We start from the raw sequence: 243,793 nt of genomic DNA, 5'->3' as shown, positions 1-243,793 counted from the left end.
CCTGCTGGCTGCACTGTTCCTGGTACAAGCCAGGATCTTGATGAAAATGTCTGGAACAACAGGCCTATCGCTTGCAGAAAAGGTGAAGCAGCGTTTTAAAACAGCTGAAATGTGCAGATGGGCTGTTAGGCCTCAGCTTTTGAAATCCATTCCCAGAAATTTTATATTAACTCTTGGAGAAATTATTAAGAGCTGTTGTGGGGTTAGTTTGCTCTGAAAGCGCTAAGTGTCAGGCTTTTAAGGGAGGAGACAAAAATGAGGGATAGCTGTGGATAATCGTGTTTGTGTCCTGCTGTTGGAAGGCTTTCTCACACTGGATTGTTTTTTTTCCCTCAGAGCAGCATGTTAATAACCCTTTAAGTGTTTTCTGGTTATTAAAACAAGCCTTTTAAACAGAAAAGGGAAGATGTTTTGCATCCAATTAAGAGACGCCGTTTTGAGAAGAAGTCCCCAGCGCTGCTGGGGGCGGGCAGCGCTGGCTTTTGACACGGAGATGGGGAGAGCCCCGCGTGCCGCTAACTTCATTTTTGGCCATTTCCACTCGAGGCCAAGCCCCGCCGCTGCCCGAGCGCCTCCTGGAGCCCGGGGGGGCGGCGAGGCCCGGTGCCGGGTGGGCTCCGCCCGGCGGGGGCGGTCCCGGGGCGGAGCGGGGCGGCGGGAGCGGGCCGGCACCGGCAGGGCGCCGCGGGGCCCGGGGCGGCCGCAGCATGGCCGGGATGGAGCCGTGGAAGCAGTGCGGGCAGTGGCTGATCAGCTGCAAGGTGCTGCCGCCCAACCACCGGGTCACCTGGGACACGGCACAGGTCTTCGACCTGGCGCAGACGCTGCGCGACGGCGTGCTGCTCTGCCAGCTGCTCAACAACCTGCGCGGCCACTCCATCAACCTCAAGGAGATCAACCTGCGCCCGCAGATGTCCCAGGTGCGGCCGCGGGGCTTGGGGGGTCCCGGGGCGGTCTTCTCCCCCCGGTGGCAGGAGAGCCGGCAGCCCTCCCTCGCCATGGGGAAGGACGGGGGGTGAGGCTCCCGTGCCCCCCGGTGCCTGAGGCGGGCAGCCCGCAGAGCATCCCCGCCTCCTTTTCCCCCCTCGTGCCTCCGGGCCGACCCCGGGCCGTGCGTGCGGGGGGCGCTGAGGGCTGCGGGGCGGGGAGGCAGCCTGCCTGCCCCCGGGCCGGGCGGGGGCCGGGGCTGCGGCACGGCGGGGGCGGCCTCCGGGGCGCGCCTTGGCCCTGGGGCCTCCCCGGCCTCGGCCTCAGCCTCCGCGGGCGGAGGTCGGAGCGGAGCCGGGGGGCCCTGGCTCTGCCGCCCGCTGGTCGGGGCGCACGGCGGCTCCCCGGGCAGCCACCGCCGCCGGGTGCCTTTGTTAGGCAGGAGCCGGGCTTTGTGGCTGCCTCGAAGCCGGTGTCGGGTGCCGAGGCGAGGGGATGCTGGTAATTCAGGGAGAGGAGGCTTCTGCGGGGCTTCCTGCGGAGGCATCGCGCACACCTATGGCGCTGCTGAGAGCGGGGACGCGGGCAGATGGCAGAGAGGGAACTGAACTTGGAAGTCTTTGGTGTGCTTTGAAACAGCCAACACGCTGTAACAGCTCACGTTGGCGACTCTCCTTCCTGTACGTGTAAAAGCGTTCACGTCTGGGACGCCAGCAAAAAGCATTTTGTACTTCTGGGAGGAACGTCCTTTGTCTGTGTTTACTCCCAGCATCAGTTATCTTCTGGCTTGTTAATTCCCTTTTCTGACATCTGTGCTTTACCACCAGAGTGCCATTTTCTGTCAGTGCAAAAGGGGAAAAAAAGCGTCAGGCGCGTTTCAGCCAGTCGGGGCGAAAGCTGCCAGGCCGCGGTGCGGGGTTTGGGTGGCAGGACGGGCGTCCCAGCCACACGCAGAGCTGCCCTGCCTCCCGGGCACACGGGGCTGCTACTTGAGCAGGGCGATAGACGGGCATGGAATGAATCTGGGGAAGTTCTCACGTGCTGTGCACTGTTCCAACCCCGTGAGGGAATCAGGACTTGCTAAACTGTGCCAGAGCCTTGGTTTGTGCCTTTATTAGGGTTAGATTGCTGCCAAAGTGGCCCTTTTTCACCTGAGCTTGCAGAGCTATAATTTGCATGCGAACTGTTGGACCTGGTTTCCTGCCCTGTTTATAATGGACAAAAGGTGGCCTCACAATATCACCCAGCTTTATTTGGATAGCTAATTGAATCAATTGCGATTAGAGGTTAAGGCTACTTGCCTGGGCCAACATCACTTGATTTTATTTTTGATGAATAAAAGCTGTGGCGGTCTGCTCCTGCTTCGTTTGAATATCAATGTTGTGTCGTCCTTGATCAGAGCAGGATGAGAATTGTTAAGGCTCGTATTTACTTCTCTGAGCTTTTGAACTGTGGCTTGTAGTTGGAGATCTGGATTATTTATGATGCATAGCTTGAGCTCGAGCTCTGTGTGTGCATAGCGTGGACACTGAGACTTGCCCGGCCCCAACAGCTGCCGCCTTGCCTGCTGAGTGCCCGAGGACCCCGCGCTCTGCGGTGCTGCCGCCTGCTTGCGCCAGGGGTGCGTTCCTGCCCGGCGCTGCTTCCACCCTTGCAAACAGGGAACTGTTGCTGGATCAAAACCTGTAGTGGCTAAACCTACCTTCCTGTTACCTTCGTCTCCTGTGAGATCAAGGATTGCTGATCTTTGCGAGGTTCTGGGGGATTTAGTGAAAAGTCCCTTGGAGGAGGTACTTTTTGCTGGAATGATTCTGTGAGAATTCCAGATATTGTCATTAAAAATGCAGTAAGGCGAAATTCGGCAGGCTGCTTGTAGTTTGCTGCTGAGACTGTAAAGACAGCTTAGCAATAACTTACGCTGACTCTCAGAGGCTTTAAGATGATTAATTTTGAGCTGGTTGGGGTGTGCAGCGCTGAGCCTTGGTGACTTTTGTTAGTTTATGGACAGGTGTTATTCTGACGTGTTTGGCGTACCGTAGGATCTCAGGGGCATGTAGGAACACTGGGTAATGCTCTGTTCCTTGTGAGGCAGTGATTTATGGGCACTGGAGGCATGGGGTGCCAGAGCACATGTGGCATTGGGATGCAAATGGTCCCAGCCTCTGGTCGGGTAGCCTGCTTGAATGTGCTGCCGTGTCTGTACCGCTTAGCTGAGCTGTTTGAACCTGCGTGGCCCTTCCGTGCTATCTTCTGAAGTCGAGCTATGGTTCCCCTCCGCCACGATCCGATGCTGTTTGTGCTGCGCAGTCTTAGAACAGTCAGGGGATTCTTGCGGCGGTTTTTGAGCAATAAAACCAGAGAGTGAGAGGGTGGATGAATGCTCCACGAATGGGTCTCATGGGAGGCAGGCTGCCTTAGCTTGTACTGCTGCTGACATTTATCAGGCCTTTCTCTGTGAACCAAGTTTTCATGGCTCGGGGGCTAGTTCTGAAGTCACCAGCACTGAAGAACAGGAAAGCGCGCGGTGCTGCCCCAGGCGGGCTGGGGAGTAGGTGCTAGCTCTGACGGGTGAGCCGAGTCTCTTCCATTTCGTTACACGTTTATTTTGTTTCAGAGTGAATGTGGCAGATCAGATGTCTGCAGTGCTCGTCGGCGCTGCCCTGTAGATCCCGGTCACGCATTAAAAGCTCCATCAGAAGTGCAGAGCGTTGTGCTTGCTGTCATTTCTGCAGAGGCTGCTTCTCGCTGCGGGGGCCTCGTGCGGTGGAACAGGAGCCCTGCTCAGCTGCTGGCGGTGCTCGGGGCAGGGGCACAAACAGGCTCGCGGTGCCCGATGTTGCTGCACAGACACGTGCCTGACCTAAAGGCAGTGGGTATGCTCTGTTTCATGGGCTGGCCAACACAGGAACTGCATGTCTTGGTGCCACCACCAGCCACGCACTTTGTCACAGCTGTCCTCAGGGGCGGTCTGTTCGATGCACCTGAAAGCCGTGGATTCAGCCCCTCTGCCTGCCTGGAGGTAAGGCCTGTGGAACAGAAGTGTCTCCGTGGTTCTAGATGGCAAAACAAGGGATTTAGAAGCTATTTGGATGTTGGCTGTTGCTGTCTGCATTTCTGCGTTTGTGACAATACGTTTGGTTACGGCAAGTTGTCCTTTGAAGAGCAAAGCTGATGGAGTCAGTTATGCAGAAAGCAAGCCTCAGATGGGAGAGCCTGAACCTCTCCTTCATGAAGGAGTAGCTGGGTTGTTGCTGTGCTAATGCCTCTCCCACCGCTGAGTCTCCAGCTGAACGCTGCCTGCCTTCTGCCTGAGAAGCTGGCGTGGCACAGTGCGAGGTCGCGTGTGAAAAATGGCATGTGGGCTGTGTGAGAGAATGGGAGCTGCTGGGGTCAGGGACTTTCTCGTCCAGTTTTTTTCACCATGACTGAGAAGAACAGCAGTGTGTTGCCTCTAGCAAAAGCTCTTGTGTCAGGGCTGCAGAGCACTTCACTGTTTGACCTCTGAAGGGCTCTAGCACCAGAAGTTGTCGTTTCCATCCAGTGCGTGCGCAATCAGCGAAGGAAATTCTGAAGACATTATGTGATCTGTCATCTGGGCTTGAAAACCAATTACAGGGGAGCCTGATTGAGACCTGAGAGCTGGTAGTGGCCTTCCTTTCTGGCATTGTGAAAGCGGTCTTACTGCAGGCATGCTCTTTACCATGTGAAGAGTGACACAGCCAGTAGGAAGGGAGCTGGAAGAGGGGATGTGCTAAGCAGGCTGCCGAGACGTGAGTGGCATGCTGCTCCGTGGCCAGGCTTCCCCTAAAGAGCAGCACGAGTGCTGGGTGACGGTGAGACGAGGATGGAGCGGCGGCGTCTTCTGTGGGAGCTGTTCACTGCAGCCAGTCACTGTGCCCAGATGCCTCTTCGTGGATATCGTAGGCTGGGGAAAAGAACAAAAATAGAAGTGATCCATAACAGAGAGTACTAATCCAAATGTTTCATTGTGATCATACAAGAACTTGAATAATTTATCAACAGAAACTTAAAACCTAAATCAGCGGATTACAATGGATTTGCAGAAGATGTCATCTGTTCAATGCTCATCTTCTATCTTTAATACTTTGTAAACTAATTTTGAAACAGTTTTTGCAAGGCATTTAGTTAGCTTATGAGAGATTGCTCAACAGGAAAACTGCACTTAGTGCAATACTGGCAAGGGAGTTCTCTAAAGGAGATGTTGACATAGGTTAAATATTAAAAGTAACTGTTTCCTATTATTCTAATAAAAATAAACAAAACATCCCTCAGTTGTATTACAAGTTCAAATGTCTTCTAATTTTAGGGAGTTATTTATTTGGTGTGGCCGTGTAGTGCAACAAAGTTCACGATCGTTGTATCTCTGCGATGTTTTTGGGTGGCATCTGAGCACTGAGAAAAAGCCGCTTGCTTTTTATTCCAAATCTTGGCCTAGGAGAGCATGTCAAGTATTGGGTATCAAACGTCACTTACCACGGGCGAAGGAGCAAACTGGCAGCATCTCTTGACTCTGCGCCACCGTTTTGTGAACCCCTGCCTGAAGGGCAGCCTGGGGTGTAAGTGGATTTGCTGACCTCGGCATGTGAGGATGCAACTTATGGCTGGGCTCCCGGGGCGGGCTGGAAGAGCTGAGTGAGAAAATAGAAGAGATCCAGAGTGGTGCCTGTGCCCTTCCCAGGAGTCACAGGGTGTCACTGCTTTCCTGGGGCAGAGAGATCTTATAGAGACAGCTGGCGTGCAAGATAACAAGCCAACACGCAGTGAGAGTCGTGGTAGCAGCTAGGTCATTGAGTTAAGGAAGGCCCACGAAGATGCGTTTTGATTAAGAGAGTTGTTCTGAAACTCCCAGACCTCTTGGGCTTGGACAACAAGCTGTGAACTGGTTCCGTTTTTATAGGTGTAATACAAGTGTGAGTAAAACAAAAGAAGCACCTCGGAGCTATTTAAAACTGTACATTCAGTGTAATTGGCTTCATTTTTTGAACTCGTCAACCTTTTCAATCTATTTGCTTCCTTGTTGGTACATCAGCGCGCTTCATGTCTTCAGCAGCTGACCTTATTTCAATGATTCACCTGAAGGAGAACTGTTATCCCGAGGGGATATGTGTTACACACATGATACACACGTGTATCTTCTGCAGGCTGGGCTTGGTAAATAACGTATTTTGAACAAATACCTCCTCAAAGCAAAACCGTAACACGACCTCTGTTTCATGCTAAGAAAAGCATCTGACAGAAAGCGAGTGACCCAGTTTTGGTAGGTGGTTCCGCTTACCTGAGGATGGAGAAAATAATATTTGAAAGCTGCCATAATATTTCTGGCTCAGGTTGATTATTTTTGGTTGCGGGGGGAAGGGAAGACTGCAGTTGTGCTATATTTGTATTGTGGAGCTTATTTTACGCGCTATATTTATCAAGAGGTATTACATGCAGAATACGCACCTTGCCAAGAGTTGTCTAAAATGTCACCTCCCGCACAAAGCTGTAGTGGGCTGGGAGCTGTGTAATGCATCAATAGGGAAAATATCAGTGCTGGTTTGTCAGATGCTGCAGCGTTGGTTATCAGCAGGTAACTGCACTCGGTGTCTGTGCGTGGCGTGCTGCTCTGGCACGGGGGAGAAGCCAAGTTATTTCCTTGCGCAACAAGGGTGGGGTGCCTGTGGTACTGGGAAGGACTGCACAGGAGGAGAAGAGAATCAGTACAAAGCGCTCAAGGGGAGAGGGAAGGGGTGTATAAGAAGTAGGAGGAAATGATCAGAAGAAACTAGTGTGCACCGGAGAGAATGGTCAGGAAAAGCTGAGAGATGGACCCAAAGGTGTATCATCCTGTGAGACGCTTTGGGATGTTGAGGGGGGAGAGGCTGCAGCTCCTGGCATGGGCTGAGCTGAGCGAGGGCGGTGTTAGCGAGGAGGGCTGGTGGCAGCAGCTACGGGCTGGTAAGGCATCGGCGGGGGGGCTCCCAGGACCACTGCTTGTGTGTGGTGAAGGAGCTGGGCGGGGGAAGAGAGTGTCCTCTGCTGGAGTGGTGCCGGCTGCCTGAGGGCTTCAGGGAGGCTGCTGCAGTCAGCTCCTGTGTGCTGGGAAAGAGGGGGCTCGTGGCCGGACGCAGGCAGGGAGGTCCTGGCTCGTTGCGTGGGGCCCTCTGAGTCCAGAGGAAGATGTATTGGTTTGGTCGGTCACTGGCAGTCCTACCTTGAAGTTTATTTATTGCCCGATACCCTGTGAGGGGTCAGTTTTTGAACTTGCTTCTCCCAATACTAAGGTTGTGGTTCTTCAAACAAAATACAACCAACAACTCCCCCTGCACCAAAAACCTTTGATTTTTTTTTTGAATTTCCCTTCCGATTGCTCCAAAGCAGCATCGTAGCGAGCATATTATTCCATAATATCCCACAATAGTGTTTCCCATTTCCCTATACTGTGTTATTTCAGCACTTCAGAAATTGTTTCACAAGGAAAAGTATGAATTGATGTATACTTTGGCAAAATGTCTATTATTTTTTTCCCTGTGCTTTCCAGTTTACTCAACATCATCTGGAGCTACCTTTCCTTTCCTTTTACTTTGCTTTGACAAGTTTAAGACTGAAGGCACTGTGAAATACCAGCTGTTTGTAAAGGCTTGTGATAATATAAAGCGTAATCTAAACTGTTATCTTTATAGTAATGTTTTGAATTTTTATGTTTCTGAGAAAGATGTTCCCTCAAAGCTCCGTGAATGCTGCTGACTCCGACTCAGTGTGCTGTCAAGGGAGAACATGGACTTCAGGCAAATAGAAGTGAATGACCCTTCCTTTCATCCTGTATTGAATGACAAGAGTGAATGTGTTGGTAACATGAAACACAGAAGGATTATTAACAGGGTATTTGATTCTCGGTGTCTTCAGAACATGAAACCTTAGTCACAAATCGTGTAACACAGCAGTATCATCACAATTTATATGAAAGCCACTCATTTAAAACACTTGCAGACCTGCAAGTATGAACTAATAGAATTGGGAAAATGACATTCAGCTATCTTGTTTTATGATATAGGTATTTTGGACCTGTAAGTTACCTTTACTTTTAATCAGAATGTTGTTTTATATTTGGTTAATCTGCCATTACCTATTTTTCTGCTACTTTGTCTCCTCTAAAGATCACTTGAAAGGTATTTTAGGTGATATAGGGAACATGGTTTGGTTGTCTTGCAGAAACAAACAAAATGTGTATCTGACGTTGGTGCTACAATAACATGTTATCTGAAAAATGATGAAAAACCCAACTCCACAACCAAAACAAACCGCTTTTTTAAAGCGTGTTTTTATCTGGTGAAGCTTAACAGGATGATTTGTATTGCCAAAATCCTTAGATGTGCCATTTAATCATTGAGACGATCAAATTTATTCATTCATTTCAGTTATGTAAGGCTATGTGTTGTGTAATCTATGCTTAGGATACCTTGTACCATTGGTGGCTTTTGCATTCACATCGCTTAGACGTGAGAAGAAGCCTTACAGCCAACTAAGGCAGAATCATTAGAGCTTGGCCCTTGCGAACTGACTGTCAGAGCAGCCTGGCTTCACCGCCAGGTAGGAAACCTGGTGCTAAAACACTGACTGCCGACACTAAATTAATACATGAATAACGCACAGGCTGTGAGGATGCTGTCAGTTCCTTCTGTTTTGCTTAGTCTAGGAGTAAGTTACACTTAAATACTCCAGGGATTGGCTGTGAATTTCCCCAGCCATTACTTCAGGTAGCGGTAGTGCCTTGTGTCAGCTAAGGATGGCCGTGCTGTTTTTCCCTCTGAATTCCTCAGGATGTGTGAGCGCGTCTGATTCTGTGGTGGGGTTGGTGAAAGTAGGTAGAGGCACAGCACTGCTGCACGTGTGCCCGGCAGATCTTAGGCCTCTCTGGGCGGCGGTGCAGTGATGACCTAGTCCTACCCTGTGAGCTGTAACTCAGGGTGAACGCCGATCTTCCCACTCATTTTGTGGGATTTAGCTCAAGCTTTGAATGTCTTTATCAGGGAGAACAAGGGGAAAGTAGAGAACACCAGCGAGGACGTTGCAGCTATCGCCTGCAGCTCCTTCAGCTCTGGAGCCGGCAGACAGACTGGCAAGTGCCCTTGCATGCTGCTGCCTTTGGGCTCCCGGTCAGTTGCTGTCTGCCTGGCTGAAAAAGGATTTCCTGCAGTCTTTGAGAACCTAATTTGTCTTTGAGAACCTAAGGCAGATATTTTGAAAACCTCTTCATGCTTCTTAGAGGCTCAAGTTCTGCATTTCAGAGCACTATTGGTTTTGCTAAATTGTACCAAGTTGAGTGAGGGAACATTTAAGTTTCACTTTCTTTTAGTGGTTTACCCTCTGGACAAAGTGAGGTGGTATTTCAGGTTGTATAGTGTACTTCTGAACTGGCAATTGCTTATTTAATTTATTTTTTTTGAACAATCCTGTTGAGCTTTGATTTCCCACCTGCTTTTCCTCTTGTCTTGCCTGTTGTGGATCACTCTCAGGTTTTGGGAAGCTTGGCGTGAAGTTATAGTGCTTGGCCTTGCCCAGGGAGCTTGCTGGGGGTGTATGTCCTCACAGGGCTGTCTGTTCTAGGACATCTAGAGCATTTCAGAAAGCAGAGGCTATGCGCAGACATCATGTGGGCTCTAACAGGTGCATAAATGTCGTGAGATGTTAGGGAGGCTGGGAGCCCTAAATGGGGCTCACCTGAGCCATTTTTGAGCTCTGTCTGGTCCCTCTTATGTCCTTCTGTGCTTTTTATCCACCAAAAAAGGTAGGAATTGATGTGAATTGCTGCAAGTAGCCATGAGCACGTTATTCAGGGCCTGTGTTCAGTCACTTTGCTGCTGTGCCCGGCATCACTCGTATGGTGGCGTGTCTCCTGTGGGCTGTGCCGAGGCCACAGATTTCACCATGAAATGTTCTGAGCAGGTGGCAGTCTTTGTAAAAGCTGAGGTTTCATTCCACACTTCTTCCCAGCAGTGTCTTTGAGTGGTACTGTTAGAAGGTCCGTGCCTTAGAACATGCTGGCGGCTCCCGTCTCTTTGCAGGCTCTATGAAGCGTTCCGGAAGCGGCTCCAGTAATCCTACTGTAGCGCCTCTAGCTGTATCAGTCCTATAGATCGCCCTTCCTGCGGAAGGCCCTCGTAAATGGATTGGCAGAGATGGAAGCCTTTGAGGACCTGAGCGACCTGCGGCCGTGAGGGGTGAGGGCACGGGTGGAGGCCGGAGCAGGCGAGCCGTGCGGGCAGCTGAGCGGCGGCTCTCCCGTGCAGCAGCCTGGAGAGAGCTTTGGATCCGGACCTGCCGAGCCGTAATTGAGCAGCTTCGCAGACCACTGGGAAATCTGGTTAATTTATATGATCTGTGTTCGCTTCTCGGAGAATTTAGGCTTCTGTAGCTCGTAAGCCCCATAGTGCATTGTGGTGTTTCAAGGGCACAAAGCTTTAGCAATAGTAAATGGAACATGACTTGCTGCCTAGTGTTAAAAATATTAAGGAATAAAAAACATCTCCTGCACTTCTGTGTGGGATTCCCAAATACAATGGCATAGGATTCCTGGATTTTTTTGAAGCAATTTTAAGTTGTTTGCCTTCTCCGAATGGGAGAAATACAAGAAAATAGCTGCTAAAAAAAAACAAAACACACAACTGAAACAAGGAGTGCATTTTTCAGTGTTCTCTCTTAGCACCCCTTGGCAGGCGTGGGCTGGAAGGAGCAGGGCCTTTTTCTATCAGCAGTGTAATGGTGGCCATGAAATCATGTGGCCTGGGGTTAGCGGTGACCAAAGGATGGAACATTCCCCTTGGGGCAGAACTGCTGTTTCAGTAGGGTTTCTCTGCGCACACTCACCAATGGTGGCTGCTGTTCGTTAAGGACTTGGTCTTTCCATCTCAGAACTCGGTTGCCATTTCTGTGCTGTGGGAGTTCAGGCCTGGGGAATTGTTCCCAAAAATCTTTGTTTGGAAATCCAGCTCCTGAGTGATGCATCATTTTAATTCTAGTGAGGAGTCGTGGTTTCGTTTCATGTTGTTTGTGAAACCCATAGTGGGCAAGAAAATTAAGCCTCAGAAGGTTTTGCAGGAATGTCATTCGTGAGAGATGTTCTCTAAGCTATTTGGAAAAGAAATGCAGTATTCAGTTTTTCCTGTTTCACGCTGAGTATCATTAGAGTTTGACCTTAAAATTCAGTGCTTCAGTGAAGGCACGTTGAAGTTTGCACTTGAACGTGCCTTTCATCTTGATCTGAAATAGCAGCAGATCTTGAAGTGTTAGGATTACTGTAGGATATTTCATTTGCCTGTCAGCTCTGCTAGTGATAACCTCTCTTCAGTCTGCCTTACTGTTTGCATTCTTCTCCGTTGACTCAGGTGGCTTGATCTCACTTATTGTAACTGGGTGCCCTGGCATTGCTCTGACAGGTCTGGTTTTTGTAGGGGGGGATTTTTCTTTTCCTCTTGTCTCTACTTCTCCCTCACTTTGAGTCATGTCAGTTCTGCAGCTTGTCCTGCTCCCTCCACCCTTGTGCTGGGCTGGTACTGTCACCTTCTTCATTTGCCTTGCCCCCACCCGCCCCGGTATTTTCTCGTCTCTCCGGTGCATCTGTTTCCTCTTTAGCTTCTTTCCTGATGCTTTTTCTTCCTTTCAGCTGTTTTCCCAGCCCTGTTGTCCTGCTGGCCTCACCTCTCCACAAGTCCTCTAAAATCTGTTTCCTCCGTGGCTGAGTGCGGCCCCTCCGGATGCCGTTCCCGTGTGGGTGCCGGGTGGGAGGGCTCGCCTCGAAGCCGTGCTCTTCTGTGAGCACAGACAGGGTGTTCAACGCCCCAACACCAGGCCACACTTGAACAGAAGAAACATGTTAGGCTGTTTTAAACTGCTTTTCGGTGATTAATTTTCATAAATGGTGATAACTGGTAAAGGGATAGCTATTTTCAACATTGCTGCTTCCTTCCCGTTACAGCCAGAGGCTCCACCATATGTGAGTGCGCCCCCAAAATTGCTTTGGTTTTTCTCCTTGCTCCAGACGATGGGGCAGAGCACTCCAGTGGGGGGTGATGAGGATGGAAGCTGGAGCTCGGAGTCCACAAGGTGAATCGGGCACTGCTGCTGGAAACTGCCCTTTTGGAAGGCAGCACCACGTGGTTCCTGCCGTCCCACCACGCTCGGGAGGTTTGTGCCACTGCGGCAGTGTCTGAGTCTTTTTTTTTTTTTCTGGGGTTGTATCCTGAGGGAGCAGTTGGGGCTGGGAACGAGGGTTATTTTTAACCACTTTTCTTTTTTCAGATTGATTTTCTGTGTTGCTTGCAAGGCAGAAATTACCAGTCCTGCTAGCCGGTATGCTCATCGCGCAGCTCCCTCATGTTGGGCATCCATCTCCAGGGTTTCTTTTTCTTTTCCAGTGAGCTCCATCCACTCATTCTTCAGGTGCTGGTAGAGGTGAGAATTTTAGTTTTGCTTCCCAAATTGGAGCTGAGAGGACTATTTGGAAAAATAAACAATAGAAAAATAGTTTTAAGAGTTTTAATTGGCCTTCCTCTGGCTGAGGACTTTGTGAGCTGTCAAAGGATTTCCAACAGGGTGGTGTCCCTGAGGGATTACCTTGGTGACTAATGGTAACACTAAATCAGTAAACAGAGAAATCAGGTTAGATGGGAAGTTAAAAATAACTTTATTAGAGATCCCTTAGAAGCTCTTAGTATATTCAGATCTCAGTTTTTTTCTTCAGGTTCGAAGTTTTTGTAGTAGGGATTTTTAACTAGGGAAGTTCCTTTAAAAATTGAAGTACTCTTTAATTTAATCCTGTTAGTTTGCAGCCATTATCGTGTCTCTGCAGTCACTTATCGACGTGCTTAGTCTCATAAGTTTCCGCCTGTGCATAAAGGCAGTGATGATGCTAATCGCCTTGTCTTGGGGGGATGCTATCGCACATGTCATCTACACTTCGACCTGTTCCACTGAATTCCTGATGCTGCTTCTGTGGGGTTTTCTGTCGAATACCCTTTTTCCTGTCTACAGACATGTTAGGAGTGGGCTATGAATTCATGAAAGTGTTTCTGTGCTTTGGGAAGTAATGCTGCACCTCGGTCTGTGCCTGAGACTTTTTTGAAATAATAAGGATTTAAAGGTTGCTTATGTTTGCAGGCAAAAGTAAACTAAAGAACTCGAGTGACTGCAGATGCGCTGTAAAGGTGCATCATTGCCAAATACATTGTAGGTTTTTCTGTCCAAAAAATTATTCAGGGTATGTCAACTCCTTTTGTATTCCTGATAATGCTGTTGGTTGCCTTAGGATTGTTTAAAACTATTTTTGGAGGTAGAAGTCTTCCTAGAAGTGTAAGGAAGAAATAAATGAATGGCAGGTGCTTCATTTATTTTTCATCTGGCATTGAAATGGCCATGTTTTTTTTTTTTTTTTTTTTAAAATCATCAAAGTTTTCAAAACAGTTGTGGCTGACAAAAATGAGAAGTCATTTCTATGGTGTTGCATTTGGAGGTCCTTGGATTTCCTATGTGTGTTCTTCAGTGTCCTCTATTGCATTCAGGAAATAATTGCCTTTAGCAGACTGGGCAGTAACTTGACTTGGTGAAACAGAGCTGGAGGTAGGACGATTCATTTTTTTACTGCTTCTCTGCAGGTGTCAAAATGAGAAATCAGCCGCAGTGGCAAGGCATACAGGTATTAAAAAGGGAACATCATTTGAATCAGAAGATGTAAGACTTGCTGTCTACTCTAGAGCTTGGATTGACCTCAAATACTTAGTTTCACAGCTCTGCTCTCAAGTAGCAGCCATGCTAATTGACCTCCCTATAAATGTGCTTTGAATGTTTCTCTAAGATTTTAAGTTTAAAAATTTGAGGTTTAAAACTATTTCCTGCTACTTAGATCTTGTGATTTACAAAAATGAAGTGAAATCATCTTGTTACAGGTACTGTTTTATTGCTTACAGACGGATAAATACTACCCCTAAAATCCAATTGTTGTTTTTACTTGTGTTTTTGGTTACCAAAAAAAAGGTGTGAGAAGTTTCATCTCCTGGCTGTGGTATTGCTGCTGTAAATGGATGGGTGGATGAGAACTGCACAGATAGCTAAGATGTGGACAGTTTGTAAGTCCCGCTGTTATCCTTAGAGTAACTTTCCTGGTGAGTTACAGAGAATGGGCTTAGAGCAAATTTAGTTAGCTCATTGCTGGCAGCATCTAACTTGACTGGGTTTCAGCATATGTTAGGTTAACTTGTTTGCCTTGAGCCGCAAAGGCTTTTAGAGCCAGCAGGAAGGTGCGAGCAGAGCGGCTGCAGGAGAGCTTGCCGAGGAGATGTACCGAGATGCTGCGGCTTGCGACGGAGCCGCTGAGCCTGGTGGTGCATCTCGACCTGAGTTTTGGTAGCCTCGTGAGTCACGTTTGGAGGATCAGTCAGCACGGTCAGTTGTGTGTGGCACAGCCCTTCTCGGCGGGGAACAGTGAGTCACAGCCTTGTGAGTTTCCAGTCCTTGGTGTAGAAAATACCCATGTGGCTGCTCCTATGGTTTCATTTAGAAATGAATGAGTGGTACAAACGTTCAATAACTAAGCTATATTCTCCAGGTCCCTACCCTTTTTTTTTGTGCCTTTTTTAAAAAAAGAGCTGATGTGCTCTTTGTTAAACTGCTGTTCAGAAGTAGCACGTAACTGTTACCAATGGAGAAAGGCTAGTGTCTGAAAAAAACCCACACCGCAATTGGGATTTCAGTAGAAACAATGATACAGCCACAGAACTAGGTGCAAGGGCCTATTCTAATTGTCTTGCCTCTTTACTGCCCTTGTTTCACATAACGTCACATCTGATTAATTCAAATCGTTGTTACTACATCATTTTTTTTCTGTCTAGTTGTTCCCACTGTTTTCTTCAACAAATGGACAGGTTTGTTGCTACAAGGACTCCATGCCGCTGTCCTGCTTATCTGGCTTCGGAGGGGAGAATTGGCCTTGCAGTTTTATCATGCCCACTGGTCTGAAAATAACTTATTCTTTCCCCTGTGCCGAGAACCATCTCCATACAGAGGCAGAGGAAAATCAGTCATTGTTTTAAATTCCCAGTTACAAACTATATATATATTGATTTTGTTATTCTTTCTAATCTCCACCTGCTTTGTTGTCTCACCAAGCTATCTTGCCTCTTAGAAGACAGGAGCTGGTCCAGGATTGTGCTGTATTTTATTTATATTTTCTTGTGTTTTGCTGACTAGTAGAATAGAACAACACTAAACAATCAGCTGCAAACTCAGGCTTTCTGGACACTGTTATAGCTTAGCTCCAATACTTCTTTTTAGTGGTAGATAAAAAGAAAACATCCTAAGGAATCATTTGTGTTTAAGTGGTGTTCTGGTAGGCATTTAGTGAAGCGGTGCTGTTCAGAGGTCTGACAGTATGTTACAGCAGCTGCTTGTATTGGTTTTGAATGCATTCTTTTGTGTAAGAGCTTAAAGAAAAACAAAACTGCCTACAGCTTGCAGGCAGGCAAATGCTTTTACTGACTCTACAATATGTTGCTGTGTTTTCCTTTATGTATGCATCAGTGCCAAAGCTAGTTATAGTTTACTGCTCAGGCAAACATTTTTTTAGCCATGACAAGAGTGACTGTTGGTTTTTATGTGGTTTTGTGCAAATACGCAGTATCTTGCTCTGATTTTAGTGTGCTTTTTAAACTTAATTTTCTTGATGTTATTAAGTTTAGGATGATGGGGATGCTTCTGATTAAAAAAAAAAAAGTTGATTTCAGCATCCTCCAAGCATGTGTTGCTGCTAAAATAGTAAATGGATTTGTTCTATTCATATGATTATGAATTTTAATAGGCTTATGATTTTAATAGGCTTAATTAACTGAGTGCAGTAGGCAGGGTTCAGCCCCCTTGCCAAGTTGAGAAGAGCAGCAGCACGCTGCACAGGGATTTCCTACGGGAGCGCTTCTCAGCTCCCCTCTGAGGGAGAAGGCTTCCAGCACCGATCTGCATACTTTTTGTAAGCTTGAGGGAGAAAAATATAGGCATGAAACTAATGGCCACCATTTATGGCCTCCATTCAGGGATGGAGAACACCTACTGCAGGTGTTTCTGAGGATGCTTCAGGAACGAGGTCACCAGGATACTCGCAGTGTTCAGAAGCCATTCAGCGGGAAGTCAATACCTTAGAGACTGGGATGAGTTCCTTAAGTTGCTTTAAGGTGATCCTTGGCACAGTTCACCATCCAATGACCCTTCAAGTACTGTGGCAGAACGCAAAGCATGCTGTACATTTATAACTGGAGTTATGATTTTGGTAGAATACTCTGTAGGTCTTTTCCTGAGATGAGTGCATAGCAGGAGTGAACATACCTGCTGGCGTGACTTGTGCGTGACCAGGTAGGCTCTCCGGGCACTTAGTTCAGTGGAGCAGGCTCGTGTGCCCCTCCTCTGCCTTGTTCCCCCTCTGCCCCTGGCTCTGAAGTCCCTGGGCTTTGTCAGCACCCCTGCATTTAGTCCCTCCATTGCAGGGACTGCCAGGCGTGGTAACCATAAAGCCTTTTGCTGCTGTGCTGGTTGCCTTTTACACTGCCGAAGGGTTTAATTATTGCAAGGTCTGAGACCACGCGCTGGAGGCTGCATGGAGGCATCCAGCCTGCTTGGTGTCTTGGGCTGGGTGACTTGGGTGACGTCCTCTTGTCACCTCTCCTGGGCTTCATAAAGTCTGGGGACTGGGTCTTCAACAATGATGCTGGGCTCTGTGCTGAACCTGCCTTCAGGTTGGTTGTAGGGAGCTGCCTGAAAATGCCAGCTACACTACAGTGACTTAAGAATAATGTTTTTAGTTGAACTGGAGAAAAAAGGAGTTACTATTATCGACACATTTGGCATGGAGCATAGTCTGGTAAAGCAGGCTGCTCACTGGCACTGATGTCCTCCATTTAAACTCCTGCTGTCGTGTAGCAAAGGGCTTGGGGTGACAGTCCTGGTAGCTCTAGATTGTGCTCTGCTGCAGGGATTTTGCTATATTTGCCCTGTGCACCCTTTTATTGTTTTAGGTGATCTAATACCATTTTGTGCCCTAGAATTTTGTTTTCAAATGTTTTGTTTTTGTAAGTATCCTTCTTTGTGAATCCATGCTTGTGGCTGTTTTACTTTGAGATGCCGGACTGCCATCCTTTGAAAAAGCCGGGGGCTGCTCATCAGTGTATTTATTTCAAAGGCTGCTGCCAGGCGAGGCGTCAGCGTGATTCAGCCCTGACATCGGATGGGCCACATCCGGAAGTGACAGTTAAATTTCCATGACCATTCACTCATTTGCTTCTGCTGAGATTATCACAGCTGCTAGTTCATAGTAGTGAAGTAGGTGTTTACGTGACCGATACATCTCCCACACAAGTTTGGGCTGCTTCACTGATGCATTTTGTTTTGGCAGGCAGCTGGGGTAAGTGAATGCAGCCTTTTAGACAGCAGAGACCTATGCCAATACTTGGCTGAAGCATCTTATGTCAGGTTTACCTCTGGCTGCTTACCAGCATACTTAAGGAAGGAGACCTGCTGCAGGTTTGTAAGGTGCCAGCGTATTTTAAGCTGATTTTGTAATTGAATGTTGCTGATGGTAGAATTTGATCTAAACTTTATCAGTTCTTGCATGATTACTACTTATATAATATATATTTAAATATATAATATTTCACTTGGAATTCCTTAATTAAGAAGTTCACATGTCACTGAAGAAGCGGAGCACAGTTTATCTTACACTGGCTGGATTTGAGAGTGACTCCACGTGAAGAACATGGGTATAAACGCATTAGTTTCTACATTGTGAAAGTTGTATTTTAATTGACTTCTCCTCTTTTTTGGAAGCTGAGAACTATTAATGCGTTTGTGTCCTGTTTATGTGAATATCACAAGAACTGCAGCTGTGGATCAAACCACTGTTTTGTCTAGCTCAGTATCTTGTGATCATCTGGACCTGATTCTTCAGAGGAATAATCTGTTTTGGTAGACATCTGTGGAGGATGTAGCACCCCAGGGTTTTTGCAAAGTGCATTTGTAGCAGCTTGTTTTGTGCCTAAAACATTCATTATGCTATTATGCATCATGGCCCATTATGCCACTGCAGCCTACTGCTTACTCCACAGCGTGCCAGCATTGTGCAGTCGTGGTCTCCTGTTCTACAAAGGGCATAATACAACGGGAACGGTGTGGGGAAGGGCGGCAGGGGGTCCGAAGGCACAAAATGCTTTCTGGTGAGGAACAGCTCAACAGAGAAGGAAGGTTTTTTTCCAGCTTTGAAGAGTATCAATGTAAGAGGAGATCATGATGGACGCCTGAGGGAGTAAAGGGAAAATTGTTTGCCATCCCTTCCAGTATGGAAATGGAGGGGTATACAGGGGGTATCCAGTGGGAGCGGTGGGTAGCATGTTCTAAACAACAATAGGAGATGCTTCGTCAGCAAACTGGGTTAGAAGGAGTGTTCTGCTAGATCTTTTCTTCTTAAACTTTGGGTTGTGTGGTCTATGTAATGGCTTTTAAGTATTTCAGAAAAGCTTTGTCATTAACACTGCAAGTGTTTTTTTAATGCTCATCTGAGGTAATGCAGTACTATAAATGATCAGATCGAGTAAGTCAGAAATTGCCCAAATGACTCCTGTCCTCTGGAAGACTTTCTGCGGTGTTTTAAGATAAAGTATCAGTTTTAGATCGCTGTAATTATTTATGGAATAGATGGTATTACACATTTTTCCTCAGTGTAGGTTGAAATAAATACGTAATTTACTTTAAATATCTGTGTTTCTGTAGTTAGTGCAGAACATGAAGGTCCTGGGGTGACGGGCTGCCTGAGAACGTGTTCTAGGAGGCCGAGCGCGCTGGTTAACCACATGGGCTGTGCGCAGTCGTGTACTTCAATCCTGTTGATGAAGAAAATGAATTGGTGTGCAGTATTTCTGCTTTTAAAACCACTTTACCTGTCTGTTATCTCAAGACATTCAATGTTGTAGAGTCTTACTGCCTGAGGCTTCCTGTTTTCCTGGTGTGATCAATTCAGTCTCGTCAGGGGTACGCTGACCCTGGCAGCAAGTTCTGCATTTGCTTGAGCCTTAGGGATGTGGCATCCCCTAATGAGAGGGGATGGACAATCCTCCACTCACTGGGGAAACAGCAGGGAAGGCCGCTAGTAAACGCAGGCTTGAACTTGGTTCCCGTCTTGGTTCAAGACTGGTTCTTGAGACACTGGTACGGCACAGCGATCTTCAGTGTCCTTGCTGGGGGCAGAACAACAAGTGCAGTGTTTGGTGAATGAAGGCTACCTTATAGCAGTCTTCTCATTTCACGAGTGAGTGGGAAGATATGACGTGTCTGGTACCCAAAGCTCTACTTGATAAGGGTGTGTGAATCTGGGAATAGTAAAGCAAACTGGATTTGCTTTTAATAGATAACACATTGCTACTGGGAAATGCTCAGCTGCAATACACGTGGTAATAAAGATTGCAGAAGGATCAGAAATACCCAGCCTGCTAAGTACTATGGTCAATATGTTACAGCTCCAGAGAATATCACAAAGGTGTAAAAATGCAGTCAGTTTACTCAGTGAACACAGAGTTTTCACCTCCGATCCTGCAAGTTTACAGCTGGCGTTTGTTTTTCAGACGTGCCTATTCCCACTGGTTTGTGGTTTGGGCTTCTGGACGTAGCTGTTCTACTTACGGAGCTGGCAATCCTTGAAGTGCTCCCTGAGTATGTCAGAAAAGCCTGTCCTTGCTACAGAGCGCAGTCCAATACACTGCAAACCTGAAATGACACACTAGCAAAAATAGAACAGTGGATTTTTAAAATAGAGGACAGCCGTGTTCATTTTGGGGCATTTGTAGAGAGCTGTACTACATCTTTAAGGTCTGGCTAGGAATTGATTCTGTTATCACAAGAGCTTGGAAAAGCATACGCGTGGAATTCAAGAAAACACCGTATTTCATGAATCTCATGCGTTAACACAAATGATAATGAGAATGTTGTTCTTATGTACTGAAAATCATAGACTTAGAATATGAACTTATGTGATCCGCCAGTAAGACGTGGAAGAGGGTAGGAGTTCTTTGGATTAGGTTCACCTTTAATAGATACTTGCTAATTTATGGAAGATTGTTCAATTGCATCAAATTTCCATGAACAAGTCAGTACTGACAGTTCTTGAGACCTTTCAAAATAAGTGTTAAATCTGTCACGTATCAAGTTGGGAAACAGTACTTAAAAAAGCACAAGCAAGTACATGCTAATTTCAAAAACTATTAAAAAAAAAAAAATCTATACCTTGAGCCTTCCTAAAGGAATTTTGGTGGCTGAGATCCAGGTCTGGCCTCGTAGGCACAGTGGGGCCACAACTTAATCCCTGGAAGTAGATCTGATTCAGATGATGAGGTGAACGAGGCTGATTCTTAGGAGTGTGGAAAGGCATAGATAGGTAAAGGGATTATTTTTCAGTAATGAAGCTGAAGTTAAGTGTAGATCTTCTTTGTGAATTCTGGGTGGGGACTTGTATATGAAAATCTTTTGCCACACCTTCTCAGGGCTTCTCACACCCCAAATTAATTTCCCTTCCACAAATAGAGGCAAAAAAACTCTTCTCGTGTTGTTATACTAATGTCAGAGACTGGTAAATACAAAACAGTCATGAATAAAAGATACTAAGATGCAACGGAAACAGCATCTGAGTGTGCCAGGCTAACAGTATGAAGGTGTTGGGTGCTCTCTCTACCATCAGTGTGAAGATCTGTACTTCGTGCTGGAGCTGTAAGCTTTTCCATGGTTTGTGTGGATATGTGTGTTTTTTTTTTTTTTTTTTTTTATCATTAAAACATTGGTGGTAATTTGAGATTTTCCAGTTGTTTTGCAGTTTTCATGTTTCAGGTAGGCTGTAGGTTATAACCTACAGCCCCCCCCCCCCAATTTAAATATATAAATATTTAATACATATAAATATATATGCCCCCCCAAGTTTAAATAGATTATGTAGGTATATGTTTTGAGGCTTTTCCAACTACCAGACAATTTGGAACTGCCCATGTTTCTTCAACTAAGCTGAGACGTGAATGATCAGAAACCTTATGTTAGAACCAAAGAAAATGCATCTTAGCAGAAAGTAAGCACCCTTTACAGCTCTGCCTTCAACAGAAGTGTTTTCCACGGCCCAGTTTGAAATGCAGTTCACAGCACAGTGACCGCTATGTCACTGAAAATGGCAGTTTTATAAATAGGTTTGCCTGGCGCATTTTAACACCAGAATGTTAATACGCTGTTCCCTTGCGTTAGGCTTTTATTTATTTTTTTCTCCCATGGTTTAATTATTAGAGAGTCGAATCTCTTATACAGTGGGAACAATTATTTTTTTATCAGTCTATTTTGATTTCTTTTTTAACCTTTGCTTTCAGTGTGGGTCTTCCTTCCTTGTTCCTTTTCCTGTGGTATGCTCTTCATTTCCTTGCTGCTGTTTTTTTTCTCCTATTCCTGCTCTTCTCAGGACAGTTTTGCATGTTTCCTTTGTACTCCTGCCTTTTGGATTTGCTCATGCAACACTGAGATCCTTAGAGAAAGACATCTTAGGGATGCAGCTTCAGGACATAAGACAGATAGGGCTAGTCACTTGGAAAGGTAACGTAGCACAGAAAGCCCCTAGCTAACTGGTGTGCTTTGCATACTTAATACAGTATTCTAATTACTGCTCTTTTTGACAAGATACTGCAGGATAGACTTGTTAAGTCTTGCTAGCAGGGCACAAAGGGCTCCCCCAGAATTGTTCTTTGCAACAGGAGGCTGTCCTGAGCTCCCACCACTGCCTCGCTAATTACACGTAGAACTTGGGGAATTCCTGCATGGAGGGCTCTGTGCTGAAAAAACTGCTCTCTGTTTAGTGACTGCGTGCTTTCCCCAAGCTCTGTTATATTCTTCACCTTGCAGTGGGCAAAAGAAAAGGATTCTTCATCCAACCTGGTGATGCCTGTTCTAGTGTACATGGTGGGACGTGGAAACTGTTGGCTGACTGGGATTCAGTGACTGTTTACAAGAAGCTGCCAGTTTCATGGTTTGTAGGAGAGTTTGATTTAGAAAGCACAGATAATTTAAATGCTTCTTTGCCCTCACTTTTGATCGGTGCTATAGTGCCAGCATAACTGAGGAGAGAGGAGTACAAGTCCTGCATTTTTTTTTCCTGACCTCCCTTCACCCCATATCAGTACTAACAAAAGCTCAGCCTCCTTTGTGCTTCCTCAGCTTTTTCAAGTTTCAATTTCCATTTTCTTTCTTTGAAGCATAGAGAAGAGCAAATGTACATTAAAAAAAAAAGTCCTCCATACTCAAGCCAAGATGCAATAGACACAATTGAATAGTAGTCAGTTAGGAATTTTAAGGAGAGCTTTGCCATGAATATTTAATTACTACATTAACTGGGCAAATAAAGAACATGCTATTAATATTCATACTGTGTTAGCAGTGGTTCAAAGGAATTTAATATGTTTTATAGTTCATACAGCATCCTGTGCGTTGTGTAGGCCTTCAAAGAAAGCCTGCATCCCGTAACGAGTAACTCTACACATCTCCCTAGCTACTCGGCCTGTAGGATTTCACATTAAAGCATCCTCTCCGAATTAAGGAATGCCTGCTGTTCTCTGCAAAGCACAATTCTAAGCAAAATTCTTCACCGTTATGTAGTGGAACCAGTCTTGCATGTTTTGCTACCCAGAAAATGATTCCTGCCTGAAGTGACTATGTGAACGGCTCATGCATAGGCTGTAAGCAGCTGAGATGCTGGTAATGAGCCTGCCTCTTCCAGAACTCGGTGTGCTGACTCCTGCAGCCTTATCAGTGTGTCTGCTTTGTAACAGAAATAAAAACCTTTCTGCATAGTCCCTTCTGGAGGATGAAGGGTAGGAGTATTTAATATTTGGCTTGTTTGCTCCTGTTCACAGCTTTAAAAATACCGATTATCTGAACGATGGAGATGGTTTGCAAATCAAGAGGCCAAAGGCAGAACTTAAAATTGAATTCCTTTGCTGTGAGTTGTGTGTTCTTTCTGTGTTTTTTGTGTTTTTTTTTTTTTTTTTTTTTTTTTTTTAAAAAAAAAGGTCATTTGCAAGTTAATATTTTATCTAGGATTCAGAGTAATACTTGTGGTTTTGTCACACTCAAACCCAAGAAGCTCATGAGATGGCTTTTTACCTTTCATTAGCGTACTGAAAATAGGAGCACTCATCCTCTCCCACCGACATGGTCCTCACATTCCTTAGGGCCCTGTGCATCGCCTACCTCAGTAGGACTCCAGATCTAAAAGATCTTCACGAGAAAAGTTGCACACAGACAATACAAATGTTAAACCTCTGCTCATGACTTTAATATTGCTTTTCCTTCTTGCTGGCTCAGGAAAAGACATTAATAGATGCTGAATTGAGACTTCATCATTGGGTCCGTACTTCATTCACTGAGAATCCTTGCAGCTATTTTTACTGCATATAGTGATAATTACCCCTGTTGGCAGAGCAGAACTAATCTAATCTGCTTTGGCTGCTGAAATCCATGAAGGAGCCAGGAATGATTTCTGTGATGAATTGTTAACCCTGAGCATGCAGTTCTGTCAGTATCGCAACGGGCCACCGCTTTGTCTGAGTACCTAGTCATCGGATGTTAATGAACATAGCGATAATGGTTTTTAAAAAAGACGAGCTATATATATAGCTCTTAATAGAGCTATAATGTGCAGCTGTTTTGGTAACCCTGCTTTTGGATGGGTCTGTCAGATGGCATGTGCTGGGAGAGTGTCCAGCCTGGCTTGCAAAGAGGAGCCTTTGATATCAAAGATCAAATCTACCTGTAAGTACCCAATTTTCTTCCTTTATTGGATATGGCTGAAATAATTTTACTTCTTGTGTATATTCTCTGCAACAGGGTGGAAATAAAAATGAGATCTTTCCAGCATATCTTTTGTCATCAGCATCCCCAAAAGTGGGCAGGAAAGGTGAGGCGCCTGTGTTCTGCGCTAAGTGCTGAGGTCTAGGAAGAGCATGGAAGTGTGCTGGCAGGGGTCTGTTCCTCTTCTGTTCTTCGGCCTTCTCTTTCTTTTTGCTTAATACTGCTTTCTCTAAGGCCACGAATAAGGACTGACAAAAAAAAACTCTCCCATCTTCACAAGCCTGTATGTGCTTTCTTGCGTGCAACATCAGAATTTCACAAAATCAAAAAAAAAAAAAAAAAAAAAAAAAGATGGTTCCTTCTGAGATGCATGAGTTGAGGCCACACTTGCTCACCTGCCTACTTCCCTTTTATACACGTTTTGAATGTCTGGCCTTTCCTCAGCTGTTTTTGTAACTGATGGTTGGTGTTACCTAAGCTGCTGCCCTTCTGGGGTATGCCTCCATGGCTGATTTGGCTGTGTAGGCACAGGCAGATAGCTGCTGCTCTGCAGTTCGTCACGTAGTGCTGTCGCAGGAAGGGCAGGAGGGGAAGCTTTCAGAACTTGCTCTCATTGACAGGCCCTGCTCTTCCCAAAGGAAGTGGTAAGGTGGTTTGAGAGAGCATTTAGCTACCCCCAAATCCTCTGTTCCTGTGCTTTTACTTCTTGTCATAGCTCCTACAGGGCAGCTGCTGAGAGTGACTGGCCGTGGTGCTGGCAGTTACTGGGACCCTCCTGCAGCCTGTGTAGAGCTGTGACTGCGCCATCACAAGGCCTGCAGAGGGTTGTGATGGAGGGATAGCTGTGGTATGTCTGGAAGAGTAATGGTGCCTGTTTAAGAAGCAGTGGAATCTTAGTTTGCCAACGTATTTTTAAAAGGAGAGGAAAAAACCCACCTTCCCCCTGACATGGAGTAACAGTGGGCTGCTTTGTATTCCTGCCCGTTTGTAGCCTAGCGCCTGTTCAGACTGTCTGAGGTGCTCAGCCTTCAGTTTGGTCTGTGCGTAGTGTTTGGTCCTGGCTTGTCCTACATCCTGTGAATGGCTATTGGTGTGGGTACAAACATGAGGAAAGCTTGCTTCCTTGCTTATGACTAAAGCCCTATAATAAAAGGGGAAATAAAGACGAATTGCTGTGTTTTCCACTCTTAGCAATTAAAAAAAGAAAAAAGTTGAAAGTGTGATTAGAATTCTGTCCTCTCTAAATACTTGTTGTTTCTCGGCCTTGGGTTTTCACTTGCCTGACTGGTGTTGCTATGTTGGAATTTCATGTAAATGTCTAACGGCAGAATTTGATCTTCAGAGCTCTTTGTGTTGGTCTCTGAACTCCCTTAGGAATACTTTTAGTACAAAAGGTACATCTGGGTATGAATATGGTCTGTACCAACAGACCTTCATTCCACTGAAGTACTTCATTGCTAAAACATTTTCTGAGAAATACCTCTACCTCTATAGAAATAGAGGGAATATGAAATGGATTTTTTTTTTTTTCTTTTACATTTCATCTTTTACTTCATTAGAGGCCTGGCTAGAGAAATCAGTCTTCCCTCTGGGCAGCTATAGTCCTGCCTGTGCTTTTTGTGTCTAATAAGTAATTTCTATTCAGATCCCTTTACAAAAGTCTTTCTATACATCTCTGTCAGCACCTATAACCATGCGCTGTGTTGGAAAGCCTGAAATAAATGCTTCTTTTTGTATCAAGTAGAAAGCATTACAGTAGAAAACAGCATGCTTTTTCTATGGAACTGAGTATAATTTGGTTTGCCCACTCTTATCCAATTTAAGTTCTTATAAATACAGCACCAATTATATAATCCATATCAGTTTCTTTTGGGTGGTAGAAGTTTTTTGCAAACTTGTTCTTCATTTCTATACATATCTTAATACCTCTTGCAAATTAAATTCAGTGCAGAACAGACCAGAGACCACTAAAACCCTAATCTGTTGCATTAAATAATACAAGGACTTATCAAAAGAGTTGTAACATCTCAGCAGCCCTAACAGTGACATCATCATCCATTTGTAGAAGTGTAAGTACCTGCGTGGTGGCACGTCCAGGGTGCTTTAGAAATACCTTGATAATCTGCACACATTTTGAAAAGAGTTTTTTTTTTTTTTTTTTTTTTTTCCCCCATCATATTAAAAATACCTTATGGCAATATTTCTCCAGATAGGAAATATCTGGATATCTGATAGATAGGTATCTGCCAGATAGGAAATCTGGGAAGCTGTCAGTGTTGAACATCCATTTCTGTGCAGGGAGTGGTGAGGGTGGCTGGAGCTATCCCCCTTTTCCACCTGTTTGCAGGGTTGTGACCATCACTGTGCATGGTGATTTTTGATGGGCTGTCTCTGGGTGTGCCCTCCTCTTGTGCTACACCTGAAGAAGAGACAGACGAGCTTATCTTTCACTAGTGTATGTGTTTTGGGACTTGTGGCTTGAACCATCCTGCTGCAATAATTTTTTTTTAGCAATCCACATATTAAGATTCCTAGGTTGTGGTGTCCTAACATAGCAATGAACCCCTCCCCCCCTTTAAAAAAAAAAAAAAAAAAGTATGTTTTTAAGTTATCTTCTACTGAAGAGGCACCAGTTCTTGAACTGAAAGACAACATTTCCTGTGGAGGAGACTTTCAGAGATGAGACGAAATGAGAGATGTCTAGCTCTCATTGCATCTGTATGAGAACTGCTCGTCATGCCTTTGATCTCCCTGTGGTGTACCAAAGCATAATGTTTTTGTTTGAAAATGAAACACAAAAATGTAATAGGTTTCCAAATATCCTGAGGACTATACTTATAAGCGAGAGACTGCAGACCAATGTTGCCTTTTTCTTAATGCCAGCGAGAAGGGTTGTCTTCTGTAGAACTTCCTCAGTTTTACGCGTGTGCACTTTTTTTAATTTGGAGGTTTCTTTTACTAATTTGCGCTTCTTCATACAATAACCACAGTGATAAAAATCTTTGTTTTCATTGAGAAAATTGTTTCTGTAGATGATTGCAACATAACATTTTGGAAAAAATTCTGGAAGCTTTCTGAATAGCATAATTAAGTGACTTTGGAAAATATAAGTAGCATATAACATTCTTTGTAAATATTTTTTCTCATATGCTTTACTTAAAAATGTGTGCATATAATATGAACATAGTTTTAGTAGTCTGAGGTACACTCAGGTAGCTACTGTGGTTAGCTTAATAGTTCAGAAATAAGCCTTTCATTTTCAGTTTTGCAAGAGCTAATTGATGGTTCATGAATCATTAGATGCTCAGCTGAACCCACTATGGTTTCTTTGGACTAGCAGGGGTTGGTCGGTATTGTCCAGAGGCCTGTTCTGTTAAAGGCACCATTTGGCACGCTGTAATTGATGATGTGGTCCCATCCCAAGTGAAGGTAGATTTGACAGATGCGTAGTCTGTGGTTTCTAGATCCTACAAGAAATGTAATATAACTGCTGTGTTGTTTTAGGATTATTGAATATTAGATTAAAATTATGTCAAGACTGTTTAACATATGATACATGTTAAATGCAGTTTGCCACTTAATGAATTAGTGAGTATTGAATACAAAACAAAATGTGGGGGAGGATTGGGGGGAGGATTGGAATGTTCTTTGGTTTTTCTGTTAGAACATACCTAAGAATTTCATTGCTTACTTGCAATATAGGTGCTTTAACATTCCCTAGCCCACTGTTTTTAAAGGAAAACTTAACATCCTGTAATTTGTTTTCCCATCTATCTTCTGTTATAGGAGACCTCTGTTAGGAAGACTTAGAGAAGTTTTGCGGAGTGGGAAGAGTATTTTGGTTGTGCATACCTGCTGATGCACTGAGCAATTTTTAGCTATATTAAAAAGCCAAATGCAGCTCCTGGAAAAACCTGCGGTGAATCTAGGCCAGATTTCAGGCCCATGCCAGCTTCTGTCTCTCCCTTAACTTTACGTTTTCTTTAGAGGTAAACAGCTTAATGCAGCTGTGAGCTTTTTGTTAGGAAATGGCATCGCTAATGATCCTAAATTCAAAAATTTCTAGGTGTTAAAAAGGCAGCTGAGTTTTTTCAGTGAGGAGAAAAATTAGCAGCTGTGAGAATTTCACTGCAAGTAAATCAGTATTTAGGCTAGCCTTTAGCTTTTAAGAACAATAATAACAGTAAAAAGAAAATGATTGCCGTTCTAAACCCATCCTCTGGCACTTTCTGACCGGGCTAGGGAGGCAGGAGTGTGATGCCTTATATCTGTTAGCAGGCTGTATCTCCTAACTGTGTAATTGTGACTTTAAAACTGTAATTTGTGTGAAACCAGAGAAGCTTGTGATACTGACTGAGCAATGTAGGCACGTTTCCTCAAATTTCAGCAGGTGTAACTCAGGCCAGCGTGTCTGCAGTGTGGTGACTGAGCAGCCGTGGCCACAGCCCGGCACCAGCTGCCCAGAGCAGGCCTGGGCCTGCGGGGAGCCCGGGCCGAGGTCACAGCTCCAGCCCCGGCGGCCCCTTAGGCCTGGTGTGGATGTCATTAGTCTCAGGCTGGGCTCATCCTGGTCACCTTCCTGCTGGCTCCAGATGGTGTGGTGATGGCTTCTGTGGCGCTTTGTGAAGAGTTTGGCTGTCACCTTGTCCTGAGCCGCTGGAGCTGTCCACTCTTCAGGCTTCTCCTGTTGATCGGTGCTTTCACATGTATAATTTCCTAATCGGCCTGATCCACCAGGTGCCCTGCTTTTCCCGTACCTGGTTGGTTCTGTCTGAGATGTGAAGTCAGGCTCCCCGTTGCATTGGTGTTTGGTTGTCTCAGGCTGAAGGCAAAGCAGTGACAGGTTTTGTCTGACTGAGCAGTTTGGGTATTGCTTTGCACTCTGGATGCATATGGTTGTGACATTTGTTCTGTATTAATTTCAAAAATACTGTTTTTATGTAAACAGTGTTAAGTTGGAACTTGCAGCAATGCTGTGATCAGTCGTAATGCAAACAATCCACATTCTTATGAATCCACTATAACGTGAAGAACTCCAGGAACTCCGCTCTAATAGTGAGCTGCTGTATATAGGTACTTAAAAAATGCATATTCAAAGCACCGTGCTCTGTTATTTGAACTACTGTTGCTTATAAATATTGTATTTTGTTTTTTACTCTACTGCATAGAGGATTTTAAGGACTCTGCAATGACATCTTTGTGGAGCAAATGCCCTTGTAAGCAGACAAAGGGGGAAACAGCCATTGATTCAGTAGAGAAATCAAGGTGGTTTGAGGATATTAAATTTCCAATACATAAATTGTAGAGTACTTTCAACTGCAGATTTCATCCCCTCTTGTGGTCCACATGGAGAGCATGTATTCATAATGTCTTCACTGTGCTAAATTTGTACGCGTGATCACTAGACATTCAAACTAGACTTCACCTTAACAACTGAAGATACTTGATGTATACATAGAGTAACTTTTTTGTATGAATGGCTTTATTAAAGTACTCATATTTGAAAACTTGCAGTCTTACTTTTGTTCTATATTTTCTTGTCTGTCGAGAACTGAAAAGTAATTGTATTTGAAGTAACTTGTATCTAGTAGCATATTGCCATTTCTCTTTGTTTACGTAAAAAGAAAATTCTCTGTTCAGAATTTGGTTAACACTTCTGAGTCTGAAGGGAATGTCTGACTGTATTATGAAGTTCATAGCATAGTGGAAGTGCTGACTTAAAAATAAAACAAACAAAACCACAAATAATTGAGTTCACGAGTTTTATAATATATTTGTGACCAAAGCAAGCATACAGGTTTCTGATTGATTCACTTCATACTTAGCATTTTTATTTTCTTTCCCCTAGTTTCTTTGCTTGAAGAACATAAGGACTTTCCTTTCAGCATGTTGTGAAATATTTGGGATGAAGAAAAGTGAACTTTTTGAAGCATTTGATTTGTTTGATGTGAGAGACTTCGGAAAGGTAAGCAAGCATTCTTTTATCATTATATCCCGAGTAACACCCATGTTCTGCTGCTTGAGGGTGGAAGACTTTTTTTTGTAGATGTGGTGCAGAAGTTGTAACTAATGGATGAGTGTTCACTGGGGAAAAAAGAACCACAGTGGGAAAGAATTAAGAAAGCAGAAGAATTAAATTGAAATCGGAGGTCTAATAAAGAGCAGAGGAAAATCCATGGTAGGAAATTTTTGAAGGTGTGAAAAGTAGAGAGAAATTAGACATGATTGAAAGATGCTGAGTTAAAAGTGGATGAAATATGTGAAGATGGCAAAATGTAGGCGAGTACTATGTGGTGAAATCACTTCTGATTTTTTTTTTAAAAAAGTGTGGAATCAAACCCTGGGCCTTTTCATTGTAAGAAGATGTGGTGCACAGCATGTTTCTTCCATCTCAAGCACTTGAAATTCATACATATCTTGCCTTGCAATTTTGTTTGCTACCAATTATTATTTCAAGCTATTGGGTTTTCTAGCCCACTGTAAAGCTCATATACAGCTGTGATAGGTTAATGTGACTATTCTAATTTACACAGCCATAAGTATATTCTTCTCTAAACCTATCACTAGTTATTCTATATATAAAATAATTTTCCAGTATCTTGTTCACAGCCTCCCACATATCTGTTTGATCTGTCATTGCCAGCACATGTTCAGTTCAACTTCAGTTTCTGCTTTTGAGTCATAGAGTATCATTACCCTATTTCCACAGAAAAGGATCTAGAATTTACCTGAGGTAGCAGCAAAAATAGTTATTTATTCAAATGTGCTATATTTCAAGCATTATTTCTTTCTCTTTTTTTTTTTTTTTAAGGTATCATACTTTCACTGTTACATGCTGCCCTTTTTGTAAGTAGATGCAAAGGTAAAACTGATCTAAGAGTGCTGGCATGAATCAGGGCTGCAGTGTGACTGAGTGTTTGACAAGGCTTGGTGAATAGTATTAACCAAAATATCCTTTTCTGAATCTTTTGTCAGGTTTTTGGTCCATTTCCCTTTTTTTTTAAATTTTTTAATTTAATTTTTATTTTTTTTTTTAAATTTTGGTTAAAATAAATTTTAACCAAAAAAATATTTTTTTTTATTTCTTTTTAACATATGAAAATTTGACTTGAACTTTGTGCTCTGCTTTGTCCTCAGAAAAAGATAAAGCTGATAATTTCACTTGTTATTTATGGATGCTGAATGTCTTTTGTCCTCATAAATTATATTTAAAGTAAAGCATTTGTTAAAACAGTATTTTTTACAAATTTAGTACATTTCTTATTTTAGATATTTTTTTCCTTTTGTGCAAGTAGTAGAGGAATTGAAATGGTTGGTTTTGATTGTCTTTGTGCAGTATCAATGCTTTCTTCATTCAGGTATTTAGTAAATCAGATATCTTAATGATTGCATCAAATCTTGCACATGTATGCCTAATGTCTTTTATTATTGTATTTTCTAAATGCATTGAGTGGTTTCATGTTTCCTGCTACATGAATGTACCCAGCCTGTTTTTTAAGCAGTCTGATTTTGAAGAAATATTTTGCCATACAAATTATTGCTGTATAATTGAATACAAGTAAACAAGTTCTGAATTAAGGCTGAATTTAGCCCAGCACAAATGTTTCTGACACTTTACTTGTAGTTGTAACAGAGTTTATTTTAGAACATGTTTTTATGTAAGTAGAATAACTTGTTTAAAAACAACAACAACAAAAAACAAGTCTTCCATCCAAGATATTTACAATTTTATTTCTCATCCCAAAGTAAAATTAGATCCAGAGACTTGAAGTTCTGCTTCTGTTGCCACAATACAGCATAAATGGACTTAGTATTCCTGATACTGTTATTTCAATATTGGGGATAGTGATGGTGCTTGCTTACAAGCAGTGGTTTTTGTAGTCTTGGCATGTTTAGTGGCCATTGTTACCTTTCTTGCAGAGCTGCCAGGTAAAACTGCAGGGACAAATTCGGAAGACGTGGGTCTGTGGGATTCTTTAGTGAGATGAACTGTGTGTGAAGTAACAGCTGCTTGTGCAGAGGTGGGGATGACAAATTGAACAAGCCTGTGCAATTCTTCCGAAAGCTGTGCAGGGCACACCTCGGGGCACATAATGGCTGTGCTGTTCAGCTGTTGGCATTACGTGCTTGTGTGACTGCTTGCCACACAAGCAAAGGTTGCAGTGTGCAACAGGTCTGCTGATCTGTATTCTTTACTAGCCTCTGCAATAGCATTATGCTGAGTGAGTCCTATAATTTAACAGTTACATGTTTGCACAGTTAGCTTGAGAGTATTTGAAGTGGCATGGGATTTCATATCTAATAAAGTACCTCTTTGGAAATTCTGGTTTGCCATTGCTAGTGTTGGGAATAAGGTAACTTATTTTTCCAGTTTTTTTTTTTTTTTTTTGGCTTAACTTTCCCCTTAGTTATTATTTATTCCTGTGAATAACTGCTCAAATGTAGTCCTAAATCTCCAGCTTGCTTGAATTTGAATTGAATGCTGTACATATGCAAAAGGCCAAAAAAGCAGCCTCCCAGATTCTTCCTGCTACTGCATGCAGCTAGCTAACTTTGCTGTTTCTAAAAAAATAATTCTTCAAACTGCTCTCCCGAAATATGCCCCAAATATGAATGATTACAAGCACAAACAAATAACATAGGAAGGTTTAGAAAGCCTCTGAGACGCATGTGTTTCTCAGACTGTTGACCCAAATGGGTGGTGGTTGTGTGATTTCCACAGCCTCTGAAACATCTGAATACCCTGGGAGCCAGACAGTAGCTGTCTTGAGTTGTCACAAGTTGGCAAGTACTTTCCAGCGCTGAGATGTAAATAAACTGTTGCTGAGGTGATGCTAAGCCTTACATAGTCAGTACTTTTAAAAGTTTCAGTTAAATTTAAGTGATTTTTTTTTTTTAAACCCAGACACCTGAGTTTGTGATCTTAAGATAAAATATTCTGCTTTATGACAGATTTAATGACTAAGCACGCTAACGGGGGGAAGATGAGAAATGTGTCAACTGTAAATGAGCAATATGCTTTCAAGGAACTAAGATTGAAATGGAAAAAACATGACAGCCCTAGTGATCAAAATCATCTGGTTTTGAAATATATTTGTCAAGTTTTTTAAAACAGTGGAGCAAAACCCTGTGCCATAGTCGTAGTAGCTGTATGCTGACTATATAGTCATAGGCCTCTTACCAACCTTGGGAAACACTGGTTACAAAATGTTTGATTATAATGGTGAAACTGATGTTTAATAGCTCACGGTTAATGAATTGCTTTCAGATGTTATGTCAAAACATATGAAAATTTGACTTGAACTTTGTGCTCTGCTTTGGAGAGACTTTGATCTCTATGATTAGAGTAAAAGAAGGGTGTATGCAGTTATTTTTATGGAAAGTAGAGCTGAAGCAGCAGCATGTACGGAGGGAGGACAGGTCAAGAAAGAGGGAAGCAGGCAACCCCATGAGTATGAATTCAGTGCGTCAGTGCTGTCTAAGTATTGACATCAGCTGTTAAAGGATGACTTTTTTTTCCGTTTCAAATACAGCACAGAATTTCTGGTTTGTAGACTGACAACTTGAAAAAGAGAGGGCATACATCACACAAATAGGTTCAAAACCCATGCTTTCTGAGCATAACCCCCCCATGTTTTGTCTTCAGTTCTGTGTTGTTCATCCATTCCCACTCAGTCACCTTTCTTTCAGTAAATTTCATTGTTGCTGCGTTAAGTTCCTGACCGAGCATGAAATGCCCTCCCACGCGTGTGGGGTGCCAGACAGTGTTTTCGTTGCAAATTCCATGCTGGAGAGTCATTTTTCACTAGCACAGGGCTGTCAGGTTCTTCCTTTCTACCTGTGTGCCAGAATCAACAAGTAACGTTGATGCTTGTTCTTTCGGCTCCGAGCCCTGCACGCCCCTTGAACGGTGCCTGTGCTGTTTGGTATGCCGCAACAAGTCGTTGCTATCCCTGTTGTCTGAAGGAAATTTCAAACTCGTGTGTTGCAGAAATGGGAATTGGGATTAGATTCAGAGCTTGTTGATGTCAATAGGTGCTTGCTGGCCTCAGGAGCAGTGTTTGAAATCCTGTGGGGAAAAGGCTGTCCGGATATTGTCAGAAAAAGAACTTTGTTTACTCTGCTTTTAAATAATCGAGGCGGTGTGACTGTGCATGGTGTTCTTCATGATACAAATGGACTTATGTGAACATAAGTTGTTTTTCATCTTTGCATCCTGTCAGTAAGGAATAAAACCACCTAATTTTACAATAGGTTAAATAGCAGCAGTAGGGCACTGGAATAGGTGTCTAGAAATAATATACAATAATTATTATTTGAAAAAATCTACGGGATCAGATATCAGCTCCTACTAATCAAACAAGCACCTCATTTTAAAAAAGCACGTTTAAAAAGGATTTAAGATAGTATCTAGTGTAGCCAGCTCTCCAGTAATGCTTGAAAAGCTTGTTTATTTAAAAGAAGAAACGCTGTGAAAACACTGAATGCATATATTAAGGTCATGTAGTCTCTGATCATGTTAGTCACTCTGTTAGCGCAAAGGAAATCCGGGCAATGATGCAGCAGAAAGTCATGCTGAAGCTGAGGATCCTGATGTGTTAGTATTCCCTCAGGTTTAACAGATTCCAGGAAGATCAGGCAGATGTGCATGAGATGAACACACCGAAATCAACACAACAAAGAGCAACAGTTGTTATAACAACTTGTATACCTTTCCAGAAAGAGAGAAGAGGAAAAAAACAAGAAATCTTCAGTAAAACAGAGAGATTTGAGATTGATCTCAGTTGTTTCACATTTTAAGTTGTGAATTTACAGAGTGAGATAAAAGAGTAAAAATTTTGTGGAGTAAAATTTGAACACTTTAACTAATAGTCAAAATAAAGCTGCAGAATATTGTGGACGTGTCAAGGCATAGCACATTTTTGTAAAGATACTGAAGGCTAGAACGGGGAAGGAAAACGGAACTGGTAAAAACACCATGGTCATTAAAACCAGAGGTTTGTATCTTCACTCTGAGCTCCCAGTGGTAGAATTGAAAAAAATAAAATAAAAGATTGTAGTTGTTTGTCTAGGAAGCCAGCTGTACAGTTGCTTTCAGGGGTAGCATTTTAATGTGAGATGGACTGTTTTGGGATGAATGGCACTTGATAAACTCCTTCAAGGGTGTACTTCAGAATAAAGAAACAGGAAAAGATAGACAAGTTTCAGCTTTCTTCTCTATAGAATTGCCATGGACAAAACGAGTAAGAAAATACTACCTGTTTTGTAAAACTGATGAAACGTTCAGCATATTGGAAAGCCTTAGTTGTTAGGTCCTATTCCTGTTTGTATGGATTTACATAAAGGTCAAGCACTCAGTAGCCTCCCTAAAAGCCTCCGTAAAAGCCTCCCTTAAAATAACAAAAAAACCTTTCAGCCCCAAAGAACATAAATCATACTTTTGGGATAAGTGGTGAGTGGAGAGAACCAGTAGGATGAATGATGGTGTAGCTTATCAACGACCTTATTGAAAAGTCCTTGAAAAATTTTAGAAATGCATTGCCGTGGTGTGGCAGTGGAAACAATTACAAACACTAGATAAATTTGGTGTTTTAGTCAGTAATAATTACTACTGCATTGGTCATCCCCAAACTGCTCATACAACTTGCTAGGCATGAGATGTCAATAATTCTAAAACTGTTAGCATGAGCTGATAGCTTCTATGTGAGTATGTACATTTAAGTGTGAATATTTCAGGATTATGCCCTTGAATGTTCTCGTGGCAGAATACAAGTGGACAGCTGTCTTTCCAATTGAGCTTTTGTAAATTTTGTAGTGTTGTCATTACTTTCAATCTGTAATATTTGCTTCCAGTTGATGAAAATGATAATGATAATCTTTGTTTTTGACCACATCACAAAGTGTTAAAAGTACCACAAGTATGTAATCATTAATGAAAAATCCTCATCTAGGGAGTGCTCAAGACTTTTTGCAAATATCGGAAGACATCAAGTCCTTATTTAGTGTAGACTTCATTACATTTTTCAGCAAACATGAGCAGGCTTGGGAAAGTCAAGATTAATGAGCAACTGCTGATGTGAAAAAATGAGTTTGTGAGCACATCTCCCTGTTGCTATGATGATCTTATCCGAACGTTATGTGGATCCAAATGTTTTGTGTGATGTTATTCACATATCCAGCAGATGTTGGACTTGCAGCATTGAATTCTGGTAGCATGCTTTCCTCTGGGGTGGAAGAAGTATTGGAGGAAGAGCACAATTGGAGCTTGAGTAGGTTTGATAGTATTTAAGACATAAGTCTTCTCACACGTTTATTCATATAAATATTTTTAAACCTTACTTTTAAACAGTGAATTCGTTCTCTGTGGTACTTGCAAAACAAACTTATCAGATAAGTAAATCGAAGTTGATGCTGGAAGAGACAACTAAAACCAACACTTAATTTATTAATGTTGGTCACACAAATGCAATTATAAACCAAGTAAAAACAGAAGGCAAAGGAGTGGCTTCCAGATTTAGTTCAGATGGACTTGAAAGAGTCTTTTGTACATGTTGTTTTCTTTGAGAGTGACATTGTTCACCCTCTAAAAAGGATAGGAAACTTTTTTTTTTGTTTGCCTTTCCCCTCTTTTGCAAGGCCTGGAGTTACCAGGTTTCTGACGAGAAAGCACGGCACTTTTCTGCAACTAGAGCAAAGCAAACGGAAGAGGGATGGGAAAAGACAAGTTGAAGTACCATTTGTATAAGCTGTTCCATAGTGTCTCATGTTTGCAGTTTAGTTAATTTCTAGGAGAATCTCTCTCCCATTTTGACCTAGATTCTTCTACTTGCTGTCTAGGTTCTCTGCTTGTGCCTCTTACTGCTCTGGGATTTTGATATTCAAATTATGTGAATATAAAATTGTAATGACCCTAGGAAAAGACAGAATAGCATTATTGCAGTTACCTGGGAATGTTGATCATTCTGTTATCTCCAGTTATGTCACGAAATGGGCTTGACGTCAAATTAAAAACCCTGTTGCGAATGTTTGAATTTCAGATCATGTTAAGATGGAAGATCGATTTGCCACTGAACATGAAAAGGCTTGGACCTTGACTTTGGACTAATGTGATTTTATTTTTGTTATCAGTGGTGCAAATTGAATGTTCAGACTGGACACAGAAGTAAGGCACTGTTTTAAACCTAAAGGATTTGCCATTTTTAATCAATGCTCCCTGCCTCTTCTGAGCTGTGGCATATTTGCTTTCAGTTGATATTCCTCATGTTTGCTTGTAGGTGTTAATTTGGAGTCCAAGTGCTATTACTGTGTAATAAAGGAGATGTTCCATTTGATGTCTAGATTTTTCTCCAGATTTTTCTTTTTTTTTTTTTCTTTGTCTTTAATACCTTGTTCATTCTGTTTATATTTTGGGAGTGATGAAAGGGAGAAAGAACTTGATGTGGCTCCCTTGGTTCTGAGGGATTCTGTCTGTTGCACATCAGCCTTTTATTTCGCTACTCAGGAATTGGGAAAACCCATTGTAGTCATTTATTCTAGTTTAGTAGGTAATTCCCCCCAGCCTCTCTGTAGGGAAGACTTGATCTGGCATAGCTATGAGATTTAAGACTTACAGCAAAGTCACACTAACATTTGTGGTAACAATTAACATATTACCATTAACATTAATTGCTACCAAAACTACCTGGATGTTTTTCTATTTTAATTTCTTTTACCTTGTGGTAGGTAGTCTCTGGCTGGGCTTTGCATTGAGTTCAGGGTTTGTTTTCTGAGTGGGTATGTTTAAGGTGCTCTCTATTTCAGGTCTAAATCTGTGTTCATTTATACACCGATTTTTCCATCACACTAGGTTCTGACATGGTTTACTGCACACCCTTTTTAGATCTTGAGACAAGGCCTGTGCCATTGCACGTCATGTTCAAGCTTTGCTTCACCTCCTCTTTAGAGTTTGCATGAATGTTTCTAGGGGACATCTTTTAGTGGTTTGGACTACACTTTGCTTGTAACAGTCATGTTAAAGTCAAATGTTTCATTTAGCCACATGGACTCAAGTGTAGTCTAATTACAGAGTTGGGTGGGTTGTTTTGAGCACTTGGTTGCTCTTGTATCTGAAGTAGTAAGCCACTGTTACTATTAGATGCTGGTAAAAGATGAAGCGACAGAACAGTTTTGTTTATGGTTTCTAAATAAGGCGGTTTAGGGACAAGCATGTGTGCTTGCCTGCTTATTCAAACCAAGTATCTCCAGGTTTAGGTGACAGCAGACAGCAGGCCCTATGAGGTCCCTTAGTGGTGATGCACTTCAGCAGGCTTAATCCTTATGTACAAAGTTCTCTGTTATTCTTGTTGATGTGTGCTGCTACTTTACATTGGCTTTAATGAATGTATATTCATGATTTATTTGCTTATGCTATGATTATTGTAACGGTGCATTCAGCTCTTTAACAGACAGTTTATCACTTTTCATGTTGTTTGGGCCTTATGCTCCCTCCTGGTGTTATTACACCTGTATCTACCCAATTTTCTTCTAGTGTTTTCTAGCTGTGGATCTATCTAGATCAACCCATTTGATGTATTTCAGATCTGCTTGACTTCTTGAAAAGATTTTAATAAAGGTTGTAGAAGAGAATATGAGGTTCTTCAATTAAAAATATCTCTTTAAATAAGCTTTTCAAGGTTACGTTCAGGATATGGTAAGATACATATTCAAAAGTAATACTAAATTAGGCATCTTCTTAAAGATGGGAAGTGATTTTGTGTAGGACTTGCATAAGAAAGCATTCAGTTTGTTATTGTTGCATCCTTGAAGAGTTCTGATTACAACACTTGGCTTAATTACTATGACACCGGTCAACTGTTCTTCCTAATGTACTGTTCCTTTGTGCCTAGCCATCTGTCTGAGCAAGAGATTGACAAGCAGCACTAGAATTACCTAGAGCACCTTTTGCACTGCTGTTGTCCTTTTTTTTTTTTTTGTTTCTTACAGCTTAACTTGAATGTTAGCTGGCTTGATCTCAATAAAAGTTAAAGCTTGAGGGAAAGCAGCAGAAACAAACAGAAAAGGTTATTCAGAAGTGAACAACTTGAAGTAGTTATCAGTCCCTATACCGTGTGCCAAAATGATGACAACAGTTCAATTAAACTGGTACATTGTCTGTGCGTGGATTTAAAAGAACAAAGGTGATGCCTTTCTTGCTGAATTCCAATGTAAAAAAAACAAGTGTAATGAAGTATATTTTTCTCCTATTATTTCTCCTTGGAATGATTTGAAATAGCTAAACTTTTTCTTTTACTGAAAGATGTCCTGGCCTCTAGATTTGTTTAAAATGTGTGTTTAAAATGTTTTTGAAGAGCATCTGTGCTAAAGTTTCACCAGAGATATTTGGGCCATAGTCTTGGTCACTACCTGAGAGGCAGAAATTACAAGCTAGGGTGAAAGTGAAATGGTGGCCTCAACCATCTACAGTGCAGCGTTGGGGCTTCCTGTGAAGAGTTAGTCAAGCAAGTGCAAGCGTCCTCCAAGCCTAAGTGCGGATGCCATGGTGGGACCAAACCTGAGAGATGGCAGTGTGCTGTGGGGTAGCAGAGAGTGGGTTTCTGCTCCCTCTGTGGGAACCCCCCTTTTCTGTAGATGCCCATCCCCTCCCTTGCACTCTATCTCTTCCTATAGTTTGTAGTCGGTAGTTTTATTATGTAAAGCAGAAGTGTATTCGAGTGTTTAGTCCTAAATGATACCCTGTTTTCAAAGATGATAGCGTTTGTTTCTTTGAGTATTAAAAGTTCAATGCTTGTTTGGCCTGAGGGTGCTCTGCTACTCATTGGTTGTAGTTTCATTCAATGCGTTTTCTGTAGAGTTTCAGGAGAAAGTGAAACCTATAGTGAATGGCTTGCAGCAGGAAATACTGTTTGAGCCTTTCATAAAAAGGAAATAGGTATGAGTTAATGAGAAGTGCTTACAAAATGCATTAGAGGGCTCTTACTTAACGTGTCGGTGATGGGACTAGAGAGGTGTTTGATTAAAAAAAACGTTCACTTTCTTATTCTGACAGTAATTGTTGTGAATTAATGTCTGATGCACAGTGTTTTATGCCTTTGGAAAGCAGCATGAATACTTGAAATAGTTTGGAAACAGAAATATGTCCGAGTGTATCCAAGTGTACTTATAAACTTAAAAATACTTTATTTGCTGTAGTTGACTGGGATCATAAAGACTACCTTGCTCTGAAAAGTAATGCGTCTTCCTGTGCAAAGCATCAGGTGTATTTAGGGAGATGGCTTCTTTTGGCTTAAGCACATTAGAGAAGAAGCAGCCAGCCAGCTGCTGCGGGGCTAGGTGTGCCTGGCACCGTCTGTCCCTCTTTGGTCAGATCGGTGGGAAGGGGCCTCGTGGTTCTTGCAGAAGTTGATAGAGGTTTGAGAGGGAGATTTTTCAAAATGGCTGATTTTGGAGCAGAGAAAATACAAGATGTTGAGTAGCTGCTGGGCCTATGCTGGTCAGCAAGGTGCTGCCACTTGTTCTGTGCAGCCCTGCGAAACCCTAACGTGGCTGGATGGGAGAGGCAGGAGGAAGGTAGCTTGGGAGGTGAGCCGCGTCTGGTGGAGGTGGTGAGTGCCTGGGAGCAGTCACGGCCTCACTGCAGCAGGGCTCCTCTCCAGTGCCCACTCCCTGTCAGCCCCAGGCTGGACAGCAATCCTGATGGTGCCTTGGAAAGCCTCTGCTGTGCCTCTGCCCCTCCGAAGGCCATCCTAGGGGCTGCCAGCACCCGAGGGGTGAGCTGCGGGCTGGTGAAGTGTCTGGCTCGTGGTGCCGTAGGGCTGGTGGATGTGTCGTCGCTGTCACCACCATAGGGTTTGTCTATCTTGGAAATAAAGTAAAATAAAATTCCTGAATTAAACAGAGTTACTTACAGGTCTGGATATATCTTAACTGAAAGCCATTTTGTTCAATGGACGTATAAAGGACACTCGGCTGAATTACACAGCAAAGCTGGTTGAGGGTTAGCGCTCATGAATATATCCCATTCTCCACAGTTCTACTTCATGGGTAATTTAAGATGCTGAAAGGCTCAGAGTGCTTCTGAGTTTGAACTGATTTGTGCCAAAATACATCAGTGATGTGCAAGCAGCATGATGTGTGTTTCCTGCAGTAGCTAATTGATAGTAGCTGAGTAATTCAGGGCACTCTGTAATCCACTTTTTACCAAAATATGTAAATGGCTTTTGAGGGAGGATTTACTGCCTGTGCCCTTGCAGGGAGTAGAGGGAAAATGGGAATGTAGGTCAGCGGTGGCTGGGGGCAGGGAGTTTTCCCGTTTCCCATTCAGGCTTCGTTGGGGTGAGCTGTTGTCCAAAACTCACGGTGCGGTTTCAGGTGTGGAGCAGAGATGCTGCTGCTTTCACAGCGACTCCCCGGCGTTCTGTAGCTTTATCCTCTGTGTTGCTAGGTCAATAGAGAATAGTCTTCCTGTGGCTGGTACGGGGTACTTCCACGCGATACTGCAAGTCGCAGTACCTGCTGTGTGGGGCTGTATTTGCCAGCGCCGGATGTGCTGTCAGGTGTTGAGATACTGTGGGACAAGCACACTGGGATATTTAGCTGACACGTCTAACGCTGTATTTTGAGAAGGACCCATCCCTCCAGAGGAGGGGGAGAGGTGTTAAATGCCTGATCCGTGAGGGACAGAGAGGGTGTCAGTGTGGGCAAGCAGGGATAATGCAGGGAAAGACCTCCCTAGTCTTTCTCTTCCGATGTATCCCTTTCCTTTGTGGACTAAACAAAGGCAACTCTGCCAGCAGAGCCTTGGGGTACATGCTGAGATTAAGCATCCCCTGCAGCTGCTGCACTGGAGGCACCTTGGGGCTGGCTCCAGGGCCGAGGAAGGCAGCCAGCAGGCAACATCACCAGCTCCTTGCAGAATGTGCTCCGGAGGATTAGCTGAGTGCAGCGTGGCATAAGGAAAGGAAATAATGCCATGCTTGTGGCGGTCACACTTGAAACAGCTAGTTCTACGTACTGTCTAAATATTAGTGCTGTCGAAGTCCTGCTTGTATTTTGCGTGTTGTGTAATGATCTCCTGGAATGAACTCCCGCCTTCAAAAGCAGTGAATTAAGGAATTAGACCAACTTCCTTCATATTTACATATTTTATCTGCAGCTTTTCCTTGAAACTTTCCTGTCTTGGGTAGGTAACGATTAAGAAATCCTGTAGCTGTTTGAAATGGCCAATTTTGGACGGAATAGCCTGTGCGTGTTCCTCTTGAGAGTGCTTTCTTTGCCATTTAAGATATTTACTTGGCTCTTGTGGCTTCTCATGATTCTAAATAATCTCCTTGTCACTACCAGTGCAAAATATATGTATGTGTACATACATATATATACACACCATCTTTTGAGACTTAAGCACTTACCCTTTATTAAAATTTATACTAAATACTATTGACTGACAGAATTGTGAGTTTATTTTTGAGGCTGTTTTTTAATGTGCTGTGAGTTTTGTTTTTTTTTTTTTTTTGGGGGGGGGGTTCTCCCTTAAAATTTTTCAGCTAGCAAAAAAAAGGTTAGCTTGAGCACCCAGCTTAGTGGCTGGATGCAGCTGCTCTGCTTGATCTGCGGGGAAACAAATCTTGGAAGCAAGCTTCATTATGAGTCTTGTTAGCTTGGAAAAGTTAATGAAAGGTCTTAAACCACCTCATTAGGAATGTCAGCAGACTATTTTCCAAGTGGTGAGGTCTGTTTTTTGTTTATGCTAACTCAGAGGCTGAATGTAGTCTTGATGAGAGATGATGATTTTGCTCAGTTGCATATTTTGTGGCAGAAAAGGTTAAAGTCATGATTGTGCCTTGAAAACAGGTTTTTACTGTACAAATTAGTATAAACTTGCTTTAAATTGTTAAATATTTTAATATTGCATCAATATTTTCTTAATATTTTTAATAGATGTTAAACTAAAAATAAGTGTCATTTCTAAATCACTTATTTTCTTGGATGTTTTGCCTTTTGAGAGTTGAGTTGCATTATTTCAGTCACAGTAAAATTCAGGTACTTTTTGTCTGGCTTTATTTAAAGATTCAAGATGTTATAGATGGCTGTGATATTTGGGATTTTGATAATTAGACTTGACAAGCCTAATCAATCCTATGGAGAAAAAGGTATGATTGTGTGGGAGAAGGAGGGACAAATAAGTTTAGCTTTCAGGATTTTTTTTGATTTATGCTTTTTTTTTTTTTTTTTAAACTTCTAACCAGAATATTTTTCATATGTTAGGCAAACAAATGACTAGATGATGTTAGAAGGAAGAGTTCAGTTAGATAGAAACGATAAGTTTAAACTTGGCATCATATATGTGTCTGAGAGTGGTAGGAGAATTGCTAGACTAAAAGGTGAAGCTTTCAAGTACTTTGGTTGAGGAAGGTGAAGCTTTGGCAGAGAGTCCGTGGTACCTCACATGGTGGATGCAGAAGTGGGTGCCTGTGGTGCAGCACCTGCAGCTGGGTATTTTAAAGGAAACAGAAGATGATTTTTTTTTTTTTTTAGAATTCAGGAAAGACATAACTAGCAAGCATTAGATAGTATCCAAAATGCAGTGAAAGAGCTCAAATACTAGGAACATAAGCATAACATGCACTTTGATTAGGTAAGTTTTACAAAGTAATTTACATATTCTTTTTTTTGATGGAGATTTGCCACCCACAGGTGGGTGGCATAAATTCAGAATCTGTAGAAACCACAACCAGACTGATTCTAATGCATACAAGGGCATGATGTATTAATTAGATTAACCAGCAGTTCATCAGTGCAAGCATGCTGATGCTGGATGCCAAATTAAGTGGGAGTGCATGAGAACCTTTCTATTCAAATGGCAGAACTTCTGCAGATTTCCTTATGTCTATTTCAGCTGTGGAAGTGTTTTTTCTCTCTAGTCAGCATAGTCCACCTGTGCCTGTAGCAGTCTCCTAAACCTTAGGAAGAAAAGGTGCTGCTTACCAGCTTCATGTTAACAAAGCAGTAATGGTACCAAAATAGCAGTGCCCCCCACCGTGTGACTGGTTCAGAAATAAAGGATAAAATCTTTTGATGCTCTCCTGTTTATAGCTTCACTGTGGATTTGCTGGGATTAGTTGCTTTTGAAGTCCTACAGACATTTTATCCCTCCAAATTAAGAGGAGGAGAGCTGGCCCGTCTCCTTTCTCTATGTGTGGCTCTTAGCACTGTCTAGTGTTCTTGTTGCCCTAGCCTTACCCCTAATGAGCACAGCCTGTGCGACTCTTCCTACTTAATTATACTCTCATCACATTTTTAAACTAATTTTCCCTGTTTAGTTACTGTTGGATCTTGATCATTGCCTTGTCTCCTTTGCCGTCATGCTTAGCCCCTCTCTCATCTCTTTGCTTTGAAGTCTGCTGTAGTCCTTCTCCCTAAAGTGCTTTTTGGGCCTTTCTTGTTTCTGCATTTCAGGTTTGTTTCGGCAGTCTTATTTTGTCTCTTGCTTTTGGCTGGGAGACTGGTCCTGTTATGCCTGTGTTCATTTTAATACATCTCCAAATTTTTCTGCCTACCAGATAAGCACTCACTACTTGTAAGAGAATTACAGCTCTATTGGAAATCTGGCACTTCAGATTTCTCTCTTGTTGTACGTTTGCTAGAACTTGCATATCATGCTGTCTTCTCTCATTTCACTTATGTAAAAAGGAATTTTCAAGTATGGTTTTGCTTGCTTCCTCTCGCATCTGATTCAGAGTGTATTTCATATGTTGACTAGCATAGTAAATGAAGACCTGTGGTCTTTGTTGTCTGATACCAGCAAGCCTCTGAAAAGGAAAGAATTCTTAGCACTGATGTTCTGATAAAGTTTTATTTTCTCTCTCTCAACTGAGGGGGGGGGGGTGACGACACTAGCCCTCTCCAAGCTAAAGAAGTAACTTACAACTTGGAGACCAATAAATTGTTTAATAAATTTCTTTTAAAATTGCAAGCAATAAAATAAGCTTTCATTTGTTTGGAGTGATTCACAAGATGCTTTGACTGAGTAAATTGTGTAACACTGATGTAAATCATGTAAAATCATGTAAAACTGATGTAGAGAATACTGAATCTGGGAGGATGGCAGAGCTTTCTTTTTCTCGTCCTCTCACTGCTACAAACATGGCTGAAGTCTGCTGCTGGGGCTTCAATCCAGAAAGCAAGGCGGGTGTCACAAGGCAGTACCAGGGTAACAGAGCTTCTTAGGAGCCCTGACTAGAAACGCCAGAAGCCGATTAAGATCTTTCCAGAGGAAATGCTGTGTAAAATAGCAAGTCTTGTGCCAGTGCACAGCTGTGGGCTGAAGGGATGGTGCGGGCCGAGGCGGGAGGTGGAAGCCGGGCCTCTGGCATGCCGCTGCCTGAGGGCCTGTTGGCGGGGCAGGCTACATGGTGCTGGCGGCCTGGGCGGTGTGTGAGGCGTGTAAAGGGAAAAAGGCACACGAAGGGGTGGGCCAAAGGAGTCTGCTGTGGGACGGGGTGCTCAGGAGGGTCTCACCGGGGCTGTGGACCACTCACCAGGGACTGCACAGTTGCAAGTCTCTGCTTATTTCAGGGGGTAAAAGGAGTATCTAAGACAATGTTACATGCTTGTTTGTGCAGAAGGTGATTTGGTTGGCTTCCAAGAGGATGCTGATGCATTGCTTTAAATTTTTGTTGGGGCTGCTGTACCTAGTCATGCATACAGATGCTGGGAGACATCTTCAGCTCCTACTGCTGAGGTAGATGTAGCACGGGGAAGTAAGCCAACTGGGAATGCTCTGGATGTTCCTGGCTAAGAAGAAAAAAAAAGTGCATCCCATTTAGGAGAGTGAATAAATGTTAGTAAGCTTTCGTTCTCCTTACATGTACTTTATCCAAGCAGCGTAAGGCATCTTTTGTGACTACCAGAAAAATAATCTAAAACATTTTCATTTTCAAAGTGTTTTCCCTGAAATGGTAAGTAGTGATGAATCCTGGAGCTGGTTTAGAGAAGGCAGGTGTTCCCATAAGCATTTGAAAGTACTGCTTTCACTGCTTTTGGATAACGTAAACTTCTGCGGAAGTCAAGCTGCTGTCTACGCTAAATCATGAGATTCTTTTAGAAACACTTCCATTCCTCTAACATTAGGAAAAAATTACACTGATTAATAGATGGATAGTAGACAAAGTCATTCAATTTACTGTAGTAACACTAGGCCTTGCTCTGCTATTTGCATGAATGTTGAAAACAGTTTGACACAGTGAATTTGCTTGTTCCCACAGGCATAGTATCTGACTTGCTTTTCCTTTGATGCATGTTTACAAGTGCAGACCTCTGGATATAGAGGGGAATTGAGCTATAAATTTGTCTTGTTAGCTAAAATGTTAAAAGCAAGGTCTGCATTTTCCCAATGTTATGACTTGGTACAACAGTATCAGAGCTGCATGGCTGATACAGAAGAATTGGTCTGACAGTGTGCCACAGACCTCATGATGGCTTCAAATTGATCCGTGTTAGTTCACTTGGCAGATGAAATCCTTACGGGAAAAATCTTGCCGTGAAGCTTCTAATAGCCAGCAGAGCCTTGAGCTGGGCAGGCAGCAGATCCCATTGGCAGCCCTTGCCTTGCCTGCTCTGTTGGTGTGTCAGCTGCAGTAGTTGAAGGCTGCCTGAGGAGTCTCGCTGGGACTGTCACAGGCAGTGGGCGAAGTAAGTGTCTCAGCATGCAAACAGCCACTGACAGAACTTGCATTGCAGTAGGCTGGCCTATTATGTCGGCAATACTCAATTTTGACTGAGAACTACCTACAGCAAGAAATTAACAATATTAATATAGCTAACAAAGATTTATGGGATATGTATATATCCTGACAATTTTATCCTTTTTTGTGGAAAACATGCAGCATCTTTTTTGAAACAAGTTACGGTTGAGGGAACTGTGAATTTTTGTTCTCATTTTATATCATTTGCTTTTCAGGTTCGGTTTCAGTTTTCTTATCCTGTTTTCTAGTTTTTGAGGTGACATTTTTATCATCTCAAACCCTGTCGGAGTCTGGCAACATGACTTTTTCTAAAATGAGATTGCTACTTTTCCCTCGCCTCACCCTCCCTCCTTTGACTTACTTGCTGTTGTTAACATCTCTCATCTTTCCAAAAATTTAGCTCCTGCCAAACCCTCTGACTTGACTGCTGTCTGAGGATTACTTTTCGCACATCTGCCTCAGTTGAATATTGCTCTATTTCACAGTTTTTGATGCTGTCTCATCCCTGAAGCTATTATTTTTGGTCTGAGTGTAACAAGGGAATTTGTGTTGTTGGAAATGGCTGTGAGTGGTATAATTAGTGCTTGCCAAGTAAAAAGGGCAAAATATGGAAGGACATAATTTTAAACAGCATATTGTGATCAACATGGGGTAAAACTGTAAGCACTAATGTTTAAGAGCTTCTTTGAAATGTTGGCATTGAGGCTGTTTGTCTCTGGCATTCGTGAGCCTGCATACCTTTTGACTGATTGTTGTTTATTCTCCATTTTTATTTTTTTTAACATGAAATCGAATAAGGGAGAAGCATAAGTCAAGTTAGGTTGCTGCTGGACACAGACTATAGCTTCACTACAAGCTTGGGTTGGGAGCAAACGTTCTGAAGTCTGAATTTTGCTGCTGGTGTGAAGAAAGGTTTAGATACTTGACATTTTTCTTTCCCCCGGGCAGTTGTCCCATAAAAATCTAAGCTTTTTTTCTGTGAACATTGCCTCTCAATGAGACCATTGTATATCTGACAGTGCTACTATTAGAATATTAAATGCTTGTTATCACACAAGGTTTTTATTTCATATTGTATGCTAGACAAATTCAGGGTGCTTAAATAAGGCTATTGATTGCGATACGTTTTCCAGTTTTATCTCCCAGAAATGACTTTGTGCATTTACTACGGAAGATGTAGTACCCTTGCATCCGTAAAGCATGGCCACTTGCATTAGCTTATTCTTGTCTAGGACAGAGAATAGTTCCTAAAATGACTCGTGGTGTGTTACCTGGGTGCACCTACTTGCCTTGCAGTTAATTTTGCATTAATTCCCTCTTAGACTTCTCAGCTGAGGTGGTGGTGTTCAGTCCCACTGCGGTCACTGGATACTGTGCTTGCTCTGGGTGCTCTGCATTGGACTGGAATTCCCAATTCATTTGAAGCATTTCACTGAACTCTTGGGTGCTGCTCGTGTTTGTCATGAATGGGGGTAGGACTGAAGCTGACCTTAGATGTCGCTTTATAACCTGCTGCCAACCTAGGATATGTTCAGCCCCGTTCCCTTTCTCAACAGTTCTTACGTGCAGTTTCACATAAAATATTTGGAAATACCTATAAACACAAGAGTAGAAGTGAGCTATAGTCCTCTGTGCTCTAATAGGCAAGATTAATGTCAGAAGTCACTGCCTCTGCTTTGCTCCTTTCCCTTTGCCATGCTGGCATACCTCTCAGTATGGCTGAGGTGGGAAACAAGCTCAAGAGCTCATCTGCCCTTCAGAATCGTGTTTTAAGATATCAGGCTTGCTCACTCTCTCCATATCCGTTCTCTGATGTGATTTGTGACCCAACGCTGTTAACAGTTGGGTTAGCCTGGCTAGGACAGTAGTCAGCTGAGGCGTGGGGCAGAGGGCAGAAGTTTCCCAGGTCAGCTACTGAAATTCTGTGATACATCTTAATGCTACATACAACTACAGGGTTAGCGATAGACATCTGCGGTTTGCTGTTGTTTATCGCAGTATCAGCATCTAAGATGCATGGTAGGATCCCTATCATGGACTTGAAAAACTTCTAAATTATACAGCCAAGTGAAAACTGAAGAACAATTCCCTATCTGACGGATGTCATATATGAATGGCTTAACTTTTAGATATCTTATAAGCAAATCTGATTCCTCTCTGCAGTGTAGCTCTGGTGCTGCAGGTCCTAGATGAATATGAGACATGGTGGCTGCTGTGTGTCTTCTGATACCGGGGTGGCAGAATAAAGCATTCCTTGAAATAATACGCAAACCACTTTGTTCCTTTCTTCCTGTGCCTAAAACCCCCCAGCTTTGCTGGAATTGTATTACAGTATCCATGAACAACAGTGTATCCCCCCTGCCCTGTGGAAATGACAAGAAGACTTAAAGCAAGCATTGTTTTCCTTAACCAGAGATGGCACCATGTCCTATCAGAGTGCCTAAAGTCATTCTAGTTTATACTGGGGGGAATCAGGCATGTAGAGTTGTTAAGAGGTGTGGTTCTGACTGTATGCTGATGTGGGCACAGTGACGAATGTGGTACTGTGCTTGGTACAGAGATGAGAAATTTCTGATCTTCTGCTGTTGTTCTTGTCTTCAAATATATCTGTATTTTTTGCTTTGTGTTCTTGGTATTCTTGTGTTCAAATGCTTTTGTGTTTTATATTGTTAATATATGGGTGGCTTGGGAAAAATAACTGACCCAAATAGGTGCATGTGGTACATGATTATTATTTTTTACATGTGCTGCCCTTCAATGTATTGTTTGTCTGACAGTTCTAGCTGATCTTCTCACCGTGATGGTAAGCTCTCGGAGATCTCTCTGGCTTAATTCTGCTGTAGGCAGCAGTAGGACAGCGTTGGCACAAATAAGGATACGAAGTCATTCAGACACTGACTAGCACAGAGGTTCTATTGTAGGTTATCATCGTTATGTGCAAATGTATTCTAAATTTTTTTAAGAAATTAAAGAGGAATCCCACTATGCCTTGGTGGAGCAGTTCTGCAGCAGCATTTTGGAAACGCAGTACTCTTACTGCAGTGGAAGAGGGGAATGTATGTATCCGTGAATAACGCTACAACTGACAAGCTGCTGCCTGCTCAAGGGAACAAAACCAGAGAAATGAAGCAGTAGCAAGTAAAATTAGTAACCTAGTTTCTCTCACTCAATTTGTCGTTTTCAGAGTACAGATTAAGGTAAAGGAGAATGAGGTACAAGCATGAGAATGTAAATCTTGGTTTGTATTTTCTTTCACTATATTAAGTGTAGTTTTGCTCGTTATCTAAATGAACAGACAAATAGGGAGAACAGCAAACCACAACTCTTTTCAAGTTTCTATAAAGCGGCTTGATAGTACTGCCATTCCCATTGCAGAATGTCTTTGGGTGTATCTTTTATTGTCCAGTATCCAAGGTGATGATTTAAAATGAGATGGGAAGAAAGTGAGAGTAAAGGTGAGTTGAATCTTTTTGTAGTGTTGAGGGCAGGTGCAATGTTTTTCCTATGGACTGGTTCAGACCCTCATCTCTTCTGGTTGAGAAGAGAGATCTCCAGAGCACAAGACTTGAAGTTAACTGGGGGCTTTTGAAAATTACAGTGCAGGTGCATGATGATAATCGTATCAAAATCAAACTCACTTCCCTTTGCACTGCTCACTGTAGCAGGTTTTTTTTTTTGTTTTTTTTTTTTTTGTTTTTTTTTTAATAGAGGGTGAAGGTGTATAGAATGTGCATTTACCCCAATAAATACTCTTACTGTCACTGACGGTGCACTGGAGTATATTCAAGTGGGACTAGGTACTGTTCAACAATCTCAGCTGAATTTGTAGTCAGTGGTTACAGTGAATTCAGGAAAGGGAGAAGTGTGGCGGTGCACGCTTTACTCAAGACAGGAAGCCAAAGATCTTCCTCTGCTTTTAGCAGAAGAGAGGAAGAGATGCTCCTTTACGCAGTCTCCTCCTAATATCCTTCTTGCTGATACAAATGTTGACAAGGAATAGGTTGAAATGTGAAAAATAATACAGTGGGAGTGTAGAAACCACATGCCAATTAAACTCTAGGATGCATACCTAAAGTAGCATTTGTTTGAGGTGCAATCAATAATGAATACGAAAGCACTTGTTTCTTTTTAGAACATGTTAACGCTAATATCGATCATCCAAGGTCAAGCAGACCCAAAATGTATACAAAGTGTGCAAACACCATAGCCGGTGTTTCCAATTTAGACAATTTGCTTGTTGTTTTTTCAAATTTTAAAAACAAAACAAAAAAGTCATTTGAAATCTTTTCAAGGACAGTAGCAAAAGAAATGTGATTTTTTTCAAGGCACAGCATTGCTTTATATCCATTTATTAAAATATTCTGTGTTTCAAACTCTGAACACCTTTGAAAATCCTACTGTTAGCTGATAAGGGCTAAAAAAGGATGCTTTTATTTAGGAAGAAATTAGGACTATATTAAAAAATGCTGTTTAATATGTAGGAAAAAACTATTTGGTCCTTTATTGTTCAGTGTTACCTTATTTTATAAGTTGTTAAAAAATATGATACTGTCAATAAGAGTGTTTACAGAGCACTGGGAGAGAGCATTGGATCAAAGCTTGAATATAATTTGATAATGCTGTTTGTAAGTATTGGTTTACCCTGATAAAGATGATTGTGAAGGGAACTGGAACGATTCAACAGCAGACAGATTTTACAGAACTGTCCTGGGCATATCGTTTTATATTCCTTTGCCTTTTATGCAAAATCTGAAACATAATAAACGCACCAGAAGGACAAAATCCTACTTTATTCTCTAGCTTTTACACGGTAGTCTGCACTCATGCTATTAGCTGTAGTGTTTAAGTGCTCTGGCTGTTAAAGCAGTGCTTGAAGGAAGGAAGGCTGTCGTTCTTCAGGCAACATCATCTCAGCAAACAAACCAAAAACCCACCAAAAACAAAACAAAAACCCAACCCCTTAAGGCATGGTGAGGGCTCGAAGGTATTCATAGAACCAAAACCACAAGCTGCAGGCAGGAAGCAGCTGCTGGGGCTCCCTTCCCCCCCTGCTGTCTTGGGTTAGTGTCTGGGCCTTCTGGACAAAGCCACCTGAGAGCTGAGGAGGAATATGCTGCTTGTGCAATTTGGATTTTCTCAGTTCCTCATAAGAGCAGAACTGTCTAGGGAAGCTCTCATACTTTCAGACTAGGAACTGTAGCTTCATCATAGACTGACCTTGAAAAGGGGCTTTTAAGCACAACTCTTGTTTAATGGCTATAGATTTGTTCGTAATTGGATACTAGTTATTAAAGACTTGCTCATTATATTCCTAATAACATGACATTGTGTCTTACGAATTCCCGGAGAACACTCAGTTTTGCTTTTCCCTTTTATTTTAAGTAATGTTCAGGAGTCCTGTGTGCTGCATCCGTGTGCCAGTCCCACTGCTCCCATTCAGCAGTTGGAGTGGGCTGAGGTATTGCTCCCTGCAAAAGGGATGAAATGTTAAAAACGTTCAGTGAGCCAAAGACGTGCAAGAAGGGGTTGGTTAGCGTGGGGTTTGACCTGTCCTTTGATATTGCTTGAAACTACATTTATGCTTCTATTTCAACTACCATCCTAGAGAGAAGTGCTATGGATACTTCACATCTGTAATGTAAGTACATGAAATTGGGTGTTGCTTGGTTTAAGTTAGAGCTCTTAGGAGAGAGATCCTGTAGCAAGGAATGTAATCCTGTCTAGCAGTGAAACAAGATATAACTGTTTGGAATACATATGTAAATATGTGTTTAAAAAAAAAACAAAAAAAAAACAGAACCCTTCAGGTTTTTTTTCTACGTATTTTTTTTCTAAAAATAAGCCCAGCTCTGGACTGTTCTTTTAGATGTCAGGTTTTCTGTTCTCTCATGTCTTTCAGTTTTTTTTTTTTTTTTTTTTTTTTCATGATGCACTTCTCTCTTTGGCTCTGCTTGCCTTCCTTATGACAAACTGCCTGCCTTACCTCTTCTTTTTACGAGGCTTTGGAGAAAACGTTGCATCTTCTAGAGTTGTTGATTCCCCAGGGTGTTTAAGTCCCAGTAGTTTGCAACTCTGTACTTAGTTTATCTACAAACAGGAGGAGACAACACCCAGGAGGATTTTTTTTTTCCTAGCTATTTCTTTCATTCAGTCTGGAGAAACACTTTCCTGTTACTTTATCTATGAAGACACTGGAGACACACTGGAGAAAATTGATCCAAGATGAGACTTCCCCAAGGCAATGCATTGCACATAGCATCCCCTGCCTACGAGAGAAGGAGGAGGTCTGCATGCCCTGACATCCCTGCCTAAGCCCACCAAGCTTTCCTCAGGCAGCACAGCAGCACTCTGGAGGTCTCTTCTTGCAGCTGGGGCTGTTTTCAGAGGAAATGTGCGTGACTGCCAAGAACAGCTTTTACAGCAGTCGCTCTACTCTTGCTCCATGTGCAGAAAAGCATTTGGCATCTGGTTTCAAACTGTTTTTTCAGAGTTGCTGGTGGGCTTCTGTCAGTCACAAAAAAACTTGGCTTGTGGTTGTAAATTTCTCTACGGAGACTCGCTGGAATGGTTGGGCTATTTACTACTGCTGTGCTGGTACTAAGCCTGCATGGGAAAGAACGATGGAGGGTTCCTCAGGTATATTTCTAGAGGATGTATTTCAGAGGAAATGGGAGAACAGACAGTGAGAGACACCAGAACGAGGATAGCTGAAGGTCTTATCAGTGGGGAAATAGTGTCCCATGGCTGCTGATCACATTTGTGGAAATGAATGACTTCCATGCGCTCTTCCTTTAGATTGCACTTCTACGCCTAAAGCTTATATTTAATTATTTGAATGAGAGGGAAATCAGTATTTAGCTGTATGTGAAGCTTTGAATCAAAACCAGGCTGTTAGGTCTCTACATGCTGGATGTCTGCAGACCAAGTTGTGCCTAACGAGATGTTGGGGAGGGTGCCAGGGCTGTACATTTTCTTTGCTGTGTTTGTGTCTGTATAACTTCGACGCATCACTGTATGTCATGGCAGTATTTAGTAGAGGCATATTTGCAAAGCTGGAGATTGAAATTGACTATTTATTTTTAAGGTCCTGTTAGAGGTGCGAAGCTAACGGTTTACTTTTAGGGCATTTTTAAATGTTTTCATTCATTCTGCCTTTTTTGAAAAGACTTCATTCTTTGCTAGAGGCTTGTGGTTTAATTAAAACTAAAGTGAACCAATACAGAGTACTAACACTTAAAATACCAAGGCAGACAGAGAGAAAATGTTCAATTTTACTTGGAATAATATGCTTGTTAGATGTGTTAGGTGTGTAATTGCCCTGGAGTTGTCTGGCTGCATTTTTCAAACCTGTCAGCCAGGTTAAATGAAAATGTCAATGTAGCAGTTCCTGGAGGTCTTTTGGTTCAAAAGTTAATGATGGATTACGGTAAAAAAATGAGATATGTGCTCCCCCCTTCAGTGCCAAATGAAGTATTGATCCAGGATTGTCCAGGGCCTGGTAAACTAAGGTTATTTTCCTCAGAGTAGCAAATGATAAAACTTCATTGTTAATATAAGTGTTTGAGAACATATTTATGTATAGCAATTTCATCTTAACCATGAGTGACAGGTATGCAAAGTGAAGATTTCTTGCTCTTTTTCTATCCCTACAATGCGATGCATGAGTGGGAACAGCTTGGTGAAAACCCCCTCAGCCTGTGGGCATGAGTGGCAGTACTGGCTGTGAAGTGTGCTCAATATGATAGGCTTGGAATTGGCCTTGTATGAATATTACCCATGTCCCAAGTAATTCAGAGTTTATACCCCCCCCCACCCATTTATAGTTGATTTAGCTTTTTGTTTTTCATAATTTGCCCTTAACTGTGGTAAATGTGTATGTATATATATGCAGATAATTAATACTTATGTGCACAAGTCTCAAGAATCTGTACTTTGGAATACTCTTTCTTTATGTTCCCAAAAGATTCTAATCCATTTCACGTTCACGGTTATGTATTGCTGACAAATGTTGCTGGGAAACTGGTTGGATGCTCGTGTACACTTTGTCAAATCTTGACAGAAACGGCCTGAAAAACAAACAACAGGTATGCCTGCTTTTCTGAGGAAGTGAGTAGCAGCTCTGTAGTCTCTTTTGAGTTGGTGGTACCTAAGGTACATAAAGCTGTCTTATGCAGCTATGAGATTATCTTCCTGATTAGACTTGAGCCTGAGAGTAGTTTCAACTACTTGTAAAAGGGGCATTATTTCAAGTTCGCTGATAGTGGGCATGTTAGACATGTAGTTACTAATCTGTGAAGTTTTCTTCAAGTGAGGTGGCTTGAGATCAGTATTGCGACCCAGAGGCTGGAATGGGGACACACTGTAGACAGAGACGATCGACACTGTGATTAATTTTCCTGTATAACTGGGGATTTTTTTTCTATCCCCAAAATTTGATGTAATAAAATAAGCCCTGGTTGGTAAGAAACCGACATGCATTTTTCAAAACAGCACGTCAAAATGTAGGTTGGTATTAGAAGTATTTTTCACAGGTAAATGTAACTGCTTTATTTCTTTTTATCTGCTAAATTTACTTTATGGGAGGGAATAAGGCTAAGATGTCAACAAAGTGTGGCACTCATATACTGAACTGGATGCCCAGATTTTGAAGAGAAAACAAAGAAACCAAAAAAAAACACAACTTATAATGTGGTTACATATTCTTGGTGACTTGTGTATTAGAAAAACACATCCTCTTGTAAGTGCATACATGGGAACTGAACTGCTTCAGCCCAGCCCATGTGTGAGTGTTCTTTGTAAGGTTCATTGGCACAAATTCTGAAACGGTTGCCATCACCATTTGTTGATCACTTCATGTTTTCAGTTTAGCTAAACATCAGAAATTGAAATATGGGTCTAGTACTGAAAGCAGCTGTCAGCAGCTAAGAAATGTTGCCTGTTTGGGGAGACAGGAAGCTGCAAAATGATGTATTTTTGTTTATTCTACAAGTGGAAAAGTACTTCTAAAAGGTATTTTGTCTGCTTTTGAGCTGCAGGATTTTTAAGCTGCTTTTTAAGAAACAAGATGGAAAACTGACCCAACCAAAATACTTAGGCCCATTCTAAATTCAGATTCAGAGATGCCATGGCTATGGAAAGAAGTAAAATAGTCCCTCTAGTGTACTGCTGAGGTAGGTATGCGTAGGAATACCTGAGGTGATTTACTGAAGGGTATGGCTGCAGGAAATTACAAATTAACTGTGATAAGAGATATGCAAGCCCTTACATAAACTGGAGAGCCTGACCTACGACAGCAAGTCAAGTGAAACAATATCAAGCCAAAAAAATTAGTTGTTGGAGTCATTAATGAAGTAAGAAGTTAATGGTTCGCACAAGGCCGTGGCTGTTGCTGGCTGTGCGTGAAACAATGCTGCGTCCCTCCCCGGTGAGCAGGCCGAGGTACGCTTCCTCTTGCAGGGCCGTAGTTTTGAATTTCACGCTATGTTTTGCATAAGCTGTCTGTATCATATGAACCCGACTTGGACGTTCACATCATTTTGAAGTGAACGTGGCTTTGATATGACTTCTGAAGAGTTGCTCAGCCTCTGCCTGACAGAATTAGTGGGAGGCAGCCATGTTGAGCCGAGTGCGGGGGGATCTCCTCATGTGCCTCCTGCTAACACCTCCAAATTTATGGTTTGCTGTAGGAGAGTCAGAGTTAGTGAGCCTTCTAGTTTGACTACATGAATGGATGTAGTTGTTGCAGGATGTTTTGGAATATGAAGCTTTTATTTTTAATGTGTCATAGCTTGCAAGAGCATAAATGTGAATCCTTACTCAGCGTCTAATTTTCAGTGCCTATTCCTGGTCACGTTGTGTGGACAGGCCGTGCAGCCCTTTGTACAGTTATTTGTTGTAGAGTAGTCCTAGCCATAGAAACTTTGTTCTGGATTTTGTATGAGCAAGGAGTGCTAATTTTGCACTTGAAGCTAGGATCCAGTTTAGGCTCATTCAGAGGTGCAGAAGCAGCTGAGTGATGTGTTTGAGTCCTTGCTGTGGGAGAGAATTGGGAATACGTCTAGGGTTAAATGGGTAAAATGGGTGAGGCTCTTCTGAGTGCAAAAGAGCAAGGCAAAAATGCTTTTCTTGTGCCTTCTTTAATTGAATGTTATGGACATTGATATGCATGGGTACACTGTAATTTTGGAGTTCAGAATGGCTCTATATTATAGGTTCCATTGTACCAGTTGTATTGGGCATGAAACTAGAGTTGTTCAGAAAACTCCTGTCTTTCTCCGTCAGTTCGTTGAAGACCAGACATTTTACTGGGGATAGTTTGATTATTTTGATGAACTTCTTTCAAAATTCGGATCGTGTTTCTGGCAACTCAACCTGTCCATAACTCAGACCTTCCCTATGGAGTCAGAAATAAGCCAAGTCTGAAGAATTTCTGCAGTGCGTTAGAAACAGAGAACTGAGATTTCATGTGGGAGAAGTAGAAAATCTTTCTCTGCCTCTACAAAATGTTCAAGCAAAAAAATTTACACATGTGATGGTGAATCAATTCTAGTGTGACCAGAAGTGTTAGTTTCATATATTTGTTTGTACAACTGTGTTGTGTATCCTGACATTTTTCTAAGAATTCTTTTAAAACAAAAACCACACACAAACAAAACCCAGCAACAACAAAATCTGTGAGTAGAAACAAATATGTTGAAGTTTTAAGTTGTGCTTTAATAGGGGTGTTCAATGAGCAAGCATCAAATTGTATTTTGTAGAAGTTGAATCTGTTTTCAGGTATTCTAACCTTAAAAACATTGTGTAGTTAATGGTCTTTGGTTCTTACTTGTTTTCAGATAGAAGAATAGCAGTCTCTGCCCAGTGTTTTCTTTCATGATGCTAGTGTGACCACCCTTCATCACCTACTTCTGCAGAACACAGTATTTCTGATGAGATACTGACAGCTGTTCCAATGATGGCCATTTTCTTGTTAATGGGTTATCCATTGTTCAGATTTGATAAAAATCTGCTTTTTGGCTTTCTGTCACATTAGTTTTCATTGAATGCCAGACCCTCTCTATTTGTGGAGCAGTGAAAATTACTTGTTGCCTTCCATTTTTTCTCGTTATGGTTGTTCCTTTTCGGCATGTTCCTTTAAACGTTCTTCTGGCTTCTTCAGCTTTTTTTTTTTTTTTTTTTTTTTTTTTTTTTAAGGGAGATTTTACATTGGTTCCTGAAAGTCTTTTCCTCGTAATTTCTAACACTTGCTTTTGTTTCAGTTCTATTGATAGCTGCAAAATACAATTTGGCAGTAAGTTTGGGAATACCATTTGTTAGTTATCTTAATAAATTAATATTTTTGTCCAGATTTTCATTCTGTGTCCTTGAAACAACCATAACTAGTTATAAAGAGTAAGCCATACTTTGGAGTGATCACACTAGATAAGCCAGAATCCCTTTAAGGAAAAGGGTTTGCGTGGGTGTAGTAGTTTGATGTGTGTGCTGAGAAATAACACGTTGAAACAGGAAAGGGATATTTAGTTCACCAGACTTGCCTCTCGCTTTTTCAATAATCATTAAACCTCTTTTCCTGTTATTTTGCCAGTCAATATTCACCCATCTGTCAGGAGAGATCACCTTGTCAGCTATTGAATTTCCAGTGAACTTCCCGTAGAGCCTTGTCTTGCACAACTCAGCATTCCTTGCCCGGGTCAGTGCTGAGATTGTCAGATTTGTGGAGGCAGGTCATTGCTTTGTATATAAACCAGAACTCACCTGGTTTTAAATAAGCAAGATATTTTAAAAATCTTTTTCCTTTCTGACCTTTTGACTAATGTAAAATAATTTGAAAGTTTTTATTCACTTTATTGTTAATTTTGAAAGCTTTTGTCTAGTTTATATTGCAATATTTATTTTTTTTTAGGGGAATTACCATGCCTGAACCTTTAATTATGTACATGGCAGATTTATTTTTATTCGATATTTTTTGCCTTTTCTATTAAACAAAACCAGCTTTTCCATAGTGTAAACTTTTACAATAGCTTAAATGAACTCCAAACATTTGACTGGGGCAGTATAACATATTTTACTTTTGAAATTGGTTTTTAACAAATTAAACTTCATTCACTTTGGAAGCATTTCTACTTTAATTTAGGCTCTGTAGTTTGCGATTCTTTTGTGTGGTTTTACTTTGTCATTTTCCTGTGTGAACATCTCATTGTCCTTCCACTGAGAGATGTACTTTTAACTCTGTGAGCTTTATGATCAGTCTGGTCTTGTAATTAGAACTTCAAAAATAGATAATTTTAATTGTAAACTTTATTCACAATGTCCATGGAACAATCATTGCTATTCCTGAATTTTAATCCTACTGGTACAAACTTTCTCAGGAAATTTTACTTCAGTTTAAAAATTTTATGTTGTAAAGACCCATCCTGAAACTCCTGGGAAGTTTGGGGATCTTGTTGCAAGTATGGAAATTGCTACTGGGTGTCATTTTTGCTTTTTTTTTTCCTCTCTCTCAAACAAGACTTGCCAATCTGAAAGTGCTCAAAAAAAGAGGAAAGTCAGTTGTGACACAGAGGATGTGCTAGGTAGAGTACTAGTTGGTTCTTGTACTGCAGCTGACGACAAAATCTCTACTTCTTTGTGACCAAATATTCTCCTCTACCCTCCATAATGTTCACCTTCTATTGTGTATAATCTTGGGTCCTTATGTGAACTGTTTTCTTAGAACAGGATCTCCTAGGCTGATGCTATCGCCTAAAATTAAAAAAAGCTTATGAGCTCAAATTCGTAGCGTCTTTTCTTATTTGTCTAATAAAAATTACCTTTACTTTGCAAGCAAGTCCTGAAAAGGGCGCTTTCATTTGTCATTTGGCTCCCTCTTCTGGTCAGCGTTTGGAAAAGTTCTATTGAAAACTTCTCTAGATAAAAAACCTTCAGAGCAGTCTGTAAGAAAATCTGATTACAGTTGCATCCAGGTCCAACTTAAAACCTGGTTTTAAGTCTGCCTTAATTGTTTTTAAATTGTGCTGAAACTTGTAAATAAGAAATGTCCCTGGTCTTCCTTTGTGCTCCCATCACTTCCATCAATATACAAGAACTAAAGACCACATTATGGGAAATTTGTGCAAGTCAGCACGGCCAGAATTTACGTCTACCTTTATCATTTACTGTGATCAAAATAGTTTCTTTTAATGCTTTCATTCTTAGAACTAATCAGTTTTTTTTTTTGTTTGTTTTGTTTTTTCTCCAGGTGATAGAAACACTCTCAAAACTTTCCCGCACGCCTATTGCAATAGCAACAGGAATAAGGTATGTTATTGGCCTAGGGAGTGGTGGGAATAATGCCTCTTGCGCGGTGTTCCTTCAAATAGCTGTTGGAGGCCATAAAGGCAGACTAAGCATTTTAACAAGAGTTTGGATGATCAGGCAAAAGTAGTAGAAATCTGTCTCCCAGTTTATCTGAAACAAACGCAACCAAACAACAACAACAAACCAACAGACAAATGCAATTAAACCTAACCTCATGAATATAAACACGGGCTGTGAGAGAAGGTGAAAGACTGCATGCTTTAATTTGGGAATTCTCCATCTTTTTTGAGTGCTTTGATTCAGCAATCTGATGTGTGAATGGATGGTGTTTCTAAAACAAAACAGCTCCTCTTACTCCCAATTTCCAGCCAGTCCTGTAATCCACTTACTATGTTAAAAATTCAGAATTCATGGTAAAAACTGTCAATAATGTGTTAGTGATGATATATCATCCCACTATGCAGTAGGGTTTTTATCAAATATGAATACATACAACCAAGACTAAATACATATGTTTACTGCTCATCAGAGAAAGAAAAGAATATATACCATGGTAACCTTAACAGTAATCAGTGTGAAAATTCTAGAAACCAGACCAAAACCACTTTGACACTGGGCTACTGCTATCTGTAACTTAGAATATTTTTTTTTTCTATAGACCTTTCCCTACGGAAGAAAGTGTTGATGATGAAGATGTCTACAAAGGTCTTCCTGATTTAATAGAGTATGTCGTAAATAATTTAGCTAAATGAAAGATTTTGTTTTTTCACTTGCACATTGCTGCTTTAATGATGTTGTAGAACAGTTTTGATGAGAATGGGGAATTTATTTGTTTTAAAAACATGTGGTTAGTCATTATGATGACCAGGAGGAATTAATGATGAAAGCTTATCTGAATGATTGTGATAAATTTGTATATATAAAGAAGCATGTTTTATGAAGGGTTCTGGTTACAAAGTGAATTGTGAATTCATAAAAAGCAATGAGATTCTTTGTATAAGTGCATTTGACGTTCTGGGTAAGTGTTTGCAAGATTATTAATTGCTGATTTTTGTATTAGTTTTGAGGCACATGTGAGATAGACGTGAACGTTCTGTATAGCATTAGCTAGCCCCTTTCAAGATCTGTTAGAAATCGTGATGGATAAGCACACTGCCAGTGCATGCTGTCCCAAAACTCAAAGTTCACCAGTGCTCAAATCACTGGTCTCTACCTCTTTCCACACAATATGTTGCTTGCTGTGATGTCATGAAGTAGCTGCTGGTCACACCATGGTTTCTTTTCTTCACTGGGAAAGGGAAAACCCCACCACAGTCTGCATTAATTGACTTACCACCTTCTCTACACAAAGTTCTCCTCTCTTGCAGCTGACTGGCTGTCTCAGCTGCTTTTCAGTTGGTGTAGCTAAAAATGTGGAAGGTAGATGCTACAGATACCTCTGAGTCCCAGGTGGGTTAGCAGTGATGTCCTCAGTTATTAGATGTGGTGTTAGTACTAGCAGCAAATATTTTTAACAGTTCTTAAATAGGTATACAAATTCACTACTGAGGTGGTCTTTCATTTAAAAAACAAACAAAAAAAGTCAACAGGTAATAAATACCAAAGAAATTGAGATTGGTAGATCGTCTTTTTCATCAATAACAAGCATGTCTTGCTGAAATTTGGTACCTATAGGCTATCACAATTGTGGAGGAGGCAATTTAAGAGGTACCCTCTTCACAAAAAGAAGTAAGTGCCAGTGAATGATGCAAGTGGCCTGCATTTTTTTAGCTTCTCTTAATTAGTGAAGTGTATTTGACTGAAATAGTTGTTTCTGAGTCTAAATGGTGTCTGAGGAATCGAGGCCTTCCATCAGAGCTGCAGTGGTTAAATGTTTCTATTCCATTTTGACCTTTTTACCAGCTTTTGTTCTCCAGAGCATATGTGATAAAATGGAGTTATGTCTGTGCTGCATCTAAAACAGCTGCTAAAGCTTAATGTGAAATGCTAGTGCACCTTCATCACTGCTGTAAGCTGAAATGCCAGACTAACCTGGAGCACCTGAGTGTCAAGGGCATGGTATCCCTTGGAAAAGGAAGGGGTGTGTGCAGTATCTCTGTCAGTTGGATCCTATAAATATTTTTTATCATTCTGTTGATTGGAGCTTCCAATGATAATTCTTTATCCTCCAGATGTCCTTAATGGAAAAAAGAAATTCATGATGTATTTGATGAGAAATAAGGAACTTGCTTAGTTTGTGTATGTTACCCTGACCACAGACATGACAACTTGATCTAGAATTTCCAAGTTGTCTTAGTGGAAGCTTCATTGGTACCAATTCCATTTTGTTGACTTGTTTGAAAACATGGGGCTCTGCCAGGAGAGCTTCTGATGTACTTGAGCACTGACAGTCCACCAACAGAAATGGCCATCTGTCCTAATTCTAGTTTTGCATCTGAGTGGTCCAATCCGGAGTTTTTTTTCACTCTGAAGGATTTCAGTGTTCTTTTCAAGCAACAAAAAATCCCCAAATTAGCAGCACATCTGATCAAGTTTCTGCATTACTATGACCAGACTACTTGGAATATTTTTTTTTTGTAGAAATACTGTAAGAAATACGGGGGCAAGACATTTTATGGACTATCACAGAATCACAGAACTGTAGGGGTTGGAACAGAACTAGGTACAGTCTGAAGTAGGCAAAACTACAGGACTGACTGTAATGAAGCTGAATTAGCTGAGGGTAGAGTTGAGAATTGATTCTTATGCTGAGATATTTCTGTAGTCTGTGTAATAGAAGAACACTACTTCTGCTTACCCTCTTTTGTTAAACTGATTTTTCAATTTGAAAGGTTGCTTTTAATTCTGGGCAGCTGAAGGCTGCTATGTGATGATAAAAAGCGCTAGGTTATGGCATGGATGTGCAGACTCTCAGCTGCTTGCTCCACAGTGTTAAGTGCATTTTAGCCCAGGTAACTTTTTTCTTTAGGCAGAAAGGATGCTGTGCCTCTGTCTCAAATTGCGACAGGATGCCAGGCAGTCCAGAGAGGCGGCTCCATGTCTCTGGATGTGGGAAAAGGGTCAAGAGTGTGGTTGGGTAGTACCTCCTGACAAAACTGTCCTGACAAGCTTCTTTTCATGCCTGGTTTAGTTTCTGTGTAGTTATAAATTGATACAGTCTTCAGTGTTGTGTTGATTTCATACAATCATATTTTAAATGCATTGAGAAAAGACAATTAATTGACTTAATTTATTGTAATGGATTCTTTTCATTAGATAATTTTATTAATTAATCTGTTTACTGTAGAAATTTTCCTATAAGAAATGTTCCCTTGCAGAGCTGCCATGGTAATTAGCCTGTGCTGCACAGCTGCTTTTTCTTTTTCAAATTATTTTCCTTTTTCAGTGAAACTGGTGTTGATGAAGATGAGGAGCTGTACGACTGTGTCTATGGAGAAGATGAAGGCGGAGAGGTTTATGAAGACCTAATGAAAGATGAAGCAGCACAACAACCCGTATGTTTTCTAGTTCCTAGCTATTTTGAACAACAGTAGTGTTTTTAAGTTTGACATGTGTGAAATTACCTCTTCATAGCTAGTTTTACTGAAACTTTGCTCATGCTTAGTTGTATGTGGAGCAGTAGGGTGCAGTGCATTATCTCCTACATTGCAGTCTCTTTTTGCAAAGGTCTGAACATGAACTATGGCAATTTTTTGAAAGAAATGTAACTTCCTGGAAGTGACTTATTGTAAGATTGCCAGTTATGAATAGTAAGATTTACCAGATACTTTAAGACCAGTTACATTAACTGCTTTCTTCTAAGTGTCCTACTTTAAAAAAAATAAGGTATGATGCTGTGAAACACGTTGTTTCAGCCATAATTTGGACAACTAATTTTAAAAAATGACAACTGGTAATTGTTTCATACCAACAAAAATCACATTTACTCAACCGTGTGTTTTTGTTGATCATCAGACTGGCCTTACTTGGGAGTGGTAGCTTCTTTGTTTTCCAGACTGTCATAAAAAATAAAAATAAAAATCTAAACTTGAGCAATAAAATGTACTCCCTAATTGAGGGAAGCTGTAATGCTCTTGTCTGCCCTTCCTCAGAGATGTGCATTCTGATCTGGGAAATGGTTTTCTGTGTCCATGGCAATACGTGTTTTTTTACAGTACTTCAGATCTTTTTCTTTCTCCTTCATACTCTGCTTCATGTTTTCTTATGTTGGAAACCTGCCTCTAGTTTTCCAAATTGCCTTTTATTAATACAGTTACGTGAAGAAGTGAAAAATTCTCAATATCTTACTTTTTTTTCCCCTCTTTGTGTATCCTTTCAGTACAAGTATAGAAGATTGCTAATGTGATTTGGATTTTCAGCTTTTACAGTTACTGCTGTCTGTTGTAAAAACAAAACAAACAAGTTTGGGAAGAGCACTGGCTTGTTTTCATCTCTACTGTAATAACAGGATGGTTTTGAGTATAAGATGTTTTCAGGTCTGTTTTTCTGCTAATACAGTATCCTTCGGCTACTGCACGTAAATTGAGGATAAGAGAAACTTGTTAGTTTTTCATGTTTTGCTGAATTCTGTTTAATTGCAAAATTTGAGGCTTTTCAATAAAAGCCAAATAAAAATTGAGCTGAAAAAAATGTTTTGTATCTAATGAAGTCGCATTCACTTGCAAGTATAACGTTTTAGGGAACTGTTTGAATGGTAGGAAATGTTCACTATGATGTTGGTTTTATTTTATACTGAAGCTCAATGGCAGTAAGGTCTGGATTTCGTGTAATGGGTGTGGGTTTTTTCTACAGTTGGTCATGTCTGAGAGTTGGTAGTTTGTACGCTCTGATTCTCTCTTCCCTGTTACAAGTATTACTCTTGCATATCTGTGTTTCTAGCAAATTATTATATAGAAATCAGAACCTTCATGCTCTAATTGGGTTGCTTCTTAGCCTAGATACTTCAGATTGAACAGACTTGTATTTGTTTCTAATAGAAAGTAGATGAAAAATGAAAACGTGGTACAGCTAAATATTTTTGCACAACATATGTGTAATGGAGACATTACAATTGCTTTGCTCTGGCAGCTTTCTTGAGTGTGGTAATTATTTCTGGTCTGTGATAACTTCATCTCAGGTTTATAAATGTACTGCGTGCTAACGTGACTCAGAGCAGTTCATTCATTTGAATCCTATGCAAGAATTTCTTGCATATGAAAAAGATTAGCACAGGACAATCTTCAAGTATATCTGTAGAAGAACCCCAAACTTTTACAAGTCCCTAATAGCAGCCGAAACGCTTTGTATCTCCCTCATCTTTGATTGATCAGTTATCTTCCAAAGCAAGCTGTTCGCTATATTTTCTTTAGCAGTAAATGACCTTCAAAGGCATTTTTTGCCTTTCACTTGTACTGTTTTTAGCACAATTTTCTCCTTTCACCTTTTGGTTTTCTATGTTCCAATTCCAGAAGTTTGTGGTATGAATACAAAATTGGTGTTAATTTCTGCCACAAGTACCTATGGGAATGACCTGTTCAGGTTAGGTCTGAACCAAAGTCAGTCCTTTTAAGTGGAATCCTAGGATTTTGTTTGCATTTCTCATGCGAGTTGAACAACAAATACCCACATTTTGCAAGTGGATGTATGCTCCTACTGGATACAACAAATTCTGTATTGATGCAAATACTGCAAGGGTAAAGGTGAGAAATAACTAGAAGCCTCAATAATGTCAAGTTCCAAAACTTGATTGAGATATTTTAACTGGGACAATACTCTCCTCGACTTACCAAAGAATTTGGGAATGAATGATAGCTTTTGAGATGTGGTTAATCAGAGAATGCTCATGAAGTATGTTTCTGGTAGTAATGATGGACTGCTTTTTTCTGTTGTACAAAATGGTGATTTCTATATCCATCCAATAAGGACAGCATTTGTTTGGTGTGGGAAATCTGATAACTGCAACAGGTAACTTTTAAAGATTAATCTGAGAGAGAACACAGCACCTGGTAGATGAGAGTGAGGAGCATGTTCAGGTTGCAGGAGTTACTTCTAGAGTTACAGAGACAAACCCAGAAGGGTCAAGGAGACAAGTCAAAATAGCAAATAGAATAGCAAGATTTACCAGATGTAACTTCATGTGTCTGTGTGACTTGATAATTGCTATGGAGTTTACATATATTTCCTTCTCTTCATTGGCAGCCAAACAATATCAGGAGAGCTGTGTGGGGCTCATGCACAGTTCAATAGTGTTTAGCTATTTGCCACGATATGCTCAAATTGGCTGATAGGGCAGAAAGGGAGTGGAAGGACTATAGCTCTTGGCCATATTAAGAGGTAATTTTAAAAATTTCATAGTCTAGAAGTTTTGCCATTGCTGGAAGAGAAAGTCATTTGCTCAAATGTTGAAGTCTTTTTGTGGAGTGGAAAGGACTGTAATGTTAAATTCTTTCTTACTTCCTCTGTGCATGAGTAATATCTGGCCTCCAGGTCTGTTCTCTGTAGGGTGTGGATCCCCTCCCTACACAGGGTGAGAAGAGGTAAGAAAGACACCGAAGGATAGCTTGGAAGGATGTTGCAGCTGGTAGTTAGGCTTCAGGAAGGATGTGACATTGCTATTACCTGTTTTGCCATTGCTTTTTTTTTTTTTTTTTTTTTGAGAAAACATTTTGGTTCAATTATTGCTTCTGAGACAGGTCAGGTCTGTACTGTGTCAGGTCTCAAGGCAGACCTGTTTGTCTTCAGGTATTTTTAAGACTTGCGTGACATGAATGTGTCCATACCTGCTTCAAGGTATCTAATTTTTTTACTGGAAATGAGATTTACAAGTTATTGAATCTGTATCACCGTAAATCTGAACTTCAGTAAGAGTGCTTGTAAACTATTTTTATGGTATCCTGTGCTGGTAATTACTTGAATTTCCTATGAGTCTGATTTACACAGAAAAATCCCAGAGTCTCATTCAAGACAGGCACATAGACATGCAAGAGCTGGACTTAGAGGTCACTCTATTTCCTGGTTCAAAGGCACGCTCACATTGTGTCTGAAGAGAAAGCTCCCCTTGAAAACTAAAAGGGAAAAACTGTAAATGAGTGCAGGGATTAGTCTGAACATTTATATAATGTAAAGTTACTTACATGAGTTAGTCCCATTAAGTTTAATAGAACTACTAACTGCTCAGTATGTTAAATAAGATTTCTCAGTCTGGATATAAGTTAAATGCGACCTTGTATTTCAATTTCTGAAGTATATGCAGACAGCTGAGCTCTGTCTAAACATTAACTTTTCATAATATTCCTTTGATGTGGAATTTTAGTAAAACTCTTCCAAGTCATCAGCTAATTGAACATTAAAATATTCTTGGTTATTACTATCATCTTTGGAGGCTGCAGTACTCAGAAAATTTCAGGAAGCAGTTATCCTAATTGCTTAATTTTAAACAAATAAATACATTTGTTATCCATTAGGTGCCTGTTAATGACATGTATTTGACTTCATTGTATTTGCAGAAATACACTGAAAATGATATAAGAAGCTGTTGTCTCGCTGAAATAAAACAAACTGAAGAGAAATACACGGAAACTCTGGAATCAATAGAGAAAGTAAGATACTACAACCTTACGGAATTGTTACGTGTGTTTCTGTAGCATTCTAGAATATGTAACAACATAGTCAATGTACGTATATATGTTTTTCCCCTGCAGTTTTTCATGGTGCCATTGAAAAGGTTTCTGTCAGCATCAGAGTTTGATACTGTTTTCATCAACATTCCTGTGAGTAATTACATATTTAAAGAAGAGTTATAAGATGTTTATCTGATTATATTAGTGTTATATGTTACGGCATAAATTGATTATTTGGAACAGTGCAAAGTACATTTATGTAGCTATTAGGCTACTTCAAAAAGCATATGCAAAATATTTTTTCCCCGTTTCACAGAATAGGCCAAGAGAATAGTAATATAGTAGCAGATAGCGAGCAGTTAAAAGTTGCAGTATTTTTGTCTTGTAGAAGATAATAACTTAACAGAAGATGGGTTGACTTCTAAAACACGCCAGTATTTTTGTGACTGTTTGAAGTTTTGCCTATTAGATTGCCTACCACCGGATGTTGCAGAGTACTTTCAAGAGGATTTCTGTAGGTAATCTGCAAATCCTTGTATCTAGCCTGGATCTGTCATCATTGAAGCTGTTTTAAAGCTAAGATAACTTAGTTCTGGATTCTGAATCTGGAACTGGACAGGATAAGCAAATCCGCTGTGAAGTGTATAGGAGATATCTTGACTGAAATCTGAAAGGTTTCCTGTGATTATTACTTTGTCCCACTTATTTCTGGCCTACTCACAATAGTGTGACAATTTTTACATACCTTTTTTATAGTCCATATAAGTATCCAGCAGACATCTTTCCTTTATCTGACTTGAAAGGAAGACATCAGACATGGTCTGAAGCTTCTCTTAACACCGACAAATGAAAGGACTGTTCTTTTATGAGGCAGACTGTAAAGTAAGGATCCCCAAAGTGAGGCCCGCAGACCACATCAAACCTTTATCGCCTGTAAAAGATCATCATTGTGCTGGCTGTCTCTGGCATATCCTGCAGCCTCTCTGGGATGTGGGAGGAGGTGTTGGGGATTTTTATTCAGTGGAATCTGGACTGCAAAAATGTTTTCAATTGTTGTGCTAACATCAACCTGACAGTAGCTAAATTATGACAGTTGTTAAACTGATGAATTAAAGGATGGTACCTGACATCTTGCTATATTTGTTCCTCTGTTAAATTTTTTGCCACAAACCTGAACTGCTAAAATTTCCTCCTTTTTTAATGCTAGTCCAAAATACTGCCATGACTATCAGTAACCTCTTGTTTTCTTAGAGTATGTCAGTCACCTTTAGAAAACCCTTTGCTTTCAAAACCAAATTGACATTCCATCCTACACTAATGTTTTTTCCTATTTATTGTAAATGAAGCCCCAGTGCAGCCTACCTAACGTCCTGTAAACCTCTTTCCTAAGGCTCAGTGACTTATGGGCACTGAAAGCCACAAAACTAGCCAATGTGACGTGCACCAGGATGTAAAAGGGGCTTATGCATTGCACACAGAAACCGAAAGGTCATCCTACTCGCTGCTCCTTAAAGAAGTGTCAGGGAATCAGATGAGAAGAGTAAAAAGGTCAAAAGCTGTTCATTTGAAATTAGAAAGATGTAAATGGTTGTATTCAGGTTGTTTTATTTTCATTATCACAATTAAGTATTCTGCTCTTACAAGACCGTGGTTATTTCTAACTCCAGTAACATTTCATAGGCATCTAACAACCTTAAAAGAAATGTAGGGCTTGCCTAAGCCAAAACCACGTGCAAGTGCTTTCTGTGCTCAGACCTTGTCTCTGCAGCAGTTCCTCAGCAGGAAGGCTGGAGGGCAGTGAAAGCTTGTTTTAGACTAAAAATAGCTGTTACAGAGCTCTACAGCAAACTGTGATGTGGAGAGCAGAGGTGGTGGTCTCAGAACATGGCAGATCTGCTTCTGGTTAAATGTTGTCTTTACAGCCTTTAAATTAAGGATTGGTACTTTAGGGTGATGCTGCATTCCTTATATAGACTGTGAAAGATGCTTGCTGGATAAAATTATCAGTTGGTGTCAAAAGGTATTATATTTTTTTAAGAATAAAAACAAAACCACAAAAACTCACTGCTCTAAGTGGGTGCCTTTCATTGGGGCTCAGAATTTGAAGATTTGTCCTGTAAAATGTATATATACCTCTGTACTTCGGCGTTCCCTGTGCATATCCGTCTCTCCGTAATAGAAGCATTTATATGTATGTCTTGGCATGAATTTGAATTGAGACATATATGGAGACATACCGAGGGCGAGAGATGGAAGTATTTATAACATACTGAAGTATTGATGCTTTCATTAACTTCTAATGATGTTAACATTGGTTTAATTTAAAAAGTTAAATATTTTCAGTGTAGATGTAGGAACAAAATGTCTTTGAGCTTCTAACATTTATATTTCATGGCCATTGCTTAGCTGAGTCCTGAAAAATGTACTGTTGTACTATATTCATCTGGAAGCATTTCTGTGATAACATTTTTATACGCTGCAACTTCAGGTTATGAGGGATATGGCTGTACAATTGCTGGCAACTGAATTTGATTGGTTTTCAGTTTCTGCTACCTCAACTGTGATGTCATGATTGACCTTATATGTACTCACAGTTGACATGTGAAGTGAAATGTATCATTTACTGCATTAAACCATTTTTACTTTTTTTTAAAATACTCCTTTATTTTTAATTGCATTGGTTTTCATGCCACTTAATTATTCTGATTTCAGAACTTCTTAACCTGTTTCGACTTTATTTCTTGTGACTTCTCTGACAGTATCCACATAGTATTAAGGATGATGTAATCTACAGTAGCATACAGATCTTTATGATAGTGAACTCTTCTACCGTGCTCAGGGAGAAAATCCTTCTGCAGTATTCTTGCCTTTCTCTCAGCCATTAGTTACTTGCTGTATTGGGAAACTCATTATGATTGCAGTTAACTTAGCATTAGAACATCACTAATTGACCAATGTAATGTACAAAACGAATTTTTCACAGCTCAGGGACATGAATCATTACTTTATCTTGTCACTAAAGCATTTACTTGACTTGCTTAATTTTAAAATTATCATTATAAAATGAAGATAAATTAACAGTGCACGTTCCAAGCTAGAATAAATTAGTCTTTAATAGGTAGTTCTTAGAGTTGAGTTTTTCTTGTTTCCCTATATGGAAGATGTGGCAAACCTTGAAATTAGGTTTTAATCTCAAATGATCTGTTCACCAATTTATTCAATTAACGGATCTAACACAAAGCCATTTATTTTTATATTCAAAGCTTTAGTTCTGTTTTTAAAAATATTTTTTCCTCCTCGTTGTTTTTAAGGATTTGGTGAAAATTCACAGGAGTCTCACACAGGACATCAATGATTCCATTATTAACAAAAATGACCAAAACCTGTATCAAATATTTATTAACTACAAGGAAAGGTAAGAATCATGCACTAATTTTACTAACTGTGATAATCTGTGTCTAATCTATTAAAGTGTTTTTAGTATATATTTTTTTGAATATTTCTAAAACAGAATTGAATTCAATATCTAGAATACTTATAAAGCTGGTATTTTGTGTTAGGAGCCCTGCAGTCAAAATGTAACTTGTTGCTGAATGAGCTTTCCTTTTTTTCTTTTTACATGCAGTTTTGACAATTATGTCAAATGACATGCTGACCCTCTCAAGTTGTGCCAGCGGGAAGTTTTAGCTTGGACACGAAGAATTTATTGATGGAGAAGGGTGGTCAGGCATTGGAATGGGCTACCCAGGGAAGTGGGGGAGTTCCCATCCCTGGAGGTATTAGAGACGTGTGGATGGGGCACTAAATGATTTGGTTTAGTGGTGGGACTTGGTAGGTCAGGTTGGTGGTTGGACTTGTTGCACAGCGTTTTTTTCTTTTCCCCATGCAAATAACCCTAGGTATTTTATAGCATGCACCTGTATTGTTTAACAGGTAAAATGTTGTAAAAGGGGCAAAATAAGATGAAAATGTATATTAAGGCCATTCCAAGTTAAAGAAAACAGGAGAGGTGGTAACTTGAAAGAAGAGAAGGCAGGTGTGAAAGGAGAGAAGAGACTAGGGTATTACTGTGATCTGCAGTCGAATGTGTGATGGTAAAGTAGGCATGCTTTACCTCAAAACTGTGAAAAACAGTTAAACTGCTAAGATAGCATGTGAGCGTGCCATGCCCTGTAGGGTAGTTACCATTTTTTACCCACTTTTTTACATTTCGTTTTTTTTTTTTTTTTTTTTTTTTTTGCCAGCACCAAACAGCTGTTGGGCTGGATGATGAAGTGGTATGCCCGTAATACTTAGCTGAGAAGCTGTACTGTGGGCTGTAGTGCTGGTTCACTGTGAAGTAACCCTTGGGTCATGGTTAAAAATGAGTTTCTTCTGGGACCAGAATGCAAAAGACCAGTGGGAGCTAATTGGACTTGCTTGAGGGTGATGGGGAAGAACTGTTGGAGTAATAATGGGCTTGTGGAGAACTGGGCAGCATCATCTGGAAAACGTTAGACAGGAGAGTTGTTTTCTGAGGAAGGAGGGTGTCCTAGGCTGCCCGTAAACAGTCTTGCCTTTGGAGGCCCTGTATCTGAGCTGTTGTGTCAGAGCAGGACAAAGTTATTTCCCAGGCTGTTAGACTTTCAGCTGTTGTAGGAGGGTATTAGGGGACAAGAAGTTGTTCTGGAAAATGCTTATTTTTGAAAAGCAGCTCTGAGATGTGTGCTAAAAGGGGAACAAAGGACACCAAAAAGAAACCTCAAGCTTGTATTTATTTTGTAAATAGGAAAACAGTTGGAGGTAGGCCTGGTGTCTTACCACATAGTTACTAAAAGTAATCAGAAGTGGTGTTAAATCAGTATAATTGTTTTAATTGTGTAACAAGAACAAAATTGGAAAATCATGGAAATCCCCCCAAAATGAATTTAAAGCATACAGGAGCAACCACCTGAAGAAACATGGAAAAAGTGAAAGGAAACAGGAGTCTGCAGGGAGACTAGCAGAAGCACTTCAAGCAGGGGCAAGAAACTTCTGCTATAAAAACAGGCTCTTTTGAGAAGTACAAGTGCTGTTGGCAACTACTGAATATTTCTTGAACTTACACGGACTGTTACTTGGATCAGAAAGCTCACAGGATGGGTAACCTGGTAGAAACTGTTGGAGATGGCTCAGTTTGGGTAACCTACAGGTTCTTTAAAGGGTAGCTTCAATTAATCCTGTTGAGCCTCTAACAGAATTTGTTCACTACGGTCTTGGAAATCTACAATGCTGTACATATAGACTGTTGGTCTTTTAATGAGTCCTGCATTTATCACAACATACATGTGTGAAAGTTAAAGGAAATTGCAATGATTTTACAGTATTTTGAGGTTAGCTTAAAATTTTATTTTTCTGCAAATTTTTCCTTATATTCATGTTGCCCATTGAAATCTAGCTAAATCTGATCTTTGCATTTTTAGGCACTGTTCCCATTGAAAGGATGATTGTTACCATTGTGAAAAATGGTCAAGGCTTGTCCTTAAATAACAAATGTTCCCTTTATTCTTTATCTCCTGCTTTGGTTTAGATTGGTTATTTATGGACAGTACTGCAGTCAAGTGGAGATAGCCATATCATGCTTAGACAACATCTCTAAGACAAAAGAAGATGTTAAACTGAAGTTAGAGGTATCAGTATTTTCTTGTGTGTGTATGTATTACACGTGTTTTGATGAATATGCTCTGCTTTCATCCAAGTCAAAAACCTTGTTAATTAAAACTGGCTAGACTGATACGTGAGTGTGTGTTTTTCTCTTCTCGTTTCCTGGAGCCTCTGATCAAATGAATGCGTTAGCTAAGCAGAGTCTGGCATCCTGAAGAGAAGTGAACGTGTTTTGCCACTGACAGCAGTAGGGTTAGGATGCTTTTAAGGAAATGCTACCCTTCTGTTTGTGATATCTCAGCTGAGAACATAGCATCACAGAAAGGCCCAGGGTGGGAGGGAGCTCCAGGCCAAAAAAGCCCCAGTCCTACAGCCTCACAGGGCTTGCTACCTACCAAGAACATCACGTCCTTTCCAGCGGGGCTACTGGGCAGCCCTCAGGGTTGGTGTGTCCCAGGTGCAGGACTCTACTTTTTTCTTGCTGGCATTATGAGATTCCTGTTGGACATGTCCTGAGGAGCATCACCTGCACCTCCAATCTGGTGTTATCTGTGGACTTGCTGTGGATATCCTCCCTGTGCTCTTTCACGTCATTGCTAAAGATATTAACTGGGAGGGATTCCAGCACAGACCCTTGAGGAGCTGTACTTACAGCTGTCCCCCAGGTTGTGTGGGCTCCTTGAGCCTCATAATCTAGCAAGTTTTTCCATGCATGTAGTAGTTCATTCATCCGAATCATAACATACCAACTTGGATTATTAAGGGTGCTTTGGGAGATGATGCTAAAAGCCTTGGAAAAGTTGAGGTAGACTCGCCCCATCCATTCACAGATGTAGCCATTTCATCACAGAAAGCTATGAGGTAGGTCAAGCGTTGACTTACCTGTAGCAGGTTGATGCTGGATATTCCCAGGTACTTTCTTCTTCATGTGCCTAGAAATGGCTTCCAAGAGCACTTGATCCATAATTTCCTGAGAGGCCTGAAGGGAGGCTGACTGGCCTGTAGCTTCTAAAATTCTCTTTTGCTTTTTTGAAGATGGATGCAATGCTTGCCTTCTTTGCTGCGCTGATGTCTTTTTTTAGTTGAATGGAATGCTTCATTTCTGTCATGATGTTTATTCCATAGTCTTTCTCATGTTTGTGAAATACCTAAGAACAAATGCATAGACACAGTATTTCTTAGTTTAGCTTTTATTGCTGTGTCAACTATTTTCTTCCAGTTGATGTTCTTTATTTCAAGTTTACTACAGTTGGTTGGCCAGTGTATCACTTGGAATTACCATACATGTCATTTGAGTACATGTTATAATACATAAATAAATGTTATTTATCTATATACATTCATTTATACGTATATAGAGTTTATATAACTCTAATCTTTAATCTGTTAATGTGCTTTAAACTAGGAATGTTCCAAGAGGGCTAATAATGGGAAATTTACGTTGCGGGATCTTTTAGTGGTTCCAATGCAAAGAGTGCTGAAATATCACCTACTGCTCCAGGTATGTGTGTGTATACATTTATTTATTTATTTATTTATTTATTTATTTATATATATAAAGTTTTAAGGGGCTGAGAACAAAACAGTGATTTGTTTATCATCAGTGGTTTATAAGAATGAGAGCTAAAAGCCTTTATCAAAGGGAGGTGACTGACATTTCCATAGATATGAGGCTTATTTGCTATGAAATAAAATCCAGTCAAGTGCAGATTTCCTTCTGGAGATTGTTCTTCAGAGCTGAAGCACATCTGGGAAAGAAGAATACACCAGAATTGTTTCCCTAGTATCTGAACCTTTCATTCTTGGTATGTTTAAAATGGCTAGTAGCACCAAACTATGATCATTGTGCTTTTAAATGTGGACCATTATCCCTAAAAAGGAAGCTGAAACCATACTTACAGCATACTTTTAAGATGCTTCTTTGCTGTCATAAATTATAATAAAGCCATATTTATTTTGAAATGCTTCTTGTTATAACCCACAAAGCGTTAGCTTTCACAGTTAGTCCTGTAATAAGGGTGGAGAGTCTTATAAATTTAATTTGATAGCTGTGTCGGGAGACTCATTAGTTCAGCTGCAAAGAAATATATTACTATATTAGACTGTCAACCCTGCTGATGCTTGTAAAATGTCCTTTTAAAAAGATCTACTACTTGCATGTGAAGCATAATTTTGACTCTGTGGAGCAACATACATTTTGTATATTAAAGTTTTGAAATATTTCTAAGTCATCAATGTTTAGATCAACAGCAGTTGGAACAAAATGAATGGTAAAACTGCTTTTTAAAAAATATAGCTCTGTCATAAATTTATCAGCCTGTATATTATGAAAAGATGATATACAATATGTCACTATGTCCTAATGTTTGAGATAACATGAAATAAGTTTGCATTGTACAAGAAATTTTATAGACTTTGAAAGAAAAAAATCCAGTAATTCTGTTGGAAATGTAATGTGAAGTATAAATACTTATTCCTTTTTTTCCTAGGATTTTAGCAAGTTATTTTGTTACCTTAAATTATAAGGAAAAAAACCTGTTTCCCTAAGAGGTTACTTTTTCACTTCAGGAAAAAAAACAAACCACTTTTTTTCCAAATGGAATGTGGCTAAAAAAAATCTTTAAACATCTGCATGTGATGTAAATGTGTCTTTTGAGTCAGCTTTATCTGAGTTACAATGAAACAGTCACTTCTTTTAAGTAGCTGCACAGTTTCTCTGAGATCTTAATGCCAGCATACATCCCCGTCTGCAGACAGGTGTGCACGTTGGAAAAGGACTATATGCTGTATGGCAATCAACAAACGAACTTGCGTGTTTACATGTGCTTTCAGCATGCACATGCTTTAATGATCCAAATGGCAAGTTTTAAGTGACGCACAGACCAAATTAACTTTGAAAGATTGTTCGTTAACACCTCAATCAGTGTTTAGGCTACGCCATTCTTAAATCTTGCTAGTTATCTCTGCAGCAGTCTCCACTCAGTTATAGGTGGTCAGTATGGAGAAGAAAATGTGAATTCTTGGGTTGTGTTTCCTGTTTGTAGGTTTCTTTGGGGGTTTAGGAGGGATTGGGCAAGCAATAATAGCTTCAGTTGTTGTTCAAACTGTCAGACAGCGGGTGAAAAGTTGTAATTACTCTTGTCAACAGGAGCTGGTAAAGCACACTACTGATTCCATGGAGAAGGCAAATCTGAAACTGGCACTTGATGCAATGAAGGTAAGCATTCGTGTCAATGAAGTATTTATATTCATGTTGGCAGTTAAAATGGTAGTTCACAACTACATTTCCTGGAAGAGATGATCTTCACAGCAGGTCAAATAGATGTTTTCTGAAGTCACTGTGAATTTTGTGAGTACATTAGGGCAAGTATATAGTTGAAAGGTTTGCTGAAGTCTTTGAACAAATTCAGTAGCTTTCTGAAGTGGAGTGTTTATGAATGGAGCTTCCTCATTTCAGTTTACTTTTAAAAATCAATCTGCTGTCATATATTGAGATAAAAAGCAGGTGTTTCAATGATGTTGGTCTGACTTGGAAAATGTAGAAATACTTCTACCATGGTAAGCCAATTCTAATCAGGGTCAGTGGTTTCCCAGTGAGGTGTAGATATTCTCTTCCTTTACAAGACTCACAAGACTCTTTTCCTGTTGTCTCAGTGTGCTCTCTGTCTTTACCTTTGAAAACATTAGTATCTTTCTGGAGGTATGGTAGTGGTACCTGCCCCTCTACAAGTGGCACAAACAAATGGTTTCTATAATAGCAGTACTGCCTTAATGTTACGTTGTGTTCCTCTGCACAGTGTCATTTCTGTTTCATTTAACTTTACTACATGAATTGTGAAATTCATGCGATGAAATTGAGTTTTTCTTTCCTCCCTTTGAAGGGGAAGCTAACACAGCAAAGGTTAGGCCTCCTGTTGTAATCGGTATGGTTCATAGAAGATGCCGAAATCAGAATAAGTTAGTTCTGGGTTACACATTTTTGGGTCTCATTCTGTTAATGTCTGAATGCCCAGAATACAGACTAGCTCACAAAAGAGGTTTTTGGCCTCCCCTTTTTGTCATTCAGTTCTGTGGAGTGAATGCAGAGAGAGCCATCATGATAATCTCGCAGGTAGATGCCTGAAATGGGGGTGGTATAACATTGCTTCCATCTAGTGGCGATCCATGCATGCATCTTGATTACTGGTAATTGGTTAGGAAAAAAAACTTTTTGTCCTCTCTTTCTTTCCCCTTTGTGTGTGTCATTGTTCTTGGTGATTGGACTCCAAATAAGAAATCTCATTTCAGAGTTGTTGTGGCAGTTGTGTCCTGGCTGGTAGAACATAACCAGCCAATAATAATAAATAACACTACATATTAGCATCTCTCATTAAGGTCGCAACATTGTTTCCCTTCTCATTGTAAAATTTTATTGTCTCTTATTGTAAAATTGTATTGTCTCTTAGTAAGCTGCCAGAGCAGTAACTGTGCAGTGTAGGTATGTTGCTTCTAAACGCCCTGGTGTGTCTGCTTGAAAGTCATCTTTGGAAAAAATATCCTGCTAACAAGGTGGTACTGCCACCCTGGAAAGAAAATTCTGGGAGGAAATCTGGCTGTTGGTTTCTTTTTAGCAGCAAGAAAAAGGTTACTTAATTTCTGTACCAACTCTTTTAAGACTGATATGATGTATCCTGTCTGGTTTCATTTGGGAAGCTAGCGTAATGATTGCAGCTATTCTTGGATTCTGATTAAAAATGTCTTAGCGAGATGCATCATTTTTCCACCTTCTAAATTTGTGACCATATTGAAGGATACTGTAAAAGCAAGTTGTGAAGATCAGAATACCTTTTCTAACTGCTGCTCTCGGCATCCCTGACCCCACCAATTACCACTGCTGCTTGTTCCTTATCTCTAGCCATAAACAGAGAAACCCCAGTAAATTATCACTATTACTCAAGCATGTTCAGAGCTTTTTAAAGGCTTTAGTGAAATGTGTACAATGTATGTTCTGGTAAGGGGGACCGTAATGATCTCAACCTGTGACTTTAGGTAGTATATCCGATTAAAAGCCTCCTAAAATCTGTGTAATACCTTCTCTCTGCTGTACAACACTACTACTGTACAGTAGCTTCTTCTCTCCCTGCTAATAGGCACACAGACACGTATGTTTATACCTTACATGCTGCTTTTGAGCAGCATTACATATGGTCATGGTCTAAACTTTTGGGTAGACCTGTGAGGTGCCAGGAGTTGGACTTGATGATCCTTATGGGTCCCTTCCAACTCGGGATGTTCTATGATTCTCTGATTCTGTGTTTTCTACTATATGCTGTTTTTTTTACCTTCTGTCTTATTCTCAGGTATTGGATGTTGTTGATTGCTTTTTCAGACCATAAGTGTGCTACCTAAATTACATTTCTATCTTTAGTTTTGAAAATAGGACGTTAACAAAATCCAGAAAGTTGGCTCTTTTCTAGTATTCAGTATGTTTTCCTCTCTCTTGCTACTAGATTTGGGTTTGAACAGATACAATGAAGAAAGTTGTAAATATGATTTAAGATAAGCAGAGGCTTTTTTCCTTCTATATCTAGGCATACAGATTGATAACTCTTGAACATGGAAGATGTATATATTTTTAAATAACTAAATGTTCATATTAATATGCTTTGGCAAATTTATTTTTAATTCTGCCTTTGGCTTAAGTGGACTGTTTTGGATTTTTTCCTCCCTTTTCCTGTTGATGCTCTAGGACTTGGCTCAATATGTAAATGAAGTGAAGAGAGATAATGAAACACTCCGTGAAATTAGACAATTTCAACTATCAATAGAGAATTTGGTATGTGATAGTTTGCATTTATACAATTTTTAATAACTTCTGATCGAATACAATGAAGTACTTAATTTTTTTCCAATTTCATATGAGATTATTGTACTCCTGGTGAAATTCAAATGCAAGTATCGTTTCCTTGGCCTAGAATGATATAAATATTCACAGAAATACCTGCAGGGATTCTGTAAAATTCCAGTAAGTCTGAGCTGGGGGCCTATATGTAGTTGTATGTATTTGTGTAGTTAAGTGTTTGTATTTGTACAGTAAGTCAGGTGTTTCTGTAATGCAGAAAATGTATCTCTTTGAAGACAAATATGGAATGGACTGATGCCTTACAGTAATTAGATGATAATGAGGAAAAGATGCTTTTTTTTTTTTTTTTTTTAATGGACCTGAAAAGTCCTTTTGTGGGGTGAAAGGAGGGAATGGTCTAAGATTTGAATGTGCTATCTTACTGCTGTTGCTCTACTGAATCATACATACTCTTTGTTTCAGAATCACTCCCTCTTACAGTATGGAAGGCCTCAAGGTGATGGGGAAATAAGGATCACTACATTAGACAAACGTGCAAGGCAAGACAGGTGATGGCATGGCTTCTGGTGTTTGTTATAAAATACCTGTAAAGCGACCCTCTCTTTTCAGACCTGAGGTCAGCTTAGTGATTCCTGAGAGCACTCTCATTTCAGCGTGCGATCTTAGAGCTCATCACTGTTTAGCAAGTGAATTTGCAAGGTGATTCATGGGAAGCTAGCAAATATGTTATCACGTTAGATCATCTAAGTCCCTTAAAAGTAGTAAGTCTCTAGCAAGAGTACTTTTAGTGTTTCTTCTTTTGTTAGTCAGTAGTTTAATTGTTCACCTTGAAAATTGTAAGTGCAACAGGAAAAGGTTTATAAGATAAGACTTAGGGTGTCGTCTATCCATGGTCTTTTTAACCCTTTTCATGTTGTATTTTTGTAGGCATATCTTCTTGTTTGATCTAGCCGTAATTGTTTGCAAACGGAGAGGTGATAATTATGAAATGAAGGAAATAATAGATCTTCAGAAATACAAAATTACAAATAATCCCACTACTGATAAAGAAAATAAAAAGGTAAATATTTGATAGTAATTCATGCAAAATGTATATCTTTAGCAGCAGTTCAAACCTTTTAATGAGAGTTAAGAATGTGTATATATACAATTAATTTCTAAACTTTTACGTATTAACCTGAAGGAAAAATGAATATTTAAGGATTTTAACTTTGCTTGTTCTGACGTTACTAAAACATTTGAGTAAGCCAATCTCAAGTGAACAGAACAGTATGGTGTTTCTGAAATCAGGGTTTTTATTACAAAATGTAGAGGTGATTTTTTTCTCCGTAAGTGACCTGTTTATTGCTATTGTTTTCATGCAGTGGTCTTACGGCTTCTACCTCATTCATATCCAAGGTCAAAATGGCTTAGAAGTTTATTGCAAAACTAAAGATTTGAAGAAAAAATGGCTCGAACAATTTCAGATGGCTCTGTAAGTATATATATATATATTTAAGTAAAATCATGTTCCTCTCAAGTCTAAGGATGTCACTTAATTTAAGCTGAGCTACTAATATATTTCACTTTTTTATACAGACTAGTTACCTGTTTTATTTGACTTTCTCAAAATCAATAGTGCTGACTGACATCTTCATCAACAGAGTATTTCCCTGAAACTCCTCTTGGAAAAGAAAGAGGGCACTCTAGGCTATGTATTACTTCACAAATTTGCTACGAAGACTGTTTCAGGAATACTGTCTTAAGCAACCAGCGGAAAACATTAATTATTTTAGCAATAAATATCTAACGTAGTGGTGACTCTCTTCCCCTTATGTTAGTGTTTTGATTAATTGAAATATATTTTTGAGATGTGATGCTGATGATTTAAGGGAGAGAATTCTGCCATTTTTCCTAGTGGCTTTTAACTAATCTATTCTTTAGTATTTGGACTATGTTGCTCAGCTTACACAAAGAAAACCAGCCTTTTGAAACAAGATGTAATATTTTGAACTGAAAGAAGCAGTCTGATTTATACTTCTGGAAAAGTTGTTCACATGTAGCACTGCAGATTACGTTACTGTTATGCAGCATGAGCTTTATTTCCATTTCTGATTCTTGTTGGAAAGACAAACATGATTATTGACACCTCAGGTATTCTGATTAAATTTAAAACATGTAAACAAGGGAAGCAGATGATAAGGTGATGCTTGCCTTACTTCAAAAAAAAAAAAAAAAAAGTGTGAGGGGGAGTGAGATATACCGAGTGAAAACAACAGAATTAACAAAGACTGTTTTGGATGTGATTGCAAAGGTTGTGGAGTGGGGAAGAAAGGCTGCTATGAGCTGATACAATTGAAACTTGCTTACAAGCTAAATGTATTTATTTAAAACCTTAGTTTTAATGTTTACAGTAAAGTTTGCTGTTAATGATAGGACATGTATGAAAGGCATGGGGAACTTAGATTTAGCAGCCTTAGCATTGCAGTTATTGATCGCTCTTCAGGCTTCCTGTGCGCAAAAAGTCCCACCCAATACAGCAATAAAAGTCAGTTACAGAGAGCAGTAAGAGTTATGTTTTTTTCCCCATGAGTATGTCCTCAGATATTCCCAAATATCATTACGGTTATGTGCAGGTTGTGTGCCCATTTTCATGCCATCTGCTCTTTGCTCTCTGGTCTCCAGTGCCCTCAGGTTCTCCCCATCAGTCTGCGTGCAGGGGATGTGCAGCTCCTCCACGACTCCTGGTTTGAGAGTCTGAGTCTCCCTGGCATGTGCCTCATCCACCTTCCTTCAGTGCTGTTTGCAGCCAGTGCTTTGGGACCTGCAGGGCTGACAAGTTGATGTGCTACTCTTTCATCTTGGGCGGGTGGAATTTCTCACTGAAAATGAGCACTGTGGTGCCAGCCTTGTCTTGTGTGGATGTTTGTCCCTCTCGTAAACCCATACCTCTGGGTTAGCGTCTTCCTGCGTGATTCAAGGCTGTAACACAGAGGCAAGGGAACGGGAGCAGTGGGGTTGTTGTGGGTCAGGGCTGAGGCGTAACGTGATATAGGGGCATGATTTGCAGTAGCCAATTCTTTTTCTCCATTTTATTTTATAACCAGTTGGATTAAAAGAATTTGGAGCTTTGGTGTTTCCTGAAGACTTTATACATTCCCCCAGTCTGTTATGGGATTTTTTGACTTGATAGCATATTTCCCTCTGCAGCTCTTCCCAAAAATACCTGGTTGTACATTGCGATAATTATATTCTGATATGTACTGAGGCACAGGAGTTTGTATTTGGGAATAAACAACACCACTATTTTGTTTTGCAGGTTGCTTTGATTCGTTGTTTTCAGGGTTCTCGTGGCATACTGTGTAGGATAACTATTCTAACGTGCATCTATTCTGAAAAGTAGCCATGATTAGAATTATGCTATTATTCATCACACTCAATTAGCATTGGTACTTTTATGGGCAAGATACTTCTCGTTACTTGAAAATTTTACTGAGACTGCAGAAATAGCACAGTTGAGAGGGGATGGATTATTAGATACTTGCCTGATGATTAAAAATGATGTTGTTTACTGAGTTCCAGACAGAAATTTCAATGCAGTTTTGTTGCCTTCTTGATAGCATTCTGTATGAAATCAGGTCTCTGCAAGTGGTAATCCAGGAACGTAACAAGAGAACAAATTGGGATCTCATTTTTAAATTAAGAATGAGCCTTGTTTCCATTAGAACGTTTTTTTGGCAAAACTGTTAAATAGTATGCAACTTTACTTTTTTTAGGTTAGATGTTTGTATCGGTGTACGAGCAACTGTGATTATAGTTATATTGCTGAAAAGGCACTTACTGTACAGATACCTTACTTAAGTTCATGAACCTGTAAATGTATTTCAAGAAAAGCGCTGTTTAAAAATCTTTTCAGTGTAGACAAGCCCTAAATCCAGTGAAATGTGTTGAATTATTCTTTTGCTGCTCTGGAGTAACTGAGATGAGAATTCGTCTCTGGGTACAGAAAGCTTCTGTTATTGATGAAGTATGAAATAGAGGAGAACACCGCTTTGCGGGCTGGGCTTAGTTTCAGCTTGGAGGGCAGGAATACGTTAGGCACATTTGATATGGAAAATCATTTGAAGGAAAGATGAAATCCCAGTGCAATTTGAGTGCTATGTTTCAGACAAGCTAACTAGTAACTTTGTAAGAAAACTATTTTCACAAACCTATGAAAAATACTCTACCTCTTGGCTTGCTTTGTTGTTACTGTAGTATGTGGTGAGGTGTTCCTCATGAGGGAGGTTGGGTACAGTTGGTTACTGCTTGTAAGAAACTGAGTAAGTTTTTATTAATATGGCAGTTCTACTATATACATGTATTTGCTGTTTTCCTGAGACTTTATTGCTTTATTTAGAAAATACCTAATACCACAAACCCATAATTATTATTTTTCCTAAGACTTTCATAAAGATGATTAATGGAGCCACTACTTACACTACATTCTCAGCAGCAGTGGCACTGTAACACAGCAGCACTGGTGCTGTTGACCTAAGGTGAGGCTGGGTCTCCTCCTGCCCCCCCGCTCCTTTTTTTGATGTATATATAATTTGTACAACCCTTAAAATTGCCATTTAGCTGGAAGCACTAGATCATTGTAAAGTGAAGCAGGATATTGAGGCAGCACAGTCAACGTTGTAGTCAACCTCCTGAAGCTAAAGCTTTGGACTCTGAACTGGAGAGGTTTTCAGGAAGTTAGCAGAGACCAGCGGAGGGAGTTTTAGCAGTAGCCTGGGTATTGCGAACGGATTATCTCGCTCTTGGTGTGTCTGTTCCCTCTCATTCGTGTGAGTGGAAGTTTGGCATGCACAGCGAGAGTGTAACTGCTTATTGCCTCAGAGGAGCTGCTTAGCAGCAGTAGTGGTTAATTCAAGCGGTTGCTACTTTGTTCTTGGAACTCTATTAATAATAATAGATGAGCTTATAGCTGTATGGGTAAATAAGCACCTTTTTATAGATAGTACTGCAAAGACTTGTTGCACTAGATGTTGAACCTTTGTTTAATCTAGCATGTCAAATAGCATTGGTTTAAATGCAGAGTCATTCCATATTCAAGATAATAATAATAGAAGCGTACAGCTAAATTACTGCACCAAATTACTGAGCCACACTAGAGATGACATGTATTAAGAGAAAGTTTGTCAGCAGTGTGATAGCGCATGGTTTATTTGCTGTAGCCAAGCCATTGAAACCTCAAAAACAGGTTGCAACTGACACAACTTTGATAGATTTTTCTAGTAACATGTCTCATCTAATCTGTTCTTTTCTCCTGCATTAAAAAAATAAACACACACAAAACCCAGAAGAATCAGAACGAATGTGTCTCATAAATAAAAATTACATAAAATATTTGACATTTCAGTGTTGCTCAGCTGATAGTGAAAGATAGGAGCACTGGTTGGTATTGCTTTTTCCTAGAAAGTTATCCTACAGATGCTTTTTTTTTTTTTTTTTTTTTTTTAAAAAAAGGTATCTTTATTAATGAATTTCATGCTAATTGTTCTTTATTAAAAGAAATATTTGAAAGTTGAAGTTCTATTCCTGTATTGTATGAGCATACATACTTCAGCTGTGCTACTTTATTTGGAACTACTTACCGGGCTAATTACCAGGGTTAATTCCTTATGTGGCAACTGCTTTTCTTGACATTGCTGTGATGAGATTCATTCTTTTTTATTTAATTATAAGGTGAAAGAACAAATACTGAAATAAGAGATGTGAATTATTATGTCTCGTGGGGACACTGAACATTTTCTTCAAATTTCTAAAATTTCTTTGTGCCTAGTTGGTTAACGCTTCTTGATCACCACAGAGCATGGAGCCAGGTGTATGAAGTCATCCTCACAATGGCATTAGAGACCTTTTTCTTGAAAGGCCCTGTATTAAATTTTCACACTGACTTAACATCTGAATCCATTAGTGTAATACAGTATGCCGTATCTTATGCTGGTTTATACTGAATTCAGTTTGTAATCATGACGTCTAGTTTGCTGATTTAATTAAGTCTTTCTCTGGTTTCTCATTGTGCTTTGTAATCTGCTCTAAAAATGGCCATCAGCAAATTTGGCTGGAGTATATTTTACTAGATAGGAACATGCTATGCAGAAATGCACTTTAAAATGAAACCGAAGAAGAATTTAGGTTGGAAGGGGAGTGTGGAAATTGGCTACTTCAGTCTCTAGCCCATAGCAGGGCTTAGGTTGCTTGGGGCCTTCTCTACTTGAGTTTAGTACTGCTGAATTTCAAGATGCACTGAACCAATATTGCAAAGCCTCATGCAACAGTGTTGTAACATGCCTTTTAATTAGGCTTTACTCAACATCTTTCACAAACTAAAAAGTGTGTGAAACATCTTGCAGACAAACAGGCCTTTTAAAAAGTAACTAGTTAAAATTTCACCTTCAGAAGTACTATGATTCTGGTTTCTGCTTTGACATTGTTAGTGAAATCGCAATATTAACATCATCCCCGAAACATCAGTGGGAAACCCAACATCATTATAGTGATTAGTGTACACATTAATGGCGTTCAGTTAATGAATCTGATTTTTTTTTTTAGTTTTACATTCATATAGAAGCTTTTCCACATTTGAAAGCTGTATAGTCCTAAAAAAACAAACAAACAACAACAACAAAGCAAACAGAAAACACAAAACCTCCACAAAAAAGTGGTTTTTAATTTTAACTATTTTAAATTTTTACATCACTTAGAGTTTGTGCAGCTGGTCAGGTACCCTCTAATATATTCTTGAAAAATTGTTTCAATTAGACATGAATTCACACTGTTTAACTCAAGGGAAGCAGAACACATCTGATTGAAAGGAAATAATCCTGAGATTCAGTGGTTCTCAAACCCAATAGGTGTGTGTACAACATTTTAGATTAGGCAAGCTACATAAATTGTAGATAGAGCTCATTGGTTTTCAAGATTTTATAGAAAACTAATATAGAACACAGAGTAGGTGAAAATTGTTCTCTTACCTATTATTTCCAAATTTGCTTTGCTCTCTGTGACTAATGACATTGGTCAGATTCAGCTCAAATAGATCTGTTCCCTCAGATAGAGCATTAATAATGCATATGCATTAAGACTCCTTCTGAGAGAATATTTGAGCTCTGACATACTGAACACTGACATATTAAATTAAAGCTTTCTTATCAGGGTACTTCAAAAACCTTAGATACCAGTTGCATTTTTCAAATAGCCTGGAAAGGTGTTTCACTTATGCCAACCTCACATAGGTGGTTAGCAAAGCAATAAACAAACATTTGCCATTCTTCTCCATCAGTATAAATATTTCAGTACTGCAAAAATGAATACAAAGTTCTTGTCTGCCAGAGAAGAATGGCCGCCTGTTCTTTGCTTAGATTCCAGTTGTTTGTGATCAAATGTTTTTCAGGGTTACAAGCAACCATTCACAATATATTTATAGCTATGTGATTTGTTTAGATTATTCTGGGCCCAGCAAAAACCGTGTGAAGATTCTGCATATGATTAAGAGTGCAGTGTAAGGATAGCACAGAATGTGAAAGCAAAACAATTTATAAAAACAGTGTGTAAACACTTGGAGATAAATACACTTTGATGCTGTATCTTCTGGTTCACAAAAAATAGATTTTCCTGTCCTTATGTTTCCACATATTACCTTATAACATGTGAGTTATACTACTGTGAAAATTAGTAAGCATTTCATAAACTTGAATATCAACATGAGTTAAGACTGCAGTGATACCACATTATAAAACTTAAGTACCACTGTCTAAATACTGCTTTTGTGCAAGGCTTTTTTTTTTTTTTTTTCAGTCTCTAAACATGCAATGCTGATTTTGTCCTGATACTTTAACTACATGAACAAATGTCCTATAGTTCCTCCCTGCAAACCCATGCTATCCTTTTTGCCTTCTTAGCAGATTTAGATGTTTGTCCAGCAATTCACAGATTTATGGTCCTATACAGCCTGTAGTTTTACATTTTCTACACCAAAACAGACACTTACATTCATTAAACGTGAATCTGTGATAGAACATTTGACGTTTATCACAGTGAGCAACTAAGGTTTACAAATCCAAATTTACATAATTCTCTCATAAGACTCAGCCAGTGAGTACTTAAAGTATATGAAGTACTTACGCTTTTGACTACAGATAGTCAAGTGTGACAGAGCTTTGTTCGTATCAGGTGGTGGTGTCCATGCACATTCTATGAGAATAGATGAGCTCAAAGCAGTCCATCTCCCATACTTTTCAGGGAAGAAGCTGATAAGGACAAAGGAGAGCCATTATCTTGCTTGAAACAATGCATTACAGTTCTAAGAAGTTAACATGATGATTTCTTTGATCTCAGAAAAGCCACTCATCATATGATCAAATAAGTAAATTTCCTAGCAAAGTCTTAGAAGTTGTGCGTTCTTGATCAAAAGCACAATTTACTTGTGATATGGTTAATTTAATTATATAACGTGTATTCTCGATGGAGACTCTTTGATGTGACAAACCAGAATGTCTGAGTATTAACATATGGAGGATTGATTGATTGATTAATTCAGTAAATATCTGCTTCAAAGATGGTTCTGAAATATAACAGCCTATCTGGAACAGGGAAAATGAATTAGCTGTAAGTAATCAGTGTTGCTCCTTGAGGAGAGAAGGTGGAAAAGAAGCTGAAAATCATCCTTTGGAAGAAGGCATCGCCCACCTCTAGTGCTCTTTAAGAACGCTATTTCCTCTCTCCATCTTTTTACAGTTAATTATAAAATCCTTGTAAATACCCAAATGATTTATTTGTATTTGTGTCCCTGCCCTTTTGCTTGGCTACTTGATTACACAGGTGCCTTTCTGTTAGATGCTAGCATATTGTATGAAGTGGTCAGCTGAAATGATGATAATAGCTCAGCCACCAAGTTTCACGGGGAAAGAGAGGATATGTAAAGTGGCTCTGCTGTTTGTGGGCAATGTGATTCTTAGGGAAGTCTGCATGGCAGAGCAGGAACTTTTCATGAAATTGTTCATAGGAGGTTTTGCTGAAAGCTCTTTGTCTTCTTTGACCGTAACATACATGGTTTTCTGATTCATAAAAAATAACATGGATAGAAATTAAAACCCTAGGAAAAAGTAGCTAACATCTGCCATACTTATTGGCTTACTAAATTTTCTAAAGTTTTCTAAGATGAATCCAGTTGACATGGCTAACTTCTAAGGTGTATAAAATTTTGAAAGTTGGTCATTTGAGCAACTAAGTAGGAATTTTAACTTAGGCTGAGTCCTTCTGTAAATAACTTCGGATGACAGTTAATAACTTTGGCAGATCTAGGTTTGATACATTTTCTGTGGTGATGTCAAATATTGGTCTCAGTGAAAACAGAACGAAGGTTTCTAGCATCTGTAGCTGTTAATCAGAGCCATTGTCTTGGTAGGCTATATTGCATGGTTACAGCATCAGATTTCTTGTCACATATGCTTGAAAATGTTCTTTAACAGTTTGTGCTCACGGTGTCCATAATACTGAACTGTTCTGTTTGGAGCATTTTAAATTCTTATAAGCATAACAAGGAGTGCAGAATAATAACAGCTCTAAAATGCAAAGGTCTAAATCAGGGTTGAGAGTCTGAGAGTTCAAGGTATTGAGTTTTATCTGAGCTCCCTGTAGTATTTCTTTTAATACTTAAAGCAGTTTTCATTCATTGTAGACTCCTTACCTGATGCTTCATGCACCTGCTTATTTGTAATGCCTCAGGGCTCACGGGTGGGCATACATACATTTAATGAGTTTTCTAAAGCCATGTTTTAATTGAATGGAATGGCTACTCGTTTTCAAATATAATACACTTTTGAAATTACGGGATATTTTGCAGACATTGCATACAGTCAAATCTTGTGTAACTTCTTCTGATACGATTGCATTTCTTGAAGTGACTGATATGGGAAAAGGAGCTTCAAAACCTGACCTCAATAGCATTAATATTTAAAAACAAAATACAACAAAAACCTGGCCCCTCTCCCTCTTATTAAGATGTACCATCTCTTTCCCTTTTGGGGGAAAACTGAAAGTTGTTAGTCTGAGAACCTGTGGCTCTGCTGGACAGCGGGTTCCCAAACCAAGGGCACTCAAGGTGTGTTGGCTGCTTTTCGTGGTCACACAGAAGCATGCATGTGGGATTGCTGCTCTGGCAGGAGAAAGGGGCTTCTATCCAAGTTGTCTGTCCCACTTAGTTATGATCATCTGGAGCAACATATTTGGACTTTAATCATAGAATGGCTTGGGTTGGAAGGGACCTTAAAAATCATCTAGTTCTGCCCCCCCAGCCATGAGCAGGGATGCCACCCACCAGATCAGGTTACCCAGGGCCTCATCCAACCTGGCCTTGAACACCTCCTGGGATGGGGCATCCACAACCTCTCTGGGCAACCTGTTCCGGTGCCTCACCAACCTGAGAGTGAAGAATTTCCTCCTAACATCCTCCTGAGAAAAGTGGCTCCATTCAGTCAGAGTTTACAATGCTTTTGCTTTCTCTCTGTCGTGTAACAGAAGAAATGAGCGTCCAGGTCAGCCCCTGCTCTTGTTGTTACCCTGTCTTGTTTTGCTGCTAATTCACTTTTGAAAGGATCTTACTCCATCCATTTGCAAAGGGTCACTTACTTGTTTGTCTGAGTTTGATGATTTTTTTTTTACTCTTCTATATATGCTGCAATTCTTGCAATGAATCATATATATGCTTTGCATGGTGGAAATGTGGTGTGGAAAAATCTGAGGAATATCAGATTTCTCCATATTTTTTTCTTGTAATGGTTATTTTTTTCTTTTCAATTTAAGAAAAATAAGTTTAGATTAAAATTACTTGGAGTCTGGAAGGGGAAGTTGAGTTGTTAATTAAGTACTCCAGAGAAGCAATTTTTCAACTTTAATTGAAATGTTTGTAATGAGTAAAAGCAACACCTTCCTAGAGGCCTTGACCCAGGGAAGGAGGGGGGAGGATCTGTACAGGTCTTAATTGCTGAAATCTAGCTTGTATTGGAAAGCTGCCAAGGAAGCAATTAGAAGAAACGGCCCTCAAAATGCAGTAGAAGAGACAGACGAACCAGTCACTAGTGGAGAACAGCAGCAGACCTCGCAGGCAGATGGCTTAAACCACCATGTCGAGCTGGTAGTGTTAGAGGTAATAGTGAACAGATGTAAAGAGATTGGTTTCCTTAGTGTTGTTCCTAGGCACCTTCATTTAACTCCTGCAGAATATGCTCCACGATGCTAGACTTGCTGCTTGCTCTGCTGCTGTGTGACTTCTTGTCACGAGTGCTGCATGAAGAGTTTGGTACCCATAACCAAAAGGCCAAGACCCCAGATTCTAGTTGCTTCTGCTCTTCACATTTTATAACATCCATCTCTTCTCTTGTATGCTCTTTTTCAGAAGAAGTCATGTTATTTGCATTTCATTAATTTCTTATTTAGAATTTAAACTTCCTATAAGAATTTAATTAGTGTAATCAACGTAATACTTCAAATTATTCCTTTCCTATATTTCTGTTAATTTGTTGGCAGTCAGCAGGCTTTCAGTAATATGCGCATGAAAAATAAACTTCAGACAATAGTTCTTAAAGTCTCTGTGGCTAAAAATGAAATATCTGAGGGGTCTTCCTCGAAGGATCTCCAACAGAAGTAAAACATCCAAGGGAATATCCAGTCAGCATGTTAGAATCTGTGAAGTAAGGATTTTTCATGGTGTGTCTTCAGAAATACGACCTTTGTGGAAACGAAGACCGGGATGTTCATGTCCCTGTTCTCCATGTGGGGAAAATGGGAGGAGCTACAGTAAGCTATTTTAGCCTTCCTTTATTTTATCTCTTGGGTTATGTTATCCATTGTAATTATATATTTAATAATTGCATACTTAATTTTAGAGAATGATATAAGAGAGCTTTGGGGGCTGAAATTTTAGTACTTTTCTTGGTGTATTTTATTTTATAAGCCTTAACTGGGTGGAGAAAATTAAATTGATGGTAAAATGAAAACATATTTGTGCCTAACCCACTGAAGAAATGAGTTTGTTTGTTTAGCCTGACCTCCTGTTGTGAAAGGTATTTTTGTATAGTTCTTGTTGAAAACAAACCAATGTCAGAAGGCTGATAAAAATTAAACTGTTGCTACAGATTAGCCAAATGCCTGTTGTATGCTATTGGTATTCAGGCACATCCTGATCTTTCTTTTCTCAACAGAAAATGATTCTTATTAAGCAAGGAAATAGCAGTAACACATCCCGTCTAACTTGCTCGGTATTGATGTTGTACTCTTTCCACTGTGCTGTGCACCTTGGAAACACATTAGACCCAAGGCAGTCAAAATTCAGTTTTGTAAAACGAGTTCACGTTGTGAGATACTTCAAGATTGCCAAGGTTCATTGCTTTACTTGGACTTCAGTGCGTTGTTCGTGACATGTTTGTCTTGAAGGTTTGGAGTTACTTCAGGTTTTAGAACTGATATCCCAACTGCTATAGGGAAGTAATAAAAATACAGTTTCAACTGTTGCATTGTATTTGTGTGCGTAATATTATGGTAATTTGAGATAGGATAGCACAGAATTTATTCCTTATCCTTTAGGCATGGGTGTAGGCAAATAGATACCTGTACGTGTGGCAAGATCATCTCGGACTGTCAGTGACATTATTCTGTGGTCAGTTGTGCCCTTAACCGAGGTGAAGGTGATTCCTAGAATGAATTCCCTCTGCAAAAGCTTGAGGGGACTGTTAATAACGTGACACTTGCTGACACTGTTTATAAAGGTGTTGTGTTATGTGGGTGGCTGAAGAAAGGGTGGTCTGTGCATCCATTTACTTTTCTGAGAAGTAAGAGTCAACTGCATCCCTGCAAATCCGGGCTGTTGTTAAAAGGGGAATATTTCATAGGCACGTTGTCAGCGAAAATGGAGTGCTTAGAAGTCTGATGATATGGGGTGTGATTGTGTAAGACTCCTGGTAACTCTTTTCTGCCCTGCACTCTCCAAACTTCGCAGGTGAGATCTGCCCAGAGCTGCAGGGCTGACTGAAGCAGATGGTCATTCCTTTCCTTCAGTGGTGGCTCTGATGGCTTAGGCAGGGATAAGAATCGAGTGCCCAAATGACGAAGGGGACTAGCAAGACAAGCATCTGCAGGTCTCTGGGTTGGTGGTGTAGCAGTGAATTAGTCCCAGTGGGACTAATATTCTTCAAGTAACTTGAAAAGAGCAAGCCTTACTAAAAAGGCTCAGGGGCAGCCCAAGGACGTTGCTCTAGTGACTGGAGTAAATCTGGATATGGGGAGTCAGTGCTGTACAGGAGAGGGCACTCATGGTTGTCCCTTACAAAAATTCTGCTGCTGAATTAAGGAGAGAATTGGAAAAAAATTCTTAATTACAGATTCACTCTGTTTCTGTATTCTGACATTTTGTCCCTGCTAGAGCGTAGGAGTTATAACAGCCTGGGGAAAAAGTAGAAGAGAAAAAGGGAAGCTACTTTTGACTCCTCGTAATGTTTGTAAGAAAAAGAGACAATTTTACAATGAAATAAGGGACACATTCTCTGTTGCTATTTACCTCAGATTAAGTATTGCTGGTGTAGGGGTGACTTCCTGCTCCAGATGCTTATCAAGATTTTTCAAAAGCAGCGATGGATATAGTAAGCTCATTGGGATGAGCATGGGGCACCCTGTGATAGAGGTTGAGAAGGCTGGACTGGTGACTCCATCCCGCTCTGCCTAATGGGGAAGGAACCAAGTTTAAGTCCTAAATCAGATTTTTCTAATACTGGCCACGGAAATTGTTTCAAGTGTATGACTGAATTTTTGTAACAGTTGTGCGTGAGTTCCTATTTATTTTCCTGGCAAGAAATACTCCTCCTCAAGACAATATTCTTAGTTCTGAGTTTAAAATTAATACTGGCTTAATATTAATTTTCTTCTGTATCTTGGAACATGCCCGCATGTTGGGAAGTAAGTTTTTTTTTTGGTACCATGTCATAACAGCTCTCATCTGTAGAGTGTCAGTGTAGGGCTTGAATGCTGTAATGGGCTTGAATGCTAAGTCCTCCTTTATGGTTGGAGGAGACCGTGAGAAGTTGTGTGCTGTGCCGTGGCTGATGTTTTTCCTTTGAAGTTGCCAGATTTATTTAGTATTTTTTAAAGCTGAAAAAATAGTATATGCTGTTTAGAGTGAAAGGTTTTATGGAAAAAAAGTCCCGTGGTTCTTGTGGTATGGGCCATGGACAAAAGATGAGTTGTTTTTCATCTCTAGTTTGAAACTTTTGTGGGGCGTCATGGAAGAGGTATTAGGTGCCAGACATTTTATATGTTGATATGTTTGTATGCTATATGTACACAAATGTTCAAAAGTAATATATTGAAAAGGAAAATACCAAACCCCCAGATCTCTTAAGCTTCAAACTTTACGTTAAGAGCAAACTTGATGCTGAGAGACATGTAACGATATATACTGCTACGGTGCGTCGTCGCAGGCTACATCAGACTTGGCTGGTGTGGCATAGTGTGATTACAGAACTGGATTTGCCATAATGCAGCGTGACTGAAAGGTGCTAAATATGAAAGTCTTCCTGTCCACAGGTAGCAGTGAAATATATGTATTTAGATAAACCTTCCCTTATCCTACCTCCGCATTTACAGTTGTTACAGTTCTATCTTTTTTAATGTCGTTATTAATTTCACTGTATTTTCATTCTCTTTACGTTACTCTGCATTCAGAGTAGACATTTTTGATTTTGCACTGTTCTTTTCTACTGTCTTTGTCAGAATATTGACAACTGGAAACTGCTTTCATACAAATGTGACAACTTTTTTTGAGGGGTAAGGAAATGCGTTCTTGTCTAACATGAAAAAATGATGCATCTAAGTAATTAATATTTTTTAATAGACTTAGCTCTTTATAAAGAGAATCCTAAGAAATGATGCATTTAAAACCAAAGTTTTTGAAATGCGACATTCTCAAATTCAAGAACATATTGCGCTGATATGTGCTCATTCCCGTTTTACCTCAAATTGTAGACTGCTAGGAGGAATGATCACTAAGAAAACAAGAATGATGCTTTTCTCAGTGAATATAATGGCATGGTTTGTTTTGAGACTACCATTTGGAAGTATATTCAAATCGAATCCTCTGCCCAATCGTGCTTTTTGTGCAGACTTGTGATTCCTGCTCTTTCTTGCGCGGGATCCTGTGCAATATTCTGAGGCTTTAGTCCCTTCAAGATTCATTTAATGTGTGACTGACGTACTTCAGTGGCATCTCCTTTGCTTGCTTGTTTGTTTTTGCTTTTCTTTCTGGCTTTGGGATGAGGAGGGGAATGATATGTTTTGAGTGGTGGAAGGGACAGCAAAATTTAAAAGGCTCTTTGGGTTATGAAGACTCGTTGCATACCCCTAAAAGAGCTGCTCAGATGTAGGTCTTTTAAAAGCAGCAGTTCTAAAGGATCTTTGTGCAAGTTTGGCTTTAGCCAGCAAGTAAATATGTGGAGTTCAATGGCAGTGCATTGACAGGAGTATGAAAGGCTTGTAGGTGGTGAAGAAAATGGGTGCTTAGAAGGAGAATTTATTGAAGCAATCTTCAGAGTAGAATCACTCAACTAAAACCTGGTGGGATTTATAGAACCTTTGAGAAATGATGCATTTATATAATCCTCAAGAACTGAGGAGTATTTGGATCTGAGCTATGCCTTCCTGCAGGCCGTGATGGACAAGGTAAATTTAAGTTTGCATTGCATTCCAAAGTTTGTGTTGTATTACACGTTTCCAGTTCATATTTTTCTACAGGACACATTTACAAATTTTGGCATACAGTAGAAAGCTGAAGTACTAAGTCTGTTCATCGGGATAAACCTTGTCTTGTTTAGGACCTGGTAAGCTGATAGTTTAGTCCATAGGTGAAGTAAAAACAACTTACTATATTATCGGAAGGTGGAAGGCCTTGTGGCAGCTCCTCTGTGAAGGGACAGCTTCATTCTTCGCCATTTTAGGACTATGCTTCATTTTTCTTAATAAATTTTTCTAATAGCGGTTGTAAAACAAAACTGAATGGCTTTACAAAATATGAAGAAACTCAAATGTTCCTTTTAATGAAGTATGAACCCAGTGTATTGCTACTGTTCTGTTAATTATTAGGAGGTCTATTTTCAGTAGTTTACATGTATTTTGATCTTTGTGGAAGAGTCCTAGGGAAGAGTGGAAGAGAACTTTTACGTACGACAAACTTAGTCACATAGTTGCGTTAAGCAATTGCATGCAATTCTTTGGTTCGTACTTGAAAAATGGTCACGATGTTCGGATTAATTTTATATGCTTTGAAACGTGATGAGTCTCTGCACATGAGGTGGGTGTTTGTGACGTGGTTTTGCAAGCTATGCTGGTCTGAATTAAATGGTTTAAAGACAAAACTGGTTTTAAAACAGCTTTTGTTGCAATTGTAAGTATTGTGACTCATTCTAGAATTTTCAGCATTGTCTGCAGTGAACTGTGTAGCCTCAGAGGTTTTGTCAAACCCGTTGCAAACGTGTTGTGCAATACAGGCCTTGCTCTGCAGAGTCAAGAACCCTAAAATAGTGCATTGATTTTCTGGTTTTAAAAGTTCTTCTGTTTTGAAGATTAATTTAGCCTGGTACCTGTACCTTCCTGCTCTGAATAGGTAGTGTCTGTGCCTTTTTGAGTAGGTCTTGTAGTATTGACATCTTGTGTAGCACAGCAAGAACAGACACTAGTGAGCGAGTTAAAACAGTGCTGTGTGAAAGGCTATTCTCGAGCATAAAAGCAAAATCCCATTTGCTTTCTGAGTATGGTTTCATTTTCAGCACGTTCATTTTCAGCAGGCAGATTAGAAGACTGACCTTTCTGACACTGGGTACTTAAACAGGTTCTCAGAATGTTTTTTTCATAAGCCTTTTCATTCAGTCCTGGAGAGATTGATGCTTGCATGCTTACTTATATTTGTTTCGTTGCAATTTGTGGCTGTTCTGTGTTATAGTCCAAAAGTTATTTATAATACATAAAAATGAAACTTGCCTAATAAGTACCTCCAACTTTAATGCCTGAATTTTTACTTTTGTGTGTCAGGAAAGCTTCTTATCTTTCCTTTTGAGTATTGTAAATTATTCCATTCTTATCCTGTTTTTCCCCTCTTTTAATTCCTATGCATCCTGTGTTCCTTTGTTTTTGCAAGAAATACCAGAATTCTATGGAGTCCTAAACATTGCAAGATAAATAATCTTTAAAAAGCCATTAATGCGTCCTACATATATTCTTTTTGTCTAGGATAGTCTAGATTCATGTCGTCGAGTATTAAATGATGCACCTAGGACTTCAGTGGTTCTGTTTTTGTTGGTGTAACGTAGTTGCATTTTTGTAATTTGAGGATGTCATTGAATTAAAGGAAAAGAGACGACAAATCATTTAAAAGTTCTTGTCCCCTCTTTCGTCATGGAAATGTGGAAAATGACAGAAAAAAAATGGATTACTTGATAAAATTTAATTAAGCCTGCAAACAGTTACCAGTGCAACAAAATGAGTGGGTCATATTTAACTTAAACTCCCACTTTCAAATGGGATCAATAGGGAGGATAAACAAGAGACATCGATGGATTAGTGCTTAGGCAAATTAGATGTATGGAAATAAGCCTGCAACTACTGTGTTGCAGTATTTTAGCAGTATAAATAGTGATCTTCTACTTCATTTGTTAAATCAACGCTGTGTAGCAACAGCTGTAGGCATTGAAGAAGCTCGTTCAAGAAACACTAACAGAACCCCAAATATTTTCTAACTGCTTTTGAATTCGCTCTTATTATCCAGTGTATTGTTGCGTACTTGTGACCTAGTTGTCCCAAATTTGCTGCTTACGTTTTTCTAATGGTGTGGTTCTGAAACTGTGAGCTGCTCTTCTTTGTAGATACACATAACAAAATATTTGAGAATGAGGAAGTGAGTGTTCTTTGGGTCTGTAAAATGAACCTGCTCAATGAGGATTAAAAAGCAGACTTGTATTTTCATAGAATCACAGAATATCCTGAGTTAGAAGGGACCCACAAGGATCCAACTCTTGCTCCATAAAGGACCACCCAAAATGTTTTGATGTATAGTGACGGTTTTCTAGTTACTGTGATAGTTAAAACAGTTTGGATGTATTTTAAAGATCATGTATGCAAAATATGATTCAGACTTCATTTAAAGGTATGTGATGAAGTCTGTGTTTTGAGTTCACCTCAGTGATAATCATTGAAGTGTAAATAGAATTAGTTGTTCATGGATTCAGATTTCCTGCTGTGAATAGTGTATTATGTTCTAAATCTCCTTGGTTTAAAACAGATTTTAAAATAATTTTTATTTTAGGTCAAATATACGACCAGACTATGCGGACACAAGCTTTCATGAGTTCAAAATGCATACTTTCAGTCGTGTGACATCTTGCAAGGTCTGTCAAATGCTTCTGAGGTAAGAATTTTAAGCCCCCCAGTGATATTTGAGTGAAAGTGTGATGAAACACATGGCTAGCTGGTTACCTCTACGAGATGGACAAGCCATAAAGCCAGTCAAACACAGCATGAGTGAGATTTTATAATTAAGTACCAAATATTAGCAGCAGTGCTGTTGAAGGATCAAAACCTGAAGGTACAACCCCATTTCCCAGTTGTCAGAAGGCTGCTTTGTCATAGTTCTCTTTTCAGTAAGCATTCCCTTATTAAATAAAGTAATGCTCATAAGAGCAAACGTTGGCCGTTTTATACAAGTGTTGACCAGCATGACTGGTCCACAGGTCCCATAGCTGTAGACCATCAGTCCCAAGAACAGATGGAATATTTTTTCAGAAAGGCAGATGATGAAGATGCTTATAAATGTTTGATATGGGGAGATTGCTTTGTGAAACAGAAAATAATTGTCTCACAAAAGCTCTGTGAACTAGAAATATGTAGGCAAATTAAAGACAGATGTTACAAAGCTAGATAAATGCTTGTAGACCACAAATTCTTCCATGAGCGAGGATTTGTAAGACTAACCTGAGCTGAAAAAAAACTTTTCTTCTTTCTTTCCTCTGAAGTACGTGCATGTACATGCACATCTGTGGTTTCACATGGATTACAGGTATCTTTAAGGTACCTGTATTTCTGTAAGCACAGAACGCCTAATGGTCCAGATGTATATATTGAACCTAAGTTTCATAGTGTAAAAGCTGAAGTTGCAAAAGCTCTGTAAACTTGACTGGTTCAGGTGCTCATGTTGCATATTGTTGATGCTAAAAAATAAAATGTAGTCATAGCCTTTTAAAAAGGGTGTTTAAAGCATAGGTTGTGTTTTCGTTAAGCACAGATGTGGAGGAATACAATAACCTCATGTATGTTCCTGCTTGCCTTTTGTTCCTTCAGCATCCTTTTTTCTGAACAGTTTTATTGACTTAGATTCTGAGATTATTTTTTTTAGATGATGCTTTGTTCAATGCAGTAAGGTCTCAGTGATAATAAAGAATGTTGCAGACATCCTGAACGTAGAGATGGCATGCCTAATTTTTGAATTTGAAGCAGTATAGTTGAGTCATTGTCTCTGTTACTGCACTGGCTGCTGTTGCTGAGAAACGGTTGTCTTGCTTTCAGGACGCAGGCTGCATGATCCTGCACGGTTCTGCACAGGCATGCCAATTTGCTCCGAGGTAGCTTAGGTACCCCTAGGTGCTATTTAGTGATACGTAGGCATGTTCCTGGGTACCTAAGCAGTATTGAAAGCATACTGGGTTTACAGTCCTAAAATGGCTAAATAATTCTTGAAAGGAGATTGTCATTTTAACCTTCAAAATGCTAAACAGAATGGCATGTAAATACTTGAAACAAAGTTTGAACCTTTGTGCATGATCTTTCTGAAGTGGGGATAAAATGTCAGCCTTAAAAGCATCTCCAGGGATGGATAATTTTGTCCTATGCTCTTATGTAGAATCTTGTATTCCTGTTTAGCAATAAGAAAAAACAAAAGCAGAACAAAGTGAATTTAAATATTTTTATATTTGTTTGTCTCTAAGCATCTGTATTCTGATACTTAAAAAATTAATGTGCTTCTGAGTTTAATAAAATAAAGGCAATTAATTGAAGTCTAGTACCTCTTGTTGTAAATAGCAGTTGCTGTATGTTGCATTCAGGTTAAACCTGTCCAGTCCTGTGTTCCATATATGAAACCTGATTTTCCTTTGAAGCTGAAGATGTCATGTTAGACTAGGAGGTGTAATCACTCCAAACTGCTCAGGATAATCTTGGAGACAGCCAAGTCTAGTGTGAAAATTAAGCAGAGACATCAATAGATAGAACTCATGTAATTGCTCAGAAGTACATGTAAAAGATTGTTAGCCCCTTTGTGGACTGTACCTGAGAGAGAAGCAGTGCACAGATCTGAAAACAAATGTGTTCTCAGACTCAAACTCGGATTTTAGTTCATTAAGGGGAACTGGAGAACACTTAAGAGTAAGGAAAGTTACTCCTTAGCAGGTCTGAATGTTAACTGAAGTGTACCCAAATAGCTTATTTATTTATTTATTTATTTATTTAATGGACATTTTCAAAGTTGAGAATAATTGCATTGGAGACTTTAAAATCCTTAGTACTTAAACATATATTCATACTTAAGGCTTTCCCAAAATGGATCTATTCTTCATGTTGTCTGAGCGAATTCCCATTGAAATGAAACAGAGTGTAGCTGTATGGTAGGATAGATAGGTAATGGTACAATTTCAAGCGTGCTGTGCCAGAGTTGCTTTGGGCTAAATAGGAATGAAGATTGTTATTCTATCAGTAGTTCAGAGGAACTATCTGGTTGTTATTTTGAAATGGCTGGCAGTGACGAAAAGCTGATGAGCTGCTTGTCAGTTGTCGCTGTTTCTCGGGTCTTTAAGGACTATCATTATGCAACAAGGCAAATGGCTTCTAATACCTTCTGCCATGTCTCTTATTTCTTTATGCATGGAATTTATCACTTCTAATGTATCACTACCCAATTTTATTTTACAGGGGAACATTTTATCAAGGCTATTTATGCTCTAAGTGTGGAGCTGGAGCACACAAAGAATGCTTAGGAAGATTAGACAATTGTGGCAGAGCTAATTCAGGTGGTAAGTCATTTTTATTGTTAGAATACCATTTTTAATTAGGACATAAAACTTGCTAGATATAATTAAGGTTTAATTTACCCCTAATTTGTGTTTATTGTAACATACATGCTTGTGAAACTACCATTTATAAGTACAATTAGAATTGCATTTAGAATTCATGGGGATTTTTATTCGTACTAAACTGAGTTGTTAAAAAGCGCAAGAGTGAACTGTTATAGGTCAAACCCAATTTCTTTGGTGTCCTATATATACAACAAGAAATAGTTCTGGTTTTAATCATAGATGGCTCACAAGTAACACTTAGTGTACGGCATATCATCTAGCATCCCTTGTTCTCCCTTGATGTCTGTATGACTTTTCATATTTTACTCTCAGCTCCTGAAACTGTGTTGCCTCAGCATCCTCTTTAATCTCATTGCTTTCCATCATTTCTGGCCACTCACAATATTCAGAAAAAAGGTGATTGGCTTATTACTGCCAGCATCTAAGGACACCTTTTTTTTTTTTTTTCTTTTTTTTTTTTTTCCCCTCCCTCTTTTAATAAGCTGCCATTCTCCTTCTGCCTTTCCATTCTCCCTCTTTGCGACTTCAAGGATTCTCTCTCGATTTCAGCTACTGTTCAGTCTCCCTCTTAGGGTGCTTTCTCCAAATTTGACCTTTTTCTTCTCTGCTCAGTAGTGTTTCTGTAATTCTCTCTGACACCTCCCACTTATAATGCCAAATGTTAGTGCTCATCATTTGCACATTTTCCCTTCCCTGTACCTGTTCAGTCAGTGGCAGTGAGCCTGTGCACTCCAGGCACTTTGTCACATAACAGTAGCATTTTTGACTCCTACCTCTGTCCAGGTTCTCATATTCCTTCTAGAGCTGATTTGTTGGTGGAGCAGGAAAAACATGCTTCCTCCAAATATGAACTTGCCCAACCATTAATACATTTGGATTTCTTTTGCTTGTGTTTGAAAGAGAAAAAACATTGGAACACGTTGTGATTTCTGCAAATTGTAGCTGTATCTTTTGGGGAATCTTTTTCAGAAATTGTCCTACTTGCTTTACTAAAACCTGTATGTTCCTTTTTTTCAGGAACATTTTATAACTGTGTGAAATTTCTTGCATATCTCACATGGGCCTCTTTTTTTTTCAATATGCCATCTATAATCTTTGTAAAATGCTTTGAGATAATCCCTCCCACTGTTTGAATTGCATCATGACCTCATCTTCTCCCCTTCACTAAGCTTCTGCTTCAAGTTTTTGGTTCTAGCTTTTTGTTCCTTTCAAAGCTGTATGAGCTTGCTTCTGTCTTTGCCCCTGTTTGTGTTACTTCCTGACTTTTGCTTGGTTTTTGACTGTGTTATTTGCCTGCTTCCTCCTTGCACAAAATCATTAGGATGTCCGATGCTGACTTCTGCTGCAGCCAATGAACTTTGATCTTAGTTGTTTTCCTGTACTGGAACTCTTCTATGCTATTATCCTAGTCTGTGTTTTTTAAGAGTACCTCTTGTACATCCAAAAACCATACAAGCAACCACAGCATTGTTCATTTAAATTTTCTTTTTCTATTTTTCTTCTTTTCTGGAGGATAGGTTTTTCACAGAACCTCCTAAGAATATATTGCAGAAAAAAAAATAAACTTACATAAAATAAATATTTTAAAGCAACCACATTTGAATTAATAGAGTGCAAAAGCAAAGGCATACTGTCCTTCACAAGAAAGATACCTTCTCCAGTATATACCACCCCTAATACTTTTTTCTTTATTTCCTGCCTTCTGTTCCAATCACTTTTGTATCTTTTATTTTAATTGGATATCTGGTACCCTGGAAGGCAGCAATTTACCTTTCAATTTTTCTCTAAAGATCTGTGGACACATATGGTGCAACGTGAATCGGTAAGAATGACCGTAACTCCCAAGATAACACAGAGTCTGATATCTTGCAGTTTTCCTCCTGTATATATTTCAGTAATACTGTGCATTTGCTTGGGGCAAAACAAAAACAAACAACAAAAAACCCACTCCCCTTCCCACCCAAGCAAAACAAATGAAATATTTAGGCTACCTCATGACTATAAGAAATTTCACAACTTCAAATGAGCAGAATTTTTCTTTAGATTTTATTTAAAATACATATAAATTTGGTAAAATAATACTGTATGAATCTTAAGTGAAGTTGGAAGCAGATGGGTTGTTAAGATTCTGTTTCTTTATTGCATGTTCAACTTACATCTAGGTGTACGCTACTTTGCCCTCTCTGAAAACTTTCTTCTCTTTCCAGCCTATTTTTCCTCTATGTAAAGGCTCCCAGATTTCCTAGTACTAGTTCTCTAGTACAAGACTGAGCAAAATTGCAAGTCCTCTTTGGAGTTAGTGCCCAGGAATGATGCTACTTTTTAATCCTGTTTTATTTTCTTTTACCTTTTTGGCGTTCTAAGGGCTTTTACATCTTGATGATGTTTTTGGGTAGCTTCCCTCTTTTTGTTGATAGACATATGTTTGTGGTTCACAGTTTTTGAAACGTTTTGTTCTGTAAAGCTTTTCCTCCTGCCTCACATAGGTTACGTACCTTATCCTTCTTATGTTTGGCCTTGTTAACTTTTTAATTTAACTTGTGGCTATTTTTGTGAAAAGTGTAAATGGAAGTTTTTACTGACTGCTTCTAGATGAGTTAGCTTCTCATAACCTCTGTATGAGTATCCTCTCTGAACTGAATAGTCTTAATTTTTTACCATCTCTTCATAAGTGGAACTTTTTCCATGACTCAAACCATTTTCATCCTTATTCATCTTATTACTAGACCTTTATTTGAAAAGAGATTATTAGAATTAAAAAAAAATAATGCACAAAACAGAAAATATCATTGGGCTTCATAAAGGCATTTGCAGAGCGCTTTCTTCTGTACTGTTTTTCATTTTTTGGTACAGTTTAATATTGTTCTTTTTAGACCACTGAGCAGATGTTTCTGCTAAGCTTTCTGAAATTATGCTTAGAACACCCCTGAGTGGATTAAAACTTTTTATATTTTATTCCAAGTCAGTTTTTGAAAATTCAAAAGGCAGACATACAAAAATAGATGAAGCCTTTATAATGACAAATTTAATAAGTGTCAGATTAGGACAGTAAGTTTATGAGAGAAACACTGACAAAATCTGAAGATAAATTGCTGAATTGTTATGCTATACCATATACAAAAACATATGCCAGTTCTTCAGATGTTTTGCTTCAAAGAAGGCCAGTTCATCATACTAAGAAGTTGCAGTGATAAAAGATACAGACGTAATCAGTTGAATTAATAAACGGAACAAAAAGTCTGCATTTAGTCCTTGTTTTTTTCTTGTTATTGTTCCTGTCCATGTTGCTCTAAATGTTCAGTGGTGATTGAAGTTGTCTGTGCTGACTTCTGTCTTCTGTTTCACTTCCTTTCCTCTGAAATGCTGCCCTGTACATGCTCAAATATTTTCATATATTTGTGTTATCACTTCATCTTTCTGTGACTTGAAATTCTCCATTATCCCTGTTTGTTGCTGATGTTCGAGCAAACTCCTCCAGGCTGCACAGACTTCGATAGGAAACTCTATGGAGCCATCATCCTTAAACATAAGGATTATGAAATGGATACATGTATTTCTTTTACAAGGCCATTTATATAGGCACATGTGCTGTGTTTTATCTCCAGTGGCTGACAGAGATCTCCTGGTTACTCAATGGCACTGCTATGCCTTATTTCAAGGCAGAGTACAGTTCTTACATGATGATGCTCCCCCACCAGTTGGAAGGCGTTATGTTTGGTAATCGTTAAGAGTGGGACCACTGTTAAGTGAGCATCACTAAAGGCACACATTTATCATTTCATAGGCACACTATAAAAGTCACACTTTATATCACGTGTCCCAGAAAATACTGCAGAACTTCTGTCCATTTCCTAGTCTAAAACAGCAGAATTAACAGCCCACTTCCATTGCCAGACTGGAATTTTACCAACTTGATCCAATTATATTGCATTAAGTATTCTCAAGCAAATGTTTGCTAGTTACACAGGCTATTGAATATTTCAATTAGATGAACCTCCAGTAATGGATCTAGAATCTGAAAATATTTGAATATTTTAAATACAGTGCCAAACCATGGCATTCTCTTTCTATCTCTGTTCCCAGGGAATGCTAGAAGCATCTGTCATCAGGGCATAAATTGATCATAAAAACATTAACTGGGCATTTTTATATTAACTTCTAGTTATTGCATGCATGATTTTTTTTCTCCCTCAGACTATTCCATTTGAAAAACCCCTGTTTTTCCTTAGGTGGAGAAGTATTTCTTCAAATGTATAAAGAAAGTTTAAGAAAATATTACCATACGAATGGGTTAATTTCAGGGTTGCTTTCATATGCTAATGTGCATGCCCAATAATGTCCATGCCAAATAATGTCCATGCTGCTTATGTAATAAATGCTTGCTACAGCAGGTTAGAGAGTATTTATAAAAAAAAGATGCATTTTTTGACATCTAAAAGGAAAACAGCAGCTTTCCCTGTTTACCTTGTTGCTGGCTTGATCAACAGTTGCAAAATTGCTGGCTATTCTCCAAACCTACCATGTCAACAGCATCGATGAGTAAATGCCCAAGTCCCAGAATGTTCATTGGAGTTATGCCACTTCTTGTTTAACTGCAACAAAGGTTGAGCTGTATTATTTAACTAACTGTCTGACTGAACAAAAGTCACTTATGGGGCTTGGTATGTTGTGCAGAGACCAACACCATGGTACTTCTGTGTTAGTATTTGCTTTTCTCATTATTCAATGTCTGGCTAAGTGACTGGAAAGCAGCAGGTAGTCCCACAGCTCTTCTAAGGTGGTTTACTTTATAGTTCCTACTTCTAAAATATCTTGAATTTTCTTTTAAAATAGGAAGTTATTTGCTACATTTTATATTTAATGTAAATAATTTGTTTATTCTCCATTGAGTTACCATGCAAATCCAGCAGCTCTGTTGCATCCCTGAGGAGAGTGGCCTAAACCCATCTTCTGATCTGAGTTTTCTTACTTATCGAGGCCAGCTGTTCCTGTTGTTTTTGTAGTAAAATGCAATTACCAAAATTTGACCCAGTAGTATCATGGCTTCACTGAATAAACAAAACCTAAAAACTGTGCTGAACCGTGGAGGCAAAAGTACCTTGCAGTTGTAACTAAGAACTCACTTGCTCCTTAACTTCATAGGTACGTTGGTGATGAGCAGAAACTTGAATTAAAATTGTCACGTATAAAATACCTACTGGTGGATATCCTCAAACATTCATTTTCCACCCTCAGTATTGAAGTAGATAAAAATTTATTTTTTTTTCTCTTTGCTAATGGAACATTTTGGAAAAAAAAAAAAAAAAGATTTTGAACTCCTGATGAAGCAACTGACATAATTCAGTACAAAATACTCTGAACTATAGGAATATTGAAATTGTAACGATTAAGGCATAAGCCTTAATTTTGAAGAGGCATTTATGGGAAATAGATATTAAATTTTTTTTTTTTTTTTTTTTTTTTTTTTGTTAAACTATGTTCACTATGTTAATAGTGAAATTACAAATCACATTTCAGTCTGACAGTGTTGGCTACATTTTGGGCTTTTTAAGGGTTAATGTGGAGTGGAGACAGCTTAAAGAAATAGTGTTCTTCATTGGAGTTGCTATTTTTTTTTTCTGAGTTTGAATTTGTTCATTAGGCTTTAATGACAAATGCCTTCCTGGCCTTGGTTAATGGAGCAGTTTACTTTTTTAACCTATGTATCAAAACAAAAACCCCAGACACTTCTCATGAAACTCATTTTATGCAAATTATTGGGTTTATTTATAACCTTCCTATGTAGTGATTTCTTGAATATTGATACTGGAAGTTAATGAGTTTCTTAATTATTTATTGTGAAGAGTGTTGGGATGCTGAAATCGTCAAATGGAGCTCATTCATGTAGTTGTTTGGGATATTTGCTAGAGGGGGAGAAAATGCACAACTCAACAGCAACTGTTAAAAGTCAGATTAATTCATTCCTGTTGGAGGATGGGAAGACATGTCCATTTCTGTTTTGTGATAAGAGATCCTCAGATCTAATTAAGGTTGTTCTTAACAAAACGGACCCCTCGAGTCTGGGTTTGAAGTTCTGCTTTTGCCCCTCTGAAAGTACTTACCCAAATGACTTTCCTTTGAAGTCATAAATAAGGTTGAGGCGAAACATTAAAAAGGTGATTTTATTTAGATTTTGGCAAAATTTCTGAAAGGCATATGAAACCGTGAAAGTAAACACCAAAATTGAATTGATTTTAGCAGCACTTAAGCAACTAATTCCCTTGGGCTCCTTTGAAAACCTCCATAGTCTACCTGCATTTCCTCCTTTGGGGCTGGCTTATATTTCTTCTGTTTGCTTGCTGTTCAAATGCAAATTAACACTTTTGGAAAGGGTATAATGATGATAATATTTTCTGAGAATGATGGGAAGATGCATCTTTGGCATACGGTATGAGAAGAAACAGTGACTAAAATGATACGTGAGAAGAAAGTTCTGTTGGTGGTAAATAGGCTGGGCCTCGCGTGCCTGGCCCCAAGTCCTCAGCCAGCATGCTGGGTCTTGGCATGCCTGCTTATCTTTGCATAAAATGCTAGAAAGCCAAAAGCTTTTTTTCCCACACTTTACTGGTTCGTGTAATTTTTTTTTTTTTTTTTTTTTTTTTTTGTGGAACAAAATTGACTTGCAGGTAAAGCTTTGTATTTGATTTATTGCAAGTGTTGGCTCACTGTGTACAAGAAGTTACAGTAAAAGTGTTCAAATGTGACAAATTACTACCTGGGCATGGGTGGTATGTACTCTGCCTCAGCAGCATGTGTAGTCCTAGAGAACACGCAGAGGTAAATACAGTTGTCCTTTGATAAGGCACTGAACCAAAACCATCTGGTGTACACCAAAATATCGGTGATCAGATTAGACAAAGAAAAAATACATATAAAAAATGCAACTTTTAGTGTCTCTGTAGTTATGTGTGGTGTTGTGTGTGTGCAAGTATTACTGTCTTGATGCCATCTGATCACCCGCAAGACTATATTTTTTAATATCGTTTTCATGTAGTATAAGAAATGCATAGCAAAAAAGCACATAAAAACCCACAGGCTTTAAATTCCATTGTATACTAGCTAAACCGAAGTACAAGAAATGTAGAAAATGTTTCAGCTGAAGATACACATCTTATCTTGATACAACTCGGCATACTTTGAAAAGACAGGTGGGAAGAGGTGCAAACACTCTTCGCAATGCAGAGCGATACCTTTTAATTCCCAACGAGCTGATACTTAGGAAGCGCGCTCGGGAGGTTGCAGAAGTTACTGAGGTGTGTTGGGTCGGGCTGTCCTGCACCGCGGGCAGCTGGCGGGTGCCAGCCCCGTGCAGCGCTGGCTGGAAGAGCCAATGGGCGAGGCGTGCACGGCGCTGCCCGGGCGTGCTGCAGGTATCAGGTAGCGCGGGGCGCAGCGGTGCTGCTCCTCATGCAGCGCAGCGCGGGCTGAGGAGGCTACCTCTATAAGCAGCGTAAATTTACAGTTGACAATAATGCCAATTTTTACTTACCTTTCAGAACACGGGAACCTGAAACATGAGGTAAGGATTTCTTTTCGTGTGATTTTTTTTTTGCTTTGTTGATGACATTGTTTACTTTGTGCATGTGCTGTTGGAACACGTATGCTTTCTTCTGCATTTACTAACAAGCGTGTGTCAAGTTTCAGTTGATAAGGCTTAGTGCTGAGAACTGGAAGGGGTGGAGTTGTATGTATTTTTTAAATTACAGGAAAAAAAAGAACTACTTCACAACTGCTATCTAGTTTTTCAGTGTTGCTAGACCAAATTTGGCAGTGGAATTTACTTTTTTTTTTTTTTTTTTTTTATTAGCCAGTTTGCGGCAGTGAAGTGCTAGCGTCCAAGTCTGCTTCTCCACAGACCTCTGGGCAGTGAAGAACTGACAGGGCAATTTTTGCCTCTTTATTTAAAACGTGTGTTTGTCAGATTTATTCAGTGGCTGTGGAATTTGTCATCTTGAGAAAATGTTAGAACGGACACAGTGGTATATGTAGTGTACCTCAACTTAAACTCAGGAACACTGCTAGTTTTACTGGGTTAAGTTCTTGCCAGTTACTGGTGCCTCTCTGAAGCACAGAAGGGCGTAGCGGTTACTTTTTGTCAGCCAATTCTGACAAAAGAAAGGCGGCACTGTAAGTCTTAGGGTATAATAGTTCCTAGCATCTATTTTACAACAGAAGTTTATGGTAATTTAACTGCTTGAGTGACACACTGGTTATGAACAATGTATGAGGATCTGTGTTCTTTTTCCCCATTAACACTGGTGTTTTGGTGCTATCTCTAAGATCAGTAACGGAATTGAAAGGACGCGATGGCTGACGTGACTGGCGCAGGAGGGTTCATGGTTGGTCACACACAAGGCTGACTCCCCTCATGCCCGCCTATGTTAGAGCTGCTGCAGTGTTGCCAGGGAGGGGAGCCGCGGCACCTGGCGCGTTCAGTGGCTGGGGGCCTGGGCTGCAGTAGGCCAGGGGGCTGCAGTGAGCACCAGCCTTTACAGCTGGGCTTGCTTGGGGTTCCTGGGGTCCCTCAGGGTGAGGATAGGGTGACCAGGAGGAGCCTGGAGTGAGGAGAGGGGTGCTGTGGCTGTGTTCCCACAAGAGCCAGTGCTTGCAGCCCTGCAGCCTGCCTGCATGCCTCGAAATGGCTGCCGCCTGCCTGCCTTCCTCACGGTTCTCTCAGCCGGTGTCTCGCCAGCTGTACTTCCAGCCACCTGCTGCCTTGTCTTCAATGTCTCTGCCTAGAAATGTCTGCTAAGTAAGGACACTTTTAAATACGAAAATTATGGCATGGTCTGTTAGCTGAAGTCTCTTGGTACTGCAGCTGACAGACAGCACTGGGAAGCCATGAACAGATTGCTTACTGCACCTTGTGGGCCATGTTGCCAAGTATGTAAAGCTAAATAAGGTGAACACAGGTGGCCAGATTGAAGAAAATATGTATACTAATTGTAGCTAAGCCCTCAAGACCCTAAGCTTCTCACCCCCAGCGTGATTCTGGAATCTTCTCTTTTGTGAAAAGAAGAGACAGCTCCCTTTTGAGAGCTATTGATTTGGTATTGGCTATTGATTTGAGCCAAAATGTTTGAATTACTTTCATTCTTAAATAATTGCCTGTTTAATTTTTCAAAAAGAGGTAATTTAAGTATAAGTTAGAATTCATGATTCTGGGAAAGATGGATTTTTTTCATACCAGTAATTAAGTCTCTGTGTACTGCAATATATTTAAAGGTATAGAGCATCATTTTCTATCTGGTGCTTTGGTGCATTTGACTTGTGTTGTCACATAATCACTATTTTTTTTTTTTCAGTTCAGTTAAATGTCTGCATCTTCCTTTGCATTTGCTTTTTCTCTTTACCTCTCACGTGCAAATCTGCATTAATCCTGAGAAGTAATACTGCCTCAATTTCTAAAAAATGGAGTCAGATATAACTGAGCCATTTATTTATTTATTTTTAACTTTACCTTCACTTGCTGTAGCAGCAACTCACAATTTTCTTCTTTCCACTGCAGCTGAAAAAAAAATTTGCATCCTTTCTTTGATTAGAATGTGAGGTATAGACCAAATAAGTCCAAAGACTCGGGAGTCTGAAAGCTGTTTTTAAACCAAGCTTTTCCTTTTTACTAGCTTGCTATAGGGCTTAGTAATTTGGTTGTGCCTCAGGTTACTGCTTTCTGGCTCACCTTGGTTGTGCGTCCTGCATCAGCTTATATCAACTGCAAGTAAATCGGAGCAACCTAATTGTTCCCTTTGTTATGCAACGTGCTTTCCCCTGCTTGGTTTGATTAAAAAAAATAAATAAAAATGCATGAACCTTCATGCAAGCAAGCAGTTAAAACAAGTTTGCAAAAGCAGATAGTAGTTCATAGATGTGCCTTATTTCACAGTGATGTTTTCAGGGACCCATACTATATGTCCTGGAGAATAAAGTATATAGAAAAACAAAACAGCAATAACAACATCAAAAAATCAACCTCATCATTAAAAAAAAAATATCTCAGACTTGTTAGTGTTTCTGATTTTATGCAGCTCTACTTATCCAAATTTAAAAGAAAGAGGGAGGGGAGTTACTAAACACATTTAAGTACTTGCCCAGAAAATTAAGAATTTTCTAGGAAATTCCACATACCTTAAGTACAGAGTAGGAACAGTGAAACTTTCTACCTTATTAAAGCAAGAGAAGAGAAGCAGCCTCACTACTACTGTGTTTATGGACGTTATCTGGGTCAGATGTTACCAAACTGTGTATTTTTCTATTATCATATTAGTAAATGAATTTTTAAAAAGTACTTAGTATCCAAATAAATTGATATATGAATAAACCCTCTGTGGACTAAATCTTTTGAGCATCGTGTCAGGAAAAAATAGGGTGTATGAATAAACTTTCTGCATTACTAAGAATACTTTTAAAAGTATGATATTTCTACCAGATAAAGTTAATTGTGATGGTGGTGGTGGGGGGAAATAACTTAAGATAACCATCTTTGCCTAGAAGATTGTGGGAATGAAAGGAGTGTAATATGCCTTCCTGAAAACAAGTTTATTCATATCCTTAATTTGTGTTTTTGCTATTCAGAAACGAACGAATGGAATTAGAAGAAACTCCAGACACGTGGACCCAGGTTTGTGTCATGACTTTTTAATAGTTAAACATTGAATAGAAAGAGCAAGAAAACTGTAACTCACTTCATCAAGTTCCATTATGATTGCTATTCTAGTGTATGCAATGTTGAGAACTTTATTTATTGCTAAAGTGAAGGTATAAAGCAATTTCTGTGTTAGCGATTTCAATGATATGGCCTATTTTTTTCTTGTTTTCTTGAAGCAGTGCTTCACTTCTGTCTGAACAATGAAATGCCTCTGGGCTTTTGGTTAACTTGACACACCTACTGTACTCTGCAATTAAAAGTAGTGATGAAAAGAAGACAGTTGCTTACAGAGCTTAGGTTCTGATCTGCAGAGTTGTGGGTATTCTCAACTCTTTACTGCATTGGTGCTTAGTGCTTAGCTCTATTGGATATGAGTTGCTCTTCTAAAAGACATAAACCAATTGTAGTTTAATATATAATTTAAGTGGTTTTAGTTTTTGTTAGTATAGAACAGATATTTTTGTGGAATCATGGCAGCAGCAACCCTTACGAAAATTAAATGCTTGCTTATAGATTGTGTACTCAAGCGGGTGAAAGTTTCCTCTGGAGACCCATTATGTGCCTGAATAAAATACGCAATGTTTTTTGGTGTAACTGTGTGATATTTTCAGTATCATTTTTTACAGTAATTACATTTTTGTCCTCTATAGGTTTCTTGTATAGTGTAATTACTGGAGATTTGTTATGCAGATACTATTTGGAAAGAACCGAAGCTGTAGATTATTAAAGATTTGTGGGTCTGGACACCTGAGAATAGTTGAGTCAAATATTAAACAGAATGGCAACTTGATAACACATTATAGCCTGGCAGAGCTAAGCAGTTTTGAAAAAGTAAGAATACTAGTTGTGCCACGAGCATTGCAGCTGCCTTGGCTTGGGAAGTCTAAATGTTGTAACTAGCTGGATCAGACCACACCTTTCTTGCACGTGTACCTTTGAGGTGTTTTGGACTGTGTATTGTCACTTGGTTCCCTCTTTTTTTAAAATAAAAAAAGCTTCATGATGCCCCTAAGTTGTTCTTTGTGTTGCTAGTTGAAATTCTTAAAGAAGAAGAAAAAGTGAGCACCCAATAACTCTAAAAGTTAGTGTTTTCTCTGCTGGTTATACTAAGAATATCGAGAAAATAATTTGGAAGAGGATGAAAATACTTGTTCCAAATGGGACTGAGTTCTTTAATTCAGTCATATATAGTGCTGTCAACTACAGTGTATGCTTGCAGAATACTCCTTACAGGTCTAGATCTTTAAACATGTCTAATATTAGACTTTGAAAAGGTTAGGTAATTTTGTCTTTGAGAAGTTTTCAAATATACTGGTGGTTTTACTTGTTGTTGAAGTCTGGTAGAAATATTTACATGATCTTTATATACAAAGATACTTTTTAATTAGGTTTTATTGAAGACTAAGTACCATTCAAATCACTGGGGTCATTGAATTAAACAGATTCTTAAGAGCTTTATGAAACTAATGTCTAAATTATGTGTTTGCTCCTCTCTGTCCCTTTACCTGCACAGAATAGTATTGTGAGCTCTTGAGGGTAGTCTTAATGAGTAAAGTTCTTGGTCCCGAGTTTATTTCTGAAAGCCAATAGAAATGCAAAACATATGCATTATGTTTACTTCATTTACAGATAGTATTGCAGAAGACTATTACAGAATTACTTCTGACATTATTCATTTTTAATGAAAAAAATTACATACACTCTATATGTATACTTTGGCAGTTTTCAAATTAAGTCAACTTTTTAATTTGTATTTTGTCAGCATGTGTGTTCTGAGTCCTGCTATAACTTGGTGGAGATAACAGACATGGATGTCTTTGGTAATCCCTTGGCAACTCCTTTGAATATTCTAAATAATACTACTCATCAGATATCATGTTGTCTTGAGAGACTGAAGGTGCCATGCAGAGAGCAGCACTTCTAAAAGATCAGTTATTTTGGGCATACATTGCTGCACAGACACCCTAAGATGTTTTCAAGACAACTGTCACATAAATCTCTGGAAACCATAGCACCATGGTGATCTTTTTGCTGAGAGCAGTAGTCAGTTATAGATACTTAATGTACTGTCTTATTGTTGTTGTTACCATTTCATTATATATTTGAAGAGAAAAGTTTGTTGCCTGGACTGGTGTCTGTGTAAGAGGTCTAACGTGCTGCTGCTAACCATATTTCATGTCATGGTACTGAAGCATCAGTACTAATTTAAGAAAGCAGGCATTTGCTGTGAATCAATTGCAGCCACCTGCAGTGCCTTAATGCGATGGAGTTTATCAGCAGTAAATAAAATTACTGTGGGCAGCACGGATTTTTACACGATCTTTTCAGCATCGTGTTCCTGCCTGGTGTCTTTGACTAGTTTAGTAATGATTAATGAATACAAGGAGGCTTGGTGTAGTCAAGTTCATGTGTTATGGCTGTCTATTTAGCTTTGTTACAGACAAATTCAACTTCTACTGACACCATTTAGTCCTGAATGGAGGGGAAAAAACTATGAGAAGTAATGTGAGTAAAGAAGTCTAAAAGAAGAAGTTGTTAATACGAGGATAGTGGGTTAAAATATCTTCTGCTGATGAAGTTTCAACTAACTAGCTGAAGTAGCCTAAAAGCAGTAAATTGTTCATGGCCCTATGATTTTTTGATGTTTGGTTGTAAGTGGCAGTTTCCTCTTTGAGATTTGCTTTTTCTTCTTTGTGTTGAATAATAAGGAAACATAGAAGGAAAAGTGATTAATGATGGGAAAGCAGAGAATTTCCTGGGAAATGAAAGAGCTGTGAGAAAAGAAAGAAGCGCAGAAACAGTGCCAATATTTTCTTTTGCTTTCCAATTTGTTCTCGGTCTGTTCTGTATGGCATGTGTTGTGACTTCACCATGTGGTCCAGTTGTACATGGCCTTCTGAACTGGTCCATCTACATTTTAGGGGAGCCAGGTTTTGGAGAAACTTCCTTTGGATTAATTGGGAGATAATAAAAGACAGTGAGTGAATGAACCTGTAAATGCATCTGCATCTCTAAAACTGGGAAGAACTTAGTCCTGCATTTGCATTTTACTCTGGAACTACACAATTCTGCATAAGTAGGTTTGAGAAGTGATTAGATTGATGTCAGATGTTGCCTGGAATAGGCATGTGGAATGACAATTATACATAAGGTTTCCCTAATGTAAGGGATCTCATGAAAGCTTTTATACATGTTTAATTTTAAGCATGTGATTTGCACTGCTGACCTGAATGACAAATGGACCATTCATATGTATATTCGTAAGCATAAATCTAAGGGTCTGTGTGTTTTTCTTGAGAAGGATGATGCAACCTGACATGTTTTTAATAGCAATCATTTTGTATGCATTTTAATAAGAGCAATTTTTTTTCTCAGCTATTGAAATAATATACTGTATGTTTGCTGTCTTTTTATTTTTAAGGGTGTAAAGAGTCTAAATATAATAGGTTCACAGTTTGGGGATTTTAGAACTAGTTTTACCCTAAACACTTGTGCTAATATAAACATTGGAACTTTAATCTCTAAAAGTGTGAAAGCATATTTCAAATCAGAAGGATAAACGTGGTAAAAATAGAACACTATAGAAGCCTTGTACTCAAGATTCAGTGCAGATTAAACTCAAAATCTGATCTGTGAAAGACTGTCATTGAGCATGTTCTGACTTCTTAAATAGCTAATTTCTTTGTGAGCGTGGATTAAAACTTAGAAAACCTTGGTTCTGAACTAAGGGACAGAAGCAGCAGGCTTCTTGACTTGAAATAAACTGAAATACTGACTGGATCTTGTGGGGTGGAGACTGTTAACAAGTAATATATGCAAGGGCATGTATATTGCTGTTGGGTGAAGCTGTTCAGTCTGAGAGTTCAAAGTTCAAGCAGTGATTTAAAAAAGAGGTATTTATATTTCTGGTTGGTGTCTGGTCTGTACTTGCTTTGTGAAGCAATTCTTTATTATTGATTTTACACAGATCATAATGAAAAGAATCTGAAGGGAATAGCTGGGCTTATGGCCTAGAGCATATATATTAAAAAAAAATGGAGCAAGAAGTACAGCACTGGAGATTTTAATTAGATGTGGTGGGAAGTGAGCTACTGTGTTCTTCGTACCTGGTTGCAGCTGGGTTGTGAAACCTTCTAACTAGGTTGTATCATTGTTATGTGTTTGATTACCAAACAGTGAAACAATATCCAGACATTTGTGTGTTGTGATAGTGATTGTATCTAGTCTTCACTGTAAAAAGCTAGTAGTAAAATACAGGTGGGTTAAATTTACTTTCCAGCTAAGAATGGACCGTGAGATACTGCAACAAATTCTGATGCTGCCTGCTCTGTGACAGTCAAGTTTAACTCTGATTCTGGTTTCAGTGCCAGTCCAAGCGTATGTCCAGCCTAAAGCAAAATCTGGTCCAAATCAAATGCCAGAACATCCCAACCTGCGGTTAATTCTTCGCCAAGCATGTAGCTGTTGCATACAAACCTACCCTTTTTAACTGAAAATTTGAAGCAGATCTCTGCTTTTCTGATGAGCTATCCAGACAAGGCTTTGATAGTGCTGACTGATTGTTGCCTTTCCTTGTTCACCCCAAACATACAGAGCATCTCCACTTTCATAAATAAGAAAAATAGCCTTCTGCAACATTAAGCTCAGTGCTGGAAAACGGGTGTTCGGGAATTAATTTCTTCTCAGCCCTGAGGGTAGTTCCCTGTGATCCTGGCCAGATCTCTCATGGCCTGTTGCTGACTGACCATTAATATCATTTTTGAGGGGAGCAGTTTATGCTGTTTTTAAGCCACAGAAAAAGGTCTCCTCAAACCACAAGCCAGCATTAAACAAGCCCCCAGTATTGAGCTTTCTCATGAGCAAGTGAGGAGCTGACTGAAGTCACTACAAGTATCTCTGTATTACCCCGTCTCCATCAAGATGGATTACACCGAGGCCATGCTGTTTCTTTACTACAGGAGTTCCTATGTATAGAGTCAAGAAATATATTGGCAGGTATGAGGCATTTGATAATGCAGGTTAACAATTACCTTCCCATCAGTAGAATGTGGGCGTGGATACCAGTCCCCTTGCTAACAGTTCGTGCCTCTCCTTTCAGACTGAGCAGAGCAAACTGTTAGAGGCGATATGTTTCTGCATCTTCCTTCCGGACCTTACGCAGAGTCCTGCAGGCTTATTTCTTTCTATGTTACGTATCTTTGAAAAGGTTGTGGGACAGTCTTCCTGACAGCTGAAGTGCTACAGTGTACGTAAGACATTCTTTTCAGCTTTAGATATTGTTTACGTTGAACATAAATGTGAGTTTTGATGGCTAGTTAAAGTAAACGTGGATATGAAGGAGCAGCTGACTGTAAATGAACTCGGGGGAAGCCTGAAGGAACACTGAAGGGAAAGATGTTTCACAAAACTTGCTTTGGTGATGGAGTTGGTGGTTTGACAACTCTGAGGTCTTTTGTACTGCTTACTGGTAAGAGAAACTGTAAGGTTCACAATAACGAAGCATTTATTGCATCCTGTAACTGAGGAGGAGACTTGGACACTGGTGCGTGCAGACTGGCCATAAGGACCTGTTTGTTAGATCCTTTTGCTTTAGCTTTTGAATTTCCATATTATAGGTCAAAACGTAGCCTATATGGCTTATAAAAATAAAGGAAAAGCAAGCAACACGCCAATAACTAGTTTAGACTTGAAGGAACTCAAACTTTTATTTCTCTGGGAGCTAGCGTCCAGTAACAACTATGTCCAAGTATGTAGAGTTCTGCATGTTTTCCCTAGAGATAATTCTGCAGTGTTTGCGGAGTGTCATATTTCCTAAGTTGCTGAAGACTTCTCTGCAATGTTCTACTGTAAAGTAAGCTATAAAACCTAAAATGAACTTTGATTATATATACGTAACACATGCTTAACAATTATGGGTGTTTTACTGGGTTATGGCTGCTGCTTCTTGCCATACGCAGCATCTAAACGTTTTGTTCAAGGTGCGTTCAAGTATACAGTGTGTGTCTGTAGGAGTCTGTGTGAGCCAGCTGAACCGCAGGTAAGAACGGGTTTAGCAGGGCAGCTAGGAGTTCTCTTGCTGCAGAAGAAAGACTCCGTGCTCCAGGAAGGCAGGCAGGCAATGCTTCTTGCCAACGAAAGCGTAATTCTGAATGTTCTGGAGTGGCTCAAGGAATTGGATTGCAGCTGTAATTTGAGCAATTCTTAGTATTGACGGCTGTGTTTTGGCATGTTCTGCATCATGTGGCTGGGCCAGCATGGGGGGGTTCAAGACCAGACGGAGCTCATTTCCTTGAGCTCACCAGATTCTTAGGAGCAGTTGAGAGGACAGCCCCCTGCAGGTGGATCTCAGCAGCAGTGAATTCAGAGATTCCCTGAACTCTGACTTAATTTGTGAGATGGAATTAAGTTTTTATCCCACATCTTAAAGAATGTATCCTACATTCGGGTGCTGTGCCTTTGTGCTGCAGCACTAATGCCATTTGCTGAGCTATTGTTGTTTCCCAAGATAATGCATTCATTTTTGTTGTGATACAAGAAAGAACATGTCTAATGTTTTGCACCAAGAAATTCTCCACTAATGCATTTCTGGGAGGTGAAGTAGAGTTTTGTGTTCCAATGAAGCATTTCAAATGCAGTTTAATGAATTTTATTTGGGTTGTTATATTTTAAATTGAAATGATTTTTACATTCCTGTTGGGGCAAGGTATTTTGAAAGGTGCCTGTCCCTTTGGCATCTCAGCAGTGTGCTAACATTCAGAGAAGAACATAGCCTTTAGCCTTTTCTTTTAATTAAACATCAGAAGACCCAGATGCCAAAGGGCAAAATATATTTATTTTTTGAACTCTTTCATCCTTGCCCAGTTGGATTGCAAGATTAGTTTGTAGTTGAGTAATTTAGACTCTTTTGTCTCATTGGATGTGTTTTGGGGACAGTCTCTAGATCTTGAGCAACTAACACTTTATTTTTCTCTTGAGTAATATGGTGTTTCATACATGCTGAGCATGTATAAATGTAACTTTTAAAGTGAGGTTAACAATTCTATAGCATCGCTTTTTCTACATAAACTATCAGCTTGGAGTGTGCTGGGAAAAATGTCGCAGTATGGAGGGAGTTGGCAGGCACAGAAAGAGAAGACTGGGATGAAAGTGGACAAAATGGGCATTGTATGATCAATAAAACCAAAATGACCTTGTTTTGCATTTTAATAAACAATATAGAACAAATTTTAAAAAGTAAAAATAAGAGGGGAAAAAGGCGTGTGCAGACCTGAAGTTGCCGTTAGTTACCATGGCAAGTAGAAAGGAATTGCATAGTATTTTGCTAATGTTTATTGGGACTTGGAAATCTCTTATTCATCCTCAAGAGGAATAGTGCATTTACCCATGTATTTCCATATCTGATTTTAATCTTCAGGGTACTGTTGTTCTCAGAAGGCAAAACAAAGTAAGGCAATGATTGATTAAAAATAGTCAAAAGTTACTGAATTTTAACATACTCTAAAGCATATGGTTTCTTTTTTTGTGGCTCACTCATTTAACTAAATCAGTATTTGATCACTACTTCAAAGTAATTCTCACACAAAGAATTTGGGAAACGGTGTAAAACTAAAAGCATCCATCCCATGGGAGAAAAAAGACTGCTGAAAATTCGCAGACGAGAGGCTCACAGAACTGCCTCAGCCTTCTGCCCAAGGAAGATCTTGCAGCTTGGTAGAAGGGGCCAGAGGCAAGACCCTGAGAAACTGATGTAGCTCTTCAGAAGAGTTTTTAATCTGCTCACCTCTTTGAGCTTCCAAGAGAAGAGAACAATGAGGCCGAGTTGGGCTGCAGGCCAAGCTTGCCCAGGTTCGCTTCTTGAATGGTAACCAATTAAATGGATGCTTAGGGATAGAATATGGAGTGAGATGTTGTGGTACTTCCCCCCCTCCCCCCGGTAGCTTTTGGTTTTGTTTCTTAGCTCCTAAGAAAAATATGTGGAAACTTTTTTTCACTTTTTGAGCCAATCTAAAGTCTTGATATTCGCAGCATCCTTTGACTATTACTTTAGTAATTAGTCGTGTGAATAAAGTACTTGTTGTTTTAAAGCTGCTGACTGTTACTACTATTACTTTCTCTTTTTTTTAAAAAAAGAACAACAAGAAACGGAATAGTAAATGGATATTTTCTCTTTTCACGCTGTGCCACTCTTGAGTTATCTCTGTCATATCCCTTCTAGTCATCTCTTCCAGCCCTTATCAGCTTAATTCTTCTGATACAGAAACTTTTTGGTACCTCTGACCATACTTTTTGCTTGTCTGCATGCTCATAGATCCAATCATGATCTTTCTCACCAAAACTTGTGTGTGGTATTGAAAATACAGATACATTATTGGAGATACAGCCCAATAATGAGCTTTTCTAGTTCTGTGGCTTACTCCTAGAACTTACTCCTAGAAATTTATTTGAATTGGTACACGGCTATATTAGATTATGATTCTAAAGAATTTATTTTAAAGAATCAATTACTCCAAGATCTGTTTTCTAAATGATGGTAGCTGCTTGAGTCCATCGTGTGTGAATATCCCGACCTTTGTACTGATTACTTTGTGTTTGTTAAGTTACATCATACATGAAGTTATGATGAAAAGAACTCCAAAGGTTTTTGCAGTCTAAGCTAATCTATGATCTATCATCCTACTGTACAGACACCTCAGTTCATGAAATCTCCATTTCTTTGTAAGTAGCGTTCTTCTCAAAGAAACAATTTTGCATCTTCTGCAAACCTTATTAACACACTATGTACTCATTTTCAATCCTGCTTATCAATTTTTGAATAATAAAAACCAAGTACTTATAAGGGGGAGACCTTCTTGGAAATGTGTTTAGGGAAAAAATGCTAGTACAATCTTCTGCTTCCTATGCTTTTGCTGCTTCTTTTTCTGTGGGAACTGTCTGATCATGAAAACTGGAAAAGAGCCTGATAGTGAGACCTGTTAAAAGTGCTTGGCTGATCTGTGAGTTTATCTATCATCTTGATCCTCATGTTCGTCGTCTACTTCTAAACTATGTGCCCCATTTTTCTTCTTTTTTTATTTGTTGCATTAGTTATCTATATTTATCTATATATTTGCAAAGTGTGGTTTAATAGCCTTTACCAAGCTGCCTGACACAAACATGAGATATTCATATGAGGGCATCTACTGATACCAACTGAATTGCTTTAAAGCACCGCTTTCACACTCAGTGTCATTTATTTCTCTGGTACTGAGGCTGTTTTAAGAAATAGGTTACAGATCATGATTAACAACTCAGCAATTTCGTATTTTAATTCATTTAGCACCGAAGAGTCATTCCAAGTAGTGACAGTACAAAATTGATCTGATTGATTTTTTTTTCAGTGGAATCAATTAGTTCAACCCTAGTTCAACCCTCTTGTTTTAATTCTTTGATGTTGTTCATCCAGGAAAAAAAAGGTAAGGTAACTTTATAAGGAATTCAAAGAAAGTACTTGAGTTCAGCTTTCTTTACTGCTCTTGCTGACCTGCAAATAAACAGAAGACTTGTTCAGTCTTGCACTATTCATAGCTTGCATTTCTTAATCTGTAGTGCGTAACAGGGAATTAAATAGTAACTTTATTATCTGGTACCTTGAAAACTGCCCTGGTTCATAACCTAAGAGGTTATTCTTTAACCAACTCATTTGGAGTGGCAGATGTGGGGAGAGGAGAGAACATGAAGCTCTGCCTTTTAGTTCACATAGTAAGGCAGCGTTTTTACTCATGGAATTTTTTCCCCTTAATTGGATTTGACAGCAGCAAATCGTATGAATTATGAAACAGTAACAAAAGATGCAGATGTGGATCCCAGCTTTTCTTTCAGAGTAATGGGTCATCTGTGGCAAGTTGTCTTGCAAGTACCATTGATAATTTCAGTAGAGTGAAATTTGCATAATGCCACTAAATCTTCTACAATTAATTTTTTTTTCTCCTGTAAGATCCTACAGTTTGCCTTATATTTTTCCTTCACCTCTTTTTCTTGATCACGGAGAGAAGAGGATAAATGGGGAGAGGCTCAGAAGGATGAGTAAAAGAATTACGGAGATTTAAATCTGGCTGCTCTTAGGTGTTTTAAGCTGCTTTTGTTAGTTCTCTGTTTGTGATGCATTGAAATCCTGTAGGTGTACGTAGCTCTGCACGTGGCTCAGGCGTCTGAGAAATGTTGAGTGATCAACTAAGCTTGAAGTGCTGATGCTGGCATTTAATTGCATAAATGGTATTCATTGTCAGCAGTATTTTTGGGAGGAAGAACCAACTCCATGGACTCTGCTGATGTCAGTTTGATCTCTGGCGGTTCTTTGATGTAGCTGCAGGCTGCTGCCACAAGGTGTGGTCTTCCCTCCCCACCTGGGTATTCCCTCACTGTATTTTTTAAACCATAACTGTTATATGGTTATAGGACTAAGTTGCTTCAGAAAGTTGATGAAAAACTGGTCATGAGAGGGGGTGGTGGTGCTGAGGGCATGATAAGTGACTTCTTTGTGATTGGGTTGCTGAACCAGTGCAGTCCTGTGGCTGCGCGTTTAGTGGGGGTGCAACAGAAACAGTTCATGCTGGGTTCTGTGGAACATCCTTTGTTGCTCCTTTCTGCCATGATTTGTGTCCTAACAAATTTCCCGGTGTTTGCTGGAGTACATAATACATATTCACACTGCAAATAGAACACGGGAAGGTGTAGATGAGGGGTTTGCGTGTGTTTACTTTATTTTCTTAAGTAGGAATTGGGAAGGAAAGGGGCCAAAAAGTCTTAAGATGCAGCCTGATTATTATGGCAAGACTGACATCTAGACAGAGGACTAGATGTGATTCCTCTCTCTGCCTATGATAGTTTAGCAATAACAATTAATTTCAACAAAAAAGTGACCGTTGATCGCTTTATTGCACGCTTTCATTTATACCTTTATGGGGAACACCCTTTTACTGCTTGTTTATTTATGATGCGATTCATTTTCAAGTTAAGTACATAAATGATAACAAAATCAAGCTATTTAATTTTTAAAACAATGTTTGGATTTGTACTAAAATTGCAAATAATTTCCTTTGTTAAAAAGGGAGGGGGTTTGCAGAAATTAGTGCATCAGAGTTGCGTGTAGATTGTGATAGGCCGAAGAGAGAGGGTACTTTATAAGTGAAGAGAGTGAGATAAGATAACATGTAGGACATGCGTGTACAGATTTTGCTGTATTCGTTGGATACTTGGAACATGATCTGAGTTTCTGTGTACAGGTATGTTGACTGAACGAGGCTAGGGATACTACAAACGCATAGAAAGCCTGGACATTTCACAAAATCCCTTTGGATTTCTTCCAAGGTACTTGCATAGGCTGCTGGTGCTTCAATGTGCAAAGTATGCAGGATAAAAACAAAATCACAAGTATGTATCAGGGATAAACAGTTTGATCTACATTGTGGTAACAGTGAAATCACAACTCACTTTTTTTTTTTTTTTAACTGTTATAACATGAATTTTTTAACGGAAGCAAGTTTTTGCTATTGTCAAACTGTAGTCCATACAAAGCAGAAATCCATAGGTGTACTTTCTGAAACCAGATTTCAGACAAAGCAACAGTGTCCTGCCATTGCTTAATGCAGCACCATAATTCTTGACAGTGCTTGTCTGTGTAGATGTTTCCATGCAAAGAATCTTTGAGTTTTTTTTTTTTTATGTAGGGTAAAGAGCTGCCCGTTAAGAAATAAAAGGTACCTGCCACAAGAAGGGTAGAAGCTAACAAGAATAAATCTTCCTTGAGGAGGAAGACCACAAGAGTGTTTAACTTGGAATGCTGAAGGATTATGCAGCATTATGAAGAGGGTGCGTGCAAGCGAGCTTAATCCGTCATTTGCTGGAACCTGCCTGCTTTGTCAGGCAGCTGCCACTTCCTGCTCCTCTTATGTAACCATTTGAAGCAACTCTTTTGCCAGAGAGTTTGTTTCTTGTAATTAGCAGAAACTGAGAGGAAGATCTTTTATCTTAGAGTCAGATGCTATTAGTGGATACAGAGCACAAAAGAAATATGAAAGATAATTTTTATTTTTGCAGTGTCTGAATAAAGTCTCAGCACATTTCCAGTAATGCATATTTTTAAGTTCTATTTGAGACCTGTGAAAGATGCTAGCTGGCTCAAGTCTGCCTTTTTATAGATGATAACATGTACAGTTACCATCTTGCTGTCCACAAGTTACTTAAGTGTACAGATAGCATAGTCAGCAGGATGACTAATTCCATTTGTGCTGATTAGGCTTGTTGAGAGGTAGGGTTGCCTCCCGTCATGCTGTGCTTTCAGGTACACTGCCAGAGAGATTGGACTATCATACTGTTACTGCAGTGTATATATTTTTTGGAAATGACTTTTTTTGTTGTTACTAAACTGACCAACTTTTGTTCAAAATCAGTCAGTGAACGTGCTACAGCTTACTCAACAGAAAATGCTGAGGTCCTGTTCAAGGTTCATGACATTTCACAGTATTACATTTAGCTTACAAAGTTGGCTTTTCTTCTCCAGCCTTTTTCTTCTGACTCCTTGCCACAGAATTATCCCTGGGTCTGCAGAAGATAGTATAAAAATACAGCTTGAAATAATTCCTTCTCTGAAGTCATGGAGTTTTGTTTTTTTCTTCCAAGATTTGTCCATTTTCTTCAGAGCCTTTTGCTGCACGCAGCCTCCTTCTGTCCGGGCACACCTTCATAGCTCGTCTATAGTATCTGCCCAGTGGAAGTTGTTAGCCCCTCGGGACATATACTTGTTTGAACAAATACACCTTTTAGAATGCCCTGCCTGTCTATGGGACCACATTAAAAGACATGGTAATTTACAGCGGTTAATCCTCATACCTTGTACCTTTATATAAAGGAGCACCTTACTTACCACAGTTTTAAATTCATATGATAAAACTCTGGTTTGCTCAGTTTTTAAGAAAATAATGAGGATTCTTAATTTTGAGGCAGTATTATTTTTAAAATTTATATTCCTGATTTGCTCAGTAGATTACACTAAAATAAAATGTCATTAATTTGTCAATAGAAACGAAAACAGTGTATTTTTGAAACCTGATTATTCTTTGTTTATTCACATAACAGTATTTTAGCACTTGGGCGTGTGTAAGGGTTGTGTGAGATTGTGCTGAGATTCTTTTCAATCTAGACAATTCCCAAATCCTTTACTCTACCAAAGATACCCACTTACACCACTGAAAGTAAGGGCTAGTTGCCTGTATCAGTTTTTGAAAAAAACACGTGAGATTATACAAAACATTTGTTTGAAAGAAGACATTCCATGAAACAGAAAAAAGCGTTTCAGTGAAAGAAAAGTATTTTTTGGGTCCAATTTATCACAAAATAAATGTGAATGTGACCCTTGTGAAGTTAGTGACCTTCCTAGCTCTCTGCAACTTTCTTTCAGTGCAGTCTTTTCAAAGCTATCTTTTCGGAAAGGATGAACTGCAGACATCAACGTTTTAAATACTAAATAAAAACTTCTGGATATAAATAATAAGCTGTGAGGTTGCAATTGAGCATGAAGCTTGTTATTTTAAACATACTTTTGCATTTGCAATCCACAGATACCCATGTAGGGCACAACCAGGTCTTCCAGAGCAGTGCGCTGAAGTTTTCAGTGAAAGCTTGAAGTACAACTGGAGTTTAGTGGAGAGGTCTCGTGTACTTGAGATCTTTGAAAATGGGGTTCTTTATGGCTACGGTTACATATGGATGTACAAGACCAAAGTGTGCGTGTCTGTTAAGAAATAAAGCTAAGCAAAGCAGTGAGTTCTTGACTTGGCAGCTGCTACTGAGGGAGGAGTATCGGCCGCAGTGAGTGGCAATGCACCCGTGCTGCTAATATTACTAATGCTGCTCTTATGGGCACTGAGCATTAAAAAGAGCTATTCTCAAATATCTTTTCTGGGAAAAAAACACACACCAAAACCACTAGCTAACCACTAACCAGTGCTGTTGTTCAGAGCAAGGGAAGGTGTCTCTGTGCATTGTTCTTAAACCAAACTACTTCAATCTTAAATACCTCTACACAGATTTTTTTTTACAAGCTGCACAATTTCAGAAATTCAACCATGTAAATTGAGTAACATAGCCAGACTCGTTTATTTTCCATGTAGTGAACTCTTGCTATGATTTGCAGTGTAACTCCAAGTTTTGTGTGGGATTTCTCTGGAACTGGAGCTATAGCTACTTACCAAGAGAATTTTTGCTGATGATCAGGTCTACAAAACCCAAAGAAGCACAAGGACTTCCTAAGTTGTAGTGTTTTTCTGTTTCTGATAACAAGTTGTTGATCAGACCGTTAGCAGACAGATTTTTTCCTCCCACACAGCATCGTTTTAGTTGATGGTTGACCATTTTTGCAGAGGTCTTTGCCAAGAATACAGCTGACATACACGGCATTAAAGAGAAACGGTAGAAAAAGTCTTTGATTAATTACAGGAAATGGAGATTTGATGAGCAGTGAAGGACTGGAAGGAACTCTGAGTGCTGTTTCAAGATTTTAAGGAGATGCAAACATAGGAACAGTTGAGGGAGAACAGTCATGGAGAACAGGTTGGAGAGCTTTGATCTCTTTGGTAGTTCTGTTTGTCCTGTAGTATGGCAGTCCTGAAATCTCCTGTCCTGAAGTGAAAGAGAAATATGAATGTGGTTTGGAGTGTGTTGCAAATTCGTCATCTGAATCATGAGGCAGTGAAGATTTCCTCCGTCTGTGCTAGGGAGTTCTCTGTTTGTGGAAGGGAGTTCTGGCTGGGCTGCATAAGCAGAAATTTCAACAGTTGAGCAAGGCTCATGGCAACTATTTTTTAAGAATCAGCCTTCTGAAGTCTTCATAGTTAAATTTGAGTGAAACAACAAAACCATTGTTTGTGGTTGGTCATGTGAAAAACATGGAGTCTTTACTGAAGATTACTCAAAGACAAACTTGTAAGCAGAAGACAAACAGAAGTGAAACATTCAAAACTGCTTCTTGGGTACCCCCAACGTTTCAGTCATCTTGCCTGGATGTAAGATTTATGTGCAATATCTAAAATTAGAACTTTTAATTATGATGACATTCAAAAATAATGACTTAAGATGGGGAGAATAATAAGTTCAATTAAAATATCTTCTGAGGTATGTCTATGTACTTATTCACTGAATTAATTTTGTCCAACAGTAATTATTTAAATTATTGCCTTTCTGAAAAGAGCACTTTAAAGACTGCGCTGGCATGTTCCATGTTCCACGAGTTCTGTGATTTGTCAGAAGTTACTCAGCCTAAAAGTAAAAAACAAAACCAAATAAAACTCCAACCCCGACTATTGTCCTTCATGTCTTTAGTAGACAGTTCCACAAGCTGAGTGGTGGTGTTGCTGTACTGGGGACCTCTCACCAGCTATGAAGTCTTGCTAGAAAGCTTTGCCCTTCGGCAGTAACTGTATAATGCTGTTGACTTGCCCAGTTGCAGAAGTAGATGCCCCTGATTAGGAACTAAGAAGCAGTTCTCCTGATAAAATGCAAGAGGAAAATGCTTTGAATTCTGCAAGGAAATCATTAGGAACAGGAATTTAAAACTACGATTGACACAAAGCTAGAAGGGCTGATTTGAAGAACATACAGAGTGCTGTAGGACTTCGTTTTTATGTACTCCATGCTCAGAGTAGAACATCTCTTTAATTAGCTTTTAATGATATTAGTGTTGAACCCAGATATTGCCAAGAAAGGTAGTAAAGCTTAGTTTTTTTTGTGTATAAAATCAACAAATTGTCATGGATGCTCAGTTTGTAAATGTAACTCTGTCCACCTGCTCTTCACACTCCTCTCCCTAAGAACCCATCTATTTCCTCTTTAAGTGATTTTCTAAGCTCCTTATTTCTTTATTATCTGCAGTAATGCTTGATCTGAAATCTTCACAGCCTAACTTGACTGACTGTAGTGTAAGTGCTAATTTTGGATTCCTTTGCTTTTACTTAAATGTGAGGTTTACTTTGCCTGTCAGTCTCTAGTTTGTGCTGTTAATCCATTTGCTACACTGTGGGTCACTGTTCAGATATTTAATCTGAGGGCACAACGAGGTGCTGCCGTGCATTGCTTCGCCCTTATTTCCTTGTTGAAGGGTGAAGGTGGCTGGAGATGTGTGCTCTGAGAATTGAGACAGTATTTCTGCTCATCTTTGCTATTGGAGGCTTATCAATCACAGGATGTCAGCCTGTTCCTTGTCCTTGCTGCACTGCCTGTTTTTCTGCAGCTATAAAAATAAGTAACAAAGGTTTGGAACAAGTTCAGAGTTTCCGAATAGACACCTAGCATGCTCTTTTGGGGAAAGAAAGAACAGAATTAGTGAGACTTCATGTCATTTCCTGTAAGAAAGGCAGCCCTCTTTGTGCTGAGGGTCTGGAAACATCAATATGTGGCCCTGGCAGATGGTCTGAAATTCTTTCAAATGCAAAGCTTCTTGAAGTCAGGAGGCTTTCTTCAATTATGTTAGAGGCTTTTGGATCTGCTTATAAATATTTGGTAACTGGGATGTATTTTTCCTAGAGAAAAAGTAAGTCTTTCTTCCTTCAAGACTGATGTTAACTAGGAGTGCATGTTGAGTGCAGATAAAGCTGTTTTATGCCTTTATGCTTATAGTACATAGTGTATCCACCACTTCACCCTTGTATCCTGGTCTCCCATACTCTGTCATTCTGTATATTAAAATGATTCCTGCCCAAAGCAGAAACCACGTTCTGCATTGTTTGGAAATAACAGATGCTGGAATCAATTCTGACAGATACAGGTTATTGTAGGGCATACATTATGAATGTTGTTGGCAAAAAAAAAAAAAAAAAAAAAGTCAGCATTTAGAAATCTGCATGAAACTCTGAGGGTTGTTCAGCCCCTTTTGTAAATGGGGAGCTGCTGTAAGGAATCTAAGTAGTTTATATGAAATGATGAGAAGATATATCATGGGTATTCTAACTTCTGTACTGCTTCAGTTCCAAAATGTAACCTTCCTTGACTCTGGATGCCATCCAGAGGGACCTGGACAGACTTGAGAGGTGGGCCTGTGCGAACCTCATGAACTTCAACAAGGCCAAGTGCAAGTCCTCCACTTGGGCTGGGGCAATCCCAAGCACAAATCCAGGCTGGGAGGAGAACGGACTGAGAGCAGCTCTGAGGGGAAGGTCTTGGAGGTGCCGCTTGATGAGAAGCACAACATTTTTCTGCGTTTCAGGTGAAGCAAGATTTAGGAATTTATTTATGGAATAACCGGTACCGTTTTTTGCTTCCTTGATTTGAAGGTCAGAAACCGCAAAGCTGATTTAGCATCGTAAAATTAGGCAGGAAGCTTCCTGACAAAAGCTTTCAGTTACGTGGAAGTGTGACCTCATGGAAATCAGTGAGATTTTTGTTGGAATGTTACCTGCTTTGAGACATAACCATGAAAAGAAATACATATATCTTTTTGCCAGATATTTTTCCAGAAGTTTTCTGGAGTTGTCAGATACACTCGATACTGCAGCTGTGTACATCATAACGGCAGTCTCTAAAGTTAGTACATTTTACATTCGAGTCTTTGTTTATCTGTGATAGAAATAGTTTAGAATATAAATCAAGCAGCTCTGTAACGTACCACTTTTTCCTGTCTTGTTTTCCAGCAAGTACTCAGGTTTCTTAACAAGTGTATTTGCGATGAATCCGTGTGCAAATTAAGAAAGCAACCTCCAGAATATTTTTCTTGTCTATCTTGATCTTGTCTGAGCGTCAGTCAAACACTTGATATACAGGCTCAGAGGAATTGATCTGTTACGAGAGGAGGCGAGAAACTTGGCTCATTTAGACTAGCAGAATGGAAGTTAGAAGGGGATGATTGCTGTCTGTAACAAATGCAGGCAGGGAAAAGAACTACTCAGCCCGTAACCACTAGGTGAAATGGATCTAAGTTAGCCATGAACTGATTTATGTTGCACAGTAGAAAATGCTGAAATGGAAGTTGTGAAATGAACAGTAGCAACAAACAAATTAGTTTTAGGATAAGCTTGCTAAACAGATAAAATTGAATGAGCTGGTTCCTCTGATGAGAATGGATGGGATTAGATCCATCACACCTCTCTGTACTGTAATTAACGTTGCTGTAGGATTTTACGGAATTAAGCTTATTGAATTACATGCAAGTATTCTAGGCGTAGTATATTTTAACATGATTAATTCTTCATTATATCTTAAATAATTCTGCTAGTTCACATACCGCATTTTTCCAAATTCTATTGGCCTGGTTTTCAGAGATGCCAAAAATTATAATTACCAGTGAAATACCGGTAAATAAAAATTACAAGTAATTTCACACATTTATGATTAACTTAATAATTTCAGGAATGTATTGTCTTAAAGGAAAATAAACCACTGCAAACAATAGGATTTGCACTGAAAAATGTACGAGAATTTCTTCATTCTCACCTGAGATTAATACAAAGGTGGCGTTTTAAGTATGTTGTTTCTGCATGTTAGTAATGTGATAAACTACATCACCTGATACAAATAATGTTTTTATAGGTTTGGTTAGACTTCCATGTATGTCTCTAAGATGAGGGCATGCTCACAGTTAATCATGTGTGCAGAGCTATCATTTATATTGTGATGAGGGAGTCCTCTTGCATTAGGATGAAGTTGTCAGCTTGGAGTAGCTGCTTGTATGCAGCATTGCTTTCATTTGCCACACAATAGGTGCAGTGTTTCTTGATGCTCAATCAGAATTTCAAAGCATGACAGCGTTAAGCTGAGAAATAAAGCAAGCTCTGGTATTTACCTAAGTAGAATAATGGCCTCGTAATAATTAGGTGCCCATTTTAGGTATACCAGTAACCTGAAGAAATAGTAAAAGTGATGATGTAATTTGGATTGAGTAATGTAGGAACTGGTATTATTTTGCTTAATGTTTCATCAGCACTTGGGAGTATTATTTATTCTTAACTACAGAGTAGCAATTATTGAACGTGAGTTCTTTCATGTTTCATACAATTTAGAGGAGATCATGTAAGAGATGACAAATAATTGTGCTTCTTGCCACCTAAATTGCAATAATGATCTTGCAGCACAATTAGGTCTTTTCCAGACGTACCAATCCTTTCTGTTAGAAGTTAGTCACTAACCTGGTCTCCCATGACAGGATGACCTGCTTAGTAGATGAGGGAAAGGGAGGCTGTTTAAATGCCTTTTAGCAGAGCATTTCACACTTTTCCGCAGTATTTTTTCTGGTGAAACTGTCTGCTTGTGGCTTGCACAGGTGAACATCTTGCTGGGTGAAGAACTGGCTGGATGCCTGGGTTCAGAGAGTCCCAGTGAATGGAGCTCAGTCCACTTGGCGGCTGGTCACCAGCGGTGTTCCTCTGGGCTCGGTGTCAGGGCCTGTTTTAATGTTTGATCTAAATGTGGGGACTGAGTAGGCCCTCGGTGTGTTTGCGGACAGTACCAAGTTGGGTGGGATTGTCGATCTGCCTGAGGCTTTGTGGAGGGATCGATGGGCCGAGTCCAATCACACCGCACTCACGAAGGCTAAGCGCCGGTTCTGCTTTTGGGTCATAACCCCATGCAGTGGCATAGGCTTGGGGAAGAGTGGCTGGAAAGTTGCCCAGTGGAAAAGGACCCGGGGGAGCTTGTTGACAGCCGACTGAACGTGAGCCAGCAGTGTACCCAGGTGGCCAAAACAGCTATGGCATCCTGGCCTGCATCAGAAATAGTGTGCCCAACAGGACTTAGGGAGGTGGCTCTTGCAGCACTGGTGAGACCACGCCTGGGATGTTGTGTTCTGTTTCGGGTCCTTCACTGCAGGAAGGATAGCGAGTTGCTCGAGTGTTGAAGAGCTGTGAAGCTGGTGAAGGGACTAGAAAACAAGACACATGAGCAGCAGCTAAGGGAATTGGGTTTGTTTAGTCTGTAGGAAAGGAGGCTGAGGGGAGACCTCATTGCTCTCTACAACTACCAGAAAGGAGGCTGCAGTGAGGAGGGTGGTGTCGGTTTCTTTTCTCAGGTAACAAGTGACAGGATGCGAGGAAATGGTCTCAAGTTGCAACAGGAGAGGTTTAGATTGGACATGAGGAAGAATCTCTTCTTGGAGACGGGTGGTCATGTGCTGGAATGGGCTGCCCAGAGAAGTGAGGGAATCATCGTCCGTGGAGATATTTTAGAGATGTGTGGGTGTGGCACTAAGAGATACGGTTTAGTGATGGGACTTGGTAGGTCAGGTTGGTGGTTGGACTTGATCTCGAAAGTCAAACCCGGGTGACCCTGATTCTATTACTTTCCAGTAAGATGCTGTTTAAATATGACTGCCCAGTGACCTTGACTTTGTGTGCCTTCACTCTTATTTGTACTATTAGTATACATTCTTCCAAAATTTTACTTAACCAAAAAAGTTTGAGGTTAAGATTATAAATGAATATGCCCACTTAATTATAGTAAGCTTGAAAATTCCATGTGGAGCTAAAACCAGGGAAATTATTACACAAAGTATAATTTGAAAGTAGAGGGAGAGTGATCAACAGTAGACGTGTTCTATTGAAATGATGCTTTCCTTGGCAGTATAAAGGCTGAAAAAATGCTATCATAACATCTCTTAAGTCTTCGCTATGTTTCTTACGGAGCTGGCACTTTACTTGATTTCAAGTATTCTTATAATACTCCAGGACACTGTTCTAGTGCAATAGACTAGTTGTCCATAATGCTTTAAGTATTTTTTTTAAATTGCAATTATAGTTATAAGAACATGGAGTTAGAGTACCCACAATTTTCTCTCCCTGCTGAAATCTCCCTCCCCCTTATTTCATATCTACTGGGGAGGGCTCTTGAACTGTAGTCAGAAACATTGACTTAGTTCTTTGTAGAGGTAGCGAGAATAATCTTTGTGTGAAATATTTTGTTTCTCTAGGGGTGGATTGCTCCCTTTAAATAAAGAAATAAACGTGGTTCAGCTGTCTAAATGCAGCCGGTATTCATTTAGAAGTAGTAGTGTGCAACCAGAGTTCTTGTCTTGAAAATGAAACATTAAATTGATGCAAGCTTCACTACATGTAACCCAAAATATTGTCAAAAAATGAAGGAATGTCAGCCTTATTCTCTTGAACATGTTCACAAGAGCAGTAGGCTCTTCAGTAATATTGATCTCAAAGCTATGAGGTTCTCCATATTGGTGTTTTTAATACCTGTTCATCACAATTTTTTGCTTAGAATTACAAAGATAACATTGAGATTTGAACCTGACAGATCTAGGGATCTCTGCACTTATAGAAGGAAGAGGAGGGAAAGGAATGAAGGAGGAGGCTCTTCTAGGAAGAGTCTTCATGGAAATGAAACAAACTTTGCCTGAAGAAGAAGGAAGGACAAATTATTTTTTTCTTGCCCTTTTTATTTAAAAATAGTTACAAAAAAAAGATAGGCTGTATGTGATAATATACTTTTATGAGGTAATAACCAGGTGAAAGAAATAGTCTGCCTTTGTGCCATAGTCAGATACCTATTAAACAGTGTCTTTTGGAGGCTTTTATGGTCTTTATACTTCATAAATTGTGCTAATTGCTAACTATAATATATTTGATTTTTTGATCTGTTTTTTGTTTGTTTGTTTTTGGTTCAGGTTTACCAAAAATGCAAGTAATTCGAAACTACAATGGAATACCACAACCAGCGCCACAAGATGGTCCACCGTTGCATATCCAGATTGGGGACACTATTGAACTCATTACAGGCGATGCGCATAGCTTATTTTGGCAGGTACTGTATGGTTTCCCAAATAGCCGTTAATCCCGGGTAACAAATGTGTTGATATTTTGCTTTTGTAACTTCCTATTTTTTTTTTTTGAACAAGGAAAATCTGATTTGTTTTAACCAAAATAAATATCTAAGACAACTGTTCTTACTTTTGAAGTACCAACAGTACCTATATTGTGTAAGGCTTGAATGTTGCAGCCTTAGAGTAAAAGTCGTAGTGAGTAAATCTGCAAGAACAGGACACAGGTAGCAATCCTTCCATTGAAATTATAGGAGTTAAGGAGAGTGTTTGACAGGTAAATGGCAAAGTCCTATGTATTTTCACTCATTGCTTCTCTGGCATGGCAGAACTGGAGTCTGTATTGGCAATACTCAGTTACAGGTAATAGATTTATAGGGGAGAGAAATTGCTCTGCAAAACAGAACCACACCGAAGCATCTTGATTAACTCTCAAGTCTTTTGAGGGTAGTTTTTATGTACAGAGGACAAGTATAATCTATTGATGGCAACATTAATTACCTTGATAGAAGTTCTGTATCACATAATGGGCAGGAAGAAACCAAATGTGGTTTAATAAGAGCAAGTGTAGAGTCCTGCACCTGGGAAGGAACAACCGGACCTATCAGTACAGGCTGGGGGACGACCTGCTGGGGAGGAGCTCAGAGGAGAAGGACCTGGGGGTCCTGGTGGATGGCAGGTTGACCATGAGCCAGCAGAGTGCCCTGGTGGCCAAGAGGGCCAATGGGATCCTGGCGTGCATTAAAAGGAGCGTGGCCAAGGGAGGTGATCCTCCCCCTCTACTCTGCCCTGCTCAGGCCTCACCTGGAGTGCTGTGTCCAGTTCTGGGCTCCCCGCTACAAAAAAGACAGGGATCTCCTGGAAAGAGTGCAGCGCAGGGCCACAAAGATGATACGGGGCCTGGAGCATCTTCCCTATGAGGACAGGCTGAGAGACCTGGGTCTGTTCAGCCTGGAGAAGAGGAGACTGAGGGGGGATTTTATCAATGTCTATAAATATCTGAGGGGTGGGAGACAGAGGGATTTGGCCAACCTCTTTTCAGTGGTTTGTGGGGACAGGACAAGGGGCAATGGCCACAAGATGGAGCACAGGAAGTTCTGCACCAACATATGAAAACTTCTTCAGTGAGGGTGACGGAGCACTGGGACAGGCTGCCCAGGGGGGTTGTGGAGTCTCCTTCTGATATTCAAGGCCCGTCTGGACACCTACCTGGGCAGCCTGCTCTGAGGAACCTGCTTTGGCAGGGGGGTTGGACCCAATGATCTTTCGAGGTCCCTTCCAACCCCTACAATTCTGTGATACTGTAATACTTATCACTGCTGTTACTGAAATTTCTTTTTAGTTGAGCACTATAAAGAAGAATTAAAAATGCTGGAAAGTTTATTTACTTTAAAGATAGATGTATGAGAACGTCTCATTTTATTTTTTTTCATACTAGAATCCTGCATACTACTGATATTATTGGATTATAGATTATTGGATTGAAAATAGAGCAAAATTGAAGAACATTCAGGGTATTAATAGAACAATAACAGCGAAGCATCAGCTGTCTTGATTTTATTTTTTCTTTATGGCTATATTAAATTAATAAATATAGTCATAACAGCTTGGTCTGTAACATGAATTAAGACACAATTATTTTTTGCTGGCTTCAGTGAGGATGATCTTCTCTAAACTATTCAGGACAGAATCAGTGAACTCTGTTCCTATACTTCTGGGTGATCCTGAACAACTTTTAATCTTGGGAGGTCATAACCAATAGAACTGCTTTATTAAATGATATGTAAATAATTGTAAAACAAACAAACAAACCTATATAGCAGACTGTTGATGACTGCAGATGACACCAAGTTAGGTACGTGTGTCGATCTGCTCGAGGGTAGGAAGGCTCTGCAGGAGGATCTGGATAGGCTGCACCGATGGGCTGGGGTCAACTGCATGAAGTTTAACAAGGCCAAGTGCCGGGTCCTGCACCTGGGGCGTAATAATCCCAAGCAGAGCTACAGGCTGGGAGATGAGTGGTTGGAGAGCTGCCAGGCGGAGAAGGACCTGGGAGTGATAGTGGACAGTCGGCTGAATATGAGCCAGCAGTGTGCTCAGGTGGCCAAGAAGGCCAACGGCATCCTGGCTTGTATCAGAAATAGTGTGACCAGCAGGGCTAGGGAGGTGATCGTCCCCCTGTACTCGGCTCTGGTGAGGCCGTACCTCGAGTACTGTGTTCAGTTTTGGGCCCCTCGCTACAAGAAGGACATCGAGGTGCTTGAGCGGGTCCAAAGAAGGGCGACGAAGCTGGTGAGGGGCCTGGAGAACAAGTCCTACGAGGAGCGGCTGAAGGAGCTGGGCTTATTCAGCCTGGAGAAGAGGAGGCTCAGGGGCGACCTTATCGCTCTCTACAGATACCTTAAAGGAGGCTGTAGAGAGGTGGGGGTTGGCCTGTTCTCCCACGTGCCTGGTGACAGGACGAGGGGGAATGGGCTAAAGTTGCGCCAGGGGAGTTTTAGGTCAGATGTTAGGAAGAGCTTCTTTACTGAAAGGGTTGTGAGGCATTGGAACAGGCTGCCCAGGGAGGTGGTGGAGTCACCATCCCTGGAAGTCTTCAAAAGACGTTTAGATGTAGAGCTTAGGGATATGGTTTAGTGGGGACTGTTAGTGTTAGGTTAGAGGTTGGACTCGATGATCTTGAGGTCTCTTCCAACCTAGAAATTCTGTGATTCTGTGATATTTCACGTTGTGAAAAATAAATTTTGTCAAATGTTGGTAGACAGATTTTTGCCTATATAGATTTATATTTAGGGCTTTGTTCTTAAATTCTGATTCAGAGAAGTATTTAAGCATGCTCTTGGTTTGGGATCAAGTGGCCAAGTAGTTAGTATAATTATCAGACTAATACACTTCGTACAAGCTAGAATTCTTGTGACCTTGTGAGACTAATTCTATTGTAATGTCCATATCCATCCATCCATCAACTCAATCTACTGGAATTATCATCAATGTTATTTGTACCCATCATGTTAACTAATTTAGCTAGAATCAAATTGTGCAGCTAGCAGAAACTGGAAAGTGTGAGAGGCTCTTTTCCTCAGAAGCCTTTGTAACAGGTTTGAATCTTAGTGAAAATTTTCATGTTCAGTAGAATCACACAGGAAATCTTTTCCTTAACAAGTGGTCTTGTCACAGACTGCTTGGTAAAGGTTTTCATAAGCCTTGCGACAACATCTGTATTTTAAAATACATATTAAGGAAACTTCAAAACACATTTTTATGAAAATCTAAATTTTATTCAAGAGGCATTTTAGAATAACTTGTAGCTGACCTGAAAAACAGTAATATAAGAATGGATTTTTAAGTGCACCGTTGCTCATTTTAGAAATTCAAATTCTTGTAATGGAGAAGTATTTGTGGTTTAATTTTTTCATTCTTTACTGTATATCAAACACCCCAAGTTATTAAGCAATACTTACCTTAAACTGCAGCTGGAAAGCAATACTATCAAATGTGTTTTGACAGATATCAAAATTCTGTGAAGTTAATGTTTGCATGAATGATTGTATAGCAATTACTGTGGTAATTCTGCAGTCAGTCAAAGCTGTACACAGGCATGAATCTACCTGTTACACAGCCTGGAGAACAGAAGCGGGATTTTTTTTCTGTGATGGCCTTCCCAGAGACCATCTGACCAATCACAGAGACGATCAGATGGTTGGGATATATATTTCTGTATTCTGTGCATTTGCTTTCTGCCTCCCCACTAGTATCATTCAAAACCTATGCTTTTTTTGAAGAGAAGGTGCAAGGGGATATTGATACTGTCCCAGGTGATTTTACTGTTCGCAGTAACCACTTGTGTAGAAAAAGGATGGTGCTGTGCTGATCATCTCGTATCCCATTTTGCATGACTGCTTTTCTTTCCTGTCAAGGTGCAGAACTGGAAGAGCCATGCTCTTTGCCTAGGTATTGCTTGTTGATCCTCACTTACAGAATGAAATAAAAAAAAAAAAAAGGGGAGGGGGGGGGTTGGGGAGATTGAGGGTGGGTGGGTGGAGAGAAATTTTGACATTTTAAATGGAAATTTCAGACCCTTAACCAGAGCACTACTGGTTGTTTCAGCTGTAATAGTGTACCTTTTGAAGTAGTCTTGTTTTTATTGTGGATGTGAGCATTTCTTTCCTCTCCAGAGTTTGCTCTGAGTAAACTGGTACCTGCTTAACCTGAGGGCAGGCTTTCAGGGGTGCCACGATGCCTGCCATAAGATATAATGTAATTCTAGCTTTGCAGGTTTCCACTGCAATTACCCACCGTCCTCAGGCAATCGTCTTTGTCAAGTATGCCAAAAGAGTACAGGTAATTCCTGGGCTGATTCTTTCCATTCTCAAAACCAGCTTTTCTTTAATGCAAATTAAACCCATATTAAGTAATTGCTAATGCAGTTGTCCTTCCTAATGCTTCAGTAGTTAGAAGTCCTGCTGTAAACATCCAAAAGACATTAAATATATTGTAAATATACTTATGTTATAAAACTGGAAATTGTGTTTGAGAGAGAGTTAATTTTGTATTTTGCAGTGTAATGACAACCCACTGGGACAATGGAAAATGATGTTGTTACACGCTACTGTGTGAAAAAAAGTCAGAATGTGGAGAGGAACTAGCATGAGTCTTGATCTTTTCCATACGAATATGGAGCATAATTCTCATTTGGGAAGAATTTTGCAGCAAGCTAGGAGTTACTGTGTGATTGCTGGGGCCCAACAACAACAACAACACACACACAAGGGAAGTAAGGACAGGAAGCTGAAAGGGAATATAGACTTTAGTTTCCTCAGTCTGAGGTGGGAGCTAAGTAGGAGGGAAAGAGGAAGAGCTTGAAGCACTTCTTTGCTCAGATGAAACGATGATAGAACATAAGGGCCTTAATTTATACATCAGAAAACTTCCCTGTTAAACTGTTCCTAAGTCTTCCCTGAGCACCCGAGTAGATGTGCTGTGTGTCTGGTTTTTCCTTTATTTGCAATTTTTGTCTGTTCAGGGAATTTCTCATAAATGAGCAGAACTTGGATGGATGTTCTTAAGCATCCTCTAGAATTCTGCTGCTTTGCCTTGAATTTAAATGAAAGGAATTCAATAGAGGGCTAGCCTGAATTAGGTCTGAAAACTGCTTTTATCCTGGTTTGGTGTTTTCCATGTAATGCTGATGCTGGTTCAAAATGTTTATAAAGGGAGAGATTTTTAATTACTTCCATTTAAAATACCAATAATTTTTGAGTTCCTTATATAGATTCTGTATATTTCTAGACTATATTGGAAAATATAGTGAGTGATTTTACTGTGCAGCTTCCTAGGCTGTAGCAATTCATTAATAGGAAATGATGTTAATAATTTCGTTGCGGTATCATAGCTGTATATTGGGTTACGATTTTCAGTGTATGTTACAATGCCCCTTCTTTGTTAGGCAATTTAAAACCCTTATCTTGAAGGGTCTCTTAGAAAAGTCACTTCCTCATATTAATGGTAGTCTGTATTTCTTACTGAACGTGTTCTTCTGTCTGTTGCATGTATATCATGTAATCTGTCTGGCATAGCATTTCCCTCTGTGGCTGTGGGATAAGCTCATGCATGAGTACTGCAGCAGCAAGGACTTCCAGGAGAGAGGCTCGTTTCTCTCCTGTCTTGCAACCTTTAGGATATAAGCAGGTGTACTGTACTGAATTTTCCTAATTTTAGCCTTTCATTGTAAAGTAGAGTTGACAGTAAATACGTTCTGATACTGTGCTGAATACAGGCAGCATTCATTCACTGTGGTTCTTACACCATGCTTACCTGTAGCCATGATGTTTACGATACCTACAAAGAAACTGGTATTGAACTTAAAGTTACCTAATGTCTTCTGAAATACTGGGGAGGCAGCACTGTAAAAGTGCTCTCTGACAGTGAAAAATGGGCTTTTTTCATTTAGTTTGTGATTTTTCCATCCAACTCATGTCTTTCTTCACCAGATACTTTGCAGTAAACAAAAAAAAAATGGGTGAAGGACACAATAATAATTTTTTAGGTGTCCTGGAATGCCAGCTCTGTGCAAGCCCACTGAAGTTGCTGCGCGTTGCATAGCTAAATAGCAGGGAGGAGTCTGGAAATAGCAGAAGTGTCATTTGACTTGGGAATGCCCCTTCCATTACATTAACACAGGTACAAGCGTAGCGAGGCAGCCTCTAGTCTTGCTGAGAAATGGACTGAAGGGCTTCATTGGCCCTTATAAATATAAATACGTACGAATACACGTACCCACATGTATATTAAAACATAAATACAATGTAATAGTATATATATGTTAAAAACAGTTCTGTTGCTTTTGCTGTTACGATGACCCTAAGTCTTTACAGGGAGTGTTCAAAGGAAATGAAGTGCTTACTCACCAAACAGTAAGCAATTAGAAAGCAGGAAATGTAAAATAGAAACGATTAGTAGAAGTGAAGCATGGTGGCATGATAATTTTGCTGTTAATCACGACCAGTTGATGGATAGACCTTAAATTTTAAAACCATCATCTGACAAGTCAGTTTCTTGTATGAACAACACCAAGCCTTGATGAGTTTAGCTAGGATTTCTGAAGGTAAATAAATTAACCTACTATCCGAAGAGCATTATCAAATGACTTATATCAGTTCATTATCTACAGAACATTTTCTAGTGAGCACTTTCCTTGAGCAACGTGTGATAAATCAAAACCTGTTCTATTTTAGGGGTTGGTTTTGTTTAACTAGCAAAGACATCTGAAGTTATCCAATGTAAATCTCTTCCTCAGAAGGCAAAGCCTTTCTTGGGTTTTCTCTCAGTGTTTATTACGTTCATGGTATTGTTCAAAACATAAAGGCAAAGTTCGGTACCAGTCATAGTACTTGGGGAATTGGTGTCCCAGTGATGGTAGTGATGTTTTGTATGATGAGAGTCTGCACGTGACGACTACTGCTTTCACTTCGGGTTTGGTATACGTCCATGGAATGCATGTTACACTTGTAGCCTCTCCTTGCCCAACAAAATGACACACATTTTGGCACAAAATGTCCCACAGCATCTTCTGACAAGTGGGAGTATTTCTTAATGCTATACCTTTCGTGTTAGTTTGTCCACTGATAATAGTTTCTTGCCAGTTTTCATTTCAATGAGTGTTAGGTGTGTCAAATGAATCTTCACATGATGCATTTTCTGCTGCAAGTGTGGTTGGCTTGCTACCTGCAGGATGCTTAATGAAAGTGTGCATACGTGTTAAAATGCTATCCAGCCCGGATTACAGTTCAGTTCCTTTATTCTGAGTGTGTCTACATTGTAACATCTGCATTGTGATGATAATGATTTAATGTGTGGAGCACAGCTAATCTCATGATTTTTGCAGCTCTGCTGGATTTTTAAGCTGTGATTCATGGCACTGTGTGCACATAACAGCATCTAAACCAGGTAGTATAATGCTGGCTCTGCATCTTACTGTCTCGTGGTTGGGTCTTTCTAAATATGCTGCAGTTCATTTAGTGGCTGCAATGTGGCTTTTCTGTTCCCCCCCACCTTCTACTTGAGGGCATGAAACAGCTATGTTCTTGCTATAGCGTGGTGCAGATTGAAGCATTTAAGTGCCTGGAAGCTAAAACGAGCTTTCATTCTAGACTTGTGGGTGGACAAAAAAAAACATTCTGGAGGAAGAAGATAATCCTGCAAGTATCCAGACTGTATTTCTGATGTGAAGGATGTGGCACTTTGATAATGTCCATGGTGTTTCAAAGACTATTGAACCTTTGAAAAGATGTTCCTTCTTGCGCTGTCAGAAGGTACCAGAGATCTCTGCCCCTGAGCTCATCAGATTTTGATCTCTGGCTGTTTTCTAGATGTGGACATACATTGCATGAAGTCATCTGCTTCATGTGGACATACATTGCATGAAGTCATCTACTTCAGCTTCTTTTACCTTATATAAACGTTCCACATACATAACAATGGCATGGGCACATACAAACTTATTGTTTAATTGTGCTGCTTAGAATGCCCTTTCTCATTAATATATTTTTTCTAGTGGCTGGCTGTATTGACTGTGATATCACGGTTTGGATGATATTAGTATGGTAAATAGGGATCATTAAGATGGGAGACTGTTGGAGGTATGTAAGTCAAACTTGTAATTCAGAGGTATTCACACTGGGGGGTAAATACAGTATAAGGATGCAAATTCAGGCAGACAGAAGGAAAGTGTTTCTGAAGCATTTTTCCTCTTAAGCTTTGTGTTGCAGGTATGTGGTCAAAATAATACACGTTGCTTTCAAGATTACATTGCTAACAAAATGCTGGCTCTTGCTCTTATTGCCAAGTGCTGATAGTATGTTATGTCAGCATATTAAACTTAATGGAGCTTAAGCATTTATGTGCTCTCTAAAATCTGTTAAATGACAACATTTACTTGCCAAAATGCACCTTTTGATGCCTTCATTTTAGATACCTATTTGGAAATTTTAGCCATGTGTTCTATGCTGCTCTGAGTGATCTGGCTGGCATGGTCGCAGCTCAATGTTTACAAGTACTCTTTTTTTTTTTTTTTTTTTCCTCCTGTTCTGACTGGCTGAGAAAGAGCTCTTCAGGAAGGCTTGGTGATGAATTTAGAGCTGCTTAGGCATGGCTCTGTAATGATCAGGTCACTTTTGGCACTGAGAAGCCCAGAGGAAACTGGTGGTCCTGCAGCTTTGATGGAACCCAACTGGTACCCCAAGGGCTCAGTTTAGGCCTTGGTGCATACACTGCTGCAACTCGTCTGCCAGCTGCGTGCCCACATCGACAATGTTGTTGCGACTATGGCACAGACAGTAAACCTTGACTTCTGTTGGTGTGCTTGTGTCCACAGAACTTTCCAGTGATTTGCATAATTTAGGGAAAATCTTAACTGTAGAATTTGGTATCTGAATTGGTTGAATAATTATTAGCTATGTGTTCCCATTGGAGTGGGCGTGATTTCTTGGGTGCTGCAACCGTTACTGCATGGTGGTGCTGTCTGGGGTTCTGTAATGCTGTAGTGTGGCAGCTCTTGCTAGAGTGATGCCAGCTCATGTGGAAGTGACTTGAAAGGAGGTAATTGGAATCACCTTTAATGAAGACTTCAGACACTGCAGGTATTAACAGGACTGGGAATTACAACTCAGGCTCAGAGTACACCTTGTGCTTTATCTCCCAGAACTCTCATCTATGTCATCTATAATTACTACTTGTATATTTTTTAAAAATACCATTGAGTAGCATTGCTCTTTATTAGAGTAGCATTTTTATTCTAAGGGCTCTCTTTGGTAAACTCTTATGGTCCTAAACTGCTGTGCATGTATTATTTATTATTAATCACCATAATGTCTCAAAAATGGGATTTTTTTTTTTTCTAGGGCAGAAATCTAACAACAGGAGAGCTTGGCTTCTTCCCAAGTGATGCAGTAAAGCCTAGCCCATGTGTAAGTACAGTTTTTCATTTCAGTTTGTCAATTTATAGGAAATTTTTCTGGTTCATACCAGCACTTTATTAATTTTACCTTACCAAAATCCTATTATTTCTAGTTCCTTTGTGTTTTTGTGGTGTTCAGTATTGCTTAACATATAGTATTGTAATACTTTAATTTACTGGATTTAAGTTGCACATGTTAAGAAAACATGTTTCAGAGGTAGGTTTAACTTTTGGGAATATACATAAATTGAATTGTCTAAAGAGTTCCTGGAATATAGAACAAACGCATTTGATGTGCAAGTGTACTTCCTTCCCCCACAGCAAGGTGAGAATGCTGTGGTTCTAATCTATTGCCCAGTCACTTTGGGTTAGAGAGAGAGATTACACTGTGAGTAGTGAGTTTAAAAATGCGTGAAACTAAAATAAAGCTTTGAATTCAGAGTACTTGATAAATCTCATCTCTGTACATTCTTACCTGCCTTTATTTAACTCAATGATTTTATTAAGAAAAATGCAAGATAAAAAATCTAACACTGTGTGCTCATGATTTTTGTGTATGGGTGTGATGACTGCATTAAAAGGCTGCGTGCTTGGTCCTTCATTGTCCTCTGTGATGATGTGCACCAGATCACTGTCCCTTTGTTGAGATGGTTCATGTAAACACATAAGTGACGAATTATATTCCCCACCTTTCTTTGACAGCTTTAACTTTTTAACTTGATTCACAACAGTTTGACTTATTAATGAAATTACTTTAATTACAGCAATCAAGATGCCACTTAATCATTTATAAGTAGATGGAACCAGCTGTTAGTGGCTACATTTTGATATGCCTTTAAGGCTTACGTTATCCCATAGTTTCTCAAACAAATACATGTGATCCTGAAGAATAAACACATTGTTCTATCTCGAGACATCTTTACCGTATGTATTGAGAGTTTTGTTTGAAGGATGCACAGAATTTCTGTAAGCACAAGGTATACTAAATTGAGTGAGAGAACAGGTCTGTAATGATGATGAAAATGTTATATGAGCTTAGCTTCCTTCTCCAGATACCTTGGTTATTATAGAAGTTGTGGATTTCTTGTGCTCTGGTGTCACCAGCAGTGCTGCTGGACACAGGCAATACATGCTGTGGATTGGCTTTAGGTTCCTGAAGCCACACAGCCAGCCACACTGTAGTATTGCTGACAGCAGCTGCAGCAATGTTTCAGGAACCACCACTATACTTTAAAGCAGAGGAAGTGGGATATCCAGACTTCTGAAAGATGCTGTTGGGGGTGTTGTGAAGGTTGTATTCCAGTGATAAAACTTGCTGCGAAGTTTAGAAATAAACTATTGAAAGGAGTATTGCAAATAATATGATTTCACAGAGTAAATAAATATTATTCATGAAACGTTACCAACCGATGTCGTGATCAGACCAAAAAGAAAAATTGATGCTTCACCACTGTTAACCTGGAAGGATGAAATATAAACATGTTATTATGACAAATGATGCAGTTAAAGGAACTGTAACATCGATCAGGTTTTTTAACATGCTATAACTTTTACTATTATTAAGTCTAACGGTCTTTACAACCAGCTGATATAAAAATGCCCAGAAACAGCATAAAATACATATCTCAAAAGACTTCAGGAATGAATATTGAATGAAAAACTGCTGAGCTCCAGAATATCTATATTCCAGACTTTTCACGGATGTACCTATAAACAATTTCTTCCTGTTTGCCATAAGTAGTATATGTCATTCGATATTTTCTACACCAAAAGAGTAATGTCTGGTCCTTCCTAGCTTTCCTACAGTTTTCTCATTTCTATCGAGGCATTGTGTATATATAGCACAATGTGAGCCAAGAGCTTCAGGAATAGCATTTGATTTTACTCTATTTCCTGACAGTGAACAATGGTTGTTGTATATCTTGGTCTATTGAAAATAAATGAAAAGGACTAATCATCTATGGTTTAACTGCTCTGAAGCATGGCCTTAAAACCATCTTCAAATTAGTACGTTCTTTCCAACATAGCAGGGATACTTGACGCGTGAAGGATGTTTGTTTTTAAACTATTTTTTTCTGCTGCTGTAGATAATACATGTAAATTCATCTTATGGGGATAATGCAAATCATTCATGGTACAGTTTTTCTGTAGATGAAATTTATTATTTGAGATATCTTGCAACATGTAAAGAGTCTGTAAATGCTCCCTTGGCTTTGAAATACCCCATTTGATTGCTTCACTAAAACATTTCTCATGGAAATTCTTTCTCAGGTTGTTCATAAGCTGCTTTTTTTTTTTTTTTAACTGAAGTCTCACCATTAGAGGCAGAAATGCTTCAGTAACCCCATCAGTAGTTGTGGTGATACCTAGTGCCATTGCTGCTGGCAGTGGTAGTACCTAGCTGTGTTAGGCCCTTAGACGTCCAGGGGTTTGCATACCACCAGCACTGCAGTACTGCTGTTTGAGGGCCCTTTGCCTACGCTGTTAGGGAGTAATGTATTTCTGTCTGTTTTTCCTCTTTTCTCCCAAGAACTAGACTAATGTAGTAACTGTTTTAACACCTGGATAGACGTACTGCTGTGCAAACTTGAGCATGTGGCCATGTTTTTTTTTCATCACAAAGAACTTCAATCTGTTCCGTATTAGTACCTGTCTTGTTATTTAAAGAAAATGTGCATTTGGGACTGTCCTGTGTAATTGACAATTTTATCATAAACATCTTGGATGGAGAGGCATTTGAGTAAGTTGAGTAATATCTTAGCTTACATTTGAGGAATATCTTAGCTTACTGCCTTTGGACTATTGCTGCTGTAACTGCAGAATAGGGTGCTTAAACATGCAGTGGTGTGTAGGTTTTGTTTTTTTTTCACTTCAAGGTCAGGTCTAGCGACCTCATAGAAAACATTTGGTTGATACCTGAGGTCATCTGTATATAGCTACATTTAGCATAGCTATATGCATATACATATATATATATAGCTATATTTTGCATACAAGCTAGTGGGAGTTATAATTAATTTAAATTTCAAGTATTTTATATTAGTGGGCCTGTATAATACTGTCTTCCTGAGTTAATCTGTGTTTGGAAGTCTCTGATGAATACAGTCTGTATCTATCATTAAAAATTGTAAGAAGAATGCTACTGTAATTTTTGCCTTATTAGGTTCCAGAAAATAATAGAACATTCTTTGGTTTTACTGGGGAAAAAAAAAGCAGAACTGCTTATTTCAGAACATATGACAGTAGGTTATAAGTTGGCAAAATGTGTGCTAAGCTTCCACTAAAACCAATTTTTCAGCATCTTGCAAGTTTCTCACAAATTATTTTAGAGGAGAAGGATAACGCTGACCTATCAGACAGCAGTGGGGAGCTGGTAAAGATAAAATGCTGAGTTTTGTGAGGCCTGCTATGTTGTGCTTTTTTGCATGTATTAAAATTTTCTAGACATTCTTATATGTATAAGAGATATATACAGATACATACAAGATATATACATATATATACATATAACATCCATTTTACAAACTGATTGTAGTTTGCTTCATTTAAAAAATTTAATTCCATAGTGCAAGAGTAAAACAAAGTACAAAGGAACGAATGAAGTCACAGAATACAATCCATGTATTAGCGTTACCTCTCTGAGATTATGTACTATGTTTCCTAGCAGACAGTCTTTCTAGGGCTCACATAGTCTTGGAAACACGGAGTGAAATCTGTATATGTTAATGTATGTTTGTTGCAAATTTTAAAGTATCTTTCAACAATGTACCATGAAGCTATTGTAAGTACTAATTTTAATGTAGGCTTTGTCAAAAGAAAAAGTATGACAGTTCTGTTAATAAATGAACATAAAAATAGTAAAAAAATAAAAATAAAAAATTCTGTCATAGCAGCAAAAGGTTAAAATATTCTGTGGTATTCCAGAAGAGTACAGAATATTTGCTTTTTATTTTAAGTTTCTTGAAATGAAAATAGAATTCCAGACTAATTAGATTGTTCCTTTTTTCTTGTTTTATGTGAATAAAGTGTTAGATCAATACTGCTTAATTTATGTGCTGAATAGAAAAAAAATCATCTTGATCTCCATTCTCTTGTATTTCCTCTGTTTTAGGTTCCTAAACCAGTAGACTATTCGTCACAACTGTGGTGAGTCGTTGTCTAATCTTATAAGAAGCATCTCTTTGAAAGAAGTGGTCATTGAAAGATAACTGCCTATTACAATTTAAATTACGAAAACAGCACCATGCATTGTCTAAAAGTGTTTCTGGTGTAATTATGTACTTAATGATTTTGACATTTTGTTTACAAGTTCGTAGCATTAATCCCAGAGGTCTGAAATGGAGTTGTAAGAGATCGGTATAATATGAAGCATGCAAGTACATCTTACATGCTAAGTAACTAAAGAGAAGGACTAATGTTAAATACATTTGGTCTTGTGAATAATTCTGCTTTTCCTCAAAAACAAACACACACGTCTAGCAGTGTACAGAGGACAGCAGAGGACAGTGTATCAGAACTACAATTACTGCTGGTCTGGGGTATATGTAGTGTTGTGAACAAACTCTTTCCTGGAATTCAGCCCACCTCCGGAAAAGACACATGCTGATTCTGAGAGAACAGATTAATCATCACTTGTATTCTTTCACCGGTTTTATACTTGGTCATTTAGAGATGAATTCTGATTTCCTCTAGCTTGCCTAAAGTAAAATCAGAATCAGATGAGAACATTGATTTTTCACAACGAGCCAAATTGAATGTTTAACATCTAAAATTTTGTATTTGTAATTCAATTCTAACACTTGCCGTATTTCTAATTGGACATCACTGTGATCAGTCTTGATTTTCTAAGATTTTGTAAAACTTAAGTGAAAAATTACTTCAGGCTGAAATGCTGTAAAAAGTCCTGTATTGTGTGATAAACTTCAAAATGCATTCTTCCTAGTGTGTTTGATAAAATAACTTCTTTTTAAGATCTTTTTTAACTGATAGCGATACATTAGCAGGAAATTTTTCAGAGTAGTGGCCTCTGACCTTGACTGCTTTTAGATTATTTTCTAAAATGGTAAAATCAGCATCGTTTTCCTGTAAGGTAGGTCACTTTCTCCCTCTACAGCTTAGCCTGTAGTTTTGCAGTGTCTACAGACAGACTCTTACGAAGTCCCTCCCAAACTGGCAAAGCGCAGAGCAAGGACACAAATCTACTTATGCAGTCAGACTGCAGAATCAGTGACTTGTGTGTCTTACCTTCTGTGGTGATTTTACCCTGCTGGGCAGCTGAACTCCACCACACTGCTCTATTGCTCCCCCTCCTCAAAGAAAAAGACCTTTTCTAACTAAGGATTTCCCCACACCCATTGCAGAGCTTCTTCGCACTTCATTCAAAGTCCTGGAATTAGCATTCAATTCCAGTCATGTGTTTGTAGATCACCATCTCATGCAGAATATCGGGACTCTGCACTGCATGTTTGATAGCTACCTTTGTGCCTTTGGGAGGACTCAAAGACAATTTTACTTTTCTGTGTTGCAGGTTTGCAGGAGCAATGGAAAGATTACAAGCAGAGAGTGAGCTTATTAACAGAGTAAACAGCACTTACCTGGTGCGGCACAGAACCAAAGAGTCAGGAGAATATGCGATTAGTATTAAGTAAGTGGGATAAGATCTACAGTAATTTTTTCTGTTTTCATTTATGTTTAAGTAACTCAATATTTGAAATCGGTAAGGAAATATAAAAGTTTTTCAATTTATATAACCATACACCATCTTGAGGAGTGAATTTAGGAAAACAGAATTTGCTGACAAATGCATGGACTTACAGTAAGAAGTAGTAGTTTTATAATGTTAGTGTAGCAAACAGGTATACAAAAATGATGGTATAATATTTTGGGTAAAACTAAGTTAGTGTTTGAAGTGTGATATGATACGTGTTATATGTTTCATTGTCTTCAGTAGGAATTTGTTAAAACTCTGCATTTCAGAAAAACATGTTCATAACATTCCATGGACAGAAATTATCACGAAGGTCTGGTTTGCTTTCATATTGATTATCAGCATGAATTTAAAAGCAAGCAAACTGTGAGAATTCCGGATTAGAACAATTAGTTGCAACTTCTTTTCTGAATACAGATTACCTCTTCAGCTGTACTTTAATAAATATATTTGGTTAATTAGATGTCAGCTTTGTTTTGGCATGGATATACATTTTGTCCTAAGAATTTATTTGTATAGTGTTACTGGGGCAGGCCCTCAGGTAACTATTGATTGCCTCTGATTAAAAACACATTTATATTCATAAGTTATTCATTGCCCACAGGTACAATAACGAAGTGAAACACATCAAGATTTTAACAAGAGATGGCTTTTTCCACATTGCAGAAAATAGAAAATTTAAAAATTTAATGGTAAGCATTGATTAGGTTTTTAACAAGGTGTGATTTCTATGTAACCTGCTGTTGAAGTGTCTGCTGCTTTGGTTTGTAGAATTGCAGAAGGTTGTGAGAGTGAGACTTGAATCATGTCCTGCAAATAGGATTTTTTAAAAAAATGTTTATGGTTTAAACTTTAAGTGATGGTGGCATGTGCTTAGTGATATGTATTTAAGGCTGGATTGTGTACCTTGCAGTGGTGTATGGATGAGAGGAGGAATGTGAATCCCATACATCAGCCTACTATAGCATTATGATAAATATTGAAAGCAGAATATGATGTTTTTGGATATGTTTATATAGCAATGATCCTCAGAAGCAGTTAGGTGAAGGTTCCATGCCCCCACCACCCTACGTGTCCTGAGGAGCAGAACAATGCCTATTGATGTGTGAGTTCAGAGGGAGAAGGACATAAGTTGGAGCTGTGTCAGAGAGCCCAGAAAAAACTCATGAGAGCTAATCTTCCTGGTCATGGTACGCCAGAGAGAGGGTAAAAAAGTGTTTCTGGAGAATGGGGCTGTCTAAACTGCTGATAGCTTAGAAATCCATTTTGGAATAGTCATCTGGGATTGGTATCAACTAGTCTAAATTACAGCAATGTGTGGCTGCTTATTCACTATAAGAGCTTATTGACTATATTATGTTTAGTCCAATCAGTTAGTTTGCACTTACACTGCAGCCTTCCTGCATGTATATCCAAATCCTCTAAAGCAGTAAACTAAAATGAATGACAATGCAACCTAAGAGTAGGAATGCAAGGTTTAAAACTAGGAGGTCTTAGAAATTATTTTGTTTGAATCACTGACTCTGTGTAAAACAAGAATAGTCTATAAGTGGTTTAAAAAAAAAAGAGTACAAATCTATGCTTTTTGTGACCCTGATTCAAATAAGTGCCCATTAGAATGGGAAGAACATAAAATTCCTGATGAAAAATGCACCAACCTGTTTCCACAATCTGATAGCATTTGGCACTTAAAATCCAGGAAGCGTTCAGTGTTAGGGCTGTGGATGCTAGGGCCTTACCGTTGGTGTAACAACAAAGAAATGGTGGCATTTCTCAAATGCATGAAGGAGGTAGCTACTTTGTCTACAAACACTATAAATAATTGCCTGGAAACTGATGAAAGCATACGACCACACTAAGATCTTGACAAAGTACGTGAGCTGGAGTTGTCCTCCTGGATAACTACATCTGATGATGCAGTTTTACGCAGTGATGGAGAGTTCAAAATAGAACTGAAGGATCAGAAATAAGTACAGGACACAGCCCCCTGGTAAAAAGGCAACAAAAAGAACGTGCATTCCATCAGAGAACTGAGAGGACAAAGTAAACTTCCAGTGTTTACACTAGAGGCCTTCAGGCCTCGTTGCTACCTGTTCAGCCGTGCTAACATTCAATTAGGAAACAGTAATTTCATAACTCACTTTTAGGGTATTACAAAGGCTGCCCTTGAGAGTTCAATTGACAAGTGATAGTGTAAGTACTGTTTGCGTATGCTGTGGAACATCTACTTTGTCCTGGATAGATGCAAGAGGAAAAAGTAATCGTGTCTGGAAATAGGGAGGAACAAAAGTAGTTTGCGTAGAATTGGGAGAAGAAGAGACACAAGCTAGCAGCCCTGGAAACCCGAAGTAACGATTTGCAGTGACAGAATTCTGTATTGCTTTGGAAAAAATGGAGCAGAACAGCTCTTGCTTGTAGTTTTCATTGTAATTTGAAAAACTTTCACAAGAGTAATTAAAGTATGCTGAGTGTGTAAAGCATGCCTAAGGACGTACAGTGAAAAGTCAGCTCTGAAGCTGCTGTGGATTATAGAGATGTGACAGACTTCTTAGAAGCTTGTCCACACAGGTAGAGGCTGTGGCTACTTACCTGTTTGTAACTTTGCTACTTTAATTTGTGTAATGACTGTTTAAGACACCAGTTGTTTTTAGACTGTTTCTTGTGTTAAAAGTGAAGGTTTTAAAAGCAACTCAATCATCAAGACCTGAATTTATTCTCATTCTTTATTCTCTGAATTTATTTTACGTACTTTGCCAATTAATAGAATCTGTCTAGTTGATATTCTTGCTATCTTTCCCTGTCCACATAATGCTCAAACTTGTGGTGCAAAAAAGGTAATAAAATAAGTTTCATACTAACTGTTTTTCCATTTATCTGGAAATCTATCTTTAAATGCTGCTTCTTACAAATCACCCTCTTTGTTGCCTTGGTAATTTGAATGCCTCTTGTACCTGGTGTTATGTGAAAGAAAATTTGGTTGCTGACATTGTGGCTTGCCTGCTATGCTAATGTCAAGGTAACAATGCGCAAACAGTTCTTATGCTCCTGGCCTTCCTGCTTACTTGTAGTGTCTGGCGGTCTGTGATTACGAACTGTTTAAAGCAGGTGTAGATTTTACTTAGCTTTAGACTGTTTTAGAAACATTTCCAGAGACATACTACAGCTCACAGCATGGGAAGCGAAGTGTTCCAGAGTTGAGTTCTGAAGATAAGCTTCAGTCTGTTATCACAAGCATATGATTTAGGCAGTAGGTCTTGAACTAAATCATTTGGGAGTAATTTTGTTAGCTGGAATTAATATATCACTGAACTGATGTAGATTAATAGTTTATTTTTTTTTGAACTACAAGGAATTGATTGAATACAGTACAATTTCCTTATTTTGACCTAAGTTTGGCTTGGCCAACTCTTGATTTTAGAAATCTAAATGTAAGTATTTAGGATGGAATGTTTGAGGGAGGTAGCGGTAGGAGTGAAGTGTTTCTGTAAATATGTTGATTTGTGATTGCATTTCTGAAGAGTGAAATCTCACAGTTGAAGTAACATTTATCAAATGAAATATGTTTGCTTATAATTGTCTAGTTACTTCTAATCTTATTGCAGGCGCCTTGTACAAACTGTATGATATTGTCATTATTAGAACTGATTCAAATCTAAGAGCCAGTGACAGGGGTTGAAGGTTGCAAAGAAAGAACATGAATTGTCAGTATTTTGATGCGTGCTGCCTTCTTTAGAATAGAAACTTAAGTAATTTATCACCTTGGTTACATAAACTATGTGATCCAATTCGATGTGTATATAAAGAAATGTGGAAGTTTTTGGATTGGGCCCAAGGAAAATGTGAAATGCTGGATTTTTTTAATGCAGTGTGCACTATGATGGAAAACAATCATGGCAGAACCTTGAAACGTTCATATGGTCCATGTATCTGCACATCAAGTCGTTGCCTTATATGCAAGCCTCACATGCTTATTTGGGGTCTGTGTGCTTATAAATTCATTTGTGGGTGAATTTCACATACTGCAAAAGAAATTTGTGGAAACAGACAGTTGCCATTATATACTTAATGAAAATTGCCTTCAGCCTGACTGGAGAGTAGCAAAAACATGCTCAGCATGGCTCAAAGGAGCAGTAAGTGCTGACTGACTATAAAGTTCTATTAAAAAAAAAGGCATAAATGTATCATATGTATCATTTCAGTAAAAAATAAGCTTTCACTGTATAAATGTGTTCTGTACTCCAGGGTAAGGATTAAATGACACGTTGTTGAATGAGTTGAAGTATAAAATAAACCAATATTTAGGATACTTGATTTTTTAATATATGTGCTATGTGGGATGTTGTATATACAAGTAACCTTATTTTATAAAACTGACATTGACTGCACACCAGAATCTTGACAAGGATGTGAATTCAGTTTCCAATGACGTTGTTTTTCCTTTCTGGAAGGAACTTGTAGAGTACTATAAGCACCACTCTCTCAAAGAAGGCTTTCGAAGTCTGGATACTACTCTTCAGTTTCCATATAAAGAATCTGAAAACTCATCGGGTCAAAGGAGTAGCAGAACAGGTGGCAACTGTAAGTATTTTAAATTTATGTACTATTTTCTATCATAAATATTACAAGGGAACGGTACCCTAAATATCTTCATTTTCCATTTTTGACATATAACCAATTAATATGGTAATGCCTTTAGTTAGGATTTTTTTAAGCTAAGCAGATTCAGATCTGTCAAGAGGTTTATAAACATGTCTAGCAAGTTTGTCTTGCTGCCAAACATAAAATCTCCTTGATATTCAAAAATTTATTAGGAATTCTGGTTAGAGAATAAATCACATCCTGCCTATCTTTTTCAGATATTTGCTGAAGTGTTAATAAGTATCTGTGACAATTTCTAGTCCTTACAAAAGGATTTAAATCAGTCTTGTAGTGCAGCTTTGTGAACTAGGATCTCAATAACACCACAGATTTTGTAGATAAACCCAACCCTATTAGATTTACCATGGCATAATTGTTTTTATGCTTTCTCTTTAACCTTAGATGTTTATTACAGGCCTGTGGGCTTCTAAAAGTAAATGTCCTACTGTACAATGTAAATAGCAATTAAAAAGTTTTGAAATTTAGAAGTAAACTTAAGAGATTTACAATGCACATGGTATCCTTTTTTCTAACACATTACATCTTAAGTGGAAGCTGGCTTGATACTTGGAACACGTGCAAGTTCAGTGTTAATGATAAAAATTGCCACAGGGGCCACCTCTGGAAAATATATACCATTTCTGTCAAAGAGCAAATATTAGATTTGCAGTTCTGCAGACAGTGGCTGTATCTTTGTACTGTACCAGATAATAACAGGGAAATAAGAATTCATGGTGATTTTACCAATATGAAGACTCCAGTGAAAGACCACAGAGTCCAGTCTAATCTTTGTGATGATGAAGCTGGTGGAATTATTTTCATCTGCTGTGTTTGTAAGCTTTTGTTTGCTTGCATGCTTCTCTCTGTTCCATAACATTTCTGTAGCTTCAGAGATTTTCTTCCTCCCCTAATTAAAGTGAAGATAATTTAGGATAGGTGATTGTAAGAAACCATTGTGTCTCTGTGCATTTCATTTACTCTGTATCCTAATTCCTCTTTGTTCCTTTTGTTTCTGTTTTCTTTCACTGCTTCCCAGCAGTTCTGTCTGTTTTCTCCCTGCTATGCTGTGTCTCAGTGTATATCAGTTCTTGGATGATTTCTGTTCCATTTTTTTCTCCCTTTACCTTGTGATCTCTATTTGCTTTTCTTTTCCTCTTGCCATCTCCTGTGCTTTCTTCATCTGTTGCCGGCTCATAGCATTGAAGCTTTAATTATTGAGACAATAGGCCTTGCCTGTTTTTGTTTGCATTTGTTTGGTTGTTACTGAATGTGAGCAAAACCAATTTTTCCTCCCTTTCTTAGACCAGTTAGCGTATATCTGTATTGTCCACCAACTCCTACTCTGTAGGAGAGTTAGCTCAATTGTTTCGTGCTTCACAGGATTCAATGGAAATGAGCGTGGGATGCTCTCATTTTAGTCAAAGGAATGAAAAAGTGCATCTCTGCTACAGTAAACTTCAGCCATTTAATATTACAAAGCATACTGATGAGGAAAGGCAGGTTTTCTCTTAAGCCAAACTGATCAAAAAACTCTCAGTTCTCAGACCTGTGTAAAACCTAATAGATGTCCACAGTTCCGCCAGCCCACCTAGATTTACTATGGATGACACTTCAGTTAATGGATTTGAAAGATTTCTTTTAGAAGTGTCAGTGTGTCCCTGTAAATTTTTTTTTAAAGTAAAATTTCCCTGATTAGCAGCCCATCTGTGAGTCATGTTGCTCGGTTTTACAACCATCCTGTGAGTTTCTACGAAGCTGATATTAAAATAACCATGTATTGAGGCTGTGTGAACACTGCAGGACTGAAGTTGAAAAGGTGTTGATAAACTTTGGGATGCAGTTTTGTTTAAGGAAGGAAACAAGTCATAGGGCAGCAGCTGGACATCAGGGTTCACTTTGTTTTGGCCCTGAGCGTCAACCTCCACACAGCGGTTTTCTTTGACCTCTTCCCATCTAATCGGAATGCAAAAAAACCCCTAGCTATTGAAAGTGAGAGAGGGGCACTTTCACATTTTTCAGATGTGTAATTACTCAATATCATACTTAGCACATTTTAAGAAGCATGAGGTTGAAGCTAGTGAATGCCATGGATTTTCTTGGCTTGAAGCTGAATTCAAGAGGGTTTTGGACTACACTATTCACATGACAGTGTATTTGGATGTTTTCATGAGGACATGTTTTGAAAAGGCATCAGCTTATTCAAAGCAGGTGGTCTTCAGCATGTATAATTGACAGAATAAGTGGGAAAGTATTTCTGAAAAATATCAGATAAAGTACTGTAGGCTTTGGAGGAGTTGTATCATTTTCTGTGGACCAAAGTCTTTGAGCTGTCCTGAAGTTGAATGGCCATAACAAATTAACTTTGCTTTCCAGAACAATGTGAGAAAGGATTGAATTAATTTTTGGTAATTGTCAAGTTTTCACTTGCTCATTGAAGGAAAGAATCAAGTGGCATTTCAGTTTATTTGTAAGTTCCGATACGAACCCTAACAAATAACTTTGTAACATCTTATATTTTCAAGTAATTTGCTTTCCCATTTAGAATCTTTTTTTAAGAACAAAATCTTCATTTTGTGAAAACAGCTAATTTTGCTTCCCATTTTAATTAGAAGTTCTTCTGGTCTTAGATAAGTCATCCACTCTTTTCTGATACTTAATACACACTTTTAATGTGGTTGTAAAAGCTGTTAGATGTTTCCTTTCCTCAGTACAGAAATTCAGATTAATTAAGATGACTTCTAATTTTTCAGTTCCAGGCTTTTCTAGGTGTAGTATGGGCATTTTTTTTTTTGCTACACAGAAATGTTTGAGGAGTGATCGACCTTTTAATGAAATGAAGGCAAACATGGGAAAGAACAGTTGACATTCCTTCTGCAAAAATAGTTCTTGGCATTTTATTCTAATCTGCTGATGCAGAGCACAACTGAGAAATCTGCATCTTTGTGAAATTTAGTTTTAAATGTAGCTAAATTATGATGCCAAATATTGAATGACTGTTTTCCTCACCTGTAGACTAGGAAGGAGGTACATTAATTACACCATTCTACGTGCATTAACTGTGTAAATGCGACATCTGTTGAAAAAGTAAAGTAAAACAAGTGTCACCTTAGACCATACGCAAAGGCCAACACCAAAACTTTTACCAGTGACATTTAGGAAAAGCCTGGTTATCTGCAGAAGTCCTATAGGGGTTCCTTGTCCACACAGGTTTAGTGGACTAGAATTTTGCAGAAGATCAAACTGCCTGTTATATCAGAGAGAGAAGTTCTGAAAAATCAAGATGTGTATGGACAGGACAGGAAAGGACCAGCTACCTCCCCTGTGTAGTATCTAACATGTAGTAACGTGATAGATCTGCTCAATGTCATCACGCTACTGTAGCAATAAAGGCAGTTATCCCGAATGTGGATGCACTACTCGAGCAAAGGTGTCTTTTTGGTTTGCATAAGGCATTTCCACACAAAGTTGTCACCCGGGGTTACTGGGGCCAGTATAAAGATGTCCCTCAGATAACCTCATGCATTCTCAGATAATCCATTTAGTATTAGAGGCACAGGAAGGTTCATTACTGTGAATGATCAGAAGGCAGTTTTTTGGTGTGCAAGAGGCCCTGGCGTAAGTTTCTTTTGTATTTCTTATTTTCAGGTACTAACCCATAGATTATGTACTTGAAAATATATTTTAAATATTGGGTGTTAATTAAAGGCTAGACTATTTATCCAATTGAGGACAGACTTTCCAAGTGCACAGCTGGGAGCACATATCCCAAGTTATTTAAGTTTTGCATGTTATATGAAGATATGGATCTTCATTGCCTCTTCAAAAGAGTGACAAAATGAGAGAACAGGGCAACAGAATGTAGTTCCACTTGTAGCCATTTAACTCCATTTCAACTAGTTTTGCGTTTGTTGACAGCGGTGCAAATACATCTCTAACGGTCACCTGTGGAAGCTCTTACAGTGAGTAGGGGTGGTTTGCTGGTTCTGCCTGGTTCAAACTCAGGCCTTTTTTGTTTGCTTGAGGGTTTTCCCTCCAGTATGGGAGAACTGCAAAGATGAGAAACACTGTTTGGTCCTTAGACAGTACAGTTGAGGAATTGCTATTGATCTTAATGGTTACCAGGGCAAAAGGCATATGTTCCCCCCCCCCCCCCGTGCGTATTATTAAACCCCATTTCAACTGGTCCTGAGACTATATTCCTACTTAAGGGTGGGTGACTATAGTCTTTTTGGGCTCGAGAGGAATTCTTTCATATGCGTGAGTGTCTGCTTCTGTACTCATACGAAGTGGGGCACACAAAATTAAGAAAAAAGTTATATCTGCTAGAGTCTGTGGTTTTAATTTGCTTCTCTGAAACCCTGAATGAGTGTCTTCTTTCTACCTTACTCTTTGAAAAATGCAATTGTTAAAAATTAAATCATAGATCCAAATTTTCTAGTTATTATAGTCAATTTCCTTCCAGACATCCTTAGTAGGGAACCTTAGTTTCCTTATTATCAATGAATTATATAGTTAAAAAGCTATTATTTAAATCTTGTGCCAATATTTCAATGTTCTTTTGCTTGTCTCTTTTTCTCTTTCTTTCTCTAAGCCCCCTCTTTGTTCTGTGGGTTTTCTTTTGTAACTCCTCCAGACTACAGCTTTGTTCCCCCTTCCTCCACTCCTTTCTGGTCAGGTACTGCTTTACTGCTTTTATATTCTAAATTTGTTTCTGTTTATTTCTGTGTGTCATGTGAGGGAAGGGACGAATTTAATATTTCAGTTCTTCTGAGTCCAAAACCAGAGTTACTGCATGTTATTCCTGAAGTGTAACGAAAATCTTAAACTTTTGAAAAAGTGTATGTTACAGTAAAGGAGTTGGAACAGCTGTTGCAAAGCTCACTAGTTGCACCAGATTCAATCAGTGATCAATTAATTGACCTTTAATTTGCTGTGTAACTGTGGCATTTATAAATTTTATATTTTAATGTGTTGGTTCTGTTGCACAAATCTAAAAATTTCAGTGCTTGTAGGTAAATAATATTTTCGTCCCATCCCTGCAGCAAATCGTACTGCAGAAACGTCTTAGAGCATAGTAGTCTTTTTATTTTTGTAGAAAGTGTTTTCTTTAAATTCTGTGTTAACACGGTCTATTAATTTTATCCATATGTTTCCAAATATTGTTTTCTTGATTCTCATTTAACCTTCTTTGGCTTTAATAAATGCAAACATTTTAAAATGAGACTGCATAAAAATGCTTGAATTAGTAGTGGTAGCAGCACTAGTCTCAATGTACTAGTGCAATTACAACTTGTTCTGGTCTCTAAGACAGTCTTCGAAGATGTGACCTGAACTGCTGGACAATTAGAATGGGATTTTGCTAGTGGGAAGGTGGGTGCCTTTGAGGAACGTACAGCAGGAGGTGCTTTTGTTGATAACACTGTCATTCTGTGTGCTGGCTCCCATGTACACGGGATAGAGGCATTTCTGGGCTCTGCAAATCAGGGCTGAGGCCAGCTCTTGCACTGGGGAAAGGGAGGTAGCTAGCATGCATGAATCCAGGTGCAGTCGTAATCAAAGTCTGGCTGGAAGATGTGAAGCGGTGTATTTTATTTCTGTCCCACAAAGGTGGTCTAAATTGCTTAGGGCTCTGAGGAGGATTCTGAAGGCGCTCTGTAGTTTCTAGAGGGAAACCCATGTAGGTGGCAGCTCAGGAGTAGAATGGTTAGTGTGTTTAGTTGTGCTGAGAGTGCCTCCAGCGAGCCCTCCCTTGATTCATGCTAGGATCTTCATACACGATGTCCTTTGCTGCTATTGAATGTTTTGGCGCTCAGTTGGTGCGCTGTTCTTTGAGTTCATTTCCTGTCTATAAGGATATAAGTCCTTATATTGTAGGGTTTTTTTGAGGACAGATACTTACTCCCTTGCAGTAGTCACAGCATTGACTGAGAATACAGCTGTAAGGCACTCTCCCAGTTAACATTTATTTATGTAAAGGGACACATCTGTAGAAAAGATGAAGAGAAAGCTGTTTTGGCAGAGCTGTTTATCCTATGGTCATAATATTCAGCTAGAATGTCTGAAGCTCTTGAGTCCTATTTCAGGCACAAAACACAAAGGAGTTAAGTTTTGGTACTTTATTGCAAGTGAGTACTGTGAGCATGTGGCAATCACCTTCAGGGCGGGGATAAAAGATGACCTGTCTCTCCTTCAGTTGCATGATACTTAATCATAAAGGCACTCTCACTGTGTCTGTGTTCCATGGGGTAGGGGGGAAGTCATGAATTGGTCTACAGTGACAGACCAGCAATCGGGAAATCAAGGCTCAGGATACTTTGAGCCTATCACACAGTCCTGTATATTCCCACATATGATTTCAACAAATAATATTTCTTTTTTTTCCCCTATGAAAAACTACGTGTTTGGAAAATTCATCAATAACTAAAAATAAGTAAGGATTCCATGTCTTGTCTATCACAATGTGCTGCATGAAGTATTTCTTTACACAAGTGCAAAATAATAAGGGAAAACACGAAGGAGGAATGCTTAATTTAAGCTTCTATACCTGTTTGAATGGTATGTCATGTTTTGACAGGCTACGATACTTTGTATGATCTTAGTAATGCTCTTAAAATATGCAAAAATGCTTACATTAAATAAATACTTTTTTCATAATCAAAGTTTTTTTTTTCAAACATGTATCTTCAGAACTGTCTTACTTCTGCTGACGTGCGGAAGTTGGTAACGCACACGAAGAGTTTAGCTGGCTGTTGAGCACTACTGGAGGTGCTGCCCATGCCTACATAATAGAACTGAGGTCTGGTCAAACTGTTAAAGAAAATGTTCATGGCTTCAAGGCACATGGAAGCTAATACAGAAGAGCAGCCCTTGGGGGATATGGCTATGACCCTTGTGGAATTTAAGCGCAGGCAGAAATGTGAGCTAATCCAGTGGAGCCTCTTCTGTTTGCGTCCTAGTGGCTTCAACGTTGGACCAAGCTAGTATTAAAATTTGTTGGCAGTCCATCTATCTCACTGTCAGTGCGAAACTCCAGTGTGAGACAAAGCCGACTGCATTTCCCTGTCTTCTCTTTCCCTTTGAAGGAAAGGCTGGATTAAGCAAAACTGTATTTTTCCCATTTACAGAGGTACCTTTTATTCACTTCCCTTGGATTTCTCCAGTCTGTTTTCTATTCATTCTCCCGGTATCTCCCTCCTAATATACAATATCTTTTTTTTTTTTTTTTAATTCCTTCCTTGATAGCTTTTGTTTTTTCTTGGTATTTCTTTTTTCTTCTTCACGTTCTCCTTTTGGGCACTTTGTTTCCATCAGTCTCTGCTGCTAATCCCTTCTCTCCTTCCTTATTCTCCCTGTAGCCACCATCCTTCTTTACTTCACTCAGTGTTTCTGCTCTTTCCAATCTGTAGGGCTGTCCTTTCTGCATGCTGTCTTTCAAGATTTGCCCAGGGACAGCTTGGATTGGGATTTCAGGACTGATATCTCTGTTCAGGTTTTTTGTGACGGTCACCAGAGAGATAGGGTTAATAGTTTTCCAAAAGTACCACTGGGAATTTTCCTGTGTTCCCTAATTGACTGGCTTCCTTTCATATATTTCCTGTAACAAACATCTGTTATTTGAAAATCTAGATGTTGGATTCAAAAGTAATCTAAATTCTGTTACTTCCTGTCTCAAGGCTTTAGAGATCTATGCTTTTGAATTTTCTTGCTTTTGTCATCTTTTCCTGGCTGGCGTCACAACTTGAAAAAGAGTTAATCCTCCTCCTTTTCTCCAGATCTGCCCTACTTTATTTTTCTACCCTAATTCTCCTTGGTATTTTCCCTCTTCATTATTTGTCCATGCATTTCTTCCATCTGTCACTTTTTCCTTCTGTGTTTTCCCAAATCTGTTCATCTTTGCCTCGTGTTACCTTCTTTCTTGCCCATTTTCCTCCTTTCTAGAATATGTAGTGATGTGCTGTTCCCCAGAACAGCTTCTGCAGGGAGAGTTGCTTCTGCCAACTGACAGTGATATCGCTGCGCTTGTAAATGGTTACTGACACTACAACCAGTAGCTCCGTTCTTATTTTCCTCTTCAAAACAATTTCTGCCTGTGCTGTGCCCTTTCCCTGCAAAATTGATTACTGAAATCCTGATAAGATATGGGACATAATCCTGATGTCAGGATCTAAACAAGTAATGTCTACAGCTGACTTGTGTAGAGGGGAAAAGTATGTTTGAACTTTTGTACACCTAATACATAGCCTAGATTCTTACAACAGCTTCATACTGTAAGCACGAGCACTGCGACAGCTAGATTCTTACTGGTATTTCCTGAAGACAATTGGGAAATTCTAACAAATTGGAAAGGGTTTTGAGGGGGGGAAAATATAATTTTGTGTATAGTGTAATGAAGTCATCGCTCGTGACTGTACAAAAAATTCTTTTGAGATCTTTTCAGATGGAAGCTGGCTTGAGCATATAAATTTCTGCCTACAAAGACGTGCAGTGGAAAGCTGCAAAATAAAAGGCATTAATATTGTGTGTGTGTGTGTGTTTTCATACATCAGTGCTTTGGCCAAATATTCAAATTTTCAAGTGTGAGAGTAGTAGATGTTTTTTCTAGGCTGATCATTATCTCTTAGCTGCCTTAGAGGGGTCATTATGCAAGCTAGGACATTGTACAAGAGGGTAGAGATTTTTTGGGGGGGGGGGGGGGGTCTTCAGATGAGATTTTCCTACATTTGTTACTTTAAAATATTCTATAACTCTTTGTTGCTTAAAATATCTGTGCTTGACATTGGCAAAATCCTTACGCACTGATGTAGGTTAAATACTGTAGGTAATAACTTCACTGAAACCTAGGAAAATTTTTATAAGCATTGTTTTGTTGCTGAGAGATTTGTAGAGCAGATTCACTGGTGATTTGCAGAATAGTCCTGAAAAGAGTGAGATTGTATTAGCTGGTGTTCATGCAGGTTGTAACAAATGATCTATACAAATTTGCTGTGGACACTTTAATTTTTTCTCATGCTGATGTTAACTTCCAATTTGATGTGCATTAATATTTAACTGGGGAATTGTTTCTGAAGGAACAGCACCTTATTCTATTTTGCTTCACTAGAGGAGTAAATGTAAATCAACAATTACTGCTAATAATTCGTTTGGAAAAAACTAGTGACCAGTAAAATATGTTGATGCACCTAACTGGCAGCAAGTATTATTATGAAACACAAAAATACAATAATTTCAAATGTATTTAGCAATTTGGGGGATGAAAGTTATTTTTTACTGTTTAATAAATTGGATTTTTTTCCAATAATAAAATATAACAAATCATTAATCCCTTCAACTTTTACCATTCACCTCCAATTAAACCTTCTTGATATCTTCAGTGCAGAGGCATTCATATTTCTGTAAAGTTAATGTCAGTGTATGTTGTCATGAAATCAAGGTCTGATATTTTACAGTAATGCTATTTACCTTATTTAGCTGTCAATTAACAAACTCTAATAATACCAACTTCTGTTTTGTTTCAGTGTTAAGCCCAAAGGTGATAGGCATTGCCATAGCCAGGTATGACTTCTGTGCAAGAGACATGAGAGAGCTGTCCTTACTGAAAGGGGACGTTGTAAAGATTTATACGAAGATGAGTGCTAATGGCTGGTGGAGAGGTGAAGTAAATGGAAGGGTATGTTGTTTTTGTCTTATTTGCATTGCCTTCAGTGTGGGTGGTTTTGTAAAAAGGTTTGTTCCTATATTGTAAACCTTCTTTGTGTATTAAATACATGAGGTGCAACATGTTCTCATCTGCTTCATCGTAGCCAGGCAGCGCTCTTGCCAGGTTGCTTTCCCAGCATATAAATTAATTGGTTATTTAATGTAACCTGCTAGGCTGAGTATTTGGACAAGATTATATGCTTGGAAAATAACCAGGATTAATAGTAGAGCTACAGCTGAATTTGCTTGAAATGTCACATGTGGATTTGGGGGAGGGGAGGTCAGAGCCTCAGGATCTCTTTGAGTTCCTGGTGCTGGGAGTCTGGTTTGTGGTGTAGTGCAGGAGGATTGCCACCTCTCTGCTAGGCTATAATGCTGTGGAATCAGCTATGGGTTTTTAAGAGGCTTCTGGTTTTGATCTCTTGGAGAAAAAAAAAAAAGGTTCTGATTAAGTGGTGTATACATTTAGTAGTGTTTTTAAAAGCCACTTCATACTGCACTCTGAGACTTGCATGGCTTTGAATGCATGGAAATAAGGTTTCAGTTCTGACCTATAAAGACTATATTGTTTCAATCTTACTGGATTGTTCCTTAATGCACGTTAGTCAGGATAATTAGGGGCTGCTGTTTACTTGTCTGAAGAGCTGAGATGCAACGTCAAGGAATGCCTTTTTTCTCCTGTTTTATAAGTGGGCTGGAGGAAAGCAAACTGTATTGACACTGGAAACAAAAGTTGCAAGTCCAGTAGAAGAAGATGAGGGAGCATACATCCAGATGTAGTGCTTTATGCAATTTAGAGATTTTTTTTAAATGTATGTGGAACTGGCTATGATCTTAAATTGAAAGCAGTCAGGCAAGAAGAAATAAGGAGAAGGAAGTGATCTCCCTATATCCTTAATGTGTCAAAGAAAATGGAGCACCTCATTCCAATGTAGCTACCTGCTTCTTAAAGGACACCCTGTTGTACACTAGAATTCCTTCTGATGGCTTTTACAGCCTGGGCTTGAGATCATAAGATTACTGCTGTAGATACTTTGGTAATGTAGTCTCAAAAAATGCTTATGCAATCACTTGTTCCAGTCATGTTCTAGGTTTGGTTTTGAGGTCTTTCATCAGTGTTAAATTAATTCAAGAATAAAGTCTGAATGAAAAACTGAAGCGAATAGATAAGACAATAATATGACATTGCTTCTCTGTATGTCAAATATAATCCTTATTTGACACATCATTAATTTCAGAATAGAGATAACTTTGTAAGTTACGAAGTGTAAAACACTGATCTCTGCCTTCCGGTTCTGTTTAATCTAAAAGTCCCATTGTCAGCAATGGGACCGAACTCCATGTAATGCGATGGAATCTGTCACTATTTCCTTTGTAAGGTCATTCTCTGGACCTGGCCAAAGCCTGTGAAATACTTAACTGCCTATCTGTATGTTCTAAAGGTAGCAGCATCCTATCTGTAGTAAAAGCTACTTCTGCTCTTGACTTTTCTAGCTGTTTTTTTCCTAAATGCATAGACCTCCAATTTGGGCAAAGGTGTTGTTTCTTTTCTTTCTTTCTTTCTTTCTTTTTTTTTTTCCTCAAGTGGGGAGGGATTTAGTCTTGAAATCATCATATCTGTAAGTTACTCTTAAAATTATTTTAGAGTAATCAGTCTAACTGTGGCAGGTCAGCCATGTTTAACTTCGTAATGTTATTCTTCTATTTACTGAACAGATCCATTCTTTTACCTAGTTTGTCCATTAAAAATGTGTTTTGTTGTGCTTTCTTCTTTTTAGGTGGGCTGGTTTCCATCTACTTATGTTGAAGAGGACGAATGAATTAAATTTTCCTCTGCTGACCAGCAATTTCAGGGATTGTAAAATTTAATAACTTTAAAGTGTTATTGGTCTTGTTAAGTATTTAAGCAGCAGCGTTTTTGTCTGTCTGAACCTTCCAGTCTTAATGTTGGGATTTATAACGAAATTTCTGCTGACAGAATATTACCTTGCCCAGAGCTGTGCAAGAAACAACCTGCCATTTTGCCATCACTGGAGATCAGTACAAAGTCCAAACTTCGCCTTCCCAGAAGATCTCTGGAAAACAAATTTCTTTATTCTTATTTCTCCCTGTAGTACACCATGAATACTAGCTATGGCTGAATAATAGGTCTTTAGACCTTTAGAATAGTAGACTTTAATAAGTCTATTTTCTTCTTGCTAACACCTGTGATGGTACAAGGAGATGAAGGCTTACTATTCCTTATCACCGCATGCAGAAAACAGAGTTCAGTCATTCCAGTAGGCATAGACTTGTCTTGAAACATCAAACCACCTTACTTAGCACCTTCTATATAGTTTTACACTCAAAAGAACCCCAGAACCCAAAACAAAAAAAACACTGGAAGGAAACAAATGTAGTGAATATGAGTAGCATTCATGCATATATAATTAACTAACTGAATTCTTTGAGGTCCTGCCTAAATATTCTAACAATTTGTTTAAAGAGAGCATTTTAAAAAGGTGTATTGATAAGGTGTTGCCTGAAAAATCAACGAAGCTGGAATTCTGGAATCTTCCTCTGTTATTCCAGCTGTTTTGTGAGTTTTTTCATTTAAGCAGCTGACCGTAAAAGTGCAACCGACAAGATTCATTTTAGAATTCTGAGCATTAGCATTAAATATTGTAGTGCTGTTCTTTAGGAGGGAATACTGATGCAAGATGATTTTACTTTTCAAGAACAAAATTGTTTATCTTAACCTCATGGTTGATTCAATTAAACTTTTTGATGCTTCCAACTATAAACTTTTTTTCATGGTTAGACAGGAGCTTCTGTTCCTAGTTAGGAGATTGACACCTTTTGTGCTCTTCCATGGTAATGCATAGGGGAATCGCAGAGTTTAGTGTGCATGTTCCTCTCTTGTCCCCTAGGATGTTAATGGCAAGGCAGCGAGTGGTCTTGTTGTGGTATTGTGAATATCCCCAAGGAACAATGTATATAGATCAGTTAGCTTGAAACATTAGACCTCAAAGTGGTGTCTACCCCTTGAGTGAGGCAGTAATTTGAAGTATTTGTAGTGTCAGAAGTGCTGTAAATTAAAAAAAGTGTGGGTGATGCCTTCAGATGTGCAGTTCCTAATGTTTACATAATTTCTAACCCAGTTTGAAAACTTCTGAGAAAGTAAAACTCTTAAATGAGTTCTTCTTCTAAGATTACATTGTCTAATCAAGCAAGTTAATTCATTCTATTCCACATTCTTTGTTTTTCCCTGTCCCCTTCTCACACAGGCATTGTGCAATTAGTGTGTACTGCACAATTGAACACTGCAGGTTTTCCCACTCTACAAGCAGCATCATGTCCACTGTCCAACCACAGAACAGAATCTGTGGTAGCATGCGTTTTGGATATCTTTGGCTGCCCCCAGTGTTCTCTGCTTCTTTCTGGCCTCCTTCTGGCCATCATGAAGAACCAAGCACAGCACAAAGGATGACAGAAATCCCCTCCTCTCTGCAACCATCTTACCCATTTGCTACACCTAGCATACACTGCTGTGACCAGGTGTAAGTGAGGATCTGCAAATTAGAAATCTTCCACTAGTGAGATTCAGCCTTGCCGATGAAACTCTGCTCTTAACTTTTCAAGAATTTACCTCAAAATTATGTAAACTGTGATTATGTTAATTATATTACTTGATGGAACAATTCAGAGCATTTGTAAATATGTACATTGTGCACAAAACATTCTGTAAATTATCTGTACAGCAGTGTAGTCTAGGGTATACTCTTTGATCATGTTTTGCCATGCAGTTCTATTGTCCATTGTGAGCCTGATCCTATATTCCTTAAGTAGACAAAACTGCTCTTTCACAGTTTTGTCTGCTCAGAGGGTAGAGGAATAGGCTCTAGATCTGTGAAGTGTTCAGTGCTTTGCTGTTGTATAGTCCTGAGAAGAGGCAGTTTAATTCAGTGAGTTAAAAATCACATCAGTCATTTTTGACAGCTTGGTTTGAGAATTATTTTGAGTAGTCTCTTCATCCTAAAGTTGCTGTAAAGCTTTTAAGCAATTCGTGAATCCAGTAATCGGCCTAGGAGAAGAATGAAAGCCATAGCTAAACTTACTTTTGTGGCATAAATCGACACGTTGTCTGTGTTTAATGCCCTGTATTAATTGAGTTTATGCTGCAACTTAAACTATGTTTTGAGTACCAAAGACTTCCTAAATACTCTGGAGTGTCTCTTTCATGTGCTGCTTTTGCTTGTATGGAGGTTCTGTTGTCATGCAGTGATGGAGTTACAGTACTTTGTAATATTTTGTAAATATGTTAAATATAATAAACTGGTTAATTTTTTTGTTTAATGTTATCTGTCAAAATATGTGGTTGGCTAGTATGAAGGTTGTACGTGGTTCGTCTGACTGCCTTCTCATTGTGAGTGAAGGCTGATAATGTTTTGGTTTCTCAGATCTGTATAATCCCTGTCTAGCTATAAGACTGAGGTTTTTGGGAGCTTTTTGTACTTGGAATATTGTCTTTTGCCACATCCAGGCAAGTGGTGGTGGTGTTTGTGTGTTAGCTCTAGAGAACACCGTGCAATGAGTCATACACTATTGATTCTTATCTGTTGAAGATAACTTGTAGTCTTTGGGGGAAAAAGTGGTTGTAAAAGGTTTACTTTTATTTGTCGTATTTCATAGGAGTGTCCTTCCTCATCCACCTTCTGGTTCGTCTCTTTGTCATATGTAAATTTACATACAAATTCAGGTTGAATTGTGATGAAATCTCAAAATACAGTATGTCTGAATTCATGGGCTACTTGATAGTATTTTCATGGTGTAACCCATTCATACATTTTTTACAATGTAGAATTCATTATTCGTATGTTTATAAAAATATTTCTGGACAGGTGAATTAATTCAGCAAGGTCAGTGATGATACAATTACAATGTTGTTTCATTGTGTCACTTCTATTTTTCAGTAGCAAAGTTTTTCTTGTGGAACTACCCTTCTAACAGATAATTATTAAACTTAATGAGGCATTTACACGTCTGTACAGATGTAAGGCATAATTTTCCTGTCAGCCGTGAACATACCACATAACGAAGAGACACACCTAATGTGAGATGCAAAAATGTTTCTCAATTAAATTCAGTTGTTAACAGTATCACAGTCAGTCACAGATGTTCTCCTTCCCTTTTTATGTGAGAAGAGATATGCGTCCTCTGATGGGTGAGAAATTGAGAAAGTGGTGAGCACTGTAATTAGGGCATAAGAACCACCTGTGACTGGGTTTCTGAATACTTTTTTCAGTCTTAAGTCTTGGAGACTTATTTGAAAATCTCAGCTTGAAAAGCAACAACAACAAAATAACACACACAAAAAAGACTTGAGCAATGAAAATTATGCCTACCAGAATACCTTTCTCCTCTGCCTCATGGGCAAACTCTAGGTGCTATGTGAAAGAGAAGATAAGGTTGATTCTAAAGGTTTTAATAGCTCATAGAAGTCAGAAAGATACGCTGTCTATAAAGAGGTGGGCTTGTTTATACAAAATATCCAGCTGTGCACCTAGGTTTTGTTCTGTTGACTTTGATGTTCAGTACAAAAATGTTTGTTTCTAATTCACAATTAATATTTCCAACACTTTAGGAAAAGAAGCTGCAACTACAATTACAATTTATACACTAGTGCTGTCATGCAGATTCACCAAGTGTATTGACACTCTACTAGAATCAGAGAATATCCTGAGTTGGAAGGGACCCGCAAGGATCATGGAGTCCAACTCCTGGCTCTGCTTCCAACTGAGCTGCTGAGAGCTTCACGTTACCACTTCCTTTGGAATTCAAATTCTTCTGTTCATAGGGCACTGCTTCTTCTATTTGAGCAAAAGAGTAAACGCTGAAAGCTGATGTGTAATACAGGATTTGAACAGTCTTACCTTCATCTGTAACATGGTGGTGATCATCGTGAAACAGGTAAAATCTTGTTAGCCAGGTTTAGGAGCTGCTATGAAAAAAGTCAGCTCTGTCGAAGCCAGACCCAGTGTAGCAGGTATACAAGTAAAATAATAGGTAAGACAGGAGGTGCTGTGTATACGTAGAATCCCCGGTACTTCAGCAAGCCACAATAGCATCTTTTTATCAGGTTCACTGAGGGCCATCGCTGATGCACAATGTTGCATCTTTGAATCTATACATTTCAGAGAAAGAAGTTAATATTTCCTAGCCTTTCTTCCAAAAAGTAATCGAATTTTAGCTTTTACTTATGTGGGGGAAGGGTAATTTTGAGTAATTTTGACTTCATAAAGCTGTGGGGATGAGTTGTTAATGGTACGTACTTTTTCACAAAGTGCTGAAGTGTATGATGCATATATAATTAGATAATAGAAGGTATAGAAAGGATTAAGCATCAGAAATTGGCTGCAGAAGGGTGATTCATTGCATTAGCTTAGCAACTTCCTTTTCAAGAACAAAGAGTCATTTGTTTTCATAGCAAATGAGATTTGAGTTTCTAACTCAGTTTTATAATTCCTGATCTGCAGTAGTTTATTCTGTCCATTCATTATAAAGATCTCTACTGCTTTACATGACAGTGAAGTTAGATTTTAATTAGTCACCTGTAACGTTTGAGCTATTGGTGACTACTTCTGTGTTACATTTTTTTTATCTGGTAGTGTGCTTTTCAGAAAATATGCAAGTTCATTTGAAAATGTTGCAATCTGACCTGAAGTAAGCATATAGTTACAACAAATGGCAGGTTTGGAGGTGGCTGTTGGCCAAGGGGCGTGAGGCTGTTTTGTTTCTTTCAGTACTTTTAAAAAATACTAATAAGGTAAAATGTGGGGCTTTAGGAAGAACAGAAATAGAGAAGATCAGAGAACAAGAAGTAAAAAGTTGATACCATACCATATGCTCTTGAAACAGCCTGCTACTAAATTCTTATAAACGATTGCTCAAAATATTAAATATTTTATGTTCACATTGGATTGAAAAGAAATTCATCAGTGCTTTTGTATTGAAAAACTTTGCTAATGCAGTAGAGGGATCGAGCGCACTTGGACTTGGTCCCAGTCATACCAGAGAACTCTATAAATTTGTCTTCAATTAGTTTTATTTTTTCCCAAAGCAATTAAAAGGCTTCCTCAAGGAGATGCAATATTGTTCCTAGGATTCAAATTCTTACTCATGCATAAGGCTAATGGAAATATGTATAATTGAAGGAACATTTTCCTTAGTCATTTTACAATCTGTATCCTGGTAGCTTGTCAGCTGTTCGTAAAGTGTAACGTGGCAGGAAGCCTCCACCCCACTAAGTTGCTAGATGATGTAAAAACAGCTTTCTTACCTGTTCTCCTAGAAATTTGTCTTTCTGAATCTTGAATTTATTTTTCCCCTTCCTGTCAAGTGTTATTTAAAGCTGGTGACATAGAAAGCCATTCAGCTGAATACAGTTTGAACACGGAGTTGGGAGCTTTCTCTCTTTCCTGTTCCTTCGGTTCCCTACTGCTTAAGATGGACTTCAAATGGCTGTAAGGAAGGTATAGAACACCTTCTGTTTTAGTGCAGGAGAAGGGAATGCCAGACCCAGAGGAATCTGTAGGTCTGTTTTATTCTCTTGATTTGGTGTTTCTGAATATAGCTTCATTAAACTTGAGTTGTGAGGGATGAGAGATTGGCCCCCTTGGAACTGTGTGTACTGTAATGTTCTGGGTGTGGCTCTTCGGTGTCATGAAATTTGAGTGGTTTGTCTGAAAGAACACTTGAATGTACTTCTGCACTCTGAAAGGGAGGTACCAGTTCATGTGCCCAGTCCCGTACGTATGTTGTTTGTCATTGGGAATATTAATGTGGAGAGAAGAAAAATATAGGTAGATCAGAAAAACAATCACACCTGATTTTTTTTTTTTTTGTGTAACATTTTTATTGTTGAGAGTGTGTGGGATATTCATTACCTAATACATCAACTGTTAATATTCCCAAGGATAATTGCAACTGGAGGATGTAGTACAAAGCATATCCAGTTGGATCAGGTAGACAGAGGAACCATGTAAGATTAAAATTCGTATTGCCCTCTGAATCGGTATATCATTGTGACCTTTTCCAGATAGTGAGCGTGGAAAATCAGGCTCCAGAAATATAAGCAAAACCTAGATAGTTTTTCAGTCTTTGCAACTTTCATTCACACTTAAGGGAAAGGTTCACTTTTTTTTTTTTTTTCAAACATTGTCCTGAATGTGGGAATGCAAGCTGAGTCTTCCTGTCACCGGGAAGAAACAGAATTTGATTTACAACTTCTCAGATTATACAGGACTTAAAAAGACCAGCTGCACAAAAGCCTTTTTATATTGTGTCTTTGGGGGGATGCCAGTAAGCATACGTACAAGTACACAAAGGATTTATATGGAAAATATTTCCAATCACATTATCTCTTTTGCCTCTTACCCCCAAAGAGTTGTACAGCTTTAGGAAAAACAAACGGCTTCCAGTGGTAACGGTTCCCTGCTTGCACATTCTTGAGTCTCTGAGGGTCGCAGTCTATTTTTACTGTGTTAGGATTTATCTTGTGCTCAGGGATGTCTATTTGAAAGGTGACCTTCCCCCAGCAAACAAATTCTTCACAAACAAATGCTACCTTGTCTAGAGCATAAAAATATTTGCAGGTGATGTCATGCAAGCATAGGTTACAAATGGGCTGGAGGATAGGGATGTAACACACACAGTGATAAATGGGTAATATATAAAAAAGACGCAATTAAGTTAACATCTACGAAGTTACATTTACAGGTGGACTGAATTGTGTACACCAGTTCAGGCTGGGGAACTTCTGGTTAAGCTGCAGTACTGCATTAAAGGATTGAGGGAGAAAAAGAAAAGTGAATGATGGACAGAACAAAAGTTACAGGATTGTACTGTGAAGGTAAATGCTGTCTTGGTGTATAATAATGGGAATATCCTCTATAAAATGTTCATTTCTGGAAAGGTTTCTGCTGGAGTACTCGGTCCAGTTTTGGGCACTGAACTTTAAGTAAGGTAAGACTCATAGAAAACGTTCCTGAAGAGACTAACAAGGAAGGGTGAAGAAATGAGCTGTTTGATGGAGTTACAGAAGAGCAGGCTAAGGGTGGTGGCGGTAATAGCGTTCAAATAAGTGGAAGGCTTTGCTTACCTTAATGAGACTAAGCACAGTCAGTGCAAATAGTACTAGGAAACAAAAAAAACAAAAAACAACAAAACCTTGAACTGCAGCAAGGTTGCAGCAACTCAGGGAAGTTTTTGAAATACCAAGCTGCCTGGATTTGAAAATTTCCAGGGAAATTGTGGAACCTTCATCATTAGAAGTTTTTGAAGTATGGTTAACCAAGCAATATATCAGGGATAATTTATAGATATCTAGACATAAACATGGCAGTGGTGTTGGAACTAGATAATCTTTAAGGTCCCTTCCAACCCAAACTGTTCTGTGGTTCTATATGTAGTTAAAGATGCTAAAGATAGTGACCACGTTTCCTTGGAGCTCCTGCTGTACTACCTTTCTGTAATTGCCTTTCAGCTGTACAATGCTTCAATCAACTTGGTGTTTGCCAAAAAAACCTGCAGAGATGTTACGCCAGCGTAGAGAGGAAAAGATCTATGACAGGTAATAAGCTGAACATCCAATTTAGAGCTAGCAGGTTGCTCAATATGCAGAGTTTGAATCTTCGCAAATTAAAACAATTTCTTCAAGAGATGCAACTGGATCATATTTAGCTCGTGGCAGTGTAAAACTGATGTAAAAAAAAGTCTTAAGAGTTGGTTAACAGTAGGAAGACAGAGCTTAAACAACATTATTTCTGTTTATACATTTATTTTTGAATGTACTGTTCCTGCAGCATTTGCAGTGTTGTCAAATCAAAACTTTTTTCTTAGATATGCATTAATTTCAGGGATAGTTAATGAAGGCTTCTCAGGTACCATGTCTTTCTACTCAATTCCAAACAAAAAATAAAAGGTTTGAGAAGAAGGTAATTTTGCTTCCAACATCTTTACCTCAAATCAACAGAAAATGTGTTTTTATAAAAACACAAAGGTGGATTTGTTCTTGTGCTGAATTTGTATAAGTACTGTAATACTACAACTTGTCCATAAGAGAGCAGTAACCCAACCATCGGCACGATTGGAATCTTCTAAAATGTCAAAGGATTGAATGCCAGTGCTAAAATTAATTCTACCTGGTGCCTGAACACATCATCTTTTTTGGCTTTATAGATTAATAACAACTAAGTTTAGCTTTTGGCATAGCATCTTTTCTCTGCATTTTAACTGTGCATGCACAGGTACAATGGTTTATCTCCTAAACACAGTTGAACTGAGTCTCAATTTTTGGATTGTCATAAATATTTGGTAGTTATCAATGAAATACATCAACAAGCACAGAGAAGAACTATGGTCCCAAAAGAATGCATCTATTCAGTAAGATTAAAACAAGGCGTTTTCTCTTTCTGTTTCTTCATCAGGAGTGCCCTGTGAAGAGCAAGAAGCTTTATTTGAATGTCACTGCGTGTACAGTTCTAATTACTATTAGAATTCAGAAAAAAAAAAGTAGTAAATTATTGTTAACTAATAATGAATAGACCACGTCATGTATGGCTGGATGAAATGACAATGATTAACCTGTGACGTAAGTGGAGGTGCATGTAGAGTAACTGGCATGTGATGTGTGTTCGTATTTCCCAGTGTCACTGGAGTTTGACCTGTGTCTGTTCTCCAAATCCACGAGGTGTGCTCTCGACTTGTGCTTAGAGCATACACAATGGCTGTTGGGTAGTGAACCATGTAGTGGCTGAAACCTCTTGTCATTGTGGCTGCTTATTTTGGAGAAGGTGCTGATGGGTCCTTGTGTAGCTTTATCCTGCCGTCAGAGACGCTGGCAAAATGTCAGGATTTGGTCTACTGGTGTTTTAACTAGAGTTTTTAGAATTTATTAAAGAATTATCTAGACACTGATTACAGCTGTATCTGTTTGATAAGACTGCCTTCAGATGCAAATATGCATGCAGAATGTTCTTTTCTTTTTGTTCCTTATACTTAGCCACAATTTGGAACCTTGCTTCTTTTAGGAGAAGAAATGGAGTAAAAAATAGTGCAGCCATTAAACTTACAAAGGGTATCCAGAGCTTTCTGTTTTCCAGTCCAAGCATCAGTTTTATCTCCAGAAACTGAGGTTTTTGGTGAATACTTGGTTCAAAAACTCACCCTTTTAAATCTAATTTGTGGCTTTCTTCTCTGCCTGCATTGCTTCCCTGTTTTTTACACTTTTTTTGTTTCCTTTCTATTGCTCCCTCTCCTCTATGCACATGAGCACAAGACTCCAATCAACTCCTCATGCCTGTTTCAGGAGGCACTAACTGCAGAGGGGTCTTTTGCCAGCCTGTATTAAGTTTTCACAAGGGGTACCTTGCCTTTGGGTAGTGGTTTCTTATTATACTTACTTAGTGGTGCAAGAAACATTTAACTGCCTTTTTTTTCGTATAGCTAGTGTGAAAAGTGCTTGGTAGAGCATTAACCTTGTTGGAGCACACATATTAAAGCAGCTAGATACACTTTCCAGCATAGTAACACAGCATTGTGTGTGCGCGTGTATATATAAAAACTAAAAGAATCCCTATGGAATACAGGTAGTATCGAATTCAGTGGCAAAACACACACTTGTTCAGGTACGGTCAAAATTCCATCTTTTTTCTTATTTTAAAATAGAGCATTTCCTATAGATATAGATTTTAATTTATTATTTATTTTTTATGTTTGAAATCATGTTCTATTCTGAATATTTTGATGAGAACAGAACCCTAAAGAGGATCACCATATCACCTACTCAACAGAAGCATTTTCTTACAAAAGAGCTCACGTCTTTTTTTATTATTTTTTTATTTTTATTTTTGTGAGGTTTGGAGGGAGTTCTCTATAAGAGCGAACTGAATGCTCATTTTAGCAGAGTTCTGTTGAGTAATGGAACGTTCCAGAGATTTTGTTATTTCAATATATTTTGTACAGTTCTTCTGCTTAGGTAATCTGTTGTGCCTCTGATTACAATAGCTTGTTATGAAGAACAGGGAAACTCCGATCTGAGATGCCCTTTAAATTTTATCAGGTTGCTTTCAAGATAAGAATTTGCTAATACACTTATACGCTAATATACTGTAGCACATAAAGCTAGAATCCTGTAATATTTGCCTTAACCTTCTGTGATGGAAAACATGTCTTAAGCACAGACCATGGTGATGCAGAATACAGTCAACTTGCTCTGAATCAGCTCAAGCTTGACCAGAACTGAAAAGTTCTGTTTTACCATGGACCTTTCATTGTCAAAAGGACACAGAAGTACAAACTGAAGCCAAATACATCAGTTGAGATGCAAGCTGTTGAGAATTACTCAGTTGCTTGAATTTTAGCAGTGACGGTGCCCGCAGACATGTCTTAGTGTAAGTCATAGTTATCTGGTAATCACACAGAAATAGCTGTCCAGAAAGTTACATTACATCTTAAGCAAACTGTTCTTCACATGTATGAAAGTTGAGGTTCACGATAAACCAAAATTTGCACAAAAGCCTCAAATGACTTCTGTGGGAGTTAAGCATTCCCGTGCTTGGGCCTAAAAGCTACAGTAATCCTAGAGCATCAGAAATGAAGTAGAACAAAAAACAACATCTATTGCTTTTACCCAGTTCTTTGTTCCATTAAGAGAAATGTTTGAGAACATCACTTCTGAAATTTGAATGGCTGCTGTTTTGAGAAAACTGTTTATGACGAAGAATCTGCTTAAAACAGTTTGAGAGGTATTGTTTGCTTCCTCCCTCCTTAGTTTGACTTCCTGGGATTTGTGATTCCACCAGTAAATGCAGAGAAAGCCCAGGCATTTTTACATTCTCTGGGTTCAGCAACAAATTGGCCACAGGGCAGCAAATATGTTAGCTGAAAATGGACTGCTCTGTCTGTGATGGTTTCGCTCGGGTGGGTGACCGAGCTCCACCACAACCGCTCTCTCACTCCCCCTCCTCAAAGAGGAACAGGGAGAAAATACGATGAAAGAGGCTCAAGGGTTGAGATAAGGACGAGGAGATTGCGCAGTAATTATTGTGATGGGCAAAACAGACTCAGCATAGGGAGATAGTAAGATTTATTGCCTATTACGAACGAGCTAGAGAAGTGAGAAACAAAGGAAAGAAACCAAAAGCACCTTCCCCCCCCATCCCCCCTCTTCCACCTCCTCCCCCCGAGCGGCGCAGGGGAACGGGGGAATGGGGGCTATGGTCAGTCTATAGAAATTCTTCTCTGCCGCTCCTTCTTGGTCACTCTCGTCCCCTGTGCTGTGGGGTCCCACCCACGGGATGCAGTCCTTGCTGAACTGATCCAGCGTGGGCTTCCCACAGGCAGCAGCTCTTCAAGAACTGCTCCAGATATGGGTCCGTACCACGGGGTCCATCCCTCGGGAGCAAACTGCTCCAACCTGGGTCCCCCACGGGCAGCAGCTCCTGCCAGGTCACCTGCTCCTGCGTGGTCTCCTCTCCACGGGCTGCAGGTCCGGCCCGGAATCTGCTCCAGCAGGGGTCTTCCACAGGCCGCAGTCTCCGTCGGTGCAGGGCCACCTGCTCCACCGTGGTCTCCTCCACGGGCTGCAGCGTGGAACCCTGCTCCACCGTGGTACTCCATGGGCTGCAGGGGGACATCCTGCTTCACCATGGTCCTCACCACAGGCCGCAGGGGACTTCTGCTCCGGCGCCTGGAGCACCTCTCCCCCTCCTTCTTCACTGACCTTGGCGCCTGCAAGGCTGTTCCTCACTCCTCTCACTCTCCCAGCTGCTGTGTGGCACAGCGTTTTTTTTTTCCCTGTCTTAAATATGCTCTCACAGAGGCGCAAACAACATCACTTATTGGCTCAGTTCTGGTCAGCAGTGGGGCCCTTACCAAACATGGGGCAGCTTCTAGATCCTTCTCACAGAAGCCACCCCTATGGCCCCCTGCTACCAAAACCTTGTCACATAAACCCACTACACTGTCTCACTGTTCTTAACACTGAGAAACTAATGTCATGCTTACTAAACATGTTAGTATTATGATATTTTTTAAATCCTCCTTCTATCTGCTTTTGAAATAATAAAAGATAGTCAAAAACTGTCTTACAGGACAAAACTGACAAGGCCAAGAGTTTCAAATGAAGTTTACACTTCAGTCTAGACATCGTAAGATGAAAAACATTCAGTGGCTGGTAGTAAAGAGCTGTAAGTCTGTCGTACTGTTCGTGGAAAAGTTAGGCAGTAACCAGGTGAACAGAAGTATGAAACTTGACAATTGAAATGTACAGGTGGCCAGTCCATTTGCTGACTTGGATGGAAGCAGGAATTCATTATGATACCACAGTTACTGTAGTCTGAGACTTGATGATGTTCATTTTAAAGATGATAAATGTTGTGGGGTACTTATAATTTATGGGTATTACAGAAATGGTGAACAGGGACTCTGTCTCAATCCCCGGGATAAAAAAAATTGTAAATTATTCAGAGCTGTTCAACTTTCGGCTAGCGTGAGTGGGAATGTTGAAGGGCAGATTATTTTTGCTGTAGTGGCAAAACCCTTTTGACCAGGGAATGCTGCTCGTTGCAGTGCTTTGGACCAGTGAGTGCTCACTGGTTAGCAGTTAGTCATTACTAGCTAGATAAGCTTTCATATTTTTTAAATTCTGTATGTGTGTGTGTATATACATATATCAAGTAGGTATAAAGAAAGGGAAATATAGTGGGAAGCTGCCTGAATAGTAAAAATAGTAAATACTCATGTTCTTCACATTTTCTCCTTCCATTATCTTCCTCTTTGGAGCTGTTGAAAAGCATGAGATTTGTGTTGTTTATATCATCAGACTTGGAAAGTTTCTTATCTGACAAAGAAGGTGGGTTAGTGGCTCCTTACGTGATGTGAACTGTTGATTTGTTAAGCTTGCTGGCTTTGAGGCATGCTGGTTTGTTGCACTGGAGCTGGGTGACTACAGCCACTGCTCACAGCAACTCTGAATTGCTGTAAACAGCCAGTATTTTGTGCCCGACTTTACATACAAATCAATAATCTTTTTGCAGCTGAAGAGATAGTGTAATTTCTAAATATAACTAAGCAAGCAGTAGCATGAAGATATTATTGCCTAAAAGCAGGTGCTAGAACTAAACAAAGGGTTTTATTGATTTTCCCAGGGTTAATTAAAATTTCAAAGAATCCCCACCCAGCCTCTTTCTGTGGCCTTGTGAATTATCCATACTGTGTAGGCATGATTTCCCTATTAGTTTTTGATACTTTAAGAGCAAGTAACATCAGACTTATGGAGATATATTCTGCAATATTTATACTGGGAAAACAATATACTTGTGAGAAGGAGATTACTATCCCAAGGGATCTTTCCTTTTTTTCCTTTTCCTTCCTTTTCTCAAGCAAAGAATGTTTGTGAAGGCTAGGTGAGGGTTGTGTGTGTGAGAAAAATGTTATATGTGAAGAACCATGACAAAGCAGTGGACCTGAATGACAGAATATTTTGGAGGCTTGGTAGAAAGCAAAGTGATATTTTAAATTCACTTGAAGGAAAAAACAAAACTGAACAAAACACTTAAGAGTCCACCTCCTGCAAAACAAGTTCCAGTTGATCAATAAGTGCTTAAGTTAGTGAGTTGTGAGCAGCTGCTGTAGTATTGCCTAGTGCAAGGGTCTTCTGCCTTGGTGACCCACATGGCTGGCAATGATTAGCGGCCAGTATAAAAAGAACAACTCCAAAGTCTGGACTGCCTGGCAGCACAGATATGTAGGCAAAACCCACTCCTGATTTGCCTCTGTTATTCCTCAGAGGGAGACAAGGACTACAACCAGTGCATTTGAAGGTGGGAAAGAAAACACTGCTATGTTATAAAGGTATGCTGGAAGATGTTTTAAGTCTGTTAGCTTGTTAGTGCAGTCCTATAGAGACGGGATTCAGGGGAAGCTTTTAATCAATATTCTAATCGTTGTGGTGGGAGAAGCTGCTAGCCAGAGAAGCAGAGATCCCTGCAAGGACTGAGGAGAGAAGAGATTAGTTCAGGGGCACCCTACAGGGTACAGCCTAAACTTGCACTGGAAGGAAAGAAGACATTTTAAAAGAATGACATGTTCTTTGCCATATAATTCTAGCACACGACGTCCCCTTAGGAAATGCAAGTCAAGTGTACCAATAAATGAAAGAGGAAAATGCCATGGAAGGCAGTAAATCAAAAAGTAATTGATTGGAATATTTAGTGAGCTTAATTTATAATGCTGAAAGTGTGGCAATAGCATACTGCAGAAGTCTGAGGTCTGGAAGGAGAGATTTGCGGTACTTACTGTTCAGCCCTCGTCATTACTTCCCAGAAAGGGTGTGCTGGAGCAGCAGAGCAGCTGATGCTGGAGGATGTGGCCTTAACCCTCATTTAGGTACACTGTATAGCTTCAGTGTTTTCAATAGCTTGAGAGTTGAAAATTAGTATAAAACTGAAGAATTCGGTCATTAAACCTTAGGTTAGGTAGAAACTGGAATCACAGAATCATCTAGGTTGGAAGAGACCTCCAAGATCACCGAGTCCAACCTCTGACCTAACACTAACAAGTCCTCCACTAAACCATATCCCTGAGCTCTACATCTAAACGTCTTTTAAAGACCTCCAGGGATGGTGACTCAACCACTTCCCTGGGCAGCCCATCCCAATGCCTAACAACCCTTTCATTAAAGAAGTTTTTCCTAGTATCCAACCCAACTCCCTAGAAGCACTCCTGTTCTCTGGTTGGTGCTGAAGCTCCTTGGGCACTGAGGGCACCCTAATCTCGAAGTGCTATAACTACCATTTTCATTTACTTTTTTGGCTTGTACTGCATTGAATGCTTATTAGAGCTAAATTAAGGTCAATCTGCAATTGCCTGAATTAAGCTGCTGCTAATTCCAGCCAAGTTATACAGTTCTGTCTGCTCCCTTACATTTTTCACTAATAATTTCATGTTTGATTTTGGTTATATTTTAACGTTTTTCAATTGAAATGACGATTATTCTTTGTCAGAACCCTCGTCAAAAAGACATATGATGCATTAGCTTAAGGGCAATTGCTAATAACTGTGTAGGTGACATTTGGTTATACAGGATGGGCAAGTCTACATACATCTTTGTCAAGTGATCAGGGGTTGCCTACCCTGCAGTTTACACTATTTGGGAGTGCTGCTGAACTAATCATGCAAAACCAAGCCAAAACAATTTTTTGTTTGGCTTTGATACCATTTTGCTGTAATTAACATCTGCTGTCTCCGGGGTTCATTGAAGAAATCTTTGTGTATATAGCTGTAACTGAAATGAGCTTGCTGAAAGGGATGAGGGAAGTATTTGGTTGCCATATAGTCTGTCTAAGCATTTGTGATGACAAAGCTTTCTGATTCTGGAGAGGAAGGGTCCAAATGGTATTTTTGTGTACGCTTTCAGCTTGTGCAAGATATCCTTTACTAGACCGTGCTATCTTGCTGTATTACATTTGCTTTCATTTGTCACCTCTCAAGGATGTATTGGAAAATGATAAAACATCCTGTGCCTTGTTTCAATGTCAGTGGACCTTGGGGACAGATTTTAGGGTGTTCAGATGCATTTGAAAATCCCTTGTCATATCTTCATTTTTAGGGATTTAAAAATCAGGTTCCGTTAATACAGCCAAAACAGTCCTGGGTGCTTTCTCGGTTATAATAAAAACAGTGGGAGTTTGCATCAGCTGTGTGTGTGGGAGGGGAACATGGCTAGGAACATGGCTACTATGCTGGGATGATAAAATGATGCAAATATATTCTATTTCCCTATGAATAGAAACAGTCTTACAGCAGAGTGCCCCCCAGTCCCCCGGGCAGGTATGCAATGTCCTCAAGTCTTGATACACTGGTAAGTCTCAGTTTTCTCACAGTTTGACTCAAGACATTTTCAGGATAAAATTGTGGCTACGTTGCAGTCAGCGGCACAGCTCCAGCAAAGTTCAGGAAGCAAAGTTTCACATACTAGATCCAGATGTCTGTTAATTTTACTTTCAATGATCAGAATCATATTAGACATGTAATTTGCCTTTAATTCTGTGCTGCTTTTGCCTTCACCTCATTCAACAAAAAGGAAAACAGTGTATTCTCTTACTTGACTTGGTGGCCTCTTTTTATTTTCTCCCTGGGGTTACACAAGTCTTCTTTGCTAGAGTAGCAGCCACCGCAAGAGTGTGTTCAAATTTAGTGATATCTCAAGTCTGAAACAACAATGAACACTGATCATTTACATCTAATTTTCTGTGCAAGGTATTGGTACAACTTCATATCTTTAGGAGACCCAAATGATGCCCACTGCCCTCTTTGTTCTGAAGAGATCCTCTGCTTATTAGCCTGGCCCTTTCAGAGTACAACTGGCTTTTTTATCCTTGCGTCCTTTTGTGTGTCCTACTACCAGTGACACTTGCCTGTGCCATGCTGTTCTTTGCCAATCTTTTGGCAGTGTTCTCCCAATCTTGCTGTATTGGCATAATGCAGTACCACATGTTGTCTCTTTACAGGGACTTCACTGGTGGGTGCTGTCCATTCTTTCTTCCCAACTCACATCTTACTGACTAGTTCCCGCAGTCCCTTGCCTTCTGAAAACTGCATGAGTTTATGCTTTTAGGTAGCTAAGGTCATCTGGCTAACCTGGCATTTAAACATTTAAAATGCCCCTTTTGGAGAGTAGCGGCTCTCAGCTGATAACCAGACACCTTCCATCATCTTCAGTGTTATCTCCCAAGTGATCATGCACATGGACAAGACTGCTTGTCAGATGCATGCACTGAGAACCTACTGGCAAAAAATCCTCACGGACATCACTGTTGGTATACAGGATGATTTCTTCCCACTTGTTATTGCAGTGCTTTCGCCAGCATGCTTCTGCCTCAGATCACCTTCAGTTCACATCAAGAAAGCATAAATCCTTCATGAAAGAATCCCATGTGTATGTCTTCTGCAACAAGATGCAGCAGTTATGAAGACAAACTGACTGCAAAATTTGCACAGATACTGAGTTCCTAGAAATGAAAAGGTGCATAACCTTAGTTCCTTCTGCATCAGCAGATAAACCTCCCACTCGCATCCAGAGTGATTTGAACCAAACCCAAAGCTCCACGGCTATAGAAGCATTTCTGTCAGGATCAAGTAAGAAACTTAAAAAAATAAATATTTAAGAACTTAGAATTTCTCATAATGTGGCCAATTTCTTGGTGATGAGTTCCCTCCCAGCCAGTACTTGCCCTAGTGGAGTTTGCCAGAAACTGGGAATGTTTTCATCTGGTCGCACTTTTACCATTTTTTAAGATTTGTTCAGTCACCAGTATGCTCGTGTTCAGCAACTTTGTAGTTGCTGTTTCTTTCAATCCATGGACATTATAACTTAAAATTAACAAACAAGCAAAAGTTCTTATGCTTTGTGATTCTTTTTAAAATAGTTTGTCATTGGAACCTACTTTACAAAGAATGAAAACCTAGAGCTGGTCAGCAGAACAGCTGCAGTGCTTTGTGGCGCCAGCAAGAAAGCTGAGGGGACGGGAGTGAAATGGAAATCACAGGCTGGAAGAGTTGAAAGTGCAGGTGCATATCAGCAGCAGAAGTTTTTCCAACAACCTTTCCTGGCACTCCCTGAAGACAATGAGCACAATGATGCCTTAATTTCACTGGAAACGGAAGCAGGCCCCCAGAGAAGTGGTGGGATCCGTAATGTAACCCCCTGCTAATAGCTCTGTGAAATAGCTTTGGTGTTGACTATAGAAGCACCAGCTGCGCACACTCTTGGCTAGAGAGAGAGTTGGGGAGATGTGAATATATGTGGGAACATCTGGTGTGGAAACTAATCAAACTGCACAAATTATTTTCTCTGCACTAGTGCTCGATTGTTCTTTTCTGTGCCAAAAAGGAGAACAGGAGGTGAGTGTCAAGCCTCTTCAGACAGTGCAGCAAATGCTCCTAAAAGAAATCTTCTTTTTCTTCCCCTGAGAGTTCAGGTATTTTTCTTTTAACAGGAATCAATAAGACACCTTTTTAGGAAAAGCAAAAGCAGCTACCCTTCGTAGGTTGGTTGATTTTTCCCCCCCGGCCGGGCCCCTTCCCCTTGTCACTCACACACCCTTGCTAATCCCAAGTGTGTAGGCAAAACCACTTTCCTTTTTAGTCATTCATCTTCCTGTCTGGGAAGACTTTCCTCCTGTAGTCTGCTGCATGGAAGTTCTGGTCTTGCAGCAGGGATGGTTGTGTCCCAGTGGCAAAAATCAAACTAATAGTTAACATGAAAGTATCAGAAAAACAGCTACAGATATTCTTGCAATTCTTATGTCAGATTAGATAGATATCTAGTTTTGAGCAAAATATTATTTACTGTAGTCTGGTCTCTTAACCAAAGCTCTGCATTTTTTGTAACAGTAGTTGGCCTTTACCGTGCTATACCAGCTTGTCTCAGCAGCATACAACACGGAGCTCCCCCCGTATCTCATTAAGTGAAGTAATCGTCTTGCATTGCTCAAGAGCTGTTCTGTATTTGCCTGAATTGTAACACAGACAGCACACCGGTGTGCATGAGGTTGATACGTAGGTGCCTGGTTAAATGGGGTGTTATGTTCCTTGTAGGCACAAGATGGCAGGCTAATCTGAATATGGAGGAATGCAGCGGGGTGACAAGAACTCTTTGTCTGTGTGTGTATATATATTTATACTTATGCATATATGTTTATGTAAAAATAAAAGTGATAAAGAGTGTAATGATTAAACCATGGATTTCCAAAGACGTCTAAAGAAGCCCAACAATCACTTCCTTCTAAAGCCCAAAGATTTTTGCACTCAGTTTCTTAAAATGATTTGAAACTCTCAGCCCATGCTGTTTTGTCGTAAGATACAATTAGGTAGAAAGTCTTTGTACAGTCAAGTTCTGTGCACTGTAAATTCGAGGTTTCTGAGTTTGGCCTCTTGTCTAACGAGTCATTGGCCCCATTGACTTCAGCGGGAATGGAGTTATGCGAATAATGACTATGAAAATGCAACCAACACATGGCTTTAAGAAGGTTTTATAAACACTACTTCCTTAGTTGCTCATCGTTGTTAGAAACTGAGAAAGTTATGGCGTGCATTAGAAACAAGATGTGTTTTTCAAGATTGGGCTGTGGGGAGCTTTTCTTTCTTATACCTGCTCCACACATCTTCCAATTTAGTGGAGAAACGTTAGGCAGGTGAGACTCAATAATCAGCAACCTGACCTCCTGGAAGTAGTGGTGTGCAGCAAAAAAAAGAAGGGACTAAACTAAAATGTTTCTACATTAGTCAGTGTTCTGATGTTTTTGAAAAATACACCAAACCTTGACCTGCCAATAACCATGATTTCTGCTGTCCACGTTTCTGAGCCTTTCACCTGCCCTCTGTCTGTATGATCACTCTCTGTGCTGTGTTCTAAGCCTCATGACCGGTGGCGATACCTCCTGTGGTCCCTGGCTGAGAAGTGATGTGATGGGTGCTTTGCTCTGTACAAGCTCAGCCCCAGAGGAGTGCATCCTTGGTTGTACAGACCAGCACTCCCTTCTTCCTCTGTTTTAATAAATGTGAACAACTACAGTCAAAGCACAGGCTCGCAGTGAGAGACATCAGGTAATAGAGCTGCCACAGACAGTGAGTATATGCACAGGTTTAGGGCCCGCACAGAGTTTCATGTTCTGCTTCATGTCATTGTGCCTTCTGTAAACTGTGGCTATCATCTTGAGTATAGTAGAGTATATGATTTCTTTCATATTTAATATTACCAGGTTGTGTTGCTTTTTAATTGCAAAGGACCAGTTCAATGAAATAGATTCTGTTATTGAGGGATTCCAGAAGGTCTCTAAATCTTCTGTGCTAATAAGCTAAAAATGGGCTGAAAAACGTCCTTTAGTTGAGAAAAAGTACAGAGAAAAAGGATGATGTAACTTAGAAAGCAAATGGCAAATGAGCAGGTGGGTAGATGCTCAAACACAGTTATTATTTGTGTATGTTCACATAATATGGAGATACTTTCCTACATAACAAAATTGAAATATTTGATAAACCCTATAAAATCTTCAGGTAGCAAATAAAACTAAAATAGGAATATGTATGTATATCTATATAATATAAGTAGTATTGCCTATATAATTTCAGTGCATCTAAGCTTATATAAAAAATACTCATAGAGTTTAGTCCATCTTTGTTGTCTTTGTCCTGCTGTCAATAGTCGCAGAATCACAGAATTGTCTAGCTTGGAAGAGATGTAGTCACCTCGTCCAACCTCTAGGCAATGCATTCTGTCTCTTCCAGATGCTTCTTTGCTCCTGCTTCTTTGTTTTGAACCTTTTTGCAGAAACCATTCGTTGTCTGAGCCGGGTGTTAGAAGATTCAAGAATGGCAGTTAATAGTTGAGGATAAGTGCCATGTCTTCAGCTGTGTCACATAGTTTGTAGACGTGGATGAGCTAAAGAAACTTGCACTTTGAGACAAAGATCATAAAGAACCAAGAGTGGGAAACCTAAAGGTAGGCACACTAAAATCTTTACATATGGATAAAAGTACAGATTCTGGATGGACCAGGATCTTCACGGATGTGGGAGATTGCCAGTGTCAATCTGGGGTGGACCTGTGATTCAAATTGATGACCAATCACAATTTCCATGGCATTCATGAGAAAGATGTGGAACTTTCTTTTTTTTCTTTTTTTTTTTTTTTTTTTGTAAATGGATATGCATTTCTGTCACCAGAGATCCAATGTGTGGTACCAGTTGTTGAAGTGAGAGGGAATTTACTTGAGGGGATTTGCTTCTCAGGCACTTTAGAAATTTTGAATTATGCTCTCTCTTCCTCCTTGATTCAGCCTCAGTCATGAAGGAGCCTGGGGGGCACTGTGACCTCAAACACGTTATTTGGTGTTAACTCACTTTGTTTGCTGGGCACTGGTTTCCTAATAATGCAGTAGTTAGTTCCTGCATTGGCAAAGATACAGAGAATGTGAATGAAAGCAGCTCTTGATTTGAGTCATTTTAAATTGGGCCCATTTAGTTCATTTAGTCATAGTCATGACAAATTGGGCCAGAAGGGAGAAAGTTTAATCTATCAACCTAACAACCTGAAATGTCATTATTTCTCTCCTGTTCTCCTGAACTCTTGCTGATTTTGTATTGCTGCATGTGTCGGTGTCTGTTCCTTGCTCTCAGTGGATACCAAAGACATGCTAGGAAGCCTTTTACCAAGTTTTAGATGTTTCTGTAAGAAAAATGAAGCAGGTTTAACAGCATGTGCAGGTATTTGTAGAAAAGCAAATGTGTTTCCCTCTTGGCTGTTTAGTTGTCTGTAACAATAATGTCATAAATAAATAATGTTTCCGTGAGGGAAAAGAAGAGATGTTTATCAGATAGAATACATGCCAGTTAGGATAACTCTGAACAAAATGTTAACACGGATTAAACAGGAAAACATGCTGCTGGCAAACAAATTGTTGGTGAAAACAGCTTCAGCTAGGGAGTTCCTTTCTCAGTTGGATAGAAATAGTGCCTGCCACGCAGACCAGCTTTTAAAATTAAGATGTTTGTCATGAGTTGCTGGGTCTGTAGAAACATCCAAATGAGTGCTGCACTAGAATAATGCACAACAAATAGTGCAAGGAATTGTATGAATGTTGCAGATGATGCTCCGATCACAGAGATAATGCCAGAGGGATTACCTTTTCCTCTACTGAAATTGTTTTTCAAGATGATTTAAAACCTGACTCTGTTTAGCTGAAATCCAGTTAAGGCTTTCCTTAGTATTTAGTGGATCTGGACTAGGTCATTAATGAATGCAGATGGTCAGTCTATGGAGAATGAATCTGAATTGTCCACAGAACAGGTGCATCGTGTCCACTGAAGTTCTGCACATTCTAATGCTAGTTCCTCAGCCTGTTTCCTTGTTGAGGCCTGGTTAAGGATGCAAGGTTAGATTGTCTTCATTCTAGTTCCATTAGGCTTCCTTTGCAAAGATTGACAGGCAGTGAGAGAGCACTGATAGTGATAGCTTTTGCTGTACATCTCCATTAGTCAATGTACTAATTGCCTCACAAGAGTTACCACTTAGGACCTTAAGTCAGCAGAAATAATGACAAAGCCATGTCTCTTGCTGTTTTTTTTTTTTTTTTTTTTTTTTTTTTAACTTTACAGTTGTGGAAGGCTGAACGACTACTTCCTCAGAACGACCTGCATCGTCTTAGCCATGACAAGCCATTTTAAAAGATGGAATAGGCATAGATGTTAGGAAGAAAAAAAGAGATTCAATGTTATTGAAATAGATGCTTCAAGTTCAGCAAATGCTTAGTTTTTTTCTTAATTTCTTTTTAATGTTTGCTCTCCTGAATTGAATTCTAAATTAGTCTTTGACATCTGTTACAGGCATTTTACATTTGTAGTTTTCCTCTTTACTCTTAAAGGCACGTTTATGCTTGGGAGTTGGCACATTTTTACTGTCAATAAATGGCCTTAATAAATAATGTGAAGATGGAAAGCATGTAAGAATTCCTACTACAGAATCACAATGATTAATCTATGATTATCTGGTTATTGTTTATTTATGTACTTTGTCAACCCACTGCACTTGGTAAAAAACACAGGAAAAATCTGGTGTTTAATAGAAAGTGTGCATATTGGTTAAGCTGGTGTTTATATTTGAAGAATGGGAAGAGGAAAAAAAGACTATGTTTGAAAGCAGCAGAAGAAAATGCAGAGACATTAGAGATAGATGAGTTATGAAGAAGGTAAGTATATTCAATCAGTTGCTCTCTATTGGCTTGAGGGTAATCTCTGTCATATTACAATGTACTGATTTATGGACTAATTAGTTGTACAAAACAAAAATATTTATAGAAAATATTTCTCTCAAGCAGCCACCAAACCAGCCAAACAAAAGGAAAATGGATTTTGTGTATTAAAAAATTAAATTCAATATATATTTATGAGCCCATTCAAAATGTAGAGTCGTTTTGCTACCAGATTTCCAGTAAGCAGAAATACCCATGCATCATAACCTAATTGTGTCAGTATCTAGGCATTTATGGAGGAAATTAAATGCCTAAGTTATAGGCATTTCCAGCTATTAAAAATATTGTATAATAATTTATAAAGTCATAATAGAATTATTATATGTGCCTTAATAAATCCAATAAAGTAAAATTCAGACAAGGAGGGGGGAAAACCAGATAGCCAATGTCTTCCTTTTGGAAGAGGATTTTAGTGTTTTACTGTTTTTTTTTTTGTTGTTTATGCATGTCTTCTAATTTCTCAAACTGTTATGATGCCCCCAATTATTTTGACTCATATATAACATCCCTTCAAAAAAACTGTGGCTGTTCCCTCTAGCCTTAGACTGGAGTGCAAAAGAGAAAAACCTAGCACAGCGCAATTGAATGTGTAAGGTATGTAGCACAATATTCAAACTCCAAGCATGGAAGGCAAAGACAATGCTTTGGGAGGCGTAATGTAAAATAGACTTAGATAAGATAATTTGAAGTAAGTGGGTGGCAAATACATGCAGATGGAAGACTATTTAACTTCAGGCTTGTATAATTTGGATGGAGTAGGAAATTGTAGGTCTTAGTACTTAATGTGGTGGACGAGGTGTCAGAATTAATCTCTCTCGCTGTAATTGACTTTGTAAGTCTCTCAACATCTTCAAGCTTCAGTCTGCATGAATAAAATGGAAAGACTATGCCTCCCTGCCTTGCAGTAGTGTCATGAGGCTAACCTCAGTGAAGTCTGGGAGATACTCAGATGCTAGTTATTGTCAGTAAACGAGAAACCTGCCAAAAAATTGTTCACCAGTAAATCTACATAGTTTAGTCATCATTCCTTACGTCCTACTCAATGAGAGGATTGTAAAAGTAGTTGTGACTCGGTACCAGATCTAGGGAGGCAAAAGAGCACTGCCAAGACTAATTCATAAGTACCAATCCACCTACTTTTTGCCTGTGGGAGATCTCTAGAGTGAAGTAATAAATATATTTTATGAGGGCATAGAAAAAAACCTCAGAAATTAAGGAGGAAAGCAAGCTGTAGGATGGCAAAAGAAAGCAGTATAATAAACGTAATTACTGGAGTGTTCTACCTGCCAGTTCTCTCATCCTACCAAGCAACAGTAATTAGAAGTAAGAGATGTTAACGAGAAATGTATTGAATGAGTCAGTGTAGCTGTTCAGAGCCTAGTTCAGTCCAGTGTTGAGCATGGTGACAGCAGATGCCAAAAGAAGGCCTGGAGGTAACATGTTCTCTTCTGAACACATTTCATTTTCTGCATACTTCTAAGAATTACTTTCCATGGTTTTGGAGGTGCCTGACAAAAAGCAGATGTAACCGCTGCTGTGCTTTGCCCTCAGGGAGGCTTGTGACGTGGTTTCTTGATAGGTGCTGAAAGCCAGCTGCTTCGTGAACATCTGTAGTAGATGACCAGACTAGAGCTGCTAGATTCACAGCTGGTGCTAGCGAAGAGTCAAAGACAAAGGAGAGGTAGTGCAGATGGGCCTAGGGTCTGCCAGCAGATAAGTCAGCAGTGTTTCACCTAGACCAGGAGGTGAAAGCCTTAAGTGGAGAGTATCTTGTCTAAGCGAGGCTCAAGTCGTGCAGTATCCAAATGAGGGATTAGAACGACAAGTGCTGTCTGTGGAACTGTTAAGTCTGTATAGTATCTACATTTGTCTTTTTCCTGGGATCCTAGCATACTTCTCTTCTGGGGGCAACTTAAATTCTTTCTATTTTACTCTGCAAGTGCTGTGTTTTCTCCAAATATTGTAACTCTTGAAAACAGTGGATTTTTTGGCCTCTTTCCCTCCTTTGAATTTAAGCTTTGCATAACTCGACTATATATTAAACATTGCAATGATATATAAATAATTATATATGTGGCTTTGCAAATTACAGTTGAATGATATAGAAGGACTTTTGTTTCCTGTTGCACAAGAATAGAGAAAAGTCCACTTCCATTTATTGTGATAAACACTTAGTAAGGGACAGACTCTAGGGATTGTGAATGTGGAGTACTCATGAAAATCAGGCCGTTTCTATTTAGAATGCAAAGCCATCCAAATTATTGAGGTTTTGTCTTCCGTGTTACATATTTTTCTTAAACTTTAAACACTTACATGTAGGAATACCCAAGTTCCTTTCACCCTAATCAATGCCTCTATTTCTTCTCTTTGAAGAAGAGTACTCCGGTACTCCGTCTTGAGCCTCTCCTGCAGCCCTGAACTGTAAAGGCTGTCAGAATACAGTATTGCACCGACATCATTGTTCTTGGAAGGTCTTGTTCAGACATACAAATGTCAGAATTAAATTCTTAGTGGATTTCTTGGATGTCACAAAGACCTGCACAGAGAACTCAAGTGAAAGTGGCATAATGTGAGAAAGAGACTCACCAGAATTTGGTTTCATTTTCTCAAAACAAACATACCTCAAAACACACTCATCATCCCCTTTCCCCAGAATAACTGTTATTACCTCAGTTTCTCAACAGCGGTTCACCTCTAGTATAGCGATTGTTTTACCGGTGCTAAGAGTAAACTTGAACACAGGTAGAGCAACTCCATTCAGCAGCGTAGTGCGGGGAACTTGGTAAGTGTAACGGGCACGTGCACACGCCCTTGCACGTGCAAAGGTTTTGACAGGGGAATGATGGTCTTGGGTGCGATGTGGCTGTCCCTCGGATGGATTCAGGGCTGATGTCATCCTGTCTGTTAGTTCTGCAGGTTGCATAATATTAGTCTTTGCTGTATTCTCTGAGACTGTACAATTTCTCAAGTGCTATTTCATCATGTATGTGTTTGGTTCTGCTCACATAGCAGTGGTCAGAAAAACCATGAAGGGAAACATGCTTTGTACTGGAATTTTGTCTATTGCACATTGTGGCAAAAATGGTGCATCTTAGTGAACATGCTGTACTGGTGATGAACCTTCATTTCATTAAATGAAATGCGCCATATGGTGCAAAATGCTGCTGTTCTGCTTTTTTGTCTGTTTTGCGTACATTTCTTACATTTTTCTTTTTCTGATATTGGATGATGGTAGGAAAGGTATTAATTTGGTTAATATAAACATGTCTGCTTTATCATGTCAGATTTGGGTTTTGGTGGATAAATATTTGCATTCGTAAATAATTACACATACGATTTTTCTTAGCAATAAATCGATTGACCGTGTCTTAATATTTACGTCTGTAACTTTGCATTTCTAAGGACAAACATGAAGGCAGGGCTGGAGGCTGGCTGAAAATCTGGTCTTGCATATTTTATGAAAAATATTACTCAGATTTCTCACAGGTGAATAAACTGCATGCATGAATGAATCTAGTTAATTCAATAGTTTAATAAACCTAGAATCCCAATGAGGCTCTAACAAATCCCCCTGGTGTCTTGGAGTTATGAAAAAGATGTATAAAATTATATGGAAGCAGAAGAGCTCTTTCTAAATATGAGGAATCTTTTGCACATTATTTTTTTTCTTCTATTCACAACATGAAATAACTTATCTGTGGCTAAGTCATGATAAAATATTAGATCAATTATTGTTTGAGGGCAATATCTCAGTTTAATGTGAGTCCAGCTAGATTTCATTTCTTTGAATAGTTTGTTTTTGAAATAGTTATGCAGCACTGTGACAGATGTCTTTATCTTAAAGTCCTTTTGAGAAAGATGGCTGTAGCTTCATGTGGACATTTCTGCTGCTCCCTCATCAGGGAGCAAGACCTTGTCTTAAGCTGCACTGTCTTCAGATGTTAAACATGGGGATCCCAGATCAGAACGAATTCTATGCCTGGAAACACAGCAATTGCAAGTGGACCAGGACTGACAGATTTATCAAAATAACTGAAACCAATTTAACTGCCTAAGTTTAATTATGAATGTTAGGTTTAAGGTCATTGTACCCTGAACCATGATCTAGACAACTAAATGATGTGGAGTTCTTGGATGGTAAGTCTTCCAGGACAGAGAATTTTAACTCTATGGTAGGGTCCATTTGCTGCTTTCTGATACAGAACCAAAATCCCAGGTTAGTGATCAAGGTGTTTTGTTTTTTTTTGGTGTCGTGTGTGTTTGCTATTTTACAGGCAGTCACAGGGACAAGATTACCCCCCTCCAAGAAACCCATAGTATGTTTGGAAGGGTATGTGTTTTCACATGAAAAATAAAGCAACATTCCCCATTATCATGAGAAGATCCCACTATAGCTTCAGCAACAGGAGTCTTGTTTCTTTTACTGTTTTTCTGAAATGGAAAACAGGTTCTTCCTTTATTTTCCACTGAATTCAATGAAGAAGCAGGTAAAGCAATGCCACGCAGTGTAAATCTCCTCTCTCTACAGATGTACAAATTTTTGCAACTGTATTGGGCATAAAATAGTAGAAACTTGCATTCAAAAATTTCACTTAGTGAAGTTCAGAGGAAAATATAATGAAGCTGAAGAAAACAATGACTGATAAGAAAACTTTCCAGTGAATGTACTCCTAAAATCATGATTTTATTAATAAGTGAGGGAGGATAAAACACACAAAGAGGTAGCTAATTAATGTGGAAAGACATACACTCTGCACTGGTTTAGAAGATCATAACCACATGAAATTGGAATGCAGCTGAATTGATTACGATCTGATATTCATTATACCTCAGTGCTGCTGGCAGAATACCTTCTAACCAAATGCGCGTAACATGCTTTCTTAGCGCTTTCATAATGCCTTAAGTTTATGACAGCTTAAGTGCATCTTTTCCAATAATCGCACAATCTGAGTTTAGTCTGTGCTAATAAGCATTAAGGAAACTTAAATTCCACATCTTAATATCAGAAATCCACTTAATTTTAAGTGTCTGGCTTTGCATGTCACCTATATTAGTGTTTATATTCCTCATTCAGTCTGCAGTATAAGTTTCTGTTTGTCATGACTGTCCTTTTAATGTATACCTGCAATCTAATGTAGGTTACCATCACTGGTACCCACCCAAGCTCTAAATTTTTCTTTGCCTTATCTTAGCCCAGTGAAACAAAGTGCTGATGTAAACAGCAGATATTCTACGTGAAGGGCCAGGGTTGACAGCCTGAAGAAATACCAGCGTGCTATCTTCATTGGCATCTTCATATGAATCTTTAAAGAAATGAAGACCCGGTGTGCCTACGTGTTTCTGGAGGGTGGGCACGCAAAACTTCCCTCAGCAGAAAGAGCTTAGCCAAGAAGGCAGTGCCCTAAATTGTGCTCTGTTCACCACTTGGAAGAGGCAGCCAGGTAGAATTTATTTCTCTCGGGAATTTTTCTTTTGCTGATTAACAGTTTTCCGTACTAGGCTATTATGTTGGTAAAATATTTACAGCCATTATGATGAAAATTGCCAGGAAATGAATTCACACAGTCTTGCTACCTTTTGATCCAACCCCCCACTTCCCCCCCGGACTTGGAAACGCTGCTGTGGTTTTGCCTTGCCTCTCTATTCTTGCTATTCATTTCTGTCACAGTCAGTAATTGGCCTAATAAAAGGCAGAAACAAGAATTTATTACACCTTGGGCAATACTTAAAACAAACTTTATTTGCTGGAGCAGCACTTTTTATCTACTTGCTGCTGTATATTTTGACACTCCTAAATATTAAATTTGACTTTATTAAAAGTTAAATCTTGTTTTTCTGATTGCTGCTGTTTTTGCAGTTTCTTAGGCAGACTAGTACACACATAAACATTTTAATGACGCTTTTGGAGAAACAGTTTAAGCCGTGGCTATATCTACTTCATTACTGCCAAAATCCACAAAAATTGTGTGATTTAAAGACTGGTTCCTGGAATAACTTGTGAATTAGTTTGGAATAATTTCTGTGATGACTTGAGAGAAGAAAGATGAGAACTATTCAACTTGTCACACCTCTTCCATGCTTAGGATTTGATGATAAGGATCTTGATTTCCTCAAGCAAATGATGTGCTTTGTTTCAAATTGTTTGCAAAAACACTGACAGTAGTAAAAGGTATAAGAAGTAGGTTGGATTGTTATGATGTAATTTCTACTGTTGAATGCGTTCTTTCACATACGAGGTGGTAAAATTATTATTATTATTTTCCTAAAAGGTCTTAAGAAATAGCAATACATAATCCTGGAATTGTTTATGCAGGAATTTTTATTCTTTGAAATCTTCCAGTGTTAAAGCAACAAGAAAACATTTAGAATGTCCTTTGGTGGAATCTTATTACACTTGTTATATATGTAAACTGATATTCTTTGATGCCAGCACGTTGCCCATACAGAGAAATCTCTGCACAATTAAATGAAAGGTAAAAGAAAAGGACTAAATAAAAAGTAATATTTTTCTCTTATCTGATTAGAATTAAATACGTTAACAAATTGTCTGGTAACACAAATAGGCAATAATACAAAAAATCTACATTGTACATTATTTCAAGAAAAATAACTTCATTTGAATACAAAAGGATAAATACACTTTGTCCTATAGCCACTCTTGTACAGTAGGTGAACACAGCATCTCACCGATGCCGTGCTGCTAAGGTATACAAGGATATGACTGGCTTGAGTTTTATTGAGGGGGCTGTTACACATGTGCATCACTAACATCAGACAAAGAAATCTTTCAACCAACAAGGGTTACAGAGCAACGTTCACTAAAGCACAGGTTGGGAAGGATTCAGGGACTGAAGCAGGCCAATATGGCAGCTTTTACAGATTTCCTTATACCCACAATGCACTGACAGCAAAGAATGCCTTTATTTGGTCGGTCCACACACCGGGCGGAGGTACAGTAGCGCACCAGAGAGGAGTAGCAAACATTTTTTAAATTCTGTTTCCATTTCTGGGGCTGGCGAAGCCCTTTGTCCTGTGCGAGCTCGGCAGCTTGCGCTGATTTGACAGAATAGGGCGCTGCCAGCCCATCTCGGGTCGCGGGGAACAGTCTTGACTCAGAGCACTGTCCGTAACTGATTAATATGGCTTAGTTCAGTTAGGCCTTCCTAGTTGGTATGTGGTATTTTTTTTTCTTTCTCCTTTTTAAAATTTCAGTAGCAAACGCTTGGGTTGTGTTTTGTCTTCATGTGGCACATTCTTCTGAAGCAGTCCGAATATGATGCCATCAACCATACGGAGCCTAGCATGTGCAAAGCCCGCTTGCTCCTAGTAGGGCAGTCAGCAGTAATAGGGGACCGTGAGATATTGCCCCCTGGCCGGAGTTCTGGCTGCAGCCTCCTGGATCCCTTTCGCACTTCAGCTTCTCACATAAAATGCCAGTGTAGGCTGGAGGGCACTGGCATCGCACGTTGTTGATGCATGTTCCTCCATTCTGGCAATGCAGGAGCTCATTGTCACATACATTTGCTGCAAGATAGCAGGGGAGGGAGGGAGAGAAAAGCAGAATAAATATAAGTTCAGCTACAGGAGGAAGTCTGCACTAAAATCAGAACTAAAACACTAGTGGCTCATCTCACGCCTCCCTCCTCTTCCTGAGACATGTAAGCAGAGGACATGTTCTAGTTTTTAAAAACTTCAAGTCTGAATTTTGTTTATTTGCTATTTTCCCTTCATTTTTTTTTTTTAAGCTGTAGTCTTGGAGAATCTTGTCTGCTCCAGACTGCTGAATATTAATTAATGAATTAATATTAGTAATGAATTAATAATGAAATACGAAGATTAATACCTGCTTTGTGCCATTGGCTGCAATTTTATAGTTAGTACTGAACTGGAACTATAGGTGGGTTTGTTGTTACTTGAAAGAGGCAAGGTGCTTAAGGCTTTTGGACAACATGAGCAGTGATTAAAAATGCAGTGTGGCTTTGCTGAAGTAAAAAGATCTGTATGAGAAGACAGGATTTTATAATCAAGAACTGCACGTATCAGTGATCTGAAAAAATATGCAAAAAATAAGGCAAGCACAGGCAGGAATATCAGCATGCTATTTGATGGGGATTTTATGCTATGTACATATGGAAATAAAAGATCAAGTTGTTATTTCCATTACAGATCAGATATTTATTAGTAACTAAGTTAGTTGCTTTGGTACAAGGGTATCTGACAAAACTATCCTAGTTAGACATTGTGGCCTGATATAACAACTTCAGAAATCAGGTTTGTAAAAAAAAAGAATTGAGAGAAAGTAACACAAGCAGTGGTTTTAGAGACATGCATCACGCTTTATATAGGAAAATTTGGCAGCTTTTTATTTTTTAACTACTAAATATCAGTCAAAATATTTTACTTGGTAACTATATAGAAACAAGAGGAACGTACTGCTTGAATGTGTCTATCTGTGTTTTACTCCAGAGGAAAAACACTAGTAGAATATGTGCTAGCTTACAGCTCTGTCTTACATGGGAGTGGTGACTTTAATAAATATTTTGCACCTACTATTTAGGCAGGATGTAACAGTAGAAATTTTCCCTTAAGGAATTAAGGAATGGTTTGGTTGAGAAAAACTTAACGTTATACGCAGTTTATACAAATATTAGCCCGGAAATAACCTTGTTAATTCAGAATTGGAGAAAATACTCTTCATTTTACTTTAGACATGTTGCTATTTAGTTCTACAAAAAGTACAGTTTTATAAGTGTTAACTTGTTCTTAAAACCAACCCAAATATTATGAAAACTAAAATCCAAACAGCCTATGTCCTTAAGTGATAGAGGTCTACATAAATCTATACAATTTTGTGTACCAAGAATGTTACTGGCAATCTTATCTGTCCTGGCTTGCTTTCAGAAAAGACATTTTCTTACTTCGGAAGGGCTCTGACAACTGCTTTCTAATGTTATGCATCCAAGTGGGCCAAATACTAACGCAGCGCGTTAGAAACTCACGTGGATGTACTTATGAGAGAACAGCTAAATACTTTTTTTTTTTTTTTAGTGATAACTTCAGTAATCAAAGCTCCATACTAAGTGCTCTGGAACTGGAATTGTCCAGTTTATGAACTGTGACATCGAAACTTGAATATTAAGGTGCAACAGGACAACACATGGGTGGCATCCATCCATCTGAATTTGATGTTCTGTATATTCATTATAACAAAGTGTTTATTATGCACAAGGAACAGTGAATTGCAACCAAATAAATGTGGTGAGCTTAACAACCCAGAAAAGTATATTGGTAACAGGCTGAAAAAACGAACTGGATTTTAAGTCAATATTTGAGTTAGATAGCCTCAGTTACAGCAGATAATTAAAGCTGACCTTATTATTCATATTGTGTATATTTAGCCATATCAAATGTAAAATCAAAACAATTTGCCTGATGGTACAGCCGCTGTACCTATTTGTTCTGGACTACTCATTGCTGGGATGCTTCCTACAACTCAGGCAATGAAAATGGTGAAATATGTGTCCCATCACTACTGACTGTTTGCCTTGAATAATTGGGTGGAAATCAATAGTGAATTAAGCACCACTTTTTAAACAGCAGATGAGATATTTCACTTCATGTTTGGCCCTGAATATATTGTCCCCAATTTTTCAAGTATTTAGTAACACAAATTTGTTTCCCAATAGCTGTACCATTTTTAAACTTTGACAATGATCGCCTGTTATTTAGGAGGACGTCAACCCGGATGCTGATTGTGTTGTTACAGGCTGCTGGATATGGGTGACCGTGCTGTCTGACACACTGATGCAGGCTGCTATCAAATGCCTCTAATTATTGTTGTCTACAAAATTTTGGATATAATGTTACAGACACTGAAGTTTTAAATCAGACTATTTATTTCTCAATTAAAGTTTTCCTTTAAGGTACTTATGGGATGGATCAAAAGCTCTCCAGTGTTTCTTGTGTACTGTTTTTGCCCACAGAAATGCAGAAATTAAATACAGGTGAGTTTAATATTCTTAGCAAAGTACTTGCAGCTGGAAATGATTGAATTGTTAATTTTGTGTTATCAAAGCTTTTTTTTCCCCTCAGTTTAATCCTGTGTTTCTTTCTCTTGCACCCACAAACGTACACACATGTATGTATTATGTAGATAGCAATTGTGGTGATTTGGAAGCAAAACAGTTGTGAAATGAAATCCCTTCATTTTTTTTTGCCACTTTTGTTTTAATTTTATTGTGACCAGCTCTAATACCATTCTCAACTTTCAGAGGGCATGGCAAGGATGCCTTTTAAAACTTAAATATTAACTAATTGTTAGCTAACCATTACTGTGTTTTTTCAGTTTGGATTTGGATTTGCTGCAGCTAATGAGTGTAGCACATCAGCAACATAGACATAAGTACGTTCACTGGAGTGTTTTCACTGAAGTTTAGAACAAAATGTATCCCTTAAATAAAACTAGTCAACATTCTGCCAAGACAAAAGAAAGGCAAGTATATTGATTGGTGTTTTGAAAATTAGTAATGTTTCTAATGTTAATGTGATATTTTGCTGGGATACATATTATAACACATTTTAGAAGTGGCTTCTCTGTTTCACTCTTAGAAGGCAGCTGCTGAATGGGGCCAGGAGGGCCAGGAAGCTGGAGACCCTTTCCTCTGTGTTGAAGTCCAAGGAGAACTGTTGTAACTCATGCTGGAGGGTGCAGGTAGGGCTGGTGGAGTCCAGCACATGCCTGGCAGGGTTTCCTGCCCATTGCACCCTTTCTGCCTTCTACCTACCATGCTCTGGCCTACTCTTACACACCAAGCAGTGAAATAGAGCCTCCACTGCTGAGAGATGTCGAACTAGCTTTGCCTTAGCTCTGTCATTGGCTATCAAAAGTTAACAATTAATGGAAAGCCCTTTTTTCAGTGTATCAAAATAAATGCAAATAGAAAGGGAGCATTTGCATCGTCTGCTTAGTGCCTCTGAATTAACTGTGAAAGAATTGTTCTCTGTTGACTGTTTAGGCAAGGGGATTAACTGATGTATTTTGAACTGCATTCAAGTCTAAAGATGCCTAGGTTGCCTTTTATAGGCAGCAGGGAGTTGTCTTTTTTTTTTTTTTTTTTCTTTGAACTACTGCACTGGGAGCATAGCTAGGAACAAAGGTCACCTCTGCCATCCTCCTGCTCTTCTTGGTATTGGCAGGACTCTGATAACCAGCTGTGAATTACAAAACTCCTGTATCTTGATTATTCATGTTCATGTTCACATTCATGTTCATATTTGGTGTCCAAAACTGTGCTTGGACAATTCATTTTTTTTTTTTTTTTTTTCATAATTAGAAAGGTGTCAGGTATCAAATTCAGATCAAAGAATGAAACACTGAAGAAACAATGAAAATAAAAACTAATTCTGAATTAGTTGTACTTGACTCCTAAGACTTGTGTGGCTAAACTAGCTGTGAGTTTGCTGACAGGTCTTCATGAATTAGAAGACAATGCATCAAATCAATTATTTAAGGAACAAAACAGACATCTGACTTGCTGTGGAGAGCTTCACAGGCTTTTTGAGGGGTATTTCTGAGCACAGTCTCCAGATCTTCTAGTGCTACTGTGGGAAGTGAAATGTTTAATGTAAAATAGAGGAAAAAAATATTTTTTTCATAATTAATCAATCTATGATCTAAGCTGTAGTTTGATTATGGGATCCTTAAAAACATCATAGAAACGAGAAAAAAAGCTGTGTGTAAAGATGGGTATCCATTTGAAGCTTTTCTCTTCTTGGAGGAAAACCCCTATCAACTAACAAGTGTTTGCAATTAGTAAGAGGTTGTTATTATTATTTAATTAAAACTTAAGCATGTTTTCCAAATAATCATTAGTAAGATATTGAAGCCTCTTTTTATAGGATAAGACCTTTTTAAATACCAAATGATACCTTGCTTCAAAATACAAAAATATTCACAAGTAGCTATTTGGTTTGTAATTCCATTGACATTAAATTTGTAAATGGAATATAAAAGGAAAACAAGGGGAAAAAAATCTGGTCTTTAAACCAGCTCAAGCAGTTCAGGGGGTGATATGTGAGTGTTTCACAGAATTTATATTAATGAACTATATTGAGAGTAGTGTAGATGTTTGACAAATGTCTACTTTCTTCTTAACTGTTCAAGCCTGAATAATACATGGAAATTTCTGAGTCTGTCCAAAACTCATCCTTAATACTTTTGCAGCTTCTTGAAAGAAAATGGATCAAGATTATATTAGGGGTGGCTTTAGCTATGAAGCAGAAATGTAGACACATTAACACAAATGCAAGTCTTGTTCTTTTTGATCACCTCAGACACAGCACTGTGCTATTGGCTTATGTTCTTTCTGGCTACTCTATCTGAGCATCTTCAAAGAATATGTAAAGAGCTTTTGGTCTGTCTACTGCTCAGACAGGAAATATCATACTGGATTTAAACCCAATTTATTTTAGCCTCCTATCCTTCCTGCGAGCCATCCAAGAGGGGAGAAAATACATGTTGTACCTTTCTTCATGCTACCTTCATTTTTGTACAGCTTGCCTACAGAAGCTTCTTATTCAGCTGGGTTAGCCACATGAATGTGAGAAAGGATGGGCAATTAACTTATAAAAACAAACAAACAAAACCCAAATATCTTCAAAAAGACAAAAATACTTTTTTTTTCTTTTTTTTTTTTTGATCTGAGAGGTGGTTTTCCCTTTCCACATCAAAATCGATGTTGATTTTGAAATGTTTGTTATTTATGGAAACAGCATAAAGATCATGAACAATGAAGTCACAGAAAAAAAACCACAAACTTTTTATTAGAGGTCCTTTTTTTTTTTTTCTTTCTTGAATTCTTAAGCCTTTCATTTCAAGCAAAGTTTTGTATGATTGCTCCCGTGGCTATTTTTCTTCCATGTGCTCTTTTTGTGATAACATTTGTTACAGCTCACTCTCTTACAACTATTTCTTCACTTATCTCTTTTTTGTCTCCCAGATCCTGAGTATTATAGTCCCTGGAAAGGTTTGTGGGTTGACAGCTCTGAATGTATTACACACCATTTTGATTTATTCTAAAGTACTGAAGCAAGTTTTGGCCCTATTTCTGCTGCAGTGAAATTTCCGTGGTTCCTCAGTAGTTTGTATGAATGACGCTACTGAAATAATGAGAATTTTTGACCTTGGATTCCAGCCATTGTTAGTAGCTTTGAAAGCATGCAGGTCACAGGTCTAGTGGCTGAAGAAATTATTCTGGGCTGATTTTTTTCTAACACATCTGTTACCTTGCTGCTTCCCATCTAGCAAAGAATGTTATGTGAATCCATTTATGGACAGATTTTTAGCACACATGCTAACCAAATACTGTTTCAGAACAATGAACCCGTGGTTTTGGTAATTACGCTCATAGGAAGTTGCAATATATGTAGTGGTTGTCTATATAGAGAGATCTGTGAACAGCACATTGACCTGAAATGCTCTGGAAAAACTGGGAGATTTCATCTTGCTGCATAAGTTCAGTAAATTGAGGCCAAGCACAAGTGATTTCTTGTCAAATGGAGAATTACTTCCTATGAATGTTATAAAAATTCTGTAACTAGTTGGCATTATTTTGTAAAAATTTAATCTCTTAAGCAGTTCAAAACAAAACCATTCTATTCTATGAAAGCAAGCCCCCCCCCCCCCCAAAGAAGAAAAAAAAAAAGGAAAGAAAAAGCATAGAATATAAAAGAAATTGCAACAAATGAGGAAGTTTGTGTGTATGCCTATTAAGGGTACAGCCATCTAGGCATACATACAGCAAATGTGCAATAGAAAACCTCTGCAGTCACCAAGGAAAGGTATGAATAATATTTTTCCTACAATTTGTACAATTTGTTAAATAGACATTAATGAATTTGGGGCATGCAAAACAGTCTCATTCAAATGCAAAGGTTTAAAATTGTTTCCAATGGTTTCAGAACAGGTGACCACAATCAAAATATTTTCAACATGCCAAAGTTAGCAACAACAACTTTCCCCATTATTTGGAAACAATCCTAAGTGCTATTTTTGTGCAATATAAAAGGACCTCAGTTCTGCTATTGTTACGTTTCAAGGATTTCTATGTGGAGCTCTAGGGACTCTCATGAGATTTCACACCTACAAAGCAAGTATTAGCAATGAGAATATAAGGGCATGGGAAGACTTTAAGTAGTCAGGCTTCTTCTGAAACATTCACAATTGCTGTTACAATTACTGTTGCACACTGCATGACAAAAACCTCAAACTTGTATAACTTAAGCACCTTACTAATTTGAATAACCAGTGTCTGGTAATGACTTAAAGGTTTTGTCACTAAGATTTCGCCCCCTACCTTTCTCCCAATTAGGTCTACTACTAGATTATTATTAGAATTTATTGGGTTTTATTTGATTTTATTGTTACCAGTTACGTTTGCTCCTAAATGGCTTTTAAATGTTTAGCTACTATGAATATATGTCCAAGTGTTGATCAGATTTATTGAGTGTTTCTGAACCAGACATACCTGATATGAAAAACAGCTCTTTTAAACCAAAGATACCCATAATGATTTATTTTTGCCAAGTGACACTAACTAACCATTTGCTGCAGTGGGATTAGTAAAACTACCTTATGACACTGCCAAATCACTTTGATCGCATGGGAAGAGAAATGGTTTGTACTTATCCACCACGGTGTGGTCTGAAGTTGAGACAAAATAAATTAGTGTAGACAAGGACAAGCCTAAGGCATATCGTGCTGTGTCCCAGTTATTGTCTTAAAAGGACAGACATTAATAGAAAGATCTCTGGTGCAAATTTGAAACAATGTTGTGTTTAATTAAATTATAAACGATACAAGGAAATCAACATTGACCAAGTGAGAATAGTTTCTAAAGGAAGACATCTCTATCTTGAATTGTCTTAGAAATGCCAATTAGAGGCACAATTGAAATGACACTTTTTAAAAATAAAACCCATTTTATTAAGTCATAGGAGAATGATAGGTGGCTAATGAAGAAACTGTGTTTGCTGAAAGTTTCTGGTAGAGTTTTTGAGTTGTTTTCCTACATGGAATTTCCGGCCTCTCTGCACCATTTTCACTGCAAAACTATTTCTAATCTAATTGCAGGGAACATCTTCAGAGTTTCTACTTAGAAGATGCAGCTTCTATTCAGAGCTGTCTCCTGTGTGCAGCCACAGAATGGATGGTGATTCCTCTCTCCTGTAAATAGGTACCGATTTATCCTGGCATTCACGTGGGTAACCATAGTTGATTGCTTTGCTACTGAAAATGCAAAATCCTCTACGGAACAAACTTAATTTTAAGCATGGTACAAAGACAGTGGAGGTAGAAAGTTACTCTGTTTCACAGGCTATGTGGGCGCTTCCTCATTTTCCAACTGTAATTTTTAATCTAAAATTCTAGGACTTAAGTAATAAAAGATATTGAGAAGAAATGCATCAAATCTGTCAAAAGGATGAGGAGAAAGATGAATTTTGGATTTCATACTCTTGTATGAGAAGTCATAATAGCCTTGTCTGAAACAACACCAAATAGCTTGTTAAAATGGCTGAAAACAAATGCAGATTTCATCTAAGAATTACTGTTGAGATAAAACTCTCCATCTTCCTTGGTTTTATGAAATGGTTAGTTAACCTTTCAGTTGTATGATTTAGATAGTTTTGATTTTATACTTCTCCAAAAGAGGATGATTCTCAAAGGGGGAAAAAAATCCCCATGCTTTTTATTGCTTTGCTAATGGAGGACTACCGCTGACTTGGTATGACCCTCAGCATAGCTTAGGATAATCTCAGGAGAGCAATAAGCTTCAACATAACTTTAGTTACTCAAAAGGGATGCTACATGCCCCTATCATTCATATTCCACTTAAAAAGTTGTAAGCAGTGGTGCCATTATTTCTATTTTAGAACATTCTTAAACCATCTGTCTTCTCTTTCCTTAAGTAGGAAGAGAAGCAATTGAATCTCTCTCTTTTCTTTTTTTTTTTTTTTTTTTTTTTTTTTTTTTCTTCTTAGTGCCAGCAGCAAGGTCAGGGTTTGGATATAACCACTATCAATAAAAATTGGCTAAGTGCAACAACCCCTCAGATGCAGAAGATGCAGTGGTCATCAAAAGGCCCTGAACAGCTGGTAGGTGGGGTATGGTTCTCCAAACACATGCAGGTACTGCCATTAGAGGTGCTAGAGGCTATTTCAAGTGCTTGCACAGGGCTGGTAGATAGGTAGTCAGACCTATGGGAGTTTCAAGCTTGTGGGAATGGTGCCAGGAGACCAGCTGGGTCAAGATGCCTGTGGGTCTCTAGTGGCCATTGGGTACTTTGGTGTGCCAACAGGCTGTGACTTTCCTGGGTAGCCTGCAGCCATCTTACCTGAAGGCTCTCTGGCTTCCCTGCCTGTGTTTGACACCTGCTCTGAAATAGTGCTGCTATGCAAGAAACACTAAAGGCTACTGCTGTAGAAATTCTGAAGTTGTGAGTAAGAGCTGTGGAAAGCTTTGCCTGTGGCCTCCACCCAAATGCCCTCTGCCCACCAGTCATTTGAACTCAGACCCGTGCCTTGGTCCTCATCTGCATGACCTGGCAGGCTCAGCTACTCCCGGTTGATTCTGCCTTGCCTGTTATGTTTGACTTCCCAGCATGATCCCAGACCCAACCCCCACTACAAGGGACATTTCTGGCAACCTGCAGTCAGTGACCTTGCTGCCACTTGAAGCTGCTCTGCTCACCTTGCTCAGGCACTGCAGCAGGACCTCACGCTGGGGAGCTTCCCTCTTTGGTCTCCCCAGGTCCTGGCTTTCCACCATTGTGGAGCTGCCCACTTCCCCTGCACCTGAGCAGTGCCATCAGATATCTACAGTCAGGCAATTAATTCAGTCCTGTCTGGAAAGCTAGCAGGATGACTTGGCTATGTATTTTCAGCTTCATGCGTAACAACAGTATTTCCTTAAAATACAACAAGTATCACTTCTACAGAGCACAAAAAAGGAGAAGGCGGCCTGAAGAGCAAACCAAAGCAGAAGCATCCAAAGGTCAGCAATTCGAATATGTGATTATAAATATTCCTCAGCTGTTACTCGCTAGGGTTTTTGACTTGCAGGAATGTTTTGAACACAAACAGAACTCTAATTTGCTTACAAAGACAAAAGCTTCTCTTCCTGCTTTCCATCGCAGAGAATGTTGGATTGAAGACTTTCAAAACCCATGGAATGTCCCTACATACTTAATCCTTTTTGACAGTAAAATCAGGGAGGACAATCACAACTTAAAATATTTCCCAATGTTTTAGGAGATGAGTATTCTAATAATTATTTTCCTATTTTTCATGGAAGAATAGAGAAAGAAAGACAAAGTTGGTGGCTTTTTCTAATAATGACATTAATTCCCCAGTAGTACTTATCTGAAGATACATACTTGTATTGGTATTCCTCAAAACAGCTGCATGGCCTTGGTTCCTGATGTTCTTAGTGGACAAAACTTAAAATGCTTTCATTTTTCCTTGGTAAGAAGTTTAATATTAAATTATAATCTTATGTTACTTAATGATAGTATTTTTGTTGTATTCTCTCCTAGTTGTTTTTTTTTTTTTTGCTTCCCAAGTATATGATCACAGAATTGTAGGGGTTGGAAGGGACCTCGAAAGATCATTGGGTCCAACCCCCCTGCCAAAGCAGGTTCCTCAGAGCAGGCTGCCTAGGGAGGCATCCAGACGGGCCTTGAATACCAGAAGGAGACTCCACAACCCCCCTGGGCAGCCTGTCCCAGTGCTCCGTCACCCTCACTGAAGAAGTTTTCATATGTCGGTGCAGAACTTCCTGTGCTCCATCTTGTGGCCATTGCCCCTTGTCCTGTCCCCACAAACCACTGAAAAGAGGTTGGCCAAATCCCTCTGTCTCCCACACCTCAGGTATTTATAGACATTGATGAGACCCCCTCTCAGTCTCCTCTTCTCCAGGCTGAACAGACCCAGGTCTCTCAGCCTGTCCTCATAGGGAAGATGCTCCAGGCCCCGTATCATCTTTGTGGCCCTGCGCTGCACTCTTTCCAGGAGATCCCTGTCTTTTTTGTGCCAGGGAGCCCAGAAGTGGACACAGCACTCCAGGTGAGGCCTGAGCAGGGCAGAGTAGAGGGGGAGGATCACCTCCCTTGACCTGCTGGCCACGCTCCTTTTAATGCACGCCAGGATCCCATTGGCCCTCTTGGCCACCAGGGCACACTGCTGGCTCATGGTCAACCTGCCATCCACCAGGACCCCCAGGTCCTTCTCCTCAGAGCTCCTCCCCAGCAGGTCGTCCCCCAGCCTGTACTGATAGGTCCGGTTGTTCCTTCCCAGGTGCAGGACTCTACACTTGCTCTTGTTAAACCCCATTTGGTTTCTTCCTGCCCATCTCTCCAGCCGGTCCAGGTCTCCCTGAATGGCAGCACAGCCTTCTGGCGTGTCAGCCACTCCTCCCAGCTTTGTGTCGTCGGCATTCTTGCTGAGGGCAGACACTATTCCCTCATCAAGGTCATTGATGAAGATGTTGAACAAGACTGGACCCAGCACCGACCCCTGGGGAACACTGCTAGTCACAGGCCTCCAGCCGGACTCTGCGCCGCCGATCACCACCCTCTGAGCTGGGCCAGTCAGCCAGTTCTCAGCCCACCTCACTGCCCACTCCTCTGTCCCACACTTTCTCAGCTTTGCTAGCAGGATGTCATGGGAGACAGCATCAAAAGCCTTGCTAAAGTCAAGGTAGATGACATCCACTGCTCTCCCCCCATCTACCCAGCTGGTGATGCCATCATAGAAGGCAATGAGGTTGGTCGAGCACGACTTCCCCTTGGTGAATCCATGCTGACTGCTCCTCATAACATTCTTCTCTTCCAATTGCTTGGAGATGGCATCCAGAACAAGCTGCTCCAACAAAATGATAGATGGGTGCATGTGCTTATCCTGTTTTTGTTTTGACAACTGCATTTTTGTTAATGAGGTTAGCATCACTCCGATGCAATAAGGCTGGTTCTTCTGATTTTTTTATGCCACTTGCAGCATATGGGAAAAGTGGTTTGGAAAATTCTTTGAGATAAAAGTAATAATTTTGCATTTCAATGGATATTTTTTCTTTTTAAATAATCTAGTTGAAATTATATATTTTTACACAAAAGAGGTGTTATATAAATGCTAAATTAATTTTTAAATACTGCTATTCTAAAGTTTTTTTGTGATCTATAATCTGTTTCAACTTTCTTATTTTTGCTCCTTTGGAACGAAGCCAGTTGCATGGAGCATTTTGAAAATTTAGTAACAATCTAATGGAAATGTATGTTATGATGAAGTAAACTACATAAAATAGAGTTAGTAATGAAAACATCAATAATTTCAAATTACACTGTCATAATTAACAAAGATATTAACATGGGATGCATATGTATATATTAAAGGGAAAGGAAGCTCTGATGTAATTGATAGCTAAATAAATATTTCTGTATTAAGCGTGATTTATCAGCTATGTTACGGTGACCATAGGTAAGAGTAAAGCCAAGTTTATATTTATGTGATTGCTATATGTTCCTCTTCAATGTATTTTTCAAAACAGAGGCATTTAAGACACAAGCAAAACACTATAGAAGCTGAAAACACAAGTGTGCAATGTAAATGACCTAAGATCTCTCAGCAGATGAACGTTCAGAGCTTATGTGAAGATTAGTTACAATGTAAAGGTAAAACATTTATAAAGTTCTTACAAAACATATGAAATTTGAGGGATATATATATACATTTGTTAAAGCAACAATTATCAGGAGATAATCTGCATCCACGTTGACATATTGTGTTGAATGTAGATGAAAGGCTTCAGAGTGCTTTTGTTGAACTAGCTCTGGAATGGGGATAAAAACATGGCCCCGTAGGTCTCACAAAGCTCTTCAGACTGAGTAAGAGTTATTACTGCCAGTGAACAATGGAGAGGTTGATGCCAAGGAAAGCCAAATGATTTGCTTCTGCTAACAAAAGAAGGGTAAAAACATAGGTCCTGTGAATTCTAGTTCTGTTTACTACATTGCACTGTTTTTTAGATAAATGCCACAACAGAGTTGTTTACTATTTCCAAGGGAATTTGGAGAGTTTCAGGTTGAAAAATGCTTACAAGCTATCAAGTTAAAAAAGGAATATGCAATCTGGTCCATTTACAAGTGGCGTGTGCAATTGCGTAAGATGTTTAAATATTCTTAGAATTAGAAATACTGATGTTATGTATGTACCTTCTTTTAATCTGACTCGTCAGAGCTTTAGGAACTTCATATTCATATATCAGAAACATGGTAAAGATTTGCAAATCCTTTTTTTTGTCTCCTGTGCTTTATCTTGGCATTTAAATTTTTTTTATCTATTATTCTTTTTTAATTGCAATGAAATTGAAAAATGAGACTCAACAAGCAGATTCTTACATCATAATTTCCTTCTGAAATACAGTGGATGATAATATGCTGTCCTGTAAGTGGGATTTTAATTGGTATAATGATTTACTTTCCTACTCTTTTCACTGGCTTAAACAGCTGGTATGTAGCACTCAGCAAAAATGAGAACTAATAAATTAATGCATCAAATAATTAAAAGTATTAGCTGCTTCATCATAGTTTTCATCAACAATATTTATTGTTACACACAGACTTGCTCTAGGTATCGGTGTGCATTTATCTTCATGACAGAGCAGCCACTACATGGCAAAGCATGGGTAATAGACATTTGCATTCCCAGACAGTCCCTTTCAGGCACACTAGTTTTTCTGCAATATGCTATGCAGGTGTAAACAACGTGATCAACTTAGCTAGTGTTGTTGAAAACACCTTTTATTTTTTTTAACTGACTTACATTATCACATCATTCAAGGTGAAGTCCAAAGGACTCCTGTACTAAAGCACACTACAAAATAACTGTCTTTGATTATACTGCCTCTTAAAATTTCAAAGCCCCCTGTTATTTATTTGTCTTTCCAAAAGTGATGTTTTGGTAACTACACAGTTAAAATGCACAGTTCATTTTGATAGATTGATACAACAGACAGGCTGATCTATATATTTTTCACAATATTATTATGCAGGCTGCTATTAATAAGTTATTGCAAAACTAAAACAATGGCACCCATCTCCTTTTTATTAACTACGGAGTTTCCCTACAGTTTAGAAAACATCTGAGCAACAACAGGCCTGGCTTAGACTTGGAAAGAGAGCACTCAATGCATATATGTTTAGTTAATGTCAGAAAAGTTCATTATACACTCAAATGAACTAAAGATAGTGTGTTTAAACATGTGTATTGATAGTGCTTACTAAGACAAAATGTTAAGATACTTCACACATTAAAAAGTTCAGAGTTAAAATACTCTAAGAGTAAAAACTCTTTCCCTCTGTGCTTAACAGAGGGGAAAGTTCTTGCATAACTTTTGATGCACAAATGTGTTAGAATTTAATTATTAGCGAAGATTGAAATAACATAAGATCCTCAAGGAACAGAGAACTGCAAAGTATGATTTCACTTAGAAGCAATTCCTTTATTGTATTTAAAGTTTTCTCCAATTTTTAGTTTATTGTGCTAGAATGTGCTAGTTTTTTGTGCTTCTATTTAGTTTATTAGGCTAGAAATGAAAAATAATAGGAGACTCCATTATTCTGGACACAGGTGAAATAAGTTGCTTTATAATCAGTGTTATATATTTCGATACATATATTGTATCAATACATCCAAGCTTCATGTTGAAAAGGAATAACTGTTTTACTCAACAAGTCTTCCACTCACACGTGAGACTGAACAGCCAAGAACTTAATCTTCTTTCTCATGCTGTGCATATAGCAATGTTACTAACTCATACACTCACCTTAAGGAAGAGTTACACACAATGAAAATGTACTTCTAAAATGTAGATTAGTTAAAAGAGTCTTAGTATTTTTCCTTGAGGGACTTTTAGAGAAAAGGAAGAGTCCTGCTAAATACTATTTGGATAATGAAGCTGTATTTCCTGACAAGCTTATCTCCTCCAGTCCAGTCTTGTCCTGTGTCCCAAGCCATCCTCTCATGCGTGCCCCTACCTTACAGAAGCTGAATGTCCATAGCTCCTATCACATATTCATCCTGCTCTTTCAGCAGATTTGGCAAAGACTGCAATGGAAATCTGCCTCCTCTGCTCACAAATCTCCTCCAGAACTGTATTACACCCCCCTCTTATGGTGAGAACCAGTGTTAATGGCATGCCTTTGTAGAGTCCCAGGTGATGGATGCATGCATACACATGATGTTGGAAGATGAGAATAGGCTGTAATTCCAGGGAGGATGACTTTTTGTAGGACTGCTCTATGCCGGGACTCTTATGAAGGATCAATCACTGAGGCTAAACACTGAGTTTCCTCCTGCTCCATGGAGGCGTGCGGCAAGCACAGCTAGCCATCATGTCACAGGTAAGGCCAACCTTTGCACAGAGACATGGTCTTGGGGCAGGAGAGACTACAGCATGGTTTCCTGATCAGGTCTGAAAGACAGGCACAGTGAAGTAAGAGCATGAGTGGAGTGTGAAATGCAGAGGTTTTATGTTGCCTGTGTGAGACAGCATTTTTTAGGTGGTAACATGGCAGATCTGAGTGGGATGATGGCTTTCTGAAGACTGTAAGAAAGCTATGGAATGAGTATCTGCTAGACTCAAAGAAAGATGAATGCTGAAAGGAAGGGGCTGGAACTGGAAGAGAGGTATTTGGGCCAAAGCCAGGATGGGTGGGAGAAGGTGAGGGAGGTGCACAACACATCTTGGCTGGCTCAGTGTTTTCTATCTGCAACACAGTCAAGGTCTTCTAATGCTGCAGAGCAGGCGTGGGCTGCAGCATCGTTAAGTCGTCATAGTGCCACTGAATAAAAGAATAGATAAAAACAGAGTATGCTTCTCTAAGCATCATTTAATTTGTGTTTTAAATCAGTAAGGGTTTTGCATGAACTAGCAGGTCATTGCACAAAAATTATAGCACTATATGGCTTTACTCTGATAGGTGGTGTAAATCTGGATCCAAATTTCCAAACCCTTGCAGAAATTATGCTGTGTACATGCCTGTGTTTCATGATGTCTTCCCAGTGTACCAACTGGCACGTGTGCATATGTAATTTGAGTCATTTCAAAACACCTGGCTATTTTAAAGACATTTCCTTTGCAATACAGTTTTGTAATCTGTCTGTAAAGATATATGGAATGATTTTTTTCCTGAGAACTGAAGTCTTCTTGCAGAGAGCTGCAGTTTGCTGCATAATGTCGACACAATGGGACTGATTTAAGGATGCTATGTTTGCCCTCAATATGAATTTCCTTGCACTAATGGCTCCTGTTTAAATCTTATTGTGGGATTTTCCTGTTCTTGAAATCAGTAGGAAGTAAGCCAGTTTTCTGAACCTTGTGAGAGTAACTTGTTCTCTCTGGATTCTAGTCAGTGCTTATTGCCTCACTATCAAAATGCAGCTTCAGTTCTTTAAAGAAAGAGCTACATGTGGTGAAACTCTCTAGTCTCCTTGGAAATGAAATTTTCAACTCTTCAAAGTAGGAGTCCTATTTCAAGATATTCTCACTTTAAAGGGAAGTTAATTTCCCATTTAAAGTATGTATAATATTCAGAGCTCAATGGTGAAGCATCTCATTAACAACTAAATTGTCTGCAATGGACAGCTATTTCTGTACAGAGAATACTGGAGATGTTGGTTGCTCCCACGCCTGTCAGTGTGTATGGGAGCTGAAAATGGTTAGTGTATGTGGGTAAAAGTGGCCTAGCAGTTTTGAAGTGCAAGAATAGATTTTGGAAGTCTTTTGTCCATTGGAAAAGCCTTTAAAGTTAAGTATGAAATACAGTAAGAAATGGGGCTAGCAGCCAAGAGTCCTGGAAAGATAATGATGGCTTTCTGTTCAGAGACACTCAGTACACAGCTCCACCACTGGCTTCATAAGCCGGGGCAATATTTTGGTTTACCAGCAGACATATTTTTTTATAGTTTTCTTTCTATATCTGGAAAACACATGCCATCTGTGTATGTCTGAAAAGCATGAAAGATTTGCAAAGTTACTCCACTAACTCTAGGAAGGGAATGGAATGGGTAAAGTAATAGGCAAAGACAAGTACAAATCAAACTATTGTCTTTAGATTCAGCCAGTGGCATCAGCGCAGTTGTTTTTATGTAGCTTTCCACTTCTATCTGAACAAAAATACATAGAAAAAAAAAGGAAGAAATAGCATATAAAGAAGTACTTGTTCAAGGTGCAGTTGTAAAAAACACAAAATAGTTTTGGGCGTAATGCTTTCATCATCGTATGCCTGAACTGTATATTGTAGTGAACAATGTTAATGAACATGGCCCCTTTAATGTAATTTGCCAAGCTGATAGACTTTCTACATACGTTAATTACCAACATCTGAATTATGATCATACTCATTCCTATTCTCTGTAGAAATCTTTAAAGTTCCAGCACTGTCACAGCTTTCTCTTCTCACCTGATGATTATAGGTAAAAGTTTTATTAACAATTTAATTATTCTTTTTAGAAGCCAACATAATTACAGTGGGCTTGACTCCGCTCCCATTAAAAGTCTTTTAAAATGATTTTGCCATTAGATGTAGTCCAATGTGAGAGAAGAGCAGTTTGAAATCAACAAAATCGTGCCTCAAAATTGCAGTGATGAAAGAGATTGAAAGGAATAATACCACTAACATTTTACAGAACATCACAGTAATTGTGTAGGGGCTATCAGCTCCATCTAAATACATATTGGCTAAATCCTGCAAAACTTTATTCACTTTCAAAGTTGTTATTCATATGAACAGCTTAACTAAATCATCTGCAGTAAAGAGGAACAGTCTGACTAAGAATTTCTGACTAAAGAGTTCTGACTAAAAAGCTGGACTGATGTTTATGAGACCAAACTTTGGTTTCTAATTTTATCATTCTCATCTTCCTTGTCAAAATATTTACTTGCATGTTTAACTTCAAGGTGAACATGAAGTCACTGCGAGGTTACGTGTCTCAAGGGTAACGATCCAGGGTAAAAGGGTATCATCAAGCATGCACTTACTAGAAATAAATGCTAGGAGAAGCTGAAGGGGCATAATGCTTGCAGATGATTTGGTGAGCCAGTCACAGACGCAGCATAAAGCGAGTATCAAAACCAAGGTATACTATTACTATATACTATTGAAAAGTATAGTTATAAAAGTTGCCTTGTTAGCAGCAGAGTAAAGGAAAACTTTTTAAAGAGATTTATTTACAAACAGTAAAGAAAGACTAACAATTCTGAAATGATAATGAAATGAAGGAAAAAAGAAAGGAGCATCAACACTAGTTCAGCTCTAAGAACATGTTAAAGCACCAAGAAAGGCCAGAAATAATTTAAAGTGATGCATTAAATTCACAAAATTAGTAGTTCTTTTTTATTATTATTTTTGAAACACAGCAGAAGTAGAAGCTTCCCAGGAAGTCTCTAGAACAAATGAATGGTGTACAAGATACGTTCATGGAAAAAAAGTCTGTCAAGTATTCAGTATGTGGAAGAGCTTCAGGAAGTTAAGATGTCACTGCCTCTCTTGATGGGAACAAACTCTGGAGGCACCTCAAAGTATATACAAACCATTCCTAAAAAATGGAGAACAGTGTGTCCTATCAGATGACAGGTAACAAGTACTATTGACCCAATTCAAACAAACAAACAAAAAAACACCAACAAAAACACCCCACACATTTCTCTTACCTGTTGTTTTACTAATTTAATTGCCAAGACTGGCTTCCTTAACTATAAGAAGGGACTTTTACAGATGGGATTTTTTGAAATGAGCCCCAAGGAGAGGTAGAGGATCTACAGCCTAGTAAGTACTTCTGCAGCAAGCAAATTGATGGGAACTGTAATGAAGAGCAGAATTAGCAAATAGATGAGTAAGCAAGATAAGCAGGGAGGAGCATTTTTTTTTTTTTTTGGTAGAGGGAAATCATAGGAAATCGCTGCGCAAAAATCTAGTAGATAATTTTTTTGAAGGAATTGGTAAGCAGCACATGGACACGGGTGATGAAGTTGATCTCCAAAAAGCATTTCACAAGATCCCTCAGTAACATTTTTCGAAGAAACCAGGCTGTCATGCAATAAGCGTATTTTTTTTCATGGTATAATAATGGATTAAACAACGGGAAAAAGAGTAAGGATAGATGTCAATTATTTCAACTGAAAAGAGACTACTGCTTAGTCCTGTAAGAATCGCATCAGGAATTATACATGCAGAACTGGGCTAGGAAAGTGAGTGAAAAGTAACGTAAAAAGTTTGTTCATGTTACAAAAGTATTGGGGCTGTAAAGATCTTCAGAAGAATTTCTAAGATGCTGGGTGATAGTACAATAAAACGGTAGATGAAATTGGTTTTTGACAAGTAATGTATAGCAAAATCCTCTATCTCTATAGATATTTGGCTTTTTACCATTTAAGAAAGAGACTGTAAGAGTAGTTCTATGTAATTTACTGACAATTTTAACTTAATGCTTTGTGTCAGTCAAAAAGGCGAATAGAATCTTGAAATTTTTAGGACAGGAAAAAAGAATGAAACAGAAAACACCACAATGCCACCACGTGAGCTCATGATGCATCGATCTCTTTAAGTCTGAAGTCCTGCATATTGAGAAAGTACACAGTACTGCCAAAACTGGTAGGGTGAAGTCTGATCATAGATATAAACTGTTGCAGGTAAAGGGGTATTAAACAGTTTAGTATTCCTCAGCATAAAAAAGGGAAGATAGATTGAAGGAAAATACAACAGACACCTATAAAATCATAAATGCTGTGGCAAAGGTGAACTGGACATGATTGTTCATTTATTCTTACTACCTCTTCTGCCCAAGAACTAGGAAATACCAAATGAAATTGTCAGTCAGCCGGTTAAAACACAGACACGTGGTATAATGAAACGGTGAATTTTATGGCTATTTTGTATAATGGAACAGTGAATTTTGTTATCCAAACAGGATGTTTGGAATGAATGAATGTCTTCAGAAGCAATTAGACAAATCAGTGGATAAAAGTCACATTGCGACCAATCAAGTACGAAGATATTGATGAATTATTTGGCTAAGAAAGTACCTAAGCAGTAGCTTTCTAGAGTTTGGATACTTGTGGTGAATGAAATACCACTCAATACTACTGTCAAATACAGAAAACTGGATTAAATTGATCCCTGTGCAGACTTTCTCAGGTTTCTACTGTAAGGTGTTCTAGTGGCTATAAGCATGCAAACATGAATATAAACACATGACTCACAGGAGTGAAAGGTTTTAAAGACCAGCTTTACCATAGACAAGGTAAGATGCTCAGAAAACAATAAAGTGAAGTGGGAATAAATTGAAGTGGGAATAATATTAAAAAAAAAAAAAAAGGCACTTCTGTTAAGCATTTGAGTTAAAAGCTCAGATCTTGAAAGGTCCTGATTATTACCAGAAATTCATTGCTGAAGTACTCAAGCTGTCGGTACTAAACTCTTTTAGCTCAACTAAATTTATTTAAAATGTTGTCTGATGAGAGTTTATTTCACCTGTATAGATTACTAATTAAAAATATTGTCAATGACAAAAGCCAAAATCTTTTGGAAAGTACCTCAAATAGTTGCACTATGTCATTAAACGCATGTCATCAGCTGTTGGATCCTACAGTACTCAGCTCTATAGAAATACAAACCTAGGAGCTGGACTCGATGATCCTTGTGGGTCCCTTCCAACTCAGGATATTCTATGATTCTATGAAACCTGAAGACAGAAATTGCTGATTACTTCAGGATTGAATCCTTTCAGCATATTAAAATTCAGGGCAGAAGTGCACCTTAACATCAGGTGTGCACCCTGTACCTAGAAGAACTCTGAAATCCATTGAAGGTGGAAGCTAGGCAAGATCTATTTATTAATTACCTTTAATAGCATAATAGCACCGGGGGAGGCTAGCTCCTGTTGTGGACGGCAGTCAATACCTTGCAAGTTCACACCTATCAGCTCTTTCTAAACTGAACTTTGGTTTTCATATTGCTAACAGCATGAACAGAAAGATCTCTTGGAGGAGTTGTAATTGGACACGTGTAAATGAAGTTAAAGCTCCAGACCCTGAAGCCTTACTAATTAGCATGTGTTGCTGTCAGCATTGCTATCAGTTATATTGATGGCAAGATAGCAAGTGTCGATGATCTTTAATTGCATCAGGTCAGTAGTTTTTATCTCCGGTTAAGCAGAATAGAGATTATTTTACGTACTCCTAAATGATCCTTTTAAGGCCCCTTTATAAAAATGTCCCATCTGGGTGTGTCTGTGGTGTTATAGATCTTTTTATTTCAGTCCTCATAAAAAGGTAGTGAGCAGGCAAATTATAGTTATGGACACTGAGCAGGCTTGAAAAGAAAGCGTGACATTTTCAGAGGAGGAGTAGTCCTGCTCATCACTGTTCAAATGAACACTTAATAATTCATAACAATTAACTGCTTTATAAATTTCCTCTTCAATACGTTTCCAAACGTGAATAGATTAAACAGTAATTGCTATCAAGCTTTATGTTCTATTTCATGTTCCTAATAAAAGTTTATCTCATGGAGCTCACTTTGTATATTTTTCATCTACTCCTAACTGAGTGCAATATACTGTATTAAAATATTTATCATTGGGCTATCAAATATTAACCATTTTAAAATCATCTGACTAAAGAAAACAAATAATGCTACTTGGTTAACTTTTTATGAATTTCCTAATATTTAGTTATTCAGAATGCTCCCATGACATGGCACCAAAAATACTGAAGTATCTGCAAATCACATTCCCTGTTACGAGACTGGACTGTTGTGACTGGACTCTGATCACGTCTGTCACTACTGTTCATTTTGGCTCTGCACATAGAAAAACAGTTCTTCAGTCTGTAAAAAGTTACTATACCACCTCAGTACAAGCAGGTCTTAGAGTTTTGTGTTATTCTATAGGTTAGGTGTTCTGGGAGGAGCGGGGGTGAACACAGCACAGTTCTGATTTTTTTAGGAAGTCTCCCTAATTATCCACCTGCTTGTTCTGAAATTGTGTAGCTTTGTCTGGTACAAATGCCAACAGCTTGCTAGAGCATAACGCGACTGATCTAATGAGGGAAAGAGGAGATGCTGATCCCCCATTTCCCCAGCACGTGCTGTATTGCAGGGCCACCTAGCACAGCCTCACCGCTGGCTGCCAGCTTCACATCACGCCCCAGCCCAGGGGGCGATGCCCTCCCTGGGTGCTCCGGCTTGAGTCGTATCACAGAACTAAAGCAGAGGAAAAATTTCTTGTCTGTTCAGTGTCCTGCTGAGTTAGTTCTGAGATGGTTCAGGGATGGGTCCAACAAGTGCCTGAGATGTTACTGGGGATGTGGGATTACATAGCTGGTAACTGGGAGAAGGGGGATTGCAGCACCTGCAATTAAAGCAACCTAGGCCCTGTGGAATAGCACCTTTGAAGCTGATACCTTGGCAGGATCACCAGGAGAACAACCTCTTTGCTCCAATCCAAGCCCTGCTGGGGAAGAATTGTTCTAGTAAGGGTTACGTTTGTCAGTGTTGCTTCTGAACAATTCGTTTTCACATTGGAGAAAGCAAATCTGATCACCAGGTTATCAGAATAAATCTCCCAAATTGAAGAGCTGGAGTCTGTTAAGAACCTAGTGCCTCTTAATAAGATGCTAACTTAGGCTAGCTAGCCCCCTACCCTCTCTGTTTGTTTTATGGTCTGTTATCCCTGGGGGCTTCCCCACACACAGCTGTTACCTAGCTCACAATCCTGATCCTTTTTGTAGAAGCCTTCCTTCCAGCTCAGAGGCACCGAGATAACCTGCTTGAGTACTCACGATGTCACTCTAGTCTATTCCCTTTGTAGGCCGCTCTCTTTTCACAGCATTTGACAGGTTTTGAAGCATCAGTAATAAGAGCAGCTCGAGGCTTGATTCCCAGTCTAGCCATTTTATGGTAACTGTGTAGATCTCTAAAATTCCTATATGTAGACAGCACCCCATGCTTTTATTTTCTTCCCTGTGCTCTTCATGGAGGAAAGGTGTTTCATTGAATTCTTTTTGTTAAATACAATATTTGTGGTGTGGCACTTATTTATTTCTAAATATCCTCTCTGCAGGGAGGTATCAGCCTTCTTTTTCTCCAAGTCCGGTCTCTCATAAAAAAAATACAATTCCATGATATTCATACTTGGATAGTAAAAATATCTTCTATGTATCAGTTTATCTGTATGGTTACTCTGTGGGCCGCGTGCTTTGGAATTAACGTGAACGTGCTTATTAACACACAGTTTCCTCAGGTTTAGAAGGCTCCGGCTATCAGTGTGGCATTACATGCACAGTGAGTCGGCATGCTTGCACTGAGGCTAATGGAATCGGTGCTTTGAATCATCTGAGAATCAGGCTTGGTAACACTGTAATTTTGTTTGTAATTTTGCCTTGCTTGTCCTCACACCCGTGAGCCGTACTCTGCCTTGAGTTGAAGCAGAGGGATTCTGAATTGGTTTAAGGAGAATTATTCTGCATTTAAATTGGGAGTAGTTTGAAGCACAGTCTGTTCCTCTGACATCCAAATCCCTATACACACACAATTTCTTTAGTCTGCATAACAATCATGTAAAACAGGTATTGGGAAAGCAGCTTTTTATGTGTCGAGTCCAAGGGCAAATTGTTCCTTAGGGACCGCCGTGTTCAACCCCATCAGAACTTTATATTTTTCAGTAAATTCTTGTTGTTTTATTTGATTTCCCTCTGGCTCCAAGGGTGGCAGTGCACTTGCTAGCACCAGGCCTGGCACCAAAGCAGACCAGAAGTAGAAGTCTGTACTGCACCTGTGCAGAGGGGAAATCCCTTTTGTGGCCTGGCCACTGGTGAAAGGATGGAAAAAGATATAAATGGATTGTCTGTGGCCCCACGCAGAGGTGGTTGCAAAGGTGAACCGGAAAGCAGGGCTTTCTGGTTTTGAATTTGTTTCTTTTTACAGCATATAGTTCCCCACACACAAATTCAATGTGTAGGTATCGAAGGACAGACGCAGCTGCGTACGAACAAGTATAGCTCACTGAGCTTCCAGGGGAGAGGCAATGGGAAGAGAACATTACGTTTACATCCTTAATCTATCTAGAAAGAAGAATATGATGTATTTTAAGAAATGGAAGGTAATGCATCTTTTCTTGTTGAACTGTGAATGCAAACTTCCACAAGCAAATGTTACTGTAATTTACAGGATCACAATTTCAGGTCTGATTTTCTTTGGAAATTCAATCTGCATGATTTTTATCAAATGCCTTGGGTTCTCACATTTGTAACATCATAAAATGCAGAAAAAATGTATTTAATCATGTAAGTCAAATGCACGCTCTAACAGAATATGAACTATCTAACAGGCTGCAGAGCGATAAAAGTTCAGTCCAGATACAAGCACTGAGAGCAGCTTGAGCATTGAAGATAAGAGTGTAATTGTAATCCTCTGCCTGCTTTCATAAAATAAAATAGGAAAAAAAGAGGGTTAAATAAAATAAACTATTCAGAGCTTGACATAAGGCATCTGACTGAAAACTTACTTGCTAATTTTTTAACATTTACAGCATTGAAACAAGATGATTTCAAACAATGATTCACAAGCAGTAATGTGCTGAATTTAACTGGGGTGCAAGCTACTGTTGGTAACTCTTGTTCTCAGTCTAGGCTTTGTGGGGCTGCAGGACTGAAGGTTCAAGCTCTGTATTTGCCCATTAACTCTATGAAGGGAGCTAGTGAGCCACAGTAATCGTTGGACTTTCGCTCACCTTTTTCCCCATTGGATAATCATGCATAATGAAAATTAGAGCTGTGCTGCTAAGCTGTTTGGCAAGAGTGGCACTTGTTTGTCAGATTGGGTAAATATGTGGCTGGTTTTGGAATCAGCTGTTGCGCAAGTGAAATTAAAAGGTGTTATTTTCAAACACTCCTGCGTCTATAGAACAGAGTTCAGTCACCTGAAATGTCATGGACGAGAAATATGAAAGATGCAATACTTTGGGTTGTACGCTTGGAACACCAAATGAATGCTCTTGCATAATATTTTATCTTCATTTTTCAAACTCGGGCAGTTCTGTATAAATGCTATTTTTTTTTTTTTTTTTTACAGGTTCCCTTTATCTCAGAGCACTGTGTTCAGTTCAGAACTGGCCCAGAACCGCTGTAGCTGCTGGTTAAGTCTCTTCCTGGGTTTGGAGCTTTGTTTATTTCTGTTTCTACATTCATTTTTAAAGGAAATTGTTTAATTACTATAGCGTAGAAAAATGAAATACAGCTATGCAGTTCCTCCTGTTTCTGGAATTCTAAGAGTTTCAGGACCAGCCTGCTCAGTTCGTAATACACTCCTCATGCTTTGATCTCCGTATGTGTGCTGGTGAGAAAACCGTTGTGGGTATGTGCAAGGGAGGTGGAGAGCTAAACCCCAGCTGCTTCCCCTGCATGCTCGGTGCCTGCGGCATGGACGGGTCCAGGGGGAGGGCTTAGAGGCACAGTTGCATCTATTCTGCCTCTTTTTCCTGAGGGCAGCAAACCTTCCTGTACCAACCAGACCCTGCTGACCACTATGTCTGTGCAGCAGAAACCCTGAATTCAATAAGATAACAGCTGTTATCATGGTGCTTTTTATCTGGGAGGCGAAGTCTAAAATTGCATCTGACCTCTGAATGCACAGAGATGCAAGTAATGAGCGCTCTGCCTAGATCCTCAAAGGTTTTAGATGAAATCAGTACGAGTGCAGTACCTAAATGAATACTTCTGAGGATAATAGCTTCTGTCTCTTTCGCCCAAGTGTGGTACAAGGTAGACTTCGAACAGTAATTTATCAAATGATATATTGTGAGCCTTAGAACACAACCGCACTTCCAGCATTGTTTTTCCCAAATGGGATTACTAATATTTTAAACTAAGCCACTCCATTTAGTAATGCAATCATACAGGTAATTAAACTAGCTATGGTATAGATTTAACTTATTTGTAGGTCAAGCTCCTGGTTGCCCTAGGTCAGTGATGTTTAGCAACAAAGCTCCATAAAAATAGATTTTCTTAATAATGCCGATAGGGTTTGTATGACAAAAGTAAACCACCACACACTGATGTGCTTTGTGAGCATCTGTCTTTGCATATATATGTTTCTGGACAGCGCAAGCTCAAGGGAAACAAATCGCAACCATACGCTACATGTCCAGACAAATAATCCTTTTGTGCTCTGCTAAGGCAGAAGAATGAGTTCTTATTTTTCCTGTATGTATCAGGGTTTGCTTGCTTGTCCAGTCATTTGTTTAGATTTCAATGAAAAGATAACTGAGGTAAAATTGCTGTGCTACAAAATTAAATGAATGGGAATTCTGTTCCTCCATGAGAAGACTTAAATCAGTGTGTGCTTGGTAAAACATGGCGATTTGGTGTCTGCTCCATAGAACTGACAACTGCATCTTGTTGTTTTTCTTCTAAATTTGATCAGATAATTTGATGGAACTTGGAGAATATCTGACAGTTACACAATCACATGGAGATCTGTTCATAAAATAACACAGGGACACCTAATTAGTTTTGTCAGCAAATAAAAAGGCACTAGCTTGCATTTCCAGAAACTGTCTAAAGATTTTACAAATACTCTGATTCAGCTAAATTCAGGCTTTTTGTATGTTGGGCTCAAAAAATCCTAATTAGAAAAACATTACTGAGCTTATAATGTCCAAACCTGAGAAGACAGGAAATAGTTAATAAGTAATTACCTACTTTTACAGATTTAACGACCTGGTGTGTGTATATATAATATTATATGACCGTACAATTCACTCCACAGATCTCCAGCCCTGTTCAGTATCTCAGCTACTTAATATTTTATTTAAACCCATGATGCGGACATAAATGTTTGCTATGTTTTATTCAAATTCTGCTGCAGGGAATCATATTGATTTCCTTCTTTTCACTTTTTTTTTTTTTTTTTTCCCTTTTTCCTTCCTGTTACTACCCTGCCTCAATGCTTTGCAAATTCTGATGCTTATTTCCCTTGTACCTAGGGTAAGGTGCAGGGGAGGTGACAACCTCCTGCTACATAAGGGGTGCACAGGCAAAGCAAGATCCTGTGAATTCAAATGCAGTTTTTGGGATACACGGGATCTGTTTTTTCAAAATATTAATGATAGAGGACTTGGAGATTTGCAAAGTACTTCACCTGCTTTCTGTTGGAACTGTATGTGCTCCATGTTTTGTGAAACAGAACTCAAGGTCAGGCGCGCAGCAAATGGGAATGAAGTTAGCAACCACACACAAAATACGGTTTAAACAACCTGCCCAAATACAGACAGGAGCTTTCTGGCAGAGGCAGAGAGAGTCCAATTTTCTCAGGTAACATTTAGCTGCCTTGCCAATGCAACCTTCCTTTCTATTCACGTATGAGTTTGATGATAATTGATTAATTATTGCAGTCTTTCTTGAAATTCTGCATTTGTTGGTTTTCAGACGTATTTACTGAACTGTCACAAGCCCAGGTTTTCCATTTCAGACTATTTGTTGTTTACAGAGGAAGGGGTAATCTCCATCGTTATTGTTTCTTTAACTTATGATTTAAAATTTACCTTTGTTTTAGAGCATTTAGAGAATTTGTATGGCTCTCTGGTCAATTTTATGTTTGGTTAATCAGTGTCAGTAATTACATCCTCTTGTGTTTCTCAGCCTTACAAATCAAAAGCAAGCCGTTAGAGGAATCTCTGTTTAAGGTGTCTTTGTGGAAGCGCGCAGGGAGGCAGGGAGAAAAGGTGAAAGAAGAACGTGAGAGGACTCTTCAGAGTTTCTCCAAGTAGCTGATCAAAACAGTTATAAAGAATAAATCTTCAGAATCTATTATAAAATAAATTGGCAATAAAAGCCTAATCCTATGTATACTGCTGTGCTATTTCCACTCATTTACAAGACCTGTTAACCAGAAAAGGGTCTAGATATACAACTAAGCATTGAAACATCTGCTTCTAATCATATTTATACCAAATTTCAGCACCTATTTTTCAAGAAGTATACTTTCAAAAGATTAGTTTTTATCTTTTCACTAATTATAACAAGTAATGAGGTGGTGTGTTGCGGTTTTGTTGTTCAGAGACATAGTTCTAATGTATGAAAACATAGTTCAGTTACTCAAATAGGCTGAAGCTTAGTACAGAAAAAAGGAAACATGCAGAGAAATTACCTTTTGTCTTTCAGTAAGAATTTTAAAGTTAGAGTTAATATGCCGATGTTTTAGTACACAAAACCTACTTCACATTTGGCAAGGCACGCATATTTATGTATTTCAGTGGGAGCTCCTGCAGGTGTTATCAGGAGCAAGAGAGAGGACGCTGAAAGTACATTAAAATTAATGGATGGAACAGTCGATCTACTGTCCTCATCTGGGAATCTCCATAAGGACTGGCAGTACAGCATTCTTACAGCTTGTAGAGGTTTTGCTCATTTTCTGCCCTTAAGTAGCTGCACATGATAGCATACAGACGCAGATGCAGCAAAGCTGCAGGAAAGGGGCAACTCTGAGTTACTTACGTTGACAGCCCAAGCTGTGCCAGATATATCCCGGCAGACATTTATCACATTTAGGCCCTGATGTTCCCTCCTTACACTCACAAAATCCTCTGTCATTACAGCGATCATGGACTGAACCAAAAGGGTTACAATAACAGTCTGCAGAAACAAGACAACACACACACACTGGATTCAGGTCTACGTAAGGCGATAATTCATTTAATACCAACAAAGGCTGCATTTCCAGTGTTAAAGGTAAAGGAAGACTGTCTATTAATGATATCTAAAGTAGTGAATGTAATTACTATAGTCCATTTATTTGTTTGCATGTGTCATTTCAGGAAGAGACGTTTTATGATACGAAGAGAGAAAGTAAACACCAAAGATGTGAATGCAGAAGATACCATGTTCTTTGAGAATAAGCGATTGTACCAGATTCTGTTTTGGTAAGAATGTTTTCGACAATTTAGTGAATGTTAGGAAAGCTTTGTATATCAATACATCATTAAGGTGAAATGTCTCACATCATTAAAATAGGCTTATTTATATTACTCAATATTTTTCTGAGTGCTGAATTGCTTTAGAGGGCTATATAAATGCACTTTACTTGTTTCCAAGATAGTCTTCCTTTATAAGGTGGAGAAGTATAACCATTTATGTGGATATTTGCCATTAAACTGATGAGATTGTATGTAGCCGTGACATTAGTAAACCTTTTACATATTCCACAATGATAAACTTGAGGTGAGCAGTAATGCAAAACTTATGAGAACTCGCTTTATGTTGCCATTTTCATTTCTCTCACCTCCCAGTGGGCAGATGGAAGATGTAATGAGGCTCTTTCCCTGATACTTATTTCCATGTGTGTGTTGACCTAATTAAAGAATGACTAGGGTAACCCATTTCCTCCCAGAACAGGTACTGCAGGGGAAAGTGTTGTCGTCTTCGATCACAACCCTTTTCTTTAACATGATTATAAAATTCATGTTCAGTTTTGGCTAGCTAAACAAAGAAGACAAGACAGTAGCAAGCAGAGTTAATTTCTGGCATTGCAATTCCTTTTTTTTTTTTTTTTTTTTTTTTTTTTTTAATTTTAAGTGGCAATATCTTATTTGTATGTAGACCCATGTAGACCCAGAGTAACTCCACTGTCAACTGAGACTGCAGACGCACTTACATGTTGGCAGTGTCTGATCTCTGCTGTTGTTGAAGGCAAAAGATAGATAAATCAATCCCTGAATCTGGGCAACCTGCTGAGAATCTGGCTTTGTGTGTCTGTGAATCGGTGCTGCTTTGACTACCTTTGGAAATTGTTCCATAGCATTAGGTTAAAATTCAGTGATATTGTAAATGACAAAATGGAGTTGAACTTGGAAGTAAAATATTAAAAAATACAATGGAAAAACTGTAACAGGAAAAAAAAACATCAGAAAGACATTTGTCATCTGTTGTATCAGTGTTTCGTACCATAAATTACAGATGACACTTTGAACATTTGGCATGCTGACGAAGAGTAGTTACCTTTGGCAAACAGAGTTCCACAATAATAATAGAGTCAATTAGATAGCAACATTCATTAACGAAGTTGAACGTTGACATGCCAAAAAGACTGTGCAAAATTGAGCATGATTATACCGCAGTGAGTGCCATTTGAAAAGCTGGCAATTCAGACGTGAATTGGATATGTGAAATGTTTATGTACATATGCACAGAGCAGAGATACGTACTGAATGCAGGAAGTCAAATTTGTTTATGGAAAATCTTGAAAGGCAAAAAGTCTAGAATTGCATTAGAAACAGTTCTTATACATAAAAAATAATTGGATATAATAGACCTACAGTGATTTAAACAAGTGTTTGTGAAGAAATGTTAGGCCCGTGGCATTGAATGCTATAGATGCATGATGTTATCATGTTGGTCACAGAACAAGAACCTGACCTTGAGTCAGTGAGGACTTTCCTACTGAACTCTGTCATCTGAAAACATTGCAAGTACCAGGCCCCTAGTGTGCTGTTTAAGAGAACATAGATACTTTAAGTAAAACCCTTTTTGTAAAAGTGGTAGATGAAACCAGGACACAACACAGACCTGGTAACCTTTAGTAACTGAATCTAGCCTCCACCCTTCCCAATGCACAGTTGATACCACAGCCATATAACCTGGACAAGCCAACAGAGCATCCAAGCTCATTGTCCAACACGCTAGGACAAGGCTATAGAACACTTCCCAACACCTGTCAAATATCTAAGATATCAGAAAGATCAAAAGCTATGATTCCAGTGTGTTACTGTGGTTATGAAACAGTGGTTAGCATTAATGGCCTTGCAACAGCAAGGCATTAAATAACATTTCCAGATCATCCTAGCAAGTAGACCACACACCAGGGTCCAAGGTAGGGAAAAACTAGTCTCTGCTGATTTAACTGGGTAGGAATTTTCCTCCTGACCTGAATCTGGTGGCCGTAAAGGCTGGGGATACGATAGTAGTAGTAATATTTTCACTGAGGTGCGATGTATTAATGTAAAGCTGCTGTAATAAAAGACAATGAAAATAAATAAAAACGAAGGTTGGGAAAATGGGCTGAAGCTTGCAGGCTTGCCGCTGTCAGTCTGGGTTGATGGTGGCTACAGGACAACCCTTAAGGTTCACTTAACTAGTTACCATTAGAGGTTATAAAAAGTTCTCACAGTTGATAACTGAAGTTAAGCCTAAGTGACTGCAAGGTTGGCTTTGTTATAGGGGAGACAGTAATTACTACTTCAGTGTTTATGTCATAAGGCAAAGGAAGAAATGATTTATTACTCTGGGTCTACTTGGTGGCTTCAATGCTATTCGTGCTTGCCAGTGTGCGTATTCACTGAAAGGAAGAATTATTAGGACTTTGTCAAGAGCTTGTAAAAAATAAAAATGCTCTTCAAATTCTGTTCAATTCTTTTTCACTGCAAGCATGTCAAGTGCATTTTTTTTTTCTTCTTTAAACTACCTTGATTTATTTAGAAATTGCTGTTGCCCATTGGAGGTAATTTTGCAGTCAATTGACAAATCCACAAATCTTTGATGATTCATTTTAGGAAATGAATTTCTCTGAAGCAAAATAAATTTTAAGACATAATGAAATTAGATTTTAGCCCACTGCATAGAGTGTTACACTGTGCTTCACTGTTAAAAAACAGTGAAAAACAAAAAAAACAAACACCCCCTCCAAAACAAAACAAAACAAAAACCCACAACCCTCTCAATATTTAAATTCTTTGTAACTTTTTCAGTTTTAAAAATGAAATGTTTTCATTAGTTAAGATTCACATTATCCATATACTTACCATATATATTTTTTAAGATTGTGTAAGTAGTTTTGATAAATCAGAGACAAACCCTTGTTTGCTGCCATTAAACTAGCTTATCCAAACATTTTTGACTTTAAGTATGTGGCTGAAGAGGAAAGAATTAACCTGGAAAAGTAAGACTTTCACACAGGAATAAGATTTGCATGTGTCACTGGAAATCTGCTTATTAAAATGTTAATGCCAAAATTCCACTCATACTTAAAATCCAAAACACTGCTCTTAGAGAAAAGAGAAATGAGCGTTTCCAATAGAGCAAGACTCCTTGTGCTTCACCCAGAAGGATGGTGAATCCATTTACTCTCTGAGATGCAAATACACCACACTTTGCAGGATTAAATCTGAGCAGCCCCAGTTCAGGAAAGCACTTTAAGCACATTTTTATTTTTATTTTTTATTTTTTTCCTCTGAGAAGTTCTTAGGTATTTACTGAACTCCACTGGCTCTAAACCAGAAGTATTACAAAAGTTACTTCTGGTATTCAGTCTTAAGTTGGTGAATCAGCTGCGATATCACAGATTTTGTATGCAGTATGATCACTGTGATCCTCTAAATCCAGTCCAATGAGAATATTATTTAAATATGTTACCTTATATGTAGCAAAACAAGGTTGATCCTACAGTCATCTCACATAGTACAGTTCTCATGGGAGTCCATGAGAATTCTGTTTACGTTGAGGTGGGAAAGCCTGCAAATAGACCACCACTCTGTGCCTTTTTTTTTTTTTTTTTTTTTTTTTCCAAGACTCTCATTAAATGAAAGTTTATTTTATTTCTGTAGTGTCTGGGCAATTATGAAGTACACAGTTGTTTTACTAAGACATTCTAAATGTATCACTTGCATATTAATTAAAAATCGACTTATTTTTGACTCCTGGCTTATTAACTTCCTGGTCTTAATGACATGGCTACAGATGCTGTCTTAGCATTGCAGTGTACGTGGGAAAACAATTTACTGCAGAAGCTGGTGAAAAATCCCAAATAGAGTAGTTTAGTATCACACTCATTAGGCCTATTTAGACAGCTGAAATTATATAGCCCTGGCGGTCACACCAGTGATGTCCTTCATCTACATGAAGCAGATATAAGGGACAGTACTTCTTACTGAGAACATTCAGTTGGGTTAACGTCCTCATAAGGAATCATGACTTGCCTACTACAGTTCATATTAGCTCAGACTAATTAATGTCAAAGGAAATCATGCATTTTCTGAATGTGTTGCCAAGCAAAGTTCAAAGAAGGACATGTAAAATGCAGTAGGTGGATGGATCTGGGTGTTTATCACAAAATAGAATGTAAATCTGACAAGCTGTAAACTGAAATAAATAATAGCAAACTAAATTTCTGGCTTGAATTTCAGGAATGAATTATTAAAAAAATATTAAAGTATAACCTATTCACCCATAGTCCATTTTGGCATGAAAATCTTACTTTTTTCTTTCCTTTTTCTTTTCCATCTTGGAAAGAAAAAACACTCACAATGGAAATCTGGGCAATGTTCTTCTGATGCTTATATCTATGAGCAACACTACATAATGAAATTGTTGTTTGAATAGGGCCTTTTATGGCTACCTGTTAACTACTGGCCATTGTATCAAGCTACCTTTTATTGAGTATCCTCAGTCTTCACCTAGGGCCCTCTGCCTTTTGCTGTGTTCTGTTTGTGGTGATAAGAGAATAATGCGTCTTCTAGTGTGACATTTTTTCTATTTTCTGTGTTCTGACATTTTCTTGAAATTTTCTTGACTTCTGCATTTTGGATATTTATATCAGATGCTAGGTTTAAAGCACTGTTTTCATCTAGGAGTCCTACTTCTAAATTTACATAATGCCAAACAGCTTTTACAAATGCTACTCCTAATCACACGGGCAAAATTTCAGTTTCCTCTCTAAGGAAGAGAGGAGTTAAGGCTGCATTTTACAGCCCTGTGCCTGAGAGTAGAATTTGGTGCTACATTTAATTTTAAAATTGGAACGAGTTAAAAGGAGTTAATAAACACCAGTTCCATTTTCTATTCGTACACCTGGCAACTTCCATAGGTTTACAGGCCAGTATTCAATAGTGTACTAATAATTCCAAAAGTTAGACTGGGAACAGGGATTTAGGACTCAACCCTACCATGTTTACGTGTGTGCAACTCCAGTGCAGCTCCCTCCTGCAGGACAGCACAGTCAACTTCTCAGGGGCTTCCTGGGAAAGTCTTCCCTGGACTCTTAGCCAGGACGTTCTTCATCGTGTACAGATTCAAAACACTTCATTGGGGCTACAGTGGCAACTATGGCAATGAGATGGAAAGTCTACACAGATGTTCTTATCCATTGAAAAAGCTCATTCTGGCTCATCTGGCAAGTAAGCAGCAGTGGTCCCTAGCAGCTGCCGGTAGCTTAAAAGGCACAGAAAAAAAGCCGCAGTTACCCCGGGACTGACCTATGCATACATTTTCATCGTCCAGCTCTGCAGAAGCATTTCTGAAGTAGCCCAGCCTGCATAACTCACAGTGCTGACCTCTAGTGTTGTGCTTACAGCTCACGCAAATGACCGTATTGAGCAGCTCGATGTAACTGCACCGGTTGGAGTGCCCGAAGCATTCACAGTCTTTCAAGGAAGAACAGAAATGTATACAAAATGTATACAGCAGCAGAGTAATAGCACATTACATGCTTAGTAAAAATGAACTATGGAAAGAAATATGAATGAATGGCACATACATGTTAATCAATGTAACATGGACAACAGCAGATGTTTATCTGCAATGAAAGCGAGGGTTCAGGCAGGTTAGTGTGACCCGACCACCATGGCATGACGTCAAAGACTGACTGCTGTTGGCAGACCTGATGGAACTGAAGCATTTGCAGTTGTAAACCTTTCAGGGGTACTGGAGGCTGTTTCCGCTGATAGAAATGCATTTTTTTATTTTATTTTATTTTTTTTTTTCATATTTGAGATGAGTATAGATCAAGACACAGGAAAAACTTCCTCTTATTAAAAATATTAAATACGGTGGACAAAATTGTCAAACTTAAGCATGCTTAAATCCACAATGAAAGATAAAATGAAATAAAAAAGCTTTGTTCTGACATAAGTAGTGAGTTTTCAAAATTACTTCTGAACTTGGCTCAGGGTACTGTAACTGGTAGGCACCTTAGGAAATGGACTATTTTAATTCAAGACCAAACAAATCTCCAGTTTGACAATTTTGGCCAGCACCTCCTAAAACAATTAACAGAGAAATGGAAGGAAGAGATTACTATTTAAGAGCTATTTCTTAGGTAAGCATTAACCAATTTTTAAAATCTGAGATGAAAAACCATTGGGCCATAATGCATCTTGAAAACTCTGAAAATGTATACTGAATAGAAAACATGCTTACTGCAGCTGACACGACAACCACTTCTTAAAAAAAAAATACGTTGTTAAACAGAATCCTATTGCCTCTGAGTACTTAATGACAAGGAGTATGTGGCAAGTATGTATACAAGGCACAGCTATGCTTTGTGTAGAAAGCTTGTGTAGATCTGACTGCTCAGCTCTGAGACAGCCCAGAATGAATGCAGGAAGGGTTATTAGGATGATCAAAGAAGTAGAGAGCCTATTTAAAAAGCGTACTATGATAATTTGTCCTGTTTAGTCTAGGAAACTGAAGAAGGGATATCACTGGGCTATAAATACATCAGGGAAATATAGCCTTGTGCCATCCTAAATGAGTATCTGTGCTAATGGACAACACTGGCACAAGAACAAGTGGGTGTTAACCGGTCATTGAGAAATTTCAGCTGCAAATTAGGAGATGGTGTCTAGCCGTTAGGGCACTGAGGTTCTCAAACACTCTTCCAATTTGTAGCAAAACCACTCATGCTTTAGAGCTGCAGTGTATTAACGTGGTGAAAGAGATTATGATATGTTTCCTGCAGTAATGGAATGCAGTGACTTGAGGGCTTTGAGGTCTTAATGTTAACTTAGGCTATAATTAGATAAAGCTGTAGCAGAGGATGTAAAATGTTAATTTTGGAAACACATGGCAGGGACCCAGTCCCTTGTGTATTTTCTAAAGTACACTGCTGGGCACTCAGTGAGCCCACTGGTTGTTGATGTAGGATGTCAGATACAAACTTTGTTCCTGTATATTTTTATTAAAAAAATGTCAGTACATATTCATGAGTATGTGATGTAAAAATACATATATACTTTTGCTCTTGTCTGATCTAGCATACTATAAATAGATTGCATCTTTTATCTATGTTGCTTAACATAAGTTTTAATCTTGAGAGCTGTATTTTGGCTGCCAGGAAACATTAATTCAATTTACATCTACATAGTTAACATATACACACTCATTCTCGTTGATATTACATTGTTCACAGTTCATGTCAGTCTAATAATTTTGATGCCTCTAACTGCTGGAGTACAGTAAAACGCTTGGTTTTTCAATCTCAATATGCTACCACTTGACATATTCGAGTAGGGAGGAAAAAAGTGTTAATGTTTCTCTTTTGCAATTGGTCAGTGAGATTCAGCATTTTAGCCAGCTGCCCAGCACCATTTCTCCACTAGCACATCCACCTGACCTGAGTAAAAACTGCACGGGGAAGGGGCAACAGACATAAAAGTAGAAGCTAGCGCTAGCAAAAAGGATCACAATGAAAATTGTTACAATGCTAAATTTTAATGTGTTTTATTTCTAAAACAAGAAAGATTGGTTGGAGATAGGCATCAAGATCCTTCTGAAGCTCAGATCGAGAAGCAATGGTATCTTAGTCTCTGCCTTGAGAAAGAACCTGTCTTGTGCCCCCATTACACAACTTGTTTTGGCGAGAAGATACCATGCTGTTATGTTCCTTAGACTTGTGGCTAAATGTAATCACACTGCAGGTGAATTTAGAGGAAAGAATTAAATTGCTTTTTGAAACAGTAATGGGCAGCAGAATAATAATACATTTTTATGTTATAAAAATATGCAGGCTGTAAATAAGTGACAGTAAATCAGACTATACTACCTCATCTTGTGTGTTTAAAATAGCATTCTGTGAATGGATGACTGCACTACTTCCACTCTGAAACTGTGATATGACCTTTAGTAATACTACTACAACACATAATTGGCTATTACAAAAGCACAAGAAACAAAGCTGCACATAAAATAATTCACTGCTTTAACAGGGCTTGTTACAAGTTATGAACTTGACTAAAGAAGCATTAATAATTATGAAAGGCTCAGTTTGATGTACACATACACTCTTCAATATATTCAGAGAGACTACAAATGTTCAGATGTGTCTTATCAATATTAAGGGTAATTAATGAGACCAATTATTGACCTCATTGCAGTCTCCAACTTCCTCATCAGTGGGGGAGAGGGAAGCGCTGATTTCTTCACTGGTGACCAGTGATAGAATGGAGGGAATGGTAAAAGCTGCATCAGGGGAAGTTCAGACTGAATATTAGGAAAAAGGTTTTCACTGAAAGGGTGGTTAGCCCCTGGAACAAGCTCTCCTGGTAAGTGGTTATGGCTCCAAGCCTGCTAGTGTTAAAGAAGCTGTTTGGAAATACTCTTAGATATGATTTAACTCTTAGGTTGCTCTGTGTAGAGTCAGGAGTTGGACATGATGATCCTTGTGGGTCTTTTCCAATTCATGTTATTCTATGATTTTAGTGGATACTCTGTTTTGTAACAATTGTACTGAAAAGCTCTAGGAATCTTCATCTTTACACTGGTAAATGCCATATGGTATCCTAAAAAAATCCGGGTTAACTGAAGTGGTCTGACATCTGATCAAAGATTAGTAATGGTAGAGAGGAAAACAATAAAAAGCCAGGACAAGTCAACTAAAGCCCCTTTATTATTATAACCATTTTTTTAATGATTTTTGATTGTTTTCATTTTGCTAATTCAATCATATGTACTTATTCTTTTATTGCTGTTGGCCTGATCAGCGATCATTTATACATCTCTAGGTTTATTAAAAATAAATAATAGTAATAACAAGCTATGTAAAGGGTCTGCATATGAAAGGGAACTGATTTCTCCGTGAGTTCTATGAGGTGCTTCCCTGCGTTACTCACACAAAACGTACAATTGCACTCAGCATCATGGCAGCTGGGAGTCTGATAGCTGTCAGTGCTGTATGGCCTTCTAGCTTATCACATGATTCACCTAAACCAGCACAAAGACCAGAAAGTAGCCAGCATATTAGAAACATCAGAAGCGTCAGAAACACAATTTAAGGTTTTTAGCAAGAATCTGGCTAGCAGCCCCATGACGTTTATGCACTGGCCAAGCCACACAGTCACTGAAAGAGGTAAGGGGGAAAGTACCAAAGTCAGGCTGCAAATGGTTTAACAACATTGAAATGACACGAGCTTACTGTGCTAGAAAATGCTGCATTCAGTTCTGAGCACCATATGTCAGAAAAGACATATAAGCTTAGAGATAGTATAAAGCTGAATAACAACGTGGAGTAAATGGTTTGGAAAATAAAACCTTGGAGAGGTAAAGATAGCTAGGTGTGTTCAATGTGAAGGAAAAAGGGAGATGGGAGATGGGATAGCCATGTTAGATTTGATAACTATCTTTGGATGATTCAGAAATGTCAAATTCCTTGCCATCTCACAGAAGAATTGACTGTATGAACCTTTGAAGATGATTCCCGGTAGAATGATTCTATTGTGACAACCCCACTCCTGTTGTATAAAACATAATAAAATTACCTATTGAAGGAAGCTCATGAAAAGGTTGATCATTTAATTGTTTTGTTTCTATAAACTGAATAATCTTTTTTCTTCCCTGTTATAATGCTATGGTCTTACATCTTCGAGATGATATATTGTTGCACTATCAGGACTAGGTTCAGCTCAAGGTTCAGCTGGGACTGATAAAACATGAAACGTCATCACATGAAACAACGGTAAACACACATGGAAGGGAAGCTAAATTTTAAAACTAAGAATGGTAATGCACGAGACAGCTATCACTGTCACTTTCTAATCAAAAGAACAAGAAGTATTTCAAGAAAAGTGCTTTCAGAAATCATTTAAATATTTTTTCTTCTTTGTTTTCCCATAACTGAGTTCATCCTTTGTATGCTATGAAATACGAAGGAGATTTCCTTGTAATCTTAGAAATTACCTGCTTTGTAACAGTTATGATCTAATCAAATGGATCAAACCTAAGTTCAAACACTTGTTGATTTCTCAAATCCTTACTAATGTGCATTTCATGAATAATGAGATATTCACAGCATCTACAGAAAGACAAAGCATCTTTAGATGTACTCTTTACAAATAAATTGTTGAGGAAAACTAATGAGAAGATCTCAGAGTTGACTATGAGTAATAGAGATGCAAGCAAAACAGGTTGCCTGGACGTCACTGAGAGAATATTGGCATCTTTCATTACGTCCGTATAATTCCATTATTTTGATAAAACACTTAAATATCAGTTCAAAATGTAATGCCTACACTCTCAATTTGTGCACTGTTACAATAAAATGAAGATGTAAGGCACACTTACAATGCATTAGAAGACATAAGTATGTACTATACTCCATGGCACTTACAGATACGTCTTGATGATATGGACAATTGACATTTTATGTATTGTATGAGATCAACTAATCTATTTGTTTCCTTTTCACAATTTATGCAGATCAGTGAGGAAAAGAAATCTCTACCAACAATTTGCTCTCTAGGCAATAATCTGAATGGCAATATTCTTATATTTAATTCCTTTAAAAACAAATGACATGTCACCTTATACGCCACAGTGCCGCAGAAGCATATTTATTTTTTCTCTGTATGGCTTATGTTTATGTGACTTAATGTTTCTGTTGTCATCAACGAAGATGCCTCACCAGTAAGCTGATGGGTACACTTCACAGATATTCCAGATTCATACAGTGCAATGTTTTCACAACACGTAGCACTATGAAATCACTGTATGAATCCAAGAATTCCTACCTCTCTTGTGGTTTGCAACTTGAACAGAAGAAACAGTTGTCATAGTTAATTTGGGAGCAACTGTATAGGTAATAAAATGAAGAGTAAATTAGAAAAGATTTTGTATAGGAACAAATCAAAAGACTAAAATATACTTCTTTATTTTCTTTTTTAAAATTAACTTTCACAGTGTTAAATTTAACTTTAACAATGGTTACTGTTTTGTCAGGAAAGGGTGAAGCTTGGTGGAAATGAATTATAGGTACCAACTATTGAGTCATTTGAGCTTTTGATCCAAGATAAGGGGAAAGTTATTCACATCTGCACACTTTGGCAATTTTGTGTTAGTGGTTTATCTTAATCCGTGACCAATGACTGTATGGTAACCACTGTGGGCTGCAAATGGTATTATTAAATTTACTCTGGCCTAATAACATAAACAAATAAAACACAATAAAATAATATAAACTGTAGGCAGATTTTTGTAATTATTCTCATTATATGCTATACTTGACTGAAGTATTAATTTAAAATAATTGTGAAACACTGTAACAATATGTTGCAAACACATAATTGGAATATAAATACTTTTAATTTTTGTGTTTTGTGCTCCATAACAAAATGTCAAAATTATATTTACTAAAGCTGGCTCTTATTTACTAGGGAAGAAACAATGAGTAATTTTGTTCTGTTCAAGATGTATTGTGCAATGAAGTTAAGTCTTAGAACACAAGCAGTACTATTGATTTAGCTATGAAATCCATTAGAAATGCTGAGTGTCATTTCATCGGGAATATTTAGATTTAAAATTCCTGTGAATAATGTAGACTAATCCTTGCAGAGAGCAGAGGAGCAGAGATGTACTCTGTATTTTTTTGTTTGTTTGTTTAAGGAACACAGACAAAATTAAAACCAAACCAAACCAAAACAAAAAACTGGCCAAATGAAATTATTAGAATGCTGAGTATCACTTCATTGTGTTTATTTAATTCAAAACATGTGAATAATGCAAACCGAAATATATTGCTAATCCTTATGGAGAGCACAGGTCAATTGGGATTTTCTATTTTTTTGTGGGAAGCACAGATAGTACATTAGCTTTTATACATACCTATGTCTCAATTTGGTCACTGTGATCAACGGATATAAAACTACAGCCCTTCTAAAGTAACTTCCCAAAAAATTCCTAATAGGTTTTGTTCAGATTAGTAGCTATTTTCTACATCACCTTTTCATTCTCCATCTGTATGTGTTATGGGCATGAAAAGACACTCTGAACTGTCAGAGCAAGCCACAGGCCAAATTTTTACAGGGATTTCTTGGGAGTAAATGGCTACTGGGACAGTAAATAAGGAGAACAAAAGGACATTGCTTTTTACATCAAACAATAATTATGAAATGTACAGTATATAGCTGAATGCAACTTCAAATAACAAAGAAGCTTACTTTTATTTTATTACTAATCCTTAAAAGTTGTTCTGTCACTTTCAATGCTAATCATCGTGCCAAAGTCTGCAAATAATATTTTGTGTGGCACTTGAATTGCAGAGAACTGAGAGTCTATTCTGCAGAGAATGTGCTTGTGTTGTGGATGTCACACAAGCTAAGAATTCCCAGCTCACTTGGGGAGGGGGGAGGGAACCAACAACGTGGAAATAAGACATGAACACATGGGTTTGATGTAGACAATGACAATCTTTCGCACTCAAAAATCTCAAAACTTATTCATTATATAGACTATAGTTTATACAAGTCCAACGTCATTGTGGGACTTCTGTTCAACTTGATGACTTATAAACCTGTGTTTCTACTTTTCCAGACTTTATGCAGCGATGTTGTATGTGATCTTAGTGTTGGAAAATGCTCTTTTCAGGTAAGGTTTTCTTTACAGTTAAATTCTGTAGATATTTTCTCACAGAATAGCATTACTCAGCACTGAAAGAAAAATGAGTTGGATTATCATTGTTACTACTTTTGTTGCCATGTGGGGCTCTTAGGAAGCAATTTCAGTAATTTTAGACCACTAGGAATTTTACAGCGTCCTACCTTGATTTGGTTTAGAAACCTCAAGGGAAGAAATATTCGGCCATATCCTATCAAACTTTGGAGGATCTGCATGCATCAGGAAAAATCAGGTTTTGTTATTTACATCTGTGATATTGTTCTAAACAGGCAAGCATATGGACAAAGACATAGACTACAAACATCCATTTCTGTTCTAGTCTAAGTTGCACTTGAACAGTACATGACTCCACATTAAACAAGAAAACAAGCAATTGATGATTCCCAAAACACCAAATGGACATAAAATACTGTGTATAACAATTTATCTTCCATGGTTTAAAATATTGTTCTTGATGAGAAGATATCCAAGACCAATACATTTGGTTCTAACACCAGGAACAAAATAGAAATGTGTTCTGTTAATCTGCTCTGTAGAGATAAAATGACAATATCAGACAAATATGAATTTCTTACCAAAGACACATACCTTACCGTAGCATCCTTAAGGCCTTATTGAGTGAATTATACTTCTGCTATCGAAATATATTTACTGGTAGAATGAACCTTTTCTTTGTTCTCACATTTTTGTGTATTGTATCTGTTTCCTATCACCTCTACTAATCTATTTCCCAGATTTTTTTTTTTTTTTTTTGTAAAAACAAAGTGTATACATTTCTTAAGGGCCCTAAATAAGATGTTACCTCCATATAGCGGCATTTTGCCTCTGAACAAAAGCATTAGGTATGTCTTTTCAGAGTTTCATTTCCTTTAGTTCAATGTGTTTTGGGGCTGGGGTAGGGCACAGTGGTAACCCTTTACAGGAATGGTGCTGGCTGCAGGAGCTGGGAGCAAGTAAAGGGTGTGAGCTGGGTGGTTGAAAGCCTCTTTGGTTCTGATGTGGGACATGATATTTATGTTCTACTTCTTTTCCTGTTCTCTGTCTTCATTATCAGCTCCCATCTGCCTAGCTTTGGATATCAGATTTGGACATTTTTATGCTCTGTGAGTACTGCAGCTGTCACTTCCTTTCTGAGCTGAATAGAAAACTTCTTAATGGTCACATCAGCCTACATAGCAGTGATAAAAATGGGGAGACAGCTATTTTATTTCTACATACAAGGAATTCACTTGAGTAGTGAATGGATTACAGTCATTACATCTTTTTGGCACCAAGGGTCTATGCTTGTAGGTCTTTTTGAAGCAGATGTGTTTCACTGGTACGTCAGTTTTAGTGGAAGACCTTCAGGGAAGCTAGGAGAAAAAGACCAGTGCTTCAACATCTGATGTGGAAGGAGGACTGTATTCGTTTTCTATTGTATCTTCTGACCCATTTGTCAAAGGTGAAGAGAATTTGGCTGGGTGTTGATGAATGTCCCAGAAGTCCTCCAGGAGAGAACAGTTCAAGGAAAGGATAATGGCCCGTACTGTGCCATTTACTGTTAGGCAGTCTTCTGCAATTGAATCAGTCAAGTGTTGATCTAATTATATATCTACATCATCTATATGATCTCTGTATATCTACATCATAATCTTACGTTTTTGTGCTTTTTCCTTATCAGTTAAGGAAACAGAAGAAAGGAAAACCAAGTTGGTTTAGTAGATTCTCGAACAGTCTTTGTCTTGATTAAAAACAACCTGCCTCTACTAATCAGATCCACCAATTCACACACATAGGAAGTGCAAACAGAGTAGTCAGTGCATGAAAAAAAAACTATCTAAAAGCCATACTTACTGAGGTGGCATGATAACCCTGGCACACTAAATGATTCTGATTCCACATACCTTCCTCCTCCTCCTGAAACACTGGCTGGCTAGTTATGGTAAAGAAGTTTGAAATGCTGACAAATTGCTTGCACAGTTAGTTCACCATTAAAATTTTGGTAAAATTTTTGGAACACTTAGGCTTGACCGAAGTGTTTGAAGAGACTGGACGATAAGGAAAATGCATGAAAATCAGGAGCTAAAAAGGAAAATGAATCTTTGATTACATTTTCTTTCTGTCCCCTGAGCCTTTTTCTCTTTTAGCCATCATCCAACATCACAGTCGTTGCAGAAAAACCATCACATTTCAGACAGGAACTTATAATATCCTACTTCAGTTGCTGAATGTCGAGTGGCATCCCTACTTCAAAAATTCATGTGCAAAATGGCCTAGATAGTTACAGATATAAGAGTAATAGCATCAAAGATTTGTAATGCCTTAGGACTAACCCTCTGGTATATCTGTCACTTAATAAACTGTAGGTCCTATATATGAAATAGATAAGCTTTTATTCTGATAATGATTTCCCCAAGGAATCTCTTGCCTTGTCCAAATAATATCGTTACTTGTGAGACAGAGAATCAGTGTTACGTATTTCTAAGTAATCCTATAAATGCTATAGATCTGTGCTCATTTTAGCAAAGTGACTTAAAATGGAGATTGTGATTTGCTACAAAATTATTAAAACTTCCCTGATCCTTTAAATTAGATTATATTCAGCTGAGTTTCTTAATGGGCATCCAAAATAATTAAGAGCATATTTACTGTGTCTGAAGATGAACAATTCAGATTTTTTACAAGTGATTATTACTAGTTATTAGTGCTAATTATAACCGTCTTAGAAAGGACTTGTGGAGGTCATTTGTTCCATCCTGTGCTCACAGCAGGGTCAACTTCAAAGTCAGATGATACTGCTCAGGGTCATATCCAGTTGAAACCAGATGCTTTCTTCAGTGGCTCTGGGCTGCTTGGTAATGCTCCAGGAGGCTTAAATGCTTCTATTACTCACTCTATTACTCACTTTATTTTTTTAATCTTTGGTAAAGATAATTATTTCCTATGTCCTTACTCATGAAATGTATTATCACCGAGATTACGTTTGCTGATAAAAGTCAGTTGTCTTATCTTTGATTTTTTTTTTCCAATGGAGATGATTTTAAATGCATTATCTAAAAACGTATGTGAAACTTCCAAGTCAAAGAAGGTTGACGAGCATTCCCACAAGTGTATTGGAGCAGATGAGTCATTCTTTGAACAGACATCAGTACGATTCATTTAGCAGCTAGTTATTCTTTTATAGCAATTTGTGAAAATATTTCTAGTCCTCAGTGATCACCACAAAGCATCCTATTTATAGAGAAGTTGACTAGATAAGCTAAGCTCTCCCAGAACAGTTTTGTGTTTGCATGCTCTGTTCTGTTACTGAAGTACTTATTTTCTGGAATAATTAATTTTGGCATAGGTATTCTAGTACATGCACTGGATGAATCTAGGATATTACTCTATCGCAATATGTTCTAAGATAATAATTCTGGGTAAACAAGGCTACAGATACGTGAAAAAGAGCTTCTAAAAATCCATTTTAGTGTATTATTTAAAGATACTGTATGCACCTTTAAGAGTAAAGGTATGTGAGATCTGTGAGTGAGCAGAAAATCAGCCATGTCATTTTAAATTTGCATTGGAAAATTCTGCATGTTAGTTCCTATTGTCTGAAAGACAATTATATGCAGAAAATCACTCTTGGAAAAATCTTATTTTCATGAAGTAAGGAAAAGCTGGTTGTTGATTTACTAGGTGTATGATCATTTCCTGCCTTCCAAACTCAAATGCCTGTTTTGGATACATAGCATTAGAATTACCTGTGATATTAAATAAAGGAAATATGTTTCAAATATTTCCTGGAAATGCAATATACCCCACATGCCACATCATGGTTTTGAATTGGGGAAATAACAGAAATGAAACAGGTCATTTCAGCCTTATTCCAGCCAGGCGGCTGCACATGAAAAAACTTGTCATGATGTTGGCAGAAATTAATCAGCACTTTGCTTGTTTCTCACTTCAACCAAGTACTGAGCTGAAAGTAAAATTAAGATGTATTTTAAGCCCTCCCACTGAGAGGGGCTTATCCTTCCTAGGGGATGGAGAAAGAGGGCAGGTGATGCAGCATGCGAAGGTGACCCTGCTACCTGGGCATCTGCTCTGCAGCAGACTAGGATGTTTTCACCTCCTACACTGTTCAAAATGACCTGTCCACAGGCAATGCATTTGCTGAAAATTACTGTTATTAAATCAGTAAGTCTTAAGTAATACTCACTCAAATGGTAGACAGGGAGCACTTGTGTGGACTTGTGTTCATTACTATCATTACTTATTTACATTATCATTAGGAACCTTAGTGAGAGAGACTGTTGAAGTTGTTTATTAATGGTTGTGAAACTTTTACTTAAAACAAGAAAAAGTACTAAAAACTTGTCAATGTAAGTTTAATGATTCTAGTGGAAGTTCAAGTCATTGAAAACTGACCTTGCCGCTGCCTGTTTTAAACAATAAATAACAAAGTAAAGATTGTTTCTTCCAGAAGATACATGTCTGTTGAGCACAGTGGAATTAGATGTATGACAGCAGTTTTAGGTTTCATATTAAACAAAACAAACAAACAAACAATAAAAATAATAAAAAAAGCTCATTCAAATCTGTGGCAGTGGCAATTTAGTAACTGCTGGAATAATTGAATGTGTTTAGACAGATGGCATGCCATCACTTCTTGCAGAGATCACATGATCATTATTACAGAATTTCTAGGTCTGTTTGAAGTCATGATAACATACCTCATGAGAATTTGCCTTTCAGCATTTCTGTAATACTGAAAATCTATCTCCTCAAAAGGGAAGAAATGCTGATACTATTTTTTTAAATCACCTAATATTAAGTTTTAAAAAAATACTGGGCCAATGTTAGGCAATCTTTTTTGGAGCAATGTAGGAAGTTTCATACCTGTTCCTTTGAAGAAAGGAGAATTCTGCATAAATGTGAAGATGTGGTTGTTTTATGGCAGCTCCTCAGCCATAACATCTTTTATAACTGTTGGAAGAATTTAAATGCAATTAGTCCTTTACGTGTCCAGTTGTTGTCTTAGACTAAAAGAAAGCGATCTTTTTTGAGTCTTTAAAAATCCAGTGATTCAGTTCTGGAAATTCTTAGAGCTGCTATCAGAAAAAAAAATAAATAAAAAAATCCACTGCTTTTTAACAAAAGTATTGGCTACTCATCACACTAATGAGGTGTGAAGGAGTATTCTTCAATTTTAAGTATTTCCAGTGAAGTATTACAAAGGCACAATGAATTCAGGTGTTTTTAAATGCAATATTTTATGTAATTTCTCATGAAAAAAGAACTAATTCTGTTGATATTTTGTGGTAGTGGTTCTTTTTTTTTTTATTTTGAATGGTTCTACTTTTTTCCTACAAAGGTGCTGGAATTCACTGTTGGACTGGGACAATTGTACTGTAATTCACAACTGATGAAGAACAGTAAATCAAGACCTGCTTTAAACATCAGAGTGCTGATTTCAAGACTCATTATTCCCTCATACTCTACAAAATAATCTGATTACATGTCTAAGGGACAAAAAGAAATAGAGGAGAAAAGATACAGAGGTGCATTTTTTCCACAGTAATTTCTTCCTAAGCTTTAATGATACTGTATTTTTAAATATCTTTATGGATCTTGTCTTCTCTCCATAAAGTTTTCTGAGTAACTGCAGCAAAACTTGCATATTGCAAGTGCAGTGTTTCTTCCACAGGTACTATGACTATGGTTCTTGTTGAAATGTTGCTACCTCTAGCATCTCCATAGAGCCCTATCACTTGATTGTTCATTAACAGCTAAAACAAATATAGCAGGAAAATTAATAATCTCCTGCATATTACAGCAAATCATAAAAGCCCTGAAAAGACAATTTGATACTCTGACTTCTAAGTAACTCAGAACAATGAATGTAAATCAGGATGAAGAATGAGAAACAATACTAAACTGCCTCTAAACTGGCCATGTCTACTAAACTGGAGAGAATGGCTCTTCTTATCTGTTAAAATTGGTGGATCTGGCAAAACAAAACAAACTAAAACAAAGGCTCCCCCAAATCCCAACCCAGCAATTCCTCAGTGCTTCCTCGAGGAGTGTTGGTAGTTTCTGACGTGGCACTAGACATCACTCCACAAAGAGTGAGTTTCTGTTCAGTGCTGGGATCAGCAATGACATTCTGCTTAGAGAACTCCATGGCTAAAATCCTACTTATACAGACGGAAAAATAGCTTTGTTATGAATCCTATCAGGTAAATAAACTACTTATTTATTTATTTTTCTATTTGGAATGTTAAATTATCTTTCAGATCTGGTGTTCAAATTAATGCATTGTAGCACACAGGCTGTCAGTATCTTTTTGCCAGCCTCATAATATTTTACTATCATACAAACCTAACTGTTGAAGTGGAAAATTCTGGGCTCTTGGAGGTGCTGAAGTAAAGGAGGGAAAACCAGGTAGGGATATTGTCTTGATATAATCTGTTACTCAGATAAGGTGATTGCCTTAGGCTAGGTGTCCGATTAACACTGATATTTACTAAAAAGTTGGATTTGCATAAAATTGAATTGAAATACAAACATTTTGCTACTACGTCCAAAATAATATACACACAGTCTGAAGACAATATTTACATGTTCTGAAGGAGATAAACATCTTAATAGGTCTCTTAACTATAGAGTTATCTCTGTAAAACTTGACCTCACGTAACAGAGAAATAACTACAGCCTAGATATGCATGTTCGTATCCTACTGACATAGATGTATGTCAGTGTGCTGCGTATATACTCTAGTCCAGAGTTTGGCACTGTAATGGTTGTGATCTTGTGACTGTAAAATTAATGAGAGAACTTTTCAATTGGTGCCAGGGGGCGAAATCATGTCCACAATACTTCCAGTATGGTTAAAAAACAAACAGACAAAAAAAACCTCTAGTATTTGTTCTCAAAACCTTTTGCTATTTATATTTACCACTTTAAAACTTCATAAGAAAGATGTAAAACTAATAAAACTACAGTCATATTAATGCTATTTTAAATGCAGAAACATACCTAGCAGATATTTCAAGGTTAAGAAACCAGTAAAATAAGAGTGCCCGTTCAATCTCTGTTTTACTTTTGTGTTTCCCGTTAATTATCATTCAAAAAAAAAAAGATCAAAAAAAGTTCTCTTAATTTGAAATGGGCTATAAAGAAGAACAAAAATATAGGGAACAAAGCTGAGAATACCATTTGATTGTCTTGATTGCACCTTGCACTTGGGTGCATGGTCTGTCTCTAAATTCTGACTCATCTGCCACCAGCAGGCTTTAAGGTGATAATCACCCACACAGAGCTATTTGCACATCATGTCTATCTCATCCTGTATCTAATTATACCCTTTATAACAAACTGTTTAGCATAATTAGTGGAGTTATGCTTTACAGGAATAAAGATAGAAGCTATAGGCTAGAAGATTCAAGTTTTTGAAGGCATACATGTACAAATTAGTTACTTTGGTATGTGGTCACAATAACGAATACTTTGATGTGTTGGTCTATGTGAAATTATACAATGATTATTTTAGCAAGTAAAACAACGCGGTTCTCAGAATATTAAAATACTGTATGAAAGCACTGTTGATCATAAAAGTTTAAATTATGAAATGGTTTTGGGACTCATTAATTGCTAACACTCTCACCGGTATTTTTTCAAACATGGCTGAAAAATGCGGAAAGGGCCAGCGCTAGAATCAAGAATGCTGGAAATGACAGGAGAACCTATTACTCAACTGATAGACAACAGCAGGTACAAATGACCTTAAAGGGAAAGCTCTGATTTACTTTTGTCTAGATGATCAGAAAGGATGTTTACTTAATGACCACTCTTTCTTTGTGCTCTAACTTGATGAGCTGCTTTAATGCCAGATCCTTTGAATTCAGAATGATTTTTTGATCCAGAATGATACGTATATATGCACACAGTTAAATACATTTTATTTCTCTTGGGCATGCTTTCAGTGCAGTCTTAAGAGTGTCTAATGAACATTGCTTGCAGTGGCATGTTATTTGTATGCTGGCAGCTTAGTGTATATTCCTTCCCTCCTTCCTGTCCCTGTCTTACATACGAGGAAAAGCTCGAGGCACACAAAAGCCAATACCCCCATAGTACTGTTTGCTGTCAGGCAAAATAAAA

The 243,793-nt window shown here is 38.9% G+C and overlaps 2 protein-coding genes across 13 annotated transcripts in view; one reads left to right on the top strand and one right to left on the bottom strand.

Moving 5' to 3' along the window:
- The first annotated feature begins 647 nt into the window (after positions 1 to 647).
- VAV3 (vav guanine nucleotide exchange factor 3) lies at positions 648 to 164,441 on the top strand. 3 transcript variants are annotated; one of them, XM_035333121.1, is made up of 27 exons: positions 653 to 920; positions 29,669 to 29,785; positions 59,797 to 59,855; positions 60,514 to 60,579; positions 63,241 to 63,349; positions 67,340 to 67,432; positions 67,535 to 67,603; positions 70,765 to 70,868; positions 73,002 to 73,101; positions 74,481 to 74,576; positions 76,224 to 76,292; positions 78,804 to 78,890; positions 79,380 to 79,465; positions 79,845 to 79,977; positions 80,282 to 80,391; positions 97,285 to 97,386; positions 99,939 to 100,039; positions 107,638 to 107,660; positions 110,714 to 110,759; positions 132,415 to 132,551; positions 141,966 to 142,031; positions 146,133 to 146,167; positions 147,549 to 147,665; positions 148,333 to 148,420; positions 152,177 to 152,306; positions 161,882 to 162,033; positions 163,841 to 164,441. In XM_035333121.1, exons 1-27 carry the CDS (start codon positions 708 to 710, stop codon positions 163,880 to 163,882), a joined length of 2,550 nt encoding a protein of 849 aa, XP_035189012.1. In that variant the 5' UTR covers positions 653 to 707; the 3' UTR covers positions 163,883 to 164,441. The 3 variants fall into 3 exon arrangements, with proteins under 3 accessions (XP_035189011.1, XP_035189010.1, XP_035189012.1); XM_035333120.1 differs by lacking the exons at positions 161,882 to 162,033; positions 163,841 to 164,441 and adding an exon at positions 156,958 to 157,193 and having other exon boundaries at positions 648 to 920; positions 99,939 to 100,036; XM_035333119.1 differs by lacking the exons at positions 161,882 to 162,033; positions 163,841 to 164,441 and adding an exon at positions 156,958 to 157,193 and having other exon boundaries at positions 648 to 920.
- Positions 164,442 to 193,175: 28,734 nt separating this feature from the next.
- Positions 193,176 to 243,793, bottom strand: part of NTNG1 (netrin G1) — a 161,457-nt gene continuing 110,839 nt past the window's right edge. For 4 of the 10 annotated variants that reach the window (XM_035332909.1, XM_035332910.1, XM_035332913.1 and 1 more), the window contains exons 6-8: positions 228,262 to 228,429; positions 222,515 to 222,652; positions 193,176 to 194,436 (exon numbers count right to left, since the gene is read on the bottom strand). In XM_035332909.1, the coding sequence (XP_035188800.1) occupies positions 194,210 to 194,436; positions 222,515 to 222,652; positions 228,262 to 228,429 (533 nt within the window). In that variant the 3' untranslated portion in view covers positions 193,176 to 194,209. Of the gene's footprint in view, positions 194,437 to 222,514; positions 222,653 to 228,261; positions 228,430 to 233,787; positions 233,848 to 235,812; positions 235,879 to 243,793 lie in introns of all 10 variants that reach the window. The other 6 variants (XM_035332919.1, XM_035332914.1, XM_035332915.1 and 3 more) reach the window with 6 other exon arrangements.

Source organism: Oxyura jamaicensis, chromosome 8, assembly GCF_011077185.1.
Source record: "Oxyura jamaicensis isolate SHBP4307 breed ruddy duck chromosome 8, BPBGC_Ojam_1.0, whole genome shotgun sequence".
In the NCBI taxonomy this organism is placed as follows: Eukaryota; Metazoa; Chordata; class Aves; order Anseriformes; family Anatidae; genus Oxyura; species Oxyura jamaicensis.
Note: the sequence above shows the minus strand (reverse complement) of the source record. Positions and strands in the feature narration are given on the sequence as shown.

Coding starts and splice junctions, on each gene's coding strand:
- VAV3 (XM_035333119.1), top strand. CDS start 708: ATGGCCGGGATGGAGCCGTGGAAGCAGTGCGGGCAGTGGCTGATCAGC. Junction 73,102..74,480: donor ATGTTAAACTGAAGTTAGAG/GTATCAGTATTT, acceptor GCTTTAAACTAG/GAATGTTCCAAGAGGGCTAA. Junction 110,760..132,414: donor CTCCAGACACGTGGACCCAG/GTTTGTGTCATG, acceptor TTTTTGGTTCAG/GTTTACCAAAAATGCAAGTA.